The sequence below is a fragment of the Sturnira hondurensis genome, unplaced genomic scaffold (genome assembly GCF_014824575.4).
Source record: "Sturnira hondurensis isolate 20B ecotype Veracruz unplaced genomic scaffold, ASM1482457v3 Scaffold0021354, whole genome shotgun sequence".
Classification (NCBI taxonomy): Eukaryota; Metazoa; Chordata; class Mammalia; order Chiroptera; family Phyllostomidae; genus Sturnira; species Sturnira hondurensis.
In genome coordinates this window covers 31,793,741-32,082,098 of record NW_028093985.1, presented here as the reverse complement: position 1 = coordinate 32,082,098, position 288,358 = coordinate 31,793,741, and the positions used below count along the sequence as shown (strand labels likewise).

The 288,358-nt window shown below is 40.4% G+C and overlaps 2 protein-coding genes across 3 annotated transcripts; one reads left to right on the top strand and one right to left on the bottom strand.

Moving 5' to 3' along the window:
* Window positions 1-45,022: 45,022 nt before the first annotated feature.
* Window positions 45,023-65,013, top strand: STARD4 (StAR related lipid transfer domain containing 4). Of its 2 annotated transcripts, none has more exons than XM_037032000.1 (6): window positions 45,023-45,115; window positions 51,928-52,046; window positions 52,983-53,032; window positions 59,505-59,631; window positions 60,713-60,827; window positions 61,645-65,013. In XM_037032000.1, exons 2-6 carry the CDS (start codon window positions 51,942-51,944, stop codon window positions 61,875-61,877), a joined length of 630 nt encoding a protein of 209 aa, XP_036887895.1. In that variant the 5' UTR covers window positions 45,023-45,115; window positions 51,928-51,941; the 3' UTR covers window positions 61,878-65,013. The 2 variants fall into 2 exon arrangements, with proteins under 2 accessions (XP_036887895.1, XP_036887896.1); XM_037032001.1 differs by lacking the exon at window positions 45,023-45,115 and adding an exon at window positions 50,674-50,890.
* Window positions 65,014-76,683: 11,670 nt separating this feature from the next.
* On the bottom strand, window positions 76,684-269,966 carry CAMK4 (calcium/calmodulin dependent protein kinase IV). Its single transcript, XM_037032274.1, has 11 exons — window positions 269,446-269,966; window positions 181,966-182,044; window positions 161,170-161,232; window positions 159,165-159,247; window positions 144,334-144,406; window positions 108,229-108,319; window positions 105,927-106,001; window positions 89,519-89,594; window positions 85,073-85,199; window positions 81,097-81,249; window positions 76,684-79,832 (listed from the first exon to the last, which is right to left on the bottom strand). The coding sequence occupies exons 1-11, from the start codon at window positions 269,604-269,606 to the stop codon at window positions 79,392-79,394; spliced, it is 1,422 nt and encodes a 473-aa protein (XP_036888169.1). The 5' UTR covers window positions 269,607-269,966; the 3' UTR covers window positions 76,684-79,391.
* Between the last annotated feature and the right edge of the window lie 18,392 nt (window positions 269,967-288,358).

The window sequence follows — 288,358 nt, the reverse complement described above, 5'->3', positions numbered from 1 at the left end:
TTTTTGTTTGTCAGGACTGAGAGGGGTGCTACGTCACGTGCAGGACAGCCTCTCACAACAGAGAATTATTCAGTCCCAAATGTCAGTAGCTGTAGGGTTCAGAAACCCTACCCTGGGCCCTCTTCTTCCTTCACGTGGCAGAGCCTACTGATTATTCATGGTGTCCACTCTCCACCCTTCTTTTACGAGTCACACCTCCTGAGCTTTCGCTGGGCACACGGTCACTTAGCTGGACCATGTTCTCCAGCTTCCGCTGCAGCCAAGTGGGGTGGAGGCGTGTGTGCAGCGCGGAGTTAACATAGCAAACTAGAGACTGATGTCCTTAGAAAGGCCTGCTTGCAAGGCTGACCCTTGGCTGGCATCCAGGAAGTCAGATTTCAAGATAAAAATAGGTCACCATGCCTAAACTATATAAAAGCACAAAGTTTATCTGCTTTTCTTCTGGGAGTCTAACATTTTGGTATGTTCTCATGCAGAAAAGGACTACATGCCCAGCCCCAACAAAAACACTGGGTACTGAGTCTCTGATGAGCTTCCTTGGCAAACAACACGTCATACATGTTGTCACAACTTGTCGCTGGAAAAATTAAGCGCATCCTGTGTGATTCAGCTGGGAAAGTACTCTTGGAAGCTTGCAGCTGCTTTCCTCTGGGTTTTGCCCCATGGGCCTTTGCCCTTTGATGATTTTTCTTTGTATCCTTTTTTTTTTTACAATACATTTCAGACAAAATACAAATACATGCTGAGTTCTGTGAGTATTTCTACTGCACCAATAAAACTGGGAGAAAGTCTGGGGACTCCAGAAAGAACATGTAACCAAGTTCTGGCCAGTGAGAATTAAACAGAAGTCAACTTCTGGATCACATCCTTGAAACAACTCTTTGGTTCTTCTTCCTCTTTTCCCTCTTCCCGTGTGTTGGATTATGAATGTGGTACTTGCCAGCCAGCTCCAGTCAGGTGGAGAACCACACCCTAGAGCAGAGGTTGGCGGATTTTTTTCTGTAAAGAGGCTAAAGGATCTCTGTTGAAACTGCTCATGTCTGACACGGTAGAGCTAAATAGGCAATACATAAACAAATGCGCATAGCTGTGTGTCAATAAACTTTACAAAAAGAGTAGGTGGGCCAGGTTTTGCCTGAGGGCTGTAGTTTACTAATCCCTGCCTTAGAGGAGAGAGGTGAGAATGTGTTGAAAGACAATTCTTCTTGTATTTAATTTCTCTGCTCATCTGGTGAGCAGAGACACTGAGCACCTTTGTTCCAGATGCTTCTCTTTTCAGGGATGCTTGTGTAGCAAGCAGCCTTAGAAGACAGAGATGGTCTCCCTCCAAAGGGCAAGTTTGTTCATTATTCAGGATAATAAAGATAATGTCTTCCTCTGGGACAGAAATCAGGCTGACTTACTGCCAGTTATGAAGGATTTGTTTCCCTAAGTAAGGGGTTCCTGTCTTGTAAAATTACCCATGGTCCATGCAGGTGCCCCCTGCCCCTCTCAGTGTGCTTTGTGAGACTGAGGACTCGGGCAACTGGGGACTCGCTGACCGTCTGGCTGCTGCTGTTCCCGTGAGTAATGCGGCCCTTTGTCTCTGACCCAAGGGTCTCATGTCTGATTTCACCTATGAAACTGTGGCATGCTAAAGCAATCCTTTCTTTACAAGTAGCATTGAATCTCAGGTCTCTCATGGTCCTTGACATAGGAAACTGTGACCCTAAATGATCTAATGGGGTCATTAGTTTGAGACACTGGAGAACAGCGTAGCCCATAACTTAATACCCTAGGCTAATTCTTTATGAACCTTTAATTCCCAAGTTAGAGAAAGTCTCCTATGATGTAATTCAACATCCTATACACTGTCCATACAAATCCTGGGATAGTCCCCTCCTAAATGTTTTCATTTCATCCCATGTATATATCTATCAAAACAACTACTTTTCTGAATTGTTGTTTTTCCCCTTCATTAATTCATAAGCCCTTGAGAGGAAGGAACTTTTATATCCATATCTTTGATACCAGTCACACTACCTACTATGTAGCAGGACTAAAAACAAATTTGTGATGTGGTTAATCCAGTACACTTTGCTTCTTATGCTCTTTATCTCTCATTCTGCGTTGTCCCTGGAAGTCAAATGAGTGAAGGCAGCATCACTATACAGTCAGAATTCTACCCTGGAGACTTCCCCTTAGGCCCTCCTACCTCTAGGCCACATCTCAAAAGGAAGTTCACTTTAGGGGTACATATTCTCACTTTATGGCTGCAAATGTTTTATGCCTTACATTTAATGTCATAGAACAGGATACCTACTGAAAGGATGCTTATATCTCACCCTTCCTAGAATCAGGTCCAGAATTTTAAGGTCTTGCCCAATGAACTTCATGTTCATTTATCACACACAGTACCATGCTTCCTCCTCTGTGAAAAACAATACCAGAAACATCCCAATAATTCAGGTGCTGTCACTTTCAGGAGTGTGTTCTGATGTATCTGAGGGACAAATGCCATGCAACGAGATAGGTCATGCTTGACACTTTCTGACCAGTATAGCTGGCTTTTGTCCGTACTCCACCTCTTGCTCTACTGCACACATGCACTGCTCCCTACAGTGGAGTTCCATACACCTTCCGTGAGCCCTCCTCTGTTTTGGGAGATAGCCCCACTGGGCACGTTGAAGAGTTTCTTCATTTGCGTAGTTCCTCTTTCTTTCCCCATAGCCATGCCTCAGTGTTAGTTTCTAATGGATTCACCCCCAAATTATGTGAAATAAAGGCTTACTCACAACTTAGGGTCACCAGGTACAGCTCAGGACCTATTCTAAAGGTAGGCTGTCCAAGTGCAAGGGCTTAGGCACAATCTCTGCAGGCTATCAGTTTCTTTGTGACCAGCCAGATTGTCCTCTAGAGTTCATATTAAGCATGTCACTACCCACATGGAGCATTCCCTGGTTGTGAATGTTCACATGGTTCTCATCATGGCTGCCTTTCCTGGTACCTGTCCTCAACATTGAGGTGGCAATGACCCCTTGGCATCTCCCTGAGGGAATCCACAGGACCAGCCTAGTTCTGGCCTCAGTATCTCCTGAGGATGCTGCCATCTCTCTTTTGGATATCAGTTGTCCCTGCTTATTGTCCTTTGGTTTGAAACAGAACAATTAATAAAGGGACATCAAAATTTTCTGAAGGCAATGGTATATAAATGTTTGTGTGTACATCCTCATCTGATTTGACCATACATAAAGGAGGGGAAGAAAAGGTAATATGAAAGTGGTATATCAGGGACTGGGCAAATCCAGCAGTGGAAATAGGTCCATGACAAATGTACAATATCTAGAACAACAGCATGAAATTGTTGGCTGAAATAAATGATATTGAAGGAGCATATGGTGTTTTGGCCAAGATTCATGAGAACCAGGAGTGTCACCCTTAGATCCACAGGGCAGAGGTCAATAGGCAATCACAGATTATCTGAATTGGTATCATGGAGAAATCAAATTTCTTATCTCATACCATAGAAAAAGATAACATATAAGATGATGAGATAACACAGTAAATAAACCTAACCTGAGCTGTTGCCCTATGCTTTAGTGAGTTTACTCTTCTACCTATCTAAATAAGTTTAGACAATTTTTCTTGCATAAAAGTTCTTCATTATTCATCTAGCATTCAGTTTCTATCCATCCTACAAAGCCCATCATAAAATTCCCACTCAAGCATTCAGTGCTCTCTCTTTAAGGTTGCACTTTCATGAAACTTCTCTGCCACTCTCAACACAAGCCCTCATGACACAGTTCCTTGTGTTACTCAGTGTTCCTCTACATAAATCAATGTTATCATCCCATCTCAGGGGTAAGCTTCTTGAAATCAGAAGTCTTCTCTAAGGCAGTTCGCTTAGCACAGCTGTATTGCAGGTACTCAATAAATACTTGTTGATTGGTGGGTTTTAAACATTGTAAAAGTGAAAGAAAACAAAAATAATGAACACCATGATACAATGAACATAAATAGTGTGCAAAACAAATTTGTATGGTAGCTGAGGTCTTTCAAAGACCTTCCGTGCTTTCCCCACACGAAGTTCCCAGGATGTAGGGCATATTCCAATGCCCCGCATTCAGTGTCGAGAAAGAAAAACCCAAGTCTGCACTGCTTGACAGGTTAAATGACATTCTGTAGGAGTTTTTGGATCCCAGCACAAGGCCATGCAGGGTGAGGCACGTGGGGCCTGAGAAAAAACAGATGCTTGGGAAAGGAGTAACAGGCAATACTGGAAATACTGTACGGTCTAGACTGAATTCTTCAGTGGTCTCAAGATAAACAAAGTAGGCCAAGGGTGAAATGTGTGAGCTCAGTCAGCTTTTCCCGGGAGAGTTCCAGCTCCTATCTTCAGGAAACAGCTAAGGCTCGTTTATGAGACCACAGGCAAACTTGGCATACACTTCACTAGCTTTCTTTTCAGCCTGATCATTGTACTTGATTTAAAGGACGGCACATTCCCATTGCAAGCATTTTCCCAGGTTCCAGGGCCTGATCTTGGGATGTATGGAAAGGAACTCACCACAGGTGTTTCCTTCCTGCAGAAGGTGCTGAGGTACAAGCTGTTTGCTCTCCTCAGAGATTACCCAGGAGCACGTCAGTGCTGATGGTTAGCATTCACCATGGATAGCTTTGCAAAGGCTGAAGGAGGGCTGGCTGGGGTAGGGGAGGCCTGACTTGGTGCTTGGCACTTAGGTGCCTCATCCAGGTGGTGTCAGAGAACGTTATCCATCACACAGACACGAGCTGTCATCAGCACAAAACTCTCATTTTACAGACTAGGAAAGCAATGCTCCAAAACTAGTGCTTGCTAAATTGTCTCTCACTACTGTTCCCTTTCCATCAAATCATGAGGTTCTAGCCAGGCTCTGCTAATTGTCAGAACGAGGGTGCTGTCCAGCTGGGCTCACTGACCTGTGCCCAGGTCATTGCCACAGCACTGTCTCAGCATTCCCAGGACAAGTTCCTGAGTAGGTTTTGTCTCCAATCACCCTGTTTCTGACCTTCACATTGATCCTTTGGCTCCTGTTCAACTCAGTCCCCCCAGTCTGATGAACTTTTTGATTTATTATTTATTTTGGTTGACTTAACTGGACTTTTAATTAACTCTCTTCCTCTGATAGTTCCACACAAGCCCCTGTTGGCTCCCTTCCAGGACCTACCCCCCCCNCGACCCCCCCCCCCCCCCCCCCCCCCGCACTTGCAGACTCTTCTCCGGGCAGCCCTGATTCGGGAAGCACTAACTCCACAGTCCCGCCCTCCACACGACGTTGCCTGGGAGGCTGTGGAAAGCAGCTCTACAAAAACAGATGTGTAATCAAGTCATACTAGAAAGCCAGAGTCTTCATGCTTAAAAGATCCAAGTTTTCCATCAATAGTTAGTGTCATAATTTTAGTCTATTAGTCAAATTAATGTGGAAACCACCAAGCACTTTAAGGTAGACAGGTGGCAAGTGTCAATGAAGGCACCAGCAACTGACCTCAGTCAGCAAGTACACTTTTAAATCCTTAAAAAAAAACAAAACAAAACCCACACTTGAGATCCCAGGCTTACAAATGAAATTCACAATTAAGCTGGTGATCTATGAACACAGCAGCAGCACGTGTAATAAAATAGAAGTAATAAAAAACGAAGAAATGCAAATATTCAGAAGAAAATCAGGGGAAAGTGTGTCCCCACGAACATGATGTAAGTACATGCTCTGAGCACGAATGCAAGGCCTTTCAGATTGTCCGCTTTCGGGGGCAGCCTTGCTAAAATACCTGAGTCTGCACTCTCAAGGCAAATTCTGTCTTGGGTACCTCACAGCCCTAATACTGGAAGTTAAGGACTATAAGTAGTAATGCTTTTCTTTGTTTTGTTTTGTTCATGTATGTATTTATTATTCGCCCAGCACTACCTCTGTGATGTTTCCGTATGCTCAGTGGAGAATAAAGCATCTTATAATTTCTGGCCTTTGGGCTTGGGGTTTCACTGTGCCTTTGGCCTAGAAAAATTTCCCCTTGCATCTGTTTTTCTAAATCCAATCACCCTTTAAGGGGCAGATTAGGTTCTGCGTATTCTTTGATGTATTCCTTCCATAACTGTACCAGCCAAACATTTTATTTTGTTTTGCTTCATCTTTGAAGGCTCACATTGCTCATTGTCCTTCCCATTCTTCTAGCGTTGCTTCATTGTCTCAACCAAATAAAAGACTCATGAAAATTTACCTAGGGATACCGATGAACATATAGCCTCATCTAGCGTTGCTTTCTAACAAAATATAGGTCCTTAGGTAGTCATTTGGATTTGTTATTTGAATAATATCTTAGTTCTAGGATTAAAAATGGCTTCCTTTTAAAATGAGTTGCAAACTGGCAGCTCTTGGACCATGTTCAACACAAGAAGTGATTTTTGTTCATCGTTTTGTTTTGTTCTGTGCCCTCTAGAGTATTGGATTGCCCAACATTTTACAGTCAAAATATTATGTACTCAATATTTGAAAATTGGGAGGTTTCATCCAAAACATGTATCTGTACCTTTTCTTCAGCTCTGAACATCTGGCAGTACAGGGCCCTCCTGACCCCATGTAGGAGAAAGCACTCACTCTGGATAGGGTCTGCACTCTGGGTCGTTTCAGTCCTCAAGGTCACTCATGCTTCTATGGCACTTTGTGCCCCCTGCCTTCCCTCACCTTCCAGTCACTTCACTTCACTCATTTGCCTTGTCTGTTCTGGCTCCATAAGCACCTGAGTTTGCAAGGTCCCTCTTCACCAAATTGTTTCTGGCCACAGTTTAATCTTTTTGCCGTGTTCAAATTTTAGAAGCAATTTTTAAGCTTCCTCTTGTCTTCACTTGAGGTGTCAGAATTCTTTTACATAGCTCACCAACTGCTGAGAGTCTTCAGAAGTTCAAAGAAACTTAATTTCAAAAGCTCTTAACTATGTACTTTGAAATAATCTGCCCTTTTAACTCTTAATTGTTGAAACAGTTCTAATGCACTGTTCTTTCTCTACCCTTCTTTATTGAAGAGAAACTGGCTTCTGATCAGCATGGCCTGCTCCATTTGGTTTGCCGTAAGTTAGAAAGGGCAATATGGTAGCATCCCCCCGTCCCTGGTCCCTAATCTGTAATTGAGACCATAGAATTGTCGTGATCTTTCCTTAGAATTGGGCCCAAGAAAACAATCTGGCACTCACGGAAACAGCCTGGAGGCCGACTGTTCAGCATACTCTCTCCCCGATCTGCTCTTTAAATCTGCAGTCAAATCTCATGACACTCTGAGCTAATGGAGTTCAGCTACTAGAAGGTCTTTGGAGGGCAATCAGGTGCCATTAAAAATATGCTAATGGCAGCTTGTGATCTAGCTGCAGGACCCCAGGATTTGGGGTTGGCATGGCAACAGCCAGTAGATAGTTCTGGCAGAACAGGAACAACGGAAAGAATTAGAATGAGCTGCTTAAATGCAAGTGTTAATGAAAAATGTGGAGCACAGTTGCAGATCAGAGAGAATGTTTGGTGCCCTCAGCAGTAAAAACAAACACACACACACACACACACACACCCTAAACCTGAGAGTGAAATTAATGCCATTCATCCTGCTGTGGCAATAAAAGGAAAGCCAGCCCCTCGGAAAATGTTAGTATTTAGCCTGATAGTTTTGTAGAGGACCTGTGACTCTGTTGAAATCTGTGTGTTTCATATGTGGATGACAGAAGTGTCACATGTGTGTGTGTCTGCTTGCCAAGGCTGAACAGAGAGGTCTGACAGGGAACAGCTTTTAGCAATCTACTCTATCAAAGGCAGTACAGATGGCTGTTTTTGCTTGTAGCTTAACTGAACGTCAAAGAGAAAAAATGGGCTCCCTCACGAGCACAGACGCAACATCCAACATGTAGAAAGACGGTGAAACGGGGTCGTACTGGTGCACATCAATTACTAGGCAAAGCTACAGCATGTTTCAATGTGTGCGCACACATATGTGTTCCTGTATTCTAGGTGTGCCCTGCAGTTTTCCCCCTCTATGCCTGAAACTGGGAGTTTCATAATAAATCGACCTCTGCCACTGTGGGCTTGAGACTGGACAAAACGAAATTCTTTCCTGCTTTTTCCCATTGCAAAAAATAAACACCGTTGGAAATAATTTGTCATGGTGAGGATGAATAAAAAGCATGCCAAGTTCACTGTCTCCATTAGCCTTGCTAGCTGGCTGGGAGGAGTGACAGAATGAAATAATGTGGAAGAGTGCTGTCTGAGACAGGCAGTGATGGGGAATGACTCCAGGCAAACAGGTAATGCATCTGCGGCCAGCACAAAGGCGCTCCCGTGCCGAAGAAGAACATGAAGTCAGCAATGCAGAAAGTTGACACGCCTATCTCTGGGGGCTGAGGAAGAAGGAAATGGAGAGTCACACAGACCGTGAGTTAAGTGAGTTTGGGAATGGGGAGCGGAAACTGGGAAAATTCGTGAAAGCTCAAAGAACAATCTGCGTGCCAAAGAGCGGGAGCAGGGCAAAGAAGGAATTCGACTGCTCAGATTCATGTTTCCACTCACACTGTCCTCTGCCTCGCCTGAAACCTTTACTTTGGGAAAAAGTTTTGTCACTTGAAAAATACACTTTTAAAATGACTTAAGCATAACTTCCTTTTCTTAGTCACTTCCTTCCTTCTCTTTGGTACAATGGTCCCTTACAGAAAAAGCAGGGGAGAAAAGCTGGTGGAAATGCGCAGGATGGGAAACAATCGCTATTGTCCTGGACATGGTTGGTGTCGCAGAGACTCACCGGTGTTCTCTGGCTGAAAACATGGCCCTAGCTATGGCTTCCTATAAACAACATCTGTGGAATCAAGGTATTGTGGGGACAGGCTGAAGTTTACATAATTTGGAAAGCCCTATTTAAGAAAAAAACAATAATACATAATGGTTAGGCTCTTCCAAGAGCCTTAGAAAGGGCCTGGACAAGTGAGGGCCCAGGATAAATAATACTCACTATCTGCCATCTACTACTGTGGCAACATCTGAAGGAGGCAGGGGGCACCTTTCCAACAGGGGCCCTTGGGCAAGGGAAAAAAAGTCTCGTTACTTTTTTCCACTTAAGCAGTCGTCCAAAACATACCCTGGGCTGAAAACACTCATATTGTTGTCTGCTCATTAGAGTAAATTCTGCATCCTATACTGCTTTTAGCACTCCCTGAGGAGATGGGCTGGACTTCCGAGATAACATCACTAAGAAACCGAATGTGACAGGCATGTTCCTAGGGACAAATGACTATAATATTCCACCTAAAATAAGACACAATCTCCTGGTCTTGCAGCAGATCTGATGGTGATGCATGTGGTTTGAAAAGGAAAGCAGTCAAAAGCTTCGTCTTGAATCTTTCTAGGTGCCCGAAATAGGCAGCTCATTGCTTACCCGGTAAGTACTAATGAACTCGGAATGATTAAGAATAGTGCGGGGCTCCTCGAGAATGACAGGACTTACAGAATAGAGAACTGAGGTTGCCAGGGGAGCTTCTTGTTTGGGAATCACAGAGACACCTGTGATGAAGCTCCACAGGAATTTAAGTGGGCCAGTGCCCACTGTCATCAGCAGGGGCGTCTCCCTTTCAGGGCCCCTCCGAGGGCATCCTTCCCTCTGAGGTTGCTGGGGTCAGGCACAAAGCATGCGAACAGACGAGCAAGGGCTTTCTTCTGCAAGGGCACCCTCTTGTGGGAATCTCATTAATTATCTCGCAGGGGAAGGGGCCCATGTACCATAGTCTCCCCTTAGGGAGCAGGGATGATCCATTCCAAGACCCCTACTGGGTGCCTGAAGTTGTGGGTAGTTCCAAACCACATATATACTGTTTTTCCTATACATACATACCTATGATAACGTTTAATTCACATATTAGGCACAACAAGAGATTCACAACAATAACTAATAATAAACTAAAATAACAATACTGTAATAAAAGTTGTAAATGTGGTGTCTCTCTCTCTCTCAGAACACCGTATTGTGCAGTTGGCACCCTCCTTGTGATGGTGTGAGCCGACACAATGGCGGCGACGGCGCCTGCACGTGACTGATGGTGTGAGCAGCCTGACAGAGTGAACACACTGGAGATTTCACCCGCTCCTCAGAACGCTGTGCACTTCAAACCTTATGAAGTGCTTATTTCTGGAGTTTTGCGTTTAATATTTTGGGAACGTGGTTATCTGTGGGCAACTAAAACCACAGAAAATGAAAACGTGGAAACACTGTTTCCACCTGTTGCCTTCCACAGAAACAACTGTGACAATTTGCAAGGTTTCCTACGAAGCCTTAGCCATCAAGTCTCGTCCAGAAACGCTCTCTCCTCTGTCTTCTCACTGTGTTTAAACCAGTGTAGGTCTTAATTCTGTTCGATCAGTTCCCTGTCAAGCAAAGTGAGTGGCCTGAACACAAACTGCTTGCACCCAATGGATGTTCTGAATCCCCCCCAAACATACAGAATTAATCTGTCCCTTCGCTTCTTTCCTTGCCTGCACCCTTCAACGCCCCAAAGTCTGTCCACTCCCTTTTGCCTCCAGGTGCTCTCACTGGCTCCCCTCCCACCTGCACCGCACTTCCTCATCTCTGTAACCCTCTCCACGTGGGGGTTCTGCCTCAGGTCTCAGCCTCAGAGTCTGGGGAGGGCAGGCTACACCTATTTTTTTCCTGGTTGTGTCGCCAGTGCCCAGCCTGTTGTCTGTCACTTAACAGGTGTTAAATAGGTATTGGGTGATGAATAAATGAGTGAGTGGCACACAGCCAGGCGCTATTCTGACACTACACACACACTTGTTAGCCACTGATGCATATACGTTCAGTTCCATCCCCAGGCCATATTTGATTACCACCAATGTATTAATAGAGCAAGAGTTACCCAGGATCAACTATGTGTCAAATATAGAACTCAGCCCAGTGTAGAAGGAATTAATAGAGAAATTAAAGAGAAGCAGGATGATAAGCAGTGAAGAATGGTGTCTTCAATGCCAAAGGAGAGAGCTTCGTGTGGGATGGGACAGATGAGATAAAGCTTAATGTGCTGACTGCAAAAAGCTCCCAGGCTTTACTGTTTGGGTGGTCATGGCTAGAAACATTCTCACAAGCAATTCGAGTGACGTGAAAATGACTGGCTGGCAGTGCGACTTTAATCACATTTCAAGGTTTCGACAAAGAGGAAGGAAGGAGTAGGGACCTTCGTGTCTACTGAAAGGAAGGTCCCCAGGCAGTTGTTAGTTTTATCAAATCTTGGCCTCCGTGTGGCCCCAGGAAAGGTTTTCACTTGCCCGGCACTCTGGTCAGGCCCCTAGTGGAGCTACGCATCCCCCAGATCTCCCTGCCCCTTTGAACACATCTCATTGAGCTCCTTTGGCTTCTCGTTGAGCTCACAGAACAATTTAAACTTGTAAGAGTGCACTTTAGAGAAAGTAATTGTTGTGAATGGCTGAGGTCTCCTGGCCTTAAAGAGTTGTTACCGTGAGCTCTAAAACCTGTAAATCATAGGATAATTATTCCTGAAGCATTGGCAGCCCTTCAGAATAATTATCGTGTAATCTGCAATGCATGCCATGTTTTCAAAACAAACATGAATGGAAAAGAAAGCTAATGAGCCCCTCCTTTTCTTATTAGCACGGCACCCCTCTGAGGTCAAAAGGACCAAGGCAGCAACAGGTCATGTCCAAGAGCGCCTTCTTCTGGTAGGAGGTCTGTCTGCCCGTCACTTTGTAATCCGTCGTGACAGCCTCGTTTACCTGTTGGCTCTAAACGGTGATTCTGTGCCTTTGCACTTTGTTTCCTCTCTCAACACCGCAGGTGACACCTGCACTTCTTACATGAAATGCTCAAGCAAGTCCCAAGGATCTGAAGGTGAACTCAGAGTGAATTAACTTTGTCAGGTGTGGTGGAGAGGGGCTTTTCCCTTTGTTTAGACAGCCATTTGAAAGAGGGAAATGAGGACTAATAGGTCCATAAAGCCTGTAGGTTCTTCTCACACACAAGGAGGCTTTCACCTGTCCTCCTGGAGGGTGATATGGTGATTACCTATCTCCTCTGGAGCCATCGGGTGTGACATGGGGCGACTATGTTGAAGAAACAAAGCACAACACAATTTTATAGCTCAGGGCGGGAGGCCAAGAAAGGAAAATCGTGTGGCTATTTGGGGAGATATTAAGTGGAAGATAATTTTGAAAACAGCCTCACATCTCCTTTAGAAAAGAGTTTAGCAGCAGTCATAACCAGTGCCTTGCCTGTGTCGGAGGGCAGATGAAATCATTGGCTGGTGAGGGCTTCAGGAGGGAGGCTGTGCCTCCGTCCCCTTAGTGCTACAGGACACAGATTCTGACACACAGAGTGACCTCAGCAGGGCCTGAACGAATAGGATCTATACAAAGATGTAGACTGTTTCCAGAGCTCTTAGCTTGTAGTGAAGTGAGGCGATGGACATGAGAAAAAGCCAAGAATAGTTTGCCGGTGTGTAGGCTGTGACCAGCCCCCATGTGTTACGAAATGTATTTCTGCTCTCACACTGGCCCCAGGTCCCCTCGCCCCCTCTCCGGGGCCACTTCACCCAGGGCGGGACGGCCTTTCTCTTCACACCTGCATCCCCCCGGCCGGCTGGCCTGCCCTCCGAGGCAGAGCAGTCAAATCCAATATAGAACGGTCTCATGCCAGAGACAAAAAGTTGAGTGGGTTGTTTTATAAATAAAATTTTGTTTGTTTTTCAGTTTATTTCATCAAACTTCTTAAAGAAATGAAGGAAATGTAGAAAGTATGGAAGTTTCCCAGAATCATTGTAGCCTATCCTTTAAAAATATTATTTATATTTACCACATTATTTATATACTAAATATACACAATATCTATATTATTTATATAAATATTTATTATTTATATAAATAACATATTTGTGTAAATATTAAATATTTATTAAAATAAATAATAGCCTATGTTTTCTATGTAGTGTTGGTCTTGTTTTGTTTTGTTTTCCTGTGATTGTGGGCACATAGCATGTATCATTTGTATTTTACTTTAGCTTAAGCCATAATTATCTCCCTGTGAAATTATTATGTACTTTTCATGAATGTTTTTAATGGCCACAGGATAACAGGGTCATAATTTATGTAACCACTGCTAGATGGTGGTAACATGATACTATACCTAATTTTTCACCATTCACCAATAGTGCTAAGAGGAATGTTCTTATGCATATAGCATCTTCTCTCTTTAAAATTATTTTCTTAAGAAAAGATTTTACAACCTTGGGTTAGGTACAGAGTTCTTTAAAATGGCACCAAAGTAGGATCTATGGTCTATAAAGAAAAAAAAAACGAAATTTGGACCCCATCGAACTAAAAACCTTTGCTCTCTTCAGAAATTACCAAGAAAATAGAGGGACAAGGTAGAGACTTGGAGAAAATATTTGCAAACTATGTTTCTGACAAAAGCCATAGGTCTAGAATATATTTTAAAAACTATCAAAACTCAACAATAAAAAACCCAACCCAATTAAAAATGCACAAAGGACTTGAACAAAACCTTTACCAAAAAGGATACAAGGATGGCAAATAAACACATGAAAAGATGCTCAACATCATTGTCCATTGCAAATACAAAACCACAATCAGTTATAAATGCACATCTATCAGAATGGCTAAAATTAAAAATACTGACAATACCACGTGCTGACCAGGAAGTGGGACGCCCATATAGTGGTGGTATGAATGCAAAATGGTACAGCCATTCTGGAAAACAATTCTGTGTAAAGTCAAACATAGTTTTACCACTGACTCAGCAACCCTTCTCTAGAGAAATGAAAACATATGTTCACACAAAAGATCTGTACAGGTGTATTTGTTTGTAATAGCAAATAACTGAAAATTGTCCAAAGTCTTTTAGTGAGCAAAGACACAAACAAACCTTGGTGCATCAACATAATGGAATACTACTAAGTGATAAAAAGGAACAAACTATTGACATACTAAACAACTTGGATAAATTTTAAAGGCATGCTGGGTAAGAAAAGCCAGTCTCAAAAGGTTATAAATTATATTACTTGAAATTCTCAGAAAGAAAACATTTTAGTGACAGAAACCAGACCAGTGGTTGACGGGGGAATGGAGTATGACTATAAAGAGATAGCTGAAGGGTGTGTGGAGGGTAATGGGATAATGCGGTTTCTTGACTGTGCTGGTTACAAGAATCTACTATGTTAAATCTCATAGTTCTACTTTAAATGAAAAAAGTCAGATTTATTGTCTGATCATTTTTGGGAGTGAAGTTAAATTTTAAAATAGAGTTTTTTTTTAGGGAGAACCACCAGAAGTTGAATAAATGGGGTGAACAGTCAGTCATATGTGAGCAAGCCATGAGGTACTTCACTAACCATTCAGCTCAGCCTCGTGGAAACTGAGATGAAATGAGAGTTTCCCAAGGTCACTGGGATGGGCAAAGTTATATGCACCTGCTTCAGTGCTGTTTCCGTGAGTGCCCAAGTCTCTTCAGCTGAAAACTGTGCTGTGTGCAGAGTTATGGAGTCACAATCTTCTCGTGAATTCAGGCCAGAGAGGGTGCGGTTGGGATGGGGAGCAGAGGAGAACATATTACTGCACTTGGGGAAATTAGCCCTGTTCTATGGAAAAACCTTGTTTTAGTCGGGGCGCGGCAGTATGTTCTGCTGACCGGAGGGCAGGCAGGCACAGCTCTGCTGGTCCTTGGCCGGCAGACGTAAGCTTCAAAGTGTTTTGTTAGAGGAAAAACTAACAACTTGTAACAAAAGAACTGAAAATCTCAAAGAATTACATAATCATTCCCCAAAATGAAGATGACAGAGCACTCTAGTCCTTCATATCAGTGAATTATTATTGGTTATATGAGAACTTATGCGCTCAAGTATGGAGATTCTTAAGGGAAATCTGCTTATTTATTTTCCCACAGATATGCTATTTCATTCAAGACAGAAGAGAATGTTTAGTATATATTTCTCTTTTTTAGGATGATAAGTAATCATAAAAAATATGATGGAAAGTTTTAATTCAACTATCATGTATATTCTAAATGTTTGTCTCATTTTTCCAGATTTTCTCTAGCTTTTCATATGGTCTCAAAATAATTGAAAACCTCGGGGTAATAAAACAGGGTAGGTATGCTAATAAATAAAGAAATCACAATACTAAATTGACTGGGAAATAAATTTGTACATAGATCACCAACCTCTTGTATATTGCAATAATGGATCATATACATTGAAATACTTGAAATCTTAATAAGAAAATGACATGTATTAGTTTGTAAACTGGCTCCCATACACACGGGGCAAGGAGAGACTGAAGAAAGAAGCAGGCCACTCCAGACTGGTGAGCAGCAGGTTTAATAAGCAGAGAACTTGTGAGGCTTGACTTGGGCAGCCTCAAGATGGGATCTCTGCACTTGCCTGCCAGAATCTTAAAATTTATAAAGAGACCTTAACTGGGTTCTGTCATGTATACACCATTCAGGTGCTCTCAACAACACACTGCTCTCTCAAGACTGCATCCCTGAAAATGGTGCAGCCTGTGGGAATGGTGGGCAGAGTGTCCATTGCAAGGATAGGGGAGGAGGGAAGGAGCCCTCGGCTGCCCCAGGTCCAGCTCCAGGATCAAGCAGCAGTCACAGCCACTCGGTGACCTCTTTCAGCAATACCTCATTTGAATTTGTGCCCACACTCTCTTCTGAGACATTTACAATCTAAAAGAGTCTAAAATAAGCTTTGTTACACCTTGAAATATTAAAATGGCAGTTTAATTTTCCCCAATTTATTTGCTTTTATGCAAATAAGAGTTGAAATGATAGATTTTTAAAACTGTATGGAACTGTAAAGGTGTCTTATCAGATGAGGAGGTTGGGGTGGAAAGAGTCCCACAGCTGGTTTGTGCGGAACTGGTGTCCGCTGGAAGTCAGTGTCTCCCTTCTCCGCCCTCTGCTCCTGAGTTCTCCTGGCCACCTTCCTAAGGCGTGGATTTTTACTGTTGGTTGGGAGAACTCAGGATTCGTCAGATAGTCTTCTGGTCACACTGCCTGAAAGCAAACTGAACACATGCTTGTTAAATTTTCAGAGCACTGCGTTTTGGGGGACAAGGAAAATTATCACAATTTGTTGTGTATATCTACAGCTAAAGGAAATTTCTTAGAGAATGAGCAGGAATTGCTTTGTTGCCTGCTACCATTTGGAGAAAGAGCAGGAAAATGTGGTAATTACTTAACTGCAAAATTCACTCAGGGAAGAATTTTAGGAGAGCCTATTAGATTTGTTGTAGAGGAAGAGGTTTTCCTGTGAATCTGGGGGTCTGGCTTTGAAAGACAACAATTATGACTGAGTTGTGCATACCTCACACTTGGCTGCACTTGGCTTGTGAGTGGGGTCTGTTTGTGTGAAGCCTGACAATAAATGTTCGATGAATGAATGTTCGAGTGTCATTTGACACTCCTGTCCCATAAAATATTGTCTATATCTACAAAAACTTAAAGAAATATTGAGATGATATTGCATGTCAATAGGATGAAGAATTTTTTCAAATTACTTTTGTTTAAAATGGAGAAGAAAAAAATTTTTAATGGATTATCTTGCAGAATATTTATTCTCCTATTCTGTGTGCCAGGAGAGGCCAGAAAAATCACTACCAAGGAATCTAGTGGTAGGCATAAACACAAGGTGGGGCAAGAGTAGGTTTACAGTTGTTTGTATGGAAAATAATATAATAATAAATAATAATACAAGAATAATTTTTTCATTCTTACAACTGTAAACTTTTTGAAGTAGATTTTATTGATTTATTTTTTAGAGAGAAGGGAAGGGGAGGAAAGAGAGGGAGAGAAACATCAGTGTGGGGTTACCTCTCACATAACCCCAAACTGGAGACCTGGCCCACAACCCAGGCATGTGCCCTGACTGGGAATTGAACCGGTGACCCTTTGGTTTGCAGGCTCACACTCAACCCACTGAGCCACACCAGCCAGGACTGTAAACTTATTTTTGCCCCACTCTGTATACATCTAAGATTCCTTCTTTCTCTAACATTTAATGATTCTGTGATAAATATGTTGTCCCATATTTAAAATTATTCAGTGTTTTTCTCTCATTTATATCTTACTTCCTTCAGTTTGTGTTTTTGTGAAGTCAAAGGATTTGGTTAAAAGATTAATGAAATTGATGTAACTATGCTATATAAATATATTCTATCTATGTCTAGATATAGACATACATCTATATCTAAGACATCATATATTTCATATATTCCTATATTTATATATATTCCTATATATAAAATAATTTCAAAAATTCTAAGATCCCATTTATGGAATTGATTTATTCGGATATTAATTAAGTTCTTTATCATGAAACTAATAGACAAGTGCCAAGGCATGATGGCTGAAAATCAGGATCAGCTAAATGCCCTAACTGGCTATTTCTATGTGATTACTATTGACAGGGATTAGTTATCTGGCGATTCCATCTAAAACTTGTCTGTAATTTTATACACCATTGAAGGTGAAGAAAATACACGATTATAAGCCTCAAGTGGGAGTTCATATTTGAAATTTTTTCTCACAATAATGTTTCTCTCAGAGAAACAATAATATAAAAATATTTGTACAGACTTTATGGTTTTCAAAGAAATTTCATGTAATTATTAAATATAGTGCTTTTTATATCTTATTATAGCCTCACAACAATTGTGTTATTACCAATTTACAGATAAGAATGCACATTCAGAGCAGCTGAATGATTTGCCCAGAGTTACCCAGATGGTAAGTGAGTTGAGACTGAAAGCCCAGGTTTCCAATTCCTGATTCTACCTTCCTTTTCTAATACATGAATAATTGATAAATGTTCTTAGCAGCTTCTTCAAAGGGTAATTGAGTTAATAATGAGGTTCTCTGATTTTTCTTTGAATGCTCTTCAATGTAAAATGTATAAATGTGAAAATATAATAGGCCCTGCAGAAACAGATTAATGTATAAAATTTTTGAAAGACCCTTTAAAAATTACAACAATGATATTTAATTTTATAATAAGCATAATTAGGAAGCATTTAAATGTTCACAAGTTCTGCTAGTATACAACGAAATGATAAATGAAACTACGGCACAATTCCAAACTGGTATATATCATGACTCTATCTGTATGACTCCAAAGTAACTGGTCTTATTTTTGCTTTGCATCGGAGTGTCTAATTGTTTAACTAAACTTTCCATTTTGGGGGCATATTTTTGACATAACAGAGGTAAGTCTTTCACCTAAAAAAGCGTAAATACTGGAATGAAAATTGAAGAATTCAGTCCAATATATCTGATTTTTCTTACATAAATCTTTCTAGTCCTTTTTTATATTTGACTTCAGGGTCTGCTCTTTGACCTTAAGCTTCTTGAGCACTGAAATTATATCTAGATCGTATTTTTCTCCACCATGCTGTAATGAATAAAAGAGTGCTCTAATAAATGGTTATTGAATTGAATAAAACATTAGACAGGTGAGCTGCCACAGTATACTACTCTACGACCTTTGAGAATTTTCTATAGCTGTTGAAGTTTTTCAACAAAATGAGAACCATTCCTTTTAACATGGGTGACCATTCTTTCTTCCCTAAAATCATCTTATTCCATGGCTTGAGAACACTTCATCTTGGTTTCCAGTTCTCTCTTTGCTTTGCCTTTCCCCTCATGTTGGTGTTTCCTAGGACCCTTGTTGGGAACCGCCCTGCCTGGTTTCAGGAGCTGTAACCCCCCCATGGCTAAGGCTGAGTGAGCGACCTTGGGACCATAAGCCACTAAAGAGACAAAGCTTATTTTCCTGGCAGGGGCACCGCCTCAGCCTCTTTCACTTCATCCATAACTGGCCCCCAATGCTTGGTTGGTTAGCCAATGATGGGTAAGATTCCTCTAGGCGGGATGGACCTAAGACAGGTACAATCACGTGGAGGCCCCAGGGAAGGACGTCCTTCCACCATTGGTGGATACCCACCATTCACCTAGTCTACCAAGCCAGAAACCCTAGAGTCCTTGACTTTTGTTGCATTTCATTTCCCGCCTCCTATGAGCCACCATGCCCTGGTGAATCTGCCTCCTCAATATTTTCTTATATTGGTCTCTTTTCTCTATCCCCATTACACAGCTTCTATAGAGGCGCCTATAGTTTCTCCCAAATGATATGGCCTCCCAACTCATTCTCAATGCTGTAGCTTGAGTCCTCATTATAATATGAAAATAGGATCAGGTCCCTCCCAGCTTAAATTGTGCCTCCTTGACTCCCTCCTGACCTCAAGATAAGATTCAGCTTCTCAGCAGAACCTTACAGGCCCTTCATGATTGGACTGTTTCTCCCTCCTCTAGCTCCTTCCCTTGCATCTATGCTTCAGTGGAAGCCTGATGCAGACACCAGCCTCGAGTGTCCGCAGCTTTATGGATGAGATACGAGATAAATTCACACAGACTACTGAGTTCTGTGGAGGAAAAGGGACAGCATAGCCACTCTCTCAAGGGCAGAGCACCCAGACCCTTGCCTGGACAAGCTTTTATTGGGTTCAATTAGCACAGGAATACAGGTAACGTTCATTAATCATTCTTAGGCAGTAAGGATCAAATAGTAGATAGCATACAAAGAACTATGAGGGCCTATTCTGAGTCAGGGTCTGTTAGCTAAAGGGCTACAAAACTTTGGGAAACAAACTCATTTCCTGCTTGAACCTTTATGATTTGAGAACATTCTTAGCAAGGCAGGTTTCATAGGGTTTTATACATTCTTTCTTAGGCCTGATCACCTGGGGAGCCTGCCCTTTCCAGCACAGGGCTGCACCGCCCTCTGTCATTGTTTCAGGCTTAAGTCAGGCAGGGGAAGTAAGGCAGCCAAGAGATTAGGAGACTTCTCGCACACAGAATGAGGACCCAGGCTATGTCAAAGCTAAGGGGTGAGGGTCCATCACCCCTTTCTCCATAGCCCCCCAAGTCCTTCCCTGGGGCCTCCATGTGATTGTACCTGTCTTAGGTCTATCCTCCCTTGAGGAATCTTACCCGTCATTGGCTAACCAACCAAGCATTGGGGGCCAGCTATGGATGAAGTAAAGGGGCTGAGGCGGTGCCCCTGCCAGGGAAATAAGCTTTGTCTCCTTAGTGGCTTCTGGTCCCAAGGTCACTCACTCAGCCTTAGCCGTGGGGGGGTTACAGCTCCTGAAACCAGGCAGGTGGTTCCCAACAAAAGCCATATTAATCTACACCCCTCTCCACAACTGTGCTATTTCTTATGTTTATATGTCATTGCAGATGTCTCATAATTTCAAGCCAGAAATGAAAGAAGTGGGTGGGGCACCATAGCCTGACTCTAGCACATGGAAGAAACAAAACATCCAGGGACAATACGGGTAATGGCAGTTACCAAGAGGAGAGAACAGCAGGCCCAGGCCTAGAGATCTGTAGTTAAAAAATAAGAGTGGGGTTTGGAAGTTCGAATACCTTTGTGAGCCTCTCCAAGAAGAGGAAAGTCAAGGGAAATGCCTGGGGGAGAAAGAAGAAAGGACATCATTACTCACAGTCAACTTGAGAATTAAGGGAACCATGAATCCTTCTTGGTATCCTGGTTCGCATAGTTCTTCAGTAGGCACTGGGAAATAACATTTCACTGATCTTTCCATGCTTTCATTCCCCATAATTTATAACCAAATTAATACTAGCTAGTATTTACTAAGAATTTAATATGCACCAACCATTTTTCTTAAGTCTTTCATATACTATCTTATTTAGTTCTCATATCAACCTTAAAAAGCAGGTGGTCTCATTCCCATTTTATAGATGAGGGCACTGGTGAATATGGGTCAAATGACCTTCAATGACTTTCCAAGCCTGCACAGCTATAAGAAGAAATCATTTGCTCATATATCTGTCTAGAATCAGATTTAAAGAAAATTAACATCTTCTGGCTCTCTTATCTGTGGAGAGGGACTTTGTTTACATGGAGGATATTTTTATTATAAGATAATTATTTCATAGTTGATATTAATTGTACTCAATTTTGTCAGATTATCTTTGCTAGATTATCTTTTTTCCTTTGCAGCAGATACACAAGTTGAGAAATGGTTAATAGTGGCCATTTGAACTGTCTTAACGGAATTGAATTTAATGCAAAGCTAATCCAATTGAATCAATTGATTCAATGGCCTTGTAGAGACATGACCTTTTTCAGGAGAGAATTCGAAATTTATTAATGACTTCATTTCAAACCTCTATTTGAATAAACAAAAATCTTACACATGAAGGACATCCAAAGATATAAGACACCATGAGGCAGACCTACTAGAAGGGATCAGAGGCAATGCTGGACTGGCATCGAATCCCAGTGTCACACCCAAGTAACCCTAGGCCAGATGCGTGACAACAGAGGGGTTTTTAGCATCTAAATGTGTGCCCTGTGTTTTCTCTTTTCTACACCACAGATATTTAGGGGAAAATATTTTTAAAGGCAGTATAAATAACATGCCTCTCACGACTATGACACCAGAGTCTCAAACTTAAAAAATACTGAAAAAGCATCTTAGACATCATGAGAAACCATCCGTCTTCTCATATATATTTCGGATGTGATGATTTTCAACCTCGCGTATATACTACATCAATCTTCATGTGAACAAATAAACAATTATATTAAAAATACACTGTAGTGGAGAGAAATGAGGCAGTAGAATAATGGAGAGATGTGAGGGGGAGATATTTGCAAAACAGGGACCCATATTTTAAGAGATATGCTGTGTTTCAAAAGGCCCCATCCAGTCTCTTTGTACTTAGAAATTATCCTTATGTTTTAGACAGAGAACAGTAAGTTTGGATGCACTGTATCACTAAGCTTGTACATTGTATTATTTAATTATCATCCGGTGGCCTGGACATAATCAACTTTCTGAGAATTGGCAACTAAGAATTTTCAGAAACACATTAACTCTTTCATGTGAATGGGATCCAAATACTGGGACTGTGCACAAACGTTGCTCTATTGATGAGTGGGAACTGTTGGCCCACAATTGCTTAAATCAAGTTTCAGGAGTAGAAGGAAGCCCTTGGTTGATGTAAAAACGACAACCATATATATACTGTTTCATATTTTTTGCATCTATGAGCCAATTGAAATTCAAGGTAGTGATAGTTAGTCTGTGTCTGGTCAACAACACCGTAAGAAAAAAGAACATCAACATAGCATTTTCAGGCATCTGGAGGGCTAAATACAATTACTGTTAAGAGCTGACTAGGTTAAGAGCTGACTAGGAATTGTCTGGTGGATTTAATCAAACCAGACACTAGTTCTGGATAATTCAGACCAAAAAAATGATGCTTCCTCTTACTAGGGAGTCATTTGAAAAGAGAATTTAAAATCACTGTAAATCATGTCTTCAAAGCTTCTCTTTATTGTATAAAGAAGGAGCATGTTTAAAGGATACACGAACAAAGCCAAAGGAGGGGAAGATCCAGGGTGGGAAGTGGGGAAGGGTGTGGCAGAAGGCAGTGGTGGGGGAAAATGGAGACAACTGTACCTGAACAACAGTAAAAAAATCATTGAATCAGACACTAAGAACAAAATAAAGCCAAAGTCTCAGCTTACATTGAATCACTGGTAGATGCACCATTTCAGGGGCATTTTTTTTAGCTGACAGGAAATTGGGAACCACCGTGTTACTCAAATAGCTTTTCCAAAAACCACCATCAAAGTACCTGGGAAGGTTCTTCCTTGGTTTTACCTTTCATTAGTGTTGTTAATTAGAGAAAGTAGAAAACTTACTGCCTGAATTTAGAATTTGGCTCCAAGTTATCCAGTCTTTGAACTGGGCTCAAAGTGGTAGTGTGTCACATTACAATTCTAGTCACTTAACTGAAGGACTTATGCAAAATATTCAAATAACAAGCAAACTAAGAAATAAAACAAGTTGTATGTGGTGAGTGGATGGAGAAAAAAATAAGTGCGTTGATGATGGCCAGTTTGGTAGAAAGGTCCAATCATTGAAAATAGTCAGAATAGCCTGCGTGGGTTGGTAAGATATAGTTCAGTTTAACAAGTATTGATTCTGCTTTCCAAACTGAGACAGAATGGAGAGGAGCTGGGAAAATTCCCTGGTGAGTGGAGTAGGGAGACTGAGGCAGAGAGCTGAACACAGTGGCTGAGCAATTTACAGCCAGGTGCAGATGGTCACCAAGGCAGAAGGGCTGCAGGGGCAAGACTGGGAAAATAAGGACTTCGCCCCTCCACCTCCCCAGGGTAAGCTTTTGTCCCCTGGCCTTTCCTTCCTGGAGATAACATCTAGGCCTCAGTTGCATTTCAGCTCCAGGCCCAGAAAAGCAACAAAAACTAGGTGGGTGACACCAGAACTAACTGCAATGACTGAAGACCCTCTGCCCTGTCACTAACCAGTCAGAGGAGACCATGGCCCTAAAATGACATACCTGGAGAACTGATGAATATTCTGCTGAAACCCTCCCCTGAGACCTCCCCTAAGATTCTTGCCCTCAAAAAAAAAAAAAAAAAAGATAAAAGCCTCAAGACAAAGGACCCAACAGCCTACGCTCTCCCTCTGGGAAGCAGTGCCCACTATTTCCTTTCCTTTCTTCTCCCCCTCCATTCTCTCTTCGCAGGCACCACATCTTCTAAACTCTTAGGTGATGGGCAGCTGGCAGCTCATCCCAGGCTAATTCCCTAACCTGTCCCTAGACCCCTATTTCTCTGACTGACGGGGGCGGGGGGGGGGGGCTCAAATGTCAGAAAAATTTTGGTTTTCGGTAATATGTAACAAGCTAACAATTAATGCCTGTAAAAAGCTATTGTTTCAGGAACTGAAGATATGACCCACCTTGACTCCAGGGGACCACAACCAGTCCCACCTTTGTGCCTCAGGAGGTCTTAAGCCATCAGGATGGTATCTGAGCCAGGGTGGTGCTCCAGGGTGAGAGGCCCTCTGCCCAGGACACTGTTGAAAGAATGCTACAGCTTTTTATCTGATTAACGTTTCCCCTGAATTCCAATCCCCTTACCTACACTTTTCTTCTCCTGATAAAAAGGGTTGGTTGAAAATGGAATTTAAGACCAAACCCAGGTTTGTTAGGGTACAAACCCTCCATCTTCTCAGATTGTCAACCATGTGCATAACACACCCGTAGAGACTCAAGCCCTGTCTCTGCCCATTGGGTCTGGTAGGTGACAGGCAGCAAGAACACTGGCTTTTCTGGTTTCATGACCTCCCAGTGAGCTAAGGCAGCTCAGCCTGGACTCCCTTGTTGCTTCTCCTTTGCGAAGCCTTCCTTTTTTGACTGTCCCCAGCTTCAATAAATGTATCTACATGAAGTCAAGAACCCACACACTACAGCTGGCCAGAGGCAGACCCACTTGGGGCCAGGACCATGTCCGGTAACAAAATCCCATAATCATTATTGTACTAATGGATAGAATAAAATACCAGTCATACCTTGGAGACATACAGGGTTCAGTTCCAGACCACTGCAATAAAGTGAATATCGCAATAAAGTGAGTCACATGCATTTTTTGGTTTCCTAGTGCATATAAAAGTTATGTTTGCACTATACTGTAATGTAATGATATAGACTATTGTAATATGTAGTCTATTAGGTGTGCAATAGCGTTAAAATGTATATGCCTTAATTAAAAAAACATTTTACTGCTAAAAAAAAAAATGCCAGCCATTATGTGAGCCTTCAGCAAGTGGTAATCTTTTGCTGGTGAGGGTCCTGCCTCAGTGCGATGACTACTGACTGATCCCATATCATCATTACAAATACAGTAATAATGAAAAAGCCTGGAGTATTGAAAAAATGACTAAGATGACACAGAGACATGAAGCGAGCAAACACTGTTGGAAAAATGGTGCCACTGGACTTGCTTGATACAAAGTTGTCACAAACCTTTAATTTGTAAACAAACAAACAAAAAAGACAACCCACAATGTTTGTGAAGTGCCATGGAGCAGAATGCAATTAAAAAAATGCCTGTATTGTCCCTGCCTCAAATATCTCAGACATAGAAATCAATATTTGCAGTTCAGTTCCATATACTGGTGATGGTTGAATGAACAAGAATCAGAATTTCTTCAGATGCTAGAGTAAAAAATAAATGGGGATGGAGGAAGGAAAATTAGGAAATGTGTCACATTAAACAGTGACAAAAAATGGAATTTAAAGATAAGTAGTAACTAAGATGGCCTTAAACTTCTCCTCAGCTTGACTAAACTTTAGAAAGTTTTGCTTCTGACTCTAGGCCCCTGGCCTCGCTTTTCTTAAAAAATGTATGTTAGCCCTGGCTGGTGTAGCTCAGTTGGATTGAGCGTGGGCCTGCAAACCACACAATCGCAGTTTGATTCCCAGTCAGGGCACATGCCTGGGTTGCAGGCCAGTTCCCAGCAGGGGACTCAAGAGAGGCAACCATACATTGATATTTCTCTCCCTCTCTCCTTCCCTTCCCCTCTAAAGATAAATAAATAAAATAAAATAAAAGAATGTCACTGATTCTAATAAATTTAAGAAGTTGAATTTCTTAATAAGTTTCATAAAAAATGTATGTTAGAAAACGTGTCATTTTAAATTCTATCTCTGCCCCCTTTGAGAAGTCAATATTCTTAAAAGACCATTGCCAGTTTTACAGCCCAAGACTGTCTTTCTCAAGGACCTAGGAGCCATCCTCTTGAAATATAATCATGAAGGAAACAGCAGCCTATCGCCCAGTCTCCGCAGGAGGGCGCTGTAGGACCCTACTTCCCCAGCGCCACTTAGCAATCCCAGAGGAAACGATTTTACAAACTCAAGAATAACTCAGAGTGCTGGACACTGCCTATAGACTAACCTCCTTCCGACATCCTTCAGTACTTTTTCACTAGTTCGTCTCAGTCTTAAAAACCCTCCTGCTCCTTTATTTCAGTGAAGTTCAGACTTAGTTCTGGTTTCTCTCCCGTATTGCGGTAGCCTTTAATAAAGTCTTTCTTACCTGTTTAACTTTGTCTGGTGCAATTTTGCTCCAACAATAGAAGGTTAGCAAGTAGACACAAGGGAAGGCCTTGCCAGGCAGACAACACAGCATTGGCGAAGACCCGCACACATCATATTCTGCTATGTAATTAGGGGTATTTACCTACACTTGCTGTATGTCTCAGGCTACAACCCTCTCTGCCTACGCTCCACCTTGTGTGCCCTTGTGTCAGAGAATTTTCTACCCCCACCCCACCAGCAATGCTAGCACACACTTGGGTGCACTTCTGAGAATCCCATCTACTGCCTTCCAGTCTCTCCTTCCAGCCTGTGTAATGGGTGTGGAATGAGGTTCAGAGTGGGTGCAGCCTGAGAGGCCTCAGGCTCCCCTCCCCCACAAGCCTAGCTGGGGGGGCTGGGAAAAGCAGCAGCACGGGCATTGAGAGTTATTTTGTATATCAGTAACAACAAGCTAGCTTCCTCGCCTGCACAGAGCCAGGGAGATGGGCATAACTTTGACCCGTGATGTGACTGGAAGGAACTCCTCTCACCCTCCCCCCCCAACCCCCCCAGGGCCTGTAGGAGAGCTTGGAGATGGTTTGTTCATTCACGGGGCCACACTTGCCTGGACTATGGTAGCCAAGAAAGGCAGAGAATACGGGAGTACTAGCAGGCATAGCCAATTGTGAGAGAAGCTGGAAATGGGGTTGTGGAGGAGGTCCCAGACTGTGATTCAAGCAAGAAGGTGGAGCCCTGGCTGGTGTAGCTGAGTGGACTGACTGCGGGCCTGTGAACCATAAAGGTCACTGGCTCGATTCCCAGTCAGGGCACATGCCTGGGGGCCAGGTCAGGTCCCAAGAAGGGGCATTCATGAGGCAACCACACATTGATGTTTCTCCCCCTCTATCTACGTCCTTTCCTTGGCCTCTGAAAATAAATAATTGAATCTTTGAAAAAAAAAGCAAAAAAAGGCAGGCTGCTGTGGTGGATGGGTACGAGGGGTGCAAGGACTCCTCGTGCAAGGCCATGAGGAGGTGCTACATGGTTTTGGATTAAGAACTGGAGATGATGGGGACACAGCCGAAGATGCTGGGAACCACAGGAGACCTGCCCAGCCAAGCACAGATTACTGGGAGGAACCAGAAGTAAGCTGTGGGCTTCTGTTTCATCTTCTGGGAGGTGGTACTTCTGACCGGCATGTTCTGAGACTGGCCTGACTGGGCAAAGGAGGGATAGCAGGACTGGATGTTTGTCGTTGTATCTTCGTTTCTAAAGGGAGTGAGCTTTTATTTTTAAAGGGAGTAAGATTCAGCCATTTTTCTAAATCTGTATAACTTTTAATTAGTTCCTTTCCTTTTTACCAAACTCTGGCATTGAGAGCCACAGTTCCTACCGTCAATGAGCAAAGAACCACCACAGGACAGAAGAGTCCAGGTGGGTGGTTGTTTCTGTGACACCTGGAGGCCTCTTGTCAGGATGAGACCTACATCCGCAAACCCTTCTCACTGCGATTGAAACTGGAAAAGCCAGTGTTCATGCTGCCTGTCACCTACCAGACCCAATAAGCACAGACAAGGATTGAGTCTCTATGGTACTTTGTGCAGATGGCTGGTGATCTGAGAAGATGGTGGGTATGTACTCTAACAGACCATCTCAAATTTCATTTTAAGCTGACCCGTTTTTATAAGGAAAAGAAAAGTGCAGGTAAGGGGATTGAATTCAGGAAAGAGGTTACTCAGATAAGAGCTGTGGTCCGCCAATCTCCCTAACATCCTTTCATCACTGACCGGTTTTATCTGTGTCCTGAGCAGCAGACTGTCTCTCCCTGGAACACAGTAGATTTGGATACCACCTTGATTATGGTCTCTTCTGGAGAACAAAGGTCAGTTGCTTGTGGTCTTCTGGAATCAGGGTGGGCTGTACCTGCAGTTCCTGAAACAATAGCTTTTTACACGCATTAACTACTATAGGCTACTATAACTACTATTATTAAATACTATAAGTATTACCTGAAGCTAAAACTTTCTGACTCTTGAGTTCCCCCATCACTATTTCCCTCTGTTTCCTTCGTGCAATCTCCCAGGTGAGTAGGGATGAACACAAACTACCCAGCTACAGCCCTACCCTGGGGCAGGGAGGTAGAGTTGGCAGTCTCAAATGGGTATAAGGAAAATAGAAAATTTAGGCAGAAAACATAAATTAATAGCTCAGCAAAATTTAGCAGACCAAGTCTAACCTCTTCTGTAAAGGGTCCTTGAGTCCCACGCTGACCTTGAAGCCTCCCTCCCAAAGCCCAGTCCACCCAGCTCCTGGGGCCTCTGTTCTGGGGCACTAGCACATTGAGTCTGAGAGTGAAGAATTCACTCTCTTTCCTTCTTCACTCTCTTTCCTCTTCAGATCTGTGACTAGAACTCTCCACTGTCCACCAAAGTCTCTTCTATCTTCTTGATGGGAAATCCTGAGGTCTTCAGGTGTATGTCTGCCATTTTATGGATGAAAACTAAGTCCTAGAGAACTGTCAGCACTGACCTAAAGGCATGAAGCTGGTCAATCCACACACGTGATGAGTGGCAGTCATCTTGGGGAGACAATATTCAAGAACTTTAACTACAGTAGATGACCCTATATTTTAATTCTGAATATTTAAGACCCTCAGATACAGAGACTAAAAATACGCTGTATTTGCAAATTACAGCACTGGCCCCCAGGTACTTAGGCCTTTGAACTTGCACGGGCTGTTCAGATGATTAGCTGATGTCCGTGTCGGACCACAGCATTGCTGTTACCCACGGAAGCTAGCCAGAGGGAGGTTGGAATGAAAGAATCTCTCCCCTATTGTTAGGTAGCAGTAGAAGGCCCCCACGTTAGGCAAAGCAGTGCCCCTCACAGAACACAGCCTTTGCCAGCTTCTTGTCTGGGTGTGCAGCCACGCGAGGAGAAACCCAAAATACTCTCTCTTCTGACCAAGGAACAGTGGTCTCTAGGAGGAAGAGTTCTGACTCTCAGTTCTCTTTAGCTCCGTCCTCCCCATTTAAGAATGGAGAAACTAAAAAGTATGCAAGTACACGTGAAATTTGGAGCTTTGCTTAAAACTAAGTTTCTTGTAGTTGATAATATCATAGCCAGTGTTTTATGGCCACCTAGTGGCCCAAATTGGGCCTTGCAATTGGACATTTAATTTTCTCTCATATATTAGCTCTAACTTTATTTGCTTCTAAATACTCTTAGAGTTACGTAATATTTCACTGTGTATTTTGCCATGTATAATGCACATGTTTTGCCAAAAATTTCAGGGAAAAATAAGGATGCACATTATACATGCATATAATGATTACTTACCATGGGTATAATAATCTCATGTACAATGTGCACAGAAACATGGGTGCGCATTATACATGACAAAAATCTTAGATTAACTTAAGAGACTAAATATGAGAAAGTCAACGTAGAGGTCATTTCAATTTCCAGTAGTTTGTGCTAGTATATTGATGTTATATCTTTCAATCTTGTTAAACTTACTTATTAGCTCTAATAACTATATAGATATATAGAGCTCACAGAATTTTCTCTATAGGTGAGCATTTGATCAGTGAATAAGGACAATTTCATTTCTTCATTTCTAATCTAGATGTCTTTTATTTATTTTTCTGGTTTGGTTGGACTGGCTAAAACCTCCAGTACAATGTTGACTGGAAATGGTGGGATTATATATCCATGCCCATTTCCTCAGCAATAGGGGGAAAATTTTTGTCTTCAATCATTAAGCATGACATTATAGTACAGTTTTCATAGTGGCCCTTTATCGAGTTGAGGATATTCTTTCTATTCTTAGTTGGCTGAGTATTTTTTAAAGTATATTTTATTGATCAAGCTATTACAGTTTTTCTCCCTTTGCCCCCCTAGGCCCAGTACTCCCCCTCCCTGAAGCAATCCCCTCCCCCCCACCCCCGTTCATGTCCATGGGTCTTGCATGTAAGTTCTTTGGCTTCTCCATTTCCGATGCTATTCTTAACACCCCCTGTCTATTTTGTTCCTACCAATTATGCTTCTTAATCCGTGCACCATTTTCCCATTCACCCTCTTCTCTCTCCCCTCAAATGATCTCCATATATCTATGTTACTGTTCCTATTCTGGTTGTTTGCTTAGGTGTTGTTTTTTTTTTGTTTGTTTTTTAGATTCAGTTGTTGATAATTGTGAATTTATTGCTTTTTAATGTTCATGGTTTTGATCTTCTTTTTCTTAAACAAGCCCCTTTAACATTTCTTGTAATAATGGCTTGGTGGTGATGAACTCCTTTGGATTTACCTTCTCTGGGAAGCACTTTATCTGTCCTTCCATTCTAAATGATAGCTTTGCTGGATAGAGTAATCGAGGTTGTAGGTCCTTGCTTTTCATCACTTTGAATACTACTTTCTAGTACTTTCTTGCCTGCAAGGTTTCTTTTGAGAAATCTGCTAATATTCTTATGAGAACTCCTTTGTAGGTCACTGTCTAATTTTCTCTTGCTGCTTTTAAGATTCTCTCTTTATCTTTAACCTTTGGCATTTGAATTATAATTTGTCTTGGAGTGAGCCTCTTGGCATCCATCTTCTTTGGGATGCTGTGCTTCCTGGACTTAGATGCCTCCTTCCTTCACAAATAGGGGAGTTTTCTTTTATTATTTTTTTCAAATAAGTTTTCAATTTCTTGCTCTTTCTCTTTCGGGCATCTTTATGAATTCAGATGTTGGCAAGTTTGGAGATGTCCCAGAGGGTCCTCGAGCTATCTTCATTTTTTAAAATTCTTATTTCTTCTGTTTCCTCTGGTTGGTTGTCTATCTCGTCCTTATGTTCCAAATTGTTGGTTTGAATCCCAGCTTCCTTCCCTTCTCTGTTGGTTTCCTGTGGATTATTCTTTATTTCACTTAGTGTGATCTTCATTTCTTCCTTTGTTGTTTTGGCATGCTCAAGGAGTTCTCTCAGCATCCTAATCACCAGTATTTTGAACTCTGCATCTCATAGGTCAGCTATCTCCATTTAGTTTAGTTCTTTTTCTGGGGTTTTATTCTGTTCTTTCATTTGGGCCACATTTCTTTAATTTAGCACTCTCCTCAATTTAGCATCCTCCCTGTGTTTGCTTCTGTATGTTAGGTAGGGCTGCTTTTACTCCCTGTCTCGGTAGCATGTTCTATGTAGAAAAGGCACCTGCAAACTGGGTGGGGTGGAGACTTAGGTAATTGCCAGGGAGGGGCAACCACTTTGCCACTTTGTGGCTGTATGCTGAGGTCCCTGAGAGGGGACAATGGCACCACCAGAACTCTGGCAGTTTTCCAGGTGCTCACCCTGTTTTCAGTCACTTTGCCTCCTTCCCATGTGTGATTGGTATCCTTTCAGCTGTTGCCCCTGTGATGAATCTCAGAGTAGGTGCATTTGCACACATTCTAAAACCATGCTGGCCGTTTAAGTGAAAATCCGGCAGTTTCTTCCCTTGCCCCAAACCCACTGGTTTTTACAGCCAGAGGTAATGGGGATCTATCTTCCCAGTGCTGGAGCCCTGGGCTGTGCAGTCTGGCCGGGGCCTGGGATTGCTCACTTTCAGGGTATCCCTCCGGTCTGTTCTACTCCCGCCACTACCGCCACCTCTTCACACCACACTGCCTCTCTGCCTGTCTCCGTGACTCCACCCCTCCTGCCCACCTGGATAAATGTGCCTTCTTTAAATCCTGGTTGTCAGACTTCCATGCAGCTCAATTCTGACGGTTCTGGATGTTAGCAGTTTTGAGACCTGGTTGTAATTCTTTCTGTGGTTGTTCGAGGAGGTGAAATGTGCCTACCTATACCTCCATTTTGATGGAGGGTGTGTGGTTTTTAAAAAAATCAGAATTAGATGTTAGATATTTGTCAAATACTTGATCCATTGAGATGATCATAATTTTTTTTCATTTTTAGGCTGTTAATATGGTGAGTTACCTTTTGAATGTTAAACTAACTTTGCATTCCTGAGATAAACCCTACTTGGTCAAGATACAATTGGCAACATGGGATCTGGCCACTTGTCACTGTATGTACACGTAACACAAAGATTTGTGTGAGGAAATAGATTTTTATTAACTGGGTTTCCAATCTGGTGGGCTGGGAGCATTCCTATTCTGAACCCTTCTCTTCTTCAAGACACAGAATGCCTCTTGCTCCCCAAAAGATTGCAAACTGAAGCCACAGCCAGAAGTTTCCCGTTGCTGCTTATATGTTGTTTTGGAGCTTAAACCAGCCATGTAAACAGGTCTCCATCCTCTTGGGATTATGCACTTGCAGGGTTCAGAGTCACCATCATCTTGCAGCAGCTCTTTCTCTCTCAGGGTCTGAGGTATGTTGCCAGATCACTCTACACAGTTGTGCAGGGGAAGCTGCGTCTGCACGGAACTTCCCAGTTCACGCCTGCATGTGCTGTTCTCAGAGCAAGAGAGAAGAAGCAGTCCAGGGCTCCTGTGCTGTGCTGCACTGGGTTGTTTTATCCCAAAGGCTGGAGCCCTGCAAGGCATTTACTAGCATGGGACTCTGCCCCTAAGACAGACGCTTCCAACCAAGTGGGATCTAAGCCCCAGGTGGGCCTGGCATCTGCCAGTCCCCTGGGCACTCCCATTGGTGCTGGGGCAAAGCAAGAGACAAAACAGCGAGTGTCTGGCCACCTTCTGTTTTAAGAGTCCGTTCTCAGAATCCCCTGTGATCCAGAAGCCAGTGGGAGTGTTCAGCTTTTCCACCAATGAGGGCCGGTATCAGCCATATTTGCTTTATCCCCTCTTCTGGTCTCCGTGTTCAGCAGGGGAGCGAAGTTTGTACCCAGTGAAGTTCACACAAGCTGTGGTCGAGCTCCCTTCTGCTGAGTCACCAGTTGTTCAACTGCCTCGGGCAATGAATGCCTGCTGGCTTGTTTACAGTTGATAGTTACTCCCTTGAGCCTTCCCTTTGGGGAAGGCAGGTGCTTCCATCTGCTGCTTCTGCAGCTCTCCCTGCCCTGTCTTCTCCTGCTGGGAGGGGAAGCAGCCTCTTCTGCCGAATGGGGGTTCCCCAGGACTGAGGTCTTCCCCATTCTCCAGCAATCTCTGGTTCCACCTGCTCTGTTGCAATGATGTATTGTCCCTTTAATATGGTGTTAGATTTGATTTGTTAAAATTTGATAAGAATTATTGTCTCTATGTACATGCGTGGTAGCATTTCATACTTTTTTTATACTATCTTTTTCTAAGTTTAGTATCATAGTAATGCTGGCTTCATAGGATGAGCTGGGAAGTCTTTAATTTTCTGAAAGATTTGGCTGAAATGATACCGTTTCTTCTTACAAATGTTTGTAAGGATTTACCTGCGAAGAAGTCTGCAAATAGAATTTTCTTTGTGGGAAGGTTTTAAACTTCAAATTAAATGTCTTTAATAGATATAGGGCTCTTCATCCTATCTATTTCTTCTTGAACAAGTCTGGTAGGTTTGAATCTTTTAAGGAATTTGAAAAATTTCTTGTTTCTTAAAATGGAAGTTGATGTCACTGATTCAAGATCTTATTTTTTTTTAAAGTACAGATCTTCATAGCAAATATGCTCCCTGTAATTACTGCTTTAACTGTATTCCATAAATTTTCATATGCTATGTTTTTATTGTAATTCAGTTAAAATTTTTTCCTAATTTTCCTTTGACTTTTTTTTTGATCCATGGGTTACAGAAACATATATAATTTAATTTTCAAATATTTGAGGTTTGTCCAGACAACTTCCTGTTATTGATTCCTAATTTAATTCCATGTTTGTCAGAGAACATACTTTGCATGTCTTTTGTTACTCTATCGTGATTGCAAACAGAAATTCAGTCCCATATTTTGGACTTGTAGCATGTTTATAATTTTTGTGCTATGAAAACTATTCTTGGATGAAGATGAACTTGGAATCTTTGCACCCATCCTTTGGTATTTTCTTAAATAAATTCCCAGAAGAAAAAAATTTGAGTGAAAGAGTAGTTACTTATTTTTATAGAATTTATACATACTGCCATAGGTGGCTTCTTTCATGCTTCTTTAGTATTCAATAATGTACAAATATACACTTTAGATCAAAATTTTTTTTATCACATGTTTATAATGACTGCATAATACTGTATTGATATACCAAATTATATTTTAAACTCCTCTATTGTTGAGCATTTCAGATCTAAAATTTCTATAACGCTTTAATAAATCATAGTGTGGACCATTAACATGTTGAAGAGGATTGGCCTTATAAACCAGTGGTTTATGATACTTAGGAAGTAGTGTAGAGGATAGATTTGGGCTTAGGGTTGAAAGTAGAAAATCAGTTCCGTACTATTAGGATTTTAATATAATACCATAAACACAAGACTATGGTGGAGACAGAAGAATGGAGATGTCAGGATGGGTGAGAGAAATATTAAAACAAAAGAGTCTATCATACTTAGTGACTGATTTAGTGGCAATTAAAATCAATTTCTATCTTTAAAGTGGTGGCATTTTTAGACAAAACTATGTCTTCATATTTATCTTTAAAATATCTATTGTCTTGGCATTTGCTCTTGTGTATTAAGCAGTAGGTTTTCTAATTACTCAATAAATGTTTCTTCATAGATGATGGAAGAAAACTCGGGGAGATGGTTTTTAAACCAATTATATCTAAGGAAGAATGGGGCTTCTATAACTCCATATTACTTTATAAGAAATTCTATTAGCTTCAAAATGTCTTTACCCTTTTGAATGATATCCTTACCATATAAAGAAATAGCAAATTTGAAAACTATTTCTAATTTTATTATGCATTTATTGTTATTTTGCAATGTCTCAAAGCAAAACCTATTTGATTACTTTATCTAGAGAAATGAGAAGTGCACTGTCAGTTTCCCTATTTCTCACTTAATGTCAAAAAGCAATACTATGAAAACAAAAAAAAACCCAAAAACCCAATGCTATGATAATCTAAACATGCTTGAAGAAAGCCCAGTTTTCATTTATGTTGTGGTCTTCAGCAACTTTTAGTAGGTCAATTATATAACTACCTTAACCACAAAATCACACAGCAGTCAAGAAGCACCAATTTTAAATTTATCAATTTATGAATTATTTCTCTCATAATCCCACCTGCAACTTTGATGGTCTTAAGCTATTTAAACCCTTTCATGTCTGTGTATAAAATATTGGTCATGACTACCCATCCGGATTCAACCTGAAGATTTAAAAGTACTGTAATGTCTCCACTACTGTCTCAACACTCATGAAGTAAGTCTCTGAAGTAAGTCTCTAAGTCTCTTGTCATGAAGTAAAGACATTGAAGGCATTTATACTGTGTGTTATAAATTTCTGTTTAGTGTTGTGTTGGCAGTCAGAAACTCTCCTTATAAAATAAAATGGTTTTTCAGGCAAAAATAAACATCCTGCTTTCAATCATTAAATACTTTACCAACTTGGTAAAGTCTATTTAAGCAACTTGGGAAAGTTACTTAAATTCTTTAAACAGTGGCATGTTGAAGCAGGAGCCAGCTTGTGAAAGCCAATTGTCAAATTTTCAGTTTTGCCTATAGGTTGTTAGACATTTGGAGACTTAATTCAGCCATGGTAGGAGTATTTACCACAGATGATGGTAAATGTTACAAATAGTGGCAACTATTTTTCCTCAGAGAGAACTGGTTTACCAGCTCACTACTATCTCTAAACCTTAGTTTCTTCATCCATAAAATGAGAGAAATAATTCCAACTTGTACGGAACACATTAGTTTCAGTCAACAGAATCTCTTTGCTAGTTTAAATAGAAAAGGAATTTGCTAGACAGTCTTATATGCCCCAAAGAATTGTAGGGGAGACTGATAAGAACAGGTTATAGCTAGAGCTCTCAAAATCACATCCGAGGGGCACACCACAAGACTGGGCCACTGAAGCACCTCCTGCCTCTTCTGTGTTCAGGAAGCTATCTCTCCACGTGGGAAGCTACAGTGGTTACCATGATGAGGAAAGCCTCCCCAGTCAAGAAGCCACCAGAGGCAAACTGGAGACTTCCACACTGCCTCTACCTGCCTCTTGCCTTCTGAGAGTTTCAGAAAAGTATCTAATTGGCAGAAAGTAATTCATAGCCAGAACTGTTGCTGCATCAGAGGCTTGGGAACACAGTCTTCATTTGGAGTGGGCTTGTATCCAGATAAGAAATCAGGGATTCCATTGCTGTGGGTTAAAATATGGATGGAAACAGCTATTGGATGACATCTGGCAGTCCGCCATAGATGACCTGTTTCCATCCCCTAGATTGGTGAGAACGCTCTTCCTGATCAGCGAACCATTCATAACCTAACTAAGAGGTAAAACCTCAAAGTCCCATCCAGAGACCAAGCCAGCTCAAAGACCAGAATATCTGAATCACATAAAGTCCTCTCCATCAGGCCCAGATGTGAATATCTGTGTTCAGGTGATCTAGGAAGTGACAGGTAAGGTATTCCCCCCTGCCCAACACACACACACACATCCATGGTAGAACAGGAACAGGGTAACTGTAATAAAAACTTCCCTTTAGAAATAATATTGTGCTGGGCAGAAATTTCAGAGAACTTTGCCCAGGCAATAGACTGCTATAATCTTCTGGGTTAGCCCATCCAGCAGTCTCTGGTTTCACTTTCATCTCCATGACTACTGGCTTTGTTTGCTTGGAAGTCTTTCCTTGTCCATTAGCTTCCTTGACCACATCTGAACCGGGCATTGGAGAATCTTCCCTTCCAGAAGCTATAAAACTTCCACATCCTCTTTTCTGCCAGTGCAGGTTTGGGTACTTAAGTTTGCATTGTACTCAGACAGGCTTTGGCAGGCCAGGTTTATGGTTTCTGTGGTAAGGAATTTACTAGTAAATTTAATGGGCTTCCAGTCTTCCATCAGGTCAGTTTGTAAGTGAGAACTGTATCCAAGGATCTCATTTAGACATGAAGATCTGGTTTCAATTATTAGCTGCTATGCTCTGCATAATGTCTCTTCAACCTAAAGGTGGTGTTTATGAGTTGAATCGTGCCTCCCTTTCCCCAAAATAAGTTTGGAGATATCCCCAAGATTCTTAAGCCCCAGTATCTCAGATTGTGACCTTCTTTACAGACAGGATCTTTACAGAGGTAATCAAGTTAAAATGAGGTCATTAGGTGAACCCTAATCCAATACAACTACTGTCCTTATATGAAGGGGAGATTAGAACACAGACATGCACATGTGGGGAATGCCAAGTGCAGATGAAGGCAGAGATCAAGGTGATGCATCCACAACCCAAGGAATGCAAAGGTTGCCAATAACCCCCCAAATTCTCCCTCACAGGTCTCAGAAGGAACCAACCCTGCTAACACCTGGATCTTCAACTTCTAGCCTCTACAACCATAAGACAACACATTCCTGTTGTTTAAACCACACAGTGTGTGGTACTTTGTTACAGCAGCTCTATCATGCCCTAAAACAAGGGTCTTGAATGGTAGAGCAACACCCTTAGTCTGCTCTATGCTGCTGGCTTGCTTCTCATTGTCTAGTCCAGGATGGCTGGAGAGGTAACTTGTAAATACTTGGGGCTGCCGAGCTCCTTCAGAGCCAACTCTTCATATTACTTCAGTGTGGGGGTACAGGCAGATGGAATTTTTCAGCACTGGAAGGCACCAAATTATTAGGCTCGTAAATATTTTAGATTCTCTGTCACAGGTTGAAATTCTCGCTATCATTTAGGATTTTCTGTCCTTTCCTTAGCAGAGATATGTTCCCCTCATTTCTCTTTGCAGACAGGCTGGATCTAGATTTAGTTCATCTTTCTCTTGTAAAGCTTTGCTGAAAGTGGCAGAAGCAACCAACCTACACCGTTATGAACTTTTCCAATGATTTAGCCTATAGCTACAGGCTTCATCAGCGTGTAATCTCTCTTCCAACTTGTTTTAGGCCACCATGTATCAAATGTTCTGTCACTGAATAGAAGGGTCTCCAGTTTTCCACACTGCTATAGCTGCCCGGTCGTCTGCAGTTTGGATCTCTACATCAAGGAAACACACGTACATGTCTAGGGTAGCACCCCACTTCTAAATTTATATTGGTCAGAGTTCACTTGCAGAGAATAGAATGCATTTTAGCTAGTTCAGTCAGAAAGGGATTTAGTACAGGTTTTTTATGGCTTAGAGAATCAGTTGAAGGACTGAAGAAATAATCAAGGAATCCTTTGAGAACCGTTCAGCAGAGTGGGACCACCAATGCTGGAACTCCGATAGCGAGTGGGAAACCACCAAGATCAAAAAGTAATCATGGACCCGGCAGGGGATTGGGAACTAGAAACCTGTGATAGAACCACAGAAGCAGCAAAAGCATGACTTCTACCTTGCAAAAGTGCATCTGATTAGCAGGATCCAAGTCAATACGGAGCTCTAGCTATCAGTGGGTGGGAAATGTGTGCTCCTCCAAACTATGATGCGCCAGCTGCAAATCAGGGGTCTATTTCTGTGAGAGAAAAAGCGGGGAGGAGATGAAGAACAACAAGTAGTTAGGCTGCGAAGGTAAACATATTAGGATTAGCTCTGCTGTAGTGCAGGCCCTTAATAATTGACACATTTATGCAAACATACCAATAATACAAATTGCCCCTTTAAGAGAAAAGATGTGCGATCAGAAATATAAGATCAGGTTTGTAAAAGGCAAACTATGTCACAATCACTTTGCACTTTTGCTTACTCAAGTGCAATACAGTGTTCTCTGAGCTGGAATGATTATAAATGTGGCCTTCTGGTTACCAAAGTTCATTTTCTGGAGGACTAATAATTGACCTTAAAAATCAAAGGTCCTGATCCAATTAAATTTTCTTAGATTTTGTTTTTTTTTTAAGTGGTTTTAGCTCCCCATGTCCTCTGATACGCATGATCCAAGGACATAAGGGCTCTCAGATGTGTATCAAGTCTGATTTTACCTAGTTAAACATTATCTAGTCTTAAACCTGGATTTCTAAACTGTGTTTTAGGGCAGAGGCCAGCTTCATGGGCCACACAGGATCTGCTGTAGCTTCTCAGTATGACATGGTCGTGTGAAAGTGGTCATAGACAGTATGGAGACCAGTGAGTGTGCCTATCTCCCAAAAACACTCTATTTACAAAAAAGTGGATAACCTAATTTGGAATGTGAGATGTCATTTGTCAACCCTTATTTCAGATAATTGCATAAAAGAAATTTTTTGAAAAACCCTTCATCAGAGGTCACTTGCTGGTCACTGAAGAGGTGGACCCTAGTTGGCCCATCCCTTGTGTGTGTAGAGTCCTTTCTTTCACACCCTACACTCAACCTAACTTCCCGTGTCTCAGACACTTTACAGTTCTGTATCAATGTTCTTCTGAATGCAACATGAAATTGCTTTCACTCCAAACCATCTTCATAATGGAGACAGCAAGTTGCTACCAATTATGCTCAGCTACACCCGAAGCAACAACCTACGTGTTCTTCTGTCAGCCTAAAACTGTGGGCTGGATTCACCTACAGGTTCCCGGTATCCTTTACATACCACGAGTTCCTGTGAGCCCCCATGGCCTCCCACACAGGATAGACACTGTGTTGTCCCTGACAGGGCATTAGCTTTTATGCTGAAAGGACCAATAGCATAGTGACCACGAACGCTAGGTTCACACCTGATCTCTGCTGGTCACTAGCTATGTGGCCTTAGGATAATTACCTAAAGTTTCGGTGGTTCAGTTTCCTAACACACAGGATCGGGATTATGGTAATACTTCTCAGCACAGTGCCTGGACTATATCACACATTCCACAGGTGCTGTCTGCAATGGAGAATTTGATATCAGATCTTTTTATCACTTATCATGGTTATAATTTTGCTAACTGGCTTCCATTTTCATCTGAGTATTTTGATATATAAACAATGGGTAAAGGTTGACTTTTTTGTTTGTTTTTATTATGGTCTCCTAACATGAGTATTTTCTATACATTGGTACAGCAGTTTTGCTAAAACATGCCCTAAATCTTCTTTATAGTTTTTAACTAATGAGCATAAGCCTTCAGGGAAGATAGCACAAAAGAGTAAAACACAAGGAACAGTAACACAAATAGATACCATGGGCAATTCAGTGTTGTGCCCTTCGATTCTTAACAGTGGCCTGTCCCTCTGGCCTTCTCTCTTCTCACAGAAATCTTGCTTCCCCTTCCTTTCTAGGAGTCCTTACCTACTAGTCAGACTAGTTTTAGGTGAGCTGGGTGGCGTAATCCAGGCAGGCTTGTTAGAAGTCACATTCCTAGACCCATACCCCCAAAGGGTCTGATTTAGTAGTTTTAGGGTTTGAAATTTTATTTCAAAAATGCTTCCCATAATGCGGATGGATGGGAGATTTAGGGACCTCGACTCCCCACTTTCACTCCTGTTCTCACGCAAGTGTTCCTCTCGAACCCACTGCCATCGTCCGTGTGCCTGTGCGGCGCCAAAAGTGTGCCTGCCTCTGCAGCCACTGCCTTGAGCAAGTGGAACCACTCTGCAAAGAAGATATTCTTAACCACGCATTCCAGGTCAGGTAAGGAAACTAAGGCTCAGTTATGTTTAACAAGTGGTGCAAACTCTCCTGCCTTTTTCCTTGACAAGAGCAAGTTAATACCCTAGTTGATATTAGTTCTTTTGTTTAAGCATGTAAAAAAGCTCCTTGAAGGGATGGGCCAAGCATTGAACATCTGCAAGTTAGGGATGGATGATAAGAAACAGAAACCTATTCAAGACATGAAAAAGGTTTACTGAAATGGCGTAGGAAAATTTCATGGAGACCATATGTAGAAAACACAGTTTGGTCTTAAGGAACTCATTTAAACATGGCCTTGGGTATTTGCAATATTTGTAGCAATAAGAGAAATATATAATTTTATATATGTATTCTCCTGATGTATATATGATGGAGAAACCCCCCCAAACTCAATTACCTTCTGGAGGGTGGGCCTCTTGTAGTACAGGCTTCTCCCACTAGGTGAGTGTTCTAGGAATGTATCTTTGTCAGTGTACCAGCCGGTGGTGCTGTGAGAGGCTGCGATTGGTTCCAGCAAATTTTTTTGCAGACTCTTTGATTGCATTTGCCCGTTTCATAATGGATGATTTGCGAGTGGACCTGTCCATACCTCACTGAGTGATTGGTAGTTTTTGATCAAAAATGACATGATCCTTGTGCCCCACTCTCCTTATTCATCTGATCTTGCCCCAAGACACTTTATTTTGTTTCCCTGATGAAAAAATTCCTTAAAGGGAAGTGTTTTGCAGATGTGGAAGAGGTGGAACAAAAAATGGCAGAAGTGCTAAAAGGCATCAAAATTGACAAGTTCAAAAATTGTTTTGAACAGTGGGAAAAAAGTCTCAATAGATGCATTGCATCAAATGGAGGGTACTTTGAAGGTGACTGAAGTTTAAACACGTGAGAATAAATACACCATTTTTATAAATTCCAGGTTTTGGGGGACCTCCCCTTGTGCAAATGGCCCAACCCAGAGAGGTGCTCAGGCTAGGTCCCAGAAGCTGCCCAGGAATGCAGAACTACCCTTGTCTCCATAGCCAAAGGGGGCAAAGTTCAGGCCCTCCTTCCTTAGAGCTGAGTCTAGGACATCCTGTTCCAACACTCCACCTTCTCCCTGGCTACAGGCCCACCGAGGGATAAAACAAAGGGAGCAAGTGTGGCAAGGGCAAAGGGGCCCTCTATTCCCTGAAGGGTTTTCATCCTAAATAAGAGAAACATCAACTCAAATTGACTTTCAAAAATATATTGGGTTAAAATAACATTAACTGGAACCCTAAATGAATTATATACCCATTGCAGTACATCGGGGAAAGAATAATTAGAACTAGATTTAATACAAGAGTGGTGTGGATGGCTATTTTATATTGTTTCTGCATTTAAAGTGGGATGGCAAATTAAATTTGTTTTTACCTTTGTTAAAGAATAAGTAAAGCATGCATCCTATTATGACCTTTCAGGAATTATTGACTGCCTTATATCCTAAGATTCTAAATTTGCTTCAACTTGCTACAAAAAAGTTTTAGTTCATATGTCTTTCTGTAAAATAAAAGAAAACAGAAGAAACAGAGGAAAGGGAACTCAAAAGCCTGAAATTCAGAGTTGATAAGCAGAGGGGGAGAAATACGTGTATTCTCATAAAGACTGTTGCCCTGACTCACTCAGAACATATGTGCGTGCCTATGTCATGGTAAACCTTAGGAAAATGAACCAATATGAAACAATTATTGGGTTATATAAATAAAAGGTTCAGAATTAAATCTAGCTCTGGATTTAGCTGAGCGTCACTTCATAAACTGTCCAAGCTTCAACAGGTTTTCTATGGCAGGTATTTAATACATATTGCTGAAATGAATTAAAGGTGTGAATTTTCCTGAGTCAAATTCTGTAAGTATTACATTTTTCATATCCCTGGTATTGACATTTAGGAGTTTTATTTGTAATTTATTTTTATTAATATTAATATTTATTGATATTTAAAATTTTAATATATTTTGCAATATATACTATTTTATTTTCTTTTTGATCAAAGAATTTGGGTGGGCATTTTTGTTTGTTTTCAAGTAGTTGGGGACATTTGTGTATGTGTGGTTTTATTTTGCTTTTATTTCTCTATTACTTCTTGGTCAGAAATTATGGATATATTATTTCTGTGTTTTGAATATTTTGTTTTTCTTCTTGGAAGTTCTTTCATTAAATTTGTTAACATATTCAGTCTGACTATAGTTAGAGCTTGTCAGGGAAGCTGTTTTGTCTCCTTAGGGAGACTTCCATACAGCTGGTCAAATACATTATATGTCTCTTTTAAACTTGAACTCTAGATGAAAAGCTTATTTCCCCATATTCAAATTATTTAGAGGGAGACCTGTCTGTTGTCCTATATGCTATAGTTACTTTGTAAATATAAAATAATAATAATAATAATGCATATATACATGCCTTATGGTATTGTTATCAAAATTAAGTGAGTCGATATGTGTAAAATGCTCAGTACCGTTCCTGGTCCACTGTAAAACTTCATGAAAAGTTCCAGGTGATAGCCCCGGCTGGTGTGGCCCCAGCTTGAGTGCTGGCTTTTGAACCAAGGGGTTGCTGGTTTGATTCCCAGTTGGGGCACAGACCTCGGTTGCAGACCAGGTCCCCAGTAATGGGACATGTGACAAGCAACCACACATTGTCTTCTCTCTCCTTTTCTTCCCCTCTCTCAAATTAATAAATAAAATCTTTTTAAAAAAAGTTCCATATGATATGTATTTTTTCTTAACCTGCAATTTTGCTTTTAGTAGCATTCCAGTCTGGTAGACTTAGAGTGATTTTAAATTATCCCAACTTATAACCAAGGAAACATGGCAACTGATGAGAACAAAAGGCGAAGAAACAAAAACCACCTGACTGGCCATGTGTGATATAATGACCTAATGTGGCACTCCCTTACACAAGGAGAAAAGCCATTCGTTTTGTCTTAAACATTCTCTACTATGTTCTGTGAGAGACTATGCAGAACTGCCAAGCAATGTAACCACAACTGAATCCTAACAATAAGAGATACTAATTTCCTGCTTTTCTGAACAGGGCGTGAGAACTGGCTCCTCTCCAACATTAAACAATATAAACCTTCTGGGCAGGGATTAGGCCTCTTATTTCTGGTCCCCAATGCCGTGCACATGTGCCTGACAGACAGCTGTGAAACGCACTGAGTTTTGTGGGTGTTAAGAGCTCAAGTGTCAGAGTCCAGCAGACTGGACCAAATTCCAGTTCAGCTACTCAGAAAGTAAATAATTTGCCTTAGAGTAACTTTCTGTTGAATATTTATTATTGGCCAATTATTGTGGTCCTTGTTTTCATAAAAATGGGCAAGAAGTCAAGGTAGTTGTGGTAAAGTGCTTTGTATAAAGTTTTACCCACTTTATAGTTCACTGAATCCACTTAACAACCGCCCCCCCCCCGCCCCCACCCCGCAACACACAAGTCAGATGTGTTTTACATGGTGGATGACAATAATCACCAAATAAATTATTCCTTTTGTATATAAACATTGAGGTAAGATTTATTTTTTAAAAAAATCTGCCAATAATAACTAGCAAGTGGGGTGTGGTAATTCTTTTAGTGATGCTACTTTTAAAATTTATTGAGTATTACTTATTCTCATTGTAAATCTATCAATAATGACCAATGGGGTAGATAACGTTGCATTTCTTACTGCTCTTGGTTTTCAAACTACATATCCTAGTATACATAATTTGCAAACACCTGATTTTTAGAATTCAGATTTGCCAAATATCCTATCTGATGGGTGACTTCACAGCCACTGGATGAAATGTTACCTTCAAAATCGATAAAAACCAGAACATTTTGTAAGGCTGCGAAAGCCACCAGCCACACCTCTCCTTTTCTCTGCTTTCAAGGTTGTCTGTCATCTGAACTCTCTTATCTAGGAGGAAGATTCACATGTGGTAGGTAGTGACTTTGTTTATATGCGTTTTCATAGAGCGCTCTCAATTCTAAATCAGAAGTGGCCGGCAGAAGGTCGTGCACTGGAGCCTTTTCTTATTTCGCTTTCGGTCCAGGGAAGGTAGTGCAGCTGCGTGGTAGTAGATCTTGATAACAGAGGAGCGTTTAGACCCGCGTAACCCTCACTGTCACCATTCACTCCCTCTTTGTGTTTGTATTTCTAACAGCTGGAATTGGCCCTCGGACATACTGCCCCAGACAATTCCACAGCAAACTCCACACCCCCCCGGCAACCCTAGCCACCTCCCCCCAGCTCACACCCACGCGGAATCATTCCATTTCCCGGAGACCAATCAGCACTCCACACTCTGCCACTCCAGCCAATCCCAGCAAGCACACGTTGCTCGGTTCAACTTCTGCGAGTAGCTTCTCGGGGCACCGGGTTCGAGCAGGGGGGCGTGCCTGGAAGTTCGGCCCGCCTTCCCCTTAAGAATTTGGTGCCTTCCAATTGGCTGCGATCTGCAGTGGTTTGACGCCAATTGGCTACAGCCGTCCGCTGCCTGGCGGAGCGGAGATGCTTAGAGAGCTTTAACCTCTTAGCCTTTGGGAGAGCCGGGGGCGGTGAGCAGAAGTTCCGCCCGGAGGCTTCGGCGCTCCACCCCACTCCTCGCGTCTTCTCAGGTAGCTTTGGGTGGGTGCACGGGGTCTTCTCAGCGGAAGTGAGGGGCCGGGAGGGATGGCGACCGATGGAAAACACGCCCAGTCTGGAGTGTTTTCCCAGAGCTGTTGCGGAGAGTGGGGCGAGGAGCGCGGCGGCCCGAAGGGCGAAGGGCGCTGCGTGTGGGCGAGTGTGGACCTCTTGGTTGAGAGAGAAAACAGGCCCGGGGGGGAGAGGACGATCCGGACAGAACCTAGGGCTTGCACTTTGTCTCTCTACACTGCTCAGCAGCTTAAGGTTTTAGACACTGATTAGACCCCAATTTCTAAATTTGTTAAATGGGGAAGCGGCAGTAAACACCTCGCTTCTAGACGAGGTCATGTTCATTGAAGTCATGTTCCGTGGAGGGGACCGTGCTTCCTGCTTTTTAGTAAACGCACAGGCAACTCACGGGCTGTCCTCTCGCACTGAGCATCGGCTATCTTGACACTGATGATAAGAGACAGCTTTTCCAAGTGCTTACAAGACAGGGAGGGGCAGAGAATAGGTTTACAGTTGTGAGGACGCAAAACACAGTTTATTCTTGTACTATTATTTATTAATTATTGTGTTATTTTCTTTACGAACAACTGTAAACCTACTTTTGCCCCCCCCCCGCCCCGTATCTTACAAGTTCCTTGCTAAGTGTGTAAACCCATGTAATTCTTTGATAAAGTAGTGTTACTATTATCCTTAATTTGCCGTTAAGAAGGGTTACCTGAGCTATTTTGGGTTCAGAAGCCAGGACAAAACACGACAAATTCAATATGATATCAGATTTTTAATGTAAAGTCTTTTCTAGCCAGTGATTAGCTTTCAGAATTTTGCAAAATAGACCTTTAGCCTCTGAATGCAGAAGCCTTGGGTTGCAATTCTGGCTCCATCACCTACTAGCTGTACGATGGATCTTGGGCCAGTGACCTAATTTCCTTATTGCTCCTTTTCCTTTCTGTGAAATAGGGATAATTATAGACCAGCTCCTAAGGTTCTTTATGAGGATTAAATGAAATAATACAATTTAAAGTAGCCAGAAGATTGAGCACACAGTAAATGATCAAAAAATATTAGCTCTTACTATTTTAAAAAAAGGAGTAGAGCATCAGAAGCATGAGCATTAACAAGGATGTAAACTTAAAGTTGTGATATCCTCAGAATTTTATATTGCCTTAAGTGTTGTTGTAAAAGGTCTCGATGTAGAGCTTGTACTAAAATAAGCCACAGTGGTCACTAAAACCGAGGGACATTAGTCACGTTGCAGAAGGAGGCTTCCCTGCTGCATACCTGTGGCAGCCATCCTCCAAATGGGAAACTACTGTACTTTATTGAGTCGCAAAAGCTAAATTATCAATTCCAGATTGACTGGAAAACATGCATATGCCAACATTTTTGTTAGGTAGAAAGTATAATTTAATTTACAAGGCCTTGGTTTGCACAGCAAACTGGGGGGAAATCTAGGGCATGTTAAATTGAAGCTATTCACATAAATGAAACTCATATCTATTGGCTAATGGAAGGTAGATTTTGATATGAACTTCTTTAACAAGGGAATTGTGATTTAATCATACTACATAAGTACAGATTTTTATGGAATTCACTTTTTATTAGAGGTTGAGATGTTTATTATATAAGTTCTATACTTAAAACACAACCTATGAGCATTTCATTATGGCATATATTTGATACAAATTGGGGATGTACTGATCAAAAACTATGGTATTCATAGAAAAATTTTAACTGGGGAAGGCTGCCCACTCTATGATGGAACCCACTATCTCCACTGGTGATCACTTCCAAAACAGAGAAGTAGAAAACATGAGCAAAAAGGTTAAAGTAAGGAAAGAATGAAGGTGGACATTACTCAACACTGTGCAACAAAACTGTCCAGAGCATATAATCTGTTACATTCTGATAAGGTTGAGTAGTACCTGTTCTCTCTGAAATGTAACTGGTAAATTTCGAGGGTTTTGTGATATTAGGTCAAGAAAGGACATAAAATAATTAGTAAGAGGGAGTTGACAGTGGTATTTGAAACATTTTCCTGACACTCTCCACAGATGGAGATTGCATTAGGGCATATGGTATGCTTTCCTTTTGATTAACGTGAATGTCCTGTTATATTGGGAGAGTGCCAAGACCTTGGTAACCCCAGTGCTGCCCCTTCTTGGTTCTGGAGTATGTATTTCTAGAGATCCTCTGCCATGCCTGCCCACACACAGATTTATTCTCCTCTGGATTTAATCTTGATGAGCAAAAATTCATGCCCAAATTATCTGCCTGGTTGAATACTTCATTGGCTAATAGAGAACTTTCCAAATTTCTACTTTGTTCTGTTCCTTTTCTACCTCCTCCATCACCCTTAAAGTGACACAACTAATTGATAGTTTTAATTTTTGTTATTGTTGCAGTTAAAGGTTCACTTGAAGGGTGGAATAAACAAATTTTGAGAGCAAAAACTGGATTATATCTATTTCTATAGTTCTAGGACCTGGTATATACTAGATGCTTGAGAAATGAAATAGTAGACCTCTGAGAAATGGTTGTGTTTTGTTACAGTAATGGAAGTTTTAGTCACTCAAAAGCTCAAAGATAATTAGCATAAATGGGTCTGCTTTTAATATCTTGAGGTCTTCCATAAGTGAGATTAGTAGCTCACGGTCCACCCATTTTTTTCTATTTTAAATATTCACTGAGTTCCTACTGCATGCTAGCCACAACACTGAACAAGTCACATTTCCTGCTTCAAAAGATTTACAGTTAAATGGAAGAAAATGACAAGTGAATAATTACATTACAGAGTTGCTGTGAAAAAACATTGGAGGAGGAACTAACATAATCATTAGGGGAATCCAGGAGAGAAGAGTAGAAACTAGGCAGTGCACCTCGGCCAGTCCATAGAAGAGTTCATAAGCCGTATTAAGGAGTGTGGACTTTATACTGACCGGTAAGGAGTGAATGGTTCCTAAGATAAGCATCGTAACGATTAAGATTATCATCTTTATAAGTACTTTTTATTGCTCACATTTTGTGTGCTTGATTTGCACAGAGATAATATTGTTTATAATAATATTAGCTTTCTGTTTCCTCTTTGGTTTCTATCAGATGTTTTTGAAAAAATTCTCTTATCTGCCAACAGGAACCTGGCAGGTGGCCTTTGAGTTTAAAGAATATCGTTTAATCATAATGATCTCAGTAACAGATAAATGAAATTTCTTTTGCAACTCTTCTCTAAGAACTTATGCTTGTTTATATATTCTTGAATAAGGTCATTGTACTGGCTATCAAGTTGGCAGTCCCTTGAGTGGAAATGGGATCTATTCCTGACTGACAGACTTTTTGAATGAGCTCATTCACTCTTAGTCTGTGGGTAGGATATGTACTTACTATACATTTTACACCACTTACATAGATGGTAAGTTTCCTATTATTGAATTTTCTATATATACTTTCCCATGTTCCTGGAGGGATATGACACCCCAAAATATGCCACTTGGAATAAAGATTATTTTGAGCTGAAGGCAATTAAGCAGCAGCAAATAAAAAAAGAGCTTTTTCTCCTCTCACTATCTGCCTAAAAGTAGGACATAACTTTTCCTTTGTGAAGGTCTCCTCTGTCCCTTCTCCTACCTCAGGAAGAGCACAGCTCTCATCACTGGAGTCAGAAAGGTGGCATTCAGTTGGTCTGCGCAAACACTTTACCAAAATAACCCTCTCTTCTGTTATTTTCTTCCATGTATTTACTTCCATAATTTACAGCCCCTAGAAGTCCAGCCCCTTCTCCTCTGTCTTATCACTTCTTCACAATTTATCACCCTTTATTAAAATTCTGGGTACGTATTCTTTGGTTCTCCACTTTCTTTTTATGAAGGCCTCTGCACAGGTAAAAATTAAAATACTAACATCAAATAAGATTGGTTTTCCTTTTCTCCTGTTAATCTATCTTTAATCAGTTCAATTCACACATTCTGGAGACAGAACCTTAAGAGAGTAGAAGACAGTTTCTTCTTCCCCTGTAGTTCTGTATCATCTTAGTGTCAGTCTTTTTTGACGGCTCATATGCTCTGTGTTGCCCTATTTAAATATTGACTAGAGCATTGATTTATTTCTGTCACCTTTAGTTTTTTGATCAGTGGTTTTCAACTCTGGCTGGATAACGGGAGGATCAGTGTGACTTTTTAAAGGATGTGGATTTCAGAACAAACCACCTGAATCACACTATTTATCAGTGGTCCCTAAAGACTAACATTTATGAACAATATCAAAGAAAATTTGAGGCAGACAGAAGTTAAAGTGGTAAACACAAATCTTCATCAAGAACTATTGTAGTGGGGAAAAGAAACCTCACTATAGAACTGAGCTTCCTTCTGAATCCTACAAGGGTAAGTGGAAATTTATAGCCAAGGAGCAGGGTAGGTGTCACTGGATGGAAAGTTACGAAGAGGAAACATTAGGGCCAAGGGCACTTCTGGCTAAATTACCCTGATAGGATTCTTGTTGAAAGCAGGCCGGGGTGGGAAGATTGAGGGTGGGAGATTTTCACTAAACTCATGTAGCAGGATTCTTGCTAAAACCAAACTAGGCAGCCAAGGACAAGCCCTAGAGGTAGGGTTAGTCAAAGAGAGGACTCAGAGGAGACCCAGGGAGTGTTTGTCAACAGCAACAACTCCTGTGAAGCATGCTGATTCTGATGTATGCATCTACGGTCGAGGATTGAAGCCTTATTTTCATAGAGGCTTGGTATTTCATGTCAATCTTTTCTCGATCTACTTTTTCACAGCTTGACAGGTCTATAAATGGTCACCTTTTCCCCCAAAGCCTTTTCTCCTTTAGGCCTTTACTGGAGAGTACCACAGCACTAAAAGAGATAAAGTTAAGAGCAAATAATTCTTATTTTGAAGCAAACACACTTCAGCAAAGATGAGGGGCTTAAAGTGTTCCAGGCAACATCCTAGTTGGTGAGAATAGACTGGTGAATAAGGCAGACCCTGCTCTGTTGATGTGATGCTCAAAGAGTAGAATACAGTATGCCAACAAATGGACAATTTAATTTAAGGTAATGATAAGTACAATGAAGAAAAATGAATGAAAGCCATAATAGTGAGTTAACAGAAAGAAGACTGTATTAAGGGCGGGAGGTCCAAACTGAAAAATTGTCACTGTAGGTTGTTACTGCTCATGCTCAGATTTGGGTCTAGTGATCCCGGCAGAGAAACAGCAAGCACAAAGGCCCAGAGTCAGTGGCAAGCTTGGCCTGTGTGAGGAACAGAAAGAAAACTGGTAGGACTAGAACATTGCAGGTAAATGGAATGAGAGGTTGTGTTTAGGAATCTCTTAATTCCTATGAAGGGCAATTTCAAGGTTCTAGACTTTGAGCACCTGGCTCAATTACCATTTTAAAAGCCAGTTGTTAACACGGGAAGACAGGGAAATCGTGGGAAGCAAGAGATGCCCATTAGGCATGAAGCTCCAAGTAGGGTTCTGGATCTGGGACTTAAGAGTGACTTCTCTCTCCCTCTCTCTGCTTCTTTCCTTGGGGTCTTTCCACATGTAGCTTCAGGATAGCCAGATTTTTTTTCATGCTTGCACGTTGATCAGAAGCTCCCAAAGCAATCATTCTAAAAGAAACTTGCAGAAGCTGCATGGACTTTTCTGTTTTCTGCCTCACCCAGGAGGTCATGCAGAGTCACAGACCCCCCTCTTGTGGGAAGTGTATCAGACAAGTGGCAGTGTTTTAAAGCCATCACATTATAGAATCCCTGATAGTAAGTTTGTTATCTTTAAAGATCAGTAGCCTTTCCCTTTAAAAATAATGTTGAATAGTAAGTACCTTATTTGGAATTGTTAATGAAATAGCCATTTTCTTTGTATAGTTAAAATTATTCCTTTAAAATATGAACCATTTATTTTTGTTGTACTGGTGGTTCTAAAATTCTTCACAGGACCTTCTTCCTTACCCAGTTACCTGACTGAATCCTGTAACACTTCATCACAGGCAATGAAATATTGAAACCAGTGGGGCTTTTTAAAAAATTTGAAATTACTCAGAGTACTGTAGCCTTATCTTTAAAGGATGTAAGAAGAGGTTTCTAGTTCTGGATGTCATTTGTTTACTAGAATGAGTCCTGAATCTGTTGGATGGTAAAATAAAAATTTTCAGCAGCTGAAATCTTAAGGAATTTTTAAAGAGCTTCTAACTTGTGCATTATTTTTGTATTTTGGAAATAGCAATTTTTTTCTTTAAGTGACCTGGAATTTTATAATTAATTTTCTTTTTATTGGATTTTATTAGAAAAGGAAAGGACTGTATTTTTTATTTTTATTTTATTTTTTTAATTTTTATTTATTTATCTTTAGCGGGGAAGGGAAGGAGAGAGGGAGAGAAATATCAGTGTATGGTTGCCCCTCGTGCGTCCCTTGCTGGGGACCTGGCCCACAACCCAGGCATGTGCCCTGACTGGGAATGGAACCGCGATTGTTTGGTTCACAGACCCATGCTCAATCCACTGAGCTACACCAGCCAGGGCAGGATTGTATTTTTTATATGAGTGATTTTAATAACTTAAAATGTGTGATTCTCATTCCTGACTATGTGCTACTCACCTTGGGAGTGTTAAGGAAAAAAAAAACATACGCCCAGAATCTCTCAAAGATTCTGATTAGCTGATTCGGGCTGGGATCCAGGTATAGGTATCTTTTATAGCTCCCCAGGTAGTTCTGTCACGAAGCTACATTTGAAACCCACTGCCCCACTGCATCGTATTGTGGTGTTTGCTGATGCTAATCTTGGTCTCTGTAACAGGGGAACAAAGGCAAATGGAAGGCCTGCCTGATGCTGCGGCTTTTGCAACTAAACTTAAAAACACTCTCATCCAGTACCATAGCATTGAAGATGATGTGTGGCGAGTTGCCAAGAAAACGGTAAATTAGTTTAATTACTTATATCTGCGGCGTATCTTCTGCCTAATGAATCAGTTAGTGACTTTCAGAATAGTATGGAAATATATGGATCACACTTTAGATGTATATGCAGGATAGATAATTTTGCTAGTGAAGTGTGTATTTTACCATGTAATAAAGGAAGAAACACAGTAATCCTTTACTGTTTACGTTAATTCTGTAGATACTGGGCATTAGAATAGACTCGATGGCAACAAGAGGCTAAAGAATAGCCTCTTAAGTCAACAAACAAACTGTATCATTGTCAATTTAAGGAAGTATTGTAATTGATAGTTGGGAATAGTATCAGATATTTCAACAAGTGTGTGAGGGTCGCCAGTTAGTATTTTTTTGTCTGTATAGCTTGCCCCCACTGTCCCATGGCTGAGTGTTGACAGAGCAGCCCTAGAACCCAGGACCTTTCTGGTTAGGTGCGTTAGCTATTGTGATGTTCAGAGTTTCTTGGAAAATGATCAGAAAAAAATGTAGGGACTAAGGCACCACTGTCGTAATAGCTGTGAATTGTGTAATATTTGAAAAGATATGAGCGAGTTCAGCATGAAATATTTAGCATCTAATGCCTTAGTCTAAACGTGTTAGTAGGTAAGATTGGAGTAAGGCAAATAATAATGGCCAATTTGATAGCGCCATTGTTGAATCTTTACAGGGTTTGGGTCACGGCAACATATCGAAAAATCTTTTTGGAAGCTTGTAACTTAAGTAAAATGTGAAGAACTTTAGGATACAGAAGAAATTCAAATGTGGATCATTTGATGCTATAAATAACTTTTATGCATCTCTGAACATTTACTTAAGTTTTAATGTAAAGACTAATGCTCTAGACTTATGAAATTGTCAGTTTTATATCCAGGGTTCTACTTATGTAATTATCACCATATACTGTTTTTATTCTTCTAGAGAGATGTCACAATTTGGAGAAAACCTTCAGAAGAATTTAATGGATATCTGTGAGTAAATCTAGTAGTTTTATGTAGCTCTTAAGACACTGCTAAGCGTTTTATACACATCCCTACACACGTGCATTAATGATCACTAAATGATCATTGCCAATAAAACTGGGCCTTCATTTTTACGATTTAACCTTTCTGGGAAGCAAATCACCTTAATGAAGTCAAAGCCAATTCAATTTCCACATCCCCTGGGGACTGAGTTGGTGTGAGAGGGTCGTAAATAATGACACCAAACGACATACGATCTTAATTTCTTAGCATAGTTACCAGATCCTTCTAAGAGTCTTTTACATTCACTCAGTGCTATGGCACACTTGATGCTAAGAATTTATCTTGAAGAAATCATCAGAAAGATAATAGTTAAATACCTGTTTCTTCTATCACAGCACTGCTTATAATATTAAAAATTATAAACAACTTGAGTAATCAGTAGTTGGAGAATGAGTAAATTATGGGACATACATGATATTTTACAGTTTTTTAAAAAACAGATTTTCAGACATTATTTAACCTTATTCCACTGGTCCTGGCTTACCAATCTGCCTCAATGGGGTTTCCAGTTCCAGTTCCTGGCCTTGTACGGCCTTTCATTAACCCATTGCTCTTCAGGCAAACCCAGTATTGGAACATCAGTCTTCGGACCTTGGACGTAGATGGTCACGGCATCTGGGAATAAAGGACCTGTTGGACTCCTCTTCTTTGGACTGGCTCCTCCCCAAGCCAGTGGAGCCTGGAAGTGGCTCTTTCTACTCAAATCATGCTGCCAAAGTGGCTTTAAAACAGGAGTTTTATTGGAGGCTTTCAAAGATAATGACCCACTGGTCTCCCCTCAAGGAGAGCAAAATGAATCTTTCTCTGACAATTGTCCGTGGAAACTTGTAGTAGCCCTGGAGCACCCCACCTTTGGAGTGCCCCCAAACCTTTTCTGTCAGTTCCTGGGTAATCTTTGTGCTTCGTGACACTCTAAATAAATATTTTACATTGCCAGTGGAATTGGCTTCCGAGGGGAGCTGTGACTTTGTTATTCTGGGTTTTTTGTTTTTTTGTTTTGGTTAAGTACCCAATTTCTTTTTCTTGACAACAAATTCCCATTTTTTGCTTTTCAATAATGACCAAAATGGAGGCTTTGCTTCGAGAAACACTGTGGGTAAGATTCCGTTTTGTTAAGAGACCTGCCCTACATCCCTTGGTAAATAAATATCTGTTGAGGATTGAATCACTACGAAGGAGCACGTGTGCCTGGGAGTAGCCTCCTCTGGCCTTTATTTACTTCCCTAAGATGGAACCAGAGGGACCGGAGCCTCCCGGGGAGAGTGTAGTGCACAGGGCGAGTCATCCGAGAGCCCCCCATCTCCTGTGTGTCCACGTGAAATTTGGTTAGTGGGAATACCCAGGGGGAAGTTTAAGAAGAAAAAAAAGGAAATGAGACAAAAGCTCAATGAGCAGGCTTTCCCAGGGTAAAAACAGCCAGGCTGCTTCCTTTTCTTTAGCCTACTGGTATATATATTTTTATACATGAAAAAGTGATGAAACAAAGGTTGCCACATGTTTACTTTTAGCAGAAGAACATTCACACACGTACAAACACAATGGTATGTGTATAGTTTTGTTTGACATCAATGTGAAAAGCAGAACTCCTTGGGCGGGAGGTCAGGCAATTCTACTTCCCTCCTCCTCTCTCTCTGGCCGAACCCCCAGTGCATCACTCAATAGGCTCTGGAAGGAGGGGAGGGAAAATTGGGTGTGGTGTGGTTGCTAGGAAACCACACCCCGTGTGTAATCTGAGTATTTTCCCCTACCCTTTCCCACAGCAGATTTTTACTTTATTAGTTTTTTGAATAGGCAACACATTTACTTGTTTCAAACATCAAAATGTACAAACAGCTCTAAAACCAAAGATTCTCTTGTACCTTATCCCTCTTGATTCAGTTTCCATCCTCTGACAAATAACTGCTATTTTTTCTTGCTTATCCTTCCAGATATTTTTTATGTATAAGTAAGTCCTATAGACATATTGTATTTACCCTCACATTTTAATATTTTTAACATACATGACAGCTTGCTTTACACACAGGTATGGTATGTGTATTTGTATTTTTCTGTATTGATTAATTAAGAACTCCCTCCTTTTTTACAGCTAAAGAGTGTTTCATTGCATGGATTTACCACAGTTGATTAAGTCCAGTTGCCTTTTGATAAGCATTTAGGTGGCTTACAGTCTTTGGCTATTACAGACAATGCCTCATAAGGGACTCTTATGCTCAGGAATATTCCTTGTACAGTATGTTATTTCCCATAGGCAAGCATATCTGGGCGATAAATTTCTAGTGTCAAAGGATATATCTATTTGTAATTTAGATAAATACCGACAAACTGATCTTAACAGAAATTGAACGACTGTATAATCCCACCAATAATGCATGAGACTGAGCTTTTGCTAGTCAGATAAGTGACAAATGGCATTTCATTGTAATTTTAATTTCTTTTATAATTGGTATTTAAAAATGTTAAGAGCTACTCATTATTTTCTTTTAATAAACTCTCTGTGTGGACATTTGCAACTTTTTCTGTTAGGTTGCTGATCATTTCTAACTGATTTGTAGGGTGCGTCTTTATATAGTAGGACGATATAAATTGTGAATATTTTTCCCATTCTGTCATTTATCTTCTGACGTTGCTTATTATTATTTTTAAAAAGATTGCATATTTTTAACAGATTTTATTTTTTGTGTAGTTCAATATATTAATATTTTAAGGTTTTTGGATTTTGCATTTCTTGCTTTGTTAGATAGACCTAATCTATTTTTGAAGTTATGAAAATTTTTTCATGTTCTTGTCTAATGTTTTAATAACTTTATATTTATATTGATGTTGTAGAGGAAGAAAAATAAGTTTCTCATTACCATTCTGAATTTTTTACCCCTATAATAAAAGGAGATTAATAAGAGAAAGACAAGAAAAAACATTATTTAAAAACATAAGGAAATCATCACCATATAATTTAAAGTGAATAAAGTGAATATTTAACTATGTATAGCACAAATATGAGTTGATTTTATATATATTTTTTGTTTTTTTCTAAACATCAAATGTGTGTTTCTAGATGGCAATTTTATAGGTGATTTTTACTTCCATTCTTTGGTATTTGCATGTAGTTGAACATGAATTCTCCCTTTAAACAGAATATGTATATATGTATATATATATATAACTTTTTAAAGCCAGTGAGGACAAGTACCTTGTAATAGGGATGGAATGTTCATACCCTTGGGACCTAGTCATTTTAAAGTGAAACTGGGGTCTGGCCCTGCTTCCTATGCACAGAGTGTTCCAAAGTATAACATCAGAGGTAGCGTTTCCAGAAATGTGAATTATATAATATTTACGATGGGGACATGAAACTGGAGTTGGATTAATCACTGTAAGTGAGGGTGGAAAGTTACTCCTTTAGATCAGTAATTCCCTGTGGGGGCTGAAGAGTGTACAGAGTGCTAAGTGTACAGAGTGTGCATTGTGCCTGGTGCTTTGAAAGGACTTTGTACAAGAGCTCATATTTAAGCTGAGTCTGAAAGGAGAAATAGGCATTTCTTAGAGACTAGAGGATGGATTCACATTCCAGGCAGAGAGAATTGCATCTGCTGCATAAGCACAGATGGGAAACACTTCCAGAAGTTTGTTTAGGGAGGTAAAAGTTGTGTTCACATAGCTGGAACATAAATTATGAGGGTATGGAGAACATGTGTCTGCAGGAGTTTTGAATGCTAAACTAGAATTCAGCACGGCACTCACCCTGTGGTCTGTGCCCAGCCCCACCTCTCAGGTCCTCAAAGGATTTCACATCTACTCTAATAACATTGTGACAGGAACATGGAGAGTTGGAAGAAGTTTTACCCACGGAGTCCATGTCTAGCTTTCTGAAGTTCCACTAGGACTGTATAGAAAATTTTGTCTTAGTGTGTATATTCTTGGGAAAACATCTGTGGCTTTTTTCAGATTCTTAAAGCTTCTTAAAGAGTTAGAGGTGGACACAGTGCTGAGTTAGACACAGAGCACAAACTAAAGACAGCATGGGAGTGGAAAAGGGCAAGGGCACATGAAAGAGACTTAGCGCTGGAGGTGGTGGGTGGGAATGACGGCAGTGATGTCATCGATTGGGGACCAGATACTGTTCTAAACAGGTTATATTTAGGAAATCATCTTAAAGCACAATGACACTTCTTAATTCTGACTATTGGAATAAGGTTAAGAGGAAAAGAAGGTTCAAAGTTGAGCCCCAGACTTCTAATTGGGTGACTGGATTAATTTGTGTCACCCCCACTGCCCATCCTCCTCTCCAAGTCTGAGAACACGGGAGGGAAGAACAGATGTAGGGTGGGTGAGATAATATGAGTTAGAACTTGAAGTATTTTCGAAATGATAAAACAGCTTCAGATGCTTTAAAGTAAACAAATAAGAATGTTGCTGATGAAGTTAAAGCCAGTCTGTCTCTCATTCCTTCTCTTTCCTTTCCTCCCCAGAGGTAATTGCTATCTTGAAGTTGTTTGTTTCTTTTTCATACTTTGACCAATTGTGTGTGTTTCCTTTAGTGACCTGCTTTAAATTTTTTCCATTTAATGTTATGTTTTCAGGATTTAGCTATGTAGATCTATTCTGTCACTTCTATATGAATATACCACAGTGTATTCATCTGTTTGCATATTTGCCTACTGGTAACTTTTTAGGTGGTCATCAGTTCTTCCCTAAAAAGTACAGTGCTCTAGGAAGCCTTTTGTTATGTGTCTCCTATACCTGTGTGATTCTCTGGGTATGCACTTGGCTCTGAGGGACACGCATCATTCAGCTTTACAAGATAGTGCCAGATTGCTCTCTGAAGTGTGGTAGCAGTGCGAGAGTTCTCATTCCCTTCCATTCAATACTTGTTGTTAAGTTTATCACTTCTGCCAGTCTGAGGGGTATGAGATCGTCTCTTGTTATATTTAGCTGATTCTAAGTGAAGTCGAGCATCTTTTCTAAATTCATTGACATTTCAGGTCAATCTTAGTATGTCCTTTGCCCATCTTTTCTCTGAATTGTCTGTCTCTTTTCTAATGGTTTATAGGAATTAATTGTATGCCCTGTATAGTAATCATATGTCTGTGTATATGTGTTGCCTATATCTTCTTCCAATCTATGAGTAGTTTTTAAAGAAATTACTTAATTTGTCATTTGTGGTGTACAAATTTTAGATTTTACCTTTATTAATTGTACTCTTGTGTATTTTATGTATTTTAAAAATCCGCCCCCTGGCCCTGGCTGGTGTAGCTCAGTGGACCGAGCGCCATCTTATAAAGCAAAGGGTTGCTGATTCAATTCCCATCAGGGCACATGCCTGGGTTGCGGGCTGGGTCTTCAGTGGGGGGCGCACAAGAAGCAACCACACCTTGATGGGTTGTTTTTTTTTTTAAATCNGTAATCATATGTCTGTGTATATGTGTTGCCTATATCTTCTTCCAATCTATGAGTAGTTTTTAAAGAAATTACTTAATTTGTCATTTGTGGTGTACAAATTTTAGATTTTAACTACCTTTATTAATTGTACTCTTGTGTATTTTATGTATTTTAAAAATCCCCCTGGCCCTGGCTGGTGTAGCTCAGTGGACTGAGCGCCATCTTATAAAGCAAAGGGTCGCTGATTCAATTCCCATCAGGGCACATGCCTGGGTTGCGGGCTGGGTCTTCAGTGGGGGGCGCACAAGAAGCAACCACACCTTGATGGGTTGTTTTTTTTTTTAAATCCCCCTGCATCCAGACATCACAAAGATGGTCACTTATTTATTTTTCTCAAAGTTTAAAAGTTTTGCACTTTACGTAGTGGTCTTTACTCTCTCTGGAATTGTTTTGAATGGTGTGAAGTAGGGATTTAGTTTTCAGTTTCTTCATTAAGGTAATTACTGAATCCCAAGCACTGTTTATGGAATAATATATTCTTTCCCCACAGGTATATACATATAATACCACTTTTCAAGTATGTCAAGTTTCAATACTATTCATGAGGCAGTCCTAGTTGTTCTATTTCTAGGTGACCTGTATTTTTTTGTTGCTAATAACAAGTTCTTAAAAGTCATGGTAAAAATATGTGTATTCTGATAACATGTTAGAGCATGACTGAAATGAATAGCATACTCAGAAAATGGAAGTATCACGGTGTCTGCAGACTGTTCTGGCCACGTCATGATGTGACTGCACTTACTATGTCCATGATAATAGCACATAGTATAGCCTTCAGATCTCTTAGTAGATGTGAGGACAAAGAGTGCATTCTGATAAAATAATTGACAGAACTTAATTTATCAGAAAAGTTGTTGGGATTTACTCCCTTTAATAAATCTTCATTAACTTCTACTCTTTTTGAAGTTAGTGTCGGACTACAAGGACATGCAGACATTTTTCATTTTAATAGTATTTGACTTTAAGTTTTTTTTTTCTTCAGTTTCAAAGCCCAAGGTGTTATAGATGATGTTGTCAATGCTGTAATGGACCACATATGCCCAGGTCCTTGTCGCTTGGATTGGGACAGCTTAATGACTTCATTGGACATTTTGGAGCACTTTGAAGAGGTCTGTGCGTGGAAACGTTACTACAGATTGTGTGTGTGTGAGAGAGGGAGAGAGAATGTGGATGAGAGACTGTGTGCATGTGTGCACTCATGGCTTTGAGTACTCATGGCAAAGATCTCACAGGGGAGTCCTTGCTGTCTTTTAAAAAGCTTGAACTTTGTCGTATTACCTAATGCGCATTAGTCAGAAGTGGGTTTGTTTCTCAGTAGCTCTACCCTTGCGGCCTAAGACAATCATCAGCATCTTTATCTATAAAACTTGACTTGAAGTTCCGAAATCTAAAATTCTGAAAACACCACTGCTATGTGTAGGTTTCCAGGTAAATTGTATGTTAAGTTTTCTATCTATATTAACCCCAAATCAAAGACCAAATATAAAAATGCCACCACAGGCATTAGAGAATTTCGTAACTGAAGTGGCCTGCTGTCATTTTCTACTTGTGTTCATTGAGTTCTTGCCCTTGGGTTCTTGCCATATTTGAATTTCTCTCTTTTTTAACTCTTTATTTATTTTAGAGAGAGGGGAGGGGAGGGTGAAAGAGAGGGGGAGACACATTGATGGGAGAGAGAAACACTGATCGTTTGCCTCCTACAAACCCCTACCTTCGACCAAACCCAAAACCCAGGCTAGTGCTCTGCCTGGAATCAAACTAGCAACCTTTCGCTCTGCAGGACGATGCCCAACCAACTGAGCCCCAGGGGTCAGGACATCATGTTTGAATTTCTTTATTGAACCATGTGGTGTTTTAGTCAAAGTATTTGTGGGTTTTATATTAAACATTTAGAGTCTACAACACACACTTCCATGTTCAATATCACTGGATGCAAAGAGACTTTATTGAATTAGAGATTGGGACATGGGGTAACCTATCTCTCTGTATTTTATTTATCCTCTTCATGTGCATACCGCACTGAGATTTAGAATAGAGATCTAAACCTGTCAGAAGCGTGGTAAGAATCATTACTACTAATTGTAATACATTCTAAGTGAGTATTTGTTTTTCACTAAAGATGAACTTACGATATGTGCGTCTGTGTGTGTGTGCCTGTAGTGGTAACACCTGTTACCTCTCCTGTTGCAGAATTGCTGTGTGATGCGTTACACTACTGCTGGTCAGCTTTGGAATATCATCTCTCCACGGGAGTTTGTTGATTTCTCCTACACCGTGGACTACCAAGGAGGGCTTTTATCCTGTGGTAATGATCTCAAAGCCTTATACTTTCTTTCAGTTTGTTTTAAAACTCAATTTATTTGAGTTTTCTGGGCTGGATGTTTCTTTCACTATAAGATATATTTCCACAATTATTTATGATCACTAGGCTTTGTTTGTAAATACTGAACCCTAAGAATTAAACTAACAATTTCAAGAAGGGTTCTGAGATCTAAGTTTTTACTTCCAGTTATGTGTAATCCCCCACATAACTGGTATACCCACAGGTAGCAAATGTGGGTCACCTGCCTGCCTTTCAGAAAGAGATCCAGTAGATGAAAAACAGCTTCTTAGTCATACGGATAGAAAAAATAGGCTTGGTGTGTGTTCGAATATTTTTCCTTCTTTACGTTGTGTGATATTCTTCTTTTCAAAATTGAAAACCCTGCTATTAGAAGCCTCCTGCTTTCTAAGGCAGTTGTAGTGAAATATGCGCTTGTTTCTCCTTAACCGGCCAGCACCAAAGTAGGGTAGGGGGGTGCCCATGGGGTGGGGACACCGGAGGTTTGGGTGTTGGCACTTGGAGGCCTGGATGCTGCACCCAAGAGTCGTGGGTGCCAAGATGACATGATGTCTTTCATTCCAAAGGGATTAGAACTTTCCCCGTTACTTCTCTTGCCCCCTGTCAGAATTCTACCTGGGGATTATTTTTTGTTTTCATTCTTCCATGATTACTCGTGGGGCTGAATTTTCATCTACATGGATAACGAAAATTAAATGAAATCTGATAATATTTTTTATGAGAGTTTTAGACTTATGTCAGTCATTACTATTAATAGTGTTACTTTAAAATTGCCTTGTAGGGAGAAGTCTTGAATGGAGTGAAAAGAGACCAGAATTTGTTCGAGGATATAACCATCCCTGTGGTTGGTTTTGTGTTCCACTGAAAGAGAGTGCACACCAGAGTCTTTTGACAGGCTACATTCAGACGGACCTGCGTGGGATGATCCCTCAGTCTGCAGTGGACACAGCCATGGCGAGCACTTTAATCAACTTCTATGGTGATTTACGAAAAGCCTTATTACAAAAGGCATGATATGTTCAACCTTTTAGCACCATGGTTCCCTGAATCAGCTTTTTCTCTCGGCTCCATGGTGTGTATAAAACATCACCCTTTCCTCTCTTCTTTACAGCCTGTAGAAAAATTTGAGATGTTTTGGGTTATTTTATTTTTAAAGTAAATAGAGGAGGCATTTTAGTTTTCTTACAGTTCTTGGTACATTGTTTGGTGTAAGAGTGTCTAGGAGTGGAGAGTATGACAGAAATCCACCGAGAAGTAGATAAGATTTCCTTGACCCAAACTCTGAAGAAATTGAATTGTGCCTCAGTATGAATTTTCTTGGCTGTTTGGAAATTAGAGAAAGCACAAGCTTCATGCTGTTAGGTTTAAAATAATCTATTTAGAGCTTTATGAACATTTTGTAAAAGTTTTAATTTTTTTCAATAGTTAAATATTAGTGCTTTACTTTTGGTATGCTCTGTGAATTTGCCAATATCTTGGACTAAAGAAAAAATTCTTCTCTATATTTTATGAAAATGAACTTCATTGTCAATCGACTTGCACTGCTTTAAGTGTTGGAAATAAATATGAAAAGAATAGATGTGATAGTATTTATAGGTTCAAATCAAATGCAATTTCCTTTTAATACCTAGGTAGCATTATTTCATGGATATCTTTAAAAATATAGTTGTATTTTTATGTGCATTTATTTTGGCAGCCTTAAAACATTTATGCATGAATAAAACAGTACAAAAACTGCCAAATATATGCTGGGGACGCCATATTGATTGGGCAGTTGTGTGGGTTGTGTGAAGTGGCTGGTGGTATCCTGTATTTAGCAACAGGGAATCATCTCTCTAAAAACAGCGGTCCCCAACCATTTTGGCACCAGGGACCGCTTTAGTGGAAGATGGGGTGGGGGGACCTGGGTGGGGGCATGGAGCTCCTGTGAGCTTTGCTCCCTCACTGGCAGCTGTAGATGGGGTGGGGTGGAGACAGGAGGCGGAGCTTCGTTTGCAGCTAAGTTCCTTGGGGACCCCTGCTGTAGAAGGTCAAATTCAATGAATGTTTTGTATGTGTTTCACTTTTAAAAGTATTACTCAGCCCGTAGAGTATTACTAGCTACTTCATAAACGTTTGAAGATGTAACTTTGTGATGTAACTTTTGTCTGGAACAAATGGATTCAGAGATGTATCTGAATGCCTAGATGAGTCATTTCATAACGAGAATGGACTGTAACAGGTCCCTTGATTCTGTGGTTGCCTTAAATGAACATTCCTAAATGATTTCAGCATTCTAAATGACGCTCCCTGGCTTTTGAACTATCCACTGGTTTACTTCTGGAATGAGAATCCGAGGCATCTCAATGTGTCCAGGCACATTTTTGTGTGTGTTTATGTTTTTGTACATGCAACATCTTGAAATCTATTTCATTGTTCACTGTGAATTCTTTCTGTGTTATTATTATTATTTCATTTCCTTTTTACTTTCCCTTTTTGTTTAGTATGGCGTAAAATGAAATCTGGAAACGTGAGCCAGGTGGGTCAAAAGCGGCGCACGAGCACCTAGCAGTGGTTCATGCGCGTGCAGGTCTGGTCTGTGTTTTACGTCACGTTTTCCCGAGTGTGAAGAGAGCAGAAGCCATTGTTCCTCAGACCTGTTTTGATAAAATGGGAAAGGTAGAGCTGGGTTTTGTCTTTATTTTTATTTTTGCTATTAGCGATGATGTTAAAAAAACAACAGCAACAAAAGGTTGCAGCACTACAATATCCACAGTGAATAAGCTCGCAGTTTTGACCAGCCCCACGCTCTAACCAGCTGCGCTAACTAGCCGGCCTGAGTTTTTTGATTGAAAATAATTTGTCTCAAGATCTGACAGAAACAATGCATAAATAATTCTCTTTTCTTCACTTGAAATTTCTTAATAAATAATTGTTGCTAAGTTGACTGCAATTTTGAGTTGCTAGATTTCTCTCCCTCTTTTTTCTTGTAATAGGAAAAGAACACTCAGCATTTTAGTTTGCAGTTTCCCATGGAAATTGTTGAGTGTTAATTTTGACTATGTATTTTTTTATCAGGTTTCACTAGTGCGGAGTAGGAAGTTTCTTGTATTCCAGCATTCTCTCTAAGATGGTTTTAAGGTGCCCAGATTAAGTAAAGGGGTTTGCAGCAATGTTGTGCACAGGGCTGTTATTGCTTGGCTTGGGTGCCCTCAAACACAAATGAACTGTCCCCTTCAGTCACCCTAATGTTCCTTTTGTCCTTTTCAATGTATTCTTCTAATTAGTGATTATTACATAATCCTCTGTTTACTGTGGACCTATTACAGGATATGGGAAAATTTTTCATTGCAATATGGAGTCATAGGGATTGAGAAATTATATTTGAATTACCTGAAGTTCATATGCAGCTTCTACATGGCACTTGGGATCTGCTGTGCCCTAGCTGTGTATTTAAAAATGAACAGCTTTATGAGGTGTAATTTACATGCTATACTGTATAGTTACCAGTTGTCGGTGTACAACCCAGTGGTGTTTGCACACCTTTATGGTTGTGCAGCCGTCACCACAATCCAATTTGGGGACATTTTCATCTCCCAAACGATCCTGTTGCCTGTTTGCAGACCCATACCTAACTAAAGGCCAGCACAGTTCCCAGTACACGGAGAATGATGAAAAAGACTGGAGAAGGTTCTGTCGGGGTTTGTTTTTAAGGGTAGAGACATACTTGAATCTCAGCTCAGGAACCTTGTGTTAATATATCAAAGTTTGTTAGCTCAAGTGCCATAATGACACAGAAATGTAACAGTGTGGGTTGGGGCTAATGAGTCTGCCTTTTCTGTGGCGGTGCTGTTGAATAGCAAACTAATGGGAAGCAATATGTCATTTTAAATGTTCTAGCAGCAACATTTAAAAATGAAATAGCTGGAATTAATTTTAATAATATAGTTCACTTAACTCCGTGGATCTAAAATATTATCATCCAATATTAACCAATATTTAAAATCATTGATACCTTGCACTCTTCTTTTGTACTAGTTATTTGGAATCTGGTGTGTACTTCACTAATTTGGACTAGCCACGCTTTCAGTGCTCATTGTCCACATGAGGCCAGGAATCTGTGTGGACTGGCACAGCTCTCACGTGTGTGTGTATATACATGTATATTTATGGAAAAATTTGTTATTCTCTAGTATGAAGTAGAGAATTTTATGCAATTACTCTTAAATACAAAATCTTTCTTGATTTTCTGAATCTGTAAGGCTTGCTAAATGGGGACTTCAGAACATTAGAAATAAATCAGTTAGTTGTTGTCAATAAAATAAAAATGACAGCCCCCAAAGCTTTCTTTAAAGATAACTTTTCATAGGGCGGTTCATGAAAGAGTCTAATCTGCCTTGTTTTGTGGTTGATTATTTTTCTCTCGCTGATAGCTAGTTTGTGTTAGAAAGACATTTATGCAGAAATACTTGTCATAGTACTGTTTTCAGTACACAGTACCTATTTTTTAAGGAAATTAATTTTATACAAGAAAAATAATTTATCCTAAGTGATACTTTTGCATGAGATATTAGTTCTATTGATAGCTCTTGATTAACTATTGAAGTTTGACACAATAATGAGGAAAAGTAATTGTGAGAATTTAGCATTCTGCAGTTATGTGTGATAGAAACTTCTGGAGTATTAAAGAGATTAGGAATATTAAAATCTCTGCACTTCACTGTTCATTGTGGTTGGATACATTTGAAATTACAGGTTTCTATGTCTAAAATTATCTCCCAGTAAAAAAAAGCTTTTAAGTATGAGTGATTCCCTTTGATATAGGTAAAAGTTTTACCTGTCTACTGAAGAACACACTAGCATCCTTAAACTATGTTGTTAAAATCCAGTGTCTTTTAATTGAGTGGGTGCTGTAGCTGTGCCGGCCCCATGGATAAATTAACAGGACCTGGAGAGTTTAGAGAATTGGCCGGATTTCTGCTGGACCCTGTGCTGTGTGACTGCTTGTCTGATGCACCCCCCATGCCTTTCTGACTCAGCTTGTGGAGCCAGGGGATGGTGGGATCGGAGCCTGGAGGGAACGTTAGGTTAATCCCAGAGTACAGGAAAGTGATGTTACAATTTCTTCCTCATTTCGTTGTTTCCAAAGGTTTTCACATGTATGATTGAATAAAAATTTATCTCCTGCAATTCAGTAAAAGCTAACATAGATTTTATTTCTAAGACATTTATGGTTTCTTTGTGAGCCAGTCTCTAAAACTAGAACCTTTATTAAACTGAGAGCATGTGTTTAATATAAATAAAATGTGTATATATTTTTAATGGCTATGAAATATATCAGAATAAAGTTTCTAGAATCTTGTAATTTATTCTTGATAGTTTGTATAAGTTGCTTTAATCTTTTTGACAAATAATTTCATATATCTGAACTTAAAGTATACAATTTAACTTCCTGAACTCTTCTGAAAGTATGCATATAAACTGGAAAATAAAGTTTAATAATGCACGCGCTAACCTCCTGCCAATGTCTCATGTCAGATTAGCTACAATACCTCTGAATCTCGATTTGCTGTTATATAGTTAGGATGGTGATGGATGTATTCAGTAACATACGGATGCATGTACTGTACTGTTTGTTGTACATGTTTAAAGAATCATGTTAACTCGATTAGGAATTATGGTGGTAATTTCATTTGGAGTTGAAAAAAGCTGAAAGTGATTACAAAGAAATACTTGGCCTGTTACAAGGAAGTAATTATGGATACTGTGGGGAGTATCCAATGGAAAATTTGACTATTAAAAGGTTTAAACAAATAGGTATTTTCCTCAGAAAAACCTGAGATAGGTATTTGTTAGTAGTTATCAGCTCAAGAATTCAGGGTAGTGATTACACAGTCCTCCTCATCTTTCCTTCAGCCTGGTGAGAGGACCATAGCCATGGATATTATATGTGCGCTGAAGTCAAGACGTAGGGGAAAGCATGACATTGCACATCTGTCTCTTTGATCAGGAAAGCAGAAACTTTCCCAGAAGCCTCTACTAGCTTTTCTTCCCCATAGTCTGGGTCTCATGACTACTCCTAGCTATGATGCCAGCTGGAAAGGCAAGCATAAGAATTTCGAGCCTTTTGGAGAGCGGGCTGGTAATGACCCTTTGGATAGCCAACCGTAGCATCTCTCAGTGGATCAGCTCTGGGAGGTGTGTGTCTGATTCCTTCAGATGTCAACAGGAGAGTGATGGACCCCCAAAATAGAAATAAAAACAACAGAGTAGTCATTTACTTTCTCATAAGACATTTACTAGCTATCCTTCATGGAGGTCATGAGGTGATAGGACTTCTGCAGGTTCATTAGCAGGTGCTGTCACACGGCATCCAACATGAATGACCCGTGTTTGTATTACACGGTGTTTTCACACCTCTGGAGCAAAGGCTCCACTGTGGATGCAGGCTCCTGTAGCTGGCGGGGACAGAGGATTAATGGAAAATGTGAGCTGTAAGTGCACCCCTGGAGAAAGAGGGTAGATGCACACCCCTTGTGTTATTAACTGCACAGGTGATTTAGTGGAGTATTCTCATAAAAGTAATGGAGGAAGCATAATACACAAGTATCAAAATAGGCTTTTTGCTCATTGTTTGGATGGTATTCTTTTTTTTTTTTTTTCAGGAGATTTAAGGTCATCCCTTAAATGAGAGCTGATATTTTTTATTAAAAGAAATAGTCTAGAGACTGCAAAGCTAGGTTGAAATAAAAATGTTTTATATGGTCAAAATGGGCTTGTTTTTCTCAAGCAATTCTCTCAGTTGAGAAGTCATTTATTATCTATTCAGTGAAGTGAAGATTTGAGACTGTAGCAGGCTGCAGTTCTGAGGTTAGCTCTGCTGTTATCCCCTTCTCAAATATTTTACACAGATGTTTGCTAATGGAGTGGCCAAGCTTAAGAAAGACTTTCTGATCCTTACAACTCATGTGGTAAGGATCAGCTTCTTCAGAGTGAGCGTGCAGCTTACTGTTTCTCATGCTCCGGTCACGTCCATTTGAAAACATCATCATGAAGTGACCACTGAATATCATTTGGTCCAAATAAAACTAATTCCACATTAGTATTGTTTCCTGAGGATTGCTTTCCCCGAACACATAAAGGGCTTTATGTAGTGTTACTGAGGGAAAAAAGCAACTGAAACTTCATTATTATGCAGCTGCCATAAATGAGAATTTATGAAAAAATGCTTGTGCTTTAGTGCTAAGTTGATGCAAATATGTTACAATATAATTGCAAGTCTGAAAGAAAAAGACAGTGCTTCTCTTTGGAAGACATTATTGTGCTAATTTTCTGTGGTTTCGAGACGTTACAATGAAACAGTGTCAGTGTGAATTGTTGCATTTACGTTGTGCTGCAGGCACTGACTTCCCAGGGGCGAGTGCACAGGGCTGGGAGACAGCCGACCAGACCTGTTCTCTTGGCCACCAACTACGGCCTTTTCAGGTGTCACGTGTCTAACAAAATGGCTGTGTTGGAGTAAATGACTACTACTAAGTCCCCCTTGTAACTTTAGTGGTGTTACGACTTTTATGACATCACTGAATAGCATTTTAAAATGCTATGAAAGTTAGAGTGTAATTGTCTCCAAGAGAATGGGAAAACAGTGAAGGAATGATCCCACCCCATGTTTCGGATGTAAGGCAAATGTCCATCGTGCCACTCTTGAGTTGTGGTAACATTCAAAGCACAGAATGCAAAGTTTCGGTTGGCTCTAAGATGATTTATTACCACAGTGAGCATGCAGATTGCTTTACAGACTTCCCAGCAGCTGGATATATGCTGCTTTTGCCATAGTCTTTTGACACATCTGGGTGACTCACACAAAGTAACATTGGCCCTTGCTAAGGTCAGTTTCAACAATTTACCAACATCCGTTTCGTCTCACGTTGCTTATCCTTCCTTTATGTTCCTGGGAAACACCAAAAAATGAGCTTGTTTACTCATTCGATCGGGTTGTTCAACCTGAGACCAAGAAGAAGCAACAGTTGTCTGTGACTCTGATGGTGTCTGTGACTCTGATGTTGTCTGCGGCTCTGATGGTGTCTGCCCCCGGCTTTGGGCAGCTGAGAGTGCCAATGAGTCTGTTGTGTCCCCTCTGTTGGCAACTGGGACTCTCTGCCAGTCCCCAGCATTGGAGAGCGAGGCAGCTCAGTCAAAAGCAAATGGGCGTGGTTTTGAGTTCTCTACAAACATTTTCTGTATTTACATTTATGGCCAGGTCAGACTTACATGTTTACCTAAAAAAATGTCAATATATCTTTGTATTAAGGAGTCCATAGCACCATTTTGATAAGTTTTAAAAATAAAATGTTCACAGCTCCTTTTTCAATACTTTTCAATCAGAAGATGGGGAGGCAACCTACAATCTTGCCTGTGTAAGTATAGTTACACTTTTTTTTTGTCCTCCAAACCCTACATGTGCTTGTTTTTGGCTAATGACTTGCAATCTAAGCTACTGGAGACATAGGTGTCCTGTATAGAATGGGACCCACTCATCAAATCCCACCTGCTGCTACTGAGTTGCTTATGTCTGTTTAGGCCAGTAAACTTTTGACAATCCAGGATCACAAATTTCTCCTATATGAAAAGGCATACCGGATAATGCCACATGAGCCTGGGAAACCCTAGTAGAAAGTCCTCCGTCCTCAGGGCCTGCTCAGTTGTGTGTTCCAAACCTCTCAGTCTCTCTGTCTTAGCATCTCCTCTCTCTCAGATGATAGTCGGCCTTTGTTTCTCCTCCAGTTGGCCCGGAGTAGGGCAGCCAATCACAGCTCACAGACAGGGTCCAAAACAAGCAAGGAGGCCCGATGACGAACAGTGTATCTGCCCTAATCTCATCCTCAATGATAAGTTTTAAAAATTAACTTTTGAAGATCGATGTGAAATACTGCCTGCAATGAATGCTATAAGAAGAGATTTATAGCAGCGGGTGTAAGGGGGCAAGGCTGGGATGAAGAAGAAAGGACTGACTTAACAGGATCAGCTTCATGTTTGAGGGAAGCAGTTGTGCACATTTTAAATTTCATCATCTGAGTCTTAGCCTTTTTTGGTACAGGTTATCTTTTGAAGTCTAAACGTGCAGGTATAATTCTGTCTCAGTTCCTGCAGGGAGTGCCTTTCTGGGTCAGATCATTTCTGAAGGGGTAAAATAACTACAGCAGAGGTAACCTCGATGTGGGCCTCCACTGGCAAAGCTTTAGCAAATCGTTCGGTGATTCCTAGTCACAGAGTTCATCAGATACTGGAGTTTTGCAAAACTTACTCAAGTAATCACTGTCGTTACTCTGCTTTGTCAGTGGAGACCTAGCTAAACCAATGCAGCCTTTGCTTCAGTTGGTGACTTGCAAATATTTCTGTTGTCTTGAGTGATTTTAATCATGTTGAGGGATGTGCCAAATTATCCCACAGTAAAGTATGTAGATCACAGAGAGCTAGGTACCCTGAGGAAATGCACAGTGTCTACTCAGAATAAGAAAGGAGCAAGGTCTGTCTAATTCAACTTTGCCCAAGATCTGAAACTTGTTCAGACTTAGCGGCACTTCCTTAGATTTCAGTCTTTCAAACCCAAGATGTTCCTTCGCCTTGCATTTCGTCACTCTCAATTTCTCAGCCAAACTTGACCCCTTCCGCTTCCCTACCTGCAAAGACCCTACCCACCCTTCAAATCCAGCCTGTGTTCCCATGAAGCTTTCCTTGATCCTTCCCGGCAGAAGGGGGTTCTTTTTCTTTCTATCCCAGAGGGCTTACTGCCTGCCTAAATGTAGTGTGGGCTCCATGTGTTACTTGTCTACAGCTACAAAGCTGGCTTTTAGTGCAGCGGAATTCACCTCTGCCTCCCTCACTGTACTGAACTCTTTCTCAGTGAAAGCCGACCAAGGAAAATGGGTTCCTGGGGTGGCTACTCCTGGAAACTTCAACAAATCATTTCCTTGCAGTGTGCTTGTGATGTAGACCTAATATCCCCTAAACTGCACTGTTTAAAATGGTTCTGAGAGGAAAATTAGCCATTGACTTTGGTCTATTCATTTCTAAGGGAAGTAGGCACCCCTGATATTGAGAGAAAGGTAGCAATGTTAATTTCAACACAGTGACAACTGCCTTCAAACTGAGCAATTAAGAACGAGCAGTAGTAATGTGGAATCCTAATCTACATTTTATCTTTTCCCTCTTCCATTCTAATTGTCTCCCTCCTACACACACGAATTGAGAGAAGCTGGCAGACGGTTCCTCTCCTTTTCCCCCGAGTTCTACGGTGTGTCCCAGTGGTTATGTTCTGGTAGAATGAGCTGCCAGAAGGAAAACCAAGGCAGGAAGGAGGGAAGCCCTTGAAATTCTTACATTCTCTTCCACCATCTGGGAAAGAAAGAACTTGGAACTGTGTGCTTTCATCCCAGGGCCCGAAAGGCTGGAAAGGGCTCACGGGGACCAAAGGGAGAAGCCTATTAACTACTTTGGGCATTCAGGCCTTCTCCCTCCCCAAAGTTGGCCCGGTCTTTACCTGTCAATCAATATATAACTTCTTCACTGCCATACCGCCAACTATGTGAGTCCTCAGAACAAAGGACCTGGCATGCTTGCCTCCCCGGCTGTTGGCTGCCCTTACCCTGCTTTGCCCTGAACCCATGCCTCTCCCATCCCCAACCTCTACAAGGGCTGTTCTCTTCCAGGCAAACATATCACCAATAAACCCTGCTTGCATGCTAACACATTTGCTGATCTGTATTTCTTCACGGCATCAGCAAGAAGAACCAGGTCTCTCCCTGTAAGAGTTATGTCATATTATTAATTGCTGCAACAGCTTAGAGAAGACAGTATGTTGTCTCATTAGAGTCATGATATAATTTTAGGTATTCCTAATAAGCCCATAGTAGGTTTTTCTACTCAATATCTCATTTGTAACCTTTGGCTGCAGATGTTCAAAGTCAAACGCAAAGGTCACACATGCCTACATCTCTCAATATCTGGGTCACTAGCTTCCCTTAAGGCAGATACTATGGGACAGATAATTTTTCTGCGACAAAAAGAGACTAAGAGAAGGGTCCTCCTTGGATTTCTAAAAATGTAAGAACGGTAAAGGAACACGTTCATTCAGGGGCCCCTCTTCAAAGGATTGAAATACGTAACACTCAGAAAAACATGGCGATTAAAAAGTAGCCTTCTTACATGAAAGATCTGGCTGTTAGCAAGTCGTTGTCACAGAAGGTCATATAACATGGCACATTATTTCCTAAAAATGATTAAATGAAAATCCAATTGACAGAGAAATAACTGAAAATATTCTGAAGGATTCAGAACCAAAGGGCTCTCTTATTTCTTAGCTTACTAAGCAATAGCTCCAGACTGACTTAAATGTGAATGAAAACGCCAGTGTAAGATATTTACATGGTTTTAAATAAAAGGATCAAATTTCTAAAACATTCCCAGAGTGTAGAAATCTTTTCAATTCCTCTCTCACCCAAGTCAGTTTACAGTCTAAATTTTATTTCAGGAATGATGCAATTTTTAGTTCTGTAGGGACACTTCTGAGTTTTCCTTCCAGCACAATCACTGTGCTGGGACCACCAGCAACAGAAACAAACCCTCCTACCTTCCTAAGAAACAAATGGCAGTAACAGCCTTCAGCTGAGGAGAAGAAACCTGGAGCATGGGATTCTGTGTCCTAGATGCCACCAAAAGGCATGGGGTGCCATTGAAACATCAGGGGTTCCCCCTATTAATTTTTTAATGTAAAATATCAGATAAAAATTTTAGGCTTTTTTTCTGGGCCACATGGCCTCTGTTGAAACTTACTCTGTACTCGAAGCATGAAAGCAACCACAGACAATGTATAAACGAATGAGAATGGTCATGGTTTAGTAAAATTTTATTTAAAAACAGGTATCTGGTAGATTTAGTCTGTGAACCACAGTTTGCCTGACTCCTGAAAACTGGTCTTTGGAGATTGAAATTTATTTCTTTAGGTAATTATGTGAAAATTACTTTTAAAAAAATGCACGCATTTTTTATGTATATCAGAAAGGCCATAAATAAAAGGATGTTGGCATTCAAATACGAAAGAGTACAAACAAAAGCCCCTGAGCCCGTTACTAACAATCCCCTTTCCCTGACACTGTGGGTCCATTGGGCACAAGGCATCACCTAAATCCCTGGCTGCTGTTCCCACTCAGTGAACTCACAGGAGATCTTAGAATTTCAAGGGGAACTCAGCAACCTCTGTCAGGCATGGAGTGCAGTTCTATCATTATGTTATTTGGACCTAACTACTTAATAAATGGAGGTGGGGTAATTCCAGTGGTTTAAGAGGGACATGGAAATATTACTGAGACATTGCATGAGCGGAAACAGCTTAGGAACTTCTGACATAAATAATAGCCTGGACAGTGTAAATGCAGACGGAACTGTAACTCATGAGGACGCTATCTATACCCTGTGCTACTGCATATTAGCTGTGGGATAGGCTCTAAAATAGGGCAGATTAAAGGAGGCAGTTATGAGATGACAGTTTTCCATTTATAATCATACTTACTTGTATCACTAACAGACCAGATTAACTACTACCTGTGTGTCAAGGAACAGACAGAGAAAGAGGAAACCTAGTAAATTTTTTGCCATCTGCACCCGATTGTCAGGGTGAGTGCACTCCAGGGAACACAGCTCTCAAAATTCCGACATGATCCTGTTGCAGTTGAATAGCTTGAAATTATCTTTTAAATGGAAAATAAAGATTATTATTTAATCTGACTGAAATGAAATACCTATCATGTTCAATACAATGCGCCACAGCAAAGATTCCATGGCTATAAATATTCCATATCCCTGGATTTTCCAGGTCAAGATGTTCATATCAAAATTTCTTCAAAATGTTCTGAAAGACCTACTGAAAAGAATGGTGTGATTTTAGAGTCATCACTGCTGTTTAGTTTCAGACTAAATTCTGGGCTACCAGGGGCCCCACGTTTCTACGGCCAGTGCAGGGCGCTCCTGCCAGGGTTTTAGACGGGATCTCAGTCCTCGAGGGCAGCTGATGGCCAGAGAGATGGAGCAAAGCAAAGATGTGGGGCACGTGGTAGCAAACCAAGCTACTGGGAAGAGCAGTGGGATCCCACTACTGAGTGATGACAATATGCCAATATTCAGCGGCATCGCTTTCAACCAGAGCATGGGAAGAGCTTTTCTTCTGTTTGGCTCACTTGAGCTCCACCAGGTCAGACGCCTGGAGTCTTCACTAGAGCCATGTCTGGTTCCTGTGAAGGGGTCAGCTGGTCCACGGTCATGAATGGACTTGCATCCTGCCCTAGGTGGACCTCTGGGGCAGGTGACAGAGAAAAAGCTGAGAGTGAAGGAAGTTCAAGTCCAGCAATCCAGTCCTCTAAAGTATATCACAAGCATTTAGGAATTAGAATTTTAAACAAGGAAGAATAAATTAGTCAAGTTTGTAATTGCTCTCCAAGATAAGGACATAAATGGTTGGACTTTGTGATCTAGATTATCTGGTGTCAGGTGATATCTGACAGGTGTGAGGAAAACTGGTCCTTGCTATATCAGGATATAGAAAAAGAAAATGCTGAACTTGTTTGCCATGGGTAGATAGCTAATATCACTCCTGTGGTCTTTTTTCTCTCTCCCTTTATTTGTCAAGGAAGGAATCAGAAAATTCCTGAGTTGTTTCAGGGGGAAAAAAGGACTTTGAAAAAATTACAGAAAAGTATTGGGTACATTTCTGCTTATCATGTGGTTATGCATATTGTACCAATATTGAGATTATATGTGCATAAATGTTTTTAAAAAACACTGAAGACACACACAGAGTCTAACCATTAAGCAGCATTTAACCAGTAAGTGTGCAGATGTTCACCATAACCCCGATCGGAAACATGTCAGTGACGAGCATTAAGAAAATTGGAATATGACCTAATAGGCAGTAATTACAAGGATTTACAAATCCTATTATGTGGGTAAATGTCTGTAAACTTTTCACCTTCTAAAATAGTATGCTGAATACTCTGTAATGACAAGTAAATTACATAATGGCATTGTAATTATGTAATTGGCTCTGTTTAGTATATTTATGTCAATTATATGTGGAGTTGACTTTCATCAAGAAAAACCCAGTGCTGATTCACTTTGTTGACTTTTTTGTTTTTGCATATTTTTGCAAGAACAATCTTAGATAGTTTACTAATTTTATTCTTTGCCTTTTCTGGAATTTGTATGTTTTTCCAGTTTGAAATGCAACCAGAGGCTTCTATTAAAAAAACGTAATTATGAAATTATGAAAGAAAATGACTCTAAATCTTCAGTGTGTAGGTAACCCACACACAGTTTCCTTGCATGTGGAACTGGGAATAGGAATTGCTAAAGATGCTAAATTACAAAATATGTTTAAAATGCTATGTAATTAAGGTCACAGCAAAAGGCAAACTGTTCTTTCTTTTGAAGTCCACCACTAAAAATGGCTCTAGAACCTTGAGGATTATTCTAAAACAGCAGCACGTGAGAAATACCCAGATGTCTTTTGGATCCGTGTGTGATGGCAGTGTTGATTAAAGTCCTTCTAAGAAAGCCTGAAAGATGCCCACTGTCGGTCATAGTCACATCTGGGGTTGCTTATCCCAGTGTGTGATCTTCGTCATGCAAATTTGGTAGGCTTTAGTAGATTTCCCGAAGGAACTGTTGCCGGCAACAATAAAAAGCCGCCAACCCAGGCCAAGCCTACAAAATCCTATTAAGATTCTGCACACAGTCCTTCCTGCCTGGAGACCCGTGCGTGGCTCACCCACAGTAAAATGTGGGTCCATGAGAATACTCCTGGCTGCCTGGCAGGACTAGGGAGAGCCTAGGCTGTAGGCAAGATTCCAGGGCCCAAAGGGATCGAGCAATGCCAGGGGAGTACTGCTGCCTAAAAGTCAGGTTGAGAAACGCTCCTCTGAAGCACACGGATAAGCAGAAGCGGCCCGTGGAGTGTTGACTTGGGTTAGTCTGTGGCGTGTCTGAAACAGTTTCCTTCTGGCCTCCTACCCACTCGTCCATAGGGAAACCGAGGCAGCTGTAATCTAAGCACAGACATTCAGGCGCCGTTTTGCTTCAAAATCACTCTAGAACGGTGCCGTCCCAAGGCAGTGGCCACTAGCTACATGTAGCCACAGAGCACTTTACTTCCTAAACATGTGACACGTACTCTTGATTTTGAAAACAGTATAAAAATAAAAATTTAAAGGATTAATTTTTCATATGGGTGATATGTTGAAGTAACAGTTGGGATCTATCGGATTAAAATGCAGTTACATTTTATCTACATTTTATTTATGTATTTATCTTTAGAGGGGAAGGGAAGGAGAGAAGGAGAGAAATATCAATGTATGGTTGCCTCTCGTGAGTCCTCTGCTGGGAACTGGCCTGCATCCCAGGCATGTGCCCTGACTGGGAATCGAACCACGATCGTGTGGTTCGCAGGCCCGCACTCAATCCACTGAGCTACGCCAGCCAGGGCAAATTTTATCTAATTTTTAATGTGGCTAACAGAAAATTTAAAGCCACATAATGTGGCTTGCATCATATTTATGTTAGAGAATGCTTGTTCTAGATGATAACTTCTACAACCATATTATTCTAACTTCTACCTTATTTATGTATTCATGGAATGAATGGGCGCTTATAGTTTGAGAAAAATCACTGGGATTCCAATTAGTCTTCTTAAAGGGGAGAGATGAAGACTGCCCTTCTCCATGGAAAAACAGTCTAGGTTATGCTGTGCATCTGAACATTTCTGAAAACAAAAATTAATAATGTAATATAACTGTCAGCTCTAAGGTGCAAAATATAATTTATTGTTCTTTGCTGAAATTCCCTTAATTCTTTTGCTTTAAATATAATTTGACTATTGTCAATTAGGGGTAACATTATGAAGTAGTATGTCAAATTATAGCTTATCTGCCATTATTTAGCTAAGTAATCTTTGAGAAGGATAATACATCCCATTTCAACAAATAATACATAAATGCTTGCTGTGCTTTCAAAACATTAACCCAATTATCCTTAGGTTGTATTTCTATGAAATCTTTGAGTCTTTTGGCTGAAATGACCTATTTTTATGAAAGTTTCATTTGTTTTCTACTGAAATGACTGAATTAGCCACTATTTAGGCATTGTCAGGACTTAATCTTTAACGCCCAAGTCAAACTTTAAAACTCCCATTGAGTTTTTTAAAGAGTACAGTTTACAGATTAAAACCAAAACAAACCAAACCAAACAAAGGAAATTGCCCTCACACGGTCAAGTGTTCACCAAGGACCAGGCACGTGTACTCACTTAAATGGGTAAAACTCTCACACACCCGTCGGCCTGAGCACTCCCTGTGCTATTCCCTGTGCTATTTCCTGTGCTATTCCCACAGCCCACAGGGCCGACCGTGCAGTCAGCCCCGAGCGTCCGAATGACAGAACTGCCCTAGGAACTACAAGGGCGTGGGCTGGGAGGGGCCAGAGGCTCTGATCTTTCCCGTGAATGACCACTCTCTCGTAAGAGCTCTTTCCCCCTCTTCCTCCAGTTTGAAATGTATGGAGCATTTACTATATATACCTGTTAAGTTTCATTGGAAAAAGTATACCAAGTGATGTTTTTAAATGAAAATCTTAATGCTTAGTAAAAAAGTCATTCTTACCAGTTAACAACAGTGAGCCCTTCATAATAGTTAAAGTGGAAATTTTGAGAGAGAGAAAGGACAGAAACACAGAAGAAGAGAATAAGTAGTCTCTACTAGTTAATACGATAAAACAACAACAAAAAAATCTTGCTCTGAGCCCGGATGATGTGACTTAATTAAGGGCCATATTCTCCATGTTGGTGATCTATCAGGCCCCTGAACTAGGAAAGATGAGAAATCCTACCTTGTTTTCTTCTCAGGAGGACAGTAGTAAATGAAGATTTGTGCTTGGAAGGCAGAAAGTCTGTTCAGGTCCAATTGCCCCCAGAAACCAGAGATTTTGTTTCATTTTCCAATGTAATAGTTTTGAGGAAGAACCAAAAGAATTCAAGATCTGTTTTTTGGATGAGAATTTTTATGTAATAGCCATTTTTCTTGTCTATCATCTTGTCCTTTGAATATAATTTTTTTTTGAAATTAAGGAAAGGTACTAAACTGTGATGCCTAATGATTTTATAAAAATGTTTCTTTCATTTCAAACTAGAAATAAGTCTGAGGTACTTGGAATTTTAATGTGATTTCTATAATGGAAAAGTGTTCATATGAAGATCAAAGAAATATATTTTGGAAAAAATCATAATAAAGTATCAAGTCTAATGTTACAGCTTCTCAAGTCTGACTTGAAATCGATTTAATTCTTTGTTTCTTTTATTTTTGTTTTGTAAGGTAAATAAAAAGTTTCACTGTCCTAAATTGACATGAAGACATTCTAAACCATATTGCAAAATGTGGGTACTTCGATTCCAAGTGTGAGAAGATACACTAGCTTTTCAGAAATATCTTTAGTTTATAAGCAGTATGTCTAAATAACTATCAATTGAAGTGGAAAAATACTTTATAAACTAAAATGCTTCCTTATTCTAGTAAAGTCAATAATGAAAGATCTTGTAATGGAATAATACTCTTTCCACTCTATTCAGACAGTTTGGCACCAGGCTATGGAATAGATTTTTCTAAATATTTGAAACTCGGTAATTACAGACTTTATCTATAAAAATGCTCCTATCCCTAAAGTTGTACAAACTCATTAATAAATCAATTTTATTTGAAAAGTGACAAGAAATCAATCTTGTTATTCCAAGTCCTGGCCTTGTTCTGGTCTTATCTCCTTTTCTTCCCTAAAATTCTTTATTCCTCCTGAAGTGTTGTCCATCAGAAGGACATTTTATTAGTAATACAGTTTATATAAATAAGAACAAAATAAAAAAAGCATTCTTCACACAAGCTTTGGAGCATATGGTTTCATGGCCTGTAAAGTATGCTTCAATTTCTTTTTTTTTTTTGCACATACCAAATGTGTTTAGATGTGTAATATATAACCATCTCCTTGTAAACAACCGGAACCCATGACAAGTGAAATGTGAGCAGCACAGGGGCCCACATCAGGGCACTACCTAGTACTGGCTGAGGGACAGTCGGAAGGAATGACTGTCTGTCTTGTGAGGAAATCCAAAGGGTAGAGGACGGTTAGGTTTTCAAAGCAAAAAAAACCTTTGTTAATATTTACTTCAAATGTGTGCTATTGGTCCCTGAAAATGCATGTTTTAAAATGTTATGTTGTATTTACTTACAATTTCAAATTTAACTCATCAGTATTAGGTATCCATTACTTACCATAGAAGACACTATTTTTTCATAAAGCAGTCACATGCATTGAAGTTAGGATTACCAACTGATATATATGTATTTTTTGCACCTCAAAAACAGAATTACTATAGTGCATATCATGCTTCCACACCTTCCTTGCTGAAGGACAAAAATGCACCGAGGACCAGGATTTGGCTTCTAGACTGGGAGGAAGCCACCTAGTACTCTGGCAGGATCACTTCGTTCTGCTGAGCTCCAAATCCCGGAGCTGGGTTTTCTTGCCCTTCTTTGGGGGCTGCAGCTTCCTCCGCAGTCTTCAGCTTCTCCTCTGCGGGGCCTTCCTCCACTTGTGGGTCAGCCAGCTTGATCCCAGCCTCTGCTGCCTCGGGCACCATGTTGGTGGCCTCAGGAGCATTTACAACAGCATCTTCAACGGCCTCCTCGGCCTGCATCTTCATCAGCTTGGCCTCTGCCTTCTCAACCGCCACTTGGGCCCCATCTCCCTGAACTTCCTCTTCTTCTGGAACAGCTTTAACATCTTCGTTGCCATCGTGGATTGGAGATGGCTCTCGGCTGGCCTTCTGGCTCTCCTGGATGCTGCTGTGGCTACTGCTGGCACTTCCCAACCGGGAGGAGGCCACCACGGCCTTCACTGCTGCCTGATCACAAACAGAAAAGTATCAGGTGTCCCCTCCACTCAAATCCCAGCTCTCACCTCGGGCTCAACTTTGCATTCAGGGAGTTGGCTTTACATGTTAGTGTTTGATCTTTCAAAGTATTATTGTACCAAGATTGTCATACGAAAACTCTGGAGAATGAACAGAAAAATCTCTTTAATCTCAAGCCCATCTGTGTATTTATTTTTTTTAAGATTTTATTTATTTATCTTTAGAGGGGAAGGGAAGGAGAGAAATATCAATGTATGGTTGCCTCTCATGAGTCCATTGCTGGGAACTGGCCTGCAACCCAGGCATGTGCTCTGACTGGGAATCGAACCGTGATTGTGTGGTTCACAGGTCCATGCTCAATCCACTGAGCTACTCCAGCTAGGGCCCGTCTGTGTATTTAATCATCGGGGCAATTGAAAGCCTGAGTAAATGCGTTTGTCCATTAATGATTGGGTTTCAAAAAATTTAGGCTGTGTTTCCCAAAGTATTTGCTCCAGGAAACACATAGATGTTTTAATAAGTTCCATAGATGTCTAATAAGTATTATAGAGGTAAGAGGTCCATGTTCAGTTTATCTGAGAAATCCTGGGCTGAGTCAAGTTTATTTAATACAGGGTATTTCAAATCAACTTAACCATGAGGCCCTTCAGGCTTATTTGGTATCAGCTTGTAAGTGGTGACAGAGGGAACACTCTGACCCCCAGCTGTTCTCTGAGACCAAAGACCCGCAGTTTGGCTGTATATAGAGCTAAACCGGAAAACCACCGTGTAAGAGAAGAGCACCTAATTTCTATTCCATGTATGTTTTATCAAGAGATATTTTTATGGATAATTTTCTACATCATTTGAATTATTTTAATTTTTACCAAGTATGCTAATTATTTATATTACAAAATATAGTTTTTAAAGATTGTTCCCCAATGTTCACATACTTAGAAAGAAGAAAACGTTCTAAATAGTTCCCACAACTCTGCTATTTAAGCAGCTCACGCTTAAGTAAATGAGAAGAAGTGATCATGTGTTTGGTGAGTAAATGTCAACATGTAACACATTTCTCCTTTTATTAACAATGAGTTCTTCTAAGACTAGAAGTGGCTTTACACCAGCGTGGTTGGGATTTCAAAGCAGGGTTTTGCCTGTCCAATACAGGAGATGGATAATAGTCTTGCATAAAGAGTGGTGGAATTAACTTTAATAGCTCAAGATAAGAGAGACATCTTCTTAAGACAACAAGATGAAACAAATGCCACCTTACCTTAAGTTTGCGTCGAGCATTGAACTCCTGGAGCTTCTTCTGAGCTGTGTCCATGTGCACAAAATTGGCTGCTTTACCTGTGACCCATGGGTGCTGCAGGGCTTGGAAGGTAGTTAGCCGTTTCTTAGGGTCCAAAACAATTAATTTCCTGACCTGAGGTGGTAAGAGCCATAGGGAGATTTTTATGGTGAGTCAGGCTTGCCCCTCAGCTTGTGAGCTTCTAGGTCTTACTCTGTTTCCCTAGCAGTACCACTGAATAAAATTAAAGAAATTTTTTAAGTGCTCAGAGGTCACTGTGCGTAAGAATGGCTTCAGGCAGTGGTAGCCGAGGGAGTCACAGGAGGCAGTGGTGAGTGCCACCTGGGAGCCCGAACTGTCGGACAACTTTCCGGCACAGGTCAAAGAAGCAGGTGCTGGCTGGCCTGAGCACTGAAAGCGCTTTGAAGGAGAACCAGCATCTCAACAATTCTAGGCTGCACTTCACATCACTTAGAATTCAGAACTTCAAATGCATCTCTGTGGAGATGGAATCATTTGCTCATCCGCCATTCTTTTCCATAGGGATTCAATGGCAACAAAAGAAAGGAAAAAAGAAAAGGATAGGATCATAACCTTTATGATTGGGTAAAAAAGAGCCTGTTTAGAATCAAAGTAAAGGTGTCAGTGGCTTGGGGGCATGACTTGTTTCAAGGACTGACTTTGACCAATTGTACCCATTCCAGGAAGTTTACCCTGCTTGTGAGGACGAGCAGATGATAAATTGCCAGGAAGATCGATGACCCAAATAATCCATGGCCCTGGGCTCAGAAGGGTGATCGGGAGTGAGTCAGAGGCCATTTGAAGTCAGAAGGCATGTTTAGGCCCTACTTAATGTCTCTAACCACTTCCGAGACCCTAGGCACAGACCCACATATGAATTGAGTGTCTGTGGACACTCACTGGGCCCTTTTGTTACATGATTTAATTTCCTTTGTTTATCAATTCTTACATACATGTAAAGAGCGTTTACATGCATATAATCCTTTCCATAACCTTATCAATTCATAAAGGAGTGATGGAAGGAAGCTCAGAAAGATTCAGTAACTTGTCCAAGGTCAGACCACTTGTAATTGGTGGAGGCCGTATTCAAACTCAGGTCTGTCCTACCTTGGAGCTCTGTGGTCACTGCACCGTAGTGACGCCCTGGTGCCTGACCTCTCTGGCCTTCATCTGCCCATGTGTAAGATAAGGAACTTTGAATGATTTAAGGCCTAAAATCTTCTCTAGCTCTAATAACCTAAAGAGAACTAAACACAGACTAACGAAGTCAGGCAGCACATCAAAGGAAGAATGCATATCTGGTTCTCCTTTTACTTCTGTTCTGCAAAATATGCAGAGAAATGTGCGTCCAAGGTAGAGGCACTGAATGTTCAAGGGCAGAGACGTGAGACTGCTTTGGCACAAAAGCTGAGAGGAGGTGGCGGGAGGCACAGGCGACTCAGAAAACAAAAACAGCAGTAAATAAGAATCTGACAGGAGTCATAGCCATCATCTGTCGAAGATGAACAGATAGATGATGAACAGAAGATGAACTAATATTTTCATGTAAATGATGCCCAAACTTTAACAACATCCTTTACAATTAGATATTTCACTCCCATTTCCCAATCATTCTTTTACTTTTCTTCATCATTACCATCCTACTCTTCATGAAAATAGACAAAATGTATTGAAAGCCAGTGGGTATGGAAAATGTATCTATGTCAGCATCAATCTATGCATTTGAAGACGATGAAGCACTGAGTTGTTAAGAAACTTGCTCAAGCTCAATCCGGTGACTTCTTCAGGATTCAAACCCAAAGCCTTACGGGTATCCTCCTGCCCCCGCCCAACCTGCCCTCCCCCCGGGCACTGTCACCTCGCTGGTAACAGATGTGGGTTCCATTAGTATGCATCTACATGGTTCAAGGATTCCTCTAGTTCTGAAGTTTTATAAATATATCAACCAACAGTGTTTAGCTGAGTGAAGACACATCACTGTTAACCCTCTTATCCATTTAATTTGTATTAAGGGTGAAAGAAATGGAAGGAGGGCCAAATAAGGAACCATCTAAGTAGGTGGTCCTTAGTCAACATGCATTTTATCCCTAAGTCTCCCAACAAGCCAGTGTCAGCCCAGATAAGAAACTGAAACACAGGTTAGATAAGAAGCCCAAGGTTACGCCTTCAGGTCATGAGAAAGGGGGCACTTGAATCCAGGTGTGTCAGATTCTAAAATCCCTGGTCTATTTCCTGATTCATTGTTTCATTCAGTAAACAGTGAGTCTGTACTATCTGCCCATGTGGCACGAAGGTCTGGGCACGCATGTGTTATTCTTGTGTAGAGTTCACAATATAGTTAAGAGAGGCTTTTGAACAAGTAGATATAAGTGATGACTGTCACAAAAGAGGATGTCTAGGGACTGAGGAACGAAGCACTAGTGGAAGGAGGGATTGCCAAAGGAGGGCAGACTACGTCTCCCAGAGGATGTTAAGTGGCAACTGAGGCTTGAAGATGAGTTACCCATGCAAGGGGTGTGTGTGTGTGTGTGTGTGTGTGTGTGTGTGTGTGTGTGTGATTGTGGGGAGGGAGAGGGAGGAAGTGTGGAGGAGAGAACATTACAAAGCAGAAGAAAGAACAGTGGCCCATCGCAGAGCTACGCTGATGAGGGCCTGGAAGTCTGGTGCACCGGGATGCAGAGCGACCAAAGGAGTGATGCGAAATGAGTGGGCTGGGAGAGGATCCCAGGCTCAGACCAGGCAGTGTTGCCTAGATCTCGTTACAGACCTTGGACTTTATCCTAGGAGCCCTGAAGCAGGAGAGTAACATGGTGTGATTTGTTTGCTAGACCATTCCTCTGGACCTTGTGTAGAGAAGGGCATGGGAAGAAGCAGCATGAACATCGGGAGGTCGAGGCAGTGGTCCAGTGGGAGAGGTCGGAGCTTGGACTGGGCAGTGCTGGTGGGGGTGGAGAGAGGTGGAGGAGTCCAGAGCTGTTCGGGAGCATGTGGCCTGACCAGGGCACAGCTGAGATGACACAGCTGCGATGACATACCTACACATCACACGTACTCCTTCACTTTCCAGCCACAGTGCAGAAGCCATGGCCTACAGGGCATCTGTCTCATGCAAGGGCATGGATGGAAAGAAGAAAATGTTTGGAGGGAAAAAAGCTTTGGATAAAAGGTCTGGAAACCTGGATCACTGGTTCCCAGCAATAACTTTCTGCTGGAAAACAATGTGACCTTGGTGGTCATTTCATTGACCTGGGCTTTAGCACATTCATCATTAAAATGAGGGGACATCACCCTAGATGACTCCTCAGATCCCTTGAAAATCTAATCTCTGTGATTCAAAAGTTAGCTTTTAGTAATTTCTGCATATTAATGGTGAATATTTTAATTCCTTGCTAGTATGCTCTTCATTTTGGGCCATTTCCTCTTTCATTTCCTGAATGCAACCAAACTTCAACATTGGCCTGAGTGACAAGCCAAGTAAAACAAACCAACATAAAGAACAAAAAACCCAAAATGCACTGTTAATACAGTGTAACTTCTTTATAATGCCAATGATAAATGATGGAACTTGTTTTAGTTCCAAAATATTTTAATAAGTGAACATTTCAAGAAAAATGTTGTTTTATTTGAACTACAACCAAATCTAGGTAATGAGAAGCAAGTTAAAACGGAATTCTTCTGTGTAAATTACGTTTGGATTCTCCCAGCACAATCCGTCTTCATTAGCAAGGCTCTACATTGACTAGGTGGGAAAATCATTAACTAATACTGCAGCAATTTTTAATTTGTGATAAGTCAGCTCATGTATTAGTTTTTATTCTATTATTAAAATATAATTACACATATATTAAAGGGGACAAAATTAAAAATGGCACTGCCCATTAATTAGCTAAAAATGAACGTGGGAGATTTTATTTCATTTCGTGTGTGTCATACTTACCAAGTCCTTGGCATTTAGAGACACTTCATCCCACCAGGGGGAGATAAAGTAATATTCACAATTCAGAATTCTCCTGAACATGAACTGATCGCCTCTTTCATCGTAGAATGGTTCAAATCCACAAAGTCTAGAGGGACAAAAGACAGGGAACAAAACGTCTTTAAGAGCCTAACTATCTTCCACCAATTTTTCTGCTGAAATCCAAGGCTGCCCTTTCCCACAGATGCCTGTGAGGGGGGCAACTCTGTTCAGCGCAGGTGTGAAATCGCCTCCTTCCGGCTCAGCTTTGAGTGTGTGAACACACCGTTGCGTCTTCAGGAAGTAGGAACAGGCACAAAACCGATTTAGGATTTCTAAAACTGTTATAATAACATTAGTAATTACATCATAAAGAACAATACTCATAGCTAACATTATTATAGGCACATGGTAATTAGACTTTCCATGACTTTTTTCACCAGGAATTGAGAAGACAGAGACTGATTAGTGTTCCAATTTATCACAAAGTAGAACAATTAGGGTTTAAAGAATAAAGAGATTGAAAGGTGGAAAGAAGAGATTTTTCCGTCATTTCTATTCAGCCCTATTCACTGAATTCTTACATATAAACGTGTAAAGTATTAGATTTTTATCCTATTCCAGTTTGGAGTTCAGAGTGAACAAAAATAGGAGCTAAAATGACTGCCAGAGAATGGCCTTTAAATCTTTATACAGTGAACTGATAGATGCAACCAACAGAGATGACAAGCCTAGATTCCTCCACCTTCTATGTGACTCTCATTTTTGTATATTGTACAGATATTTCACCGTGTGCCACAACAGGGTCAGCACAAAAATAAATGGGAAAAGTGGGGAAAAGTGATGGAGGGCCACCTGTGGCATCCTGAGGGGAGAGAAGAAAACTGAGTTCCTGGTCTAGGACCACCACGCCTTCGCTGTTTCTAGATGGGTGGAGGTTCTGAAATCGCTAGGAATCAAAAGGAAAGTATTTTTTTTTTTTTAAAAAGGCTCTTCTAGGACATGTGTTGCACTTGACACAAAATGCAGGGGGTGTGGTAGTGGTGGAGACTGATTAAGTTAAAAACATTTTCCTGATTTTTTTCTACAAGCTGGCCAGGTTGGTGCAGAGCAGGAAATGTTTAAGGGCATCCTAATGTAGTGGGTTTCTAGGAAGAAGTCCTTTCGCCTGTCCTTTTGCTTAGGGAACACCCCTTGGGGAGAGGCTTTGTCATTTTCCAATATCCTGGAGTGAGCCGGGAAAAGGCAAGGTCAGGAGCGCAGAAGCCCAGGCCAGCACACCCTCTCTGTTCCGCTGTGGTGTCCGCCCAGAGGGTCCTGCTCTAGCATCAGGAGAGAAGGGAGTGCATGTCCACACCTGGACAAGCAGGCAGCTCAGCCTCACTGGGCTCTCCTGTGCCCTCCCCAACACTAGAGAAATATAGCCCGCTGTTGGTCAGGGGTGAAGAGATTGGGCGACTTTCCAGCTTTAGTTTAGGGAACTCCTGTGTTTTCCCTTCTGGAAATTGAGAGAGAAAAGTGACAGTTGAGAAGGTATAGTGCCCAAATGCCTTTCTTTCCTCTCAATCATTTTGGCACATGTGTGTATTGGTGATAGAGGTAATGAGTTTGTCATGTCAGCCTGGAATGCCAAAAATGGAAGCCATGTGACACACAGCAGACTGTGTACACGCACATTCACACACAGAGAACAGAAACCCTTCGGCAGTGGAAATATTTGAATGCCAACAAGGACAGTTTAGGCGGATATTAGGATTACACGGGCCCGAAGTGAGAATGTGTAATACAACGTGGCTCCGGGCCACAGGGCGAACTGCGGTGCTAAAAGCTGAGGGAGAGACCGAATCTCCCACATTATCTGGCTGACTTCCATCTGAGCACTGAAGCGATTGCTTTTGTCTGTGGGGACAGAGGGTTTAGGTGTCAAAGGTAAAAGGACCAGAATTCCCGTGAGAAACAGGAAAATGGCCTTCATTTCCAGTCTCCTGTTGTGCTCAGAAACAGCAAGGTGATAACACAAAACGAATGGCCTGGTGGGACTTTCAAAAACACTCAATAATACAGGAGATGCACACGTCCGAGGGCACATTCCACTGAAGAAAATGTTCCAGTGAACCTTGCCTGGTAGACCTCACCAATTATTAATGAACTACAGATTGAATAAAAAGTCCGGAACCACCACCAAGCCCCCAGCAATAGGCAAGGGGACACCTGACTGAGGCAAAGCAGACAAGAAGTCCTTCGTTCATCCCAGTTCGATGCCTATGTAGGTGGCCAGAGCTGTTTCATGCCTGGGGCACATTTTTTTTTTTTTAAAAAAGGTCCCCAGGCTGACAGAGTTAGGCCAGACCAGAACTATTAAGGGATATTAGTTACATGCAGCATTCTTGTTTTCACTCTGGGGGTTCCTGTGCTTACTTTCAACCACCACCTATTCATTAATGATCTTAAGTAAACTACAGGGAAAGACCTGATAGACTTTTAAAATTATTTTCAGCTATAATAAGATGTGTTTTAAATGATCACATATTTTTTAATTCATTTTCCCACATCAGTAACCATATCATGGAGTTTTATTCATTCCATATTTCACTTATACAGGGTGAATATAATTTCCTATTTCTATCTCTCTGAGTTCCTACACCTCTTTAATGCTCTAACCCCCTCCCATAACTTTTCAATGCAAAATTGTAATTAGTGGGCATATTTATATTTTAGGGGCAAATCTGAATCACTATTTGTGTAGTTCAGTTTTTCACTTAACATCACTAAGTAGAACATGTCACCCACGTACTTTCCCCAGTATGAAAGTGATCTCAAATATAAGCTGAAGGAATTCTATGATGTGGCCTTGGGAATCCATTTTAACGAGTAAAACACTTAGTGTGGCAAACAAAAATGACCTAATAGTTTGTACTTTCATAAGGAAAAAAGAACGGTTCTCTACCTCTCCAGATCTTCTGAAGCTTTAATACATTCAGGAAACACAAGGAACTGGTCACTGAAAATATCTTTTGACGTTACATAATAGCAGATGGCTATTTTATGGTTTGCTTGTGGAACCATCTGTCTTGGCTACTGACCAAAGTATATACTCAGAGTTTACTAACTCCGTGGGGGTCCCACCCCAGTTACCCCATGCCTAGCCATAGTACCTAAGCACTGCAATTTCTAAGATTACTGTTAAATTTTGAAAACAAAGCCCTCTTTCTTCCACAGACTGAACTCTTTCCCTTTCCCAATTCACACGTTAAAGCTTTAACCCCCCAGTGTGAAGGCTCTTGGAGAAGAGGCTTTGGTGGGGAATTAGGCTGAGAGGAGATCACGGAGTGGCATCTCATGATGGGATTGGTAGCCCGTTAAAAAGAGACACCACGGAGCTAGTTCCTCTCCCTGCCAGGCACAAACTCAGTGAGAAGGTGGGTCTCTACAAGTAAGGAAGTAGATTCATCAGAACTCAACCTACTGGCATCCTTGCCTAGGACTTCCAGCCTCCTGCACCATGAGAAATAAATTTCTGTCTTTAAGCCATCCAGTCTGTGGCATTTTGTTCTGGCAGCCTGTGCTGAAAAAAAAAAACCACGTTCTTTTACACCCTCTGAAATCTCCTTACAGGTTTGAATATTACGGGTTCCGACAATTAGCCTAGCAGCTACCTCTAAATGGCAACCCTGTTTAAATTCTGGAACTCACTGATAGCTTGCTTTTTCAGCTGTCCCAGCCATCTTCCTCCCTAGACACTCTTCCATCATTCTTGCTTATTTCCTTGTATTCATCTATAGTTCCATCCTCTCCCTGGCGAGTTCCCAGCAACCCTTGTTTATTAGTTGTCAGGAGCTCAGGAACGGAACTGGCGACATCAGAGGGTGAGAGATTTAGCTCATATTTTTTTCAACCAAAGAAAATGTTTCTCTGAGTTTAGGGTATTAAACTTGAGGTACTTGAGATAGGAAATAAAATTGATAGCCAAAATGCATTTAAAGTATTCCTGATAAGAAATGGACCAGTTCAGGATTGCTTAAATAATTAAACAGCTATTTGCTCTTTAAAAAGGACTAATACCCTAATATTTTGAAGAGATGCAAGTAAGTAAAATAAGAGCGTTTTTAAATAGGTGAACATGAGTTTTAGATTTATTATTATCACTAAATATAAATTGTTCCCCAAATCTGCTGTGCATCACATATCAGAGTGAGTCACGGAAATGGCCTAGACAGAAGTTCTGGCCCCCCAAAAAGTACAGAATGGAAGGCAATGCTCATTTTCAGAAAATTCGATCATCAACCATATTTAGTATGTCATCGAAAATCATGAAAAGTCAAAAAGTACCCTTGCCTTGTATGAGGACTACTATGATTACCTATGATTATGAGAAAATAGCACAGCAAAGCCAAACAGTTTGCATGAAGACTGCTTTCCTTCACTTACAGGATGTAGGTGATTATTCCCACGGACCACATGTCCACCTCAGGTCCATAGGCGCAGCCTCTAAGAATCTCAGGTGCTGCAGGAAGAGGAACAATTATGTTCAACTGGAGTTTAAGCTCAACACTTACATTTTAATAACAAGTCATGGGGAGGAAATGAATTTATCAACATCAACTTTAGAACAGTTTTATAACCAATCTTCTCTGCCCAAACCAAGGAATGAGGCCACAGAGTCTTATGTCTATTTTAATGGGAGAGATTACAGTCTCTCTGTGTTTGGAATGCACAAAAATAAAACTATTAACTTTAATATCCTACATCAGAACATTGTGATAATGCCCAAATAAGAGGGAGCTCTATCTCTGCTACAAAAGATCCCTTACTTCAAAGGAAGCTTTGTACATAGGAAAGAAAGAAAGGAAAGCTTAGTATAGTAAGGGAACACAGACACAATTACGCTGCCTTGGGAACCAGATCTGTTTGGCGCACTACATCCATGAGTGTGTGTGTTTGGCAGAGGACTGGCCAGAGACCAGGGCAGATGGTGGGGAGGACTGAAGCTCACCAGTGCTGAAAGGTTGGAACACGAGCCAGAAGGGGCCCTGGCATATGCCCCTGTATGGTACTGAGAACTACACATAGGTCCCCGGAGAGCAGCTGTTCCAGTGAGTCTGGGATTATGAGCTGAGAAAGGAGGACTTCTCCGTGTGTAATGAGGCTGCTCCTATTAGCTCTGCCCACTTCGTGAGAGAGGAAGGCATGCTCAACCTCAAACCAGCCCTGTAGTATAGAATTGTGAGGAGTTCTTTCATGTTTTTATTACTGTGGAGCTGTGAAAATGGAGAGTTCACTGAGTCCAGTCATTTGCCCTGAGGACCGCAGGTGTGTTGTTGGTTTGCCTTACTAACAAAGGGAGAGAAGAGGTGAGAGCTGTGCCATCTGTGCCTAGGTATCGCTCAGGACTATAACCCAGAATGGACTTTTCCTGGAACAAGGGTGCTATAGGTGTCAGTGGGGTCCCTGGAGGAGGGCCTGACTGATGAATGCTGAGGACTCCTTGAGGGACACCTTGGGGATGGGGTCTTCCTCCTCCTTCCAGCTGAGGACAGGAAAGCAAGTGAGCTGCATCCCTGTCCATGGAGGCCGGAAGTGTCATATTGTCACAGTGAGGTCCAGAAGGAAGCTGTCCTCATGGGACTCTGCATTTAACTTATAGGAGGAAATACAGTGGATTTGCCACTGGCATATTCCCACACCACCTGCTTCTCCCCGTCCTTTCCCCGCCAGGAATTTCTCATTGCCATAGGAACTGCGCTACATAAACTACAGGAGAGGAAGAGCGGGAACGGTGGAGCCGGAACGGTGAAACAGGAGTGTGAGGCACAGCACTCTAGGCAGCATCCCGCATGGTGCACCCGCTGAGGAATCGCATCTGGGGCCAAGTAGTTTTTCTCATCCTTAAACAAATTATTCCTAGAAAAAATTCCCTTTTAAGATTTAATTAACATAATTAAGAAAAATGCACGCTCAGTGCCAGCACCATTCACTGTGTCAGGTTGGCTTTCCTTTCCCAGAGCAATCTGTACCCCACAGACGGTTCCTTTGGGCCCCAACAGCCCCAACGCTGAGCTCCCACTCACAAAGGCTTTGCACAACGTAGCGCAGCAGACACTCAAGTCAGGCCGCCACTCGCAGGAGGGCTCCCACTGCCTGTCTGCCTCCGAGAGCTGTTCCAGTCGGGGAGCTGCAATGCGCCTGCACATGAAGTAGCTTCCCGGCTCAGGTCTTGACAGCAGCGGAGGGCTACCAAGTCCCACATTGCCATTGAACCATGAATAGTGACATATGTTGGGGAGAGTCTTTTCCATTTTCTGGGTCTTGGTTTTCACCCCTAAATTCTAAGTAAATTGGGCTGGCTATTTCCGAGTTTACTTTGAGTTTTAACCTGCAAGCTACCGTGATACTGGTAAAGGGAGTCGCTGATAGTTTGAGCAAGAGGAGAGGTCAAGCTCTCTACCCCCAAACCTGCTGCACTCCCATTCCCCCTCCCCCACTGGCCAGGGTGCCTCCTGCATCTGCTGCTCTGTGGGTACCTTTCTTGTTGGCTCTGGTGAGACCTTTTCTCCATCCTGCATGGTCTAGAGATCAGCACCTTGTCACAAAGGTCAGGTGTTTTCTCTGGCCACTCTTCATAGCCCCCAGGCCCACAGCCCCCGATAAAGTGAATACCATGGAACAGAATTCTTTCCGAATCTACTTTATAGGGCATCTGGATTTCTCGTATGACCTGGTAATATCTGATCTCCCCTCAAGCACTGGTGCAAACTTTCTTTCCAGAGGCATCATGCGGCAATACGAGTAAACCGTGGTGTGAAAAGCTGAACTCTCCACCACAAGGCTAACTGAGACAAAAGGAATATAGAATGGTTTTTGTCCACAGTGAATTTCTTGTAAAAATATTTTTAAGGGATTTTTAATATTTATTAATCAGATTAAAAAATTTGGGTGAAATAAACTCGAAAAACCTAGATACAATTAGATACCATTCATACTATCTTTTAATATTTTCAATTACTAGTTAATGTGAACTTGACCTCAGAGCCAGAAGAACACACTCTTATAATTTATCTGAACCCTTTCCAAGAGTCAAAGCTTTTCTAGAATACATTGTAGGCTCTGGCACACTAGAGCTTTAAGTCTCCTAGGTTTCAAATGTTCTTGCAGGTGAGTCTACAAATTTCTGATTTTCTTAGAATGAGAAATAGTTGACTACTTCCAATTTAGTTTAAGAAAAGATACCCACTAGTCCACTTTGTAACGCTAATAAGCATGTCTGGCTGTCCTTCGTATCATTTTTGACCTCACTGCCAAAACAAACAAACAAACAAACAAAGTGGAGGGAGAAAATAATTTCTAAGTGTAACACGGTTTTTAGGATGAATTTAAAATAATCTAGCGTCATCTTTTCTGCAATAGTCACTAATAACAAACTGATCTTCCTGGCGATCTTCTGAGTGGATCCACATTTTCTTCCACGTCCACAATGACCTTGTCCTTGGTGGCACAGCCCACTGAGCACCAAGCCCCGCAGAGGTCCTAGGGAGCAACAGGCCCCAACCTCCCATATGGAGTGATTTTGGCAGATGGCATTGAGATTGCCAAGACACCAGTCATATGTTTTTAAAAAGCAATTTTAACTGAATATAAAAATTATATAAAATCCTAACTCTAATTATAATATTTATTCAGCAACACACCACGTAGACCTCACAATGCTGATTTTTTTTATAAGAGCATGGTACAATTACAATATCTAGAGGTTGAGCATCCACCTAGAGATAGGCATGAATATTGATTTAGTAAATAAAATTACTGTAACCAGTTCTAGAAATGCTCTTAAATAAAAAGAATCGGGTATGGCCTGTGACACATAGGAATGATCAGTGCTGGCTTTCCCTCTCTTTCCAATGCCCTAGGAGAAAAACAGAAGGTGATTCTGGTCCTTGATTGTGCCTTCATTTTGCGGGTGCCCTAGATAAGCTTCACGATCCCTTCCCACCTGTTCAGCTAAAACTACAGAGTGGCATTCTTTATCAGAGAACTTTTTAAAACTACCATTAACTGTTTTGAGAAAGACAAATCACAGAGAGACCAAGGTGAATGAAATCAACAAGTTCATTCATTCACTCATATTGCTGAATAAATTATGGATGACGTATTAAGCACCTGCTGTATGACAGGCAGTGTATTAGGTGGTGCTGAGGGAGTTAAAGAGAACAAGTCTCTGCCATCACAGAGCTTACAGTGTGGTGGGGGAGGCAGACAGTGATCAGGAAAACCCCGTGAAGAAGTGCAAAGTGGTGATGGGAAGGGCTTGTAGGGAACGTGTCTCTGACAGAGGGCTGCCCCAGTCAGAATGAGAAAGCAGTTTAATCTGAGATGTAAAGGACCTAGGGAAGCTAGGTAGGCAACGGTAGAGAGGGTGGTGGTGGGGGGAAGAGAGAGAAGAGGTTCCGGGTGGAGAAAGCACATATGAAGAGACATTGTGGCAGGGAGGAGCAAGGGGCACTCAGAGAACGGGCAGAAGTCAGTGTGGCTGGTGCACAGCCAGGTGTGTGCAGTGAGGCTCCGGTGTGATGAGTGCCCAGCGGAAAGGTCAAGGCCAGGCTGCAGATGCCAGTAGGTTGGGGTCCTTGTTTGTTTTTAAATTCTTCCCCGTGTTTTCATTTTATCAATTCAAAACATATGGGGAAAACTTATCTTCATCTTAAAGCCTGAATTTGTTTTTACTTCTACAGGCAGGAAAAAAAACTCTGCGGGACTTGTTTCACTGTGGAGGCTTGTCTTGAATTTGGAGATTCTTGGGGCCACAAACATCCACTGGCATTCAGCACAGCATCTAGAAGTCTCTCTGAACTTGGCCTCTGGGGTATAGAAACATGGAACAGATGGGCAGCTAAAAGAGGTGAAGGGGGAGGTGGAGATTGATGAAAAAAGGGGAAGGGATTCATCAAAGAACATATATGAAGTTTCCATGGACATGGACAATGGTGTCGGGATTGACTGTGGGATTAGAAATGGGGAAAGGGAGAAAACTGTAATGGCATAAACAATACAATATTAAAAAAATAAACTTGGCCTCTGGGGAGTGAGCAGTGTGAAAGGAGGAGGGCGGGGATTTAACTGCCAGAAGGAGAAGAGCAGTGCCTGGATTTGCTCTGCCCCTTGCCCGTTCCTAACGTGGCCTAGGAAACCAGAGGAGAAGGACGCACCCAAGGCAGCCTCCTACAGGCAGCAGAGCGCTCACAGGGGAGCAGATTATGTTACAGTGTCACATACAATTAGCAAGTACAGGGCATAAGCTTTTAAACTTTGTCAAGTGCAATTTTTGCTATGACAGCAGAGAAGAGAGGCCATGTCCAACTGCAATGTGCTAAGCGTTAGGACAAAGCTGTGGATCAGACTGGGATGCAGTCGAGATGTTTCCAGAGGGGGGTGCCTCTGGCTGGGAGCAGCCTCGTCTGTTCACATCCCACACTGCCTCTCAGCTTTCTACCAATTCCATGCACTCCATGCTCGAAAGGGTGAGAAGGGCTGAGGGGCCTCTGAGGCTGCTGTCACTTTGGTTACCTATGACTTGTTAGTGTGGACCAAGAAAAAGTTTTAAGGATGTTTTAAAACACAAATGACATGTTTCATGGTCTAACTCATCCTTTCCACTTTCCTCGACTCTCCTGGTCTTCTACACTGTAATAAGTATCAGTCAATCCACCTCTCACTTACTGTTTTTCATTTAAGCTATTAAAGACCGTCTTCTGTGCCACATGCATTCTGTAATATTTCTTTTTCTATGAATCTTATAAATGGGTGGAGAAAGATCTCAGGACAGCAGAGGAGCAGTAATTGCTGGAAAGGCCTTTCCATGTTTGTGGGGCGAGGTGGGTTGCAGATAAATAACCTAATATACGAATGAAACCCAGCTCATCCTGATATTAACACTGCATGAGGCTCTCTTTTGTGCATGGAGATACAAACATAAAGTAATGGAAATGGACTTAGTTTGGAATTCAAACTCTGGCTCACATATTACACAGGACACATGCAGTTTTTCTCTACATGGACAAAGAATCTTACTGATAACTATCAGTATTAATTCTTTTGAAACTTTTTATCTTATTTTACATGTATCTTTTTTTTGTAGTGACATTCTAAAATGGAACATTTTGCAGGGTGTTCAGAGCTCAAATAGTGTATTTTAAGCAAGTCTTCTACCCACTTGCCATCAATCAGCGTGTCCTTTTGACCTCTTCCCCTCACATCATTCCGCCCGCATCCGTGTAGCAACAGAGCTGAGCCTCACAGAACTGTGGCTTCTCTGTCACGGTTGGTTCTGCACTTAAAATAGTCACTTGCAGTGAGAAAAAAGTGGGCACGGAGTATGATTTATGGTATAGAGAGCCAGAAGTTAAGGATTAGCAGGGCCTTAAAAGACTGTCCCCAAACCACAGAGAACAGGAGAAGTGAGGGTATGATATTAGTAAGAATCTCTTTAGACTCAATTTTATCAGCCACCTCAGGCCAAATTATATTTGGTTAGTTTTGATTTAACTAAGCGGTTGCCATAATCCTCAACTTATATAGACAGCTTTTGTGATAATATTTAAAGACCATACACCATCCATCTGGCTGGGTGGTATAAAAATGAGCAGGACTCTACTTCCCTTCCCTTGTCAATAGCCCTGAGTCCTGATAGAGGAGTCAATCAACTTTGGTGGCCATTTCCCAACCCGGGGGGTGGGGGGCTGGGCAGCCTCTCCTACTGCCGACAGTTTTAGATACAGAAATACTGTTTTGGATATTGAGCCCCAAATCTGTGCCTCACAGCATTCATGCACAATTCCTAATTCCATCCTGTGGAGCTTCCTCTACTATTTGATATCCATGAATACCAAATGTGTTTTCTCCTCCTCTCTCTGGCCTCCTAATGGTGTTGCCCAGGGATCCATCCGGGTTGTTTCCTTTCTGCCTGGGTAGTCTCAAGGCTTTAAATAGCCTATACCAATCATGCCTACATTTATGTCAAAAGTCATGTCCGCACTCCCAATCTTCAAACATACACACCCTTCTGCCCATATGTCATCTCCCCTTGGATATCTAATGGGCATCTCAAAACCAATAAGGCCTGACCTGTTGCTCCAAAAGTCTTCCCCATCTCCATAAAGGTTAACTCTATCCCTCCAGTTGGACCTATGATCCGCTCTCCTACCTACTGTTCCCACCTTGTCACTGTACTCCAACCAACCAGCCTACTCGCTGGAGCTTGACGACACCAGGATGCTCCCGCCTCAGGGTTGGTGTGCTCTGTGGCCCCTGCCTGGAATGTTCTTTCCCTAGATATCCATGTGGCTTCCTTTCTCTCTCAGCTCATTCAAGTCTTTATTCTTGGGTTTCCTCTTGAGTGAAGCCTGCCCCGATCACCCTGCTTAAATTGCAAGGCAGGCTCTTAACACTTCCTATTCTTCCCCGGCTCTGCGTTCTCTCATAGAAATCATCACCTCTTTCCATCTAATTTACACATTTTTGTTTATTATTTGTCTTCTTCCACTAAATGTACTCGTAAAGAGAAGAGTTTTGCCCCCCCCCCCACCTCCCTCCCCACACACACACTGCTGTATCTCTAACACCTAAAACACTGCTTGGTGAGTAATAGTTCAATAAATATTTATTAAATTAAAAAGGGCCAAACATCTACACAACTGAATTTCCACAGAATACACATGGTTTAGGTCAGTACCGCACCAATGCCAAGACCTCGAGCTATTCATTTTCCTTTAGATTTAGAACTCCGAAGACAAATTTAAATAAGCCTACATTTAACCTGCAGAGTCCTGTCCTCTGCAGGGTCAAAAGTAAGTGAGCTCTGGCCTTCCCCACCATCCCGCACCTGTCTCCAGCCCCCCTTTTCCTTTCACGGGGCACTTATTTATTCAGACCAGGCACTGCAAGCATGCCTCTGGGACAGTCATATGATGGCCTGGGGACACTGCCCGTCTCATGGACAAAGAAGGGCTGTGGTTGGGAACAGAAGCTGGATCTGGGCACCCTTTACCGCCTGCTTGGCCTCCTCTTTCTGCCTCTCACCCCCCTGCTCCCTCCCTGTGACCAGCAGCTCCACGGGACCCCCGTGTGTGCACACCAGCCTGTCAAGCAACATGTCAAAGAAAGTGCAGTTGACATTTCACCATGTATTTAAGTCTTCTAGTTTTTAAAAAGTTCATAGTAAAAAGAAAGTCACCATTGGGGGTGTTTAATTCATTCTCAGGTAAGATCATCGCTTGTGTGATTTGATTGTCAGTGTAATTTGATAATGTGTGTCTTACCTTAGCTTTTTAGCCCCCTAAAAGGCACAAACTATATCTTTCTATGAAACTATTCTGAATGATTATATTTTATATTTACTTCTTTTATTTATTTAAAAATATTCCTTCATTTTTCATATTAGTGCGTGTTCCTGTGGCAGGCAGAAATCTCTTTTGCCAGAGTGTAGGTTACTGAAAATTTTCTTTAATTTTGGTTATTTCTGCCAAAATAATAGGTTGTTTTTTTAAAGCATTACGATGTGGCAACAACATAGAATTATCACTGTAATAATAACAAGACTGGCAAATGCCAAGTGATAATGAATTCTTAACAGCTCCGGACTCTGAAAGTAGAATTTGAATAGAGAAGTAGAAATATGAAATATCAATACACATTTTAATTAATTAAACTTACGAATGAATGAAATGATTGGTGTTAGAAACATATTTTTAAATCTAACCCATCACCGTATTAGTTCCTTTCTACTCTAACAGCTCGTACAGTTGGTCCTTGAGCAGCATGGGTGTGAATGACACTGGCCCCAAATACAGTCCCATAAATGTATTTACTTTTTCTTATGATTTTCCTAATTACACTTGCTCTTCTCTAGTTTACTCTATTACAAGAATATAGTATGCAATACGTGCATAAAAAATGTGGTAACAGCTTGTGCGATTGGTAAGGCTTCCCATCAAAATAGTAGATTATTTACAGTTAAGTTTTGGTGGAGTCAAAAGTTCTACACAGATTTTGGGTTGTGGGGGGTAGATACCCTTAACCCCCAACTTCAAGGGTCAGCTATACTTCTTTTCTGTAATTGGCAGGTGTTAAGTTTGAATACCCACCGACTTTAAGCCTTAAACACCTAAACTAAATAGGACATTTTGGTAGTAATATCACATGGTTACACTGGAGCACGTTTATCGAGCGTCATGGTGCGACAGATTCTTTTTTTAACCAATTTCTTTTTCCAACAGCAAAATGTAGAAAATTTCTTTTTTTATTATATGTTACTGATTATACCATTATGGTTGTCCTGGTCCCCCCCCCCCTTTGGCCTCCTCCACCCAGCACCCCCCACTCCCTCAGGCAGTTCTCATCCCTTTGTTCATGTCCATGGGTCATGAGTTCTTTGGCTGCTTCATTTCCCATACCACACATATGGTACATCCCCATGCCTATTCTGTGACTAATTTGTACTTCTTATTCTCCTCACCCCTTTACCCATTCTCCCACACTCCCCTCCCATCTGGTAACCATCAAAATGCTCTCTGTATCCATGATTCTGTCTCTGTTTTTCTTTTTTGCTTAGTTTGTTTTTCAGATTCAATGGTTGATATATATGTATTTATTGCCAATTCATTATTCACAGTTTTGATCTTCTTTTTCTTAAACAAATCCTTTTAAAATTTCACAGTTTGCTGATGATGAACTCCTTCAGTATTTTTCTTGTCTAAGAAGCATTTTATCTGCCTCTTGATTCTAAATGATAGCTTTGCTGGGTTGAGCAATGTTGGCTATCAGTCTCTGCTTTTCATGACTTAGAATATTTCTTGCCAATCCCTTCTAGCCCGAAGAGTTTCTTTTGAGAATCCAGCTGCTTTTAAAATTCTTTAACATTTGGCATTTTAATCAGGATGTATCTTGGTGTGTGCCTCTTTGCATCCATCTTATTTAGGACTCTCTGTGCTTCTTAGACTTGCATGTCTATCTCCTTCACCAAATTAGGGCAGTTTTCTTTCATTATTTTTCCAGATAGATTTCCAGTTTCTTTCTCTTTCTATCCTCCTTCTTGTGGCACCTCTATGGTGCAAACTTTGGACTGTTTGAAGTTTTCCCAGAGGCTGCATATACTATCCTCATATTTTGGGGGTTCTTTTTTTCTTCTTGTTGTTACAATTGGTTGTTTTTTGCTTCCTTATGTTCCAAATCATTGATTTGATAACTGGCTTTACCAACTCTGCTGCTGTTTCCTTGTAAAACTGTTCTTTATTTCAATTAGTAAAACCTTCATTTCTTACTGGAACCTTTTTATGCTGCTGAGGTCCTCACTAAGTTCATTGAGCATTCTTATAAACAGTGTTCTGAACTCGGCATCTGATAGATTGCTTATCTCCATTTCATTTACCTCTTTTTCTGGAGTTTTGATCTGTTCTTTCATTTGGGTCATGTTTTTTTCTCCTTGTTTTGGCAGCCTCCTTGTGTTTGCTTCTGTGCATTAGGTGGAGCTGCTTTGACTCTGTGTCTTGGTAGTGTGGCTTAATGCAGTAAGTGTCCTGTACGGTCCAGTGAAATAGCCTCCCCTAGCATCCAAGCTGGGTACTCAAGGTGTGCCCTTCATGTGGGCTGAGTACACCCTCCTCTTGTGGTTGAGCCTTAATTGCTCTTGGCAGATCAGTGGGAGGGATTTATCCAGGCCAGTCATCTACAAGGACTGGCCGTGACCACTGACCACCACCCTCTGCCCTCTGTGGAGAGTCAGCTGTGCAGGGCCAGTGTGGTGGTGCTCTGATGTGGTCTGTAGCTGACTACAGGGGGTACAGGCTCGGGGTTTCGCATGTGTTACAGGGCAAGGTCAGCTCCCACCTGTATTTTTCCTGGGGCCGCCCTGCCTGAGCTATAAAGCAATCTGAGAAGGCAGCTACTAGTGCTGGGCCTGAGGCTCACTGAGACCAGCTGTCACTTGTTTGATAGGATTTAGGGAATTGTGAAGCATAAACCAAGGCCAGCCATTTATATGGAAAAGCAGCTTGGGTGGGCCTGTAAGTTCCGAGGGACAGAGTCTCAGGGGATCTCTAGGGCAGGGCAAACAGTGTTAGCTGGGTTGATGGAAGCTCAGACATGGCACCAACTTGCCAGCTCTTGGCTCTGTGTGTGTGTGTGTGGTGGTGGCGGGGGGCAGTGCGGTTCAGAAAAGGGACAATGGTCTCTGCTCACCTTGATGTCAGACACTTGAGTTTCTCCCTTATGCCACTGGTGCCTTTCAAGCTTCTATCCTTTTCCTGGAGCCCAGAGGGAGTTAAGTCTGAGTGAGTGAGTTTGTTTGTGGGTTCTTTAAGAGGAACTACTTGAAGCTTCAGAGTTTCTTTCACTGACTCAATTCCCACTGGTTTTACAGCCAGAAGTTGTGGGGATTGATCTTCCTGGCACTGGAACCCTGGGCTGGGGGGCCTGGTGTGGGGCTGGGACTTCTCACTCCCGAGATATCCTTCCAGGATTTTTATCCCCCACACGTGGGTGTGGGACCAGACCATTCTGCTTCTGCATCCCCTCCTACCAGTCTGGGTGGATGTGGTCTTCTTTAAATCTTTAGTTGTCAGACTTCCATTCAAATCAATTTCTGATGGCTCTCAGTGATGGTTGTCCTATGATATTTTAGTTGTAATTTGGATGTGGTCGTGGGGGGAGGTTGAACCATGTCTGCCTATTCTGCCATCATGATCGGAAGTCAATAATTTCTTTCATGTTGAATTCTACACGGACTATTTCAGGGAACCAGCCATTGATTTCATTTAGCTGGGTCACACATTTTAATTTTCTGGCCTGGAGTTTCATTTCAACTGGGCACATTTCCCAGGAAATAATATTTGCTTAAACATACAGCAGCTGTGATTTTATTTTGAGATTTACTTATAGGAGAACCCTCTGGTATTAAAAGCCTAGGGCAAAGGGTTTAATGAATGAGACCGAATGAGTGGCTTTTCCTTTTTTTATTTCTTGATGAATGACCTACACACCCACTTTCCAGTGTACATAAGGATAACTGACCTAGGATTGAACTTCTCTTATAAGCAGGAAGTTCACACCTTCCCTCTCCACCAATTACATGGCTTCAGACACTTTAAGTTAAACGTAAGGTCCGTGTGTAAAGTCATATTTCCTGTAGATGACAGTGATTCTCACCAGTCGTATACTTGGATCTCATTTTCAACTCATTCTATGAATGGACAATTTCCTCCCCACTTAAGTATCTCGCAAGGACACACACCAAAGTGATCATGGTACTGATGTGTGGTGAGGGGAGAAGGAGCACAGTTGGCTTCAGCCTTGTCCATAAAGGGTCTAGGGGTAAGATGGATGCACAGAAATAGTCATCATTATATTAAATTTTTAAAAATTCAGAACTCTGCATCTTTACTCTCTTCTAAGTAATTCACTTCCTTTGCCCTGATGTTACTGTGACTTGTTTTGCCCTAACTAAGCTTTTCTAGTTTGTCTGTGTTACTATACACAGGTATATTTTTAAAATATACCTGCCTCCTCATTTATTCCCACTATAGGGTAATATGTTAGTGTATTTCCTTTTTGAGTCATACATAAATGTGTTTATATATAATTTTTAACATTCTCTGGTAAATAAATACTATATTGAACTTACTCATTTTTGACTTCCAAGCCTGCCTCAACCCATAAAAGTGATTACTACATATATTTACTACTTCAGAGTTCACAAAGCACTTTTATTTTTCTCAATTCTTTACCCCACCCCCTGCCTCACCTCAGCTTTCTTGCTTCTCTCTCCTCCTTTTCATACCTGGAGAGCCTATATACCTATACCTATACCTATATAGCGGAGTGGAAGGATTATCTTAATAATGTTCAACCACTCATTTCCTTTTACTCATTATATAGCCCTGAGGGTGATAAGGATATTTGCAGGGGAAAAACAATAAAAGGGAAACAGGCCTTCATTATAAGGTGGCATTATCTATAAGATAGGCTTGCTTATAGCACGGACAAGCATCTATTATAGTGCTTTCATAATCATTTTGTATCTAAATAATAAACAATTAGATTTAGGAGAAGATCAAAAACATTGTCTGCTTAGAAGCTGTTGGTAAGTGACAAGAAAAAGCATTTAAAACAGCTTTCTAATTTGTCTTCTTTTGACCTCTTTCTCCTCAAATCCATCTGTCATAATTGTCAGGGTATTTACAAAATACAGATTTGATTAAAAAATACGACGGCTCTGAATAGGAACCTTCGATAGATCATTATTATTTACCAAAGCAAGTCTGGATTGTTTAGACTGATGTACAAATTCCTTGAAAATACATTCCATCCTGCCTTCCCAAGTCTATCTGTATCCTCTGTACCAAGGGGTCTATGCTCCGATCACGCAGAGTGAGGAGGTGACAGCCAGTCCCTGAACTTCCAGGTGCTACCACTCCTCTGGGACTCTTCCTGTGCCTGCTGACAAAGAATGCCTTGGCCAACCCTCCACTTGTCAAACTCCTTCTCCTCCTTCAGTGTCCAGCTTATATGCTGCTCCTCTGTGAAGACCTCTCAGACAAGACTGGGCGTGTTCAGGGTGGTATGGCCGTAGACACGAAGACCTCTCTAAGTATGATTAAGTGCTCTACCCCCACTGTACCCACGAGTGTTTGGCTCAGATAAATAAAAAATGTACCACAACAAACTGTGATTTGTTGCATACCGGTTCTTTCTTTTATAGCCCATGAAAATAGTTGAAGGGCAAGACCATATACTGTACTTACCATACCATACCATATACTTACTGTTGTAACCTCAGTGTCTAGAATGGAATCTATTAGGCAGCCAATGCTCATTTGATCAATGAATGAATTCATAGAATGACCATTTTTCAATGCTGCAAAAAATAACTGCTCTTATCGCTATGAGTAAAGCCCTTGAAAGGCTGCTGCTTTCTCTTAGTCACAGAGGAGGACTCGGAGAGATGGCTAATGTAATCTCCCCCTGACCTCCCTATGGAAGCGCCTTTCAGTTCTCAGGGGGTCATTGCTGCCGCCTACCTACCTCCTTGGAATATTTAGTTTTGGCATTAGGTAACAATTACTAAATTAATCATCCGCTTTCTTATGGGAAAGCCTTGATTTGTTTTATTATTCCTTTCTCAGTTCTCTTCCAATGCTCCTATCAATGGGTGAGCAACTAGTCATCATAAATGGGCAACCCCATTTGGCAAATGGTACTTAATTCAGAGCTCATTTTCCTCCCGTATTCCAGGAGATCTGGAGGCATGAAAGAAATACAGGAGGAGGATGGATAAAGACATATGAATTACAGAAATGGAAAGTGCATACAGCACCATTAGGAGAGAGGGTTGTTTACTAATGGTGCCACAGGCAATACAATATATAAAAACAAAGCAAGAAGATTCCTATAGGGAACATGGTATAGTGCAATGGTTTTCACGATCCCCCCAACTAGGAATGGGAATCTTACTCCTAAATTTGTGGTGGGGATAAACAGCTGTCTAATGCAATACGCATGTTTAGTAACAGAACCTTGAATTTACTTGGGGTAGCAACATGTCGAGTTCTAGGACACACTGGCAGCTGCTGTGACAGTGTGAAGTACCATAGCTGTAACTCCTGTGGCTGTAACTAAGTACCAATCAATAAGATAGAAGTGGAAGTGACATGTGGGCCTTCAGTAAGTCTATTTAATAGTGAAAAGGTACAGTCATTTTCAGTATTTTATCCTTCCTGTTGTGTAGAATGTAGATGTAATGGCTGATTTCAAGCAGCCATTTTGGGCCATGAGGAAGAAATGGCAGAGCAAGACAGAAAGAAGCCCAGATCCCTAGCACTAGGAAGCATCACACCTGCCAGGCTGTATCTGTGGAATCCACCAGGACTGCCTTTCTTGAGACTTCTAACACGAGAAAAATCAACTTCTATCTTGTTTAAGCCAGAGTCATTTTGATTTTTCTGAATTTACTCCTTAGGACAAACAACCCTTGTCCTCAAAGAGCTTAAGATCCAGAACAAAAATATTTGGCACAATGTAAAGATCTGATAGAAATATAAGTATATTTAATTCTGTGTAATTATTGAGTGTATGAATAATTGAGAAGCAAGGAAATAATATTTTAGCTTTATCAGGAAACTTATCTAGTGAATAACAAAATTACAAAAAGTTTATGTAAACAAAAAAACATGAAGAAAGGAGAAAAATAATGCATGATTTCTGCATTATTTGTTACAGATATTCAGATTTTTATTTCTTACAATAACCTAGTAGTAATTTTGAGATTTAAAGAATTAAAATAGAAAATATTTTAAGCTAAAAGCAATAACTGATAAATATTTCTATAAGGGAAAACTATATTGATTTATCTATATTGTTTTTTTTAAAGAGGAAATTCCATAATTCTATTCATAGGCCCTTGGATATGTGGATTTTCATCTCTGACCCACTAAGAACTAGATGTGGAATCTTGGGAAAATCATACCCATTGTACCCTAGTAAAATGAGAGTTTTAGTAAATAAACTTTAAAGTTTCTTCTAGCATTTAAATTCTGTGGATTTAATAATACATTTGTTTCAGTGGGTGTCATACTGCCCTTCTTCAGTCTGATTTCTGTGAATTCAGAAGTTGTTAAAATGAGTTAGTTAGGTAGCTTTTATGTGTCTATTTCTGATGACATGGAGGACTAAGGTGACTCCATGTTCCCTTAGTAACTGTAACTCCAGGTAACTCCAAACACCACCCTTTTCCTACGTTCCCTTAGTGGCTTCTCTATGCACATAACACAGCATTTCTTAAGGTGCTGTACCTTTGGTTTACACGTATGTTCCTCTACAGATTGCAAGCCCCTCGGGTGCAGCTGGGAGCTGAAAATGTGTCTCCCTGGTACCAAGCACAGGCTTGAGTACACAGCAGGTGGTTTTGCTGAAGAGATGAGTGAGTGAAGGAAGCTCTGAGTAGAAAGATGATGATCCTAAAACCTTGTGACCGATAATTTGTACTCTTGTCTCTTTTCTGGGTTAGGATTTTGACTGATTTGTGACATCCATTGTTCATAAAATCTTTAGGAAATTTTGATAATTTTTGCAACCTTTAGGTTGATGCCAGATGAATTTAGCCAGCAACAAAAAAAATGCATGAGTTTCACCTGGCATGGATTAACAGCTAATGTTCTGTCCCCCGGTTGTGTACTGTCCATGGGTGCCTTCAGATCACCCTGGGAGTCTGGGTGAGAGGGTGTGCGGACTGTGACTCTGTCCATCTTCAGAGACTGGGGAACTCTCTGGGGAAACCCCACCTGAAGCTCTTAGGTTAATGAGGCCAGGCCAGTGCCATGAATGAGAACTACTGACTACCTCATACATGATACATACACTGTCCTATATACCATCTCAATCAACAAGACACACACCCTCCCTCATAAACAAGGAAAGTGACAAAGAGCTCATGGCTTTAATTCCAAACACAAGGCGCTTTCACTGTCTTCTTCCCTGGCAATAGTCTCTCCACTCCTGAGTGGGTCCAAGAGGAGCTACTGCCCAAAAGGCAGATGCAAAGCACCCGGCCCTTCCTCCCTGGGGCCCCCTCCACCCCTGCTGTTCTAACAGGGGCCCCCTAAAACCAACATCAGAGAACCCCTCATTAAGAACAAGAGGTGGTGTGAGTATCATTTATATATGCTTCCTCAAGGAGACTCACATCAAATTGTAAGCATTTGAAATAGAGATATTAAGAGTTTAAAAATTCAGAACTTTAAATAAAAATAGATTTCAAATAACAATGAAAGTAAAATATCAGTACTAAAGAGCATACCGCAGTACCCAGGGGTCCCACACACCGTCTTCATGAGCACTTGGTGTTCCACAATTTTGGAGAGTCCAAAATCAGCTAGCAACACAAGAAAACAATTAAGAAAGCAAGTTTTTCCCCTCAACTGTTATAGGTGACAGAACACTTCTCTTATTTTAAATGAATCTAACTTAAAATATTTTGTTAAAATATTTTGTATTATTTTTTTGTTTTTGTTTTTCAAGATGGGATGGATGTAGATGGGAACCAGTCACCAGGGAGAGAAAACTAAAAAAAAATGTAATAGGAATAGTTTAAGTCTCACTTTAAATTAGAGAAAAACATGATTCTTAAAAACATTTTATACTTTTCTCTATAAATTCCAGCTTTTGGCAAATAAGCTATTTCTTCTTGAAGTAATGGTTGGAATAGGTATATTTTGTTAAATATTAATTCTGAGATTTATGAAACTAACTCTAAAGGACAATATAGAATTAGTGGTATAATTCATACATTTTAATCTGTTAGAATAAGTCAAAATAAATAATTAGACTTTCATGACTGTAAAAGAAATGAACAGAAACATTAAAAGGTTTATTCTCCTTCAAATAATGCCATTCATTAGTGAATTTGACAGGTAAGAATTCAGTCTCCTATGAAGAATATGGCTTTATCTTTTAGTTTTTGGAAAAATCATTCTTTATTTATCCCTCAGAATATTACCTAGATCAAGCATTATCAAAAGGCGCTATCATTACGGGGTCTATTTGTGGGGCTCCATCCGCCCCACGCACGAAGCACCGGGAGCCTTTTAAGGCCATTCTCCAAGGGAGGCAGGTGCAGAATGGATGCCATTTTAGACTTCAAAGATAAACCCATTTCTCCTCGGAGGTGCTGATCCTTATCAGAGAAAGCAGCAGGAAATCCTTCAGAAAGCAAGGCTCTCCTGCCTAAATCAGTATCTATCCATCCATTTAAAGAAATACTGTTAAGGATAAAATCTTTGAAAGTGAAGTCAAAGGAGATGGGAGCCCTCCCGCTGTCTGCTGCTTTTCAGGAGTGATTATGAGAACAGGCGGGCTGCCCAGCAGGGCTTGGGCACTTTCCCTGCAGGGTCTCGCATTCACAGAGCACATTATGCTGTTTGAGCCCTCCCCACGATCGGTGTAACTTAATTTGCAAAGGTGTTAACACTTATGAATGCAGTGAACCCATCAGATTTGCACTATAAAGGAGAGCACCAAGAGAGCAAGGTGCTTTGGAGGATTTAATTAAAAAAATTTCAAACCCTTTGCAGGCCAGACAGAACACAGTCTACTAAGGAGAATCCATCTAAAATAAATTTTAATGGGGTGGGGGGCGGGCAGGGTTGGGAATATAAGACAGAAACCTGTACTTGAACAAGAATTAAATAAAATAAAAAAATAAAATAAATAAAATAAAATAAAATAAAGAAAAATAATAAAATAAATTTTACATTTATTTATTTATTTATTTATGCAAATGAAGATTTGCTTTGGAAGGCAAGTGGAAAGTAATATTTAATATACTCTTTTTTTTTCTAAAATTCTAACTGAAAAAATCTCTTTGGGTAGAATCAGAATTTCCCAAAGTTCATCACTACAGTTCTTCAAAATGCCTATTGGGGGAAAAAACAAAATTTGGGGGAAAAACCTCAGAGTCCACTATATTAGACGTCAGTGTGCACATAGCATTTTTAAGGTTTGTGGGAAATCCTGAAAAATAAAAATCTTGTTTATGTTGGCATTTTCCAACTTATTCGACCAATTAGCACCTCCACAAAGCACTTGCACCTTCCCCAAAAGGGCGTTATTGGCCCTCATTCACTCGGCCGAGGAACGAGCATTCTGTGGAGCACACTTTGGGGATCTCAGTTTATCGCTGTTGTGTAAACAGGTGACTCAGAGCCTAAATTCACTGGTAGGTGCTAGATATTTTGTGTCAAAATTCTTGATTATCTAAAATTAAGTTCCATCTAATTTGTGGAATAAAAGTTAGTAACCAAAAAAAGAAGTGTATGTTATCTGTGATTTTCTTCTATATAAACATATTGACAACATGCAAGGCCACCTCCTGAAACTCCTGCTGTTTTCAAGAGCTGTGATTCCTTTGTACGTCCAGCAACGTGACACCAACTTTAGGCACGAATTCCAGATTAATATTCCAGACTTCCAAACTCTGCATTATTCCTTCAGACAGCAAGTATTCAAGGAAATTAAATGGAGGGGAAATTGTATGGAGCCACATTTTACAATTCTGTAGAACACATTTCTCCTGCTCTGGGAAAAGGGGTTAGAGTCCTCACCTATCTTGAGTGGTGCGTCTGGGGCTGGAGTTGCATAGAGAAGATTCTCTGGTTTGAGGTCACGATGGACGATCCCATTTTCATGTAGGTACTAAACAGGGAATATAATGAGGTCACATTCATGGTCCCAACACTGATATTTACCATTTTCAGAATTATAATAATCTTTACTATGTAATGTGATTCAATAACACACATATTATAATTTAAAAATAAATGCCATAAAGAAAAAATGTTTTAAACTATACATTAATCTACAATAACTTATCTATAATTACCTGAAAGTGAAATGCAATCTAAATTATATAGCACCAATTGCCAGAAATAAAATGTTTGCCCCTTGGAGAATATTAGTTGCAGTTCTCCTTAGGCACCAAATTGGCTAATTATTATTGTAAGAAAGTCAAGGTGTTGTATCTTGAAATTTGTCTGGTTTATTATCTAAAAAGCAAAATGGCATGTGTCATTTTATAAATTCACAGCCATGGCACAGACTTGAGATTACTGTTGAAAAAGACACTTAGATGTGAGTAATTAATATAGAGAACACCCTCCTCACAGAGGGTATCCGCCCTCCCCCCACACAACTCCCGCCCCTCCCACTGCTCTTGCCTTCAGCTTGGCCACATCCACCTACCCGCTCGTAATTACTCTGATGACCAGCTCAATTGCCCGCTCCCCACCAGCCCATGCTCCACAGTCACGAGAGTCTTTTTTTTTTCAAAAGTGAAGACCCAGTCACATCACTCCCTGCTTTCCTTTGCTTTTGGCATGAATGACAGGGTCCACGTGACATTTGATTTTGTATGTCCAGCAGGCATCACAAACTCGCCAGGGGCAGGACGGTTCCGTAAAAGAATTAGCGAAGTTGGAAGAGTGGGAAACAAGAGGGAGACACTGGGGAGTCCCAGGGACAGCATCTGTCCCTGGAGAGAGCACGACCCCTGAGAAGGCTGAGGTGACCCAGGTTCAGCTGCTTGTTGTGACGGAGGAATTCAGGCTGCATGTTGCTAGCTCTTCTGATTTTTTTCAGGCAAGACAGAAATTTATATTTTTTGGGTAAAATATTCCACATTTTCAATGGTGATGAAGTTTTAAATCCCCGTACAGGCCAGATAAAACACTCTGCAGTCTCTAATTCTTGCTTCAGAATTAAAAACAGTCCCTGGCACTCAGTAGATGCTCAGTAAAAAATTGCTGAGTACATGAATACAATTTTTCTTCCGACTCTGCTTCTTCCATTGAATCCCTACTGTGGATTAAAAGCCTTCTCCTTTGCAGCAAACTCTCTCTGACTGTTTGTCTACTCCCTTCCCTTCAGCTACTTGTTATAGCTCCCCCAACACACGTGTGCGCAAAAGAATTGTGTGGTGGGATTGTGATTAATTTTATTTTTTCTTATATAAAATTTAACTATAAAAATTATGTATCATTACTTGAATGATTCATTTTTCAAAGTAAATTTTATACAACTGGCAGGCATTTCATATTTACTTATCCTGAATACCATCCATCTGCTACAAATGATGTGCTCTGAATACGAATAAACATATTTAGTTGGTAACTAGGTTTGGTCTCAAACTAACTAAACAAACTATGTGATTACACTGCTAACAGTTTGAGAATATAAAGACTATTCCAACATAGCATCCTAAAAAAGGTTCTAGTTCAAGCCTGTTCCACAAGCTCCATGACGATTTATCCACCTGCCCACTTCTCATTTCCAGACGGCCGCCTCACCAGGACCTTCAGTTGTCCATGTCCAAACCCAAACCCTTGACCTTCTCCCTGCCCTGCCCTTCCCGTTTCTCCCACCTCAGAATGTGGTGTCTCAGTCAACTCAAGTGTTCAGGTCAGAAACTGGTTCTCCTCTTCCCCGCCACCTCCATCCAATTGAAGTATGCACTCAATAAATACTTTTGAATGATTAAGAAATAATTCAACTTCCCTATTGAGAAACTAAAATTCCTATTGGTATAATCTGCATTTTTATTCATTTGCAATTACTAATCTGTAATAGAAGTTAAAATCTGTGTGCTCATATTGTAACGCTAAGTTCCAAAGCAACATCATTTTGGAACATTTGGTTGTAATAAGGTTCAGCATCTGTATGCTTATGAAACATAGCACACTTATTGTTTAATATACTTAGTCACTTCACTGAGCATCAGTTCGATGGATTAGATTTATAGCATCATTTTGAGAAAAGCCCAAACCCAATAAGAACATTTTAACTGAAGATAGGGCAAAACAGTTTCATCTTCAAAATCATATTTTGAATAATTACATAATCAGCTTTTGTGCTCCTGCAGTAGCATTAAGTTGATACTTCTGGCTGAACTAATTTCTTCACAGCCTTTGAAATGGATCTGAATATCCAATACAGCATATGCCTCAGGGGAATTTGGGTAACGACAGTTGAAAATTCATCTGTTAGTTTTCTCTTCAGTTCCTCCATGTCTGAAACATTCGTAAACTGGACTTGTCAGTGTGATAAAACGGAGCTGAGCCGGGGTTCGGCCAGCTGTAATGGCACAGCAGTGAACCGGGGGCGAGCCAAAAGGCCTCTGTGAGTAAGTGAAGGTGCCTTGCTGGACACCAGCAGTGAGCCTGAAGGTGACTGGGCCTGCTGCGGTCCCTGCAGTAAGGTTCCCAGGTGCACACTGCTGCTTCAGGTTTGGGTGTGGCCTAGAAGTGTCTGGATAAAGCAAAGCTCTGCAGAGAAATGCTTATTGGAGAGACAATATCACGGGGAAAGTGAGCAGGATGCTAAGAGAGGGTAATTACGAGAGCCACTGGGTGGGGAGACCTGGGGTGTCACACTAGAGCAGCTTTCGGGGGAGAGGTCATGAAGAACAGACTCCAGTTCTTGTTTCTGATTTTGGTATGAGTCTCCTGGTGTACAAGGTCAGAACAAGGAAATGTGGATAGTTTTCACAGGTTGGAAATTTATTTCCCTATGTATTTCTATGTGTGCATGTTAGAAAACTCTATGAAGTACATGCTTCCAAGAATGGTATATGCAGCACTGGTGGAAAATGTCACCTTCCTGTACCATATTCCTTAGAGGCAACTCCATGCATAAAACATTCATTCAACCAAGACTTCAGTGAAATACTTATTGCTGCTTTCAATAGCCAGTAAGTGAATAGTTATTTAAAACTGGGCATTATATAAAAATAATGAAAAAAGAAATGTGCCTTGATTTAAACAGGTAAGTCTTATGCTGAGAGAATACAACATGTGAAAAACCTGGAAGTAATGTACATGTAATGAACAAATGAATCAGTATATACAATGTATTTGTATACAAGATGCGAGCAAGTGCATGTTGTGAGGCAACTTTCCAGGGTGCTGTTGAGAACAATTAGAGAGAAGAAGCATGTGATAAGTTTGTTCTCTTACACCCGATGTGTGTGTGCACATTTGAAGAAAGATGAGATTTGAGGTCTGGAGGCTACGAAAAGTGTTGACCCAGTGTTTTGAATTCCCACCAGCATGGAAGAAGAGCTCCTGCTGCACTAACTGGCACCCCTGCTGCCCCGGCTTTGTCTCAACACCCAGGAAAATGATGACTAGACTCTGGAATGCCAAGTTCGGCTGCCGCAGCTTTCCTTCTGCCCTTCTGTTTCCACAATGCTGATTATCAGGAAATGAAGGGAAGTGAACGCATTTTTATTCCTGACACTTTCCTTGTTTATCTATTAATTCATTTTGACTGGGCGAAATCCTGGTGTTTAGTGACTGGTAGCCAGCAGAGTTGGGTATTTGTCTTTTCCAAAATATATGTATTTAAGGATGTGATCCAGGATGGCAGGCGAGTAAGTGGAAGCTATACCAAACTCCTCTCAGGACCCATCTGGATTACAATGAAATTGTAGAGAAATCGTCCTGAATAACAAACTGAACACTAGCTGGGGAGAGGCCTTATAGTCAAAGAGAGAAGAAACCACTTCACCACAACAAGACCATAGGGCGTGCAGAAGAGGTGTGAGAGGACTGACGAGGCTCCCATGGGTGACAGCTTAAGTTCTGAAGGGATATTTCAGCACCTGGAGGGGTTCCCCCTGAGGAGTGTGGGGTCTAAACCTCAAGCTGGGCTCCCCAGCCTTCAGCACCAGAGCCAGAAAGGAATCCAGATGATGTTCAACTGTGAAAGGCAGCAGGGTTTCTGTCTGCCAGGGAGAGATGGCTAAAGAAGCAGAGAGCCTCTTAGAGGGCCAAGAAATTTTGTTTGCAGCCACTGGACTCTGGGAGAGGAAGGGCAGAGTGCACTAGAGATACTTGAGGAGACTCTGGGGTTGGAGGTTCTGGGGAGAGAACTGAAAAAACAGTCACTGGGATCCCTGGCCTGAGTCATCCCCCATACTGTAGAAGCCATCTTTCTCAGGCAAGAGCACTCCTCTCCAAATGGCATCAGCCTAAAGGGAAGCAATAGCCCTGCCCACAGGAATTACTCTGCCCCCAACCCCCTGCCCACGGAGCTTAAGCCAGCTGCTGACTACAGTTTGATTAATTTAACAAACTGATCAGTTTAACTGCTCACTAGCTTAACAACTCAGATGGAAAATACAAAGAAACAGCCAGAAAGAAAAAAACCTTTTTTCTTTCTTTGGAAGACAAAGAAACAGACCCCAAAAGAAAGAACAAAAGAATTCTCCAGAAGAACAACTCGATGAAATGAAGGCAAGCAATTTATCAGGTAGAGAGTATTGAGTAATGATTATAAAGATACTCAACAGCATGAAAAAAAACATAGAAACCACAAAAAAAGGACCAGTCAGAAATAAAGAGAGTGATATCTGAAATAAATAATACACTGGAAGGAATAGAGTAGGTTAGATGAAGCTGAAGCTCAAATGAGTGATTTGCAAGACAAGGTGAAAAAAAAAACACATAGGCAGAGCAGCAAAAAAGGAAAAAGAATTAAGACTTCTGGTCAAAATGGTGGCATAGGCAGACATGATTCACCTCTTCATACAACCACATCAAAATTACAACTAAAATATAAAACAACCATAACTCAGAACTGTCAAAAATTGAGTTGAATGGAAATCTGACATGGAATTAAAGAAACCACATCTATCCAGATTGGCAGGTGGGATGCCAGATGCAGAATGAGGATGGTCCCTCACCCACATGTGGTGGATAAAACTCTGGAGGGATATCTTGGGACAAAGGAGTCCCAGCCCCACACCATGCACCCCAGCCCAGGGTTCCAGTGCTAGGAAGATAAGTCTCCACAACTTCTGACTGCAGAAACCAGTGGGGTCTGAGTGAGTGAAAGAAATTTCTGGAGCCCCAAGCAGTTCCTCTTAAAGAAGCCACACACAGGTTCACCTACTCAGACTCACCCTCTCTGAGCTTCAGGACAAGGGCAGCAGCTTGAAAGGCACCAGTGGCATAAAAGGAAGAACTGAAATGTCTGAAATAAGGTGAGCAGAGACCACTGTCCCTTTTCTAAACCATTCCCCCATAAGAGCAGGCAAGCTGGTGCCATAATTGAGACTCCATCAACCTGGCTAAAATGGTTTTACTTACGCTGGAGATCTGCTGAAACTTAGTCCCAACCAAGTTATAGGCCCACCCAAGCTGCTTTTCCATATGAATGGCTGGTCAGTGCTCACACTTCACAACTTCCTAAATCTTATCAAACAAGTGAAAGCTGGCCTCAGGGAGTCCCAGGATACACTAGCAGTAGCCAGTCTAGATTCATAGCTTGGCTCCACCTGGGAATCTTCTATACCGGCACTAGTAGCAGCCATTTCAGATTGCTTTACAGCTCAGGCAGGGTGGCCCCAGGCAAAACACACGTGGGCTGCCTTGGTCTCCAACACGTGGGAAAATCCAGGGCCAGCGCACAGAGTGGACAGCTAAAGACCATGTTGGAGTCTGGTATCCGGCCCTGCACAGCTGATCCTCCATGGAGGGTAGAGGTTGGTGGTTAGTGGTGGAAGTCAGTCTGTGCAGCTGACTAGCCTGAGTAAATCCCTCCCATTGATCTGTCAACAGCAACCAAGGCTCAACTCCAAGAGGAAGGTGTACTCAGCCCACATGAAGGGCACACCTTTAGTACCCAGCTTGGGTGATAGGGGTGGTGGTGCCTCTGGACCCTACAGGACATCTACTACATGAGGTCATACTACCAAGACATGGTAGTCAAAGCAGCTCCATGCGATACACAGAAACAAACACAGGGATGCTGCTAAAGTGAGGAGACGAAGTAACATGACCCAAATGAATGAACAGATCAAAATTCCAGAAAAAGAGCGAAATGAAATGGAGATAAGCATTCTATCAGATGCAGAGCTCAAAACACTGTTTATCAGGATGCTCAAGGGACTCAGTGAGGATCTCAGCGGCATAAAAAAGTTCCAGTAAGAAATGAAGTATACACTAAATGAAATAAAGGACAATTTATAGAGAAACAATAGTAAAGTGGGTGAAGCTGAGAATCAAACAATGATATTGAAAACAAGGAACCAAACTTCCTCAAAACCCAAACAATCTGAACAACAAGAAGAACAAAAGAATCCAAAGAAATGAGGATATTATAGGAAACCACTGGATAATTTCAAGCAGTTTAACATTCACATCATAGAGATGCCAGAAGAAGAGAAGGAGTGAGAAATTGGAAATCTATTTGAGAAACTAATGAAAGAGAACTACCCTAATTTGGTGAGGGTAATAGACATGCAAGTCCAGGAAGCACAGAGAGTCCCACACAAGATGGATGCAAAGAGGCGCACTCCAAGATAGATGACAATTAAAATGCCAAAGGTTAAAGATAGAGACTCTAAAAAGTAGCAAGAGAAAAGAAGTTAGTTACCTACAGAGGAGTTCCCATAAGACTGTCAGCAGATTTCTCAAAAGAAACTACTAGAAAAAATTGGCAAAAACTACAAGCTTCCCCTTAAGATCAGGAACAAGACAGGGATGTCGACTTTCACCTCTCTTATTTAACATAGTACTGGAAGTACTAGCCATGGCAATCAGATAAGAAGAAGAAATAAAATGCATCCAAATTAGAAAGGAAGAAATAACACTGTCTTTATTTGCAGATGACATGATACTGTACATAGAGAACCCCAAAGATTCCACCAAGAAACTAACAGAACTGATAAATGAATTCAGCAAAGTAGCAGGATACAAAATTAATATCCAGAAATCAGTTGCATTTTATATGCCAATAAAGAACTAACAGAAAGGGAAATTAAAGAAACAATCCCATTCACAATTGCTTCAAAAAGAATAAAATACCTAGGAATAAATCTAACCAAGGATATACAAGACATGTAAATAGAAAATTACAAGATATCAAAGAAAGAAATTGAAGAAGATCCAAATAAGTGGAAGCACATACCATAGTCATGGATAGGAAGAATTAACATCATTAAAATATCCATACTACCCAAAGCAATCTATAGGTTCAAAGCAATTCCTATCAAGATTCCAATAGTATATTTCACAGAACTAGACAAATATTTTAAAAATTTATATGGAACCACAAAAGTTCCCCCACAGCAATATTGATCCTGAGATAGAAGAACATAATTGGAGGAACCATGCTACCAAATATCAAATTATACTATAATGCTATAGTAATCAAAACAGCATGATTCTGTCACAAAATAGATACACCGATCAATGGAACAGAATAGAGGCCCCAGAGATAAACCCACACTTTTATAGCCAATTAATATTCAACAGAGAAAGCAAGCAAATAAAATAGGTAAAGTATAAAATGGATAGTTTATTCAATAAGTGGTGTTGGGAAAATTGGATAGATATGTGCAGAAAAATGAAACTAGACCACCTTCTTACACCACACACAAGAATGAATTCAAAATAGATCAAAGATTTAAATGTTGGACCCAGAACTGTAAAAATCAGCAGAAAACATAGGCAGCCAAATCTCAGACATTGCTAGTAGCAATATTTTATCAAATATATCTCCCCAGGCAAGGGAAACAAAAGAAAAATAAACAAATGAGAATACATCGAACTAAAAAGTTTTTGTGCAACAAAGGAAATCATTAACAAAATAAAAAGACAACCCACGGGCTAGAAGAAAATATTCACCAATACATCTGATATCAGGTTAATACCCAAAATTTATAAAGAACTTAGAAAACCCAACACTAAAAAACCAAAGAATCCCAATTAAAAAATGGGTAAAGGACTGAACAGACACTTCTCTAAAGAGGACATAGATATGGCCAAAAGGCATATGAAAAGATTCTCAATGTCACTAATCATTAGAGAAATGCAAATTAAAACTACAATGCAATACCATCTCACACCTGTCAGAATGGCTGTCATCAATAAACCAACAAACAACAAGTGCTGGTGAGGAAATGGAGAAAGGGGAACCCTCTTCACTGGTGGTGAGAATGTAAATTGGTATAGCCACTGTGGAAAGCAGTATGGAGTTACCTCAAAATATCATAAATGGAACTGCTTTATGACCCAGAGATCCCACTTCTGGGAATATATTTGAAAGAACCCTAAACACTAATTTGAAAGAACATAAGCACCCCTATGTTCATTGCAGCATTATTTACAATCACCAAGATATGGAAGCAGCCAAGCGTCCATCAATAGATGAGTGGAAACAACTATAGGACATCAACACAATGAAATACTACTCAGCCATAAAAATGAAGAAATATTTACATTTTGCAACAGTATGGATGGACACGGAGGACATTATGCTAAGTAAATTAGCCGGTCAGAGAAAGACAAATGCCACATAACTTCACTCATATGTGGAATATGGTGAACAAACTGAACTAACTAGGAGAATGGGGACAGACTCACAGAGAGCAGGCTGACTGCTGGTGTGGGGAAGGGGGGTGCTCTGGGGGTGGAGGGATTGAGCAAAAAGGAAAACAGACTCGAGGACATGGACAACACTGTGGTGACTGCAGCAGGGAATAGGTGTAAGGGAACTAAATGCTAATGGAAAAATTTACAATAAAGTTTTTTTTTAATTTAAAAAAATTCTGACCAATTCAATGGTGGCCATAAACAGGAGATAATGCATAGTTTAAAATAAGGTCCAAAAATTATCTGCAGTTATGGAGGAAAAAAAACAAGCAAACATTTTTATAATGAGAAAGAAGAAATCAGGTTGGAGTACAAGAAAATCAAAGGGAGCTTCTGAATCTGCATGCTCTGGTCCAGCAGAGTCCACAGTCTACAGACAGGCTGAACTCTGTTCTCTGTGGGGAAGCCGAGTGGGCAGGACTGAGGGTGAGTGTAGAAAACACTCCATCCTCAGCCGAAGGGACACACTTCTTCATAAGGATGAAGAAGGTGGAAGAAACACTATGAGAAATGACTGTTTCACACTACAGTCCATACTTCATGTTTTAATAAAGAGTGGACATTTGGGATGCAATAAGAAAAGTTTTTGATACAAATGAAAAGTTATGAAATATGACAGAAAAAAATCTGTATATTTTTCTTGGAAAACATTTATATCCACAGATGTATAAATGGTTCTTAAATCAAGTATGCATTAAAATGTGGAATTAAAAAAAAACCAGCCCAAACATATCTTACCATTTGGTCTGTCAAAAATATGCAATCATCCAAAGCTCAACGTCTGCTTTAAACAGACAAAGATAATACTGATGGTCTGAATTCAGGGGTGTCTAGACATGTAATTAAACTCCTTCTATGGTCCTAACAAAAACTGTGTCATTGTGTAATGAAAGCTACTGCACAGTAATTTAGTTTAATTACAGCTATGCTGTGTTCGATGGGCTGTGTGTGGTTAATTGATAATGTCCCAGGAGTTAGTAGGAGGAAGTTTGAATCTCTTTAAAAATCTAGCAGGACAAAGAAGAACCAGTCATTAAAAAAAAGAAAGCAGTCGCCCTGGCTGGTGTAGCTCAGTGGATTGAGCACGGGCCTATGAACCAGACGATCAAGGTTCGATTCCCATTCAGGGCACATGCCTGGGTTGCAGGCCAGTTCCCAGCAGGGGACACACTCGAGGCAACCATACATTGATATTTCTCTCCCTCTCTCCTTCCCTTCCCCTCTGAAGATAAGTAAATAAAATCTAAAAAAAAGAAAGCAGTATTCTGACTACAGTTCTCCTATTGGAAAAATTAAACCACATGGATGAGCTCTTCTCTACTCCTCAGAATATTATAGAACCAATATACATCCATTTAAGTAAGAACTTCATAGTGAATATTCTACTTTGGGGTGGTATCTGCTTCGGAGACCTGCCGCTACTTTTGTCTTTACTCTTGAACTCCAAGATGCCTTCAGAACTGTCAGCAGAAGATAGGAGAAAAGCAGTAGGTGACTATCTCCAGTGACCAGATTAGCATGCATTGCTAGGACTGCCTGGCTGTGGGATCCTGAGCTGGAGAGCATCCCAAAGCTGGAGAAATCTACACTGGCCAAAGCAGCCTAGCTCTTGGGCCTGTTAGGCATTCTCATGATCTCAGTTATCTTTGATGCCTTCCCTTCTCTCACTAGGCTTGGCCAGTCATAATTCCACCTCCAAAATACATCTCATACCTACTGTTTTAATTTACGTGGTAACTGCTCAGTACAGTCCTTCATATTCTCTATGGGTACAATGACCAATCATCTCCTGTCCATCTCCATACAACCCCACACCTAGGTCTTTTTAAAAGGCAGATTAGCTCATGCCAATCCTCTAGCTTAAAAACAAAAACAATTCCCCTTTAAGGGCTCCTTGTGACCTAATAATGAAAGTCTAATCTCCTCAGTATAAAAATTAAAAGTCCTTCAAAATTTGTCCCCAATTTCTGGCTATGCAACATCCTGGGACAATTCTTCCCATACACTAGCCACATAGCTTTTCCTACTATTCCTCTGTCATGCCATACATGTTCCTACTTGATTCCTGGATAATAACAATCTCTCATGTGCCACACTGTATTTTCTAATGATTCTTGCAACAATATTACTCATTCCAAATGCTCTTCCAGAGAATATTGCCAGTCCCCATTTAGAGATGGATTCTAATTCTCCTCCCCTTGAATCTGGTCTGTCATTAGAATGCAGTGGAAGTGACAGTGTGTGACTTCTGAGGTTAGGTCACTGGTCAGTGCAGCTTCCACCTTGCCTGCTAGCACTCATTTTTCTGTCCCTTAGCTGCCATGTGAAACATCTGACTATCCTAAGGTCATGATGCTGTCAGAAAGTTGGGCAACAGGGGAGAGCTAGGTCTAGTTGTTCCAGCTGACAGCCTCTGCTGAAGTCCCATGTAACAGACATCATCAGCTGCCAGGCATGTGAGCGAAGACACCTCTAAATGACTCCTGCCTCCAGTCATCCAGCCCCAGCGAAGACTCCAGACATTATGGAGTCAGGATAATCAAGTAAATAAATCAAACAAAATGGTGAAACTACCTGAGCAAGGACAGGGGCCAGCTCCGAAGATCTTTGTATTGGAACAGATTTCCTGTGTCCATTCAAGTTTGTAACCTTGTATGGCTTTGTGTTCAAGAAACTTAGTAAACTCAACTCACCCTGCCCTTTGTTTAAGGCAATATCAATGGCTGCCCTTGGACCATGGGCTTGGAAGTGAAGTACAATATAAATTGATCAGTTCCATTCTGCTGTACAAAACCAAATTTACTTTAGTATTGTAGGTCTGCTAGTGATGAATTCTGTTACGTTGTGTATGAGTAACAGTGTATTTTGCCTTCAGTTTTGAAAGTCATTTTCACTGGGTTCAGAATATCAGCTGGCTCCATTTTTTCCCTTTACAATACTTTGATGATGTTATCCCACTCTTTCTTGCATTATTTTTGATGACAAATTTAATATCATCCTTATCTTTGTTTTTCTGATACAATGTCTTTTCCCTCTGACTGTTTGTATGTTATTTTATTTATCTTTAGTTAAGAAGAGTGAATATGATGTGTCTTGGTATCATTTTCTTCATGTTCCTTGTGTTTAAGATTTGTTAAGATTCTTGACTGTGTCGTTTTATAAGTTTCATCATATTTGGAAAATTGAGCATATTATTTCTTCAAGTGTAATATGATCCCCCATCATTTTCAATGATTCCAATTTAATGTATATGTAATATATAAGTATAAATATATATTTTTATATCCATAGCTTATTGATGTTCTCTTAATTTTGTTTTCAGTCTTTTTGTAATCTATTTTTCACCTTGTATCATTTTTGTCTTTTAATGCCATGTCTTCAAGTTCACTTTTAAAAAAATTCTGAAATGTCTAATCTGATGTTAATTCCATTTAGTACATTTTTCATCTCAGATCTTGCAGTTTTCATCTCTAGATATTTGATTTCAATCTTTTTTATATATCTCTATGGATCTATTTAACATCTTCAATTTTTCCTCTCTTGAATATATGAAATGCATTTCTAACAACTGTTTGAATATCTCTATATACTGTTTATTTCCTTTGTGTCATTCCTACGTCAGTTTGTATTGACTGGTTTTTTTCCTGCCTTGCTCCAGTCTCACTCTGGCTGTGCTTCGCATTCATTTCTCATAATCTGTGACTGGGCAGTAGATTGCGATTTTATCCTGTTGAGTGCTGGGCAAGTACAGACGTACCTTTGATCTTCTTTAGCTTTATTCTGACGCAGTTAAGTTACACTACTTGAAAACAGTTTGATCCTTTTGAGATTTACTTTCAAACTTTTTTAGTTTGTCCACTTGGTCTATTGGAAACACAAACTCTGTATGAGCTCCAAGCATTGTTACCTCTGATCCGTGGTTCTTCCCTTGGCCTTTCATTCAGGTTTCCCTCCCTCATATGCATGTCTGGCCAGCAGTCAGCTGAAGACCATGGGCAGGGGACTTGGGGGGGCGGGGGGGGGGGGCGGGGCATTCACGGTTTGCAGAGTCTTGCTCAGTGCAGCTCTGCCTCTCTGGTATGCTGCTCCATGAACTCTGGCCTCCTTGGCCTCTGACTTTCTTTTCTGCCTTCTCACCTCAGGTAGACTGCTGGTTTTCTCTTGGTTTCTCTCCTCCTATATGGCGGCCTTGAAATTCTCTTCAGGCAAATGTAAGGCCCCTGTTGTTTGCAATCCATTTGTCAGGGATCACTGTCCCAGGCTGTCTGAAGTCCAATGTCTAAAAACCAAGTTCCATACTTTTTGTCTGGTTTTTGTTAGTTTCAAGGAAAAGTGTAAGTTGGTTTCCTTTTATTTTATCTTGACCAGAAATAGACATTGCAAATATGACTTCAGATATTTTAAATGTTTTCCAAATAATATTTTACTTGATATCTAAAATTGGAATTATCCTCAGTATTTCAGACCATTTTGAACCTATCACTGCTACTGGTATACCAGTAACTATAGTTAAAGCTGTTAGGGAAAGAATGAATAACAGTTGGAAAAAGCCTAAACTTAGTTCAATATTGATCAAACTCTACATTCAATTCAGATGAGACAGGATGATTTTAAGGTGGTATGGCCATATACTACACCTGATTCAATATTGATCAAAATTTCAGCCTTATTTGTTTATAAGTTTCTGAGGTTTTCTACAGTGAAGAAAAAATAATTTTGGCCCACTCCTTTGTTAGAAAAAATTTTTTCCTTTTCTGTGGACCCATGGGAGTGTTTGAGAGTAGTGCCAGATGTGAAATGGTCCCCAAACAGGGATATAAAGGATAAAAATCATATTAAGTAAGTTGGCTAGTAGTACTTGGCTTGGAGAGAATCCTCTTGATAATTCTTAAATCTATAAAATAGATGAATCAATATTCTAACTTTATAGGCCATATTTTCTCCTGAGTAAAGATGTAATACTCATTGATTATATTCTGATGCGGACACCAGCCAGCAGTGTCTGCGGCATTGTGGGTGAGACAAGACAAATTCACATGGACTATGGACTCCTGTAGAGGAAAAGGGACAGTGCAGCCACTCTTTCAAGAGAAGGGTGCCCTGACCCTTGCCTTGACAAATTTTTATTGCTTTTCTGGGCACATTATATTGAGGATGGTCCTCATTTACTATGCACAGGCTAGCTTTAGGTGGTTACCTTTTACAGAAAACAAAGGAGAGGACGTTGGTAATTACATCAAAAAACAAATATTTGCAAATACAAAGGGAAAAATGACTGAATTGGTTACACTCATTCTTGGAAGGATTAGCATAGATTTTAGGAAGTTACTTTAAAGATATGCAGTAAACATTTGCTACCTCATTTCAGGGCGAGGGAGTTTTAGCAAAAACAAGTCTCAAAGTGGCATAGGTACAATGCAGGCCTGATTCCCCATGGGAGAACCTATCCATGGGTGTGGGTTCTGTGTACCTAACCTCACTTTCCACTGGCCTTTCCGAGTAGGAGCTGGGGCCACGCCACACAGAACAGTCTCCTATATTTTCCCCCTTGTTTTTAGTTAGGACTGCTGTAGGTCCCACAAAGCTTGCTACTTGCTGGTCTCTCGCATAAACCTGGAAAAATAATTTGCAAATGTGTCAAAGTACACAAAGCATTATTACAATCAGTAAGCAACCAATGGCTCCAAAGACCCACATTCTCAGATTAGGCCCATCAATCGTTGTCAGGCAGTAATGATCAAATAATAGGTAACATTCAAAGAACTCTGAGGGCGTATTTCGAGTCAGGGTCAGATAGTTAAAGGGCTATAAAACTTTGGGGAAACAAACTTATTTCAGGTTTGGACCCTTATTATTTGAATTGAGGGTATTAGCAAAGCAGGTTTCACAGGATTTTATGCATTCTGTCTCAGGCCTGATCACCTGGGAAGCTCACCCTTTTCAGCACAGGGCTGCACCCACCTCTGGCATTGTTTCAGGCTTAAGTCAAGCAGGGGAAGTAAGGCAGCCAAGACATTAGGAGATGTTTTGTAGACAGAATAAGGACTCAGGCTCTGACAAAGCTGAGGGGCAAGGGTCCATCACTCCCTTTTTCCCTAGCCCCCCAAGTCCTTCCCTGAGCACCCTCTCATTACCATGCTGTCTTAAGTTGTCCCTCCCTTGAGGAATCTTACCCATCATTGGCTAACTGGTCATGTACTGGGNGTTACCTTTTACATAAAACAAAGGAGAGGAGGTTGCTAATTACATCAAAAAAGAAAGATATTTGCAAATACAAAGGGAAAAATGATTGAATTGGTTACACTCATTCTTGGAAGGTTTAGCATAGATTTTAGGAAGTTACTTTAAAGATATGCAGTAAACATTTGCTACCTCATTTCAGGGTGAGGGAGTTTTAGCAAAAGTAAGTCTCAAAGCGGCCTAGGTACAATGCAGGCCTGATTCCCCATGGGAGAACCTATCCATGGGTGTGGGTTCTGTGTACCTGACCTCACTTTCCACTGGCCTTTCCGAGTAGGAGCTGGGGCCACGCCACACAGAACAGTCTCCTATATTTTCCCCCTTGTTTTTAGTTAGGACTGCTATAGGTCCCACAAAGCTTGCTACTTGCTGGTCTCTTGCATAACCCTGGAAAAATAATTTGCAAATGTGTCAAAGTACACAGAACATTATTACAATCAGTAAGCAACCAATGGCTCCAAAGACCCACATTCTCAGATTAGGCCCATCAATCGTTGTCAGGCAGTAATGATCAAATAATAGATAACATTCAAAGAACTCTGAGGGTGTATTTAGAGTCAGGGTCAGATAGTTAAAGGGCTATAAAACTTTGGGGAAACAAACTTATTTCAGGTTTGGACCCTTATTATTTGAATTGAGGGTATTAGCAAAGCAGGTTTCACAGGATTTTATGCATTCTTTCTTAGGCCTGATCACCTGGGAAGCTCACCCTTTTCAGCACAGGGCTGCACCCACCTCTGGCATTGTTTCAGGCTTAAGTCAAGCAGGGGAAGTAAGGCAGCCAAGACATTAGGAGATGTTTTGTAGACAGAATAAGGACTCAGGCTCTGTCAAAGCTGAGGGGCAAGGGTCCATCACTCCCTTTTTCCCTAGCCCCCCAAGTCCTTCCCTGAGCACCCTCTCATTACCATGCTGTCTTAAGTTGTCCCTCCCTTGAGGAATCTTACCCATCATTGGCTAACCGGTCATGTACTGGGGGCCAGGCAGGGCGAAGTAAAAGGAGCAGAGGCGGTGCCCCTGCCAGGGAGATAAGCTTCGTCTCCTCAGTGGCTCCTCGGAGTCCCAAGGTCCCTCATTTAGCCTTAGCCATGGGGGGATTACAGCTTCTGAAACCAGGCAGGGTGGTTCCCAACAATATTCTATTATTTATATAACATTTACATAGTTTATTAAATACATCTTTTAAGATTCATTCAAGCAAAATGAAAACTCACCAAATTAAAAAATTCGAAATATATAAAAGGTAAAAGTATTATACAAATGTGCCATTAAAGCAATCTGTTTCAAGAATTTATAGGACAAATTCTATTAAAGGTTACTAAGTTTCAGATACCAGTAGCAATAATTCATTTAATAATTAAAATACTTGAGTGATGCTTAAAATGATAAAATAAATAAACTTTGTCTATATATGTTGGTTGTTCAGAGACCTTCTATTCTCTATGACAGCGATTTTCAACCAGCGCACTGCAAGAAACTTGAAAACATGCAACACCTGACTATTTAGGTGTGGGCACCGAACGCTTTTCCGTTAGATTGTCAAATAAAAAGTGACAGCAGCCAGTGCAACCACAGCCCTCTGGTGTGAATGCTCTGCCTTGAACCATAATGGCATAGGCCATATAACAAGACATGCATCTTATTGGTCATATCTCATAATAAGTTTGCGTGATTGGTTAATTCTCAGCACCAGAAATATTTACCTACAAGTAGAGGCATCTGATTTTTAAAAAGTCACTTTGGAACACAAAGGGTAGGTAATGACTATTTTTTTTGGTAAATCAATCGAAACTATACTTATTTTTTCTCAGAGCAGCAAAAATTATAAAATACTTTTTGGTGTACTGAAGAATTTTAGTAGTTTGTGGCAATGCCATGAAAAAGGTTGAAAATCACTGTTCTGTGACAATCATAAAAATGCCTTGATCCTTACACATAAAAATGATCAAATGATCTATTATGTTCTGTGGCATTTCATGTAAAGATAATAAAACACAACTTTATTAAAACTTGGAAGGCTTTAATATGTTAATTACATTTAAGCCTTAAGTGGCTTCAACTTATATGTAGTTTAAAAAATACCGAGTATCTGTATTAGAGTATTGTAATAAATACAGATAATCAAATGCTTTACAGACAAAAACTTTTCAAGCCCTCTCAGAAGGATTACTAGAAGGATCCTAGAACCAGCCCAGACTTTCAGAGATTATTTAGAGTAGGATCCCCAAACTCAAATGTCTCTAAAGGAAAGGCCACTAACATAAGAGTGCAAGGGCCAAAACTCCTATTTAAGTATTTTTGTTTAATAATTTTGTACAGCACTTACTATGTGACAGGCACTGCTCTAAATGGCTTACCAACTATACTAATCCTATTTTATCCTATATGTACTATATTAATTCTATGTATTCAATATTATATTAATACACACAACTATTATCTCCACCTTACAAAAGGAGAACGACAAAGTTAAACAGTGTGCTCAAGGCCATACAGTTAGCAGCATCGGTGGGATTTGGACCCACCTAGTTTGGACTGGAGTGTGAGCTCTTCACCTCCAGACTGAGGGAGAATGGGGAAGTTTGTGGTGATCAGAGACAGCACATCGCAGCCACTAAACTTTTCACAATATCTGAGCAAAAAAGGTTCTAATTCTTAGTTGCTCAGCAAATTATTTGCCAAGGTTTGATGTTAGGAGTGAAAGAAAATCCTGTAATCACCCTTAAAACACTCTAGACAATAACTATACTATTACCAGGCTTCTTCCATACGGGAGAAAGAGCTGATATTGGAGATGCCTCTTTTGAGAAACAGGAAATACAAGAGAAACACCGGTGAGAGAATTTGGAGTCCCCTGCTAATTCTGCCTCTTCCCCAGTTGAAGGAAAAGAACAGAGCTTTGCCCCATTTCCTTGAGCTACAGTATCCTGCTTTCTGGGATGCAGAAGACACGGTTTTGCCTAACTTGACTTGGGATAATTTTAATAGGTCATCCAACAATTTTGACCCCCATGGATCCCTTTTGCTAATATTCACATGGTAGATGCCATAGTCAGAAAAAGCGTGTTTATAATATAGCATTTAATAAATAATAATTAGCTGGCCCATTTCCTTCTTGTTAATCAGACACATATAACCCGTGGCCCATAGAATGCCTCATTCCCTTGCTGCTCAACAGAGTATTAGCATTAGTGAGACAGATGGGGTTACCACCCTAAAGTGACAAATGTAAGCCAAAGCAAATAAGGCTGGAATTTCCATTAACTACTGCATCATTCCCAAAGGCACGTATGTGACTGTCATAAAACATTCTGACATATTGAAAATTACACCGTAGCCCTCAAATAACACCTTCTTGTGTCCCTAAAATGAGAAACATCTCAATGCGGAAACAAGGACATTGTAGGGTGGACATTTGGCTTCGGTCTGTCCTTACACATCGATAACTGAATACCAAGTACGGCAAATCACGTGAGATTAACAAGATATACTATATAGAGCCAGAACAGAAAAGATTAGATTGAGCTGTTAAAACACGGGTGTCAAACTCATTTTCACCGGGGGCCACAGCAGCTTTGCGGTTGCCTTCAAAGGGCCGGATGTAATTTGAGGACTGTATCAATGTAACTACTTCTTAACCAGGGGCAAGGAGCTCAGCGCTGCCACCAGGTAGAAACAAGGTGCCAGGCCAGATACAACAAGGTGGAGGGCCGGATTCAGCCTGCGGGCTGTGTGTTTGCCACCTGTGTTTTTAAAGAAAACTCGGGTATTTTAAAAAAGATTTTGTTGCTTTAGGACAGGTTTAGGTTCCCAGCAAAATTGAGGGGTATAGAGAGTTTCCATAGACTCCCTGCCCCCCCACATGCAGTCTCCCCATGACCAACATCGCCTACCAGAGCAGTGCATGTGTTATAATTGATGAACCTACACAGACGCATCATGACAGTTACAGCACACATTACAGTTCACTCTTGGTGTTGTACACTCTATGAGTTTGGGAAAATGTGTAAGGCTGTGTGTCCACCATTATGGTATCATATAGAATATTTCATTCCTCTGAATACTACGGTGCATTTATTCATTCCTCCTGCCCAACCTCTGGCAGGCACTGCTGTTTTCATTGTCTCCATACTTTTGCCTTTTCCAGAATGTCATACAGTTGGAATGACACAGTATGTGACATTTTTGGATTGGTTTCTTTCACTTAGCAATATGCATTTAAGGTTCCTCTGTGTCTTCTCATGGCTTGATGACTCATTTTTTTGGTGATTAATAACATTCCATTGTCTGGATGTGTCCCCGTTTATTTACCTACTCACCTGCTGAAGGACATTTTGATTACTTCCAAGTTTTGACAATAATATTTAAACCTGCTCTAAACATTCATGTGCAGGGTTTTGTGTGAACATGTTTTTAACTCCTGCTGGATCTTATGAGTAAGAGTATATTTAGTTTTGTAAGAAATTGCCAAACTGTCTTCCAAAGTAGCTGAGCCATTTTGCAATACACGAAGTCTTGTTGCTTTACATCCTAACCGGCAGTGTTCTGGATTTTGGCCTCCTAGCAGTTGTGTAGTGGTATCTCGATGTTGCTTTGATTTGCATTTCCCCAATGACCAATGATGTGGAGCATCTTTTCATATGCTCATTTTCCATATGCACAGCTTCTCTGGTGAGATATTTGTTAAGATCTTTGGCCCATTTTTAAGTCCCGTTGTATGTTTTCTTACTGTTGAGTTTTAAGAGATTTCATATATTTTAGATAACAGTTGTTTATCAGATGTATCTTTTGCAAATATTTTTCCCAGTCTATGGCTTGTTTTAAAATTATCTTGACGTTGTCTTTCATGAAGCAGTTTTAAACTTTAAAGAAATCCAGTTTATCAAATTTTCCTTTCGTGGTTATACTGTCATAACAAACCACATTAATTCCTTTTAGTCTGTATGTATCATCCTTTCTGTTACTTAAAGAAAGTTGGATGAAGGAATGAAGTCTTGAATTCTCCCAAGCTGTGCTCTCTACATCTCTCTGTATGTTGCTGTACTTCACTTTGAGAGGAGAAAAGATCTGTTCTACTAAATGTTGAAGGAGGAGCTGGTAGGTGTCTGCATTGTGAGAGCGCAGGGAGCTGCTGTTGAGGGTCAGCCTGGTCCTCAGCAGACTCGAGCTGTGTTGGCCGGCGAAGGGCAGTCTGAACAATCGGCCCTTGAATCTTGCACTACATTTCTGATGCCCCAAAATGGCATAAAGGGGCAACTGCTTGTGAAGAAACACAATAGCTAAATGGAAGTTAAATTTGGTTACAAAGAGTTGAATTAAGTCTTATACCCAGTTTCTTACTATTGTATCCCATTAAGCATGTTCAACATTTGATGCTACCATCATTCTGGATATTGACAAAGTTGCAGAGCTGATTGCACCTGGAAGAGATACACCTGTGGAACTATTATCATTCCCACCTACTCTTGTCCTAAAAAGAATGGGATATGCATCTGTACACATTCTTAATCCACTTGAGACGGATTTTTAAATCTAGCATATAAAGTGATTCTCTTTCATTCTGTCCTTGTAAGTAGTGTTCAAGAATCAAGTGCAGGAGCAGAAAAGCAGAGGGAAACAAACAAGCACACCTGCTGCAACACGCTGTGTCTTTAAAAAATGTGTGACTCTGCCTGCTACATGTGATCTTTCAAATGGATGCATCTCGCCGTGCTCTGTTTCAGTGTGAGCTCTCAAATCTCCTGCAGTTGGTGCTAGGTCTGCTCATCTGTGGGTATGGCTTTGAGCCCAACATAGCCTGCAGCAGGGCACAGTAGAGGAAGGCAGACGGCAGAGGGATTAAGAGCATAAACTTTGCAGTCATTTTTTATTGTGCATTCTAATCCTGATTCTGCCACGGACCAGCTGTGTGATCTGGAGAAAGTTACCTCAGCTCTCTAAGTCTCAGCGTCCTCATTTGTGAAATGAGTATAATGACACCCATGGCTTTATAGGCATGAAGGTTAAGTGAAATAATGCGCATAAATCTCTTAAAGTCTGGTCCACAGTAAGTGTTTAATAACACATGGTAGTAATGGGTGGTATTAAATAATTACTGAGATAGTTATTAGGTTTTAATCACATTTAGTCCAATTGTATATTCTTTTAAGACAGTGCCTTTTTTCAGATTTCTAGCAAAATAGAGCATAAGCATTTAGCCCCTTTACTAAATGGCCCATTACATAAATGAGCAGAAGGAATGAACATTGTGAATCAGTGTGTAATGAGGCTCGCCCTCAGCGATATGAACGTAAAATAAGATGGCATTTCTGGAATTCTGCAGGATCCAGAGCCAATAAGCCTTGGGTGTGGTTAAGTTTCTGTAACAGTGGTTTCACAGGCATGAGAAGATCATTTGAAAGTTACATACTGTGGTTTGGGATCAGTTCCAACATTCAAGGGAATGGTTCAAAGGATAAATCACACCAACGGTCAGAACCTATGGCACAATCAGCATATTATTCCCGCAAGTGTAAGTGATCCACATTTAAATTTTGAGAAGTGGAAACTGAGATTAGAATGCAAAGTATGTATGTGAGAGGTTACATTTTTCAATGTGGATTTTCCCATGTATCTATCACCATGTCAAGTTGTATGAAGTTAGATATCTTTTCCCAAACATAGATAAATATGCCCTGTATATTTACTTAGACTTTAAAATCATCTGTTCCTTGAAAAGTACTCTCCTGCAGAGTTGGGTTAGCACTATCATTTTTAAAAGTAATGTGATTTAAAAAATAATGTGATTTAACAGTTTCTTGAATTATTAAATGTACTTGAAGTCCTATTGTCTTTTAGACACCATGCATATAAAGCCAGTTCCAAAATAGTCCTATCACTTAAAACACTGGGATCCTAAACAAAATCTGTAAACACTCAGATTCAAGTCAATGAATACATATTGTACCTGTTAGGTGCCATGAATAAAGAAGGGCACATAGAGTGTGTGTGAGGCGGGTAGCGGGCAGATGAAAAGGGTGGCAGATACAGACGAGGAGGTCATTACTCCCAGACTAGAGATGACACGCCCACTTCAGAAGACAAGCCTGTGTACAACTAACCATAACACACCAGGGGTAGGAAATGCTATGGGAGTCAAGGGAAGAAAGGAGATTCATTAACATTTTGAATTTATATCTCTCAGGAATAGAAGAATATAAAAATGAAAACAAATATATGTCGTTAGATTCAGAATTTATTACAGGTGAATGAAGGAGCAGGTAGAACCTTAGATTAGGTTCCAGAAGTTCTCTCTGAAGTGGGCAAGGGAGTCACAGAAACCAAATGTCTCACCTGCTTGGATTTGAAGAGAGGGTGAGGAAAATGATCAAAATCCTACAAGACTGCTTCAATTAATGGGTTTTTGTGCAGCCCGAAATGGAAAATACTCAGAATCCTAAAGGCCAATAAGAAAGGTGCCTGGCAGCATTGTTAAGCCTAGACTGGGACTTTTAACTACATTGGTTCCTGTACAGTCCCCGAGACTGTGAAAATGCTAGGGCACATGGCCAAAGGGACTGTGCAGATGTAGTTAGTCACTAATCCCTTTGACCTTGAAATGCAGAGATTATCCTGGATTATCCAGATGGGCTTAATGTAAATGTATGAGCCTTTAAAAGCAGAAGAGGAAGGCAGATGAGCCAGTCAAAGAGACTCCCGAGTATGAAAAGGATTTGAGGTACCGCTGTAGGTTTGAAGACGGAGCAGGCCACAGTGGCAAGGCAACCAAAGGGAATGGAATTCTGCCAACAAACTGCCTGAGCTTGAAAGCAGATTCTTCCCAAAGCCTCCAGAGAGAAAGGCAGCCCTGCTGACCCCTTGATTCCAAAACTGTGAGGATCCAGTCGGTCACCTCATGCCTCACTTCTGACCTGCAGAACGGTGGGATAATAAATGGGTGCTTTTTTTAAGCTTTTAAGCTTGTGGTGGCCTGTTATGCAGCAATAAAAACTAAATACGTAAATGGAAAGATTACCAAGGCATATTGTTAGAGGGACAAAAAGTAATTCAGAGAGCAACATGAAAAAACAAATATGTAAAAGCATATTGCATATTTATATATTTCTGTGCCAAGATGCCACACATGGCCTTGGCCACAGCCAGCATTCCTTCTTTTTGATCATGACCTATGTTCGAGCTTCATCTCTAAAATATGGCAAATAGTTTTGAAAATATGTATGTATTTATTTATTTAATCCTCACCTAAAGACATGTTCATTGATTTTAGAGAGAGGGGAAGGAAGGAGGAGAGAGAGGGGAAGAAACTTCAACGCGGGAGAGAAACATCAATTGGTCGCGTCTCTTATGCTCCCCAATGGGGGACAGAATCTGCAAAACAAATGAAAATGAAAACAAATGCAACCCAGGCGTGTGCCCTGACTGGGAAGTGAACCCACAACCTCTTGGTTTATGGAACAAGGCTCTAACCAGCTGAGCCACGCTGGCCAGTGCAATTTTGAAAATGCTTGAAAATACTGTGGTTCATGCTCTAAAATAACAGAATTGATGTCCAAACATACAAACAAGGACAAAACAATAGATAAAAGAGCATGAGAACCCAGAATAACTGCCACACTCTAAAATACAAGCAAACGAGCCAAAACGCTTGTCAGCGAATGAATCTCTGAAAGATCTGAAAACAAGTGACTTTCAAGTTTATCCTTATGTCTGGGTGTTTGGGTTAATTAGATTAAATGCTTTATATCGGGAAACGAATGCATCACACCCTGGGTGTAAAGGCAGAGCTCCATGTGTAACCCCTCTATGAAATTTGCTCTTTTATTAAGTGCGCTCCCCTTTGAGTGTGGATAGTACCTATGAATATGATGAGGAACATTCCTATGACTACATAAAATGACAAAAAGGAGATTATTCAGGTAGCATAATCAAATAACATGTGCCCTTGAAAAGCAGGGTGTTTTCTCTGGCAGCAGAAAAACAAGTCTGGACTCTGGAAGCTGACTTTGACATGGAGGGAGGCATGAAACAGGGGATGCAGACAGCCTGCGGGAGCTGAGAGCAGCCGCTGGCTGACAAGCAGTGAGGAGACAGGGACCTCGGTCATACAACCACGTGCAAATGCATTTGTCCAACAACTTGAATGGACTATGGAGTAGATTCTTCTCCAGAGCCTCAAGTTAGGAGCCCAGCTGACCGGTGGCTTGGTTTCCACCTTGTGAGACTCTAAGCAGAGAACCCAGTAGAGCTCACTGAACTTCCAACCTACAGAGGTGTGAGATAGTGAGTTCTTTTAAGTTGCTAACTTTGTAGTAATGTGTTATTCAGAAATAAAAAAAACTGATATGCACAGTATTTTGCAGTTAGCAAATGGTATACTAAAGAACATACATACACACTCTTGGCATACAAGTGTCATGTGTAGTGACTCCACAGTGGTAGGGACTAAATATGCACTCAATAAATATCTGTTATCTGTTTGGTGAATGAATGCATACATGAAAAGGTAAATTAAGCAGTGAACCATCTTTGGTCAGTCAAGTCATCTAACAAATATTTATGAAATGCCCAATATGTATCCGGAACCATTCTGAGTGTTGGACATAGCACAATGAGGTCCAAGACCTCAGAGAATTTATATTTTAGTTTCAAAGAATTCAATATTTTGTGAACTAGAGCTTCTCATGTTGGAGGAGCGTCACTGGCGTATCATCAGTGAAGCGGGGTGCTATGAACGAGGGCCCCTGCAGAGACAGGACCACGAGGTCAGCAAAGGGGATTTTCAGACAGGACTCTGAGGGCCACACAAAGAGGAAAAATGTGATGGGAGACACTGGAGGGTTAAGTGGAGAGAGAAGTGCTGTGACATCAGTTGGTCCAAGTAAAGTGGGACCAACGGATGACCGCAGAGATGCCAATGTGGGTGTGTGGCACCGAATTTGTAGGTGAAAGTTACATTTTTGCTGCCACATCAAAAAAACCAAGGACAGCCCTGGCTGGTGTGGCTCAATGGATTGAGCACTGGCCTGGGAGCCAAAGGGTCACTGGTTCCATTCCCAGTCAGGGCACACGCCTGGGTTCAGGTCAGGTCCCCAGTGGGGGCGTGCAAGAGGCAACCACGCGTTGATGTTTCTCTTCCTCTATTTCTCCCTCCCTTCCCCACTGTCTAAAATAAATAAATAAAATCTTTTAAAAAAAGGACAGTTAAATGTGACTCTCCCTTGTCTACATCCCAAGCTTTGTATGTAAATCACTCATTTTCTTATCTTTGGGAATATAATTATGCAACTTATACATAACTTTAAAAACAATGAGAATGTTTTATTCATAAAATCCAAGTTTTGACTATTTTAAGTGTCCAGAGCACAAATAAATAGCTCTCTATTTAATCCACCAACTGCTTATAATATCTTAGACAGAAGCCTAATATTCCAGCAAGATTTTATGGATTTATGATATTTAGAAAGATATTCCCTTAAAAATGATCAGAACAGGCTCTATAAACTTTAGGCAAAAATAAGTAGTATGGAGATAACAGAGAAGTATGAAATCCTGAGAAATTAATATTGAATATATGCCATGAAAAATGAATTAGAATTACGCCATACTCCTTTCATGGGCTAAAAATACAAAGGACATGGCACGGAGGTGTCTTCGTTCACATTTACAAGAGGCAGAGTTACAAAGTGGACACTAGGACACGGGGATGAAGGAGGGTGGCCTCGTCTCAGGCCAGAAGAACATTTCGAAACCTCAGTGGTTACTGAAATCTTTCTTTAAAGTAGGCAAAACAGTTAACAAGCAGTGTGTTATTAGCACTGTATGCATTGCATTGTAAATCCAAAGTTTGCATTACTTTGGATCCTTGCATGGTGATTGCTCTTTGAAATTTACAAGGTAAAGACTGGTGGGGATTAAGGAGAAGAAGAAGAAGGAGTAAGGAAGAGAGGTTGAGAGAGGGAGAAAGAGAGAGAGAGAGCAAACAGATTAAGGCGAAGATTCCCCTTCAATGCATCGGAAATTGTGTGGAGTGTTTTTTGTTTGTGTTGTTGTTGTTGTTTATAGTCACACTATCTGGGCCTCCTGCTGGCATCTCATACATTGGGACTGGTGCTCTGGACTGACTGTTTTGGTCCCTCCAGAATCCATATGTTGAAGCCCTAACCCACTATGAAATTTTTTTGGAGCTGAAGTCTTTGAATGCACATAGATTTAGATGTGGGGATTGGTCCCCTTATAAGAAGAGGAAACAGTTAGAGGTGACCCCACCCCACCCCCACTGTGTGAGGACACAGCAGGAAGGCAGTGGTCTGTGAGCCAGAACCAGAGCCCTCAGTGAGAGTCTGACCATGCTGGCAACCTGATCTGGCCTTCCAGCTTCTAGAACTGTAAGAAACACATGCTTATTGTTTAAGCCACCCAGTCCCTGGTATTCTGTTGTTGTTGGTTTTTTTTTAACAGAATTATTTTTCAATACTACTTCTAAATTAGCCATTCCCAAAATAAAAATTCATTTTTAATGGGTCAAAGACATTATAAGTAGTAGGTTCATGTTGCTCCAAGTAACACAAAATAGGATCTTATTCTCTCAAAACAGGAAACACATCAGCTTTAGGGCAGAAAACTGTTACAGAAAAGCAAGGAAATAATTTTTCGGTCCTACCCCCTTGTCCAATAAATACTCAGTGAAAGAACAGCATAGAAACAGTTAACTAGAGTCTAACCTTAGTCGCTCTCCCTTCTTTGGAGAGAAGCACACACACAAGGAGAGGATCCCTGCTCATCCTCTAACCACATCACCTTCCCAATTCCCACACAGCCATCCCTTCTTAAAAGAGGGTCATTGTCAAAGGGATCTTTCCAGCTGAGAGTCCTTCCCTTGTTCCAGAAAAGTAGAAGCTGGTACAAAAAAACTATCAGTATGAAACTGAAGAGTCCATTGTAGGCGGTAAAATTCTCTGCTCAGCTTTTTCTCAATTTTAGCTTTTCAGAGCATTTGATGTCAGAGGAATAGTATATATATATGTATGTGTAGGGGATATATATGTATATCTATATATGATATGGTGTCAGAGAAATGGAAACTGGGAAACTAGGCCAAATTACCAGTTAGAATATGATTCATTTAAAATTTAAAGAGGTATTCTGATAATATGATAATACCCTTCCTTTCATGGTCTAAAACACCTGCTTGGGATAAGCATTCTTTGAACATAATTAAAACTTGTTAGAATATTTAAAACTGTAGTCCCTAATAGCTTACATCCCCATCTTTTTTCTTCTGCTTTGTTCACATTAATCTTAGCAGCTCATCTATAGAAGCAGAAACAGGGCATGCCTTTCCTCAGGGACCCTGGGAGCACTTCTTGAGTAGTACATTTGGTTCCCTTTTTTGCACTTTTCCTTCGTGTTGCTACCATTAAGTAGACAGTATTTTCCACCCTTATCTGAGGTTCTCCAGTTCTTCTGCTCCAAGGGAACAATTCTGTGAATCTCATTCCCCATTCAACTGAAACCTGATGCAACAGTTGTGAAGGAGCTTCTGACAACCATAATCCAAGGACCAAACAAAAGCCAGGTCACGTCTACTCGGGAACCTCATGTCTGTGGTACTTCAGTGGGTTGTTGCTAAAGCAAAAAAAAAAATCTCAAGACATTTCCTCTTAAGAAAGATTATGTAGATGTTAGCTTTCTACCCTCTATTTCTCATTAAATCCTTGCTGGCAGACATTGTGTCCCTAGTTTTGTTATGTTTTTTTCTATAGCTCTCCTCGGGCCTTGCAATGTATGCTGTATGTTGTGAACAGTTATCCTGATCTGGAGGCTTTGGTTGATCTTTAAAAACGTTTTGTCATTTTTTTCTGTTGTTGTTTGATTCATCGTTAGTTCTCAACTAGAGGAGAGGGAAGAAGAGAGCATAGAAAGAAAAAAATGTAGCAGAAGAAAGGAGAAAATGAAGAAAAACAGGTCGTTTGAGGAACTGAGACTGGAGAGAAAAGAAGGGAATAAAACCTCAGAGAACACATAGACAGAGAGGTGAGAAGAGGATGGCTTGTTATGTGGTAACAAAGGCGAGGAACTTAGATGAGAAGTTCTTATCAATCCTTTAATCTTCTATCTGTATGTTCCCTGCTTGAGATTATTTTTCATAATCTCTAAGTCTGTGTAAATGTAACACTCATGAATGCTGACAGTGAAGGTCCCAGGGGAAGTCGGGACTTAGTTTGTTAGCATTTTTTCATTCATAGAATCACAAACCATGTCTCTCTTCAGATGCTTTTTTCTTTTCTTTTGATTGGCCATTTTCATATTCTTTTCTTTTTTTGGTCAAGTAAGATTATTTCTCTGTCACACTAATTATTTCTCTGTCACACTAATCAGGGGCTGGTGGTCTAGACATGGTGCTGGCTCCACAGCATGGAAGCCAGGTCCCTCCAGCTCTCTGATGGTCACTAGGGTTGACCAGTAGTCTCATGATTCCATAATGGATGCTTGAACTCAGCCATCACTTCTGTGTTTCTAGAAGAGTATAAAGGACAATCCAGAGACTTCCTGGAAGTCCCTCAGGGTACTTCTACTTATTTTTTGTGATCTAGAACTTAGTCACATGACTGTATGTAGCTGCAAGAGAGTCTAGGAAATGGAGGCAGCTAAGACCTCCATCCTGGAGAATTAGGTGAAGTTGCTCATTGGCCTGTCTAGAAAGGCAGGCCTGGCTAGAGGTTGCCAGTTCCCAGCCCCAGCACAGGGGTCTGCCTCATCCCTTACCTCTCCAACTAGAGCTCCCTGAATACAGGACAATGTTGCCCTGCTGACTTTACCTTTAGAATAGCCCTTTCACCTTAATTAAGGTCTGGTTGTTTATCCTACCTCTTCCTTGTAAGCTCCCATTCAGAACAGGTGCTACAGGGGGCCCTGTCCATGTTTCTGTGCCTGCCAGTCCTGCAGGCCTCTTCACTAGCCACATTGCACTTGGATTTCATGCTGCCATCAGGTTAATGGTCCTGCAGCAGAAGTCGCCCAGAGTCTCTTCATCTTCAGAATCACATGAACTCTTCTACTAGTCATGTAAGTCCCCCTCAGGACAGGTCCCTGCCCCTCACTCCAGCTCCAGTTATCACAATGTGTACTTTAGTTTCTATCAATATTCATGCCTTTGCATCTTAATTACATTCTCTAAAGATTTGTGTGAGAAAAAAAGTATTTCTGGGATTCCCTTTCTTACATTTTTGGCTGCCTATTAAACAATTTTTAATTTAAAACCCAATTACCTCTGGCAAGATTCTGCTGACATACTGAATATTTTTCATCCTCTCTGATGCCTTCAAATCTGTAAAATGCACCAATTGGTTCACATATGTAATTTTTAACCATATGCTTATATGTGTCTATCTGCCCTATAACCTCGTATGCTTCTTGATCTCTGGATCCAAGATTCTGGCACATACTAAAGACTCAATTAATGGCTAAATGGAAGGGCTACAAAACCCTAAAACAACAAAATAATTTAGAATGTAATAATTGACATAATAGTTTTTGTGTAGTAATTGGAAAATTCCTACATATATTTTCAAAAATTTATTGTGATTCTTCTGAAATTCAAAAGGGAGAATGCCACTTATAATTTGATAAACTTTTGCCATCATTATAATTGTTAATAATGATGTACAGAAACACTCAATGAGAAAGATAACCCCTTCCCAGGAATTATTTTTACATCTCCAGTTTCATAATATTGTTATAATTTCCATAATGTAGATTTTCTTTTGTTCCAAAATTTTTTTCTGATAAAATATCTGTTTTGACTGAGCTGCTAATCAACTCACACTGTTTAGAAATAAAAATATTAGAATATTAATAGAACTATTTGTTATTTCTTCTCTGATAAATGTGATCTCTCAGTTCTTAATAAGAATGCATAACCACTTTCACTTTTTACTGGCAAAAGTATCTCTATAGTGTTTCAGTGCCAGGAGCCTGGCATTAATAACCATCTTCCAGAGATCCATGTTCAAATGTGAGTAACAAGAGATGGAATCCTCCCAGAAAGGAATGCAAATACCACGCTAACTGAAAAACCTAAAAGAAACAATACAAATCCAACATTTTCTGTTCTAGCCTCTTATTAGTTCATTGAACCCTTAGAATCTTTTTCTGACACTAAGTTGACCTAAGCAGAAACAATGTTCACAAAAACAAAGAACAAGTGTCAGAAGTAAGTATATTGTTAATAACCTTCAACCTGACTGTGCTTTCAAATCATACTCAAGTCTGACTTATCAGAGTGTGGGCGTGCATTTGATACTCAGTGAAATTCAATTTTCAGAAATCCGTGGTACCACAGTCTTTCATCCAGGAGTCTGACCTTAATGTTGTGAGTCGAAGGATGGAAAATTACACAGCTCTCTCTGGCTACAGAATCATTATAGGCATATACTCAAAAGTTTATTCAAGAAGAAGTCAGTACCTTATTGCTTCAAGTAACAGGACTTATGATTCAAAATGGCAGAAATATTGAGAAATTTATTAACTCTATGAGATATCAAGCAGGAGAATTCCGTGCCTTTTTTTTTCTCTGCCTTCAACACAGTTATGTCTCTCTTCTTAATTAGAAGGCAGCAAAAGCTGTTCCAAGTGTCATATGCAGACTCAAATATACCCGTGAAAGAGAGAAATGGCCTTTCCTTCCTTGGGTCTCCTTTCATTAAGGGGAGGAATCTTTTCCCAGAATTCACGAGCAGCCTGCCCATTAGAACTCATTGGTGAGGATCAGGTCATATGTCTTTGCTCAACTGCAAGGGAGAATGGGCAAATAAATTCTGGTATTTTCCATCTTTACAAAGGTAGACTGGTTCTGCCAATAAGGAATGAGAGGTCAGGTGGAAGATGACTTAAATGTGTCAGGTAATGTAAAGCTGAATACTGTGTGTGTGTGCATATGCATATGTGCACATATTAAATCTATAAATGTTGTCAAGAATGGTATGCAATACTATAGAGAGATAGTAATTTATTTCAATGCTACTGCACTTGTGTTGACTTCATTGACCTCTAGAGCCATTTCACACACAATAATAAAGACTATGAATATTTTAGAAAACTTTATAAATAAAAACATAAACTTTGAGATTTTTGTCTTCAAATAAATTCCTATATTATTTATCAAGCTAATGTCTCTAAACTTTAAGCCCACCCTTCTATAATCCACTTTGTGGAGCTGGGATTTGAACTGGCAGCCACGCTTTGTGCTGGCTTCTTGTTTGGCTCTGCCGAGAGCAGACACGAGGCTGAGAGTGGGAGGCTGCAAGAGCACGAAGGGGCTGCTTCATCCTCCTTACTTTCTGCGTCTGTCCTTCTGCTGGTTCTCTCTGTGCACCCTATAAACACTTTTTCACGCTGCAGTAGAAGATGATCCAGCAGCAGAGGCTGATGCCAGTTTTTAGTTATTCCAGTGTGCATAGAACCAGTCCCAGGGTCCCTCCTCAATGACGTCAGCACTAATGGGCTAGAGCAGCGTTCTCCAAGGTTTGCTTCATGGGCAACTCCTTTGAACACAGACTGAGATGCCAGCGCCAGCAAAACTGAGCCTATACAGCACTTCCTATAAACTTGCAGGTTTTATTATCTCGACCTCTTCTCTGTTTCCCCAGTCTGAGGGGAGGCTGCTTCCTGCAGTTCCCACATCCACAATACCTTACTTTAGTGTTCAGCTTTAGGATTTGCAGTTCTTCAATATCTAGTCATTAATTCTTTATCAACTGAGTCTCCAATAGGCTAAATCTTTTTTTTGTAGGGGGGGGAGTTACAGATTTTTAAAGTTTTGCCAAAAGGAGCCTCTACTATTTCATCTTTTTCTGTATCCCTATAATTGTGTTCATTCGCTGTTTTTCTTCACTGTTCAGATACAGTTAACAGTATCCATATTGGTTCCATGACTTTAAAGGATTAGATGCTTTTGTTTGTAATTCTTGACCCACATCGTTACAATATTGAAAACAATTCTAACCCCAAATCTCTGTGCTGGGGTAGCTGACTATATGTAATAATTTTCAAGCATTTCCTTGCATTTTAGTACATTCAGTTATGTACGAATTTCTCCAGGCTCTGAAGTCATGGCTTTGACATTAAGATGTCCCCAAGGGAACTATAGCTAGAAAAAGAGGGAAGGCACCAAGTGTGGGAAAAAGAGGGGACAGTGATTTCTTTTTGTAAATAGAGAGACAGCAGGGTATCAGTGGTGACAAGGGAAGAATTGAAGGTGATGGTGACAGTGATGTCAGAGAGAATGACATATTCCTCAGTTATCTTTGTAAGTAAATGGAAAAGGAGGGCTTCAGGGTGTGATATTGTGCTTTATGACAGATGAGGACATAATGACTCTTCCAGAATGTCTAGACTGACCCAGACCTTTTAACATGGGACTACCCAGGATTCATTTCAAGAAGACAGAAAACACTCAAGAAGGGTTAAGGACCTGTCCTCAAAGACTAACTGAATGAATTCAAACCCAAAGGGAAAAACATCTTCCAGATTCACTTTGCAAGCTTTCAAAAATGTTATTTAAAGCTAAAAAGCAGAAGGAACAAGATTACAGTCAGATAAATTCTATGAAATATTTGTAGAAAGAATTGGGATGAGTGAGGAGGAAGAGAAGGATTGCAAGATTTGCTACCTGAGGGGTATAATTATACCTGTAACATGTTTCCCGAGAATGTTTCAATCTTTAAGCATTCTGCTTCTGTGCTTTCAAATACCAGTGTAGATATGCTCTCCTAAGTGTATAATCCAGAGGAACTGTGAGATGTATCACTGATTCCCAACTGTCCTATTTTATAGCTATCTATAGCTATATAGTTAACAATAAACTATTTTATAAATGTCAGCCACTTCTCACCAGTTTTAAATGGCTTGCTTTATACCTGTGAAACACTTAGAGAAGTTACTTTAATTTTTTAACCCTTAGTTGCAGCAATCAGAGCAAGTTTGACTTTCTGTAAAACTTCTTTAGAAGAATGTTTTTGGTCTACGGCCATACCACCCTGAACGCGCCCGATCTCGTCTGATCTCGGAAGCTAAGCAGAGTCGGGCCTGGTTAGTACTTGGATGGGAGAAGAATGTTTTTGTTTTTGTTTACTTTAAAATTTTATTTATTTTTAGATAGAGGGGGAAGGGAAGGAGAAAGAAAGGGAGAGAAACATCAATGTGTGGTTGCCTCTTGTGTGCCCCCTACTGGGGACCTGGCCGGCAACCCAGTCATGTGCCCTGACTGGGAATTGAACTGGCAACCCTATGGTTAACAGGTCAGTGCTCATTCCACTAAGCCACATCAGCCAGGGCTCAAAGAATGTTTTAATTGAATATGGCAACCTACTTCTTACATTGGAGCTCTGTGAGTTGGTGAAATAACAGTTTTTCTTTTAAGTTTATAAATGACAGTAGACTACTCAATCCACCTTGCAGACCCAGAATAGAGTTCTAGACACTCGAGTCCCTCTGTTCCACGTAGGGGAGCCCTCTGGAGCAACGTGTTGGGGGACCTTTTATTCTTTAATTGGTGTAACTACAATAGAAGGAAAGTTTGGATGCTGAAAACATCCATTTCTCATTCATAAATGAAAGTAGGGTATTCTCAGTCAGCTTCCCAAGATATCACTAAGTTGAAACACTTAGTGATACACTTATCACCTACTGTGATAAGCCCAAAGAACCAGGGGCTGACCTAAATGGATGGAAGCAATGAGGAAGAACATATTGAAAAAGGTGAGTTTAGAATGACAGGAAAAGGATTTAGTGATAGTAAGGGAGCAAAAAAGAATCTGATGAATGGAAGCAAGTTATACAGGTTTGTTTCATATGAGATGAGTTGACAAATTATAGTAGGAATGTTTCAGCAAATGTGATGTCCTCTGGAGAGACAAAATATATTTAGAATAGTGCCTATTTCTGACAATTTTGATATCTTTTCATTCATTTAGTCAGTAAAGATTTATTGAGCACCTACTACTGTCATTTGTTTTTGTTTTAGTTGTTTAGCTGGGGAGTAGGTATGTGTATATATAGATTAACAACATCTAATACTCCTTGAAATGAATATATTGAGTTTCAAGTTGCTTATCTTCTTTTCCCTCTTTTGAACAGCGCTGTGGCTCCCAGACCTATCTCATCAGTCTTTTCCACCCTGTTAAGGTTGCTGCTATGGCTATTTCACAGCAGGGAAGTGGGGCACACAGGTGTTTGGTGATGCACCCAGCTCGCACATCGAGACGCTGAACCCAGCTCTGTTTGGTTCCCACAGTACTCCTATCTGCTGTACCCGCTGCCTGCCTGATTTTGGTAAGGTGATCATGGGTCACTGCCAGCAAGTTTACTTGAGTAATCTATAGTATATAGTACTGAAAAGTAAATGTGTAGGGGGATATTTAATAAAGACAGAAGACTGCCATTATTGAATTCAGAAGCGACAAAATAAAAACAATGGCAAAAGAGGATTCTAGACTTCTTTACTTAAAGACAGGAATTGGAAACAAGTAGAAGTGCTTTTGTTTGTTTGTTTTCTAAGAGGCATGCCAACACAAGTCATAGCGGGAGATGGAGCAAGGGGAGGTTCAAGGACATTCAAAGGAAGAGTCAACCAAAGCTGGAAGGTGAATGTGAGGAGAGAAGGTGATGGAAGAGTTAAAAATCATTCCTTAGTTAGCAAGCTTCGGAAACCAGGGATGGTAAATATACTGTGATTGATTAAACAAGAGGGAATGAAGTGGTTCTTCTGAATATGGTGAGAACATGCATTTGACAGTCAACATTCATATAAATAGGAGCTGCATTGTATATTTAGGGTAAAAGGCTATGGCATCCTCTCCAGCTTGTCTCTACCTCCATTTGAAACTTTGTATCCCCCACCAGAACAAAAGACCAAAACACTTCTATAGGAAGAGACCATTTGGGAAAACTGGGCTGGAGAGGCAGTTGAGCTTGGTGTTGATAGCTTTACAATGCTTTGGTTAAACCAGAGATCTATTCTCAGCAGCCCTATACAAAGACTGTGAAGGTTGTTGTATCTCGTCATTGGTTCGTAAGTTAGATAACAGGGTTTTTCTGTCCTTCCTCCCTGCCTTTCCTCCTCCCTCCTTCCCATTTTAGTTGTGGGTAAAATTCATAGCACTTGTGCTCGTATCACTGATTGATTTCTCAAGATACTGAATAATGATGTTAGTGAGGTAATAGGCTCTGAAAAATAGAACAGATCTTAATTTGGGTATAGTTCCTGTAGAGTTGTCCCTAACTGATCCTGATAAATATCTCCCCTTGAGTCCCCACCCTGTTTGTTCAGAGAATCATTTGTTCTGGCTTTATATTCAGTAAATGAGTCACCAAAGTGTCTCGGTACATAGTAGACATCATTTATATATGGACATTTTCTACCAGTGGAGTCTGCTTTATGCTAGGCAAATATTTCCTTACTAATTCAATCCAAACAAGCTTCTCAAAATTATATATTTTTGTAAATGTGCGTGCATGTTTCCATCATTAACTTACAAAACTTTATTCCACTTTAAAAAGTTAATTATATTTCACCCATTAAAATAATTAAATGGTCAGAATTTTTCCAATTCATTCATTTCTTGTCCTGAAAGAAAAAGCAATTATCTCAATGTTCTAAGGCCTATATTTATCACATACAACCTTCCTATACCTTCCTAACAAGCAACAACAACAACAAAATGAAGGAACAAACTTGAAAGAGAGAGAGAGAGAGAGAATAACAACTACAGGCACCAAAGTCTGATTTGATTTCATAATGACAGGATAGAACACATTTCAACACATGCATGGCATTGCATACAAGGCACTACATCTTTAAGAGTATGAGAAGGCAACAGAAAAATACAAATTTATTGAACACATTTTCTCAGAAATATATCATATGGTTTCTTTGTAAACTTTTATGGCTTGGCACAGATATATACTTCTTAAATGAGATTCTGTAGAAAGAAAAAGATACCAGCAGGAGTTACACTACAGCTGTCAGTTCATACTTACAGCAACGGCCTCCAGGATTTGCTTAACAGCGTCTGCAGCATCTCGTTCGCTGTAATATCCCTTTTCCACAATCCTAAAAACAAAACATCATAAACATAAAAAGCAAAAAGTGAAATGCTTCTCAGGCACGTGCATTCAATTGAGTGGATGCTAAAAGAGGTTAATTAAATGAGTGTTAAACAGGCCACATTACACCAAGAAGAGGACTTCCATAAACTGGCACTCTAGAAATCTTTGGGTTTATTTAGGATAATTCAAGACATGTATTTTCTATTAACATTATATATAAAAATGAAAATAAATAAATGTCAATTACTCATAAAATATAAGTAAATTAAAATAAAATGATTTATTTTGCTTAGGCTTGAAGTGCTTATTATTTTAAAACAAAAATTCTTTATTTCTTAAACTTTGTTTTTTGAATCATTTCAAACATATACCAAGTAGACAATATGCCATAAACCATATCATATTATTGCCACACACCTTCAAAAGTTATTAATTCCTGACCAATGTGGTTTTATCTATCCAATTAATTACATCCCCTCCTTCTTTATGACTTTGAAGCAAATATCAGATATCATATAATTTCTTTTTTTTAATTTTTTAATTTATTTTTAGAGGTGAAGGGAAGGAGAGATGGAGAGAAGTATCAATGTATGGTTGCCCCTCGTGCATCCCCTGCTGGGAACTGGCCTACAACCCAGGCATGTGCCCTGGCTGGGAATCGAACCGCGATCCTTTGGTTCACAGGCCTGCGCTCAATCCACTGAGTTACACCAGCCAGGGCAGATATCATATAATTTCATTCATAAGTATTTAAGATATCTAAGTGATAAAGGGTCTTTTAAAATCATAACTACAATGTCATTATAATATCTATAAATTACAATAATTTTAATATCTAAAATGCAGTGTTTCAAATTTCCAATTATCCTGGACATGTTAACATTTGTTGTTTGTTTGAATCCGTGTCCAAATAAGGTCTCTCTCCTTCCCTCCCTTCCTCGCTCCCTCTTTCCTCCATCTGGTTTTCTTCTCCAAATAAATGGCTTGCTCTTCTTGCACAGATGAGGGCAAGTAATTTTTCTTTCAAGTTAAGGTCTTTTCTTTATGAATTTCAGGAATGTTTTCCTAAGTTAGAATGTTTTATATTTATTTTCTTCCATTGCTCTAGTTTTCTTATTTGGTTTGGGAGGTTATACACACATAAGAGTTTTCAACTTTTGATTTACACTGCTCTTCTATGACTTTATTTAAGTTTATTTTGCAGGATTAAGTTATAGTTTTATCAACTTGTGGGTGCATCCTCCTGGCACACTTTCACTGCCTAAAGGAATCTTATTTTGTTTCTTATTTTCTGTGCTCTGTTATCGTTTCATTTTGGAACTAACTGAAACATCTCTCTGTTGCTGCTTATTTTTTAGCCAAATTGGTTTTCTTTCTTAAAATTAAAATATAATTGACATACAATGTTATATTAATTTTAGGTGTACAACATAGTGATTTGACATTTATATTCATTACGATGTGATCACCACAATAAGTCTAGTTAACCATTTGTCACTGTGCAAAGTAATTTCAGTAATATTGATGATTTTCCCTATGCTGTACATTATATCCCTGTGACTTATTTTATTTTTTATAATGGGAGGTTTGTACCTTCATTCTTTTGACAGAGTGATGGGCCAGGACATCTTTTCTAGTTTCATGGCCCTCAACCTTCTGTTTTGTTTGTTTCATGAAGGATTAAAAATACAACTTCATACTTTCTGAGATCTCCTCTACCTGGAAATTCATTCCTTTGCTTCTGCCATCTCTGCTTTGATTATTGGAGTCTCTTACTAGCAGTTGCTCCTAAATATGGGGCTTTTCCCTCAAGGGGCTTTCGGTATTAATTTCCGGAGTTCACAGGGCCTTGAATGCATTAGTTGCTTCAGACCTCACAGTGAGCACAGCCTTTGCAGGTCTCAGGAGTTTGGGTGGCAAAAGCCCTCACGACTTCAGCGGTTTTTCTTGTACTGGCCCATCCTGCCTCCCAACGATCTGGAGATCTTAGAGCTGAGTGTTCTTGATTCTTCGGTCTATCGCATGTCTTCTTGCTTCCCTTTGCTCCCTCTTCCAGAGAGGCTAACACCACGTGGCTTTTGGAATTGTCATCAGTTTGTCCTCATTCACTTGTGTTTAAGGCTTCATGGGGATACCTTGTCGCCTAGTTTTGTTACATTGTGAGTTTTCAGTTTTTCTGTCCTAGTTTCTATCCATTCTTAAGGGAATATCTGGGAAGGATAAAAAACTACTTTCTTTGCTGTTTCTCTTTTACTGGAATTTCAAGAGAAAAGACGTTATGGATATAGATAGTACTGTAGGTTGCCAATTTGCGTAAGATGTTTCCAATGAATAAAAAGTTTGTGGTAAAGATGTGTGAAAAAGGTCCATTCAAAATGTAAAAGAGACAAAACTTTAACAACTTTGATAATTTTGCATTGAAATTTTTTCTTTAATGTTAATTCATCAAAAAACATACATATTTTTCCAAAACTATCTTCCCTTTTTGGAAAAAAATATTTTAGCAAGAAGTTGTGAGTTCTAAAAATAGCTGGAGTTAAAAGTTGAATTGAAAATTCGTAAAATGTTTTCACAATAGGGAATAAAGATTTAGGAATGCAGAATGGAACAGAAATGACAAAAATAAGCCCTGGCTGGTGTGGCTCAGTGAATTGAGTGCTGCCCTGAGAACCGGAGGGTCACTTGTTCGATTCCCAGTCAGGACACATGCCTGGGTTGCAAGTTTGATCCCTTGACTGGGCATGCACAGGAGACAACTGATCACTATTTCTCTCTCACATCTGTGTTTCTCACATCAATGTTGTTTCCTCTCTCTTTCCATCCCCCCCTCGCGCTCTCTCTCTAAAATCAGTAAACATATCCTTGAGTGAGGATTAAAAAAAGAAAGATGAAAGAAAAGTAGGGAAGGGAAGGGAAGGGAAGGGAAGGGAAAAAGGGCCAAGACTACAGTGAAAATTAGAGCGTGATGATGGGGTATGATGTTCAATCAGTATTTCTATCTGTCTCATGCGAGCCAATACTTGCTGCACATATATAAAGAATAAAATTTGGATCTTGTCCATATGAGACCACAGGTAGTGGAGAAGTTATTAACAAAAGCATCATCATATATGTAATACACATTATGTTAAGGTTTGTACAGCCAAAGGGTTTATTAATTGTGTTGGCAGAAGTGTCTCTAGAGTAGACGTGTGAGGCAGGGGCACAAAATGTGGGCACCTTCCCGGCCTCATCTCGGTGTGAACTCTGCAAACCACAGCTTGGCCCTATGATCAGAATTCCACGGCTTCTCTCCCAGACTCCTTCTTCTAAAAGTTTTGTTCCCAGGTGACGTGTTCACCAGGGTGTCACAGAGTTAGGTTTCTGGAACTCAGACACCCAATTTTAAATATTTTATAAGTTGAGCTGCCACCTAGGCCATCTGTGACTGACTAGAAAGATCAATAACAGTGAACTTCTCAAGTTGCAAATGCAGGTTTATAACTTACAGCTTAGATTGTCAGTGAAGATATCAGTGACCAAGCAAAGGAAAATGAAGTTCAGCAATCTTTTTCTCTTCCTTCTGGTAGCATGACTATAGTGGATGTGTGCAGTCAATGCCTTTTGCAGGGTGTGGTGGTGAAATTCTTAGCTTCTCACTGGATTGTTGCTTTGATCACTCACAGAGTCCAGCTCCAAGCCTTTCTTATAGCAGGCAGTCAATAAATATTTGTGAAATCAATACTAATAACCAAGTAAATGATGCCACAAAAATTTCAGACTGTGGACACCTGAACAACTCCTTTACCTGTGTTCCTTATTCTAGGCAAGAAAAGTATTGAACAAGGAAGTGATGCTCACCACAAGTACAAGGGGTACCTCAAAAAATCCTAAAATTTTTTAATTCAAAGTTGTGTATTTATTCTTACATGTTTCAACTTCAATCACCTTCAAAGTACTCTCCATTTGATGCAATACACCTATTGGGATGTTTTTCCACTGCTCAGAACAGTTTTTGAACTCATTGATTTTGGTGCATTTTAGTGCTTCTGTTGTTTTTTTGTTTCACCTCTTGCACATTCCTTTGAGGACCTCTTTCATTTGGGGAAACAAACAAAAAAAAAGTTGCTGGGGTGAGATCGGATGAATAGGGAGGGTGGGGCACCAGGGTCATGTCATTTTTAGCCAAAAACTGCTGAACACAGCATGGTGCAGGCAGGTGCACTTGTAAATCACTCATGAAATGGGCAAACGCATTGAAAGAGTCTTCAGCCCTGGCTGGCGTAGCTCAGTGGATTGAACGCGGGCCTGCGTACCAGACGATCGCGGTTCGATTCCCAGTCAGGGCACATGCCTGGGTTGCAGGCCGGTTCCTTACAGGCTAACTACCAGCAGGGGATGCACAAAAGGCAACCATACATTGATGTTTCTCTCCCTCTCTCCTTCCCCTCTAAAGATAAATAAATAAATAAAATTAAAAAAAAAAAAGAGTCTTCAAAAAAATTCACCGAAACCAATCACAGCCTCTCACAATATGCCAGCTGGTGCACTGACTGATACAGACAGGTTCCCAGAGCACTCGCCTAGCAGTGGAAGCCTGTACTCCAAGAGGCCCGCTCTCCAGAAGATAATTCCAGGGCTTTTGCGCCCCCCCCCCACCTCATACATTGGCCATGGATCTGGTGGGAGAATAGCCACAGAGATGCTTCCCAAGGCAAAACGCCATAGGCGGAAGGGCTGCTGCTGGCTTCAGGAAGGAACTCAGTTACCTAGTTTCTAGATAACATTGTAATAACATGAATCTTCTTAGATATTTATTTTGGGCAAAATCAAAGTGATTCAAATTCATCAAAATAGAATAGATTTGTTCCAAGCAACACAAGTTCCTGCCTAAAATTTAGTTAAAAAAATTTGCCACTGAAATTGAGCTATGCATATACAGCCAAGGGTTTAGGTCTTCCATTTTTAGAAGCAATGAAATGTTCAATCCTGGTCGTGTTTTCAGAGCTGTAAAAACACAGGGATAATTTTTTTGCTGGTATTTTTGGTTCCTTATTTAAACATACTTATTGCTATATTTCTCTTCAGATTTAATATACTAATTTCCTTTTCATGCTTTGTAAAATAATAAAGAAGGCAGCTGCAATGCTACCAGCATCTTAAGATTGCTTCCAAAGGCCCCCAAGCCACATAGTTTGATGCTGTGCCACACGATTGCCCATAGTTCTAGGAGGGCTGGGCTAGAAGACTCAGTGCTAAGAACTAAAATCACACCCAGGCTTTTAACCACAACACTGACCCCAAATTTGCCCTGGGACCCCCGTTTTTACAGGCCCCTCAGTCAGTTGCCAACCGGTCTAGCCAGCATCTGGAGATCTGGCAGCACAACTGGGCGTGTCTCCCTGAGCTCCCAGGCTGTGACTCTGTGGCCCCAACAGGCCTTCTCCTCCACACTCTGCCTTTCCCCTCCACTGCTGGCTGTGTTGGCCCACGTGCTCCCCTTCCCCACGGTTGGGGCTATTTTCCTTCTCGTCATGTTAAAATGCAGAATGAGAAAACCCAGGCGATGGCTATTTCTCTCCATGGATCTGCTTTAAAATAGGACTTTGGTGCATTTGCTTCTGTCACCTTAATTGCTGCAAATCGAATTGAGCCTATCTCCAGCTATGCAGTTACCACAGGCAAGGCAGCTGAAGAGCTCTAATCGGATCACAGCCCGAGGCCCTCAGACTTCCTGGCACGTACATTAGGAGCCTACTGCTCTCCCCACCAACGGCAGCTTTCTCTCAGATGGAGATACTATTGTTATTAGATGGCTGCAGGTCTGTGTGTGAAATTGGTCTTATGAAAACCTGTACTGAATGATCAAATAACATCGGATGAGATCCCCAAATAATATGAATTTCAGGAATTAAGTCTTAAAGACTGCTAATACTTCTTCATGCTGTTACATACAAAAAGCTGCATTAAAATGAATTCCTGTGTCTGTTTAAATCCACCAGTCCTTTATAAGCCTCATTCACTGCTTTTTCTCATTTCATCATGGTCTCTTGGTCTGTATTGGTGCTTTTTTCCAAGAACTTTCCCAAAGAGTATTAAATTTGTATACTTAAAAAAACAGTTTCAAAATCACTATGGCCACCTGTTGAACTGGAAAGCTAGGGAGAGAGGGAGGGAACTGTGGATCAGTGTGGGTCCTGGCCAGGGAGCGGCAGCGCAGGAGAGAGGGGACAGGCGCAGGGGACAGCGCAGGAAAGAGGGGACAGGCCAGATCAAAGTGCAGACAGGCGAATGGAGGCTAGGAGTTCCTAGTTCGGTTCCTGCCTGCTGTAAATTAAAAGTCTGACCTGAAGATGTTATATAAATTGCCCAAGGGCACATTGTTTATTTAATCACTTATTTGACAAATACCTAGCAACCGCTTGTTTCCATTCTAGAACCACTTCTAAAATGAAGATTAAGAGGCTTACAGCTGACCCTTACCTTGTACGACACTTTGTCCCCTCCCCAACCCTTTATCTAACAATTTGTGACTTCTCACTTGAAATTCGGCACAAAAGATGCTAACTTCTCCCTGAAGCCATTTCTGAACTCGAAGACTCCCATGTTTTGTGTGCCGCGTACTGTGTTTGTGCCCTGATTATATCATTTTATGACCCCCTTGTAAGTACTCACAGCCAGATTCGTGGCCAACTTCTTCCAAATACAAAGTATCTTTGGATGTGTCTTTTGTGAAATGATGATCCGTATATTTCTTCAGTCCCTTCTCATTTATTTATTTTTTAATCTTCTGGTTGTCTCTAATATATTTTTTAGGGAGGTGGTGGTAGTATTACAAAATAATATTAGGATCTATATTACATTTTTACTTTCCCTCTTCCAGACCACGAGCCCTTTGAGGGTGAAGTCAATGCATTCTGGCTACCATGGCGGTGAGACGGAAATAAAATGAGTGGTGAGGCTCAAATTGTGCGGTGAGGCCAGATGGTAAGTGGCTTGCTTTGTCATGTCTAAAAAAACTGACTTGAACCAAAATTAGGGAGTAGCCTTCTGCGCTGACCTGATCAAATCTGTGCTTCAAAGAAATAGTTCTATTCCAAAATGCTTATGAACCTGGACATGTTCAGTTCTTTGCCTACCACGTCTATGGCCTCACTTATTCGCATTCGTGCACATGCTAAGTTATGTATACACAGAAAAGGGCAGAAAACACGGGTGTGCCATTAATCACAAAACTAGTATCTGTAACTGCCACCCAGCCCAAGATATAAAATATTACCAGAATGCCAGAAGTCTCCTTGGCCTCTTCTAAATGACTCCTCCTCCACTCCCTTCTCTTGTTATCTACTTTCTATGGTAATATTTTCTTGGTTTTCCTCATATTTTTACTCTGAGTCTTACATCTTTAAATACCAAAATTTAGTTTTACTTTTATTCTTAACCTTATTTCAAAAGAAATCATACGTATTATGTTCTTATGTTTCTCACTTCTTCAAAATTATATCTGTGATATTTATCCTTTCCTAAAGTTTTCCTGCATTCCCCCTAGGTAAATTGGATGCTCTGCTGTGACGTCAGCCACACTGGCAACTGCCATTGCCATGGAGATGAAAACAGCATTTTCAACAGTCTGCTAGACATTTTCACCAATAAGTGTCATAGGCATGTCTAAATCAATATATCATTAAATGAACTCAGGGTCCTTTCAACTTTCACTCTTGCTGCCCCTCCCTCCTTCTGTGAACTGACTTACCAACTGAGCTAGTCAGCATCGACTTCTCCCTCGCTCTCTCCCTTCTCCCTGCACGCTACCCATATTTCTTTCCCTGAGCAGCTCTCCAATCCATTTCCACTCCCCTTTCCCGTTGTGCCTGCCCTTTTGGTCCTTCACAGTCTCTTTCCCATTTCAATAGACTCCAAACTGGCATTAGTTTTTCTTGCTCCCATCCATCCATGTTTACAGGATGGAAAGAGGAAGAGGAACTCAGGAAAAAGATCAAGGGGACAACCAAAAATAGGATACAAACTGAGGGGGGAAAAGGTGCTGCCCAAATTGCACAGAGACAGGAGACGTTCAGCACACAGTGTAAGCCAGCACAGCCCGGACCCTCTGCAACATGGCCTCTGGCCTCAGCAAACCTGCAGGCTCCTCAAAAGACCTTATTTTTGCTTTTTTCTGTTCTCACATTCCCACTTTCAAACTTCACCACTTCCTTCCTCAAATACCCTATTTCACTCTCTTCTAGCCCTTGTTAGAAAATGAATTTCTCTTCCACAGCAACATTGGGAAAACAAAAGCTTGCATGAACTACTTAAACCTCTCACACTCTTTCCGACTCCAACACACTCCCATTTCCAGCCCTCGGCAAACCCACTGCTTTGCTTTCTGTCTCTAGAAATTTGTGCCTACCAGAAAGACTATACACATTGTATGACTGTATAGTCTTTCCTGTCTGGCCTTTTCACATAGCATAATGTTTTTGAGGTCCATCTATGTCATAGTGCATATCAAAGGAACATATCTTTTCATTGGTGATTGAATTCCATGGTACATTTGTTTGTCCATTTGCCAGTCTATGGCCACTTCGCATACTTCCTCTCCTGGAACACACCCCATGCCCTGGCCAGGCATCCCTCAGAGGCTGCTGTGCTGCCCCCGTGGCATGTGAAAGGCAAGGGGAAATGACACAAATTTGCTGATGCCCATGACATAGCAAAGGCTGGTCTCTGACTCAGTCTCAAATAGTACCAAACATCCATGGAAGTGTAGTGAGGTGAGTTACTCGTTTGCTAGCAGGGCAGACTTAGTCCCCAGCCCTGATAGTGACTCCTCTAACTTTGTTCTTTTATTTCCACCCCAAATTTTGTGACGATTTTATCTCCTTTGATCCTTTTGCATCAAGACTCTTTTTGCTTCTGAGGAAGACAGAAACTTTTCCTGTCTTAAACACATCCTTTTATCTGACTTAGATCTTATTTCCTCTGTGTCTTCTCTGGGATTTTCCTCTTAGAAACATAAGTACCTCTCACACAGATATCTCCTGCTTCTCCGTCTAATGGGCTCCTTCCTGCCAGTCAGTTAATGTGTTCTCCATGTGTCAGCTTAAACTAATAAACAAGCCTCCGGTCTTCCTGTGTCCCTTTTGACCTCACCTTTATCTTTCCCCTCACAGCCAAGCTTCTAGAAAAAGTAGACTATAAATCTAGTCCCAATCAAAGTATAGGATTTCTTCACACAAAGCCAGATAAACTGGGTAAAGAGATGTATTTAAAATATCCCTGTTCAGAAACAACGACACACCCATCGATGTTTGAGTTAAGCAAACACTGCCTGGGTGGACACAACGTCCCATTCAGAGTATTGGCGTCTGCTTACACCACAGCGGCATGAGACAGTAGAAATATCAGATGCTTTGGAATCCGACATACCTGAGTCCCGTCTCATATAATCATCACTTTGTTGTTGTTACATATAATAAAACTGACTGACCTAATGGTCGTTACTGGACCCCTAGTTATCTGGTCTATAAAAGGTACGTGTATCAAGACCTACCTTTATACGCGTTGTGTGGAAGACATGAATTCACGAGTGGAGCAATGTCCCGCCACTGGGCGTGTCCCCATGGGCACATAAAAATGGCTCTCATTATAGTGACTAATTATCCTTTTTAGAAATCATCTTTTATAAATCGTCATTGTAGATGATTACATCAATGACTAATTTTTGACACAGTAGTCTTTACAAATTCAGATATGCTCTGAGTTTTCTTATTCGGAATATCAACCATGGTATAACTCTATGGAGACTGGGGCAAAAAACAAACAAACAAACAAACAACAACAAAAAAACCCCTAAATTCTCTTTCTGAAATCTTTTTCTAGTGTTAGTGTCCTGAAAATTCATTTATTTCAACCCAGAACTGTTGGAGTAGGTGTAACTATTAAGACTGATATACTAGGACTTCATCAGGTAATTAACAGGCTAAATACATAGTTTCCAAACATAACACTACTTTTCCTGTGTATTGATGACTTGAAGTTTTTTTAAAAAAATACTTTCAATTTAGGGAAATAAAAAAAACTTTGCAGTCAGATAACATGAGTTTTAAACCTGACTTTATAACATATCAATTTATTCAGTTTATGCTTGAAAAATACAGGAATAATACCTCATAAAAACTGAAGGGTGATTAAGTGGGTTAAATACATATACAGCTTTGCAAAGGACCAATCAATACCTCATAAATTCTCCATAAATAAAATAAACAATAATAATTCATTTTCTTAGAAATTATTTGAAAGGGAAAATGGATTTAATAAGAAAAATTATAAGGTCATATGAGGAGAAAGAGTTGGAGAAGAAGACAGTTTGTTGCCTAATTTGGGAAGATCATTAACCATCACTCATTCTGTTTCCACGTCTGTATAGTGGGGACAGTGCTTTCCATCCTCTGTGCCCCAAAGGGTTGACATAAAAGAGGAAAATCCACTAGTGTCTGTACGAGGACTTTAAAAACCATATGCCTCTGTGGATGACAAAGGGACTCTCTAATCAGTCTCGATGCACATAGCCTCACAGGGTGAGCGGATCCTAAATTTCTTACTGGGAAGGTCCTGGTGGGTAGTCATACCCCAGGCCTATAAAATGTTTATCTTCACCTACCCAGTGTCTTTGTGTGCCTAGATTAACACACCTTTGCTTTGCCTCCTTTTCAAACCCCTTGGAAGCATAACCAACCCCGAAGAGAGTACATAATCTTGTTAGCTCTCCTGTAATCCGATTATAGAGAATTCTCAGCCTTGCTCTCTCCCACCTTCATGTATTCTTCCTTACATTCCCTCCTTAATTCCAGATGTACTGCAAATTGTCACTCGGGGAAGCACTTTTCTCTGTTAAGATCTGGTTTTTAGGTGTGTCTTTTGTTTGGCTCGAATAAACTCATAAAGGTTTTTTACAATTTGGAAGTTCTTACATTGACATTGAATTTTATGTCAGCAATGGTGGGGGAGACAATCTTCCAGGAAAGAACAATAACAAGCTAAACACAACCATTCTTAAAAATATATTTGAAGAAATCAGAGAGTTACAGAGGAAGTAAAGGCTTCAGGAGCCAGCAAAGAAGAAAAACTCAGCAAAGCAAAGGTAACAACATCTGATGACTCTGCTCTCCCTTTAAAGGCATTGGCTGATTCTAAATCAGCAGCCGGCAGGCTGAAGCTGAACAAAACTTCTGGTTTCTCACAGGGTGGAGAGAACAGAAGTTGGCATGTAGGGTCTACCAAGGAAAGGGTGGCCTGGCAATACTCCCTGGCTTAAATTGGGACACTGTAAGAGCAAAAAACCCTATGAGTAAGATTGACAAGAAACAGATCTGCTTTTTGGAGGCCCAGGTTTGAATCAGCCCAATACATGATGGAATTAAAGTGATATGTTTCTTACCTTAACTGCCTGCCAGAGGAACACAAACAAATTCTGCTCTTTTCAAAGGTAACAACATTTAAAGCCACAAATTTTAAGACCTCTTACACATAACACTTAGCATTTGAACAGCATAATCAGGCAAGCAAAAATATAAAAAGAAAATCGAAAAAACTAGGCAATTTTAAAATCCATAGTGTTCTGATAATGGAGTTAGACAAAAATCAGGGACAATAGTGTCTGTTTGAAAAGTTTAATTAGAAAATTACAAGGACATTGCTAAATTAGTCGCCTTAAAACAAAACCATTTTCTAAAACAAAACAAAACTCAAAAATTTACTCTTAAAGCATACCTCATACACTTAAAAAGTTCAATAAATTTCTAAGAGTTTTGAGCAGATTGAACAGGATGGAAGAGAAAAACCTCTGGAGTTTTCTTTTAAAGATTTTACTTATTTATTTTTAGAGAGAGGGGAAGGGAGGGAGCAAGAGAGGGAGAGAAAAACGTGAGAGAGTAAAATTAATTGGTTGACTTTTGTGCATGCCCCAACCGGCGACAGAACTCATAACCCAGGCAAGTGCTCTAATGAGGAACCAAACCAGTGACCTTCTGCTTTATGGAATGACGCCAACCAACTGAGCCACACGGGCCAGGGCTGGAGCTTTCTTTTTCACATGATATCATAACTCTGTAAAGGTTTTTCGGGGTGTTGGGATGAATTTTCTTGGACACACAAAAAAATCCGTTTTATTTCAAAACTTTTAACCAATTGTCCTGAGCAATTTACTATTTATATTCTATATGAAATAACAGATTCCACTCTGATTTTTACTATGTTTAGTTTTTGAAAAGCACCACAGAATAGATCTTTTAGTGCTAATAAAATACAACCATTTTGACTATAATGTGCTAACACGATTATCTTTTCATCAATTGCTCCATTAGTTCATTCACTAGATGCCATTAAGGCCATCATTAGACCAGGGATGAATTTTCATCATTATAATGAAATAAATTTTTTTGACCTAAGTACAGGGAAAAATAAGTATATTATGATTTTTAATTCTCAGGAAAGAGAGCAATACATGGATAATAATGCAGGATATATTTTCAGCCTGATATAATTTTAAAGATAACTGTAGAATTAAGTAATTTAATGCAGAAGCCCACTTCATCTCAGATATGGCAACAGATATGTAGACAATAACATTCACGGGGGGGGGGGGGAACAGTCTCTTGTCTAAAACCACCACACATTTACTGAGTGGTTGAGTGCTTTGCTGGCTGCTGGCCATTCTTTAGATGTATTCTGTTAATTCTGAATATCTCATCCATTTTTTCTGTAAATGAAGTTTATCAACAGCATTTAGTTTTTCATTTTTGTCTAAAGCTGAATTAACTCCATCCCATCAAAATCAACTAGGAAACAAGAGGAGAAAACCAGAATTCTTTCACGGAAGAAAGTTTGGGAAGAAGGGAAGTAAAGAGAGCCTTAGTCCCAAAATGATTTGAACAAACAGAGGTTGGTAAGTGCTAGGGGTAGGTAATAGCTTCAGCGTGACATCCTGGCCCTGCAATTACTTACAGTTAAAAATCCACCAGATTTCTCTCCAACAGACTGTAGTGAGCAGAGAGATATATAAGTTCTCTTTTGAGAGACTTCATGGCTTTCCAGAAGCAGCAGGATCTGACTGTAAATTGGTTCTAAATGTACCTAACTACAGAAGGACTATGCTCATGAAATAGTCAGCTAAAGAGGGGTTGAAAAAGGAGCCACTGTTGGCAAATTTTGGCAACATTCAATTCAGCTAGTTCAGAAGAGTCTTCACTAAGCATGGGGGCATAATGGGACGGTTTCAGAACAAGACTGTCCCTACACAGAGTGCTCAGACTGTCTCAGATCAGAGACAGAGTGGACCAGTGCCAGCTTCCTTAGCATCAGAGCACTTCAAATTTGTTTTGGGGTTCAGAGAAATCAAGCAAATCACTCTAGGTTAGTTATTTGCCTCTTAAGTTAGCATTTGGGAACCTTGAGTCTAACCATCAGCCAATTGCCAGAAGTACGCATACACTTTTAAAAGCTGATGCCCACTTTCCTGAGTTGATTCACTCATTTGCAGTGAATAGATATACTGTTGAAGATACATATGTAGTGACAATCACGCTCCCCTGTTTTGTTCCTTCCTACCTGAAGATCCAGATCTGCACTGAGTAATATTAAAAAGAGAAGCTTTAAAAACCAATGTAAATACTTTCAGAAGCTGTTGAAGAGGTAGCAAATTTTACCTGGGTGGGGTTGGTATGGGAATGAAGGGGAGAAGTGCTCCTCTCCCAAAACATTCTAAACCCATCCCCTTTAAATGTCTTCCTTCTCAGACATTATAGTGGTTGCTCATTCATTCATTCATTCATTGAGTGAATATTCATTGAGAAATTACTGTGCTCCAGGCAATTAGTACACATCAACCGTTCCCTCAGTCTTTCTTCTGTCTGCAGTCCACATCTTTCGTAATCCATTTTTTTTCAACAAGGCCTTTACATCTGTGCATAGCTTCTTACTATTTCTAATATATGCCCACTTAGTCCTTTGACTTATTCCATTTTTATTATTATTTTTTGATTATCCCAATGAACATAGCAAAGGGGTCCCAAGGGACCATCAGCGTAAACAGGGAATTCTCCTGAAAAGATGAGGAAGGTGGGAAAGCTATGGAGACTTAAATCTTTTATCTCTTGTACAGTTTGCCAATGTTACACTCCACAAGTTTCCTAGGCACACTCCCTACCACCCTCAAGCCTCTCTGCCTCAGGTGATGAACATAGGAACAGGCGACTGAAATTGGTTATTATTGGATATAGCAGAACATGTTTTCCCTGCACCTTGGAATTCTTTATACAGCCTACAGGAGAAAGTAGGCCTCAAAATAATTAATCATTTGAAGAGTATTGATCTTTAAGAGCTTTTAGATCTTAACAGAGGATACTGTTATAACACATTAAACCTTGTATAATTTTCATCCAATGTTTTCTCACAAAATACCTTCGTAAATGTGACTGTTTAGATTTAGTATGACTTTAGAAGTTCTATTTTTTTACTGAGGAAGTACACGTTTGCCAAAGTAAACAGACACAGTGTTTTCTGCTTTTGCTCACCAAGCATCCCAACTTTTCTTCCACTCACATCTTATCAGCTATCACTCTCCTTCCATTCTATACTCCCCTTAAGATTTATTTTAGTAGAATGTATTAATTGCCATGATGTATCATCATGAAGAATTTCAGGAGAAATTTCCCTTCGATTCTTTTTTGGTGACAAGGCAAAAAAAAAGCCTTTCTGTGGTTGGATTTCCAGGACCGACTTACCTGTCAAACAGCTCTCCTCCTGTGACAAGTTCTAGGACCAGGCTGATTTCTGTCGGGGTTTCAAATATCTCTTTAAGTTTTATCTGAAGAAAGATATAGAAAAGAATTGCAAATTCCTTACTTTCACTTTTCTAAGAAATAGCTAAAACTATGGCAAAACTAAAACTCTGTAATAGCAACATGTTGGATTATCGTCAACAAAGGTCCTTATTATGCAAGTATCGGGGAGCCATTCGTCACTCTGGTTATTTTTATCAGTGACTTCATTTCTTCAAGGGTCCTTTTGACTTTTTATGTTCTTTCTTTTGACATTTGAAAGATACCTACCTTAGAAACATTTTCTAATCTTTATCAAAATATCTTGATTCCTAAATTGCTGCAGAATTGAAAAATAAAAGCAAATGAACAAAACTTCCTAAACTGTTTGAAAGCACTGTGGTTGATGAAAACGCAAATGCCTCCTTCTCCTGGGAGGAACTTGGAACCGCAGTCTAAGACAGGAAAGAACCAGGTTAAAGTCTGTCTTTGTGGAAAATATATCCCTCAGCTGCTAAAGGCTGCTGGTGGGTGAAGGGACCCTCAGCAAAGTGGTAGTGGCAATGACCCGATGGACCATAGGAGGGTTTTCACCGCATTGACATAATCCATCTGATTTTGGATATTTTCCTCAACACATCTGAGAATCTAGCAATAGGGCTGATCTACATTTGAGGAAAATTCTACACTCTTCTTTGAAGGAAAAACTATGGACAGTGCAAAGGTTGTGACTGTATGTGGCAAACTGGACTCATTGCTTACCCCAAGTCCTTCTCCCCTACTTTATGGTAAACAGAACTCTGAGTTTGTTTAGGGAACATAGGTGCCAGACTCAAATTACGGGTCACGATTGGTGTGAGCCTCTAATGACAACCCTTGTCCCATTTCCCAGTCTTTGTGAAGTTCAGCTTGCTCTTGTGGCCAGCTCTGACCAATAAAATCTGAAAGGAATTCCGCTGCAGCTGGAAATTCTAGAAAAACTTTTACTCATCAGACTCTGCTTATGGGGTCTCTCCACTTCTTTCTGTCTTGAATACAGCCTGGCAGCTTGTGGAGGGTGTGGAGCAGCGGTTTCAGGACCATGAGGGAAAGAAAGGCAGGAGGGTGACAGCGAATGCCCTGAGGTAGAAAGAACCAGTGCTAGGAAGCCGCCTGGGCTCCAGATGGCATCACTGAGGAGCTGAACCAATGCTGGTGGCTGCCTGCCTTCTGGTTTCTTATAAACTAAGAAAAATATTTGTTTAGACCGCTACATTCAAGTTTTCTGTTTTTTATAGCTAAAAGCATCGTTAACTCCTATAATAAGTTCAAGCACTTTGCCTTGGGCCTGAGCATTGCAGGTCACCCTCCTGGACACAACTCTCTCAGAGAAATGAGAAAAATGGCTTCTTTAAGTAGTTGGTTCAATTCATAAAATCAAGTGCTGGCCTGTTCTTTTCACTTCAGTGGCTCCCGAAAGCTATTGCCAGACCTTCCCCTCAGTGCCTTTATCTGGACATGGCCTAGAGCAGAGCTTCTGAAAATATTTCAATTTCCCCATTCAAGCACATCATTTATTTGAATCTTCACATTGTTTCTGAAGCAGATACACTCTCTGATGAGACTGAAATGACTTTGGAAAGCAATGCATTTTCTTCAGAAGCTTTTTCAGCAGAAGGAAAAAGCCAGTGTTTTAGTAGAGCGAAACAAAACGATCTGAATTTAGCTATCCTTCTGTGCATGAATATAAAGATGGCATATATGCTGATCTGTCCATTTTTAAAAACTCTTTCAAAAGGTACTGTCTTTAAGATTTATTCAGGTGAAGAACTGAAAAATGTGATGAGCGAGGACGAGAGCCTGGCAACCGTGGCTGCTTACTGGTGGTGGAAGAATCGCTTTCTCATGATCTGAATGGACAGTACAAAGCTCACAAATCCCACTCTGTAAGTTTGGAGTTTTTTGGAATAGTAGTTAAAAAATCACTTACAATGTTTGGATGTGAGAGGCGAAGAAGAACTCCTATTTCAGTTCTTACAATCTTTTTGTCCACCTAAAAGGCAAAATAAAGGAGAGAAACTGAAAAAAAAACTCCCACCTTAGAAATGTCTTAATTGTAGCAAATAAGAAACAGCAATAACCACCTGGGTGAATCAGGTAATTGGCAGAGGCTCTTCTAAGCTTTTTCTGTGTCTCCTTCACTTGCCACGCCCCCTTGTCTTTTCCCCCATGTCTTTCCTCTCTGCTTCATACACAAAGTAGAGCTAGTTATAAATACGGGTCACAAGTTGTCAGACCTCTTACATGGCCCTTTTCTTATCAAAAGTCATGGTTATCACCACTCAGGTACAAGTTCATCTCAAAGTATTCTTCCTCCTCTTTCTTTGTTTTATGGACCCCTGTCCCTACCCCCCTGGAGCTGTCCATCGCTTTACCTGCCTGTCTCCCACAGGCCTGTGCACATAACACAGCCTAACCAATCAGAGAACTCTGTTCCCTGGCTGTAATGACTGAGCCAGGAATACCCATCAGGCCCAAGTCATCCCAGTCATGCTCCACCCTAAAAGCTTTGCTCAAATAATCAAGAAACAGGTAGTTTCTTTTTCTCTGAAATTGTGAGATTAAAAAAAGGATAGAGTATGCCACTACCTGTAACCAACTTTGATACCATAAGGAAACCACTTAATTGGAAACAAAGTCAAAACAGAAAAAAAATCATTTCTGAGAGATGAAAAATGAGTACTGGTGATATAATATAATCCACTGGATTCAGTTAAGCATAAGCTAGTCTGCCCTTTGAACTTTCATATTATATGATCCACTAAATTTCCTTTCCTATAGAAGTTATCCAGACTTAGTTTTCTATTGCTTGTCATTAAGGAATCCTAGTTGGTTCACCACTTGATCTCTAGGTTTAAAACAGTAGCCATTTACTTGAGGATATTAAAAAAAATCAGGAGTATTTAAAATGATTAAAATATCATTGGCCTTTTCTAGGCCAATGATTGACTCTTTTAATCACAGTGAATTAAAGTTCTAGACCCTAAAAGCCATATACTAGAAAGAAAATCCACCAAAGCAATGGATAGGTGATACCCGCACTCTTACTGTGGTCTCTGCCACCTGAGCGGTCCAGAATCCTCCCACTGGCAGAGCTCACATGGTTTTAGAAACCAACATGCAGAGGTTTATGTGCAATTCACAGCCCAGCTCAGCGGGCATTATCAAGAGACACGGCTGCAAATGGAGAATGAGTTCTACCATTTAAGTCACATCTTCTGAGGAAGCAAGGATGGGCCTGAGAAAAATTCTAATCATGATTCAATGGTGATAACCAAACATACTCTCAAGATTATGACATTCATTCATTTAATTTTTATTATCTACTAAAACATTAACCAAAATTATATATTCTTTGAAAATAAAAAGAATAGTCAAGGGAATTTCATAAACTTTGTATGTTCTTTTGCTTGGTTGCAACATATATATTTTTAATGATCTTTTAATTTATTTTTAGAGGGGGGAGGGAGGGAGAAAGAGAGGGAAAGAAAAATCAATGTGGGAGAGAAACATAGATCAGCTGCCCCCAATCAGGAACCCGGCCTACAACCCTGGCATGTGCCCTGACCAGGTATCGAGTTGTTGACCTTTTGGTTTGTGAGACGATGACCAAGCCACTGAGCCACACTATGCAGAACTGTATATATTTTTTCTGGCAAATATAATTTTGCCAGAGCCTAGAGTGCCGTACTTAAAGAAAGTGGTCACCATTTATAAATACCTTTAGTTTCCATGAGAAGAAAAACATGTATAAGAAATTGTTAAAGAATCCTCATTCCAATAAGAGATTTTTCGAGAGTTCTGTTTCATCACTGTACACAATACAACATTAAGTAGCCATATGGTCACACTAAGGCTTCTTAAAACTATAACAAAAGCTTTGGTAATCCATATGGTTGACTAGAAGGCTCAGGGTGTTTTAACATATTTTTGCCAAAGAAAATTTAAATTATTAAAATTAATTCACAATGCAAAACAAAGTATATTCTACTGGAACAAATGCCAGTCTGTGCAATTCAGCATACTTCTGAGAATAGTCATAAATCTCCCATGTAACAATGCAGCAACAGTTAATGGATTTGGACTAAGAAAAGTGAATAAAGATATAATCCATGCAGTTAATACCTGAAAACCAATATGAGGCAGTTACACAAGAGAGATTCACTGTGAACAAAAATACAAGTTGGTAAGAAGTAACCTGGTGACTGTACGTTGAATTGACAGTCTCTGGGGCTTTTGCAGTGAAGGAATAAAGAAACACAGACACCATAATCTAGAACTCAAGAACTCAAGAACTGCTTCCTAGTCTGTCCCACACAGTAGACAACAGCACAATTCAAACTACATTTTAATCAAAACGTTTTAGTCATAAGTCACACCCAGCTCAAAGTTGCTAACGCCAAAAGGCAGTTTATTCGCACATATAACTGGGAAGTCACAGTGAATCTACCTTCAAACACAGCTAAACCTAGGGATTCTAATTCAAACACTGTCGTGTTTTCTCTCTCTCTCTCCCCCCCCACCCCAAATGCCGCAAAACATGGCCCCTGGAATCCCCAAATCCATATTCTTCAGTCTCACATTTTTAAAGAGAAAAGAAAGAGAGATACTCTTCTTCACGTGTACATATCTAACCTCAAGGTAGAAGTCTCCATGGACTTGCTTGTTTCTCGTGCCTGTAAAAAAGTGTATGTGCTGTTAAATTTTCTGGAGTATTGGTTCTCAAACGTTTAGACTTTCAAAAGAATTCTCAGAATCCCATATAGCTACATTTTCCAAAATTCAAACATATGCACACTCTTGTGCTGAGCCTGAGAGGGCTGAGAAAAAGAAAGGAAGGCGGGTCAAAAAAAGAAGGGAAGGCCGGTCGAAAAATCTGTGAAGGAAGTAATAAGAACTTCAGGAAAGAAAGGGAAAGGCAGTTTTTGCACTGTGAGAATGATGCCTGGACACAGAGGTGCTCATGGACTGGGGGGAAAGAAGAGGGGCTCCAACAGCGAATTTCTGTTAGACTGGAGCCACGTGACTATCCCACACGCGGCCTAGATCTCCATTCTGGGATTTCAAATACTCTTGGCAAGTTGGGTGACCCATATGAGTAGGGACCACTGCTCTAAGCTTCTAGGATTTAGTCAAGTACATCAGTATTTTCACAAAAACGCTCGGCTTGATCTCCTGGTCTTTGCAGGCTTCAAGACCATGAGTCTTGTTTTGTGTCTCTATGCTTCCTCCAGCTTCTTAGGCTCATTTTTAGTTTTCATAATGGCCAGAGAGCATGCTGCAAATTATAGAGCTGCGCTTCTCAAATATTTTGCAAAAAAGGCAAAATATGAAAGTTATTACTGGATAAATAAGTAGACAAATGTCTGTAAATCTTCACAAGCATTTTCCTCTGCAGAGCACCTGCTTAATTTAGCCTCCCGTTCCTGGCACATCAACCTGTACATGCCACCGACGTGCTTGGTGAGAAGACCTGACAACGGGAGCTCTGTTAAATTGAGGAATGATAGTTTTAGCCTACGAGGATTTGAAAGTTAAAATCTTTCAACCTGCAAAAATCTGTTACAATATGCAAGTATCAAAAGAGGGACACATAAAAAATAGAGGTTTTTCTACATGAGGCTAGTGTCTCCAGTGACTACAGAATTTTAGCTATATCTAATTATTCTCATTACCCGCTTGATATGACAGAAACCTGAGCAGCTCATGACTACGTTTTTTACAGTCTCTCAAAGTGGTGAGTCGTCTTTGCCTCTCTCAGTGGGCGACATGCCCACAGGACCTGGAAGGAAGTGTCCTGGCTCTTTATTGCTAGATCCAAACCATTCCTCTTCCCTTGCTCCCCCGAAACTCTAGTGGCTGTGAAATGTCTGCCATCAAGCAATACAACCTGCCACTTCTTGTCATCTTCCCATCTCCTTGTCACTCACTCTATACTAAAAATTTTAGCACATTTTAGCAACTTTACCCCAACCACTTATCCTATCATTTTAACAGCTTTAACTTTCATGGGGATGATCCATTCAACATCCCTGTCTCTCAGTTTCTTTTTTAAACTTTTCCTCAATTCCAACAATCTCTGCTTCCACTCCTCCTTAGTCACCCATTCCCATGGTCACATTCCAAGCTTCATCATTATCATTAGTTTTACCTCTTCAGAAACACTGATTTCTAACATCACACTCTCTGCTTTCTACTTCCTGTTTTTTAGCTCTTACTTAGCTTAGATTCCATGGCCAATTAGTATAAGCAATGATCTGCATATCCCCCCAACTTCTTTGCTTTTACCTTTCTCTGTTCTATTTGCCAGGAATAAATCTTTGACGTGGCTAACTCCATTCTTCCCTTACTCCATGTCTGTGCCTGAACTTCAGTGGTTAGAGGAAAACACACAATCATATTAACTGGTCCCATTTTTAATTTATATTCACAAATCTCCAGCTCTCTCTATAATGCAATATTTTTCACTTTCTCCCTCCAACCTCCAATATTGCCTCTTTCCTTCACTCTCTTATCACAGACTTGCATCTAATTCACTGAGAAGGTATAAACAATCCAGGGACTACACAACCTTCTCACCAGCCAATCTATCAATCTCTACACAATCTGTATCCAATTAACTTTATCTATTTATTCCACAGCTATTTTTTGAGTATTCACTATTTAAAGATGTTATTCTGGGCACGAGGATACAACAGTGAACAAAATAGATAAACTTCCTAAAAAAATTATGCTCCAAAAAATGTACATTCTAATGCAGACAGAAAATGAACAAATAAAAGTATTTACCCAGAACTGGTAAATATTAAAGAAGCAAAAACAAAATGCCTGGTAAAGCAGACAGGGTGCTGAGGCTGCTGTCTGAGCCGGCAAGCCAGAAAAGGCTCGTGGGTCAAGTAAGGGGACGCAGGCCCTTGGCTCCGAGGGAAGAGTGTTCCTGGCAGGGAAGCAAGGGTCCTCAGCTATGAGAGGGGTTTAACACAATCCAGTGAAAGCAAGGACACCAGTTTAGCCAGAACAGAGTGACAGAGGAGGAGAGTAGTAGGTGATGACAAAAGCTTGTCATGACCAGAAGCTGGGTCATGAAGAGCCAAGTGTAATGTGGTAAGGACTTGGTGTTTTAGTGTGAGAGGGATCAGATGTAACTGGAAGGTTTTGAGAGAGGAATGACGTGACCCTAGCTAAGTTATAGAAGGTTACTCTGAATCTCACAGGGATGAGGATGATGGAAAGAGTAAAAGCAGGGTAGACTCGGTTAAGGCAATTCGGCAGTTACCTGGGTGAGAGATGATGGAAGTTTGGAACAAGGTGGTATGATGAAGGAGGAAGAAATGGATGAATATTTTTAAGGAAGAGCCAACCATATCTAAAGATGGACTATCTATGGGGTGTTTGAGAAACAGAAATGTAAAGACAGACTGTTATTTTTTCGGCCCAAGAAGTGGGTAAAATAAAATTGCCATTTACTGAGATAGGGAAGGCTGGAAGAAGCAGATTTAGAAAGATGCTAATAACATTGGCCCTGTCCTAGAGAATTCATCTACGCTTTGTCCCATTTTACTCCAGCTCGCTTATCATCTCATTGATTTTTGAAGAAGCCTAGATCACTTCCATTTCTGGGCCATTTCACTTTGTACTTGATAGACTTTTGTCTTGAATGTTCTTCTCCCAGATCTTTCGGTGTGAGTTTGGACCCAGTGAAGGGGAGAATGGAAAACACAGCTACACAGAAACATTTCCAAGGAGGAGGCAGGGATGAGCATTAGACATTGGTGGGGTGGGTGGGGCAGGAAGGAGATGCAAGTTTTAGGGACCCAGCAACTTGTTTTACATTTAACACCGACCAGCAGAGCACTAATCTTGTTCTGATCAGTATGGGAAGGCACACTCTAATAGAGCATTTCAATCAAATAAGCTTGGTTTTGAAAATTGTGACAATATTTTTTGATAGTTCTGTTTATAACTACCTCTTACTTCCTGCAGGTGTCAAGATATGGGGAGAGCAAAAAGCATAAAAGCAGAGATTTCCAATGGAGGAGGAGCCCAAAGGTTGGTATAGAGTCCGAGAAAGACAAGAATGGCTCTGGGAAGCTCCACAGAAATAAAGACACATATTTCAGAACCTGAAACATCTGTAAGTCAGGTAGATTCAAAACACGGCAGCTTTGAGTAAGATTACCTCTGCTCCATCATTCTTAAATTCTAATATATAAGCCTACCTGTTTGCAGATGCCAGAAATTCTATCAAAATGAACAGTCTTATATTTTATAATGAGTGAAATAGGTTTAAAATATTCCTGGAAGGGATGACATGCTGAACAAAGTTTATGCAAAAGATTGGGCTGATACCAGACTCATTAGAAACAGGTTAGACCTAACAGAAGGAGAGAAAGAAGGAGAGAAAGAAGTAGGAGAATGTGTTATAGATAGTAGCAAGGACTTTATATCTTTGCACACCTGTTTATCCCATTTCTTTCATCTCTATCTCTCCCTGAGACGGAGAATATATGGGGGTCACCCTGATTTAAAACCTCTTAAATTTAAAAAGATCTCCTTCCTTAGTCCCTCATCCCTCCTCCTGTTTCTAAAGCAGATCTCTGCTTCTCTTCTCAGAAAAACTCTCTAGAGTTATCTCTGCATTTTCTCTATGTCCTTCCCTGCCCACATATTTGTCCAGAAGATCCAGTCTGGCCTCATCCAAGCACTCACCCAAAATGACTCTTACATTAGTTAGTGGTCTCCTTGGAAGAGCCACTTGGAGCTAAACTACTAGCTACTTTTCTGATTGCATCTTATCCTGTCAACAGCATTTAACATGTTGTTTGCTCACTCCCTTCTTAAAATAAAGTGGATTATTCTATGTCATCACCTGGTCTGCTGTCTCTGCTACTTTAAGCGCTGCAACAGTACCGTAATCCTTCCTAACTGATCTTCCTGTTTTGATTCTTACCCTTTAGAATCATTCTGTCTGCATACAGCAGCCAGAGTGATGTCTTTAAACTGTAAATCTGATCATGCCACTCTCCAACTTAAACTCCATTGTTGTCATCCCACTGTACTTAGAATAAACACAAACTCCTTACCATAGCCCATAAAACTCGGGATAGTTTGGCTTCACCCTTTTGATCCGACAGGCCATTCAACTCCCAGACGAGGCTCCAAGGCCTTTGCACTTGCTACCTTCTCTTCCACTAGACCTCACTTCACACAGAGAGTAACTAGAGGCCTTCCCTGGTCACTGCATCAAAAGTAGCTACCTACACATAGAAACTTCTATGTTACCATTTAATTACTAGACTGTTATTTGATTCTTTCACCAAAACATAAACTCTACAACAGATAGGGTTTTGTCCATTTTGTACACAGCAGTATCCCTAGTATTATATACCAGCATCTGGGATATAGTAGTTTGTTGAATGAATGAATGAATGAATGAGAGTTGGAGCTAGTATTTGAATACAAAAGGCTGGTAGTTCAAAGAAAAAAAAAGAAATCCCGGGTTTAACAGCTGTGGTTGGAAGAGATTAGAATTTAGTTAGCCAGTTTTCCTCTCTCCGTTCAGATCTATAGGACATTTTTTGTCACGTGACCTGTGTCAGGGGCATGGAGCATGCCTGTCTCACAGGCAGAGCCAAGTACCCAGGTCTTCTAGACACTGCGCTGCTCGTAGCTTGTGATTTCCAAGCTGTGAGACCCAAAGGGTTACCGCACCACTTGTGAATTGGGCATTCTCCTAAGACAAATGAAGACTGTTCCAAGGAATGTAATGGATAAAGCTGCACTCCAGCAGGCACTGATTACACGTCTGCTCCGCCCACAGGCTAAGTAAGGGCTTTCACAGTGGCCAAAAGGAGTCCTGTTCTTCTTCTTCAAAGAGCACACCTTGCCTTAACTTGTATGATCCATGTTTTATATCCAACCCAACCACAGAAGAGATAAAGTGGGGATGAAATGATGGACATTAAACAATGATAACAGTGGGACCTGGAGTATACTATGCATTCCCAACAAAGGCGCTGTGAGACCCTTAGTGAGCAGATGATTCTAGGGTTGCGATTGTGAATTCATTTGTCTGTGCCATGACGGGGGGGGCAGTTTAAGAGAAAAGCCTTGCTGGGTGCCTACTTTCACATTCCCAACGAGGTGATTCTTGCAAAAAAAATGGCATCTTGTGATTAAAAAATGCCTATAAAATAAGCTTCCTAAATTTTCTTGTCAAGTTCACATTGCCAGGGCTTGAAAAAAATAAGCACGTTTATAAAATATACTTTTGAAGAAAATAAATACTTAAAAATATCATAGCTATATTTTTTTTAAAAATGTGAAGTATAATAAACAAGAGGGAGGAACATATTCACCACTATAATACAATGGTCAGTAGCATTTTGTTTTATTTACTTTCAGCTTTTTAAATTGTGCATGTTTATTTACCTATTTTTAAGTGTTGAAATAGAATGTCTTTTCTTCCAACATTCACTAATGATACCCTAAAATTTTAAGGATACCCGATGTTCACAGGCAGAGTGTAGAACAGCTTCCTCGTGGCCTGGTATCGTCAATGGCTATCCTCTGGTCAGGCAGTCCTGATTTTTTACAACTTGCTACTAACATAAATTATTCTGAAATAAACACCCTTTATTGCATGCTATTTTTAAACATTCAATTTGAGTCCTGGCTCTGTTATTGAGAGTCCTGTATCAAGTCACTCATCTCTTCCGAGGATTAGTTCAATTTCGTCATACGTAAACTGAGGATAATTTCTGCCCCACAGGATTATTGTTGTCAGGATTAAATCAGAATGTATGTGAAATCTTGCAGTACATGGTAGACATTCAGTAATGTTAGTGCCTGACCTGAAATCATTTGTAAAAGTAAGGTGAACATATTCTGGTCTTCTATTTGCAATTTTCCCCAAAAAACCTACTGCAATTAAAAGAAACTAAATTTAGAAATATTGGGATTGATGAGAGAATTCCAGTTGTGGTAAAAAACAATGTCTAATAAACATGAGACATGATTTTATTTTTCTTTTTTGTAAAAGTGGAAGATAACGTCATTAAAATTTTTAATTCTATCCAAAATAACCCTCTTGCTTTGTGGTAATCAAATAGGGAATTGATACCTGTTGGCATTTAAATTTAAAAACCTTCCTCCACCTTTTCTGAAGACTAGGATAAGACCTGTACCCTTTTGGTTAAACTTCAGGGAGGTTCTAAGACTATTTCTTACATTTATTAATCACTGTTGACCACCACAGTCACACCTGAGTTGCTACAGACCTGGGTATCAGCCAGGTCCTATATTCAGGTTCTAATGGAAATGTGACAAATGACACAATTTCTTTTTAGTGCCTTCAGTAAATTTTAGACGGTTAAGACAGGACTTTTCAAAATCTTTTCTAAATTACCAAGAAGCAATTAAAACAAGAAATTTATTTTTAATTTTATGTATCTTTCTTTTAAAAATATTTTGTTTATGCTGTTACAGTTGTCCTAATTTTCCCCCTTTGCCCCCCTCCATCTAACCTCCCACTCCCATAGTCAGTCCCCACACAGTTGCCCATGTCCATGGGCCATGCATATATGTTCCTTGACTAATTCCTTCATTTTTTAATTTTATTTATTTATCTTTAGAGGAGAAGGGAAGGAGAGAAATATCAATGTATCATTGCCTCTCGTGTGTCCCCTGCTGGGAACTGGCCTGCAACCCAGGCATGTGCCCTGACTGGGAATCAAACCACAATTGTGTGGTTCGCAGGCCCACGCTCAATCTACTGAGCTATGCCAGCCAGGGCTAATTCCTTCATTTTTATCAACCAGTTCCCACCTCCCCTGTCCCTCTTACAACTGTCAGTCTGTTCCATGTTTCTATGCCTCTGATTTTATTTTATTCATTAGTTTATTTTGTTCATTAGATCCCACATATAAGTGAGGTCATATGGTATTTGTTTTTCAGTGACTGGCTTATTTCACTTAGCATAATAGTACCCAGGTCATCCATGCTGTTGCAAAAGATAAGAGTTCCTTCATTTTACTGCTGCATAACATTCCATTGTGTAACTGTACCACAGCTTTTTTATCCACTCATCTATTGATGGGCACTTAAACTGTTTCCAGATCTTGGCTATTGTAAATAATGCTGCTATGAACATAGGGGTGCATAGATTCTGTTGGTGGGAATGCAGACTGGGCAGCCACTGTGGAAAACAGTATGGAGCTCAAAAAATTAAAAGTAGAACTGCCTTTTGAATGTAATTCCACTGCTGGGAATATGTCCTAAGAATCATGAAACACCAATTCAAAAGAATAATCTCATATTTCTTTTGCTGGGTGGCAATTACTCAGTTACACAATTTCTGAACCATGTGAAGTGAGAGGCAGGACACTGTATGAACTCAGAGGCCCTGAGATGCCCCTTTGATATGAAAACTAAGTGGTTATCTATTAGTTATAAGACTGAATAATTAGGCATTCAAGAAGCTTATGACTTTGTAATTTGTAAATTAACAAATACAAAAAGTACTCCTGAAACATTAGCATTTGAAGCCTCATCAGTTATGACTTGGATTGAATCTCTTACTGAAGGTAGCTTTGAACAGGGAAAACGGGGACATTCTTAAAAGCTCTAGCTCCTTGCCTGTTTTTTTCAAGATAATTAAGACCTTCAAATACCCTGGTTAATATTGCTCAAGAATGTTAAGAACTTCCTCAAAAAAAAAAAACAAAAAAAACCCCCAAGAATGGTTGTAGAGGGGAAATTCTTTTCAATGACTTCAAAAGTAATACAATTATGTTGTGGGGCTGGCATTGGAAAAAAATCTTAATAATTTAAGGTTTGAAAAAAATTCCACTGCTGATTGCACTCCACAGCAGTGTTCTTCCTCCATGTGGAAGTTCAGATTTGACAGCCTTGCTGAGGAAGCAGCCTAACACGCGTGAACCCCGGAGCTCCACTTTTCTGAAGACTCCAGATCCTTTCGGAATCAGAAACTAAAGTGTCAGCTCAGTCCTTCTCAACATCTTTTTCTTCATCGGAATGTGCACATTCTCAATGCACTGCCATGAGCGTGCACTTAAGTCTCTTCTGGGCTGAGGGACTCAGAGTTTAGAAGCTCCAAGTACTCGGAGCGAGGTAGATAGGCACACGTTCCGTGCTACCTCGGGGCATTGCTCCCCCTCTGATCCTCTCGGCACTGTTTTAAAGGAAAAGAGACTCCAACTTGAAAAAGGAAAATATCTAACTAAAGATTTTAAATATTTTCCTCCCAGATATCCAGTGGTACCCGTCTTAGGTGGAATTTTAATTATCATATTTTAAGTGAATTTTCAGATGTAAGTGTAAGACGTAAATTTTGATACACACATTCCCCTTTTTAAAAAATCCATCAGAATTTAAAATATGAGGATAGCAATTTTGGATCTGCTTTGATTTATCAATAAAAGAAGTCATTCACTGCTTATAGTGCTTTTTATGTATGCTGTACCTTGAAACCCATCACAACATCTAAACATGTCCTGATGTCATGATGAAAAAAGAGTTACAGACTGTTCTGATCTCAAAATCTCAAGGAAAATTGCTCACAGTGAGAGCCTGACATGTCATGGAGGCGGAGCATTGTAGACACAACCGTCCATTTGATATATTTTTCAGACTTCTGGGGTAGAGATAAGTGTGACCAGCTTCAAGTGAATTTATCCTGTGATTCTGACACTTGCAGCAGAAGGGAAATTGGAACTTGACGTACACAGCTGCACTGGCGCCGTCAGCGCATCCATCCACCATTAGGGCAAAGAGCAGAAAAGACTGGGACAGGAAAGGCATGCATATGATACACTGCCCATTGTTCTTCTTTCACTTGTTAGTGGGTATTACATGCTGAGACTCAGTATGCCAAGGTTTTAACAGCACTGGGAAAGAAATATGTTGCTTGTATTCTCTGCACATAGGGAATGTTATGTATCCTTGTTTCATAATGTGACTTAGAACTGCTGAGATTCTCTGTGTCTGTCAGCGAAGGCTTTTTCATCTTTTATCAGTTCAGAGATAAGCAACGTCTAGTTTCGGTCCTAAATATGGGCCACGAACACTCCCGACTACTTATTTGTCTTTTTCTCTATCAGAACCTAGTTGGTATTAAGTGGAAGAGCTCAGATGTGGGGCTCAAAAGCCCCGGGTTCAAATTCTGTGTGCTATTGTGTACTTTGGACATGTCTCTTCCGTAAAATTCCTATAAGCAATGCACTCCCATGAGGCACTTTGCATTAACATGTGACAGGGGCTACCACATAGTGTTTAATAATTAAATATAGGTTCCATTCTTATTAGCATTATGCTCCTTTACTGTTAAAACTACTGAAGTGGAATATGGTAATTCAAGTGCTTACTTAAAAAAAGAGTTGAAAGCTAATTCAAGACTAAAAATTATTTGGACCTCTTCTAATTAATATCTTCTGCACATAGTCATTTGCTTTTTCTCTTTGGAGTTCTATGACTTGATTTTTTTAAAGCCTCATTTCTCTCTTCTCCTTACGTTGGAGGGATAGATGCACCATTCAACTTTGTACCATAAAGAAATGTAAAAATAAACACTGATTAGGAAAGTTCTCCCTGTTAACACTAAGACTATAGCTTTCATCCGACTCACTAAGATATGAGTCCTAAGTTTGCTGGGAGGCAGCCAGGCTGTGTTCCTCTGGCTCTCTCAGCTCTTCCGCTTGTGGTTCACTGGGTACCCACCCATCCCCAGCTCCGACCCCCTGGCCTGGGGCTGCTCTCAGCCTTCCTGTTGCCCAGCTCTTCTTCAGTTACAAGGTCATTCTCAGCTCTCTGAGAAATTCTAGTCTTTTTCTTCTACTACAGTACAGTGATGTAAGCTATCCTCCTAAGATTTCCTCTGGTTTTTGGCTGTTATAAATCTCCCTTTTCTGCTCCACAGACTCCATATAAAAGACAAGGATCATTTTAGCTTCAACCATCTACTACTTAAAAAGGTGATAACTTCAGTGGATGGTATAACTGCAAAAGTGTGCTTCGTTTTGGGCAACAAAACACAGCATATGCCTGTCTGCTCACTTGTTCTCTCTCCCCCATTCTCTTCCTCCCCCACTCCTTGCTGCAGCTTGCCTCTGAATTATGGTATTTATTTAAAAAACATAACAAAATACCTGTAAGAGTTGAATATAATGACATGATGGATAAGCAAGCTGAACTGTCTCAGATTCTAGCAGTATTTCTAACAAAAAAGAAAACAAATGAAACTACAAGTAATTCTCCACAAGAATGTTCAGACTTCCAAGTGGCCCTCTGAATAGATTTTAATATTCTACCCTACTACGTTTCTTCTCTGGTAGACACATAATTGTCACAAACTGAATAGAAATATCCCTGTTCCTATTCCAGGAAACCTGGTTTAATAGTCCCTATGAAAATCAATAGGTTCCACCCGACAGAATGCTTGGAGAGGTCTCGCTTCACTTGATGCAGCTTGTTATCTGCAAACTACTTTCCTTAATGTGTTCTGAGACCTCAATTGGGCCCAAAAAGTCTATTTCAGCTAGTGATTTATTATCCCCCTCTTAGTCACTGACCGAAGGTGACCTTGTCCACACGTCTAGAGCACACTCACGAACGGTTCAAAGTGGCTACAGCAGTGCTCAATAGATGCAGAACTTGAACCCAAACTGACGCGGCCACCTCTCTTCCGTAGATCCCAGCAGCTGGAAAATGAACGGTCCGGGTTTCGTTTTCTACATTCTCACAGGTTAGACAGAAGGAGAAAAGATCAGGTGATCCTCAGTCTACCCAATGGTAAAAAATGATATTATTTCTATTTTAGAATGGAGGAACCCGAAAATCTCCCCTAATAGAGATGTCCTGGAGTTTCACCTACCAAGAATTTGAGAGGAAGCCTGTGTACATTCTGTAATTTAATCTAGAGCAACCTTTCAAATTCTCCTGCAGATTCATAGTTATATATACTCAAATGTTAACTCATAAGAATAAAAGGAAAATGAACAGAAGTTAAAAACGAACTCATAGAATGATTAGCAAGGTGCAATGTGTGGTTCTTCACCTAACTGAGAAGAGCACAAAAGGCCAAACCAGCACCTATGAAAAAATTTATAAAAGTCATGGGCACTTCCTAGGTGATTATTCATTAAGTAATTCAAGAAAAACATTTCCAGAAATGTACAGGTAACTTTACATTACAATGTATAAAATATGACAAAATTCAGACCTGGAGCAGCTTCTATGCTGTGATCTACTCCCACTGCTCTGGCAAGGAGCGTCAAAAGAGAGAGCCACAGGGCTGAAAATGTGCCAAATCCAGGAATCCCTGGCATCCAAGATTTGTTTAAGCAAAAGGTCATATGATCAGAATATTTATAGTGCCAGATTAAATTTACTGATACAATGGTAAAATATATGTCCATTTTTAGCAGAAATTATAAAAGCACTCTAAAAACAATGTAATTAATTTTATTCATTGAGAAATGCACAATATGTCTGGTGCTGCTAACTGTACAATTTTAAATCTAGCTAATGAGAGCATTAGAATTATGCAGAATGAACCAGTACTATTATAATATAAAATATCTGCATGGACCATTATAATTAGTAGTAAGAATAATGTTCATCATTTATTACCTGCTTCCTGGGTGATAAGAAATAGTGTACATAAATTACTTCATTTTTATCTTTGGTAGAACACCATGAGTTAGATGTTCTGAAACCCGCTTTACAGAAGAAGAAAGTGAGATTGAGAGATTTACATAATTTATTATAAAGTCACACAGATAATATGTGGTAGAAATGATCCTGAACTCAATGTGTCTGGGTCTAGGGCCCATGGTCTCACCCTACAACCGCACAGCCATCCATAGGAGTGTCAGATTACCAACACATGCTGGATTTGCACACTGAGATTAATTCTAAGACTCAATGGCCAGTATTTCATGAAAGGGCAGGGATTTTGCAGTAAGGTGCATGCAACCTTTTCCAAGAGTTGAGCCGCATGGCCAGAAATTTCATCTGAATTTTAGAATTCAAATATTTGTCTCCAAAATTCCAGGAACATAAGTAACTGGTGAGGGCAAGTTTCTTACATCTCAATCAGTTCTTCAGAAAGAGCCTTATTCATAGAACCAAAGGGTCATTATTTAAATACATCCTAAGGTATGAACTCCTAAGGAAGGTAAAGTACATAAATTGTTCCTGAAATAGTGAATCCATTATCACCGTGTCAGTCTTCAAAAGTTGCGATTCCATTGTACTCAGCGAAATTCAGTCCAGGCTGAAGGTTCCATCTGTTTAATCTGCTCAAATCTTGACACTTTTTCTTTCCTTTTGTGTAGTTTTAAGATCAGCATATTCAAAGTCATTTAACATCAGTAAGAAGGTTTCATCTTGTAAATCACTGGTTGTCCTATTAGCTGTGTCTGTCAGAACACTTTAATGGGCCAAAGTCATTAACTGGAAGAAGAAGCTTAGTAAATCCTTCCACTTTGTTTCAAGTTCTTCTAAACTTCACATCAAATGAAGATGACAAAGGGCTCATGCTAAAGAAAAAAAATAGCCTTCTTTCCTTCACACTTGATTTTTCTGTTTTTCAAAGTTCATAGTAAAAGTTCCACTATGCCCACGAGCCAATGAGTTCTTATGTGCAAAGTAATAAGGTATTTAGGGGTAAATGGCACTGCCTGTCTGACTGTTTCAAAAGAAAAAACTATAAAATAGGCCACCTTTTCCCAAGAGGAGAGTATGTGGAGGCAACTCCTCGTGATTTGACTTCTTTGGTATAAGAATCACTAATACGTGAAACAGGCTGACAGCTGTGGGGGGCGAGGAGGAAGGAGGAAGTGGTGGAAGGGGAAGAGATTAGACTCCTGGACACGGACAACGGAGAGGGGAATGACTGTGGGCGAGAGGCCTGGAGAGCTATGGAGGGGGCAAGAGGGAAAAATATGAGGACAACTGTGATAGAATAAATAATAAAAAAGTATTTAAAAAGAGTCATTAATACAAAGTGGAAAGAAGTTATAAATACAAATTAAAATAATGCTTCAATTTAATTTCCCTATTGTTTACTCTTATTACCCTCAAAGCTTTATCCTCATTAACGATTCAGTGAGACAAATCAACATTGTTTCTGGACACATCCAGGTTTTTTTCAGTGCAGTAAAAAGTTGGTTCAACTGTCATTTTCAATTTTCTGGCATGAAAATATACCTTTATTAGAGAATCACCAATACTTATAACATTTAGAAGCTGTAAGATCTTGCAATTCTTTCTAAATGGCCAAAAATAATGTTAAGTTATAATGAACAAAATCTCTATGCTGAAATTATATCTTTCCCCACACTTTCTGTTAATGAGAATTTTCATATATACTAACATGTTAAAATACCATCACGGACACCAGTGTATGGTCCTAAATTCAATTAGTTGTTGGTTTTGTCCCATTTTCATTCTCTCTCTTTCTCTCCCTCCATATGCTCTTTCTGCCTCTGTCCCTGTCTCTTTCTTTGTTGCACGCACGCACACACACACACACACACACACACACACATTTCCCCCACTCTCTCTCTCTTTTGATTTATGTGTTTTTAATGTATTCTAATTCCTGGATTATGGTTTTCTCTTTGAAGAATATAGTATCATCCTGACCAGTATGGCTCAGTTGGTTGGATATTCTTCCACAAAACAAAAGGTCACCAGTTGAATTCCTGGTCAGGGCACTTGCCTGGGTTGCAGGCTCAGTCCCAGGTCAGGGTGCATACGAGTGGCAGCCCATCAGTGTTTCCTCACAGCAATGTTTCTCTCTCTCTGTCTCCCTTCCTCCTCCCACCTCTAAAAATAAATAAACAAAATCTTAAGAAAAATAAAGTATGTGGTATTGTGTCCATTTATAAAATATATGGTAGTAAAAATATTTGTATTATAATTAGATGTTAACTTCCCACAGGGATATTTTATTAGCTAAAATACCTAACTGTCTGAACATGACAAGTCATGTTCATTATTAGTATTAACTCTGTTTTGTATCTGCCCAACAATGGACTATGGATTTCACCCCGAGTGCTGGTGCTTTAGTCTGCCTCCGTATGGACAAGTTAGAGTGTCTATCACTCAGACAGAGGAATTCCTAATGGATTCTCAATGATGATCAGGGTGGTTGATGGGGCAATAAGTCTCTTAATGTCCATGTAAATGGCATCCTTCCTAAACTATTAAACTATGAGAAGAGTAGTTAATGCTATCATGAAATAAAATTTGGGTAATGGTCCTGAAAAAGTATTTAAATAAATCCTGGGGAAGAGGATTATTTTTATCAAATAATTAAATGTCAAAGAGATAGGAAACCTTTATTGGAATTGTTATAGATAGTACTATGGGTGGAATTTTGTCCCCCCAGAAAAGATTTGTTGAAGTCCTAATTCCCAAGACTTTAGAATGTGACCTTATTTTGAAATTGAGCTGTTGTAGATGTAGGTAGTCAATTTAAGATGAGGTCATCCTGGAGTTGGTGTAGGCCTTTCATCTAGTAAGACTGGTGTCCTTATAAGAAGAAGGAAGTTTGGACACAGACATGCGCAGAGAAAAGGTGACATGCAGACATGCAGGGAGAAGATGGCCATGGGACAAGAGAGGCAGCAAATGAAGTGATGTATCCACAACAAGGAACAGCAAGCAGTTGCTGGCTGTCACCAGGAGCAAGGAGAGCAGCATGAAACAGATTCTCTCTTAGAGCCCTTGCAAGAAATCACCTGCGCTGACACCTTGATTTCAGACTTCTAGCGTTTGGAACTATACGAGTATAAAGTTCTGTTGTTTTAAGCCAGTTTGTGGTAGTTTCTTACGGCAGCTCCAGGAAACTCTCATAGATAAGAGATAGATAGATAGATACATAGATACATAGATGTTAAATAAGTCACCTTTCAGGCCTCTTAGGTTTAGGTTAAGTCATAAAATGAGGACCTAACACGATCCTGTGGAATATTATAGTGATTCCAAAGTTTTCAAATTGAACAATATGCATCTATTATAGTGAGCCACAAAAATTGCCATTTTGTAGGAAAAATGACTTACTAAAGGCAACTTTATGTGGCTCCATATAACAGATTACAGGTGTCCCTCGCTATATCGTGGTCCACTCATTGCGGCTTCACTGTATCGTGGGTAAAAACCCACAATGAGTGAACCACGATATAGCGAGGGATGACTGTATACTTCACCAGTGAGTACCCATACACAATTTTATATGTTGTTAAAGTTATGTAGGTTTAAAAGTGTCGAAAGTGTTTAAGAGCATATGAAGTGTTTATATGAGTGTAGGAAGGGTTTATAAAGCCTTAAAAATAAATAAATAATAAAATAAATATAACACCGCTGCTTCATGGATTTTCACCTGTCTCAAGGGTCTCTGGAACGTCTCCTGTGATAGGTGAGGGATCACTGTACACACATAATTCAAATTTTCTGAAATGCCTTTTTCTCCACAAGAGCAGATTCTAGGCTGAATTTGCTGGGAAGATTGTTTTCCCAGCATCAGTTTCCTTCTGTAAATAGATTCTGCAGCTTCATTCACTCTGCTTAGATAAGGAAGTTTCTGTCTCCCTGACCTACTTGGAATTAAACACTGGGGGCAATTGCTCTTTGAGGTTTTGCCTGCTACTTCTCCCATTTATACATCTCTTTGCATGGTTTATTCCAGGAGATAATGCTGAGGATTCTATGTAATTCATGTTCAAAGCTGAGGTTTCTCCAGGGGATTTTCTCTCGTTCCATCTGGCACAGTAGTAACTGCGTTTGACAACATCTGCCTTACAGCACTGCTCTGCTGCTCCATCTGACTCTTGGTTCCCATCCATGTTTTCTTCCTGCCTGACTTCTCAGGAAGATGTTTCCACAACAGAGGTGGAGAAGAGAATACAGTGAGGGTGAACCAGAGCTTTATTTTCCAATGAATGTGAGCCATGAACCCACCAAATGTCTTGACCTATCTCTTACTCCAATTGGCCCAAAGATTTTTGCCTTTAATCAGTACTTGCTAAGGCAGTCCTTTGTCTTTCAGGACTCTGAGCATTCAAAAGTCAATTTGAAATGTTTATTTTTCTATATGTTCATGTATCTACTTCTCTTTAAATTTTCCTCAAATATGAAAAGAAAAATAACCACTCACAAATTTTACTGACAATTTTTTAACCAGCAGGAAAGGATACAACCAATTTCTAGGAGACAAGCCTAAAACTGGCTAAGGCATGCCCATTTAGCTCCATCAGAAGTAGATGCAGGGTCCGGTAGAAGTAACTCCTGCTTGAGTGTGGTTGGTAGGGTAATAATATGGGTGTAATAATTCATAGTTTTAATTTGAACATTAATTCATCTGAAAGTTCATATGGTATACTTGAGTATGATATTGTTATGTTACAGAATTACATGCCTATGATTTTGTAATAAAAAGGGACATCTTTGTGCTGAACCTTGGATTTAACAGAAAATTTTAAATCATACTTGGTTCAAATAAACTTTATGAGTATAGGAAGTTGCTCTAAGAGAAAATTCCAAACCTTACCAATCAAAAGATTACTCTACATTCTCAACTTAAATAATTGCCTACACTAAGCAGGAAATCCAGACTATAGAGTTGATTAGTAGCAATTGCCACTTAAATTATTACATACTTCATTTAAACTGTCATTGTTAGTTTGCTATGGCTTTAAATTCTAACATTGACTTCATTAAAACTGTCATTGTTAGTTTGCTATGGCTTTAAATTCTGACATTGTTTCTCAACACCATTCTACTTCTACTTAATTGAATACCCTGAGCCGATATTCTCTTCTTCATGAAAGGAGGCTGTAAAAGTTCCGTGCCAGACAACGCATGGACAGGTGGTGATATTAAGTTGTCTTTAGAAGAGAAAAAAGGCAATTGGCCTAACGCAGGTATTATTAGACTTCAAAATTCATGATCCTTCTCAGCGTACTTTATAACTTGGTGTCCAGAGGTGCGTATATTTCACATATTTGTTCACATACAATTTAAGAAAGGAAGAATGTGCAGTAAAATAATGTGTTGTCTTTCTGTGGTTTTACAAGGAGAAAGCACCTGAGGACAGCAAATGCAGGTAGGGTATTATAATGACTAATGCGCTGTGGGGCACAGGAAGTATTACATCCTGCACGCATGTGTATTTTGCACTTTCACCTGACGCAGTTCTCACTCATTGGAGATGAGCCTAAGTAACTTTTGCCTCTTCAGCTCTCCTACAAGTGTAGAGCAAAAAGAAGCCACCCCCAAACAAAAGTTTCTCTTATTGTTCAAATACAAGCTTCTTAGATGAGCCAGTTCAGTCCCAGAAACATTAGTCTTTGTCCAGCTGTACTTTACGGAAGCAAAACCAACATTTGAAAATCTAGGCATATATGTATATCTAAAATCATGCTAATATACAAAGCAGGGTTCTTCTGGCAGCTCTAAATGTTTTTCCTCTCCACACTTCCACCTGCAATCACATCCAGTCCAAGATGGGGTTACTTTCAGAGTCAAGCGGTTTCTACCAGACAACAAACAGCCCATCCGGAACCACTCTCATAATCGAGATTCAAACGACTTCATTGCACTTAGTGGCTCTCTGGCCCCTTTGTCCTTTGAATCAAAGCTTCTGGTCTCTCCAGGTAACAGATCCCTTAGAGATGCTATTATATATAATGAAAAAACTTACTGTTTTCTTTAACACTTTGAGAGCATAAGGCTTCTGAGTCCCCTTCTGTTTGCATCTGTACACAATGGATGTAGCACCCCTTGAGGGGGAAAAAGACAAAAAGAAAAGGTTATGCTCTGGACATGAAATAAAAGGGAGAAATTAAAAATAAGCATGTCTTTCAGTTACCCAAATAACTGACAAGTGAATACAGTTTGCTCAGAAAAACTCCAGGTTTCTCAGTCTGCTGTCTTCCTTTCCTCCATCCCTACACGAGAGACAGCATACTTAATGGCTGCTGCATTCAGTGGCTCTGGGATAAGCCAGGCCCTATGGTGAGCATAGCTTGTGGAGCCCATCCACCCAACAGCAGGGTCCCTGAGCTTTCTTAAAAGGATGTGTCTCGGGTGAAACATAGCACAGTGGCTTCAGTGAGAGGGTTTGAGTTTAGCACTCAGCTATATGGGTCAAGACAGTCTCCACTACTCGGCAAGGGAGCTGGGGACCCTTGAGAATTTACGCCATTTAGTGCCCTGGCTTTCTCCCAAAGAAAGTGTTAGTTCCATAGAGATTCTGACCCCTTCATCTTGGTGCATACTTCTACCACTTACTTCACATGCCCTAACAAAAAGAATTATGTAAAATGTTCAGGAGAAAGTATTATAAAAATGGTTAAAGATACATAGGAAAAAAGTAGATCTCTCTATAAAAAAGCTTGAAGATGTACAGAATGGTTTTTACCTGTAAAGGAGAATGGTAAAAAGGGACTCAATACTTAGTTTCATGTATGTGCAAAGTTACCAAAAGGAGAATATTGAGAAGCAGGTCACTGTGGTCCTGATGTGTCCTCTCCACACATGGGGGCACGAGAAGAAGACAGACAAAAATAGACTCACAGACCAACAGGCCTAAGTCTCAACTTCAGGTACATCTTAAAAGAAGATCAGTCAAAGTAAATCTGAGACTTAGAAGATTAAGCCAAAGGACTTCTTATGATATATTCAGTCCCGTATTTTTGATATTTTAAGCACAAAAGAATAATGTAAGTCAAAATATTCCCAGATAGCCTACACACAACACATCTTTAACACAGCCAGTAACTGATGTTGTAAATGCTAGTGGATTTTAACATTTCAACATATTTTTAAAAACTTTGGTAAGATATAACATACATAAATATTCTAGAAATGGAGTAAATGGAGGTAAATACATAATTCATCTTTGTTAATTGCTCTAAAAGACAACTACCTAAAACCAAAATATTAACAATGCATTATGTGTATAGAATATGTAATAGTAAAATATATGACGACCACAGCATGAAGAATGGGGAAAATAGGGAAAACACTATTAATGCCTTATACTATGTGGTAAGAATAATTATATTATTCAAAAGTAAGTTGATTGATCAAAGATGTATATCCTTTAACCTAAAGAAATAAGTAAAATTATCTTATAAAAATTAATAATAAATCAGCAAAGAGCTAAAATAGAAAATCAAAAATGATATGCAAAGTAGATAAAACAAATTAAAAATAAAACAGCTAACAATATATGGTGGGTTTCAATCCAATCATATTAATAAATATATTAAATGTAAATTCTATAAACACATCAATTAAAAATAGATAGTTAGACTGGATTCAAAAATCAAGAACAAACTATATACTGAAACACATTTTAAATATAAAGGCATAAATAGGTTAAAAATAAAATCGTAGGAAAGAGATACTATGCAAACCCTGATCAAAAGTAGAAATAGCTATATTAATGTTAGGTAACCTAGACTTCAGAACAAGGATTAAGTGAGACATTACTTATGAAAGGGTCCATTTCCCGAAATGACAGAACAAGTATAACTGTGTATGCATCTACCAATAGCACTTCAATATACATGAAGCAAAAACTGATAGAAGTAAAAGGAGAAATGGACAAATCCACAAATATAATTGGAGACTTCAAGACACCCTATTAACAACTGACTTCCTAAAAAGTGGAAACATTTGCACTAAGAATATAGAACACACGACCAGCACTTTCTACTAAAATAACCTAATTCACAACTTGAGAAAATGTCACATAAAAACAGCAGAATACATATTCTCTTTAAAGTTATAGGAATCACATACTTGATTCCCAGATTTACTATAAAGCTACAGAAATCAAGAGAATGCTATGAGAGAAAAAACAAATATGGAAACAAATGGAACAGAAAAAAGAATCCAGGAGTCATCTTTCACATATATGGCCAATCGGTGTCTGACAAAGGTAAAAAGGCAACTCAGTGGAGAAAGGATGGTCCTTCCAACTGTGAATAATGCCAGAACAACTAGATATATACCCATATGCAAAAAAAATACCCACTAAAATCTTTATATAACCTCATGCTATGCAAAAATTGCTTAAAATGGATCATAAATATAAATGAAAAACCTAGAACTCCAAAGCATTTTGGCAATGATTTCTCATATACAAACCCAAAAGCACAGTGAATGAAAGAACAAATAAATTGAATTTTATTTAAATTAATAATATTTATTCTTTGAAAGTCACAGACAAGGAGAAAATATATGCAAATCACATATCTCATAAAATACTTGTATTTGGAATTATTTAAAAACCTGGGAGGCCAATAATAAGGAAACAAACAATGCATTTATAAAATGGGCAAAAGATTTAAACATATACTTCACCAAAGAAAATATATGAATGGAAAATAAGCATAAAGATGCTCCTTATCATTAATTATGAGGGAAGTGAAAATTAAAGCCTTAAAAATTTAAAAATGGATCTGCCTTTTGACCCAGCAATCCCACTTCTGGGAATATATCTGAAAGAACCCAAAATGCTAATTTGAAAGAACGTAAGCACCCCTATGTTCATTGCAGCATTATTTACAATCACCAAGGTATGGAAGCTGCCCAAGTGTCCATCGGTAGATGAGTAGATAAAACAACTTGAGACATTTATATAATGGAATACTACTTGGTTATAAAAAAAACAAAACAAAACAAGACATTTTACCCTCTGTGACAGTATGGATGGACCTGGAGAATATTATGCTACATGAAATAAGCCAGTCAGAGAAAGACAAATACCATATGCTTTCACTCATATGTGGAATCTAATGAACAAACTGAACTAACAAGCAAAATAGAGACAGACCCATAGATGGAGAGGAGCATGATAGCTAAGGGGGGCAATTGAGCAAAAAGGAAAAAGGATTCATGGACATGGACAACAGCGTGGTGATTGCAGGGGAGGCATAAAGGGTACAAATGGTAATAGAAAATAGAAAAAATACAATTAAAAAAAGAGAAAAAAAACACAGTGAGCTGCAACTACACACTTATTTGACACCTTATTTAAAAGAGAGACAGAGACAGAGAGAGAATATATGAGCTGGCAAGGATGGGAAGCAATGGAACTCTCATGCATGGCTGATGGGAATGCAAAATGATAGAGCTGCTTTGGAAAATAGCTCGGTAGTTCTTTATAAAATTAAGGATATTATATGATTGATCCATCTTACTTCCACGTATTTACCAAGATGAAAGCTATGTTCACTCACAACTTGAACACGAATCATCATACCACTTATCAGTAATCATCAAAAACTTCAAATAACACCAATATCCCTCAAATGAGAAATGAACTGATAACCTGTGGCACATCTATATAGTGAAAGACTACCCAGAAACAAAAAGAAATGAACTAGGGTACACATAACAACCTGGGTGATTCTCTGATCTAACCTAATATCCTAAGTGAAAGAAACTAGGTTCAAAAGGCTACAAACTGTGTGACTCATTTACATAGTATTCTTGCAAGGACAAAAGTATAGGCAGAGAAAATAGATCAGTTGTAATTGGGGGGGGGGCTCAGAGATAGTGAGAGGTTTGACTACAAGTGAGTGTGGGAAAATTTTTTAGGATGATGCAATTTTTCTATATCTTGATTGTGGATGTATTTACACATATTTAAACATTGTCAAAATAAGTAGAACTATACAACAAAATAGATAAAATTTACTGTATTTATACTATAACTTAATAAAAATACAGTAAAAAAAACCTTTCCAAGAAAACCATATTGCTCAAAAAACTATATTGCTCAAGAAAACCAAAGGCAAGATGAAAAACTATATTAGCAAATACAGCCTATAACATCCAATTCATTCTATTTTTATTTTATGGAAACTGATGAAACTTTTTAAAAAGAAAAAAGAGAAATGCTTTGGAACATCAAGAAACACTAAATATCTAATTTAATTCTATATCAATTGAAAAATTATTATATTCAATGATTCATGTAAAGAAAAATATATTAAATAGCATCAGTCCTTTATCATTTTCTCATCACATTAACTTATTAATAATTTCAATGTATAAATTATTATCTTAGCAAAACTTTAAAGCTTTTTTTAACAAAGTACACTCTTCACTGATCATCTCAGGACACAAGTATGTTAAAATTAACTTTTTGAAATGGATATGAAGAATCTATATAAAAAATCTAATTTCATTTTGCTAAGTAATGGACTTACTAATATTAATAGACCTTTTGATTTTTTCCAGCTTTGAGATATAATTAATGTATAACATCCTGTAACTTTAAGTTGCACAATGTAATGATTTCATGTGTGTAATCACAAAATGTTACCAAAATAATAATAATGTTAGTTAACATATCTATCACCTCACATAGGTAAAATTTTAGAAATAACTTTTTAAAGAATAAAAAGATTAGTTAAAAGAGTAGAACAACCCAAGTAAATATATATATAGTATTTTAATAATTTTTCAAAAATATAATTTATATTCTTTGCTAAAATTGGTTGTAATAATTTGTTAACATAATTTAAGAAAAAATCATATCTTACTATGTTTATATAAAAATAAAAATTATTTTGCACATTAACAATTTTTAATATAGAAAGAGGATGCTGTTATAGTGTTGTATTCTTATTTCAAAAATAGATTATATAAAGAGAGAATCAACATGAAATCCAAAGAAAGGAGATCCAAAGAAAGGAGATCCAAAGAAAGGAGATTATAGATTAATGGATATTATATTCATAGTTATTCAACTAGAAAAATAGCTTCAATACTCGTGTCTATTCATTTATAACATATTATTTAACAAAAAGTCCAAGGAATGTAGAAATTAGATTTTTTTCTCCTATTATTTGATAAGAATGAAAATCAATACTGCTTGGGAGTCAGAGCTGCAATTCCACCTTTGCATTGGTTTTCTGCAACAGAAATCTTGGAAAAATGATTTCTTAGTTCTAGCCTTGTCTAATATGGTTGGTTATAACAAAAAAGGTTAAAAGCAAAAAGCTGTAAGTGTAGACTACCATGTTTCACATCAGCAGAAGAAGCAGTAAAAGCTGTAATGTGTTTGGGAAGTCATGTGTACATGATAACTGTAACATGACGTATATGCTATTTTATATGTGTATTATATGCACACACATTATAGCCCCTGTTAAGCTGTTAAGAAGCACTTGATGTTGGTACCCAGCCAGACTGGTACCCAGCCAAACTTATGGATGAGTGGAAAAAGCTCCATGTATATCTACTTAGAGTCATTTCAGGTTTAGAGTCCTCTGCTACTCGTTTAGGGCTACTTAGTGAAAAAAAAAAAAGGAGGAATGGGGCATTTTGTCCCACAATTTATCTTTACATGTTCCCCACACCCAAAATTTAAGGAACTATCAAATTTTTTTCATCTCTCATAACTCAGGTTTTATTCTTTTCTTTCTTTTTTAATTCTCTCAGTCCATTATTCTCCCCTTTGTTCTCCTTTCTTGTTCTCCTTTATTTTCTTCCTCCAAAAGAAATTCAAGCATATTGATCTGTCTACCCACCAGCTGAGAGACAGATATCTGAATGCATTCACAGTGCCAGGTGGAGTCCAATTCTAATTTCAAATTGAAGCAAGAAGTCAGAAGTCTGAATTCAGATCAGCGTCTTAGGGAATTAGGATGCGATTGCACAATGCTAAGACAACTTAGTATCATGGGCATTCTCTCATTAATGGAGAATATCAATTAGAGACTGATTTTCTAGGGGGGTGGGAAACCTAGTGGGACATTTGTGATTGTCTGGATTGAAGCAATAGGGCTTGGATTCCCTTGCTATTTAACCCACAACCTGCTCTTCAGAAATGCAAGAGAACTTCAGATACAGAATACTTTACTCAGCTGTAAGAAAAGGCAAAATACTTCCATTTGTGACAAGATGAATGGACTTTTACGCTGAGTAAAATAAGTCAGTCAGAAAAAGCTAGGAACCATATGATTTCACTGATATGTGAGATACAAAACTGAAACTCATGGACACAGACAACAGTGTTGTGGTTGCCAGAGGGAAGGTGGGGGTCAGGTGGGATATGGAGGGGGCCCTAATATAAGGTGACGGAATGTGGTTTGACTTCAGGTGGTGGGCACTCAATGCAATGTACAGAAATGCACACTTGCAACCTATGTGATCCTATTAATGTCACCCCAGTTAACAATAAAATTATTTTAAAATAATCTCTTAAAAGATAGAAGTCTGGAAGTCTTTGCTCCTCTGTGTCTCTGTAGTGACATGCCTCACAGCCGTGTAAAACTGTCACTGCTAAGGGTATCAGGCAGTATAAGTTATTGAAGAATTTCACTTTTTTAAAATGGGGGGCATCTTGAGATGGAACCAAAGAATCTCGTTCTCTTTTGCTAACAAAGAAGGTTCTTCATTAAAGAATATAGTTATACCAAAACTTAATCATTTTAAAACATTTTAATGCATTTATTACTTGTTCTGTTTGTTTTTGCATTTGATTTTTAATTTTTTAAATTTTCAATGTGTGTAGGTGCTTGCAGGAAAGAGCCTCCTAATGCTCATTATGAAAAGGTCTAAAAGCAAAGCTGTGATTTCTAAGAACTATCAATCATCTGTTAAAAATATAATGTGTGCAATTCTACTTATCAATGTATAGCTTCTACGTGGTTGACTTGCTATTATTTAACAAGCAAGCCTATTCTTTTCATTGATTTTTAAAAAATTAGATAAATTATTAAAGAAGAATGGTTATAACCTCAAAATTGATTCTTCTTGGGAGTGAGAATGAAGTCATATCCAGGAACAGGTGCCCGAAAAAGTCAAAGTCTGTGAGTGTTTAATGTCAGCACACGTTTGGCCCCATTCCTGTGACAGGTTTTCGTTGTTTCATTCTCCATCTCTGTCCGCCTGCAACTCCTCCATGCTCTTCGATACTTGAGTATTTCAAAATGTTTTTTGTCACCAAGGACAAAAGAAATTGGAGCCTTAAATCAACAAAGAACAGGAGGAAAAACTGCTTAACTGGCTTAATTACTGATTTGGTATTTTCAATCTACAACTTGAAGAACAGCTAACTCTTAGAATTTAAAAAGTTATTAGACCTAGAGGCTCTCCAAGTGAGTTAAATATTACAGTTTTAAAATAAATCACAAAAGCATATCATGTTGAGGAATGATATTGAACCCCAGATTTTGGGCAGTGCTCAAGCCCTGGGCTTTACTAAGCCCTGAGTGGAGAAGACTCTGCCCGTAACTCCCCTCCCCTCCTCTGGCTCATGTACTTGCTGAATTCTGCAGGGGGTGAGGGCAAGCACCCTCTTTCAATACCACGTTCCCCTTCCTGGGGTTGTCTCTTTTATTTTGAAATGTCTTCATTTTACTCTCATTTTTGAGACATATTTTCACTAGATATAGAATTCCGGCTGGTAATTTTTCCCCCATATTTAAAGGTATTTTCCACTGTCTTCTGTCCTCTATTTTCTTTCTGATGAGATATCAGCCATCATTCATATCATTGTACTCTGGATAGATCGTATCTTCTCTGGCTGCTTTAAAGATGTTTTCTTTATCTTCTACTCTTGCCTCTTGACTATGTACCTATATTTTGTTTTCTTTTCATTTATTATGATTGTTGCTCAATGAACTACTTTGATCTGCAACATCCTTTACCAAATTTGGAAAACATTTGCTTATTATTCTGTAAAACTTTTTTTTCGTCTAATTCTTTGTCGCCTTTATCTCTGGGACACATATAGCCTTCCTGGTATTTTCCCACAAGTTTTTGAGGGTTTATTCCTTTTTATCAGTTATTTTTTTCCAATCTTCATATTAGATGATTCCTATTGATTTGCTTTAAAGTTCACTGACATTTTCTTCTTCAGCCTGTAATCCAGTCTTAAGCTTATGAATTTTTAATTTCATGTAATATACTTTTCAATTCTAAAATTTCCATTAGGCTCTTTTTTTAGTTCCTATTTCTGTGCTGAGATACCCCATATGTTCACTCATTATGCCCATATTTTGCTTCATGTTCTTGAATGAATTTACCGTATTTGTTGCACACTCTTCATCTGCTGATTTCAACATCTGGGCTATCTCCACGTTTATCCTGCTCCTTTGAATGTCTGGCTAGTCCTTTTTTTTATTGTATGATCAACACTTTTAGATGATACACACTAGGGAGTCTGGATTATGTTACCATCTTTCAAAGAGAGTTGACTTTTAGTGGTAGGCAGTTTAACTTGGTAAATCTTTTTAATCCTGTCCAGTTTGGTTGTAACAGCAGCTCTATTTGGGCTTTTTTCTTGGCCCTGTGTTATGGTCCTTCTCTAGGGTCGGACTTTACTCCTAAGGTGTGACCTCTCTGAGGTCTCAACCAAATATCTGAGATGCTCAGTAAAGTCTCTTTGCCCTTGGCCAGAGATCCAGTGTCTTCTCACAGTTCTTGTCTATCTTCACTATTAGAGTGAAGATATTGGTTAGCTTGTGGCCCTACTCAGAGGCTCCTGCTTAGCCTCCTAAAATCCCATACTTGTCCTAGTTAATGTGGTACTCATCTTGTCTTTCCCTTCCCTCAGGGATCACAGCCTATACTGCCCACTGTTCAGTGACTAAAGACAACTGTCTAATGCAGTATGTCCAAGTCATTTATGGAAGAATGTCAAGCATGGTACATGCTACTCCATCATTCTGCCAGAGCAGAACTCCTCCCTTACAAACTTAATTTTTATTAAGTTTGTGTATTCAAACTTTATTAGTTTGTTTATTCACCTTATTGTGTATGAACCAGACATTAATGTGCAAAAGAGAAAAACAGTATGTTTATTCTTTATGCATTTATCAATAGTACATTACAAATGTTGGCAAAGCTTGTCATTGCAGGAAATTAGTAAATGAGCTGAGTTAAATTCCCCTTTGTTGATGTTGAAAAACATCAACAGCTTTTGCTATTGTTTCCTGAAGAGAGATATAATTTTATTATGTCAAAACACTGTGCCCAAGAATTTTTCCTGTTGAAAAGATGATCAAACAAACATATTTTAGAACAAAATAATGGACCCATTTGAGATCACAGGCCTTGAGACTACCCCTATGGCTGCTTCTAAAGGATTCCTGTGGCTGAGAGCTGCACCAGATGGCTGATACAGAGGAGGAAGAGATTTCATCTCTTCCAGGTGTGACTTCGTCTCGTCACTGGCATTCAGTGACATTTAGCATTTAATATAACAAAACTGAGAGGAATAGACATCAGTATGATCACTCCTTTAACAAGAGGCTTAGCAGAGAGGCAAGGCTTGTAGCTTGTTGAGCGCAAAGATGTTTTGTTTGGCTTGACAGGGTTATTAAAATGTTGAATGTCTTGTCAACACTTAAATATTTCAAAAATAAATTAAGCTTTCCAGCTTCTCTTGAATCTGGCAACACTCGTTTTTCATTTGTGTCCAGCAGCAGTTGGACTACAACCTGAGTAGTAACCATCTTTTAGAGTGGGCCTGTGGTGCCCCTCCCAGTTTAACTCATTTACACCACCTCTCAGTTCCTGGGCATGCTCAGTTGCCTCCCTTAATGTAATAAATCCTTAGGAAGTGAGGAAAGCTGATAACCAAAGTGGAGAAACATCTAAAGACTTCCTTCCGGAGATGTAGGTGGGATTATCATTTGTAGAACTTATTCCACTTCTCTGCTTTCAAATTCAGTTTAGTGGTTAAAAGTACATGCTTATTATTCTATTTCACTGTATCAAAGACACCATAATTTGAAGAGGTATCATTATGCAAAGATTACTGAAGAAAAGGAAACCTGCCACCATTTAACAGTAGCCTCCCATGGACTGAAGGATGCATCCCAATTACAGAGATGTAAATAGTACCACACATTAATAGCACTTTCTCAACTACACACCAATTCCAATCTCTTCATAATTTCCATTCCCACTGCCATCACCTCCTGAATAGGCTCCAGGCCTAATCTCAACCCCTTCAGTCCTCCTGCATTCTACTAATAGAACAATATTTCTCCAATAGAAATCTGGCCAAGGAACTCCAGTGTGATCGCTGTGAGCATGAGAATGAGAAGGATCAGGTTCCTTGGCAAATCATACGAGATCATTTACCATCTTGCTTTACTCTTTTCTGGTCTCACCTTCTCTTGCCCTCCCTCTTATACCGAGCACTGCCAGATTCACTCAATTCTTAAGCATTTTGCCCTTTGTGCTGGAATCATCTCCTCCAATTTTCTGGCTAACAAGATTTTAGTTAAGCCTTAATTCAGCGAGAACATCACCTCTTATCAGAAACCTCCCATGGCACACATACTGCACATTTTCATTCCATTCTGGAGGCATTTGAAGCTAGCTTGGTCCACCTCTGCCCCTGACGTCTGCTTGTGGTTTATTCACACACACAACTATTTAGACCAGAGCTCACACCATTGACATGATGGCAGCTTGTAAGCTGATTTCACCACTCAGACACACTGTGCCTACCAGATGTTTGGACAATTTTTGTAATTTGATATCAACATTAAAAGCAGACATTTCACATTTTAAGATAACTAAATCCAGAAACATGGAATTAGGGCTTCTGGATAGCTGCAACCAACTAAAGCCATGGTAAAGGCTGCCCCATCCAGATGAGATGTGTTTTTCTACAGTGTGTCAGGAAACCCATCAGCTCCCCTGGTTTTTAGTATGTCTTTTCACTCATTTACAATACAGGCCTGGACTCTGTAAGCATCAGAGTCTGCAACCTTTCAGTAGACTATGAACTCCTTCAATTAAGATCTTAATGATCTATGTCCCTGGTGCCTAGCACAGAGCCTGGCATATATTGTTGGAGTTTGAAAAATACTTTATGTATTGAATTGGATAATCTAATATGATAATTGCAAAACTCCAGTGCAGAGGCTGGCATTATGACTCATCACTGATAAAGAATCTATAGTTCAGGAAGGTAATACCTTGTTCAAAAAGACATGGTTCTGATCTTAAGTGGACAAGATGGTGACAGAGTAAGTGAAAGTTACACCAACCTCCTCTCAGGACAAGGCTGGAATTACAATTAATTAAAGAAAAATCATCCTGAATAACCAACTGAACACTAACTGGAGAAAAGCCTTATAACCAAGGACATGAGGAAGAAACCACTTCACCACAAGAAAAAAAGCTAGGGAATGCAGAGGAGGCACAAGAGGGCTGGCTGGGCTTCCACAGGTGGGAGCTAAAGATCCGGAAGGATATTTCAAAGGCCATGGGGTTCCCCCTCGGAAGTGTTGGGCCTAAACCCCAAACTAGGTTCCCAAGCCTATAGCAGCAAAACTGAGAAAGGAACTCAAATAACATCTAGCTTAGAAAAGCAGTGGGATTCCTGTTAGCCAGAGAGAGATGGCTGGAGACACAGAGAGACTATTAAAGGGCCAACACACAAAATTCCATTTGCTGTCACTTGTCCTAAGCTCTGGGAAAGGGAGGGCAGAGTGGACTGGAGATGCATGAGGAGAGTCCGGGGCTGGTGGCTCTAGGGAGAGAGCTGAGGGAATAGTCACCAAGAGCCCTGGGCATTCCCCATACAGCAGAGGCCATCTTTCTCAGGTGGAACACTCTTCTCCTGGTGTTATCAGCCTAATGGGGAAGCAATAGCCCCCCACACAGGAATTACCTAGCTGCAGCCTGTGGAGCACGGGCTGCTGAGTATAGCTGAAGGTTTTTACCTTGGTGATTAAATTTAGCAACTAAGGTGGATCGATCTCTGGGAGTTCTGAGGCTTTAGCTAAATCTTCCCTAGGCCTGGTGCTGGTAAAAGCTGGCTTTGACATGCAGCCTAGTTTTTTCTGCACACAAACAGGCCCAGCAGAGAGAGCCACAGGCAGTGGATACCTAAGGGCTCCAAACAAGTTGCCTAGGGCAAGTCACAGGAAGTGTCTTGCCCTAGACCAGTTTTTGCAGATCTACCTGATACACAGAAACAAACACAAAGAGGCAGCCAAAATGGAAAGACAAAAACAGAAGCCCAAATAAAGCAACAAGACAGGCTCCCAAGGAAGAACTAAATGAAAAGGAGGCAAGCAATTTATTAGATAAAGAATTTAGAGTAGTAATTATAAGGATACTCAACAGCATGAGAAAAGACATAGAAACAATAAAAAAGAACCAGTCAGAAATAAAAAGAGCAATATCTAAAATAAATAATGCACTGGAAGGAATAAAGAATAGGTTAGAAGAAGCAGAGAATCAAATCAGCAATTTGGAGGACAAGGTAGAAAAAAAACACCCAACCAGAGCAGAAAAAAGAAAAAAAGAATTTAAAGAATTAAAGAGAGCTTTAAAGACCTTTGAGACAACATGAAGTTGTCCCAAACATCTACATCATGGGAATACCAGAAGGCCAGGAAAGGAAGCAAGGGATCAGGAACCTATTTGAAGAAATAATGACCCCAAATGTCCTCATTCTGGTAAATGAAAAGACATACAAGTCCAGGAAGTGCAGGGGGTCCTAAATTAGATGGACCCAAAGAGGCACACACCAAGACACATCATAACTAAAATGGCAAAGCTTAAATACAAAGAGAGAATCCTAAAAGCCACAAGAGAAAATCAGGGAGTCCTACAAGGGAGCTCCCATTAGACTATCATCAGCAGAAACATTTCAGGACAGAAGGGATTGGCATGCAGTATTCAAGGTGATGAAAAGCAAAGACCTACAACCAAGGCCACTTTACCCAGAAAGGCTATCATTTAAAATTCTAGGAGAAATAGGCCCTGGCTGGCGTAGCTCAGTGGATTGAGCGCGAGCCTGTGAACCACACAATCGCGGTTCGATTCCCAGTCAGGGCACATGCCTGGGTTGTGGGCAAGTTCCCGGCAGGGGACACACCAGAGGCAACCATACATTGATATTTCTCTCTCTCTCCCCTTCCTTTCCCCTCTAAAGATAAATAAATAAAATCTAGAAAAAAATTTTTTTAAAGATTTTTAAAAAATTGTAGGAGAAATAAAGAGCTTCCCAGACAAGAAAATGCTAAAGGAGCCCTGGTGGTATGGCTCAGTGGATTGAGCATGACCTGCAGACCAGAGAGTTATCAGGTTGGTTCCCTGTCAAGGCACATGCCTGGGTTGCCAGCCAGTAGGGAGTGTGCAAGAAGCAACCCACTGATGTTTCTCTCCCTCCTTTCTCCTCTTTCTATAAACAAATAAACAAAATATTTTTTAAAAAAGAAAAAGAAAAACCCAAAGGAATATGTTAACACCAAACCCATCCTGCAACAAATATTAAAGGGCTTGCTAAAGAAGAAGAAAAAAATGAAAAAAGGAAATAAACATAGGAAAATAGTTTTAAAATAAAGTGGTAATAAATATGAATCTATCTATAATCATCTTAAATGTAAATGGCTTAAATGCTCCAACCAAAAGACATAGGGTAGCTGAATGGATAAGAAAACAAGGCCCATATATATGTTGCCTCCAAGAGACTGATTTCAGATCAAAATTGACACATACTAAAAGTAAAAGGATGAAAAAAGATGTATCAGGCATATGGAAAGAAGAAAAAAGCTGAGGTAGCAATACTTACATTCAACAAAATAGACTTTAAAACTAAGGCTATAGTAAAAGACAATGAAGGACCTACATGGTGATAAAGGGACCAATCCAACAAGAGGATATAACTCTAGTAAACTTTCATACACCTAACATAGGAGCACCTAAATACGTAAAGCAAATCTTGATGGAAATAAAGGGAGAGATCAACAGAAATACAGTCAGAGTTGGGGATTTTAACACCCCACTGACTTCAATGGATAAGATCTTCCAGACAGGAAATCAATAAGGAGACAGTGGCCTTATATGACACAGTGGAACAAATGGATTTAATTGATATCTTCAGAGCATTTCACCCCCCAAAAGCAGAATATATGTATTTTTCAAGTGCACATGGAATGTTTTCCAGGATAGACCACATGTTAGGACACAAAACAAGTCTTAATAAATTTAAGAAGACTGAAATTATATCAATCATCTTCTCTGACCACAGTACTATGAAACTAGAAATCAATCATAACAACATTCAAAAACATGCAAAGATATGGAAGCTAAATGACATGTTATTAAACAATGAATAGGTTAACAATGAGATCAAAGAAGAAATCAAAAGAATTTTCAAACAAATAAAAATGAGGACACAACAATCCAAAATCTGTGGGACACTGGGAAAACAATCCTAAGATGGAAATTCCTAGCATTATAGGCCTATCTCAAAAAAAAAAAGGAAAATAAAAGAAAAGCAAGACAAAGCTCAAATAGACAATCTAACTTTACACTTAAAGTAACTTGAAAAAGAACAACAAGTAAAGCTCAAAGTGAGTAAAAGAAAGGAAATAATAAAGATCAGAGCAGAAATAAATGAAATAGAGTCTAAAAAATGATACAAAAGATCAATGAATCCAAGAACTGATTCTTTGAAAAGATAAACAAGATGGACAAATTTTAACCAGATTCATCAAGAAAAAAAGAGAGAGGACCCAAATAAATAAACTCAGAAATGGAAGAGGAGAAATAACTGACACCAAAGAAATACAAAAGATTGTAAGAAAATATTATGAACAACTATATGCCAACAAATTGAACAACCCGGAAAAAATGGATAAATTCCTAGAAAGATACAATCTTTCAAAACTAAAGCAGGAAAAATCAGAGAATCTGAATAGACAGATTATATGAAGTGACATGCAGCAGTAACCATAACATTCCCAACAAACAAAGGCCCTGGACTAGATGGCGTCAACAGGTGAAGTTCACCAAACATTCCAAGAAGAACTAATAGGTCTCCTTCTCAAAATATTTCAAAAAACTCAAGAGGAGGGAAGGCTCCCAAGCTCATTTTATGAGGCCAGCATTATCCTAATTCCCAAACCGGATAAAGACACTACGAAGAAAGAAAATTATAGGCCAATATCCCTGATGAACATACATGCTAAAGTCCTCAACAAGGTATTGGCAAACCAAATACAGAATGCATCAAAAAGATCATACACCGTAATCAAGTAGTATTTATTCCAGGGATGCAAGGTTGGCACAACATTCACAAATCTGTAAATGTGATACATCACATAAACAAAATGAAGGATAAAACTGCATAATCATATCAATAAATGCAAGAAAAGCATTTGATAAAATCCAGCAGTCATTGATGATAAAAACTCTCAGCAACATAGAAATAGAGGAAACATACCTAAACATAATAAAGACTATATGCGACAAACCCACGGCTAGCACCATACTCAATGGTCAAAATCTACAAGTGTTCCCATTGAGATTGGGAAGAAGACAGGGATATCTGCTTTCACTTCTCCTGTTTAACATAGTACTCAAAGTCCTAGCCATAGCAATAGAACAAGAAGAAGACATAAAAGATATCCAAATTGGAAAGGAAGAAGTAAAACTATCTTTATTTGCAGATGATATGATATTATACATAGAGAATCCCAGAGATTCCACCAAAAAACTAATACAATTGATAAATGAATTCAGCAACATAGGAGGATATAAAATGTATATCCAGAAATCAGTTGCATTTTTATATGCCAATAACAAACTAACAGAAAAGGAAATTAAGAAAACAATCCCATTCACAATTGCTTCAAAAAGAATAAAATATCTAGGAATAAATCTAGCCAAAGATGTAAAAGACCTGTACATGGGAAATTATAACACACTGAAAAAGAAACTGAAAAAGGCACAAATAAGTGGAAGCATATCCCGTGTTCATGGATAAGAAGAATTAACATCGTTAAAATGCCCATGCTACCCAAAGCATTCTATAGATTTGATGAAATTTTATGAAGATTCCACTGAAATTTTCCACTGAAAATTCAATGAAATTTTATGAAGATGTATTTCACAGAACTAGAACCAATACTTTAAAAATTTATATGTAACTACAAAAGGCCTCACATAGCAACAGCAATCCTGAGAAGGAAAAACAAAGTCAGAGGAATCGTGCTACCTAATGTCAAACTATACTGTAAGGCCATAGTAATCAAAACAGCATGGTATTGGTATAAAAACAGACACATAGATCAATGTAACAAAATGGAGAGCTTAGAAATAAAACCACATTTTATAGTCAATTATTATTTGAGAGAGGAAGCAAGCACATACAATAGGCCAAAGATAGCTTATTCAATAAATACTGTAGGAAAAATTGGAGAGATACATGCAGAAAAACTATACTAGACCACCTTCTTACACCACACACAGGAATAAATTCAAAATGTATAAAAAAACTTAAATATTAGACCTACCACAAAAATCCTAGGAGAAAACATCGGCAATAAAATCTCAGACATTGCTTTTAGTCATATTTTTAATGATATATCTTTTAAGGCAAAGGAAGCAAAAGAAAAAAACAAACAAATTGGACTATACCAAACTAAAAAGCTTTTGCACATCAAAGGAAACCATCAGCAAAATTAAAGGACAATCCACCAAATGGGAGAACATATTCACCAATACATCTGATTAGGGATCAACATCCAAAATTTATAAAGAACTTACACAACTCAATGCCAAAAAGCCAAACAATCCAATTAAAAAGTGTGCAAAGGACATGAATAGACTCTTTTCAAAGAAGACATATAGATGCCAATAGACATATGAAAAGATGATCTCACTAATCATCAGAAAAATGTGAACTAAAACCACAGTGAGATACCACCTCACACCTATCAGAACGGCTATCATCACTAAATCAACAAACAAGTGCTGGTGTGCACATGGAGAAAGCAAAATCCATTTGCACTGTTGGTGGGAATGTAGATTGGTGTAACCACTCTGGAAAGCAGTATGGAGATACCTCAAAAAGTTAAAAATGGACCTGTCTTTTAACCCAGTGATTCCCACTTCTGGGAATATATCCAAAGAAACCCAAGACACTAATTCAAAAGAACAGAAGCACCCCTCTGTTCCCTGCAACATTGTTTACAATCACTAAGATATTGAAGTAGCCTAAGTGTCCATCAACAGATGAGTAGATAACACAACTATTGGACATTTACACAATAGAATACTACTTGGCTATAAAAAATGAAAAAAAATTACTTTTTGCAACAGCATAGATGGACCTGGAGAATTGGTCCATTTATGCTAAGTGAACTAAGCCAGTCAGAGAAAGACAAATACCATATAATTTCACTCATATGTGGTGTCTAATTAACAAATGAACTAACAAGCAAAATAAAGACAGACTTACAGATTGAGAGCAGGATGACACCAATGGGTAAAGGGATCAGGCAAAATGATAAAAGGACTCAAGGATATAGATAAAAGTGTGGTGATTTTGGAGGGGATGGGGGAATAAGGGGCTTTATAGTAGTGGAAAACATACAATAAGTTTTTTAAAAAGTAAAAAAAAATACCAAGAATTTTCTAACAAAAACTTTCTTCCTTTAGACAGTTTTAGACATAGACTTTACCTTTCTCTTAACAAAAATACATTTAAAAGACATCTAACTTATTTACAGGTAACATATTATTTTAAATATTTACTACAAATAACCTGATAGAAGATTAGGAATAAATGAAATAATATTGGCCATGGGCAGTGATCACGGAGACTTACACTGTTCTCTCTACTTTTACATATGTTTGCATAAAAAGTTTAAAATCCTTTTATGTATGTTTGATCTATTAATAATAAAACTTGATGGCATTGTATATGCTATCATATTGTCGAGTTTAAACAAAAAGAAAAGAAACAAAGACATGGTTCCTATGATGAAGAGCTGAGACAGAACCCAAATCTCCGTTCCATGCTTTGGGATTTCTTATTAACACCCACAGTCTTTTGTGTCGGGGTGGAAAAATGAACCCTTGATACTTTTTCAACTGATGAATTAATCACTGCATCCTCTATATTCCCCCCTTTACAGAACTGATGACACACCTGCTTTTTATTACAGTTTACACGTGATGACGCATATTGGGTTGGCCTAAAAGATCGCATGTTTTTTTTCTGTAAAATAAAAGACACATGTCTCATTCTCACCAATAACTTTATTGATTTATGTATTTTGAGTATGGTATAGCCCGTGTGGTATAACCTTGGTTGTTCTCAATTAATGTCTCGCTAACCTTGGTTGTTCTCAATTAATTTAATCGCTATCAGCCTCAGCTGGCCTACCGGACTGCAGAGCATCTTCCAGAGAGAAATCTCCAGCAGGAAACTTTGCAAACCACTGTTGACACATTTTATCAGTCACAGCACCTTCTCCATACAAAGAACAAATCTTTTCTTGTGTGTTGCAGCTGTATTTTTACCTTTTTTGAAGGTAATGTGTCAAAAATTTTGTGTATTTTCTATCTTCAATATTAAGAATGACGACATGAAAGTCATCAATTTTGATAAGTTTTTTTAAATGCACACTTAACATGACAGTTGTCACAATACAATCTAACAAAATTGTCTCAAAAAAAGTTAAAGTCAACTAAGCCCTGCTAGAGCCAGCTTACACACACACACAAACAAGCTTTTTGGTCAACCTAATATGTATCTCCTTAACCTGACAATTAAAAACCTGTGACCAGTCAGTGCCTTTCATATATTGACTTGGGGAATTGAAAAGGACTGAATGAATAACTGCCTATTTTTATGATTTCTATCATAATAAATCCTGGATGAAAGAATGGAAGGAGGAAATAGAGGGAGGAAGAGGAAAGGAAGGAAGGAAGGAAAGAAGAAAGGGAAAATATTGTGATACAAGGAAAAAAACTTTAAATGCAGCCATTTAACAGCTAGTTCCTGTTTCTCGTCTTATCAACACTATCTGTCGTGATAAAACTGATAAATTCATTTGTTTCTGATCCATTTGGAATTTCAAGCACTACCCTTATTATTGTCATATTTATTTTTAGATGTTTGTATTTGTTTCCACTAGGTCACAGCCACCTCTCTCTTTAATGGTATCATGTGCTTCTTTCATTAATGCCAGGTTAATTGTTCCATGAGTGAGATCTTATCCCAATTCAAGAGTCAAATCATATCATCAGAAGTGACACTGCTCTTGTGGGCAGTGATATCCCAATTAAATTGTTTCTGACTGATAGCAGAAGTTAGCATTGCCAGTTTGTTGGTCTTCCCCACCAAACGTCATAGCATATTATCTTACCAGATGCACTAATATGCACTTCCTAGTCCTTTTTGCTGATACCAGAGTTTATGAAGAGGGAAGCCTAAGGTCGCCTCTCTTTTGAGCGCTTGTATATTTTTGGCAGAACTTCCTATCCTGTGGTAAGTGGTTTGTTTTTTTTTTATGGCTCATCAGCAATTTTCTTACATTTTGCTTTCGAGTCAAAAGCAGAGGAAACAAGCTTAAATCAGACGGAAATTTCAAAATACATTCCTGTATATTCTTGATTCTGAAACCACAAAACATGGTGCCATACAATTACAAAATAATTCAATTTTTCCTGTGGAGAAAATATGTCTCCACCTTTTGTTCTCACTAAGCCTTCCTTAAGGAACATTTAAATTACTGTGAAGCATATTAGACTATTACTATTCCTATCCCAGAAGATGTAATATTAATTATTACGGATTCCTTTTGCCCCTGATTTATCAATGCCAGTATAAGATCAAGACACTACAGGCTCTGAACACTTTTTCCTTGTAATGATATAACCATAATATAATCTAAGGAAACTATCTTTTGAACAAGTAATTTAAACCAACAATAATGTTCTTTGGCTGAATATGACAATGTCCATGACTACAGAAGATCCTTCTCTGGGCATTTTCATGCTCCTATCTCAGCATCCATGCAGAGCTAAGGGTCTAGCCCTTAGAGCTGGAAGAAGATCAATCACTCAACCTCTATCAGAGGCTCAGAGTTAAAAGAAAAAGACAGATGAATGTCCTAATCTTCAAAGAAAAAGTGAAGGGAAAGGAGGTTACAACTCAATGTGTGTTTCCAAGTGGCAGGTGAGGCCTCCTGTGAAATGTCTGTGGGTGGCACCAAATGGCTGAGAACAGGTAAGTAGGCCAGTAGTGATCACAAAGGCTCCCAACCTGAAACTGAAAAAGGCTGGTCATGGAAAAGGAACTGAGTGGATGCTTTACCTTCCCTGGGGGCCTAGTGACATCTGCCCCATCCTTATAGAGTAGGAACGGCCAAGGGAGGTTGGGAAAAGTATTAGAGTGTTAGGTCACATACCAGGGTGTTCATGTGATTAGAAATGACTGGAAGTTCCTTGGGAGAATTACCATTTCCTCTTCATGATTGGTGATGTTTGCTTGGGATCATGAAATAATTTGAGTTGGCCCACAATGCAATCTTTAATGGCTAAAATGTCGTGGTCTATTCTGCTTCCTACATTAATTAGAAATGACATCTAATTATTGCCTAATGAGCCAAACTAAATGATAAACTCTTTTGAGCCCTCTTTAACTTTAACCCCAGACCATGGATCTGCTTCCTGAAGAAGGCAATAAAGCGTGTGTAGCTTAGGCAGAGCACAGGGTTCTGGCTGTGGCACTGCGGCCCTCTGAGATGGTTTCGGTGGTGATCCAGATGACTGAGCAGGAGGAGCTGCCGCTGCGGCAAACTGGGGAAAACACTGCCAAGCAGAAAATCACTTTTTTCCAAGCTAATATTTATTTAGTTTAGCCTGTGCACCTCGTGGGTGGGGGGAGTGTTAGTGAGTTTGAGAATTACAGAAAAAGAGATAAAAATGAGGTTAAAGTTTCTTTATATGTTAAATAGAGAGATCACAATTCTCAACAACTAGGGTTGTCGTGAGGATTAAATTAGATATTGAATGAAAAAGGCCCTAGCACAATGCCAGGCACATAAGTAGAGATTAATGAATTTTAAATTCCTTATTTTTTCCCTCACTGTACCTAATTTCAGAATCCCAGCTGGAGACTAACCTGGCAGATAGGTACAAACTTTTTAATACATGAGCACCCCTATTCTGTTCAGCACCTTTATGTTACTATTTTAAATTAATTTGAACAAGTCAATAGTCATTGAATTGCACAAGGCAAAGGGTATACAAAATTAAAGTAGCTCACTATATCTCTTTCTAATCAACTGAAAAGCTAATGCTAGCAAAAAATTCTAATTGCATGTGCCAAGAGTGAACTTTTTTGACTACCAATTTTAAGGAAGAAATAAAACCCTTCATTGAACAGTTTTCTTCTTGAAGAACTCTGGTTAAAAGGTCACCCAAATGCATGTTTGTTTCCTTTTCTTTTTTCTTAAGATTTTATTTATTTACTTGTAGAGAGAGGGGGAGGGAGGGAGAAAAAGATGGAGAGGAACATGGATTGGTTGCCTCTCGCACAAACCCAAGTGGGGAGCTGGCCCAAACCCCAGGCATGTGCCCTGACTGGGAATTGAACTGGCAACCTTTTGGTTCACAGGTCAGCTCTCAGTTCACTGAGACACACCAGCAAGGGCTAAGTGAAAATTAATTACAAATAAACTACGGCAGAATTTCTTCAGATGTACTTGGCACAGCAGGAGGCCCCTAAGAAATCCCATCCAGCCCTGTTATGTGCATCCATTCCCATTGGACAACTGGGCCCAATGTGGTGCTGATTACTCAAAATTTTTAGTCGCACCCTTGAATGTATAGATATCATCCCAGAGTACTTCTAGTACCAGTAAGAAGGACCATGTCCTCCTTCCCTTCCCTCCTCCCTCCCCACTAACATAGAGCTTTGTTAAAGAAGTTTGTTTCTACAATTGCCTGGAAGGAAAACAGAATATTATTAACTAAAAATTTTCAACACAAGGAGATTGAAATAGGCCCAATAAAATTATTATTATCTGTAATGCTAAATAAAACACCTGCAAATGAGGGTGGGACATAGGGAGAAAGAATGGGAGAAAAGCAAAGTTCAAAGAGATGGGTGGGGAGATCCCACAAACAGATGATAGGCTCCCATCTGTCTGTGGGAACCCCCACTCCCCCAATCAGGAATTCCAGAACCCAGCACCATCATGGCCCCATTCTTGCCCATGGCGACAACACCTTCTTCCTTCTGCCTCCCCATCTGCACCCCTCCTCTGGACTTGCCTCCTAAACATGACTCCTCTTTCTCCTCCATCAGGGCACTATTGTCTGCAGATTAGGGACCATCGGGACTGAGGCAGTGTGGATGGATGACAAATCCATCCCTTCATGCCACCTCTCAGAAAGCACCATGGAGGGCCTGGGACTAGGAGGGCTGGCACTGTGCCATGGCACAAGATAGGCAAGGCCCCAAATGAATGTGGAGTGAATTTTAGAGCATGGCAGAATGAGGGAGAGGGGACAGTTGTATGTCCTGGTGTCAAAGGATTTGGACAAAGAGAATGAGGTTCTCTCCTGCCTCTTTTATCACCAGATAAAGATCCCAGCTGGGCCAAATTACATAAATGTATTGAAACCCTTCATCTGCAAAAATGGGCCAATGCCCACTCACCCACATTGCTACTGCTGTCTCTTCTCAATAAAGAAGTTGTGCACATGAGAGGGAGGTTGTGCAGGTCAGAGATGAGGGATATGGATGTCAAAGACAGAGGGTGTGCAGGTCACACACAGGGTTAGAGATGGTCACAATATGAATTATGGGTGTGGTGGGACACGAACAGGCTGAGAAGGAGGAAATGAAAAGCTGCTCCGAGTGTTGAGAAAACTAGAAACATAAGATGCTTGATTCATGCTGCAGATGGGGTTGAATGAGATTACAATATTATTTTCCTAGAGCTATGACTCTGTTAATTCACTGGAGTGCTTGGCTTTGGACAGGAAATCAGTGTTTTATTATCAGCCTGGGGGAGGATCTAAGGGTCCAATCCCTGGGCTGCTGTCTGGGAAGTGATTTATCTGAAACCAAGTTTGACTTGTTGATGGTGACGGGGCCTGAAGGTGGCCCTGGGCGCTGCTCTGGTCTGAACTCAGTGCAGCAGTCGCTGAGAGCTGCTTGGTGACACAGGGACAGCTGAGGGCAGGTGGCCTCAGCTCAGCCAGGTCCAGCCACACAAAAGAAACAAACACCCCAGGCAGGGCAGGCAGGGCAGGCAGGGGACCCTCTCCCATCGTTTCTGGGCCAACGGCCTTCAGGCCCGAGTCACAGAGTGTCTTGTGCACATGCCTTTCTGCCACCGCCAGGGGAGCAGCTCCCTGCAAACTCCACAGGGGTCATCGACAGCTGCTGTTCTTTGTGGGCCTTCATGGCAGCGGCTGAACGGTCAGGGAGCCATACAGACACTTTTGGGCCTGACATCTGTCACTGTGCCCGTCATTCCTGCTTCCTGTACATGCTCACATGGCTCAGAACTCATAAAATAGACACCCGCTGCAGAGCAGTTTTATTTGAGTTTTCTCAACAGAGCACACACTGATGCTTAGTTTTCACAATTTCATCGTTGGAAGGCAAAACCCCTCTCTCTGCAGAACTGCTGTCTGGTTTGCTGGTGTCTCCTGACGGAAGCATTTCCCGGGGAGAAGCAGCCCTCCTCTGTGGCAGCCAGTCTGCCTCTCCTCATTCCAACGCTTTCCTCATCCCAAGGAGACCATGCAGACAGCTGACATCCCCCTCTCCCTGAAACTGTCCCCAGAACCTCTGACGGCACAGGGAGGAGACCTGCTCTCTGGGAAGAGGTGGTGGGCAGGGGGTCAGCTAGTGGGGGGCTGCAGGAGGGGCCGCCCAACACCACCTGCTCCCCCACAGGCCTGCAGCCACCACTGACAACATCTGAGCTGGCCCTACTTCCAACAGGTGCAAGTCCTGGTCCTTAGGTGAGAAATGAACGAGAACTGGAGTACATAACATCACCAGAGCCACCACAGCCTCAGGATGGGAGTTCCCTGTCCTCGCTGGAAGCAATACCAGGCAGGTAAACTTGAGATGAGGTGTGAGGAGCACTGTGGGTCAGCTGGCCACCGGAAGCAAGGGCTGGCCTGTGAGGCATGGGGGATGGGAGGCAAATCCTAGTGTGAACCTGGCCTGCAGTCAGGATCCTCTCCCTCCATGACATGGCTCACAAAGCAGCTACTGCATTTCTGAACCAAAAATTGAGACAGGTTTTGACAAGAAAAAATGGTAAGATTATATGTTAATGAATCAGTTTTATTATAAAAATAGAGTTTTTTGAAATCAGAAAAGAGCCCTTCACTCCCTAACTCATCTGCTCCCCTGTGGCACTTGCTGGGCCTGGGTCCCCGGGACAAGACCTTCACAGGTTACCTTTCAGGTGCTGAGAGGGGCTGGGAGACAGGTGACCAAGAGCAGCGCTTTATTTCAGAAAATACTAAGAACCATGAAGAAAACCAACTTAGGTGATGTGAATAGGGAGTGATAGGGACTATACTGTTTTTCTACTGGTGCCCTAACAGATGACCCCAGACGGAGTGACCCACACCAGAGTGCAGGACCACAGCCGCTGTGGACCAGAAGCCTGAGGTGGGCTCCTCAGGCTGCACTCCTCCCCAGAGGCTTCGGAGGCCCTGCCCCCTGCTCCTGGTGCTGGCAGAACCCACTCCTTATGGGAATTTCCATCCCTGTCCCTGCCAGAGCCACTCCCAGCTTCCTGGGGCCCCTGAAAACCTTGGCCTGTGATCCCCTTATCTAGCCTCAGCTGGTTACCTTGGCCCACCTAGCTAACTCAGGATGGTTGCTAGGTTACCTTGATGGCGTGTCTTACCTCTGAGGCATGTTGGCATGTAATACCCAACAGTGCTGGGTTGGGACTCCTGCAGTGACTCCCCAAGATCTTGTCATATGTCAACTCAGAGTTAGCTGTTGAGACAGAGCTGACCCCAGGGAGAACTGGGAAAGCCTCCCCCAAAAGGGACAGCAGGCACCCCCAGGGCAGAGACAGTCAGATGAATGGGGGTACAGGGCAAGGCAGGTGGGTGGGCAGATAAAAGGGCTCTCAGATAAGTTAAAAATTCTATCACAACCACTAAGGCTTTTAGGCATGAGAATGGCATGATCTGATTTATATTTTTTAAAGCTCACTCTGTGATTTGACATTTAAAATGATATTTGAGAGGTGCTTTGAGAGCACAGGTACAACTGAGACAGATGGAAAGCAGGAGAAATGTGCTTCAGGTACAGACAGTGGGCACTACAGATGGCACTACACAACACTACACGGAGGGGGCAGGCGGTGGGAGAGGGGACCACCTTCCATTGAGTGGACAAGGCAGGGGGACAGGGGCCCTAGAAGGGGTCAGGGAAATAGGGGACCCTCCATAAAGGGGGTAGGGTTGGAGAGAAAGGGGAGTAGGGACAGGTGATAGGGGAACCTGCCCCCTCCATGGAGTGTCCCATGTCCTCCCTACCATGTCCCCTCCCAGGGTTCCCTCTCTGCCTGCCCTGTCTCTCCTACAGTCCCTTATCCACCCTTCCCGCCCCCTCCGTAAATGGCCCTTTTCTCTCCTGTCAGGTCTTCTGTTTTCCTGCCCTGTCCCCTCACTCCCAGGCATCTGACGGGCCTGTGATCTGGTCTCTGGTCTTCCACCTCCCCTGCATCCCCGGCCACGTGCCTGCTCTCTGTATCTGCACCACATCTCACTCTCTTCATCTGTCTAAATGAGTGATTTTCAACCAGTGTGCCCCAGCACACTAGTGTGCCCCAAGAATTTTTAAAACATGCAATGCCTGACTATGCAGTCAGGGGCACTGACCTCTTCTCTCAGGCTGTCAAATAAAAAAATGACAATATGGTTCCAAGTAGGAGCCTCAAGAAATGTCTGTTGGCCATTTTAGAACTTAGGAAATGTAATGGTCAATTCATTAGAAAGAAACATCTGAGAAAGAGAGAGAAGAAAGGAGAAAAGTGAAAAAAGGAAAGGTAAAAAGAATGAAAACGGAGAAGAAAATGACAACAGCCTTGAAAAGAGGTCAGTGCTCCTGAATTAATAGGTACTGCATGGTTTAAAAATTCTTGCAGCACACAAGTGTGACTGACGTGACACATTTGTTGAAAATTGCGGGTCTAACTTCTACCTGTGCTCTCAAGACACATCTCAAACATGATTTTGAATGTCAAATCACCAAGCGACCCCAGAGGTAAGTGGGGAGGGGAGAGGAATAAGAGGATAATGGAAGGATAAATGGTGATGGAAGGAGGCTTGACGGGGAGTGGTGAACACAAAGAGAGTGTACAGATGACACACGGTAGAATTGTACATCTGAAACCTATATAATTTTATTAACCAGTGACATCCTAATAAATTAAATTAAAAATAAATAAAGGTAGGGGCCTTTAAGAGTGATTATACCATGTGGGTAGAGAGCTCATGAATAAGATTAAAGCCCTTTACAAAGAGAGCTCATATTAGACTTATTGGCAGGATCACATTGTAAGTTTATGAATGTCTAACCACTATACTACATACCTGAAAGTAACATTGAATGTTGACTCTAATTGAAAAAAATTAATCATTAAAAATAAAAATAAAAACCAGAGCAATCATTAAAAAATGTAAATCAGATCATGCCATTCTCATGTCTAAAAGCCTTACTGGCTCCAGGAGCAGCCAGCTGTGCAGGCGGAATCACTGCGGGGGGAGGCGTGTCCTGCCTTCTTCCTCCCGGTGCCTCCGTCACTGTTTGGGTGGCATCTGCCACTGGTGCAAGGCTGAACTCTGTGTACTTCCTCACAGTGTGTGCTAAGCATTCACTTAGGCTGCTTAGTTCTAGTGTGGAAGCAGAAACACAAAATCGGTTTTTTTTAAGCCTAAATAGTTCTGATAGCATTTTAAACCTTCCAAGGAACATTTATCCACTGGTCTATCCTCCCATGCACGCATCAGGCTCACCCAGTCCTGGGGACAAAGGCTGGGAAGGTGCTGTCCAGGCAGCCAGTGGGATGCATCTGTTGGAGGTCTGAACAGAACTGCAGTCCTCTTAGGGAGGAAAGAGAGGGGAGAATCTGCTAGGATGAGCCACACATGAGGTGACTAAACTTTTCATGACGCAGTGACAGGATCACAGCTGCATGACCCCACCATGCTCCTGCCCTACCACCACATCCCAGGGGACCCATGAATTGCTCATAGCAGGAAGCAGTGCCCTGGCCTCTGAGGACCCACAGACCCTCTGCAGAGCCCTTGAACTCACACTGCGATCTCAGACTCTGGATCCTGGACACCTTAAGTCTTGGAATATGGCCTGTTTTGACTCTTACAAAGAAAGCCAGGTCTGGGTCCCTGGTACGCTGCTGGTGCAGCTGCTGTGGATAACACTAGGGAGAGTCCCTGAAAAAAAAAAACAGAACCACCATGTGCTCCAGCAATCCCACTTCTGTGTGTTTACTTAAAGAACTGAAGGAGGGTCCGGAAGAGATGTGTGCACACTCCTGTTCACAGCAACATTATTCACAATAGCAAAAACATGGAAGCAACTCAGGTGTTCCACTGTCAGATGAATGGGTACACCCAATGTGGTCCATTCACAAAATGGAACATGATTCCCCCTTAAAAGGAAGGATACTGTGAGAGGTCCAAGATGGTAGCAGAGTATGTGAATGTTACACTAATCTCTCCCCGAGACCAAACTGGAATTACAATTAAAATATAGAGCAAGACACCTGGATAACCATCTGAAGACTAGCTGAAGGGAAGTCTCATAACCAAAGATGTAAAGAAGCCACCACACTGAGACTAGTAGGAAGGGTGGAGATGAGAGCAGGGACAGACTGAGTTGTGTGGCTCTTCGGTGGCAACCATTCCCCGCTCCTTCCCCGAGTCTGACAGGCACCACTTCCTCACAGAACATCCATGATGCGCACCCTCCTGACTCCCAGCTGCCTCACCCTGTTGAGCTCAGCCTCCCAACAGAATCTTGGACAGACTGAGTTGTGTGGCTCTAGGATGAGAGACATTTTTTCCTCACATGCTACACCTGTGCAGAGCCCTCCCTTCACAGGACCACATCTTGGTCTGTTTGGAACTGATGAACTCTGCTGGTCTCACCCTGATGACTCCCTGAGACCAATCCCACCATAAAGATTAGTGAGCATACCAGAGGCAACAAATGAATACATCATGAAGTGGAACACCAAATTGATGTTTCTCTTTCTTTTTCTTTCCTTTCCCCTTTCTCTAAAATCTATCAATACAAAAATTTTAAAAATAAAAAAATTGAAGGAGAAATAAAAAGCTTCCCAGACAAGACACAGCTAAGGGAGTTTATTACCACCAAACAAGTATTACAAGAACAGTTAAAGGATCTTCTTGAACAAGAAGGAAGAGGAGGAGAGGAAAATATTTATTTAAATGTAAATGGTGTAAATGCTCCAATCAAGAAATATAGGGTAGCTGAATGGATAAGAAAATAAGACTGATACATATGCCGTCTACAATAGACCAACCTCAAAATGAAAGATATACACAGACTAAAAGTAAAGGAATGGAAAGAGATATTTGTGCAAATGGAAATGAAAAAATAAGCTGATATAGCAATACTTACATCTGACAAAACAAACTTCAAGAAAAATACTATAGTAAGAGACAAATAATGTTAAAGGGAGCAATCTAACAAGAGGATGTAACCCTTGTAAACATGTATGCACCTAATACACAAGCACCAAAATATGTAAAACAAATTTTGATGAACATAAAGGGAAAAATCAATAGATATACAGTCATAATAGGGGATTTTAACATCCCATTGACTTCGATAAATAGATCTTTCAGACAGAAAATCAGAATCAGAAGCCTTAAAGTACACACTAGATCAGATGGATTTAACTGATACCTTCAGGGCATTTCATCCCAAGTAGCAGAATATACATTCCTTTCAAGTGTACAAGAAACACTTCCTAGAATAGATCGCCTGTTAAGACAATACAAGTCTTAATAAATTTAAGAAGACTGAAATCATATTGAGCACCTTCTCTAATCATAATGGTATAAAACTGGAAATCAACCACAAGAAAAAAACTGAAAAACACACAAAGACTTGAAGGCTAAATTACATGCTACTAAAAAATTGAATGGATTAACAGAAAGAGATCAAGGGAGAAATCAATAGACACCTTGAAACCAATGAAAATGAGAACACAGCAACCCCACATCTAAGGGACACAGCAAAAGCAGTCCTAAGAGGAAAAATTATATCATTGCAGGCCTATCTCAACAAGAAAAATCTCAAATGAACAATCTAACTTTGCACTTATGGGAACTAGAAAAAGAACAAACAAAGCCCAAAGTGAGTAGAGGAAACAAAATAATAAAGATCAGGGCAGAAATAAACAGAATAGAGTCTACAAGAAAACATAATACAAATGATCAATGAAACCAAAAGCTGTTCTTTGAAAGTGTAAGTAAGATTGACAAACCTTTACGCAGACTCAGCAACAAAAAGAGAGAGCCCTGGCAAGATAGCACAGTTGGTTAGAGTGTCATGCTGATAAACCAAGGTTGCAGGTTTGATCTTTGGTCAAGATACATACAAGAAGCAATCAATGAATACATAAGTAAGTGGAACAACAAATTGATGTTTCTCTCTCATTCTCTCTCTTTTCCTCTCTCCTTCCTCTCCCTATCTAAAAATAAATTTTTAAAACAAAAATTTTAAAAAAGAGACAGTACCCAAATAAATAAAATCAGAAATGAGAGAAGCTGACAACTGACTCCATAAAAATACAAAAAATTGTAAGAAAACCTTATGTACAACTATATGCCAGCACAATGACAATCAGGATGAAATGAATAAATTCCTAGAAACATACCATCTTTCAAACCCAATCAGGACAAAGCAAGAAATCTGAAGAGACCTGTTACAACTAATGAAGTTGAAGAAGTAATTTTAAACAACTCCTTAAAAGTAAAACCCCTGAACTGGACGGCTTCACAGGTGAATTTTGCCAAACATTCAAAAAAGATTTAACACCTATTTTTCTCATACTCTTCCAAAAAATTCAAGGGGAAGGAAGACTCCCAAGCTAACTTTATGAGGCCAGCATTATTCTACTTCCAAAACCAAATAAAGACACTACAAGGAATATTAAAGGCCAATATTCCTGATGAACATATGTGTTAAAATCCTCAAGAAAATTTTAGCAAATGTGATCCAGGAACACACTTATAAGATTATGCACCAAGAAAAAAAGATTACACACTATGATCAAGTGAGATTTATTCTGAAGATGCAAGGTTAGTATAATATCTGAAAATCAATAAATGTGATATACTGTATAAACAAAATGAAGGATAAAAATCACATCATATCAACAAATACAGAAAAAGCATTTGATAAAATCAAGCACCCATTTATGATAAAAACTCTCAGTCTAGTGGGAATAGAGGGAACATACCTCAACATAAAGGCCATATATGAGAAACCCATAGCCAACATCATACTCAATGGGCATAAACTAAAAGTGTTATCTATTAGATCAGGAAAAAGACAGGGATATCCACTTTCACCACTATTATTTAACACAGTACTAGAAGTCCTAGCCATAACAATCAGACAAGAAGAAAAAAATAAAGGCATTTAAATTGGAAAGGGGGGAGTCAAACTGTTATTATTTATAGATGGCATGATACTGTATGTAGAGAATCTTCAAGATTTTACCAAAATGTTACTAGCACTGACATATGAAACCAGTAAAGTAGCAGAGCAAAATTCATATTCAGAAATCAGTTTCATTTTTAATTTTTTAAAGATTTTTATTTCTTTACTTTTAGAGAGAGGAAGGGAGGGAGAAAGAGAAGAGGAACATTGATGTGTGAGAAAAACATCGATCGGTTGCCTCTTGTATACCCCACACTGGGGGCCTGGCCCGCGACCCAGGCATGTGCCCTGACTGGGAATTGAACTGGTGACCTGTTGGGTCATCGGCTGGCACTAAATTCACTGAACTATATCAGCCAGGGTAAGAAATCAGTCTCATTTTTATACACTAATAATGAACTGTCAGAAAGGGAAACTAAGAGAACAATTCCATTACAATTGCATCAAAAAATAAATAAAACCTAAGAATAAACTTAACCAAGCATGTGAAAAACCTCTGCTTCTCCTGGTGCCTATTACAAGCACAGTGCCATGAGTGACACTACTCAAGGATACTTGATGGTCATCAGATGGAAGGTGGCACCATCAGCGGGAACGGTGTGCTTTTTAGTTATCCAAGGATCACGACTGCAGAAACCATACTTATGCTCTGTCAAGATAAGGGATGATTAATAATTTTTCTCTGTGTTCTGGCAGAATGGTGCTCAAAATTATGCTAACAATAATACCTTGTCTTCATATGCTTTCTCCTTCCAGAGATGGCTTTATCTTTCAACTTGGCTGCAAGAAGGGAAAGTGATGCTGGTGGGTGAAATCAACACACCCCATTCAGCTGGGGCTTAAATGAAGAGGAGACACAGAAAGTGACTCATCAAAAGTATCACACTCAGTGATCAAACCTGGGAGACCCTAAGTGTTCAAAAAAGACTCTGTCTGTTAAGATAATAACATCGAGCTCTCATAACGAACCGTTCAGTGTCTGAAAACAGTGAAATCTATTCATTCCTCGTGTCCCGTTATGCAGGCCAGGAAGCCACCATGGCTCATCCCTCTCCACACAGTGACTCAGGGACCCAAGGCTTTCCAACATGTGGCTCTACCAAGTGCCCTGGAGTCCTGCTGCCCCTCCATATTCAGCTGGCAATGAGCACAAACCAGCAGTGTGCAGGACAGATGGACAGGCAGTGTCAGGAAGGCCCAAGATGAGCCACTCATGGCTGGTCCCACCTTTGGCCAGACCTGAGCTCCACAGACTGAGAGGCTCAGAGTGCGAACAGCACAAACACTGTGAGTCTTGGAACCGGGGACAGCACGCCCACTCTCTTGTCCCCGAATCTGTGCAGCCAACTTTGTCAGCCCTCTTCAGGAAGAATACCCAGAGAGAAGAATAAAATAAAAGTACCTCATGCCAACCATCATAGCACTTCAAAGGGCTGTGAATAAAGCAAACACTATCTACTTAATTATAAAGTCTACTTACTGTCCAGACTCACTTTCTTCCTCCCCTTTCTTCTTCTTAAAGAATGAGAACACCTGGTTCTGGGGCCACCAATATGAGCAAGTCCATGGCCAGCTGTACCCCCACTGATGACAACCATGAGCTCAAGACAGAATAGAGAGGCCAGTATTCACAGATTCTGGAAGGAAGCAGCAGCGGGCAGACTGGGGATGGAAGTCAGAACTGGACAAATGACGAGCACAGCAGTGGGCTGATTGGTTTCCCTCCTTGATCTCAGCTTTGCCCTAAAGGCAGTGAATCTCAGCACTGCTCCATGGACAGGATGGGAATGACACAGAGAGGGCTGGACAGGGGGACTGTCAGAGCCAGAGTGGGGGACTGCTAGGGACCTCTCCCTCTTCTCCTCTCCTGGCCCTGCTCCTACCCTGAAGCTGCAGCCATGGGCTGGGCATAAGCTCCTAAATTGTCTAGAAGAAAACCTGTCTCTGGTGAGGACCTGGGAAAATGGGCTTTTATACTTCACAATTTAGGGGAAATCCTGTTGATTTTTTCTATTTTTTTCTCTTGCCAGTTTTTGGCAACTACACAGGTATTTGAGGCCTCAACACAGTTTTTGGAGGGAGAGGAATCTAAGATCCTGAGAGAAACCAGAGCTTCTAGCTGAGAGCCAGGGAAGATGTGCTGATGGTGTGAGCTGGGCCCACACAGAGCACACTGCCAAGGCCAGCACGGGCTCTGCGCCATGCTGGTGCTGAGGTCACGTCCACAGGCGCTGAGACAGAACAGGCTCCAAACTTAATGTTCTCACAGACTTAAACAGGGGCCCCTCAACCTCTGCTGTTCAGTGATGGGAAAACAGACTATGAAATCGGTCCAGTGAGGGCAGCATATCCATCGCTAGCTTCATCCAAAGTTTGCAGGGATAAAATAATTGAATTTGAACAGGCTGGTTCAGTGGTTCAACAGACAGAGGTCAAGTGGAAGAAGGCCAGAGCTCCAGAACCGCAGGTTGCAGACCTGCTAACACCCAGGATTTTAGTTCTAAGAACAAGTTCATTTTTACAAATAAATCTAGTTTTCTTTTGCGTTTTCAGTTCTTCCCTATGTTAAAGACCAAATTTCTTGTCTGAAAAGTAAACATACACAAGTGAAGTGCAGCTCTCAGCCCTCAGTGTGGGGTGGGGGGAGGTGCTAATTCAGCCTGAGTTCCAGCGAGTGCACAGACCCAGGGAGACCAGGCTCCGCTCTGGGCCCCTAGCTAGGTGCACCTGGTGGGGTCAGCCTGTGTGTGCCGATGGCCCACCAACCCACCTGGTTCAGATGGTAAACGTGGAGGTGCTGTGATCCACGCCCCTGTGATACAATCAAGGTTTGGAGCCCTTCTTTATAGTCATGTGGGCTTCACTGAACTGCTCCAACTGCTGGTGCCTGAAGGGAGAGATTCTGTTCCAGTCACCATTGGGGGCAGGGGACAGGGTGGGGGGTAACAGGCCTCCACAGGGAATTGCCCCAAGAGACCCTCAAACATCTCCCCTTCCAGGAGACCTGTGGGACACCATTTATCACAGAAGCACACCCGTGGATAGGACATGGGAACTAACGCTTGTGCACCCATGTGGTCCCTTTTCTGTCCTTACTTCCAGTCACCCTACTGTGTGTTGTGATTTGTTCTACAGGCCACCTCACATGTCTGGAGGTGGGCAGGAATGAAAGACAGAGAGAGATAAATGGGGAGGTCTCCGCTTTCTCCAGGAGCTCAGAATAACCGAGAGTTTGCTGGGGGAGAGATCAGAACTTTCTACCACACCCCCCTGTCTTTGAGGCATTTATGGAGTATGGCATATTTAACCAAATATGGTTAAATATGGTTCACGAAGGCCTTCGACTCCTCTGAGGTTTGCTTCTCTGCTTCCCCTCCACGAGACCCCTACTCTACGCATTGGGTCACTTGGTGAGTAAAACCATTACTGCCCCATGGGGATAGGAAGTGCCAAACCAAATGACCTCAGGTTAAAAGAAAAATAATATCCACCCTCACAGATGTGTCTTGGAAGTTAGCCTACCTTTGACTACACATAGGTCTGACTTGAGAACATTATACACTATTTTTAAATACAATTCCTTTGACTTTATCACCTTTAACCCAGCCTGCTGTCAAACTTGCAGAGAAATATAAACGGTCACCACCTTGGGGTACCTCCTCGTTGATACTAGAGTGGGAGCCAGAACCTGACAAATTGCAGGGACAGGCAGGTGGCAGCCCATTTTTATTCATAACTGACCAATTTATCAGCATTATTGTGATATGGCATGGGTCATCGGTTCCACTGACCCTAATAGGCTTCTCTACCAAGGGAAAGAACATGTTCAAGTGCTGTGTTATTTGGCTCCATCATGGTTAAGGTGAATCAACAGTAAGCTGACTGCATGTCAAAGATGCCGGGCAGATAATGAAGAATAATTTGTTCTGCCTTAAAGTAGCCTATGCAGAAGGGTATAATGAGCATTAAATCTATAAAATAATTCACATCGCAGGAGGTCTTGAATGCTATGCTAAAAAATTTGGACTTCTAGCTCTGACTGGTGTGGTTTGGTTGGTTGTACATCATTCAGCAGAGGGAAAGGTCGCAGGGTCAGTTCCCAGTCAGGGACACACATAGGCTGCAGGTTCAGTCCCCAGCTGGGGTGCATACAAGCGGCAAGTGATTGAGGTTTCTCTCATATTGATGTTTCTCTCCTTCTTTTTCTCCCTCCCATCCCCCCTCTCTCTAAAAAAATGAAAGAAAAGAAAAAAGAAAAAAAGTGAGCTTCTAGATATAATGAGGAGCCTTGAAGCGTTGTTATACAACTGAAAGTATAGTAGAATTCCAAAGGTTTCTAGATTAAATTCCCTTAATTTCACATTAATGGACAAAGAATGTTGCTAATGGGTATTAAATTATATGCTCTCAAAATTTTATTTCATAATTATATGAAAATATTATCATTGGCTTTGTGAACTGGCACGAGCCATGTGGTCAATGCAGCAGGCAAGGGTGCTGCTCCCCACGACCCAAGGAACACAGGAGAAGGGTTGGAGGTTTGGAGGTTGAGGGAAGAAAAGGCAAGAGGTACCATCAGCTACGGGCTGTGTGAGTGTTTTTGATGAAGCAGGGCCCTGAAGAAAAAGAGCAGGCTGATTTCCCCTTCAATATATTTTTTAAAGTGCTAGTGAGCTTCCTGTCAAGATAGCAGTATAAGTGGTACTTGCATCCTCCCAAAACCACATCAAAATTACAACTAAACTACTGAACAACCATCATTCAGAACCACCTGAAACCTAGTTGAATGGCTTCTGACCTTGGCCTCCACCTCCCAAGAGGCCTTGGATCAAGCAACCCAGATAACAGCTTCAAACCAGGTCAAAGCACCACCCAACTATCTCCACAAGTGACACACAGGGTGGATTTATTGGGAACTAGAGTCCCGATAGAGTATCTTCTGATCTGTGTGGTGGGCCCCTGCATAGCTGATTGTCCATGGTAGCTGCAGCCAGTCTAATGGGAATAAATACTTCCCACTGGAGAGCTAACAGTGATCAAAGTTCAACTACAATAGGAGAGTATACGAAGCTCAAACACTGGGGTGTACCTGGAGTGCCCAGCTCAAGTGAATGTGGGGCTGTGCCACTGGACCTTGCATTACATTACGTTAGACCACTCTACCAAGCTCAGGAGATGAAACAGCTCTACCTAATACATAGAAACAAACACAGGGTGGCTGCCAAAATGAGAGACAAAGAAACATGTCCCAAATGAAAAAGCAGACCAAAACTCCAGAAAAAGAACTAAACAAAGTGGAGACAAGCAAACTACTAAAGGCTGAGTTCAAAACGCCGGGTATAAGGATGCTCAATGAACTTAGGGAAAGAGTAGATAAACTTAAGAACTTCCACAACATAAAAAAAAGACATGAAAACCAAAAAAAGAACTAGTCAGAAAAGAAGGATGCACTAACTAAAATGAAGAATAATTTACAGGGAATCAACAGAGTCTAGGATGTCAAGAATTAAATCAGTGATTTGGAATATAAAGAAGCAATAAACACTCGATCAGAACAGCAAAAAAAAAAAAAAGGATCCAAAAAGTGAGGACAGTGTGAAGAGCCACTGGGACAATTTCAAGCATACCAACATTCACATTATAGGGTTGTCAGATGGATAAAAGAGCAAGGGATCAAGAACCTATTTGAAGAACTAATGACTGAAAACTTCCCTAACCTGGTGAAGGAAAAAGACACACAAGTCAAGGAAGCACAGAGAGTCCAAAACAAGATGAACCCAAAGAGGCCCAAATCAGGATGCACACAAAGAGAATCATAAAAGCAGCTAAAAAAACAAAAGCAGTTAGTTACCTACAAGGAAGCTCTCATAAGACTGTCAGATGATTTTTCAGCAGAAACTTTGCAGGCCAGAAGGGACTGGCAAGAAATTCTAAACAGCCAATATTACTCTACTCAGAAAAGCTATCATTGAGAAACACAGGACAGATAAAGAGCTTCCAAGACAAAGAAAAGCTAAAGGAGTTCATCAGCACCAAACTAGGATTACATGAAATGTTAGAGTCTTAAGAAAAAGGAAGAAAAGATAAAAATATGAACAATAAAATGACATTAAATATATACCTATCAACAATTGAATCTAAAAAACATTAAAAGAACAAACAGAACAAAAACAGACTCACAAATACAGAGAACATTTTGATGGTTGTCAGATGGGAGGAGGTTGGGGGATTGGATAAAAAAGGTGGAGGTAGCCCTTGCTGGTGTGGCTCAGTGGGTTGAGGGCCAGCCTACAAACCAAGTGGTCACCAGTTCGATTCCCAGTCAGGACACATGCCTGGGTTGTGGGCCAGTTCCCCAGTTGGGGGCATGTGAGAGGCAACCACATATTAATATTTCTCTCCCTTTCTTTCTTCTTCCCTTCCCCCCTCTCTAAAAATAAATATACAAAATCTTTTTTTAAAAAAAAGGTGGAGGTATTAAGAAGTATAAATTGGTTGTTACAGAATAGTCATGGGGATGTAAAGTACAACATAGGGAATGTAGTCAATAATACTGTAATAACTATGTATGCTGTCAGATGGGCACAAGATTTGTTCGGATAAACACTTATTACTCTATATAATGTCTAATCACTGGGGTGTACACCTGAAACTAACATAATATTATATGTCAGCTGTAATTGAAAGTTACAAATGATTTCAAAAAACAAAATAAATAATGGTATAAGAACACACTTGTATTTTAAATGCCAGATAAAACAATCAAGCTTGAGCCTGATTATACATCTTTCTATCGAGCTGTCCAGTAGTATGAACCTAAGGGTCCTGTATTTGCCTTGTCCTTCGACTCTCTTTGGAGGAAAAAATGCAACAAAGAAAGGATGTGGTAAATCTGGACTTCAGTGCCCTAACTCCAGGAAATCTCTTGTCGATTTTAATCTGCAGCTCTTTTTGAGAAGCAGCCATTCTTCCATCTTCTATCTTAATGCAAGATGTAAACATGACTTTAAGCCCTTATGAACTTGACTTCTCAGATGATGTGCTTTATATTTATCTCTTTTGATCATCTTCTCATCTTCCAAAAATGACTTCTCTGAGTTATTTAATGAATAAACTCAACCCCTTTCTCCTGAAATGTGATTCTCCACTTTCTTCCAGAGAAAAATGAATGATGTAAAGACATGTACTTTACGATTCAGCACTGGAAATGGGACTTATAAAAGATTTAGCACAGATTTGGGAGCGGGGAATAGAGCTGGAAAGAGATGTATTTTATTATATATGTACTGTATCGTTAGGTTTGGGTTGCAGGAAAAAAATATTCTGGCTCTTTTAGGCAATAAAGCTAATACAGGAAAGAGTCCGCAAAACGATTGGTGGGATGAGAGTGGCAGACTTTAGGCTGGGCCACTGGGAGAGAGTCCCCAAAAAGGCCACAGAACTGTTCCCCTTGTCACCCTCAGGTATTTTCAGATTTCCAGACCCATGGATTTGGAAGCCACTGACGCCTCTGCCTTTAGTTGTCTCTTGACACCTGCCAAACTAGCACCTTGGCCATAAAATGCTGTTACAGAAAAACAACAAACTTCTTTACAATCTTACTTGTCAAAATTAACACCACAGCAGAAACACTGCCCCCACTTGACTTTCTCCTTCTAGATCTTATTTGAATGCATATAAACGGCAAGGCCAAATTACATCCAGAAACTTAGTAAATTCTGAAGAAGATTCCCCAAATTCCTCAGCCCTCCCAATTATGGGTATCATAGCAACGACATAGCCAATACTGATACTCCATTACTATTCTGTACAAGTACATCCAAGCACTCTGAATCTTGTTCTGTGTTTTAATTAAAATGCTCAGAGGTCCACAGTGAGACACTGTTTCCTCTCTAGCTTGCTTCCTTTCTGGTTTTAGTCTCTGCCAATTTGCATGTAGAGCTCACTGTGTCACAGTTACCATCTGTTTAAATAACCCACATCTCAGAGATTTACATGGCTGCACGTGTCTCAGCAAACCTTCAGTCTGAAGATCTAGGTCAGTCAGCTTGGATTTTTAACAGAATAGTTGGCTTTCCTATAGAAATAATTGTACCCAGAATTTTGTCATGCCCATTTTCTTTGCCAAGTTCTTGATCATTTGCATACATTTTAAATATAACAAGACAACATGATAGAGGGAGACAAGCATGGGTGTTAAAGACAGGACCTTTGGTAGGAGCCTTAAAATCTGGTCAATAACTAGGTTATGCAACTGGCAGACTTATTTATGGTCTCAAAAAACAGTGAAAAGATTTGAATTATTGAATTTTGTTCTGCCAATTGAGATACAACAATGCTTGTCTAGTTTAAAAACTAAAAGGCTTTTACTATTTCCTGATGAACTATCAGAAAAATCACATAAGAGCTTATTCTGTTTTAAAATGGGGCCTCTTGCTGTGAAAACTGGGAAGTGTTTTTATCTCATTAGTAAACCACAGTCAGATATGTGAAAGCAGGCGTTTTAAGGGAGAATCTTGTGTTTTTCTAATGTTTTTGTTTATAAGCTGCACAGATAAGACTGACAGTTTCCTTTCAATGCCATCTAATCCTCAATGCTCCTCCCAATGTTTGCTCTATAACTCCCCCCTCTTCTGTATGACTACCTCCAACCACTTGCCAATTAAATTTAGTCAGGAGTGGCTCTATTGTTCATTAAACTTAGCCATTCCTAATTACATTGAGCAACTTAAACAGTATTTAGGGAGTGCCTAATTAAGTGCCAGACATAGTGGTAGGTATAAAGTACCCAAGGAAAATAGCACATAATTCTCATCCTTAGAGCACTCAAAATCCGTCAGCAAACAGATACACAAACAGGCAATGCATATACATGTATACACATGTTTGCACACGTACTACAAACAAAAATACAATAGTAGTGAGTGCCACTCTTACAAAATAAAAAATAAAGTTTTTCAGGGGCTTTTAAAGATAAGCAATGGGAGTCCGGATTTGCTGAATTGTACTTTCACACAAAGTAGAATAGTTGTATTCTATAACCATTAATTATTTCTATCAGATGAAGAAAGAAATCACCTTCAGAGAAAATTTTACTCCATCCCTCCCTCTCACTCATCTATGCTTTGTTTGTGTGTCCTTCAACACATAGCATCTGGCTTTATCGTAAATGGATTTGATGCCCAGGCTGGAGCTGATTGGCAGAGACAGCTAAGATCTGCAGAAGTGGTCCCTAGTGTTGCTATGGTGACAGAGCTCATGCTTTCAAGTGGTTCAGTCATGGTGTGTCACAATGAACCGCAGTCACTAGGTCGTGAACCCAGGCCCCTCTGAACCCTCGCCTGGCCTCGCTCCTTTTTCCCAGTAGTATCATCATTCTACCCTGACTTCTCAGACCAGTAAACAACCATTTCAAGCCTACAACTAAATTTGCTTCAGACAAAGGGAATTTAGAATGCAAACTGGACTCATTTCAAGTAAATAACACAAGTTCATCACACTGAGCAGGCCCTTGTATTGCAAATGTCAAGGGGTACCATTCTCACTAAACTAAAGTTGTGCTCCAGGGGGCACCATTCACTGGAATATTCTCCAAGGATTGTCCCCAGAGGCTGTACTGATATATCTTACTGCCATTGAGTTAGTGTCTTAAGGCACTTGACAATCCTATCTGGAACTTTCTAAGGTCACTTCTTTCCTATGAAAAAAGATCTGAGATTATATATATACTTATTATATATAATTTTTAATTTTTGGTAATCACTTTGACACTATCCCTTTTTTCTCCCTCTCATTCTTTTGAAAGGAAAGAAATGAGTGTTTTGTTTTTTTTGCAGGAGGCAGAGACCCAATTTAAGATACATGGTAAGCCTTGCCAAGAAAATAAACCATTATAGGTGTACAGCAATACATATTTGTCTACTAGTTTTCTTAACTATTCATTTACATAGACATCACAGGATCTCTGTTTATATTATAATATAATTTGACGTATAACATGTACCAGGTTTGTCTGGAAAAAGTCCAGCCATTGTTAATATAATAAAAAAATCTGCACAACAACGATGTAACCTGGCAGCCAAGGAGAGTGGACTGCAATGCACATATGTGAACAATGATGACTTCACTGTACTAGTCAGTGGGGGTCATAGACACCACTGAGTGAGCATGTGTGCCGTGTGGCCATCACCTTCGGAATGACTGAGCGAATAGAAAAATGAATCTGTGTCAAATTTTGCATTAAGCTTGAACATTCCTTCACGGGAACTATTCAGATGATTCAGAAGGCTGCAGCTGTGGGCAAGTGGGGACTGGCAGCTTCATCACAACAATGTGTCTGTCTGCTCATGCATCACGTCTCGTGCAAAGATTTTTGGAGAAACATCAAATCACAGGTGACTCAGCACCCATGCAGCCCAGATTTGGCACCCTGCAACTTCTGGCTTTTCCCAAAACTAAAATCACCTTTGAAAGGGAAGAGATTTTCAGACCATGGATGAGATTCAGGCAAATATGATAGGGCAGTGTATAGTGACTGGGAGAACTGGGTAGGGTCCCAAGGTGCCGACTTTGAAGGGGACTGAGGCATCATTGTCCTATGTATAATGTTTCTTGTATCTTGTATCTTCTTCAATAAATGTCTCTATTTTGTTAATTGTATGGCTTGATACTTTCTGGACAGACCTTCGTATATGTATTTGAATATTACAAAAGCACTTTTAAACCTTTCATTGAGTTAAAGGTTTTATTAACTGTGAATGGTCTTTCCCAAGTTACCCTGAACTGCTTAAGTTTCACTGTGAAAAAAAAACAAATAAAAAACCTCAGTTCTGCAAATTTCATACTGAAATTCATTATTCCATAAATGTGTGAGATCAGCGACTAATGGGCTCCAGTCGCTATCCTTTCCCACACAAAGGCCGACTCCGAGTGTCCAGGGAGGTGCAAGTGACACCAAAGCTCCCAAGCATCCTCTTCAGTGAGCACAGTGGAAAGTACTATAATTATTCACATAAAAGGGGAGCAAAAGCAAAGCTCCTGCCCATATGGAAATTAGCATCTCAGTTGGGACTAATAAAGCCTAGAGAAGAATAAACATATTATTATTATAGCCACTGAAAAACAAGGAACAGAGTAAGTTGATTCTTTAAGCTCCAAGATATTCACCACCAGTGAGCGCTTCCTCTTTCTCCAAGTTACACCACATCCTAAAACTATTCAGTAATTATTATCCATAATGATTGAACATTACCTTTGGAAGTACTGAATTTAAAATTTTTTCAGGTTCACGATTTTATGCATACATACTTATTAGTATAATACACTCTAAACTCTCACCACTAAGAAGCAGTTAATAATCATTTGGTCCTCTAAATATCAATAAAAGGACCAATAACATTACAAAAAATACAAAATGCTACATGCAATATAAAAGCTGAGAGACACAAAAAGTTGTGCAAACTTAGAGAAGAAAAATGTGACTGGGTTTCATGACCAGTGTTTAAAAATTCACTTGTGGTTTTATTTAAACGTCTGAAAAGTATACTGATTTCAAGTGAGTGCTGACTCTTCACCCTTCTGGAGCTTCTGAAATTGATGCTACTCAACCAAAAGTGAAGTCGCTGTTCACCTCATTAGGGGAAACTTTGAGAAGGAGGTAAAAAGGGAAATAAAAATAAAATGTCGTCAAGTTTGTTGAAATTGCAACAAGCAACTGGCAGAGTGAAACATTCATTACTTTAATCTCAGAAAATCGGAGCAGGGAGTCTCTGTGATGTATTACGCTCCTAATGCTCTATGACATAGCATACCCACATGTCACTGTTTAAATCAACGGGTATTTTTCAACCAGTTGCTACAAGATCAAGCCAAGGACTTATTCCAGCTTCTACTAGATGCCAGTTTAAGTGGTGGAAAGCCTGTAGCCTCCAAAACACAGACAGCATCTCTAGGATTTAAATACCTCATTACTCATGGAGCTTCAAGGGCTGTATTTATAAATCTGGTTTAAAAGTTTATCATCTATGTGTGAAAACCTTAACGAAAATTAATAGATCAGAGATAACTTTCCAAGAGTATATTTTGGGTTGGGTGAACAAAACTCCTGGGAAATGAAAATTCAGTCAAGTAGAGATTTTCATTTAAACAGCTAATTTCAATCTAGCAAGGATCGTCTATGGCAAAAAAAAAATAGAAATACGCATGCTTAGTTTTAAGCTCAAATTGCTTATAGCTTTGGGAGGTTAAAAGGAGCCAAACTCTTATGATTGGGAAGGAGAAATAAATAATAGGAGAAATATAGCCAACAGTCATATTTTTTAGAAATCTCAGTAAGGGCTCTTCAATCTTAACACCTCTAATGTGTAACAATATTTATGACAGAAAAATCACTAATAGAAAAATCATTAAGAAGAGGTAGGATCAAGATAGCAGAATAACTCACCAAATCCTCCAATCCCACTCCCAATCCATACAAATGACAGAAACATGTTTGAAAAACAAAGGTTTCACAAAGCTGGTAGAAAACAAGGTATGATCTAAGTGAACAAGAAATGCTGAAATGACAGAATTCAGATTCCAAAAAAAAAAAAAGAAAGAAAGAAAGAAAAGATGGAAGACAGTGCTAAAGCTCTAAGACAGGTCCATGTTTGGGCCAGTAGAGGGTTCACTGCCAAACAGAGGAGTACAGGTAGCCCAGGTGGTTGGCTGCCTCACCAGTCATGTGCCTCCCTGGAAGCAAACCTTCAAACCTCCCTGGAAGCAAACCTTGAGCCTTACTGTGCCCAAGAGGAGGAACTACTGGCATCTGACTCCAAGGTGACATGAGCAAGTGTGGCCAAGCAGAGTCCCCAGAGGTCTGAGGACATCTGAAATGAGGCTGCCTCATCCCCAAGTATCTCCTGTCAATTTCTCACAATCACAAATAGAAAAGCAGCAGTCGCTGCCCTGGCTCATGTGGCTCAGTGGATTGAGTGCTGGCCTGTGAACCAAAACGTTGCTGGTTCAATTCCTGATCAGGGCACATACCTGGGTTGTGGGCCAGGTCTCCAGTCGGGGGCATGCAAGAGGCAAACAATTGATGTATCTCTCATAAATCAATGTTTCCCTCCCTCTCTTCACCTCTCTCTAAAAATAAAGTAAATAAAATCTTTAAAAAAAGAAATGCAGCAGTTGCTGAAAACAGGTCCAACACTTATAGACAAAGGAACAAACACAATATGAAACTACCACAAGAAAGAGTGGCCCAAGTAGAACACACAGAAGAAACCCAATAGACCAAAAAGGAACAAAACAAAAAAGGAGAAATGTGTTAATAGAACAAGACACCTTCCATGTGACTTAGAAGTATACTATACTATATACAAAGTCACAGAGATCCTAAAAATAAAAAAATGAATAGGTTTTTTTTAATTAAAAACTGAATAGATAAGCTAAGAAAAAGAGATATAACTAAAGAATGAATTCATTCCAAAAGAAAGCAGGGTATATGTCCAGAAAATATTTATACAAGAATGCTCATAGTAGCTTCTTTCATGATAACCCAAATGTCCATCAACAAGAGTCTGGATAAAGAAATCACAATATATTCTTATAATGACATACTTCTAAGAAAGAAACAAACTATTGAGACAGACATCATCAGGAAAATACTCTCAGGCATACAAAGTGAAAGAAACCAGACACAAGAGAATACATGCTATATGATTTCATTTATATTAAGTTCAAAATGGACAAAACTGTCTTAGGGCGATAAAGCTATCAAAACGGTGATTGTCTCTGGTAGGGGGTGGGAATCGCCCGCAAAGGGTTCCTAATGGACCGGCTGGAGAAACTGCTGGTATCTTGACTACAGTATTAAGCACATGGGCTCTGTGCATTTTAAATTATGTAAATTACAACTCCATTTTTAAAAGTGAGAAAGTGAGCTGAAAAATTGAGCAAAGAAAATATATCAAAGTGCATTCACGAAAAAGGAAAAGCAATGAAAGCTTGAAAGAAAAGACAAATACCATATGACCTCACCTATAAGTGGAACCTAATTAACAAAACAAACAAGTGAGCAAAATATAACCAGAGACACTGAAATTAAAAACAGACAGTAACCAGAGGGGAGGTGGAAGAAGATAATGGGAGGAAGAGGGGGGACGGTTGTCAAGAAACATGTATAAAGGACACGTGGACAAAAGCAAAGGGGGGAAGGATTGAGGATGGGAGGTGGGGATGGCTGGAGTGGGGCAGAGTGGTGGAGGGGAAGTGGAGACAACTGTACTTGAACATAAATTAAACAAAAACACAGAAAGCTATTAGATAGATACAACCTTTAAACATTATGTAATAGTAGTGCCTGAAACAGAAAATAGCCACCGCCAACTGGAGAAAAGCATTCAATAAAGAATAGCAGAACATCTCTCAAACTTAAATAAAGACATTAACTCTCACAATCCTGGGCAGGAGAGAGTGCAGGGAGGAGAACCAGACACAGGTCACCATCAGTCTGGGAAAATTAAGAATAAAGTACTAAGCTTCCAGTATAAACATTCAAGGAAAAGAAATGACCATTACATTTAAATACAATTCTGAATTATATCTGGTACAGGAAGAAGTGAAACTACATCTTAAAAGTTATGTGTGAGAGGCAACTGGTCACTTTCTCTCACAGAGAAAGTCTCTCTCTCTCCCTCTCCTCCCTACCTTCTGCTCTCTCTAAAATAAATAAATGAAATCTATTTAAAATTACTTTCTAAAGAAAGGTTTTGAGATATATTACTCTGAACTCTAAAATTCTATACTCCTAAGGTAACATTCACATATGAAAAAAAATAGACATTTTCAGGTATGTGATACTCAAAGTTTATCACTCCAAGATGCTATCTAAAGGAATAACTACAGGAGGTACTGAAGCAAAATAAAAAAGAAACAGAAGAGGAAACCTAAACACAAAAGTAGTGGTGAGCAGAGAAAGCAATCAAATGTACGGTTAAGTACAAATAAGTCAAAACCGTAGATTTTAAAAACCACAGTAATAATTAGGAATTTAAATCCCACATGTTGTCAATGAGAAGAAAATAGAAGAAGAAAATGAAATTGCTCTCAGATTCCAGTCTTGCTTGGGGAGGAGCAGAGTTACCACACAGCAGGCCATGGAAGTGCGGCATGAGTTTCTGTGTTTGCCAAAATGAAGACGCGCTACTCGGAGTGTCGAGAGGGGAAGCGTCCTTTTCAGTCACTATCAGTTCATGTGTGAATGCTGCCAGTGAGTTACCTGGTCAACTCAGTGTTTTTTAAAAATTAAATTAATTGCCAACACTTAAAAATGGGACTACTTACATAAAATCCAGATGGTTTGGCAAATCCATCTAAAAAATGTGGGAAAGAGAAACAAATAAGGAATAAAAAAAGGAACATTAAAAATAGCGAGAGATTTATAAAAATTATAGAATGCCGAGAGGCTTAACACAATAAATTTTAAAATTTAGGCAAACAATCTCTTTAGGAAACACACAGGATGAGGCAAAAGTGGGTTGTGAGCACACAAAACACAGAGTTTATTCTTATATTATTATTTATTACTTATTGCATTATTTTCTATCAAACAACTATAAAATTACTTTTGCCCCACCCTGTATCAAAATTGTCACAAATAAGTCAGAAAAATAAAGAATTCAAAAACAATAGAAGAGATAGAAAATATCTACCCCTGAGTTAGCTATTAAAATAGTTTAATGAGTACATTTCTATACCCCTTCAAGGAGATGATAATTTCCAGTTTATAGAAATTATTCTGTAGTGTGGAAAATAAAAAGTTACCTTTATCACTTATAATGCTAAAATAACTCCTGTACCATAGCCAGACAGGGTGATATGAAAACAGAGGTCACTATTACTTTCCAACATGTAGTAAAAATTCTAAACAAAAATAATAGCAAATAGATTCCATGATGAACAAGTAGGTCCTTCATTCCAGGAGCACATGATCTTTCAAAAATATACTAAATATACTATTGATACAATTGTATCAATAAACAAAAGGAGGGAATGAAACCCACAGGAGGACCTCAAGAAATTAAATCCCCAAACCCATGTGTGATTAAAATAAAAACAAAACTCATAACAAACTAAGCGACATCCTTGGCTCAATATGGAAGCTCCAAGAACACAAGAATAATCATCATACTTATGGTGAAAACTAAAGCCAGCAATAAGAAAAGGATATTTCTATCTCTTCTATTATTCAACAGTGTACTGAACTTTTTCATCAAGTTACCTTATAAATCAAGACCAAAAAAGGATTGATATAACATTTAAGACTGTCTTTTCCTGGACAACTCTCTAAGAAATAGACACAGCACTTTGTACCTTACAGCAAAGACAATCCCTTAGGTGACCAAGTTGATGGTTAACAGGTCCCCTCAACCACACCTGAGTGTTTCGGAGTGAGGAAAGGAGAAGTACATAACCTAAGGACTGAATATGGATGGCACTAGCAAGTGAATTTTCTTATTGCCAAGCATTTCATAAACACTGTATAGAGACAAGAATCACACAGAAAAATGATTGAAAACCTTTTAAAAACCATGGCTTCTTTAACTGCTTTCTATAGACTCTATAAAAATACCCATGATGGCTTTTTAGCAAGGCCACCTTCTCCATTAGAGGAATTTGGTTTAATTCGTTCAACCTGGCACTCAGACATTTTGCAACTTTGTTGAAACACTTGAATAACTTTATTTACAACACTCTCAAGTAATTAATTATCTTAATTACCAAAAGTCAAATATGTAATATTACCTAATGTCTAATTTGCAATCACTGGCATAGAACATAATAGGAATATGTTAAGTCAAGTGTAAGTTTTACGTGAGTTTGTGAAAGCTGTAGTCTCTCAAAATTATGGTCTCAAAATATAATGTATTGTTCAAATTTAGATTCAAGTCTAGGTTCCTGCCACTTAACAGCTGGATGTCCTTGGGAAATTTATTTGACCTCTTTGCACTTTAGTTTTCTCACCTACAAATCAGGAAGATAACCTTGGCTTATGACTGTGGGAATCACAATACTTTTATGGAAATCACAATATATTAAGTGATTATCTAATATATATTATATATGTTATGTAGGTTCCCTTCCCCAGAGCATAACACAGATGAAAAACAAAAATAAAAAGAAAAAAGAAAGGAAAGTAGAGACGATGGAAGGAAGGAAGCAACAGAAGTCCATAAAATATTTTTAAAAGACTCAGTGAAGAAGAATTTAATTAGTGAACTCTGGCACAAGTAAGCCAAAGCAATCCAGGAATCTTAAGCTGGAACAAAAATTCTCATCACACCTCTCTGGATATCTGGCCTTTACGGCAAGTTATCCATCTTTAAAACTGTAAAGTTTGTTCAATAATGACAATGACAACAACAACACACGTGCACACACACACACACACCGAGCGAGGGCTGTCTACGGGCCAGACAAGAAGGGTGGGTCTAGTACCACAGGGCAGGAACGGTACATGTCCTCTCACGTGTTTGTGGACTGGGAGGCACTCATAGAAGTCTTCCCAGCACACGTTAAAAGACTGTTGAAGAAGTTAGGATAAGAGATGATGTTACGTTAAATTAGCAGTAAGGAAAATGCAAGGATATATAGATGAGGATGTCTATTTTGTTTGTGACACATTTAGAGACCCAGTATCCTATAAGAAAACTTGGAAACTAAGTAAGAGAGGGGAAAAATGAAGCAAGGACAGAAGATAAGCCAAATAAAAATCTAAGATATAATCTTGTCAAAATTAGGATGATTATGCTTAATATGAATTTACTAAAAATAAATTCATATACAAAAAATAGACACTGAGCAAGAAACATTGTCACTGACATACTATGATCATTATATTAATTGATGAGAGGTAGACACTCCCACCTACTGCTTGCTCTGATCCCACACCCACGTAACTTCCAGCTCCTTGCTCCCATCTCTTCCCACAAGCCAGCCCGACCACAGCTATTTGCACTACTGAAGCAGTGTGGTGGAGAGGCAAACAAACCCTGAGACACATACAGGTGACCGGTCCATTCTGCCTCAACAGCGCCACACTCACTGACATGCTTTGAAGGACACCATGTGCCAGCCCCTCACCAGATGATTTATCTTCATCGTGCCTTTGCATCCTCCCATGTGGGAGACACTATTATAATCTTTATCTTAACGGTGAAGAAAGTGAAACACAGAGAGGTCTATTAATATGCTTAAGATCCTACAGTTTAAAGTGTAGTGCTTATGTCTTATCCAAACTCCTCCCTGGCATAGAAGTGACATGCATGTGAGATTGGGGAAGGGAAGGACAGGCTGCCAGGTCTGGCCTGGTGGACTGTGGAAGCACAGGAAAGAGCGGACAGGGTTGAAGGTCAGATGCATAGGCCGCTTACTCTCCCATTCTGGGGAAGGGCAGGGCACTATGCCAACATCCAGGTAGGGATGGGGGGCTCTAAAATGCCATACGCCAGTTGGTGGCACATTGTCATGCATGTTATCTGAGGAAGCGGTTCACGTGCCCACGCCCAGCACTGGACGACGTACAGCAGAGGGGCAAGTATAAGGAAGTTGCTCAATGGGTGAGCTGAGCTGGAGTTCCAAGCCCTCCACACAGGGAATCCAGAGGTTTCCATGCGCTCTGGGCAGACGATAAAGAGGCACTAATGGGACTGGAGATGGGACAAAATAAGGACAGTGTGCATGGCCTTGGTGAGCAAAGGCAAAGAGCTGGGACCAGGGACATCATCTCTAAGTGCTTCCACGGTACCCACATGGCAAGTCGTGGGTGGCACCTTGGAGAGGAAAAGGGGGAGAAGAAGAAACAGAAAAGATAGAAATTAAATATTCACTGAGAAAAGAGTAAGCTATCCAAAAATAGGTTTCTTTTTTTTTAAGATTTTATTTATTTATTTATCTTTAGAGGGGAAGGAGAGAGGGAGAGAAACATCAATGTATGGTTGCCTCTCGAGCGTCCCCCACTGGGAGTTGGCCTGCAGGGAACTGGCCTGCAACCCAGGCATGTGCCCTGACTGGGAATCGAACTGTGATCCTCTGGTTCGCAGGCCTGTGCTCAATCCACTGAGCTACACCAGCCAGGGCCCAAAAATAAGTTTCTTAACTCTGAAGATAATGTGATCCAACAAAATTGCGAAGTTCAAGGTTTGCCTTCTCAGTCCTCCCCAAACTCTTCAAGAACCCTGCTAGTCAATGCAGATCAGCTCACCTATAGGACTTGTGCAGGCATCTCCATTTTCTTGGCAAATATGCACGCAGGGTGAACGTTTACAGTTTCAATATATACAGACATAAAAAATATTTTTCAAGTTAGCATTATTGGTAAGTATTAAAATACTTTTAAAATAAATTTCCCATTCCTTATATTCATTTTATACCTTTTAGTCATATACCTCCACATTATCATATAAATGTTCCCTGCTTCTAGATTTTCTTCTTTGCTGCTTTTCATTATTTTTAGTTTACATCCTTTCTTAAACTGATGTAACTCAAGTTGTACGTATTTGGCTTCCATAATCTTTCCTTTTACACGAATAGTCATGTTTTCTTAATTCCTTTTGTTCCCTGCTCTACATGTCATTTCTTTATTTTTAATGCCTTTCAGGTTTAGAAGCAGCTAAAAAGAAATGCTTTGTTCATTATTTCTCATTAAAACAGAAGCAGAAATTATCCCCGACATGGCACACATCACTCATCAGCCTTCTCAGCTAGTAAATCAAGTTTAACTGTGTGTAGTTTCCACTACTGAATCCCTGCAGAGCCAGATTTGAGTTTGCCTGCCCCCAAACCTGCTGCACACAGCCTCAAAAGACCTGATCTTTTCCCCAATAATTCCTTGCAAATGTTAAGATTTCTCTGTACAAACAAACAGTTTATCCAGTAAAATTGAGTGGGACATATATGGGAAATCTGTCCGGTCCTCTCAAGGTTGCTTTGAACCTAAAGCTGATCTAAGAAATAAAATCTTAAAAACAAACAAAACAAACAAAAGCCATCCATGGGATCATTTGTGGGCTGGAGACTCAAGGAACGCTGTGCAGTGAAAACTCCAGCCAGATTCTCCGACTCCCACTGAACTCTGTCTCGCCTCTGTTTTTCCTCTAAAAGGATGAATACTTACATGTGTTACTCCAAAATGACTTCACTAAACCACTTTCCTAGCCTACATCACAAACACACCTCCATCCTTATTTGAGAAGAAGTCATCAGGATCCTCTCGAAGTGGCTTTCAGGGGATTAGCCATCAAAATATCTTAGGCAAAGCCCTGGCTGGTGTGGGCTGGTGGGTTGGGCACCATCCTGCCAGGCGAAAGGTTGCTGGTTCAATTCACAGTCAGGGCACACGTCTGGGTTGTGGGTCGAGTCCCCAGATGGGGCACTTACAAGAGGCAACCAATCAGTATTTCTCTCTGTCTCCCTCCCTTCCTCTCTCTCGAAAAATAAATAAATAAAATATTTTAAAAAATAAAATATCTTAGCAGAAAACAGAAAATCAATACCACATATTCATGGGAAGTAAAACATATAAAAGTATTGCTGATCCAAATGAACTAATATTTTCATGAGTCTGGAAGTTATTTTTCCTGCACTAAAAGTAAAAATAATGAGGGGTAGAGGGTTTACTTCTAGACTCCTCCACCGGGCACCTCCTCGGTGCCTAATACACTGGGCCTAATTATACTAACCTGCTGGTCGAGTGTGGAATTCCCACTAGGCTTGTCTTGGAAGCTACTGACAATCTCAAGTATAGAGAAGGGAATAATGAGGGAAAGTTATTACTACTAATCAGTACCATCTGCGACACAGACAAATAAATAATACAGAGGTCTGTAACTTTCCAAATTGATTAGAACATATATACAACATATTCATCAATAGTATTCTCACTGACATTTCCTAAATCAAAATCAGTATGCAAATTACCAGCGGTGCTGGTGTCAGAATTGGAATGCTGAGGTTGTCGGGTTCGTAATGTGAGATATTCTCATTCTATCATCCCCTGTGTCCTTCAGAAACAAGATTCTCAATGTAGAATAAAGCAACACAGATACAATATACAATAGATAAAATAAGATCCATGTAGTCCTGAGTTTGGATTGTAAGTATTAGTATTGATTTATACATATATATAACAAAAAGCCTAGAAACAATGGCAAACCCTATCACAACAAGCTCCACTAGGCTGCAAATTACGGTCTTAAAATACCATTTCCCACCACAAGAAACCCAGACTTCTTGCAGGCATGGCTGATCCTGGGTCTATGGCAGGAGGTGTATAAGAAGAGCCTAAAATAGCTTACAAACTAGGTAACAAGAAAGCTATCAGAGACAAGCAGGACCACGTGAAAAGAACTGAGGAGCCAACTTGAAGAGAATCCCACTGGCCAGTGATGTGGGGGTGAAGGTTAACAGCTGGGCAAGCATGCAGAAGTAGGGGAGAAGAGGACCTAGCCTTTGGGGAATATCAATATTCAATAGCCACGGAGAAAATATTCCAGTAGTAGAAAGCAGACTACTAAGAGACAAGGAGAAAAGAAAAAAGAGAGGATGTTACACCATGGAAACCAACAGAAAACACTGTTTCAAGGACAGAGTGATCCTCAGCATCAAATAGTCTAAGAACTCAGATGAGGTGTGGACGCACACACGTGCAGGGGATCTAGCACTTCGGCCCCGTTAGCTGCAGTGGAGCTATGGCACAGGGCTCCACCAAAATGTAAGAACGAGCTATGTGAACATGAACAGATGCCACAGGGCTAGACGCGTGATTTGTGTGGCAAGACATCTCCCAAACAAGGACGATTCAACCTGGTGTGTCTGAGTGTGTCTTGGTGGGGGTGGGTAGGTATGAAAGACTTACAGAGAAAATTGGGTGAACTCTGATAATCTGTTGAAAAAACTAAAAAATAGCAAGATGGTGCATAAAAATAAAGAATATTGGTGTTCAAACTCTAATCTGGATGTTTCAAGTAGGCCAGAAATGAGGAATACTTTGAGGACTCTAGAGATCTTAAACATATTTTTAAATACCCGAGAACAATAAAATAGACCCAAAAATGTATTCCAAAAAATCCAGCACATTTCGTGTATTCCAAAAACTGCATTTCACGAGTGGGAAGGTGAAAAGGCCTGGGCTTGAAGAACAGAGTAACTCCAATTCAGGATAAATGTAGTAAGACAAGAGTTCCTGTAGGTGCGGAATTAGGTCTCTGCCTCTCTCCCCTGCTGCGTGTGTGTGTGTGTGTGTGTGTGTGTGTGTGTGTGTGTTGAACATATTCCTTTAAGAAAACACTATCCTTCTATCAAACCCTCATTCTCTCTGCTCTGGATCATTGTATCACAAAAGACGGCTAATTGATTGGTCTTCCTGCCTCCGCTTGTCTTCGCTCCAACCCGTTCTACTAAAAGACATCTAATTTACTTAGTGAAGCGCTGCTGTGCTACTGTCATTCCTACTAACAAAGCTCCAAGGTGCCCACCTCCTACCAAAGCCAGTTCAGAGCTTCCGGGAGAGAGGTCCATTCCGAAGCTTCACACTGATGCTGCTGCTCAACTGAGAACTCCTATTCTTCCACTGCTGTTTCCTCTATTGGTGCCATTTCCTCCATCTGCCAAAATCTTAATGATTATGAAAACCCAACAGGAAGCTTATCTATTAATAAAGCATTTCCTGTTCATCTCCTCTTGTGTGATCACTCCTTTTCCTAGATTCTTCTATTATTTGTTCTGCCTTTTTATGGAATTTACATGATACAGCTTTATTTCATGATTTTTTGGAATAGGGAGTTTATCTCTCCCTAAATTTCATATTCTTTAAAGACAGGATAACGATCTTACCTTCATATGTATACCTCATAATAAGCAGTAAAAAGTCTTGATACGTGCTGGATAGAGCCTATAAGGGTGAATAAACAATATGTGTATATATATAATAAGAGAAGCTAAATTTTTCATTTCCTGGTCAGTAGACATAGAGTATACCTAGAGATCCAAAAGTATCTGCCTACCCATGAATACTACCAGTTCATCTTAATTCCCGAAATGAAAGTTAAATGCACACCCTAAAAGGCAGTTTGGTAACCAGATACCCCAATGAAGACAACATCTAGTCATTGAGCTGCATGAGGCATGCAAACATGCAGTATTCATTTTTGATACCCAAGGGAGGACTGCATTGGACCTGGAAGACAGCAGGACATTAATAAATAATATTTGCTTAGTAAATATATTAATTCATTCACTCAAATATTTACTAAGCATATCAATGGTCCAGGGGCATTTTGGATGCTTAGGTTATAGCAGTTTAAATGACAGGCAAGGTCCTTGCCTTCATGGGACTTACATTCTCGTAACAGTGAACAAGTAAAACAAAACTAACAAGAAAGTTTCAAGTAATTTCAAGTATTAAAATGTGGTAAGATGCCCTGGCTGGTGTAGCTCAGTGGATTGAGTGAGGGCCTGCAAACCAGAGGATCGAGGTTCCATTCCCAGTCAGGGCACATGCCTGGGTTGCAGGTCAGTTGCCAGCGGGGGACGCATGAGAGGCAACCATACATTGACATTTCTCTCCCTCTCTCCTTCCCTTCCCCTCTAAAGATAAATAAATAAAATCTTTTAAAAAACGTGGTAAGAGGTTCGGTGAATGAAATAGGCAGAATCTAGAGTCTGTTGGGTTTTGAGGACCACAGTTCGGAGTTGGAAATTTATTTTGAGGGCACTGAGAAGCAATGGGAGAATTTTACAGGTATCAAGCAGAACAATTTAATCCAGTTCATATTTTTTAGAGCTCACTCTGAATAAAAAGAGATTGCAGAAAGGCAGTAAAACAGGCGTATTCGTAAAGACACGACTGTAGTAGTCCAGCTGAAACGTGGGCAGCTAACTTGGGTCAGGGTGGAGACAGAAATGCAGACGGCAGTGCTCAGGGCTTTGGAGAAGCGGACTAGTGTGGGAGCCATGCAGCAGGAAAGGAATGGGGTAATGAACAAATGCGGAGAGTAAATAATGCTATTTCCTAAGGAGCACAGTTATCGATTGTCCCCAAAGAGCTTTACTGACTGCTCATGCAGTACCTTAACCCGACTCTTATCTTTTCTATTCTCACCCATTTCAGGCAACTTTATCTAAAAGGTAAGCTCATAATCAGAATTATATGAAGGTAACATAATTGAAAATCAGCATTGCCTTGGGATCACTGGCTGTATTTAGGAAATCTATTTCATGTAATAGGCATGGGGAAACTAAGTCAAACACCATTTCCATCAAGTAAAAAAAGAAAAATTACCCAATATAGTCAAGATTCACCTTTGAAAGTGTACCCTTTAGAAAGATGATGACATTGAACTATGATGCCTTTTTGTTGTCTTACTCACTGTTACTCTTTCTCTCTAATTTACCTGACTTCTGGCTTAGTATGATTCACTTATATTAGAAACTGCCTAGCAAGGGCACTCAATTACTGTTTTCAGTGCTACAGAAAGACTTACTTTAATGGGTACTTCTACAGCAAAGAGAAAGCAATAATACACACCCATCAAACCACAAGTATTTGCCTGGGTGATAAATGCATTCACCTTTAATAAACAGTGAGTCAGAAGGAAGAAAATACTGGTAATTGCAAGGCATTTATTTTGAAGTGTCTTTCATTTCTCCTCAAAAGGACATAACCTAAGAGGGAAATTATTCACAATTATATGATGTTATTAGAATAAAGTGTGTATAAATTTCATTAATAATGGCACCTGCCCTATTGCATGACTCATTTTATTGTTACTGATGAAATATGAAAAGCCACATGAAAACAAGTTAAATGGGTCATTATTAACTTTTTAGTTTATGTTTAGTCACCTAACCAAGATAGACTTAATATTGCATGACTAAACTTTAAACAGGTTTTTTTCTTCCTAACTATACACCCTTGACCTCCCTTTTCTTAGAGTATTTACTTTACAGAACTCGAAATTATAATTTTTTTCTCTTCCCCTTTGATATACAAACCTTACATAACCAGGGAAGGAATGTCTTTCTACAGGATATGGAGCTATTTCTTTGAAATGCAGAAAGAGAGCATTCCTATCTACCAGTCTCTCTGAGGGGGTAGGAGCCTACCTTCCAGGAGGGCTGGTTACCAAACACTGACGGCTTAATCACACTGACCAACTTCCCCACTAACCCATCCCAGCATTTAGAGACTCTCCTGCCTTTTGTTTCAGCAGACCTGAGTTCAAGTTCTCTCTCTGATTACAATAGTCTCTCTCCCTTATTGAAAGTGTCTTGAATATAGTCTTCCCTCCCTGTTTTACTGGTCTGGTGCAGTTTTTCTTTCACACATCAAAGTGGCAGACAGAATACTTAAGGTGGGTCTCCACAGGAAATGAAGACATATTGATGGAGTAAGAGCCCTGGGAATCTGTGGAAGGTGTTAATGAATGAGCATAGGATGAGTCTGCAGGTCTAAGACTCCTGAACTATTAAACTATCATGGACTGGGACTTCTCTTTAATGCCCCAGGCTGTACACCTAGAAAAAAGGAGAAGATACACTGTGGAGGGAAGAAATACTTTTAAGAAAAGCACAGTGCCAGTCACGTAAATTGGGACAAATTTCGGTCCCAAGTAGCTTAAGCTGGTTCACAAGAAGGAGAATCTGTAAGGAAGAGAAGTGAGGAATAGGGCCTTATTCCTGAAGGAGAAAGAGGCTTGTGATCAATGCATAAACTGGCAGAGAATGCAACACAAGTGGAAGTGGAGGGCATCCCCCCCACTTTTACATGGTAAATGTGAGTACCAAATAGAAAGAGTGACTATCTCACAGTATTGGAAGTATAAAAGAGACCTCCTTCTGGTGACATGAAAGGCAATTGCCAGAGGCAGAGCCTGAAGTCCCAAGGGTCATGAGGTGGAGTAGATGAAGATAACCGCTGTTGTGACTGTTTGTGAAAAAGAGTTGTAGACTGGAAGAATGAGGAAAAACTTCACCATGTATGACCACCAAACTCTGCCACAGGGAATGAACAGGAGTTCGCTAGGTGGGCACGGTCTGAGAAAGGCATTCTGGGGAGAGTAACAGTGGATTTTAGGATGAGGTGTCAAAAATTAATTTGAGTATTGGAATGGCAACCAATTTATATGCCTAGAAATGTAAGGAGGGATCACATTGTAAAATGTCTTAAGAACATGACTGAGATAATTAGGGTTTAATTAGAAATATATTTCTGACTGTATGAGGAGGGGGATATTAAGGGGGGGAATTAAGGATCAAGAAACACGTTGGGGAACCACTGAAGTAATCTGCTGAGAAAGGTTAAGGGCTCGAACAAAATAGCCGCAGTAGGCAGTAGAGATGTAGAGAAGTTTCTGGATTTGAAATATGAGGATTGGATCTTTAGGGTTGGACTATGAGGTAGTGAACTAAAAAATAAGGAGTGAACCAAACTAAGAAGAGATTAAAACTACACACTTGAGCGTTTGTTAATATAAGAGCAGGTATACAGGAGAGAAAGAGCGTTTTCTGAAGAAGATAATATACCCAGGTTGGAAAATCAGGTCTACAATGCAGAAGAAAATTTGGTGCTATAGAGACATGTGAGACAAGACTACCATTAGAGCTAAAAATGCTGGCACTAGCAGGAGCCATAGAAAAAGACAAGGAGTCTCAGACTGGAGCCATGGGGGAAGCTCATACTTCAGGAGCAGACCAGTAAGTGAAAGCAGGTGCAGAAAGCAGAGAAAGGCCAGTGAGGTATCAAGAAATTTTACCAGAAATTGAGGTCTAAGTGGAACCCAAGGAAAATGTTTCCAAAATTTTGTATGACTGAAGCTATCAAATGCCAGAAAGAAGTCAACTAATGCAAGGACTAAAAATTTCTGTTCAATCTGGCAAATAAAAAGAGACATCAGTGTTTAAATTTTAGTGACCCGGTGGGACAGAACCAAGATCGACCTGGAAGGAGAAGAGAATGGGAGACCAAGATGAGGAGAGGGTAGGTGGACTGACTTCTCCTTTGAGAACATTAGCTACAAGGGAAAAAGAGACACACTTACTTTGTCTTTCTAAAAGTCTTTTCAGCTATTATTTATGATGACATAAAAAGAATTTATAATTAGTGTACAAGTAAGTGTCTATAATTGATATGTTCTTACAGAATGGTATATAAATTATTTTCCACTGAATTCATCTGAAGGTTTCAGAAATACTTATGTCACTTTTGATTGATCTTCAACTTCCACTGCCTCCTCACACATTAGTTTTATATTTTTCTACTCCCAGAGCCTGTCACGTTGTTAATGATCTATAAAAATCCACTCTCACACCCTAAAGACTATCACTCTTAAATAAATGCCACCGGAAATCCTTTGTTAATGTGAATTCCTTTTGAAATGACTTTAATTAGTTTTTGTACAGTGGACATTTCGAAATCAGATTTTCTTAATGTAAACTAAAACAATTAAGACACCACACATATGGCTATGGTGCTTTTAAAAAAATATTAGAACATCTTCTCATTACTTGGAGCAATCAGTGCATGTGGGTCAGGGTTACTACCTGGTGAATAGAATCCAGAGCAGTGCACACTTACCCACATCCCATCCTTCAGAGGTGGCAGATCCCTGTCACATACAATGGATTATGAAAACTTGCCCTTATCTCCTCGGTATTCTTCCCATGGGTGTTATGAGCTCAGGAGGAAAGTCCTTTAGGGTACTTAGGTTAAAATAGTTTTTCATTCTCCTTTAACTTAACCTTATCTGAGAAGCACTTTATCTGCCCTTCCATTCTAAATGAAAGCGTTACTGAATAGAGCAATCTTGGCTGTAGGTCCTTGCCTTTCATGACTTCGAACACTTCTTGCCAGCCTATACTTGCCTGCAATGTTGCCTGCAACGTTCCTTTTGAGAAATCAGCTGATAGTCTTATGGGAACTCCTTTGTTGATAACTGTCTCCTTTTCTGTTGCTGCTTTTAGGATTCTCTCCTTATCTTTCATCTTGGGTACTGTAATTATGATGTGTCTTGGTGTGTGCTTCCTTGGGTCTAACTTCTTTGGGACTCTCTGAGCTTCCTGGACTTCCTGGAATTTTATTTCCTTCTCCAGACTGGGGAAGTTCTCCCTCATTATTTTTTCAAATAAGTTTCCAATTTCTTACTCTTCATTCTTTATACTTCAAATGAATTATGCTAAGAGAATCCATTATTTTTGTATCATTGCTGTAACTTTTCCCTCCACCAAACTCAGTTATAAAAGAACAATTCAGCTCCCATTTATTCAAGAACAACTAAGTGTCAGTAAATACTCAACTCTATTGTAAATGCTGAGATAGGGCAGTGAGAGACAGAGATGAATATAAAATGTGTTACCCTGCAAGAAGTATATGCTCAGTATATCTAAAGGAGGCAAGGAAGATGCACTATTTTTGCTCCTTTTTGTGGGTTCTCGTACTATGATTAATTTTTCTTTTCACTTCACTGGGGGAAAGAAGAGAAGATTGGAAAAGGTACGAAAGGACTTGCCACTTAACAAATTAGGAGAAGTACTAAAGTATAAATTCCTTCTTTTTCCTTCCCTGGATTTGCAGCTGACGGTGTTACATAAGTTTCGTACCATATGTCGAGGTTTACTGCTTGATGAGTTTCCCTCGTTTCCCTTGCCATGGCTTGAAATGATTACTCTTCTTGGCTGGTTTGAAGGCCTGAATATGGACTTTTGGATTGTTTTAAAGCATTAAACAGAAAGTAAACAAGTTCTACACCACACTAACAAAATTTTACAATAAAAAGCCTAAGACTAAAAAAAAAAAAAAAAAAAAGCCTAAGACTGGCACATTATTCTGGTATTTGTATGTGGAACATTTTATAAAGTATTTTCCAGCTCTGAGAGCCAAATACTATGCTTATTTCCAACATCAGCAAAGAAAGCCTTGTTTTCCTTAGGGCTCCTTATAACTCCTGGCTCACTTGAAAAAATTTATTTTTTAAAGATCCTAGGTCCACAGGAAGTCAGAAAAATATTGTAGAGAGGCCCTGCTTCCCTTCAACCAGTTTCCCCAGTAGTTATATTTTTATCTAATTATACCAGAAAAGCAAGTCCAGGACATCGACATCCGCACATTGTGTGTTGTATGGCTCTTTGTTATTTCATCACAAGTGTCAATTCATCTACTCACCACAGCCAAGATGAAAAATTACTCCATCACCATAAAGACTCACTCACGTTCCCCTTTGCAGTCACAACCAGCCCAGCCCCTCCCAACTCCATTCCAAACCCCCGGCAACCACTGATCTCTTCTCTTCCTCTGTGATTTTGTCATTTCAAAATGTTATATAAATGGAATCAAAAAGCATATGACCTCTTGAAATTGGCTTTTTTTCACTTAGCATAGGGCCCTTGAGGTCCTTCCAAGTAGTTTTATACACCAATAATTTGTTATTTTTACTGCTGAGTAGTAGCCAGTATATGGAAGTGGAGACTAATTTTCATAAGACACATAAATAGATTTTGTGAGCAGTTAGTCAATATAAAAATATATACAGCTATATATGGGTGTGTGTGTGTGTGTGTTCTAAAGATGAGGACATATATCTTGGAAAAATGCTTTTAATCTTTATATCATTAGCTTTAAACTCATTTATTTCCTACAATAATGCTGATTCCAACCTATTACTCATATATTCACAAATACGCTGGGCGAGGTTGGTATTTCAAGCAGTTTAAAACAGTGTTGTGGTAACTAGAAAATTGGAATTTAAATACAGCACCATCAGAGACTCCAAATTATCATTAGAGAGTGACACAACGAATCCATGAAAGCAAAGCTTCTGAGACTACGAAGACGAAGAATGGAGACTTTACATGTACAGTCTGGGGCTCTGGGGATGCAAACACACACCTGAGCTCCTGGTTCCATTACCAAGACAGGCTAAGCTAAGGTTCTGCAGAAATCGTCACTCTCAAAGTTGGCAATAAAGACCATAGAGAACTTGAAATAATGGATTTTTAAAGGCATTTATTCAAATGCTGACCTTGCTAAAGTTGCCATTGAAGATCAACAGTTTGGTCAGCTCTACCAAGAGATATACAGAAAATTAGCCCATCAGCCTACTACACACAAAAATAAACTTGCTGGGCATGAGTTCAAGAAAACCCACCCAGATTATAATACAGACTGTTGCACACATTTTATGTGTGTACAGAGAGACATCTTCCATGTATAGCTCACCAAAGCGAGCAGACCAAATGGGGATGACCACCAAACGGTGGGCAGACCAAGTTGCTTGTGAGACGCAGGCTGTCAGCAGCACAGATAACATCCAACTCTGATATTAGACTTCCAATGAAGCCAATCAGAAATGTACTTTGATCGAATCAGGGAATTCCAGTAATCAGTACTATTTTTAGACATACAAAAAAAACACTCTTTTTTAAAGTTCCAAGTAAAAGTTCAGCAAAGTTTGCTTCAAGAACATTGGGATCTTGTTGGATTATGCTGTAGTCACCAAGCTCACTGGAACGCTCTTGCCACGCGGTGCTTCATGTTTCCCCCCAGCCCCTGAGGCGGTCCATCAAGGTCAACACAAGTAATTGCATGGGGTATAAAAACAGCCCCCAAGGACCACAACCCCCCTCAGAGGAAACCAAAGGAATCGTGAGGCATAGGAGCCAGTATTGGGTGCAGTGCCACAGAACAGCAAAGGCAAACCCCTTGCCCTGTAGCACTGGCAATCCCAGCTGAAAAACTGATGCTCTCAAGAGTGGATGGGATGAGAAAATGTATTTATGTGAATGGATTTCTGTGAATCTTGAAAGAAATTGACCTCTTGGCTCTTCGGTTTCTTTCTCAATATGTCAATCTCTTCACATCTTACTTAAAGATAAGATCCGCCCCACTTCAAATTTTGGTGTTAATGTCAATTCAAGCCCTTGGAGAGTGGGAAGGAGTTAAATAAAGTTAACAGGCCTGTCCCCAGTGTTTTATCAAGGTGTCAACTCTGCTCACAATCTAGGAAAAGATTCTGAGCAGACACCTGAGGTCCTCTGATGACCCGCAATGTGATGGTGGCGTTGCAGGCACCATGGCCCAGGTCCTGGAGGGTCTGCCCACAGCGACCTCCCTTTGGGCCATACACGTCCCCCACCCCACCCACATTTCCTCTCAGCATCTCTCTTTGTATCGAACTCACAGAATGAGCTAATATGAAGCAGCAACAAAGCTAGTCTCACCCCAGAAGGCAGAACTAAGGTCCTTGCCCTCACCTTCCAAAGCAGACCTTCACTACATCCGACAACAAAATCGGAGTTGCTGCCCCCTCCACGTGCAGCTGTAATCTACAGGAAGATCATTGATTCATTTCGTATGAGCCAGATTCAATGTTCAGATCTTAAACACGGATAGTTTGAGCAGAGTTCTTTGTCTGAGTACCCTAAGGTTGCTGGAGTGCTTTCTAAGTGAAAAGTAAAAAAAATTATATATAACATAACAAGTGATTTTTATTTAAGTAGCTGGAGTTTAGATGGAAATTATTTAAATACTGAATCAATTTGTCATTATGCAGCTAAATGGAGCTGATAATGACAAAAGTCTTGTCTGAGATGAAGAAATATCAGTGTGCATATATAAATACCAAATTAGAAAATTGAAACGGAAATTTCTGGCAGACTTATTTTTGAAAAATTAAAAGAAATACGCATCTAAAATGTACTCATACCTCCTCAGTAGCTAAATCTTTTTAATACACTATAAAATGGAATAAATAAAATGAAGGTCATAGACTTCAGTTAAGCATATTATCAAAAGTGCCACATTTATTTCTGTTTCTTTTTTTTTAATACTGTGCTTCACTCTTGTCAACATTAAAGCTGTAGGCTATTTTGACATGGCATTGTGTTCTCCTTCTCTGCTTCGTTTTACTGAAAAGTAACAGAACTTAAACCAGCATTTGGCTTTACCAGGTGACAGGACTGAGGAAACCAAATGCTGACCATCTGTTGAGGCAGAACAGCCCGACCCTGTCCAAAACCGAAACTGTCTCTCCTCGCAGGATCCAGGGGCAAGTGGGCGGCCAGCACCTGCTGTCGGTTTGAGAGGTCTGCTTAGGGAAGTAGCATTGGCACGTGGCTCCGCGGCTACACCATATGTGGCTGCCGAAACCCAAAGGTGCTTTTGGAGAACGGAGAAAGGCAGAAATGGCGGAGCAGGAGAGCACACTGAAGCGTTACCCAGACAAAAATGAGTATCCATTCCACGTGAGGGACTAAGACCTCACGAATGTGAATGTGAATATGTGTGTGTGCCTGCCTTACTCTGAACTGGTCATTTAATCAGCAGAGGCCAAATGACCTAAAAGAAATAAGTGTCTTTAGGAAAGAAACTGACAAAAATAAGCTAACACCAAAGCAAATGCAATTTACAGCCTGAGCCCAACATCTCTTTGTGGGTTATCTGTGCAAAGCTCCCGCCAACGCAAGTAGCACCACTTGCTATTGCTAAGAAATTGTCAGACTGGCGATTCTACATCAACAGCTATCATTACCTTAGGGTTAAATTACTCACCCAGTCCTTATCTGGAAAATCAGTAGACTCAGAGACAAAAAATTTTTTTTCAGAAAATAAAAATATGTAGGGAGTCACAAAAAATTTAGTCAAAGTTTTTCTAATAAATTCTTTGGTTGACATCATATGACAATTAACTTACCATTGCAACATTATTATTACTGCATTAGTTACTAACAAAGGCTAAGAAAGGCACTACAAATTTTTAAAATTAAGTGTGATGTACACATCCTGAGACCTATATGTAAGGCTTATAGGACTTTGTTACACTAACTCCATCAGTAACCACCAGTTTCCCCCTAAGTGTTTTTCACTGTAGAGCTGGTTAAATAGAGAGCTACAGGGAAAATGTATTAAAAAATGCTGGTCTTGAATATGTTATGAAGGCCCAAATAAAAAAAGCAGTCTTATTTGCGTTCTCCCACATTAAACAAAACTACATAAGAAGGCATTCACTCCCTCCTGGCACCCACACTGTTTCTATGTCATACTATTTTCAGCACGAGCCCTATATCTCGGTGTGCAGATTGCACTCCAGCAGCCAACGACCAGCGTCTCCACATAAATCAACTGAGGAAGCTGAGACAAATGACTTTGACAAGGTTTAAAATACATCTCCAAATAGATCCATTCTTGGAAAGTGTATGACAACAGACTTGGGGAATAATTCCCAGCATTGCCATAAATGCGATGCTGCTTTGGCATTCCATAATTATAAGTATGACTTGGCATCCCACAACTCTGCCCTAGCCCAGATGTCTTCTGTTATGCTAACACGACTCAAGAAGGAACACAAGCATAAAGAAAAAGAAAATGTACAGAGATGCAGGAATTTGGACTCATAATGATTCCTCTCCCTTCAAAACTGGGTTCATTGGTGTCAAGGAGACATCAACAATGAAGAGCCGGTGAGGAGCAAGTCAATGAGCCCGAAATCAATACCACACAGCCACGTACTCACAACACACAATGTGAACTGAAAAAGTACAAGCTTCCTCAAAGTACTTAGGTACCAGGAACCTTCATCAGTGAGTATATATTTGAATTGCCCTCTCCTCACAGCTATATATCACACTCTTATTTACATTTATTATTAGAACCATTTAAAAGGAGGGAAAGACTAGATAGAGAAGAGAGAAATAAACAGCAAAGGGAGACATTTAAAGAAAATCATAGACGGCAGAAAGACCACAGAAAGAAATAAAAGCCCTCTCAAAATAATTCATATATTAGTTCATATAACAGTTGTATTTTTTTATTTAAAAAAGAAGCTAAATGAAGATGAGGTGGTAATTAACCCAGCCCTGCCTTCCTTCCAGCTCTGTGAAGGGCCCTCAGACACATGGAATGTGTCTTGTCAGGTAGTTCTTGTCAGCGGGCCCTGCAGACACATGGAATGTGTCTTGTCAGGTAGTTCTCCTCTCTCGAAGTCATGTGGATTCCTGAGGTCTACCTGGACACCCATGCAGATAAAACCTCTGCTAGACCAAAAATCCAGGGTGCAAAAGAATTCAGACAAGACACCTGCTCTTTGGAATGAAGCGGCTTGGTCAGTGAGGAATGAACTGGATGTCACTCTTTGGGGCCAAAGCCTTTGAGCAGAATACAACAGATTGTTGAAGAGTAAAATACAATCAGGTTATTCATAACACAAGGGCCTTTTCACTTTATGAAAGTGCAGCTAACAGGAGTGGAAAGAATAAAATGCAGCTTCCTACATTTTCTTTTTTTAAAGGTAAAAAATATGTCCCCCACTGACTGACCCTTTGGTGTGTGATCATCCTTCTAAAAATGAAGTCGGCCCATAATGCACCCATAGGTATTTATAATGGATGACGAAATATAATGTGTTATCAGTTAGCCTCAAAGTCATCAATTTGGCTCCTCTAATGCTATTTTGAGGCCACTATCAGAAGCAAACCTGATTTTTAAGAAAAAGCCTGTGGAGAAAATCTTCCCTCTTTAAGGAAGTTCAATACCACCTGCCCACAGTCAGGCAGCACCAGGCCAAGGGGCTCTCCCCGTGATGGTGCTGTCATGTCGTTCCTCTGGAACACGAAAACACTCTGAATCACCTCATGTCCCACATGTCAAATGTATATGAGTTGAAAATTTGCTCATAATTTCATTGCATTATATCTTAGATATTTTCTCTAGGACCTAGTCAATGAGACATGGAATTCATTTCAGAAGAAGCCACCTAATATTTTTTAAGTACAGTCTTCGCAGTCAGATAAGTAGACAGTCCTGGGCCATGGCACTTACCACCTGCCTGGCACGGACAGGTCTGGGCTGTCCCCAGGCCTCTGCTCCCCCAGGTTGATAATGTCTAACTAGCAGGACAGTGTGAGCTGAGGAAGATGTGCCAAGCTCACACTACACGCCCGTTAAAGGACAGCTGCAATGACTGTGTGTGATTTTTATATATTCAAGAAAGAACACATTCAATATGTTTTTTTCTTTTCTACAAATCATATAAAATGTATTAAAACCAATCAACAATAAATACATTTTTAAATGTATAAAACATTAACCATAATAAAATAATTGTTTGAGAAGATAAATAGGTAGAAATAATTGCATACATATATTCACAAATATAAAAATAGAATTGAGGATAATATGAAGCGGTCATTTTTGGGTGATGAGATTAAAAGCAATTTTTATTGTTTGCCTCTTGTTTATCTACCATGTCCAAATTTTCTGCATTTTCAGATTTCAGGCTATTGTCTCAAGCACAGCAGGTAATTGCAGGACCATCGCTGTTCCCAGGAGGAAGAGACCTTTAAAGTTTCACAACTTCCTTCAAGTCTTATCCCAACTCTTTGACCAATGGGCAACTTTAAAGCCTCTTCTTCTTTTGTGCAATGAAGAAAGGAACAGGAAACTAACCTGTCCACTTTTTCATGCCTACCCACACAAACTGGCTTTTAAGCAATCTGGCTGACTTCAACAAAGCTAGTTATTTTACAACAATAATCTCTTCAGATTCAACTGGTATCTTTCTAATCAAATCAGACTTTAAGTTTAGATTTGGTTTTCAAAACCATTTTTACTTGTCTACAACACCCCTCCAGACAGGCCAGGTGGCCGCTGTATTGGAAGCCCCTCAGAGGACACAACACAGAGTCCCACAGAAATAACGCCTGCTTGAGTGTGGTCCGAAGGGTAATGATATGGGTGCGATAATTTGTAGTTTTAATCTGAATATTTTACCTAAAATGTCATATGGTGTGCTTGAGTGTGATATTGCTATGTTACAGAATTGCATGCTTTTCATTCTGTAATCAAAGATTCAGTAAAAAAACGGGAGGCATTATTTGTGCTGGACCCTGCATCACAACTCACACAGTGGGGACATGCAGATCCACTCAAACCTGTCTTTCATGCTCAGCTCTCTTCCAGGAAAACGGGTCTACCCACAGCATGCGCTGATACTGGTCATGGTCTTCACTAGACTCTAGACCACATGACATTACACATGGGTTACAGGCGAGCAAATCACATCTCTGTTTGACCTAATAATAAGTCATCACAATAAAAAAGGATTTAATCAAACTTAAGAGAAAATACGTTTATCTTCTAAGAGTCAGGCACAACTTATATGGAGCACCACTGAGAGTAAAGCAATGTGCTAGGTGTCGTAAAATGAGAGTAAAACAAAAACAAATTCATTCTTCAGGATCTTAACCTGTCCTGTTCTTTTCTTTTACTTATTTTCTATGGATTTAAATAATCTCTTAGGTGGAACAAAGCTACAGCCTGTCACACTGAAAAGCAAAAGATGAGATTTGTAATGTAGAGGACACAGAACCTGCTCCATCTTACTGGCCGGTTTCCCACAGTACTAAAATCTCCAAAGGGCAGCAAACATTTAAAAGCTATTAAAACATAAAGTCTGCAAAGGGTAAGTGATGGCTCTGAGAGAGTATAAAGATCATTAACCCAAGACTTAATAGCTGTTCATTTATCCAGGAATATTTCTCAGTAAATATTATTGAATTTCCACTTTGTGAAGACACCAAGTATGATCCCAAAGGGAAAAAAATGTCCTTGATCAAATGAGGTTGAGAAATAGTTAAAAAACAGAATGTACTTAAGCACTTTAAGGGATGGAAAGTCTCAATGTTACTTAACCACAGAACCCTCTCTGGCCTTGCACTTAACATCTGTGATGGTGAGTCTTACATGTCACCTTGACTAGGCTACAGTAGCCCATTATTCAATTACACACGAGCCTTGACTCGCTGTGATCAATTTGATCGATCTTGGTAACATCTATAATTATATAATATGAAGTGCAGGAAATTATCCTCAACAATGTGGGTGGGTTTCATCCAGTTGAAAGGCCTCAAGGACCAAACTCAGGTTTCCCTGAGGAAGAAGAAATTCAGCCTCAAGACAGAGAATCAGGTCCCACCCAAGAGTTTTCAGTCAGCCTGCCTGTCTTATGGATTTCAGGCTGGCCAGCCTCCAAATCACATAAGCCAATTCCTTGAAATAAATAAATAAATAAATTATGTGTGTGTATTCTTTCTCTGGTAGAACTTTGACTGACAAAACATCCAAAGAAACTAACATTTCACATAACTTTCTTTAGGCAGTACAATAAATTTCCATCTTCTACAGAAGCAAAATCCGATTTTCTACAGCATGACTATAATCAGATACCAAGAGCTGCAGGCTGAAACCCCACCAATTTACAGATATAATACATATTGCTGCTGTTGAGCGTCTTTCCTGCCAGCACCCAACCCACACCCACATACAAGTTGGAATTGCCCACATCCTAAAAGTAGCCCCTGACTGACACCAACAAAACATGGCAATCTCTTTCCTTTTGTCTCCATAACTTGTTTGGGTGTCATGGTATATGGGTCTAAGTGAATTGATGTGAAGACATCCCCCTGGCCACACTGATTGGCTCTGCTTTATTAAATGATAAAATGAAAATGAAGATCCCTTCCCTCCTGGGTGATGATAGCTGGTTGCCAACATCAGGACTTGAACTGCCGCATATTTGTGACCATGAGGGAAGCTGGCATGGGGACAAAGCCAAAACACCTAAGAGGCAAAGTTGGAAGAGATGCAGAGCGACACATATGTGGTCCCATTCAAAGCACATGTGAGACCTGAACAACCTGTGGTCTTTACCTGCTCAGTCAATACATTGGCTCCATAGTTTAAGGCAACCTGAACTGAACTTATTTTGGTGCTTCAATATGGGTTTGTTTAACTGAACTGGCACAGAAGAGCATCCTAACTCATAAATGGTACATGGAAGAGGCAAAGCTGGGGACACAAAAACACAGAAAGCCTTTCTGTGGTCAGGTGGACTGGACAGGGCAGCAGGAGAGGGGAAACGAGCAGTTTGCTGAACGATTAGGTCAACGCAAGCTTTATGCTGTCCAACCGTTCTGAGCATGTGAAGACTATGAGTGTGTGGACGAATCTCCAACATCAGGGCTCTTTAAAGATCTCTGAAAATTTGATGTAACTATTATCACTTTTCCGAAAAAATGCTTATATGCATCAAATTTAGCTTTCAGTTTCAGGAGCTTCGTGTAGTTTTAAAACACAGGCACCGAGGTCTATGGATCGAAGTTAGGAAGCCCTGCCCTTCATGGTGACAGGAAAACTGTCCGTGTTGATAATTGTGATAAGTAGATATAAAAGATTAAAACTAAAACCATGATTTGGCTAAACATACGTTATACACATTAACATATGTTATACACACACGGTTGTTTGTGACACCATTTACTCGGGGGACAGATTAAGTTGCTTCACAACTCTGAGGTGCACCCCCCAGTGGAGGGATGGGGTAAGTTTCACTTACGTCAGGAAACTCCCCCCATGAATGCTCACCATTTCATGGTGCACAGAGTGGGGTCACCTTGTCACTTGAAAGAAGGTAAGAGAAAATATCTTCGCAACCAATTCACAGGCATTTAAGAGGTTAAGAAGTTAGATCCGAGAACCATCTCGGAGGTGGAGGGCAAGTGGAACTTGACTGTGACTTTTTCATGGAATTATAAACACAAAAACCATATGGAAGGGGCCAACGGAGAAGTTTCCTGAGAGGGATGGAGAAATGGCAGTGCTGACTGCTACCAAGCAAGGTAGACCGACAGAGGAAAAAGACACCTGTCACGAACTGTCATATGCATTCTTCAACACAGGCTCGGGTACAAGCCCATGCACAAAAGAAATAAGACACTATTACAATTCTCCATTTTATTGATAACAAAAACTTCTGCCATTTTTGTCAACAATAAATAATAAAAATTTCTTACCAGTTAAAGGAGTTTAAAACCTCAGTTAACAGCCTATCACTGTAGTCAGCAAAATTGTTGGTATAAAGAAAAAAAGACAAATATTTATTTAATGAGAACCAGATGCTGGTATCATTCATTAAAACTAAGAGTAAATACCCAGTATATTCTATTATAAATAACTTCTAGAGGCAATGGTGTTCCCAACTCTTAGAAAGCAGACTTGGTATGATGACATGGGCAGATACCACAAAAAAACCTCCATCTGACTTTTCCAGGTTCTAAGTTCTGCTAAATATTGAAGTAATATATTAACCAATCCATTTGCTGAAACATTTGATTTTACTGGAGTCACGAAGGATAAGCAAAGGGCAATTTATTCTGTTATATTTTAATATAGTAGCCTTTTTAAAGTGGGTGGGGTACTTGCATATATACGACAATTTTCTTCAATGAGTTGTGTAAAAATGAGAATCTCAACCCCCAAATTACAAACAAAAACAGAATGCATTCTGATGTGCATGCTCGGAGTCTTAAACATGGTTTTAATATGTTTAGGGACAAAGGTGAAGGAACAATGTCTAAAATATGAAAGAAGTATAAAATATTATCCGATGTTTAATAGTTTTTGTTGTATTCTAATATGTAAGACTGCATCCTTGCACAATGTACAAGGTAGAAAATAGTGCAAAATCAAAAATCACAATCTTTCATAGCTTCTTGGAGATACATTTTGTAATTTGAAATAACCTGGGAAAGCGTTAGCAGGAGAGCCAGGACTGGGGTAAGTCCTGGTTTCTGCAAGCGGCACTTGTGAGGAAAGACGGCCAGAGTGCAGAAGACCGCGGGTCTGGTCCCACTTTCACTACTAATGAGCTTCGCACAGCTGCGAACCACGCGTGCCCTTCTGCACTTCGGTTTCTTCCTGTGCACGGTGAAACGCTGGACTGCTTGATTTCTAAGGTGCTAGCCATGCTACCTTGCTGAACATCTACGTCAAGATCTTAAGAATGATATGGGTGCGTGCCAGTTTCAGTCATGTAGATACAGGCACAAGACGCAATCACAATGCCTTCAGTGTTTTTACAATGTGAGGACTGACGTGCAACCAGCAGCGTTTTGAACACGGGAAGAGAACCACAGTCTGCACCTCTCCTCCCCTCATCTCTGAGACGCTCCACTGCCGAAGCACAGGGGCCCAGCAGCACCTTCAAAGTTTCTCACTGTCTAATACAATCCCCGTTGCATGGTTTACGGTGGCAGAGAATTTTTACGAGAATTGTGGAAAAGAACGTATTGTGTGCAATCATTTTCTATACATAAAAGAATTTGTTAGTGATAAGGTAATACCTCACAAGCCTTGCTCAGAGAAGAACTGTGATATATGTAGAGGCACAGCCTAACCATCTTCCATCCCAAGAGTGGTTAGACCGAGTGACCCTGTTCCCCAAACCACACAGAGTAGGGAAAGGGACACAGTGACTGCTCCGTGGAGAAACTTGGCAGACACCCTGTGACCACATGATGACAATCAGTATCACCAGTGATGGCATGTGTCATCATGCACCTCTGAGGATGACATGACAAGGATGGCACTTCACCCCTGTGCTAGTCTTTCTAACCACATGAAACCCCAGTTGATCATGTGAGAAACACAGACAAACCCATTCCGTAGGACCTCTGGCCAGTATGCCTCAAGACGGTCCAGGCCATGAAAAACAAGAACAGACTGAAAAATTGAACATATCAAAGAGGGCAGGACAGCGTGACACCTAAAGGCAGCGTGGCTGCCTGGACTGGCTCCTGGAAGAGAAAGAGGGCATTAACAGAACGGCTGGTGGAACCCCAATAAATTCTGGAGTTAAGAGTAGAAAAATAATAATCATTGTTATTCAAGTAAAAAAGTCTCATGCAGTTTGCGCACAGCTCTTTTGCTTAATAAAGCACATAATTTATCTTTCTTAAATCTTTGCCATAATCCTGTGAGAAAGGCACTAGATTTTTATTCAACCGATGAGGAAAGCGGAGCTCATTTCAGTTTCAAAGGTTCACTAACGAAAGAGAGCTAGTAGGGACCATAGTTGGAAGGTAGTTTCACACTACCATAGTTATGGCTGGAGGTTCTATTGAGATCTCTTACAGTCGTCCGCTCATTCTACATGGCCTGCAGCCCTGCTTTGTATCTCAGCATCAGACTGCAGCCAGCACATTTCCAGAATCTTGGACTCAGAAGACATCTGGAAAGACTGATGTCCCATCACTTACCATGTCTTCTCCTTAACAGAAAGCCATTGCCGAATTCATACCCCTTACCCAAATGACACTCAGAAAAGGCTTGTCCTAAGTCCTCTGGTCTCTATACTTTCCCCCTTTTTCCTAGCCATACCTATTTCATTAATACCTTCCTCAAAGTTTATCAGTGTTTTAAGTGCTGCAGAAAAAAAATCCCTTTATGGGAAAAGAGACTAGGACAATGAACAGTAGCTACTAATGAAATATATAACAAAACCAGAAGCCAAATTTTATTTTACCATTTAAGTTAGAAAAATAAGGTTAGAAAAATACGTGTTTTAGGTATGACTAATAATGACATAATTTAAATATAAGAAGTTGCTTCTAGGTCATATTTCTTATCAGTGTATACAGACTACAGATGGCTTTCACATACTACAAGAAGGGTGTTTTTTTCATCTTTAAGTGATCTCCAGAATTCTATTCTGTATTTCTGAATCACAGTCAAGTTGCAGTGACTCTGGCCCTAACTTCACAGTGAGGAATGTATCATCCTGAATAAAACAAGATCTCGAAGCCACAAAATGATTGATATTTTCTAACACCCTTCTTATAAGCAAAGCAAGCTGTAAATTAGAGAGTCCCATCTACAGTAGTTTAATTTTAACTTCTGCAACAGTCCCTCTGTCTGCAGACATGGCAAACCTAAGGTTATATCACACACTCTTTCTAGGATGTGAAATACAAAGAACAGTAGACAAATATTTACAAATATTAAGATCTGTTTTCTCGGACGGCCTCATGCTCATGCGAAGTCCCGCAGCAAACAGCCACGTCTCAGTGCTGTGTTAGCTACCCATTAACCTGAGAAGCACGGGGCTTGTTCTTGAGAATCTGCCATTTAAGATACGAGACCGACACCAACTATCAGAGAAGGCAGGCGACCCAGTGCTAGAGAAACACCAAACAGGTGAACATACACATTCAGAAAGACCAAGTAAAGTGTCAGTAAACGGGCCCTCAACCAGTCATAAGCATCACGGGTTTTTCAAGGCTGGAAACTACATTTGAAATAAGCAGGTGAAAGTATGGCCAGAGACTCAGAAACACACTGGGTTCTTAGTCCTCAGAGAGGTGCCCAAGGGGCGGCGTGAGCTGAGCCAGAATGCAGATCCGAATCCTGATGGAAACATATGATACTCAAGATGGGCCAAGTTTTATTTTTTAATATCTCAGCTTCCAGTTGGCAACAGAAAAATCCTGCGCCAGCTGCTGAGGAAATAAAGTGCCTGGATCTGGCAGGCACTGGCGCTTGGAAAGCGGACAGGTTTGGATGCACAAAGGAGACCAAGGTGCTCGTGCCCAAAAGGCGGACGGGCAGGAGCGGAGCGTGACCACAGAGCTGTCCCAGCCTGGGGTGCAGCAAGGCAGCACTATGCGAGGGAGCCTTCTGGTGTCTAATTAGAAAGAAAGAAGAGCTACTCAGAGTCAGCTCCAACCTTCGTGGATAACGCAAATACAGGGGTTGTGCTCCCCAGGAAGTGGTTCCCTACGCTATGTTCCTCAACATCTGGTAGAACAATGGTGGGCCTCTGAGAAATGAAAAGCACATCTCTGTCTTCAAACTCTGCTTGCCACATGAGATTAACTCAGTAGCTTCTGAAACATAGCAAGAAGACTCCAAGGTTATGACTGAAGCACATAGTTATGAGCAAAGTGGGGAAGAAGGGCAAAAGGATGTCTTAGCTCGGGTTGCCATAATAAAATATCAAAGACTGAATGGCTTAAGCAACAGAAATTTATTTTCTCACAGCTCTGGAAAATGGAAGTTCAAGATCAGAGGCCAGCATGGCTGGATTCTGGCGTGAGCTCTCTTCCTGGCTTGCAGATTTCTGTCTTATTGCTTCTTCCTCACAGGACAGAGAGAGAGAGAGAGAGCTCGGTTTTTGTTGTCTCTTCTCTGAAGGGCATGGATCCCATCATAAGGGTCCTCCTCTGTGACCTCATCTAATCCTAATTCACTCCCAAAGGCCCATCTCCAAAAACCGTTGTGCTGTGGTGGCAGTGGGGAGGAGGGAGGAGGGCTACAAAATAAGAATTTTGTGGGGAACAAACATTCAGGCTGTAACAAGGAGAGATATAAGAAAAATGGGAGAGATCTCAGCTCTGGCAGGACAAGGAGAACAGGGAGAAGTCAGGCTGAGACGGAGGTGCTTGTGGGTTGAGGTGTAAGTGGATTCGGAAAACAAGAAGTTGGCCTGGGTGGGGGCAGCTTTCCTTCTGCCCGTCAGCCCTGTCTCTGCCCCTCTGCTCCCTACACACGGCTTTTCTTTTGCCATGCTCCTCCGGGCTTTGTTGTCAAAATAGAGAATGGGGACATACAAATTTTCCAGAATAATTATTTTGACGGTGCATAAAAATTATAAACATAAAGCTAATGACCCTACCTGGAAGTTAAGTCAAGGGATGATTGATTGACTGATTGATTCTGATCAAAGAATTAGACATCTCAATGACTGGTTTTTAAATAACATGCCCAAATTAAGATACCCACAGAGCAGCCCATCTATGTTCTTACCTTCTTCACGACCCTCTCCCCAGCTCCTCCCCTCCTGTGGTCAGGCAGCACATATGTCACAGGACTTTGTCACAGGACTTTGTCACAGGACATTGCTCATCGGTTCCATAGTCACAAACAGGTCAGGAGTCAAACTTTTAAAAAATTTTTAAAAACAGAGATCCTTCTTCCTTAAAGAAGGATCCTGTTCAAAAGCAAAACCAGAAGACCGGGAAGAACTAGGAAGCAGCCCTCCTCACTACATCCTGTCCTAGCTGTGCCAGCATTTGCACGGTCCACTAAACGAAGTAAAAATGAGCACATAAAACAGCGAGTACATGTTTCTAAAATGAGGTGAGGCATTTAAGAAGTGCAACATAAGAATAAAAGTTACTCTTTGAAAGAAGGATAATAATTGTTCCAGGATCTTTCCACACACTTACAACGTCAATGGAGCTTAGAGGCCCCACTTACTCTAACAGCTGCCCCATCTCCTGAACCTGCAGGAGAGGTCTAAGGTAACCAGCCAGCGAATTCGACGGGCAGAAAACACAGAGGCACAGATGTTTGTGGCTAGAAAAGACCTTTGAACTAATTAATTTAATTCCAGAAGATCATACTGCTCCCAGTCATTCAGAGACGGGGGCCCTTTAAGAGAGAGCAGACATGAAGAGCCCCTTGGGTTCCAAAGGACTTTGAGTTGCAGAAGCCCTGCTGGTACAACTGACTCACTTACACAACACATGTTTATGGAGTGCTCGCTGCATACCAGGCATTGCTCAGCTTCCTGGGGACATAGCAGTGAACAAAGGGACAGAGGCTTGGCCCCTAACAGGTAACACTTCAGAAGGCCACAGTCACTGAATGAGTAATTTCACAGTGTGCTGGTTTAGCAGAGGGCTTGGAGGAAAAACACCCTGAAGAAAGAGACTTAAGTCCTTCTCATTGTCCTGCAGCTGTTCACCTAGTATTTATTCATTTCCTCATAGTGTACAAACATTTATTAAGCACTCATGGGGGCAGACAATAGGCTGAAGAACAGGCTCACTGGTAGGATAAAAGATGGATAAGACATGGGGTTCCTCTGCCCCAGGAGCAGACGCCCTGGTGGTGAAGACCACAAAGCACTGAGCAGTGAGACAATCAATAAACATACAAAATGATGAGGGCAGGGGCATGGGAGGCACCTTCTGCCTGGGGTGTCAGATGACTACCCTGTAAGAATCAGGACAAGGACATTTCAGGCCTAGAGAGTTTCGGGCACAACACCACAGAGATGCGGGGACGTCTGAGGAGCGGGGCCAAGGCAGGTGCCGGAGAAAGAGAACGAGCACCAGCACCTGACGAACCAGGACCTGAATCCCAGCTGCCCCCTTGCTGCAGGATGAACTTGGACCAGCTGTTTGACCATTCTGGCCCTCAAGTTCCTCCTCTGAGAAACGATGCTTATGATGATCACCCTGCTATATTATTGAAACAATCTCCAATACACGTAAGACAGTAAAACTGCCACACGAAGCTCCTAGTGAGCACCACGTGCTGGTAATTAGACGTGGTGGGCAATGGACCTGGCACGCAAGTTGGGGTCAGACTGATAAAAGGGCCGTGTAAACCAGGTTTAGTATACCTCCTAGAGAAATCCCACATGAAATCATTAGTCCCTGCCACCCACTGTGTGCCCTGTCTGGGGAATATTAAGCATATGTGCCAGCTAAATGTTTTACATACATAAGTGAACTCATCTCGTGGCCATTGAACCGTGGGGAGGATATACTACCATGATCTTCATTTTACACACAAATGAGGCTGAGTGAAGTTCAGTGTTTATGCCCAAAGGGACATGGTCATCACGTAGCAATTTTATCCTGCCTGTTTTCCCACCGGCGTCCTCTACCATCTCACTCAGTTCTTGTTTTAGCCCCCGCCATGCTCATAAGTCTTCCTTCACCCCTGCCAACCCAGCTGTGCAGAATGACCTGCTTGCTGCCCCAGCCTTGAAGCCATTCTGGGTGGCTAGCTGCCCTGCCCACCATTCCCCCTGAGCTGGCACTGCCCTCCCATACCCAGCAGCTCACGCCAGGACTGGTGCTCTGCTGCCCCCTCCTGGCCAGGGCCAGAACCCCAACTGCTGCCCAGGGCCTCAGCTCAGTCCTGATGTTCCATTTCCTCAATATCTTATGACATAAAAGAACTGTACTGGTTTGCTATGGATTATCCTGATAATTTCCTTAGGTTTTTATTTCACTAATGTGTCATACACACACATGAAAATCTCTTTTTCTTATGTTTTTAGTTTGCTTCAAGTTACGGGTTACACTCAGGAAACCTTTTCAAGAGTTTACCTCATTAAACATTTTTATTAGCTTAGGTCTTCATGTTGAGGGAGAAAGGAGAGGAAAGACCCAGAGTCCTTCAGAAGGCACTGAAAACGTTTCCACTTAAGCAAGAAATCTTCAGAGGCCTACCATGACTGCACACTCTAAGCCAGGCTGATTTACTGAATTATACATTCTGAATTTAGTCACATTTAATAATAGTCTTGTCCCAATGGGAAGCACACTCCCCTTCTCCTTCCCCCTCCCCCCTCTCTCTCATATATATATATATAATGCACTTGAATGAATAGACACCAATATAACTACTTGGACTGAAAAGTTGTCACAACTAAAGGATGACCTTGTACACCTGTTAGAGTCCCAAATAGACCGCTGTCACTTCCTAAAGTAAAGCAGTTTCTAACTACCTGTCTTGTAAGGGCAGTACACAACCAGTCAGTCAGGCCAGGATGAAAAGCGTAATGGAGGGTAAAAGGCAAGCAAAGTCCCTATCCAACAGTCCACAAGGACTGACGGTAGGAAGAAATCATGCAAACAGTGCGCTGCAGGTAACAGTCAAGGTGTGAACACAATTACAGATTTGCTATCCCCGACTCTTCTTCCAGCCGGTAACATTCGTCTGTAGTGATGGCGTACGTGAAAGAACGCGCACTTTCAGCAGGGAACGCTGCCACGCACTGAGGGAGAGCTTGTAGCTCATCATGCCCATTACCTCTTTAGCAGACCATCCCTGTCAGAGGATTCCTCAAGCCCAGCCATTTTTCATTTTGTAAGAAATATTTTTGCGCCTGGTTAATTTTTCCACCAATCACCCTGAAGCATGACTTAAGAAGTAATTAAGTAATGACAAAGCATCAGCTAACGGGGACGAACTCGACATCCTGGCACTAATGCCCACAACTCTCTGAGCACTGCCCCCCAAACGCTTCAGGCAAAAGCAGTCGTCTGCCTGAGACAGCAGCTGGAAAAAAATTGCCACAAAGTAAATTACGTAGACTAAAATTGAGGTTCTTGCAAGATAATAACAAATTTGGGTTCAATGACAAAGAAAAATAAAATTTATTCAACTCTCTGCTTGATGAGCAAGCTGTATTCCTTCTCTCTCTTTCCGTTTCTGTTCTGTGACTTTGTCAGTGATAATGGCAGTGAGCTCTTATCAAAACCTTCCATCGGGTAGAGTCTTAAAATGCATAACAAGTGCACATATGTACCCACTTCCCCTTTCTGCACAAAGACATACCTTGCCATGTGACTTCTTTTTTCTTTGCATTTTGATCTACATATCTGCACTTAAATCATTTTCATAGAGTAGAATGTTATTTAAACATAAGTAAAGAAGCCTATTCAGTAACAAAGAATGGTAATAAATACCATTCTTCCGTGTGATAATCAGCCACCAAGATGCTCTGAGCACATGGTCCTCCTGTTCTGCACCCTTGTACCTATAAATGCTTCACACATGCTGCTGAATCAGTATGTGCTGTGCTTTTGTAAACATCCAAAACCAGAAATTAAAAGCAAAAGTTTCTAGATGGAAAAAATCCCTCTAATACTTTCTGGTAGCATCCCACTATATTATACACACCCTGTGAGTGGACATTTGGAGACCTCTGCTTTAGTCAAAATGTAAGTGACCAGTTTAGCACTAAAGTGCATTCAAAACAAAAAAGGAATAACAGCATTTTTTCAACAGTCTGCTTATTTAAATAGAGTCCCAAATTAAGGCCTGTAACTAGTCCATCTAAAATGCACACATGACATACAGAAAAACTACTCAATGTGTAGATAATATATTAGTAACAGAAAAATTAAACACCAATAGGGACAACTCTTTTATCAATGGTTTATTTAGCATATTATTTTATAATTGTCACTTTAAATACAAAAGAAGAATGATCAACTTGAAACCTATTTAATTATTATACACAAAATAAATTACTCTGCAGTGAATAGTGTGGAGATTTAACTTAAATACACTTGTAAATCTTCTCCATTTTCAAAAACATGTTGGTGAATGGAACTAGCTAACGTGCTATATAGGTAAGAGCCATAATAGTTACAGTTTCAATAGATACAGAAAAAAGGATGAGTAAGCAGGGATTTAAAGGATGTGCCCACCTCAAAAACTAGTATCAGGTTGACATTTTCAAAGTATAAGGGAAATGCAAGGTAGTTCCTCAAATAAATGAAGTCTTGATATCATTTTAACCTGGAATTCTCATGCAACTGAAGAGGAGTAGAATTTCAGCCTGATCAATCGAGGCCAGGGTTTGGCAAACACATCAGGGCTAAGAGCCGCTTGTTTTTGTACAGTCTGCAAACTAAGGATAGTTTTTACAGTGTCAAATGTGTTTTTTAAAATACAAAGAAGACTAAGTAGAGAAAAAGAAAAAAATACAATATTTTGTGATGTAAAAATCATACAAAATTCTAATTTCACTGTCATAGAGTTTTATTGGAACACAACCATGTACAGTTGTGTCTGGGTCGTCTAGGGCGGACTGCAATGGACCATGGTGGGCAGCATGCGGTCCACAGCATCTCACATGTTAACTCTGTCACTTCCTGGGCTCTTTACCAGGCCTAGGTAACTGATGTCAGCCCCCTCGATCCCACCCTTCCCCTTTCTGTGGGAGGGCGTTTGTCCTTTCTCTTCCCTCCCTCCCTCCCTCCCTTCCTTCCTTTTTCTCTCTCTCCCTCTCTCTTTCTCTCTCTCTCTCTTTCTTTCTTTCTTTCTTTTTCTTCCTTTCTTTCCTTCTTTCCTTCTTCTCTCTCTCTCTCTCTCTGTCTCTCTGTTAACAAATACAGTGAGTGCTCTCTTACCCACCCCCCTGGCTTACGGGTACCTGGCAAGTTCTGAGTCCCACAGCTTCAGCCCCAGATGCAGTGCTCCCTACAGCCACCTTTTGCTCTCCTGATGGTTCATTCTTTTGCTTTTAGTCAATACAGACACAGTCTTCTTTGTTTTACATGTTATCTTTGGTCTGACATTAACTTATTCGCCCATCCTTATCTGCCATGATAACGTTCCTATTTTGTAAACTTTGCAAAATAAAATGTATAGCCTGCATTTTTCTGCCAGTTTTTGCCTTTTCTTAGAATGTACTTTTCACCTGGTATGCCCTTCACCAAAACTCTGCCTGTTAGAATTCTGCCAAATTTCAAGGGCCACACCCCTTAAATGGAATTAAGTCCTCTCAAATGGAATTATCACAATGTCATAAAGTGGTTCTACTATTGCCATCTCATATTAATATTTATTTATTCATCCCATATTAAACCTATCATTGACACATACACTGCACATTTGGAGGCTGAATGGTGTTACATACATCATACTGATTCACACCCCAGCTCTCACCTCATCACACACACACATACACACACACACATACTACCAACATACAGTGCCTTGTGCATAGTTATTCAAAAGGTCTGACCTGTAACTGGGCTTTTAGGTGGCACAAAGACATGGAATTAAATAACAAGGAATGAAAAAAATGAGATCACTCCCTTTTCGATTACGTTCAATGGCTCTGACTACATCAGGAAGAAAACCTCAGTGTGTGCTGCTGTGGTTTTAACCCTGCTAATCTCTCATAATCTCCCTCTTTAACAAAGAGAGAACCATCCTCAAGCTCGGAGCCTTTTGCAGGCAAATATTTCTAGCAACAACTTAACAAAAAGTGCTTTCTTTTTTTTTCCGTTTTTTAAAAATTTTATTGTTATTCTATAAAAACTGTCTCAATTTTTCCCTCTTTGCTCTCCTCTAACCATCCCAAACCCCACTCCCACAGTCGATTCCCACACAGTTGCCCATAACTGTGGGTCATTTATACATGTTCTTTGTCTAGTCTCTTCCCCTTCTTTCCACCATTGTTCCCCTCTCCCTTCCCCTCTGGTCACTGTCAGTGAGTTCCATGCTTCCATGCTTGTGGTTCTATTTTGTTCATTAGTTTGTTTTGTTCATTCAGCCCCACTTATAGGTGCGATAGTGTGGTATTTGTCTTTCACTTCCTGGCTTATTTTACTTAGCATAATACTCTCCAGTTCCATCCATGCTGTTACAAAAGGTAGGAGTTCCTCCTTTCTTTCTGCTATGTAGTATTCCATTGTGTAAATGCACCAGTTTTTTATCTACTCATTTCCTGGTGGGCACTTAGACTGTTTCCAGCACTTGGCTATTGTAAATAGTGCCACTATGCATATAGAGATGCATAAATTCTTTTCAGTTGGCGATTTGGGATTCTTGGGGTATAATCCCAGCAGTGGGATCACTGGGTCAGAAAGCAGTTCCATTATTAGTTTTCTGAGAAAATTCCATACTATTTTTCACGGAAGCTACACTATTCTGCATTCCTACCAACAGTGTACTGAGGTTCCCAAAAAGTGCTTTCTTTTTATTGCAACTTATTTTTACAATTTGCTTCTCTAAATATTTGTGGCATGAATGCTAGTTTTCAATTTAATAAAAATAAGTATTCTTGGTAACTAAACATAAGTTAACACAAATGAGGTAATTTCAACAAAACTGTTAAGTAAATTATAGTACAGGTGGTTGGCACGTATAACAGAAATCTTAATGATATTGCATAGAAATGGGAAAAACAGGTGGTTATAGCGGATATTCAGTAGAGTCAAATAATTCTAATCCATCAACCTCCCTGCTGTTAACCATCAACATAACCAAAAAAAAAAAATCACATGAAAGCCCAGCTTCACACTTCTGAGTCGGTGGTTCTCAACAGGAAAGCGGGGAGGAGTGGGAGACATCTGACAACGTCTAGAGGCATTTGGGGTTGTCACGACTTGGCAGTGGGGGCAGGGGACAGCTACTGGAGCTCGTGGGTGGAGGCCAGGGACACTGCTAAGCATGTACAGTGCACGGGACGGCCCCCCAGCTAAGAGGTGTCTGGCCCCAAATGTCTGTGGTGACGAGCTGAAGAAACCCTGCCTAGGAGAAGAGAAAGCACTGCACAAACTGCTCTTTGCCCATCGGCCAGCCCTGCTCAGGGCCTCATTTGATCTTTGCAACTGACAGGACTACTGAGGAGCCTGAGGAGCCCCCACCCGAACTTTCCTATTTGACACACAACCAATGCCCTCCATTAGCACCAGAATTTTTAAAAAATGGACTGTACTGAAGAGTCCATGTCCTTTATGAGCTAATACTACGCCTTCAATATTTAAATCTAACTTCCTAATTAACCCGTTGTAGTTAAGAAATTTTCAGATGATCCTGCATTCTCAAATAGGGGAGAATGAGTAAAGTAAAGAATAATATCCTTTGAGCAAAACTTCGACTCTAGCTGCTATTGATTTCACATAAAGTTATTGTTCAGCCTGAATTATATGGTTCCATTGACTTAATTAAATATATTGTACATAATAAACCTGACCTTGAAATACTGAAAATTCAACTTTTTATTAGATATGTCAGCTTTTCCAAAAGGGATCCTAAAAAGAACTACTTTTTAAGCTAGTTTCCTCAATCCTGCAAAAAAGAATATAATCATCAACATGAAAAAAACAACTAGTAGTTGAAACAGGCTACTTGACTAGCACTCAGTATTCTATTCTCAAATGTCTTACTGCAAGCAAATAACCCCCACATCTATTTCTGAGGGTAAACTGTTTACAAGAAAGTTCTTTGAAGCTATTGTGTGGTTAGTGCTTTCCTTCTGTTTCTCTCTCCCCCACCCCAAGTAAAGTTCTTCAGAACTGTTTAGAAGCAGATGGCACCTGTGTCTTTTTTTTAAATTAGTAGTTATTTTTACCTTTGCAACAGTATTTAAATATGATAACATGGTCTGCTCTTCAAGTACTCATTCTATCACAGTCTTCACTTGATGTTGAGGCTCTTTACAATGAGCGTGTTTCCAAATTTAGCAGTGAATAACATGTATGAACTTGAGTTGTTAGTATAGCTGAGAGGCATTTCATGCCTTCAAGTTCAAGTTGATTTAACTCCCAATTCTGGCATGCCTGTGGTAAAACGGTAGTAAAAGTGAATCCCTTTCATTTCAGAGATACAAAGCACTCTGCCGACAGAAAGGCAGCATTATTCTCAACACCTGAAAGCTACAGAGGTGGCAGTTACCGATACTTTCACTGTGAAGAAAGGAAACTAACTGCTGGATGAAGTTAGGGTCATGGCCCCACAAGGTTTAGGGGCGGAATGAACAGGTCACAGGGTTTCTCTTTCCCTGGGGTCCCTGGAACTGGGATCATCACATCAGGACCAACAGAAACCACATGTCAAAGGAGAGGACAGAAGCATGTCTGCCGTGCCTGGTCCATTTGGTTATCATTCATTCACCCTCTAAGTAATTTACTGAGCACCTGCAGAGTACAGCGCTGTGCTAGGGGAGGAGCGTGCAAGAGTGAGCAAGCTAAATTCACAGACTGCCTTCCAGTCCGCCTCCGGTTGGGGTTCCTGCAAAGAGCCAGTGCAGCCCCAGTTTCCAGTCTCCCACTTGCAATCCCACCTTGCTCCTGAGTCAACAGCCTAAGAAAAGAACTGGGTGCACAGCAAAGAAGAGCAGGACAGAACATTTATATTTTTAATTCCCAGTGAGACAAAAAGAAAAGCATGCCATGCCCCAAAGTGCTTAGATATTAAACGCAGTGTGGGTGGCAGGAGACCCGTACCCAGGACAGGCTGTGAGGCCTAGAAGACAGTGTTGGGGGGACAACCAAGGGCATGAGGAGGCCCAACTAAGAGAAAAAGGAGAAGAGAAAAGAGAGGCTGATTCCTCTCCAGCCAGGAGCACTGGTTGGAGTCCTTCTGTTAGCAAACCCACACTTTTCATGTTTCCTTACAGGAAGCACTTCCTGGCCATTACCAGGGGCCGGAGTTGTGTGTCACCCGGTGGAACACAACACTGCCCAGGCTCTTGGATTCCCCCCTCTGCAGTGAAGGTGCCCCGGCCCAGCCCCTGCCCCTCAGCCCCTCCAGAGTGCAGTGCACCCAGCAGATCTTGGGGAGACAGCAGAGTTTTTTTGAAAACGTTTGAAAGGGGAAACCTAAAAATAAGTTGGAGGCAAAGCTAGGAGAACTTTTCTCTACAGAGATATGGAAACGGAGACACTGTGTCACTAAATGATCTGCAGGACATTTTTCCAAAGAACTGGGCCCCAGGCTTTAAAATGTGGCATTCGCTGACTGAAGGCTTAAAACAGCACTTTTCAAACTGAGTCACCCACCCATTAGTGGGATGTGAAATCACAAGGATTTGACTGATATTTTTTAATGAAACAGAGTAAAATCAAGCAGCATAGAATAAGAAATATTAGAGTACGTTGTTGGTAACAGTAACTTCATTTTATGAAACTTGTTTCCATGTGATGCACACCTATGTCTCACTATGTAAATCTATTTGGTTCCTAAGCAATAATATACATAGCAAGGGATCCTATATGATTATGCCTCAGTTGGGTTGCCATACATGTATTTTTCTTAATTGCAGATCAGGTTGTGGGGAGGCAGGGATTTAAAGTCACTAGCCTAAAGAAATGATAGTTAAGTGGAATGGAAATTTTTTTAGACATTGATTCCATACTAATTGAACACTTCTTTTGCTCTAATTATATTTTTATGTGGTTTCCTTGAATTTGTGTGTAGGTATGTAAATACATCTAGTTTTATTATAAACATTTTTTCAATTTTGCAGACAGACTGGAACAAAAGACGGGAAAGAACTGAAAACAAGACACGGGTTTGGATGCAGAGGGCCAAATCCCCACCGCAGAGCCAGGCAGGCCCAGCTCTGCCCGCCGTGTGCCAGACCACAGACGGAGTCTGGACCAGACGAGGCTCCCTTCTCCCTTGGCAAAGCCATGAAAACACCAATTTCTCAAGTCACTGGGCGAAGGACCAACGGCTGTCTAGGATGTGGAGCCCTCAATAATTTTTAAGTAGAATTGAATTTGTTGATGTATTGTAATTTTTGTAGACTTTTTGACACACTCTGTAAATGAAGCAGTATTTTCAAATATCAGTTTCAAAAAACTTAATCAGTTGGCCTAATACTCCGTAATAATCCTCATCATTCTCACCCACACCCATCTGTCCCCCAATCCTGTGGGGGTGGGGGAAAGCTATTCGATCTGCCCTGGTCTACATGGCTACATGGAGACCATTGCTGTCATCACCAACCAGGGGCTTTAAATGGTTAGGAATGTAGCTCCCTAAAATCTCCAAACACATCCTCGGGTGTGTTGCCCTAATGGGGACATGCCCAATCATGAATTCTGGAGTCACTAGCTTACAACCAGATAATTATAATAGAAGAAGAACTACTCCCAAAGCCACTTAATCTAGGTGGAGGGGTTGTCCACATCTTGGACCCAACCACACTGACACCACAAAACATCTGGGGCATTGTTCTCGTAGCATCTTAATGATGACTGTGTTACTAATGAATTAAATGTTTCATTCAGCCTTAGAGTCGGGCAGGCTGGGCCCGAGACAGGGGAGAGAGAGTCAAGACCTGAAACCGGTTATTTCAACTTTATCGCCAGTGCAGGAAGGGGACTTTTGTCACTGAGTCAGCACCTGCGATTATAATTGTGCTGCATTCTCTGGCCTTATAGATTCTTAATCCTTATATCCACAACACTAGTTACTTTATGTTTGGGGGGCGGGGGTTGGAAAACATTACTTTGATTGTGAAGTGACGCTACTTCCCAAAGTCTCAACCGAATGGAGTTCGCACACGCTCACAAACACTGCCGTCCACTGAGAACCCCTGACACTCACACAGGACTGCTGGAAAACAGCAAAATTAAGAATTTTTAGTTTTCCTAAAAGTATTTTAATTATGCGACTGTCAAGGTATTCAAACAACTAGGCAGCAGAGTGAGAGTCTTAGCAACATATAATGGATTTACTGTGTCCTCCAAAATGTATTGTAAAATATCACACCAAGCTTTTTAAAAAAAATAACTTCAAATTCCTTAGGTTTCCCTATGAAGTCTACTCTCCCATATATGTGTACAACTGGCAGTTTATTATTCTTTTAAACCACCTTCCCACTCCTCAAATCAAGTAAATTGTTTGAGTTTCCTATGGCAAAGCTTATTCATGAAGGTGAACAGGCTGATGATAAGCTAGAGCCAATGAGAAGCCTTCGGGGTAAACATTACCAAGAAAGCAGTTAGATTTGGTGGTGGGACAGTCCCCGTAGCACTTCCTCTACTAAGTGGCAGTTTCTAAAACACCAACTAAACAAATTTAAGCAGATTATTTTTTAATCCGAAATTTACAGTGCCCCACTGGTAGCTCATTATACAGTTAGAGTAGGTTTCCAGCGTAGGAAGGGGGCATCTCATTTCACCTTACTAGTGAATGCTCACAACAGCAGGTCTTCAGGTGAACATTGAAAAACCTGATAAAATCAGGAGGTTTATGCATACATTACTCAATGCTCAAATATTTGGAACATTTTAAACAGTTGCAAACTACTCAGTTTTCATCATTCTGCATTTCTTATACACCGTCTGCATTCCATAAGTCATTAATAGTAGTGACAAATTGGGGAAAGGGGGTGGGTGACCTTTGGACTTTCCCACAAAGTACCAGCACCCCAAATCCTGCACTGTGGTCTCTGATGGCATAAAAAAAATCAGCTGTTAACTCAGCTTTTTACAGCGAAGAAGAGAATGAAAAATGAAATTGCAAAGAAGCATTAAGTACGGAAGTTTCAACTTGTCAACAGTTGAAATGACACCTTCAGACTCCCTTTCGTAAAGGGCCTGGATCTAAACTTAGTGTAAAAAGAACTCTGCTTAGCTATGGATAACAGAAATGGGAGAAAAGAAAGGAAGTGGAAAAATAATTTCCATTGGGTAGAAATATGAGAACAGATGGCACCCAGAACTCCTACCTGTTCGGATCTTCAGAGGAGGAATGATGGACATTTCTGCAACCCCGGGGAGGCGGCTTTTGCATGCACATTTGAATAAACCTCTCCAGTACAGGGAAGATGGGCAGCAGAGCTCGTCTGATCACCACTGCCCGGCCCCCCGAGTGCTGCTTTTTCTCCAAAGCCACACTAGTTCATTATTTTCCCATCAACTCTCTTAAATGATTCATTCCCCCCCTTCACTCCGAGCAGACTTTGCAGGAAAGCTACTATTTGAGCTTAATTTCTAGTGCCACTGGCTTTGGAGAGCTTGCTGAGAGAAAGGAGGGAGAATCTAATTTAATAATTCTATCAAGATTTGGAGGGGAACCCTCCGCCGCCATCCCCAAAATAACTAGCTGGCCCCCCGGGGCCAACAAGACCCTCTGGAAAGCTATAATCCTGGGCAAAAACACCAATTGGGAAAAGCAGGGCCCACGTGCGGTGGGAGCTGTCACCCAAGGGAAGTGGCAGCCGGCGAGGAGGAGGGAGTGTGGGAGAGAGTAAGGCTGCCGCTTGCAGCTGCACCGGCCTGAGCGCGCAGGGGAAGACCCGACTCCCACTTCAATGGTGCTTAGTTCTCTCCTAGACACCAGACTCGGGGAAAGCGAAGGGCAGGGAGGCCGGCTCCGCATCTCCAGGAGCAGTCACTGCCAAAGCGACAACCCCAGTGCGCGCGGCGCTTCCCCAGAAGCCAGAGCCGGCGCGCAGGGCGCCGGGCGCCACCAGGTCCCGGGCGCCCGGCGCGCGCCCAGCCCGCCGCCCCCCGCCTTACCGTCCCAGCTCCGACTCCACCTCGAAGAAATCGCTCAGAGCGTCCCTGTTGGAGCCGTCGATCCAGTAATCCGGGACCAGGCTCCCGGCCCCCGGGGCCACACTGGCGGTGACCGAAGAGCAGGACGAGGCCGAGCACGAGGGCACCGTGACTTTGAGCATCTTCGCGGCGGGACTCCGGAAGCCGCCGCCGCTGTCGCCGCTGCTGCCCGAGCGAGAAGCCCCGCCGCTCTCGCCGCTGCCTGTGAACGCTGGAGCGAGAGGTGGTGTCCTTCACCCACGCGCACACGCCCACCGCCGCCGCCTCCCCGCGCGCCCCCGGCCGCCGGGGCTGCGGCTTCCTCTCCGTACGCTTGGCAGGGAGGGTGGGTGGGCGGAGAAGGAGGCGAGGAACTGGGAGAGGGTGTGGAGGGTGAACCCCAGTCGCCGCCTGCGATGAGAGAAAAGGCGGAGGCACTGAGAAGGGGAGATATTCCCTCCCCCTTCCCTCCGTACCTCCCCACCTCCCCTCCGCCCTCCAACGAGCCTTTCCAGGCCCCCTCCCTTTCTTCCTCTCTCCCTCTCTGGCAGTGGCTGCGGCGGTGCCGGCTAGGGCGGCTCCGGATGCAGGAGCTCGAGGAAGCACAAGGACCAGAGCATCATCCCACGCGCCCTCCTGCGGGAGCAGGGAGCCGGGAAAGGACCACGCGCAGCGGGACGCTCGCTCCGGAGTGCTGGGTGGCCCAGCCGGATGGTGAGAAAGGGACCTGGCTGTTGGCGCAACTCATCCCTCCTGGAGCGCCTCTGGGTGGCCAGCCCCTCCCACCCGCCAGCGGCTAACCAGCCATCTCCCGTTCGTCCCTCTATCAAAGCTTATATGGGTGGCCTATGGCCACGCTGACCTGACTCACCTTTGAGTGAAGTCTTCCGTTGTAAGAGATTCTGCGGTGCTGCTGCTGGCACTGCCTCCTTTGGCTCCGTTGAAGCTCTTTGAAAGGCGGGTGCTTGCTGTGCCTCCCTCACTCCTGGGCTCCGAAGGCTAGCAACAGAAGTGACCCCGAGAATTACAGGTCTGGAAGGGCCCTGTGGAAGCCGACTGGTCCGGCCCTGCACCTCAAGGCGCGACTTCTCATCATTCATGTCAGAGAAGATCGCTACATTTTAAAGCTTTATCCTCTTACTAGGAGATGTGTCCCATCACAAGCTTTCTCTCTGTCCATCAACCTTCAGGCTATTATTCAAGTATTGATTAAATATATATCATGCATATTTCTAGCCTTAAACTTTTTCTTTTCAGATTGCAGGAGAGATGAACAGCAATTAGTCATTATATTTTGCAATAAATCTTTGTATTTAAAGACAGTTACTACATCACATCTCATTTGTAACTAAAATAACTCTAGGCCCTTTAGTTAATCTTACTTCACAGGTGTTACTTTTAGTCTTTTTCCCTCCGTGTCTTTCCTACGACCTGCGTGAAACTCTTCTGAGTGCATGCATCTCCATTCCTAATATTTGTCTCTCGTTTATTGATTTATTGCTTCCATGCAGAGCTTCCATGCTATACTGGTGAACTACCAACAAAAAAAAAAATTGAACGAAGTAGTTGTAAAAATGTAATCCTTAGTTAACTGGAAATAAAAAGAAATACAAGAACAATTTCCCACAGGTAATTTAATGATGGTGATCACATGCTCAATTTACAAATGGCCTAACAAACAGTAAGCATACATAGACTCATACATTTAACTCCAGTTAAAAAATGATTTGGTGAAAGACCAAAAATGCTCACTTAACAAGTTACTTTTCAGAGAATGAGTGGACTAATCTTCATGTCAGAAACCAAGCTCATAAGCAGAGCAAGCTAATAAAGCACTTTGCAGTGCATTACCCATGGCTGTGCTGGTGCCGTGGAGGCCGGGCACGCAGTGCAGCCGGACCATCGCTATCCACGCCTCTCTGAGGTTAGTCTGGAAACGGCAGCACTACGTGTAGATACTTGTCTGTTCCCAGTAATTCTTTCACAGCCTAAGTCCATAGCAAGCATATTGCACTGAGAGGTACGGTAAGCCTTCCCCCCTGCTGTTTGACGGAACAATAGTTAGAGAAGCACCATGTCATGGTACCAGCGGTGACTACAGAGTTATTATTTACTTTCAACATTAGTTTAGTCATTGGACACCTATGCTTTGTAAAAGTGTTGATAACTGAAGTTTAAAAACAGAGTATTTGGCTTAATGAATGCAATTTGTCTTTATTTTAAGCTTAAACGTACAAGATGAAAATGAACTTTATTTTAAAACAGGTGGGACAGTAATTAAGTCCACACAGTGTATCTTCACTCCTTATGAAGTATTGTCTAAACTGACCAGAAAAGGGACAAAGGAGAAAGGGAGAAGTAATAGCACCTAAATCTTAGAATCTAGGAACAGACGGACAAACGGCAACTGGCTTGGGAGAGTGGGAGAAGACAGCAAGAAGAAATTTAATTCTTACCACAGAAATCCAGAAATGCTCAGGAATTAGAGTACGGGATCCTTCCAATGTGGAGCAGAGAATAAGACATTGGTTGAACATTTTTATACCAAGCCCTAAGGCCCCTACATTTCTTCTACCATTCACAGCAAAACAACAACAACAACAAAACACACTTTCCAATCTCATGGAAAAGGGAGTACATTTACTTTTTGGAAAGCTTGAACAAAAAATGCTGTCTCAGATCATGAGGTGTACTTCAGACCATATTGAAAATGGGGGAGTACCATATTCATGGAACTCTGTGTAATAAACCACAAGACTTCCAGGTTCATTAGCTCCCAGAATGCTGGAAAATGTGCTTCTATCTCTCATATCCTTCCCTAGCCATACAGAAAATTACTGAGTGTGTTAATCACTGAGAAAAATGAGCAACTCAAAAGGAAGGGGACCTGTGGACACTAACTATTACAACTTTACCTCCCAACAACATATCCTGACTTTCATCAACACGTCACAGCGAAGCCCGTCATTGGACAGGCTCAGGGCTCCAGTTTCTAATGAGCTGTTTTGTGTCTCACTGAAGCACAGGTGGACAAGGCTACAGTCTGGGATGACATAGTAGCTGGTATGACTAACCCCCCTGCAAATAACAATTATAATTGGTGGACTAAGTACAAATACAGTTATTTAAACTGCGTGAGAACCGCCAAAGTCAGAAAACTGCAAGTGATATACTTAATGAAAGAGATGAACTCTTCTGAGTAAAACGCGCGTTTATTTATTTGACTTTTCCTTTGAGGGCTCCGCAAGCACTGCGGCCCTAAGTAGCTTGAGAGGTCGGAGAACGGAACGCAGGGTCGGCTGGCAGAGGGGCTAGAAACAGAGGAGGAGCTCCCCAAAGGAGGGGCTACACAGGAGGATCCCCACATCGACGTGTACACTGGGCTCAAATACTAAGATAACTTTGGAACTGAACAGCAAAAAACTAGAAAAGAAAAAAGCATGTACTTTACTATCCAGCAATAAAAAAGCATAAGCTACTAACTAACACACACGGAAATATGGGTGAGTCTCAAAAAACATTAAGCTCAATGAAAGAAGTCAAAGCCAAAAAGAGTGTGTATTGCGTGACTCCATTTATTTGAAATTCTGGAAGAAATGAAGGTGAAAAAACCTACATATAGATAAATCTTGGTACTATGTAAGGACACTAGAGTTTCTAAAAAGAGCAACAAGTTTACCTACAAACAAGAGTCAGAATTTCATTGCACTTCTCATTAGGAACACTGGATTCTGGAGCAATCGCTTCCAAGTTCAAAGGAAAAACTGATTTTGAACCTATGTCCAAGCTAACTAGCCTTCCAAATGAAGCAAAATAATAGACATTTTAAAATACTCAAGGGCTCAGAGAATGTCACCCATTTGTTGTCTCAGAAAAATCACTACAGGATAAACTGTAATTAAATCAAATGTGTGCAAGGAAGTGAGTGACAGAATGCAAGGAAGAGTAATAAATGAAGGAAAAACTAAAGTTTTAAAGAGTATTAATACCTAGTATGATTATGTGAATTTGTATAATATATCAGTCTAAATGTGTGAGAGACAGTAAAAGAGAAAGATTCGGGGCAGACGGCATGAAAGTACACTACATTCCCATTCCTTCTAGGCAAAGAAGAGGTATTCGGATTAAGTATGGACATTGATAGAAAGTTATACAGTTAACATGCTTTCAAAATATAAGAATAAAAATGGTAACAGCAGAAAGAGTTTATGGCTTTCAAACAACAAGGAGGGACGAGACAACAGGACAAAAAAGTTTGATAGACAAAAGGTAGCGGGGTAAAAAAGAAAACAACATTATAAAATACTTAAAATGGCCACAGAGTGGATGCTGTGGTGCACGGTCGAGAATGCCTCACTCAAAATTAGCCCCCTTCCTGGGAGCTCTTTGCACCCAGTAACTCATCCCAGACTTCTCGCGTCCGTTCTGGACAAACCCTGAAGGCCCGGTCCATCTCCAGAGCTCTCTGTGGGATTGCCGGAGACCACTGGGACAAGTATATTACAGTTAAACCTCACTTTCTGCCCAGTCCTTCCCTTACTCCCTGTTGTTCCTGATTGTCCCAATCAACTATGTGCAGGCTTATGTGTATCTTCTCTATCTCAATGAATGTTTCTAAGGAGATCCGATTTCAGATAGTCAGTGCTAAGTGGTCCAAGGAAGCAGATTTTAAGGATGGAATTTTGGAGCCAAATCACTCGCCAGCTGCCTAACAATGAAGATCGCATTGTTTGTGAATGAAGTATGGTAGCCCATGGCATACGTGGCAACATATTCTGATTACATATTGTTGCCTAACAAATAATTGCAAAGCACTATGGCTTAAAATAACTATTTCATCATTGCTCATCATTCTGTGGCTCAGTTGGGCAGTTCTCCAGTTTCAACGAGGCTGAGGTTAACAGTCATCTAGGAGCTTAATTGGGCTAATTCACATGGTTGGAAGCTGATACTGGCTTCACCTGTGAGATCACCTGGACTGGCAACCATGTGCCTATATGTGGGCTTTTCACAGCACGGCAGCTGGGATCCAAAAGAGAACATCCCAAGGACAAGAGTTCCAGAGGAAAGAATGTAAAAAGTGCATCAATGGAGGGGTAGGCCAAGAGCAACAGCACTTATTCCAGAGTATTTCATTTATCAAAGTTATCATAAGCATAGGCAGGATTCAGGGGAGAGGAAAGGGTAGGATGCGGTGAACTTGGGGCCATCTTAGGAGCCTGGCTACTTTTTCCTAAGCTACTTAACAACTCCTCTAATTGTTAAGGTTTCACTGGAGGTGAACCGAGATGGGAAGGAAAAGCACTGATGGGTACAATGTCTCAAATCTTTGAAAGGCTGCGGGACAGTCATAATTATAAGGATAATGGAATGAGATAGACTTTGCTGAGTGCAAACAGGCATCAGAGAAAGAACATAAAAGGCCAAGGATAGCTAATCGCCCATTTGAGGCAAAGTGAGAAAGCTAGTTGGCCTCCCTGGCAGCTTTTGGAGAGAACCGCACCTCCTGCGGGACAGCAAAAAGAGTTGTGAGTCAGGTACAGGGCTTAATCATAATGACAGCTAGCTGCAGAAAAGCCTGAATTCTCAGTGTCGGAACCTCAGCTATACCAGGGTCTTTTATCCGAAGCAGCGGGACTCTGAGTCTTGGGATGAAATCTTCTTGGTTGACGCCCGAGAAAAACCGGAACCCCCAGGTTTTCCTGAACCATCTGAGTCTATTGAAGTGACCCACCTCTCCCTATTCAAGGCTGTTGCATCTCCTCTGTTTGCAGATGATACAAAGGCCTCTGTCTTGTAAGACAGTATGATCCCACTTAGCCTCTGTTCCCCCCCCCTTACCCACCCTGATCTCCAGGCCAGTAACTAGGGTCCAGTCACAACCTAAAGTAACACAGCAGGGAAGTGCTGTCCCTGCTGTATGAGAAAAGGGTCTGTACTGCAGAGCAGCTGCAGGACCTAGCCAACGCGTACGGGCTAGAATTTGGATCCTGAGGTTTCGGAACCAGGGAAGTCAGAACAAACACGGCATAAGGGAGATTGTAAGGATATAGAAGCTGCTCCCTAAATACTGGATGTAAGTCCCTGGACATAAAGCTGTGTGGTAAACCACAAAGAAAATCTCCATCATCCAAAAGGAGAAACCATACAGGACAAGTTTTTTTTAAACAAATTGCAATAAGATTAAAAAATAGCAAAAACCATCATGCACTTGGATTTTTTAAACATCCTTCAGATGAAATTAAACTTGAAATTATAAATTATAATTTACGTCCTTTATAATGGATGAAAATTAAAGAACTAATTACAATAATCTGTGGAATGTAGTATAATCTGTAGAATTATAATCTGTATAGAATTATAATAATCTGTAGTCAAGACAGTATTCAGGGAAATATTCGTGATTTTAAATGAATGTGTAAGTAAACAATAGAGGTTGAAAATAAATAAGATTATACAATACATATGCTGAACTAGTAGAAATTGATAGGAGACAAACATAATGAAATGTCTTTCACTATCTTAAAATCCATTACACAGTCTCACTCTTCCCCTTTCCTTGGAAGAAGAAGAATTCTCTGGTCACTCCTAATACCAATTATGGTCTTCTTTAGATAACTAAACACCCATTGTAGCGAAATAATAGGGTTTTTATTGAATGTTTCACTTCTCCCCTCCCAGCTCTGGTTCATTTCCAGGCAGGAAGGGGCAAGGGTGCGTGGAGATGTCCGTCCTAACTTTGTCGGCTCCTCCTCCCCCCGACCCACAGTTTCAGCTGTGGTAATAGTGTTCTCCAGGGTTGCAGTTAGGCAGAGTCGGAGATGGGATGAGGAGGCCAAAGGTCAGAAGGCTCTAAGTTGATGGGGTGGGTTGTGAAGTGGGGGCAGTGCTCCTGTTGAATCTGTGTGGCTGACCTCACGAGGTGTCCTGTGGGTTTTGTAGAGATTTCTTCATTAGGAATATCCACAAGTAGGTCCCTCATTGTGGGCAGAACTCTGTCTCACACGTGGGCACTTCAGACTTTGCCCTCAGCTTCAGTATCTAATGGTTACTTCCAGCCTCTTCTTAGTCTATTCGAGGCACATGGCACCCCTTTTTATGACTCACATCTGCCCGGGGAACCACATGCTTCTGCTTAGCAGGCAGCGCAAGCAGGCAACCCTCTTTGCTCTTCCCCAGGCAGACAGCTCTGAACGTGTACTTTCTGCCTTTCGTTTTCTAAAATGCAGACCAAAAACTGTCTCTCTGCCGCCCCATCAAACACTGGGAGCAGAGGGAAGGTGGGGTATGAAATTCTACAAGAGGGCCACTTAAAGGCTCTCTTACTGTTCCTGGAGTCCAGGGAACATCCCCCCACCCCCAGTCCAGGGAACGTCCCCCCACCCACTCGCCCACACTTTAAGTGTAGAGGGGACGTGTGGATGGAAAATGCCACAAACTACAATACAGCACTCCCTTCAAAGTGTCTTCTCTCCCCTGGCTCTCCAACCTCAATCCTTTTATCCCCTCAACCGGATGCAGGCTGTACGTGGATGAACTAGCCCTTAGTTTTGAAATGTACGGGTCCTTGGCACCTCTTCTCTTGTTTTAGCCTTTGGGTTTCAGGCTAAACTGAGACAGCAAATATCTGATGTCCTCATGCTGTCTGTTGCACACACAACTTAGCAAATCAGAAAAGATGGACAAAATAGAACAAAAGCAAATCAGAAAAGATGGACAAAATAGAACAAAAGAAAGTTAAAGAGTGAATGACTACAAAAGCAGAAAATGATTAAATAAAATGAAAACACTGAGCGCAGTCAGTAAAATCCAAAGTTTGTTCTTGAAAATCTCATTAAATTGAACTGGCAATTATAATGAAAATAAAATTAGAAGTGACAAGTAAACAACATTACAAGTAGGGAGAGAATATAAAATTACATTAAATAAGATAACAATTATAAGGAAATATTATAGTTATCCTTATGCCTCAGACTTAGAAAACTAGATTAAGCGATTCACTTCATAGAAAGAATATATCATTATAATTAACACAAGAAGTTTAAAAATAGGAACAAAATTATTATTAATGAAGACATATACAATGCAATTAAAATTTATTCTTTAAAAGACATCAGGTCCAAGTAATTTCATACAAGAATTCTGTCAAACTTCAAAGAGCAGATATTTTCCACATTATACATAAACTGTTTCAGAGCAAGAAAAGATATAAAAAGTTGGTAAATGATTCCATGAGAATAGCAACACTCTATTCTTAACAAAGGATGAAAGACGTACAAAAACAGAGAGGAATAATCTGACCTCTTGGCGTGGGCCTGGGTATCACGACACTAAGGTGACTATCAACACTCTAAGCCCAGCAGAAAACTAAGGAAGCATCATAATAAGCAGAAGTTATATCCGTCTTAGATACTAGCAAAAATCAGAGAAAACTTGCTTTTTTGACAAAGAGGCTGAAATTTCAGTGCATTGAGTCAGAAAATAGTGTATCACCCCGTTGACCGTATGTTCTGTAGACAATACGTATTACATACGACTCAAACATCGCCACACTGTTTATGACCTTCTGTTTATGATGTTTGGGGTTTTTCCACATATCTGGACTAATACTGACCCCCTTCCTTCCCAGTCTCGGCGAGACAGACGGATCTCTGTCTGACCTCCTCTAGCTCAGCTGTGATCGACCCTTGTCACCCAGTTGATTTTATCATACTGGTTAAATGGTCAAGCTCCTCTCTGTTCTTTGGTAGAAAAGGGCAAGGAAAAATTTTGAAATATACAAAGAATATTTTGAGGGTTTCTCAGAACACCTGGTTAATTATTTGAAAATAAATGTATATATCATTATTAGCAGACTATGGAAAAATCCATTTGATTATATTCAGTTCTTTTTCATGATTCAAAAATTTGCAAGCAGAAACTAAAGAGAAAATCCTCAATCTAATAAAGGGTGTTTGTGTGAAATATAAAGAAAATACCATAGTTATGGCCAAATAGAGGAGGCCCTCTGACTAAAGACACAAGGAAAGGAGAGCTCTCATCACAACATTCAGTGTGATGAAAGCAAAGAAGGAATGTGAGAAACAGAGATTAACTAGCACATTTCTTTTATAAGTACTAACTAGTGAGAAAATACATCTCCTTACAGAACATAAAATACCTGGAAAATAAAATTGAAAAGACTATACATATCTAGTTATTTATGTGTCTATCTGTCTAATCCACTCCTTTATAAAAAAGAAAAAGAGCCAAAAACATCTGAAAAACAATGTCCATGAGTGGGACTTCTAAATAGGTATGAATACATGTTATGAGGCCTGTATGAATTATACCTGGAGAGTTTAGGGGTAGGAAAATAAGTCAATAAAATTGAGTAGAGTACATTAAGCAGACTCATGTGTACATGAAAATTTAGTTTTTTATTACTTGGCCTTTTAACCAGTAGAGAAATATTGTGTATTTATTTTATTTTTAATAGTTTATGTTTTATTATTATTCAAGTACAGTTGTCTGCTCTTCCCCCCCAACTCAAGATTGTGTATTTATTAAATTGTAGCAAAGTAGCTACCATATGAAAAAGTAAGCAAAATATGATCTATGCTTATTATTTACTAAAAACATTACAGATAGGTTAAAGCACTAAACATTAAGCAGAAATATAATTATGTCAGAGGAAATCACAGAATACTTTAAAGCCTTGGGTAGCAAAGATTCTCTCAAGTGAGGCCCCCAGCCCGGAAACCATGACGTATTCAGGACAGATTCCTCCTACAAGACTTTAATGGGGGCAGGGTATAAAAAGGATAAAACACACGAGGCAGAAAGAAAGTACTGCAACACACTTAGCATACAAGGTATTAATAACCAGAATGTATAAAAACTGCTATAAATAATTTCAGAAAAGGCAAACACGTGAACATTAAAATGAGTAAAGGAAGCCAGATGGCAATTTTAAATAGAGAAACAAAATGGACAGTCACTCTCACTGGCAATTGTGTGTGTGTGTGTGTGTGTGTTTCTCACTTATAAGACTGCAGAAATTGTCAAACTTGGGGAAAATAAGGGGAAACTGGCATATCCACATGCAGTAGATAGAAGTCTTTTTGAAGTCCTTTGGGAAGGCAATTATATACTTTAAATCTCAAATGCCTTTTTTATTGTTGTTCAAGTACAGTTGTCTCCATTCCCCATCCCCCGCCCCCAGCCACCCACCCCACCCATCCCCACTCAGACTCTGAACAGTGGTACCGACTGGGAGAGGGGAATGAGGAGGAGCACACCACAGAGGTCATTTCAGGATTTGCTGTTAATACTGACGTACTTGAAAAATCTTCTACAATGAGAAAATATTCACGCATTGCTAGAGTAACCAAAAAAGACAAAAACAATTCGAGTAGTGAGGTAGCAAAGGATTTTCCTTTCTGGTTCTTTGCCATATCTGTTCATAATGAACAAACTGGCCCCTAATTTGGCCACTCCATTGGTTTTGGCTATTTATTAGTCATGTTCTGAGACAGGGCCAAATATTTAATGGATACCAAGGAAAAGAGGCAACATATTTCTCAAAAAATTATTCACCAAATAATTACCTCAAAAACCTTCACTTTAGATACATATTTACCTACCTTCCACACTTTCCTCCCCTGGAATCTAGAATTTTCTTTCCTGAAAATCTAGTTGCTAAGCAACATTTCCTTCTCTGTGGAGCTTGGTGGCCATATTAACTTTTCATTAGCTTGATCTTTCTCTTTCCTGATCCTCATGCATACACGCTGAGTTTTCTAGAGTTTCACTCACGTGTTCATTTCTTCATTTGCTCTGTAAGAAATTAAAGTCTTATCTTTTTGTTGTTGTTTTTCCACAGTCATAACCAAAAGAATAAAGAGAGGATTGACTGCACTTGCTTTTTCTAGGAGGGCAGCCATCAGAGAGATGGTTTTCCAAAACCTGAGGAGATGATTGATCTGGGAGTTCGGGGGATGGAATCCTAGGTCTTACTCATTACTTTATCATGCAGATGGTTAAGGCCTGTTATAATTTCATTCAGTAAATATTTATTGAGCTCCTATTATACTCCCTATAATATACTGGACTTTGAGAATGCCGCCGTCTCTGGAAGTAGTTCTCACCTGCCTCCAGCTTTTTCCACCTCTGCTCCAACTTCCCCTAAGTTGGATGATGGTTGTCAAGGAGGAAGAATTTGTAAGGGGCTTATGCAAAGCCTTCCGCCCCACCTGGGCTCTGAAGGAGTGATGGAGTGCAGGACATTTTCCTCCTTTGGCCAACAGAGTCCGAGAACTAGTTGTGGAAAGAACCTGAGCTGTTGAATTCCTGCTGAGATTTAGGCCTCTGGAGAGCTGCTGGTCTCCTGGGCCCTGGCACAGCTATGTGGGGTCCAGGCGTGAGGCAGCTGAAATGGGCAGAGCAGCTCCTTCCCTTGCTGTTGATAAAGACTGCCTAGATTTCATTCTGGCTCCACTGCTTCCTAGTAGTGAAGCTTGGGCAAGTTCTTAACTCCTCTTTCATAAAATGGAAATAATGGTGTGTCAAATGTTATAATAGGAATATTTTAATTTTGATAAATTGCTTAGAACATGACCTGAAACATAACATTGTCAAAAATATTGATTTTTCTATTTCTCCAGGCTGACACTAATTCTGTAGCTCAGAATGGAAAAGAAGGCTTGTATAGAAAGGAGCCACGTTTATCAATCATCAGCTCGCAAGAGTGTGTAATGGCACTTTTCTCACCATTTTGCTGTTATTCTGCTGTTTGTGGTGCCCGGCCAGGTCAACCTGAGCCCTAAAGGCAATAAAAGCTAGTTCCCAAAGAGACCCATCACCTGATGGAGGAAGAGTAAGCAGAGTTTGTGGTTCCTGGGGTTGAGAACTTCTTAGGGAGACAGGCCTCACATTTACCATATTTTTCAGACCATAAGATGCACCCAGATTTCAGAGGAGGAAAATAGAAAAAAATTTTGAAGCAAAAAATGTGGTAAAATATTTAATAACATAAATAAATAACATTTTACCAGTGTAAATGTAAACAGAACTCAACAGCAGCATTAACGACCATTATACCTCCCAAATTGGGGGAGGGGGGTGTCTTATAGTCTGAAAAATACAGTAATATCATCAATAGTAACAAACTAAGAGCACTTAAGGACATTTAATCGCAACAGTAAAATATACTTTCTGGAAATGAAATACATGGCTTTTATTTTTTTAATGCAATGCATTAGATGAAATGAAAAACAGGATGAGCAGTGCTGAGCATTGAATCACTATCATAGAAAATCAAAGTGCAGAAATGTTTTGAAAATGAAGCAAAAGATAAAGAGGTAGAAAGACTGAGAAAAGAGAGAAGTGATTTGGAGAGCATACAAGAGTCCAAATAAGCAAATGACAGATGATCAGGAGAGAAAACAAAGGGGAAAGAAAAGCAGCAATTAAATACTAGGGAAAAATTCCCTGGCTTCCAACAAGATTTGACTGCAGGTTAAAAGTGCTTGCTGAATTTGAGCGGGATTTACTTGTGACAACAAGTACGCATTTTATGATACAATGCTTAAAGCTCAGAGATTAAAAAATAAAACATTATAAGCTTCTAGACAGAAAAAATTAGTTATAAAGAAAAAGAGAATAGACTGATTAGATTTGGAGGGGAGGGCTGTGATCCTAGAAGGCAATTGAATAACATCCACAGGTTAATGAGAGGAAGAGCTGTGAGGAAATAAAAAAGAATTCAATAGTACATAACTCTTCTGAGCAGAATACTCGAAAAAAATCTTTAGTCAGATGAGTGACTCCAGACAGAAATCCTAACATAAGCAGAGGTGGAGAAGAAAATGATAATGAGAGATGAACTTTGCAATATGTGAAGTGACTTAAAATAATTAAGTGCTTTAAAATATAATGGTGTTCTCTAAACTAACAGTTTAGAAAAATATTTTATTTAATTTTTAAAGTTGATTTGACACACACTCACACACAAACAGCAATTTATTATTCTACTTATTTACTTGTTCATTGATTGATTCTTCCATGTGCCTTGACTGGGTATTGAACCCACAACCTTGGCATATCAGACAACACTCTAACCAACTGAGCTATTTGGCCAGAGCTTGAACAGCAATTTTCAACTGGTGTGCCACAGAATTTCTGAAATACACAATACCTGACTGTATAACAGGACACTGACCTCTTTCCCCTTAGATTGCCAAATTTAAAAAATGACGATAGCCAACAGAACAATATCTGTCCAGTTTGAATCAATCAAAATTATATGTATTTTTTGGCAGATAAGCAATGTATATTTTGGGGTGCAAATATATTTTTAGGTGTGCTGAAGAGTTTCAGTAATTAAGTTACCTGTGCCATGAAATGAAAAAGGTTGAAAATTGCTGGTTTAGAATTAAAATACCAAATAATTTCACCAAAACTTTTGTGCTGAGAATGAGGAGAAAGGGGGAGAAGTAGAATTCTCATTATAGCTCAGGGAACATTGGAATTAGAGCCTTCCTTCCCCCCATCTACTACTGGAGAGCAGTTGGAAATTAGATGTGCCTTAGTCAGGGTGACTGTCTCAACTGGAACTGCATTCAGCTTCACAAAACGAGAAATTAGACTACACAGGGGCTGTGTTTACACACATGTAATGTGTGCATCTCATGTAACAGAGGTTGGGATCAGCAGTACAGCGCACATCCACACTGCCCGCAAGGCCCTAGAGGAGACATCTGCATTTCTACTAGATTGTCCTTGTGGCTTTGTCCTCACGATCACACGACGGTTGCTCCAGCTCTGGACATATTTGCATTTTAGGCAGGAAGAAGAAAAAAGGCAATGGTCAAAAAGGACATGCCAGCTGGAAAAATTATATGTATGTATGTATGTGTGTGTGTGTGTGTGTGTATGTATATGTATATATATATATATATATATATATATATATANAACCCACAACCTTGGCATATCAGACAACACTCTAACCAACTGAGCTATTTGGCCAGAGCTTGAACAGCAATTTTCAACTGGTGTGCCACAGAATTTTTTAAACACACAATACCTGACTGTATAACAGGACACTGACCTCTTTCCCCTTAGATTGCCAAATTAAAAAAATGACGATAGCCAACAGAATAATATCTGTCCAGTTTGAATCAATCAAAATTATATGTATTTTTTGGCAGATAAGCAATATATATTTTGGGGTGCAAATATATTTTTAGGTGTGCTGAAGAGTTTCAGTAATTAATTTACCTATGCCACGAAATGAAAAAGGTTGAAAATTGCTGGTTTAGAATTAAAACACCAAATAATTTTACCAAAACTTTTGTGCTGAGAATGAGGAGAAAGGGGGAGAAGTAAAAGAATTCTCATCATAGCTAATTCCAATAGCTCAGGGAGCATTGGAATTAGAGCCTTCCTTCCCCCCATCTACTATTGGAGAGCAGTTGGAAATTAGATGTGCCTTGGTTAGGGTGATTGTCTCAACTGGAACTGCATTCAGCTTCACAAAACGAGAAATTAGACTAAACAGGGGCTGTGTTTACACACATGTAACATGTGTGCATCTCATGTAACAGAGGTCGGGATCAGCAGTACAGCGCACATCCACACTGCCCGCAAGGCCCTAGAGGAGACACCTGCATTTCTACTCGATTGTCCTTCTTGTGGCTTTGTCCTCACGATCACACGACGGCTGCTCCAGATCTGGACACATCTGCATTTTAGGCAGGAAGGAGAAAAAAAGGCAATGGTCAAAAAGGACATGCCAGCTGGAAAAATTATATATATATAACTGTTCTCCATAAAGCCCCACTAAATACATTTCTATTTTTATATTATTAGCCAGAATGGGCCCCTGGCCACTCTTGCTCAAAAGAAACCTTGTGAAATCAAGTTGGAGACACCCATGTGCCCCAAAGAAATGTGCCCTGTGATCAGCCCAGAAAAGGAGGAGGAGGGTGCTGTCAGCAGGTCACTGGCGGTTGCAATGCCCCTCCCGAGCACCCCTGTTGCAATGGCAACAGTTGATATTTTACTTTTATCTCACAAGTGAGGATTTGTGTTTGAAATAGGAAGGTAATCCCTAGTACAATGGAAATGTAAAGATGAACTTTCAAATTAACATGAGGAAAAAAAGAATAAAGTGTAGTTTGATCATACGAGGTAAACAAAGACAAGTAAAGAAAGAAACAATGAAATAAAACAGTAAACATTAACATAACAAGAAGTATAGAGTTCTTATTTCAAATAAGAAGGGGCCAAATTGTTTCAATTTTGTTTAAAAAACAAAACTCTGACCTTGAGGGCATCCTGCTAAGTGAAATAAGGTAGAGAAAGACAAATATCATATGATCTCATGTGTGAAATTAAAAACAACAAAAAGTACCCACCCCCTCCACCCCAGCCCTGCTGAACTGACAGACAGATACAGAGAACAAATTGGCGGTTGCCAGGGGCAGGGGAGGGGCAAAGGTGGTCAAAAGGTACAAACTTCCAGTTATTGAATAACTAAGCCCTGGAAATATAATGTACAGCTTGGTGACTATATAGTTAATAATAGTGTATTGTATATTTGAAAGTTGCTAAGAAAATAGATCTTAAAAGTTCTCAACACAAGAAAGACATTGTAACTATGAGGTGAACGATGTTAACTTAGGTGTATTGTGGTGGTCATTTCCCAATAGATACAAAATATTATCATGTTGTACATCTGAAACTGATAATAGTGTTTTATGTCAACTGCATCTCAGTAAAATATAACAAATGAAAATAACATAAAACTATATGTTATTTGTAAGAGATACACCTAAAATGATAAATTTAAAAATGATAGTAAAAAAAAGAGAAATAATTACCAGGAAAATGTAAATAGAAAGGATCACAGTGAAAAACATGTGTTGAATAAGGTACAACTTGAAAACATAGTCACTACTCAGCAAAAGGGGCCATATCTAGTGAGAAAAGTTTCCAGTTTTAAAGATGACAGACACATTCTTGTAGCATCAAACAACTCAGTGACTGAAAACAGATATGACTATAAAATTGAAAATAATTATAGAGAAATTTTAATATATCACTCAGAATTAGGCCAATCTAGTAGAAAAGTTTATTTTCCAATAGAGTTATTGGGAATGGCTATAATCGCAGAAAGGCAATTATGACAGAGGGAATTGATTGCTATGACAGAAGTGAATACAGCGTGTCCCTAACCCAATTTCCTTTCCAGTAGATGATACACACAAAAAGTAGGTTAAATAAGGATGAAAGTCAGGACTAGAGCAAGTAATTCCATTCTGGGACCCACTTTAAGGTCACCTCTATTTTGTTTCAAAAGCTCTTCCTGGTTTAAAAGTGAAAATTTAAGAAGTACATCATCAAAATAAACTGCAATCAACACATGTGGCTTTACTAAATAGAAATGTTTACAAAAAAGAAAATTAATTTCTCTTCTAGATCATTGATGTAATCCATTAAATAGTTTTAGTGAAGTAAAAGTCTGGGGAAATACTCATCTAATTAATCTTTTTTTCTCATTTATTGTAAATAAATGTATAAGAACAGATATTCACAGGGTCTTTAAAATGGTCCCTGTCCCAGGACGAGAATGTGGGTCAACTACATTTGCTGCTGTAGCCATCTGTCTGATGGACGTGTTCTGAGGGCTGGAGACTGTGACTCTGTCACTTAAGTCACCCAGTGCTCTTTTCTCCTCTCAAAACAGTTGACAACTTCCCTAACATGTACTTCTCATACTCTCTTTTTCCTCCAAATTTAACCGCTTTTAGTTTCCTTTTTCTGAACTTACTCTGTATATTTACTGTGATAGTTCTGAAGTGTACTCAATCGTGATTCGAATATGTAATTATTACTGGAGCATATTGAGACCTCGAATTTCACAGAAAACAGTGAATTACATAATCTCATTTTTTTTGAGACAGTGCTTTGGTAAAATGCAAATGTAGAAAAATGCTTATGAGATATATACACAAAACTACTTACAAAAACCTTTAAGCGTAGTGATTAGATACAAACTTTTAAAAACATGATGTTCTGTTCCACAAGACTACAATTTCACCTCTGAATTTTAGATCTTGCATTTATTCCCTCCTGATTGCCTCACTTCTTGCAACTTAGTGAGTGCTGAGCATTAAAAATCACTTAGCCATCTTTCAAATCATTGTGAAAAGGTTTCATTCCTTGAGTCTGACCCAGGCAAGCTGATAATTAAGATCGTCAACATTAATTTTCTTTTTTTTTAAGATTTTTTATTTATTTATCTTTAGAGGGGAAGGGAAGGAGAGAAGGTGAGAAATATCAATGTATGGTTGCTTCTCGTGAGTCCCCTGCTGGGAACTGGCCTGCAACTCAGGCACGTGCCCGCCCTGACTGGGAATCAAACCGCGATCAAGTGGTTTGCAGGCCCGTGCTCAATCCACTGAGCTACACCAGCCAGGGCCGCCAACATTAATTTTCAGTGAAGGCTGTAGCACATCCAGGGAGAGTTCTGCAGAGCTGCAGGGCCATGACGAGTCATCACAGTGAGTGGGGAGTGCCTGGGCAAGAGGTGTTAGGGTGTCTGCCCCACAAGGGGCAGTCACGCATGGGGAAGGGCTGCTTCGCAGGGGCACAACTTCCAGCATCCCACCAGATGATTATGCGAATGACAGACCAATTTATAATTAGCTGAGCTTAAAGCATTTGCCATATGAACACATTTAACATCTTTAAACTATAATTACAAAGTATCTTCTCATGGTTTTAATATTTTTCAAGAATTCATCTAGAATGTTGACCATCAAATGAATTATTCTCTATAAAATGATTTTACAGAGAGTAATGCTGTTTGCATTTTTTATGTTCTTTTAAAGATTTTATTTATTTATCTTTGGAGAGAGGGGAAGGGAAGGAGAAAGAGAGGGAGAGAAACATCAATGTGTGCTTGCCTCTTGTGTGACCCCAACTGGGGACCTGGCCTGCAACCCAGGCATGTGCCCTGACTGGGAATCGAACCAGCAACGCTTCGGTTGGCAGGCCAGTCCTCAATCTACTGAGCCACACCAACCAGTGCTGTTTGTGGTTTTGAGACGACAATGCAATATGCCACCACTGGTCTGCATTCTCACTCTCAGTGCACATGCAAATATGTCACAGAGGAGACCGAGACTCATTATCACAGACTTAGAGACAAATACATTAAATCAGCAAAGACATATAACATGTTGGAATCATTTGAATTTATTGATAAAAGGTTTTAGAATTTTCATATTAATGACATTCTAGGAGTACGGGATAAATCTAGGTTATAAAATTACAAATTAAAGTTTTTTAAAATTTTTTTTCTTAATTGTTCAAGTACAGTTTTCTGTCTTTTACTCTCATCCCAGCCTACCCACACAACCCTCCCCACCTCCCTCCCATTTCTACCCCCCCACCTTGTTTTTGTCCCTGTGTCCTTTATACTTGTTCCTGCAAACCCTTCCCCTTTCCCCCTGAAATTCCCTCCCCTCTCCCCTCTGGTCACTGTCAGCATGTTCTCTATNTTTTGTTGTTTAGCTTCCTGTTAAAGGTGAGATCATATGGTATTTGTCTTTCACCGCCTGGCTTATTTCACTCAGCATAATGCTTTCTAGTTCCATCCATGCTGTTGCAAAGGGCAGGAGCTCCTTCTTTCTTTCTGCTGCATAGAATTCTTACAGGGTTACCTATTATCAGTTTTCTCCCGTCCCAGAGTCCATCACCCAGCCTCTTCACAGCCCCTAATGTTTGTTTCAGTCCATCCTCTGGCCCTGGCCTCCTAGTGTCAGAGACTGGAGGCAATTGCCTATGTGATCCCCACACCAACTGAAGTTGGCTCACTTTTATTGTGTACACGTAAGTCTTGTTT

Excerpts from the sequence above, each read along its gene's own strand:
- CAMK4 (XM_037032274.1), bottom strand. The coding sequence starts at position 269,606 with ATGCTCAAAGTCACGGTGCCCTCGTGCTCGGCCTCGTCCTGCTCTTCG. Across the intron at positions 106,002-108,228 it reads AGACGCACCACTCAAGATAG|CTGATTTTGGACTCTCCAAA; the intron begins GTGAGGACTCTA and ends TTGTGTTGCTAG. Across the intron at positions 81,250-85,072 it reads CTCTAAATGCCAAGGACTTG|GTCAGGAAATTAATTGTTTT; the intron begins GTAAGTATGACA and ends TTACCACCTCAG.
- STARD4 (XM_037032000.1), top strand. The coding sequence starts at position 51,942 with ATGGAAGGCCTGCCTGATGCTGCGGCTTTTGCAACTAAACTTAAAAAC. Across the intron at positions 53,033-59,504 it reads GAAGAATTTAATGGATATCT|TTTCAAAGCCCAAGGTGTTA; the intron begins GTGAGTAAATCT and ends TTTTTTCTTCAG. Across the intron at positions 59,632-60,712 it reads TTTTGGAGCACTTTGAAGAG|AATTGCTGTGTGATGCGTTA; the intron begins GTCTGTGCGTGG and ends CTCCTGTTGCAG.